Source organism: Centruroides vittatus, unplaced genomic scaffold (assembly GCF_030686945.1).
Source record: "Centruroides vittatus isolate TY-2023 unplaced genomic scaffold, ASM3068694v2 contig_318, whole genome shotgun sequence".
Classification (NCBI taxonomy): Eukaryota; Metazoa; Arthropoda; class Arachnida; order Scorpiones; family Buthidae; genus Centruroides; species Centruroides vittatus.
Window position 1 is genome coordinate 230161 of NW_027122045.1, and position 274177 is coordinate 504337.

Sequence of the window (274177 nt, forward strand, 5' to 3'; positions counted from 1 at the left end):
TACTTCTGTGAAGGAGCAGACAGAAGTGCTTCATGTTCAGGTGTTTTGGGAGTTTGGTCAATTTCCTTGACAACGTTTGAGTGACTCAAAGAATTTTGCTGTAGAACTCCTCTGTCCATTTCGATCAAAACATCATAAAGTTCCTTCAAGAAACACGTTTTGTCTGCAGGAAATATTTCTATCCACGTCAAATCCACCTTCTCTTCAAGATTGTCGTAGTAATGAAAAATTGGGTTACGATTAAATTGAACTGTTTTATTCTTGCTCTTGTTTCTTTTCATAAAGAAAAAAAATCGTTTCGGCCGTTTCAGATTTAATTTCAGTAGTTTGGTGGAACTTGGTAGCAATGGATCCATTTCAGATAAGACTCCTTCCTCTTACTCGTTTTCATCGAGATTTAGATTTGTTCCGAAATAAACGTTTATTCAAGCTTGGAAAATGCTATTTTGGCATTCATTCTTTCAGTGAATATGGGTTTTGTAACATAATGGGTGAAATAAATATTTACTGTTTGCGATTCTTTATCAACCTTTTCGATATAAAAACAAGAATCATTATTGGAAATGCACCAGGATGGGTCTATCTGTGTTAATTTCAGTTATATTTTGTAACTGATTGATGTGTGCCAATGTAACATTGCACATGTATGTTTCTAGTCTCTCTTTGCACAATCTAATAAATTTCCTTGTGTTATAATTGGTGGCGTATGCTGTTAAAATTACCGCCCCAGTTCCAAAGTCGTAGAATAATACATAAAGATAAACCTCGTTCCCCATTTTTGAACTTAAAAACAATGAAACTCTTTCCCATTTTCGAATGATTTGAACAAAATTGCATTGAATTCGCTTCAACAATTAAGAAAATTGCATTATTAACATCACAAATCTGGCAAATGTTTTAATTGTAAAAAAATATAAATTCCCTTTTGCAACAGTAAGGTTCCTTCAGCAATCCTTGCAGCCAAAATGTCATTGCTAATGGACCATTATAAAGTTTTAATCAAAATGGAGAGAAAAGGATTTTTTCAGGATAATTATTTGAGTCACTCGCATGTTGACAACGAAATTGACGAAACTTCTAGAACACGTGACCACGAAACACTTAGATTATATTTAAATTATTGTAAAAATTATAAACACTAGACGAAACTTTTTTGTACATTTTACAACTGAGAAACGTTTTAATTTCTTTTGAAAAAATGTATCCTTGATGTACAAAATATTAAAAATTTTACGATATTTGTATATATTTTTCAGAAAATCGTATGTATTTATGAGATTATAAAAAGAAATTTCGATAACATTTTCAAACAAAACTTTTTATTGTTTTAAACCACAGTTGATAAAGAAGCAACGAAGATAAAGGAAGAATTCTTATTCCAATCAGGAGAATCGTCATCTATTAGACTTTAGATAATTAATTAAGAAAGTTGTTTAAGTCTTGACTTGTAAGTTGTAACCAGTAAACTTAAAATATATTTTTACGAAGAAGTAGGAAAGACTGTTTTTAAATGTTAAAAAGTGTATTTTATACGAAAATTTATGAGTACCTTTAGGAAAAACCTGGAAAACAACACGTGGCCAGTCCCACTGGTGAAATGAAAATCCGCAAAAAACTCTTACTGGATCTTTTATCTATTTTCAATTGTATTTATTGCTATGAGAAACTCTGCTATTTAAGATACATATACAGAATATATAAGTATTTTCTATATTAAAATTTTTTTATTAATATTTTGTAAATTAACATCCCGGACAAAAATGACGAGACGTTTTACTTGGATAAGAGCAATTCCTTCAGCGAAAATGTCATTAATGAAAAAACTATCATTTTTTCAATGGTTAATGAGGAGTGTGCATCTCACATAGGTTATTCACTCCGAGAACGAATACATGCGTCCGATTAGCCGACATTATAGGTAAAATGGCCATACGAACTCGAGGGAAATAATGCCTTCCAGGAAGTCTTTCAAGGAAAACTGACCCCTATTCAAGCGTTACATGCGACAGAATGTGCGATTTTTTTGTTTGTATGTATTTCATACCCAATTTAGGAGATGGTTACCTTGCAGTTCCGAAGTGGTAGGAGGGACTTAAAGATAAAAGATCGGAGATCGACGATCGCAAAATCAACGTTCTCCTTTACGTCAGGAGCCCGACACCAGGTTATCAGTTTTAGGATGCGGATAACCACGCGTGAATAATCGACACGCGAAATGACGTCAGCGATAAAACGAATTATTCTTAGTCCAATTTTAAATAAAACAAAGATTATATTTATTGAGACTTAAAACTAGAATAATTACAAGATATACATAGTAAAATAAATAAAAGATAAATACGACAATAAATCGCATGGAAATTAACTAAATTATGGACGATCCAAAAATAACTTATTCGCGCTATATCTGAACTAAATGTGCCGAGAGAGTGTTTACAACCATCTATCAATTTTAATACCTTAAAGGTTTCTTCTTATTAAAGAGTATGACTAATTCATATCAATCGCATCTTCTATCGTGTGGTCAGTTCGGTAAGGATAAATCTTCCCGACGATCCACCTAACTAAATATGGCTCACTGCCTATCTACACATAAGAATGGCATTAATCCTTCCATGGAATGCGCCTTCTAGAATGGCTCGTTCGGGTCTTTACTTCAGACTTCAGGAAACTGCGCTGTATCTAGTTTGTGTGGCCGGTTCAGGTTCTGATTATACCTCTGATAAACTGCCTAATTACAGTATGGCTTCTATCCTGAAAACTGCGCATTTTGGCACTAAAACGGCTCCCTTTTATAAAGCCTAGTAACGAATACATGCGACAGAAAGTGGACGCATGCGTCCGATTAGCCGGCCTTATAGGTAAAATGGCCATACGAACTCGAGGGAAATAATGCCTTCCAGGAAGTCTTTCAAGGAAAACTGACCCCTATTCAAGCGTTACAGACCTGGAAAACTACACGTGTCCAGCTTGTCCCAGCGAGAAGTAAAACCACGACCGAACTCACGGTGATCAGGGACGAAGACTGGTGGGCCGGTCAAGGTACTGTATGACTTTCTAATTAAAATGGACAGGGAAGGAATTTCTCAAGAGAATTTGTCGTGTGACTCAAATTTTGGCAAGGAAATAGATACAAATTCCGATAAATCAGAACACGAGACACTTGGGGGTGTTCCTTCTCCGAAATGTTTGTTCGAAGAGGATTTGTAAGTTTATTTACAGAGTAGCAATAAGAAGTATGTTTATATACATAACACTGATATGTACTATATGTTTATCTTAAATGGCATTGGCCGGTTTGCATCCGAAGTTCATATATTGTTAAAAGAGGCATTCTGTCAATACGCTTTGTACATCCTTTCTTTTCTTCCATGTATCTCACCCCGTTCATGAGATTGAGGAAAGACAGCTGGACGACGATAAGATTTTACGGGTCTACACAGGGCGCGGATCTACATTGGGACTAATAGGACTTAAGACCCGGGCCCTCAAGTGTCAAGAGCCCACAGAAATTGAATTATTATTATAAATTTCTTAATACTTTTTCATTAACAATGACCACTTATCGTATAGTAAAAATAGTTAATATTAATAATATAATAATAATAATTTGTAGTATTATTTGTATTAACAAAAAAGGTGTCCCAATGGACTTCAATAAGCCCTGAGCCCCGAAAAATTTGATCCGCCCCTGGTCTACAACTTTTTCAGACTTCTGCCCAATATAAATAAATATTTGAAAAATAAAAACACACCAACAGTGTTATTAAAAGAGAGTAACCATGTCGACTTTAGACCCAGAAGACCACGAAATTTCACTTTGTGCATCAAGCGTCATAAGAAAGTCACTTGGTGTTTTTTCCTCGTTGTTTTTAAATAAATAAATAATTATATTTTAATACTTTTTCGATTTTGTTCACATTTTTACGACTTTTACACACAGTTGAAGTGACGTTCAAGGTGAGTTTTAGTATATTTCATCATCATTCCCCAAATATAGGTACATTTCTTACAATGTGTTACAAACTGGAAAATGCTGTGTTCTTAATGTTTATAATGTTTGCATATTATTTGTTATAACGAATATTCCTTTTGAAACTTCTTAAAAATAATTTCGATAGAAGAAATGCAATCGGAATTTGTCAAAAGATGTAGCAGAAAATGGAAGCAATTAGTAGCATCACCTATAGAATCGTTATTTACTCGAAAAGTTATAAATTTACATATACATCAATAATGAATTGTATAAATACGTTCATTTGTTTCAAATTCTATAAACAAATCAGGCGAGTGGAGGTAATTACGCCAACTTAAGCTTTCTCAATTTTTATAAACTTTTGTGAGGGTGGGTGAAATAAACCCCGACCCAAGCAAGAGGTAGGTTTTATTAATAAGAAAACAATTATTTAAGCACTATCCTTTTTACCACCCTACAGAATTATCTTCCAAAAATCGGCAATTAAATACTCTACCAAAATAAGTTTTTATTTTGAATTAATTTTTTAGAATTTGTGTCAAACAACATCACTGTTAAAAATGTTTAAATTTAACATGATAATGTGTTTTTGTAAATTTATAACGTTAGAGAACATTAAAAAATAATAAATTGAGCAAATACGTGAAAAATAACTTTTTCATCTATAAAATTGATCACATTCAGAATAAAAAGACGCTTTTCTGTTTTACGCGACATCAGTTGCGAATTGTAACCTCTTCAATGATTTTAGCTCATGTGTCATGAAATCACACGTTTGTCTCTTCTTGCCGTTTGCAAAATCTAACAAATTTTCTTTTAATATAAGAGATGGTTCATATTGTCAAAATTACAGGCTTACAATATATTAAGATACATGCTCATGCAGTCGTTCAATTGCGGTTATCTACAATATTCTGAATTGACGTTATTGTTCGGTGCCGGATTTTACACGAAGACAGAAATCGGACACACATCACTCGTTGTCTTTCTACCTCCTCTTTTTACAGAATTGTCTGTCGTTTTCTCTTTCGGACTTTTTTTTAATTTTAAAACGGTATTTCTTAATAAAATTAACAAAAATTCAGATTTCGCATTTCTTACAGTTTGTACTTCGGTGTTAAAAATTGAATACATACAATTATCTGAAAAATACAAAAATGTTCTGCGATATTTGTTCATATATTCTTAATCAGATATATTTTTTAATAAAAATTAAAAAATTCCTTAAATGTAAAATGTAGGAGAGAAAGTACTGTATTTTGAATATGCTTATTCTAAAAATTCAAAACGAATTCTTACTAACTAAAAAAAAAATAATTTTTCTGTACAGCTTAAATCATACAAATATTAAAAATAGTAAAAATACACCATTTAATCAAACTTCCATTTACTTCAAATTTTACAAAACTTCAGTCCAAAAAGTAAAATTTTTTACATAAAACGTAAATATTAAATATCAAGAAAATAAAACTATATTTTCTTGTTTTTGTGTTCAATAAAATACAAATACGAGTACGAAATATTTTTTCGTACAAATACAATCAAACAATTCTTTTTATCTATTTTTGTTTACACATTTTGCCTTGTAAATAACATCAGTCAAGATTAGTATTATGACGTCTCATATGATGACGATAAATTCGATCTGGAAGCGAATTTCTGTATGCAATAATTACAAGAGAATGGCCTCTCTCCGGTGTGAAGACGAACATGTTGTATCAATGTATACTTGTGTGCGAAACTTCGTTTACAATAACCACAAGTGAAAGGCTTCTCTCCTGTGTGAATTCGCAGATGTCTTATCAGAGTTTGTTTTTGTGTAAAATTTCTTTTGCAATGATCACATGTAAATGCTTTCTCTCCGGTATGAATTTTCACGTGATGTCGTAGGTTGCTGGAATTATTGAACTTACGAGTACAGAATTTGCAAGGCAAAAGTCCTTCTCCCGTATGAATCTTCTGATGACGTTTAAATCCACACTTCGAAATAAATTCTTTCTTGCAACTTTCACACTTATATTTCCCATTGTCTGTCTTACGAAGAGATGAACCTGCAAAATGTGATAAATGCAATGAATAAAAGTATCAAAACCCTTTAGTTAATAAAGAAATATATAAACTTTATGAATTATTTAAAAATATTTAAGTCATGTGTGAAGATACAAGTGAAATATGCATACTCCTCACAACACTCCTTAATAATTACAACTAATCCAATTACATATTGACATCATATACACAAATTGCGTACACCCGTGTTCACAAATATTACCGACACCCATTATAACTATCGTAAATTGATGTATTGTATATACATTTTCTTTCAAAACAATTTATATGAGATATATTTTGTGAAATAATATATTTGAATAATAATTTTAAAACGTTTTCATTTAATTTTCTTTTCCCCTTCATTCGCACGAAATATGCTTCCTTCTTTCGTATATTCTTGTTATTTCTTATGGCTGTTTTCAATTCTCTTCTTCTGCAAACGAAAGTATTAGAAGCATCATGCAGCTCTTCTTCTTTCTTCTTAGGAACGTTTCCTCAGTTATCAAATTCTGTTTTAGTACTAAGTAGATCTGTAAATAAAAAGTTTCGTATAAAAATATAACACGAGAATAACGTCAAACATTCTTTCCTAACTGAAATTAATTATTTCAACATTAAAAGTAACAATTCTACGAATTCTTCTTTCGTCGTTTTAACCACAGATTTTCATCCTCACTCAGAATCTGAAAGAGAAAGAAATCAAAGTTATTTATTATTGTTAATAAATGTGTATTTTTGGTATTAACTGAATGCGTAAAGTGACATTAATTACAACATTTAAACTGATTTCACCCGCGATGTTCGGAAACAAGTACATCAGGAATGAGCGTATTTCACGAATACTGTATACGCTTTCTTTTCATTTACCATTTACAATTTTCATTGCAGAATTAAAAAGTAAAACATTTTAGACTATTTTTGAAGAAAAATTTCCATTTAACATTACATCGAGAAAAAAATTATTACAAATCTACTTACATCCGCTCCACACTTACTAGAAACTTGAGACAACGAAAAGACATTAAGAAGTTAAAATACATCTTTCGTCAGTTATGGGAGTTTCACTCAATACGATAAATGTTATTTGACAAATCTTCCTTCAGTTCCTTCTTTCCCATGTAACTTTCCGTTTTATGCTGAGAATTAATTCTTTCAATTCTAATTACAAAAATATTCCTTTCGTCAACGCTTTGAATCAAACGACTTTTGAAATTACAGTTGCACAACGGAACATTTTTGAAATTCGAATAAATCCAGTGGCGCCGTCTGCAATTTGAAATACGAAAGAAAAATTTCAATTATTCTTCTTTTCATTATTTTTTTATTGCTTTCGAATTCGGAATGTTTAAGTGAAATTTCGAATGATATTGTACTCGAATATAGTGTATAGCGATCAATAAAGTAATAAAAAAAACTATTTTTAAATAAATACATAAAAACGTAATACAGGAGTATCTCGTTAATTTATTGAACTGGCAACGTGATGAATCCCCACTCCGAATCTTGGTCTGGGTCTAATGTGTTCGGTCCAAATAAGTAATGACTCTAGTCCTTTATATAATATTTTACCAGTATTAGTCTATTGTGACTTAATCTATCGATTGAATGAATTAATCATATTTTGAATTTTCAGACAGCTGAATTCTGATACAAGTCAAAATGAAAACAGATACGAATAATGGGAAGATGTGAACTCTGAATAAGAGATTTTTCACCCATTTCAGAATTGTAGACCCCTGTACTAACAAAAAGTCTAACCATACTTCCACACAAATATTTTTTAATAACAAAAAGAGACAAAAATATGTTTCAACATAATTATGCATCTTCTGACATAATTCTGAGACCCAAGTTTCTACCGTTTTAGATCGCGATAATATTTTTCATCATTTATCATCATACAATTTTCTTACTCCCAACCAAGATGTTTCATTGAAAGTTCTATCATCTGTCATCTCATCTTGACTTAACCAGTTTTACCCTCATCGCAGAGGTAAGCATTACTTGTAATGTCTTACGTGGTTAACTTTCTTGAATTTCGAGAGTTTACAGTAGGAGTTTTCATTAACAGCACTTCGAGCCAATCGTACCGGAATACGTTGCACTATACTTTTATCTCATGTATTGTGCTTGTCATATTTTGCAAGCACGATGCCCAACGACCGAATGATGTACTGTACATTATTATGTCAATCTGCGTCATACTTTTAGTTTCTAACTTAAAAATATGTTATAATGACCAAGGGCGTACCCAGCGAAAAGAGAAAAGGGGCAGCTGCAAACTGCGTGCGGAACACAATCGTCAGCATGTTTTACAATCATTTCGAGTGGATGAAGTGTTTCAACAATATGTGCCTGTGACACACGAAGATCTGTTGCAAATTCACGAGTTGTTATTCGTCAATCTAACAATTATTTCCTGCAACTTCTTTTAAACGGCTTTTGGGATCCGTAAATTTTGTATCTTTTAGTTCAAAATTTCCCGAACGAAACTTTCAAAACCACGTTTGAAACATTCGGAGTTTAGAAACATTTTCCCCCGTGCACGATACGAGTATTGTTTATAATTTGTATAACATGATATATTTTACGAAACTTAAAACCATGCATTATCTGTCCGATGTGCATTTTATCTACAGACATTTCGACTTGATTTTATTCAAACGAAATGTGATGTTAAAAAGTTCAAAATAAGCTTCAAAACAAAGTATACAAACTCACATCCGGAATAATGTTAATTTACATTATTTTTTTCAAAAACTTAATGGGAGCGAGAAAATTTTCCGCAAGTCACAAATTTCCGCTATATACAAATTCCTTTAAATATATATATTTCTGTTTCCAGTTAATCTTAGTTTGAGAAACATGCACAATTAAGCATGCACAATATTAACAGAACATAACAATCAAGTTATTACATTATTTCGGTGCATTGTTGATTTTTCTCCTAAAAATTTCAACTTTAAATCAAAAGCTAAGTCTAATAATTATAATTAATTAATAATTAAAATCAATTAATAATTAAAATCATAATGGTAAGTGAAATCTTTCATTTCATTTGTATAATACCATTTCAATTTCCCAAACTGTTTTATTAAAAAATATTTTATAATTTTATATTAAATTTATAAAATCAACAAATGCAACATCTTTTATATCACATCTTTTATATTATTAGTTATATCTAGTAACATGAAAGATGTTATGTACGTAAAGAGTTATATTTTATGCTTTGATGTATTGTGAACTTAGGTTTCGCTGTATGACCCAAAGAGAAAGAGCCTCAGGTGTGATATTTGCTCAGAAGATTTCCCATCTCTCGCTGTTTTAAGAATTCACTTCAGAAATCACACCGCAGAGCGGCCACGTTCGTGTGATATATGCAACGAGGAATTTACATATAAATTCCAACTAAACAGACACAATGAAAAGTATCATTCGGAAGAAGAATCTCCAGCTTGTTTCCAGGTAAGTGTACAAGTAATTTTAATGACTAAACTTTCAAATATTATAATAAAACCTAGGTTTACGGACTAATTCTAAGCAGTAAATGCCTTTTAAAGCAGAAAGACTGTTATGTAATAAGGTTTTTCGAATGCATAGGTGAAGAACTACACAAATTAATTTGTTTAGTGGTACATTATTTACTTATATAGATATGTTTGTGTAATTAAAATTAAGCATGCCTGAGAAGATTAATTTCACAGTTTTCGGATTCATAGGAGAAAATAACTCTTGTGCAAACAGTACAATGTATCAATACAACAGTACAGTAAATCCTCAAAACGTTTTCGGAACACTTTCATGAACGCTTTCTGTAATTATTCTAGAACATCTTAAGTGTTCTTTAAAGTGTTTCAAAACAATTTTTCTGTTTTTGTATTACAAAATTATCACTTTCGTGGCATATCCTTTAACTAAATAACGTTTAAAATGTGTGCTAAATGTGTAAATAACGAACTAAAAGTGTTCTTATTAAAAAAACAATAACCAACTTTTTCTGTAACAATTTGAAAACACAAGAAGTGTTCTTGAAATCGTTCCAGAACACGTTTTACTTTTAGAACACAACAGTAATTTTATAAGTACACGAAAATTGCTCTTAGACTAAATTTATAAAGTATATTTTTACAATTTTGTGTATAAGAGATTTCAGTTTTAATGTAAAATATACTGTACAAAAAAATTTAACTTCGTTTTGTAACTTGCTTAAGATATTTTGATGCTTTCTCATTGAGCATCAAGATATAATAATCATGTTTAAGAGTAAATTTTGTAAGTGCGGCCATAGTATCTCCATATTGTTTCGGATAATCTAATTGCAATGCATAATATATACCAATAAGCAATAAAAGGATATATGATAATTTAAAATTGATTTGTTTTAGTAAAATATCTGTAGAATTGCAACAGATAACCGCATCTTGAATGAGTGTACTTTTAATTAAAATCACTACACATGAAGCCTTTCCAGGAAAGTTTTGTCTTTTTGTTAAAATCTTCTTCGTTCTATCAGTACGTTTACATTAATTTGTAAAAATAAATTAACAAATTAATCGAAGTCTGGGCTTTGCCGCAGAATAAGTATTTATATATATCGCATTATCTTCACATCACAAACATGTAGTTGCTGTCAAAATGATGCCTATACTGCACCATTGCGCAACACACGTTGAATGCAGAAAATACTTGAGTATAAGTAACACATTATATGTTCTGAATAAGATCCTAATATAGTAAGTGTGCCTAGCACTTGCGGTGAAGGTGGTGTGCAAACTTATTACAGTCTCAGAACGACGGTGAGTACATAAGCAATGAATTATATAATGAAGTTTTCTGTGAAATTAAACTTCTCACAAATGCTTTTGTTCACAAAAAGTATTGTATAAATAAAAACAGATCAAGTAATGAATTTGTCAAATTTTTAATAAACGATTTCGAAAAACCTTTATAATATTCTATTATATAACGGACTTTAAGGCCCCCTCTCTTAAATAAGTCCATTAAATAGAAGATTTACTGTATTTCTGAGATTAACAAAGCAAATTTCCTTTGAATATTCATATATAGAATACTTAATGAATTCACTCTCTCTATTATATTGTGTCAGCAAATTATTCGAAGTGTGAGAAACCGAGGGGACACGGCTGTTCCCTAAATGCCATTTATTCGGCACGGGTTCGAGAAACCCGCCCACGTTGTTGACCGGGGTTTAGGAGGGCAAATAGTGGAGTGCGGTGGTCGTGAGTAAGTCGGTAGGTGTCTCGTTGAACGCGATATACAGGTAGATAGGTTTAAACATAACAAAAAAGTCTAATATATAGCTAATCTAAGATATATCGAGAATACTATACAAAACTAAATATAGCGATTACATGCGGATATTATTAAATATTACTAGGCATTGCGACTATACTACTTTCTATGCCGCGTGTTGCGTGCCTAATTGATGGACCAGAAAGAGAGTTTACAGTTATATACCAAAATACCACGGATCTTTGTTGATCATTGATATGACGTTTGTTCTATAGTCTGGAGGCGGGTTGGCAGTCGATGAAATGGCAATTCTTTGGCGAGTCTTCCAATGGTGTCTTCTCCTGGATCAGGTCCGTTATATGGAAGTAGAGGAATATAGAGCTCTTTCTAGCTCTGCCAGGCACAAACGCTACTGCATTGGCACACCGTTATTCCATTGAGACGACAGCCCCGAAGTGTCGTTATATACGATTTGGCCCGGAAAATAGTCAGGTGGTCGACTGTTTGGATTACGAATCTGCAGGTGTGAGGTGAAGGGTTATCGTTGATGACAATATGACGTCGACCAATTGCAGCTATCATGCTCATATTTGGTTCGATTTCTGCTATTGACTCATACCTAGGGAAAACTATTGTAAATAGGATTGCTAATCATTGATATTTTTCACTTTTCAAGCAATTTCAAAAACAGTCCAAAGAACGGAATCTTTTGAAGACATCAGACGACAAACACCATAATCCTAAATCGTCGGTAATGCCATTTCAATGTAATTTATGTTCCTTCAGCACTGGTTCCAATAAGAAATGGATAAAACATAAGCAGCGTCACACGGGAGAAATCCCTTCCACCTCAAAGGTACTTATTTCATTCATTGTTTAAAAATAAATCGTGTTTTTATGAATTCACGTTTTAATTAAATAAAATTGTATATTTTGGTTTATCCTTTAAATTAAACACAGTTTACAATTAACTGTTAAATGACGTATAAAGTTTGTGTAACCTGACTAATGTGATTGGTGACTCGTTGATTCACTTGGAATCAAGTGTTTTATTTAGCTGCGATAGTGACGAATGTTTTATACGAACTTTATTCAGAACCTTCACACCAGAAAAATCATGTAGTTTATGGCGTTATCGCAAACGATACTTCTGTCTCTAAAACAATAATGTACAGAAACTTAATTAAATAACTGTAAATCAAATAATCAAATTTAGCGAAAATTATGCACATTCGCCACTCGAGAACAAATTTCATGAAATTTCATGAATCCTGGTCGAGTAAGATTTCTTTAGAAAGTAACAAAACCCTTACTGAACCGAGGGATAACCACTTGTGCAGTTCATGAAAAATTGATGGTATCATCGAAGCGTTAATTGTAGCCCGGATGAAGCCATGCTTGATTCATTCTTAAATGTTGGACTGAAGACAATTTCCATTCTTAATATTAACTATTTTTTACTACACGATAAGTTCTCACTGTTAATGAAAGTGTAATAAAAAATTTATGATAATAATTCAATTTATGTCGAACCTTGACATTTGGGGGGCCCAGGGCTTAAGCCCTATCAGTCCCTATGTAGGTCCATTCCTGTTTCTGCCTATTGTTTAGTACTAGAGATAGTCCTATTATTCTTATTATAACTTTCAGCATTGTCCAAAAATTTTGGTCAGGATTCGACCCTGGATATTATGTACATTGCCTAGTCTCTTCGTAATTGCACAAGAAAAACATCGATCTCGCGAACTGAGGAGTACCAAAGGTGTTTCTGTAATAAAAATGTAATTTAATCAAATGCGAAAGGGACAAAATTGTAACAAAAAGACGGAAAATTTTATATTTATAAAATTTATGAACTGTATTTTGGAAATTATGAAAATAATTGTTTTAAAAATAACATAATAAACTTACAAAATTCATTTGCGAACTCAATCGCCAGTAAAAGAAAAATTTATTGAAATTTATGAAAAATTTCTATCTTAAATAATACCCAGAAAGTATTTCCGCTGTACGAAAATTTTAACTAAATATTTGTATTTAAGTATAAAAATTTTAAGAAAATTATACATTAAAATTAATAGAAAATTTTAATTTTGTCACGATGATATTTCTTCTTGCAGCAATCGCTAGGAAAAGAGGACAAAGAAATAGAAGCCGCCAACGCACTGTTATTATTAAATAGAGGGAAATTGGAGATGTTAGAGGCTGACAAGCATCCTTTTCATTCAGATAAACCTACCGCTGAAAAATGATTAATAAATAATTGAACAAAAGACAAACTGATAAAAGAAGAATTGTCAACAAAATTTCATTATATTTTTTTTGGTCACATTATCGAAATTGCTTTTATTATTTGTGCTTGTTATAAGTGTTTAAATTATCGGAAATCTCTTAAAGAATTTTCTTATCAATAAACAGCATTTATTAAATTAAATGCCAATTCAATATTTAACGGAAATTTGTTAGACTTAAAATTATTATTATAAGTATACAGTAATTTTTCACATAATACGTCAAATGAATATTTACAGTTTTTCAAATGACCTCACAGGTGTCAGCCATTTGGACAGATTGCCTATGAATTTTATTTCAATTTCCTTTGTATATAATATTTGAGAGTTTCATCCGATTCTTCCGTATAAAAATTAATTTTCGTCGAATTAACCTTTTTACCCATCTGTTCATTTTTTACAAGATGGATGCTCGAAGGAATCTTCTCGAGATTTAGGTGTTAATAATAAAAGCACCAGGTCGACTGCACTGAATTCCGCATTGAGCAATGTTGTGTTCTAAAATGTCTGTTTTATATTCAATTAAAAATTAAAATGAATGAAAAAAATTAAATATTAGATATTATAGCAGACAAATAGCAGATATTATTGCATTGTTATTATCTCATTTAATTAATAAATTTTTTGAGTATGGGAGGTTTCAGGAGAAGCTGAAACACAATCTAATAATACCACTATTTAAAAATAAAAGATCTAAACAAAAGTTGGAGAGCTATCGTCTGATTACTGTCATTCAGAGTATAACTAAAACAATTGAAATAGCTTTTTATAAAAGATTTTTCGGATTTATTAATAAATATAATATTATATCTAATAACCAGTGTGAGCCCGCGGATTTTAGGGCGCAAACTAGTTTATAAAAACTGTTAGAATTTAGTTTTTTCGAAAAGTGAATATAAACATCGCCACTAGAAAAACACTCTTTTCGTAGAGAATCGAATTAGAGGTCCCCGTTATTATCAATAATCAAGTGAGAAAGTTAACATTTAGTCGTCAAAGAATGCAAGTCATCGTCAACATCGGAGGATCACGTGACTTCTTTCCCACGGCAATCATATAAAAGCGGTGCCACCGGAAGCTAGAGACGATCGAAAAAAGGAAGTTGGTTTTTGTGCTTGTCTCCATTTTGGTCTCCTGTCTGCAACAACTGTGAAAGATATATAACGGCTCCGGACTTCCACACGGAACCCAATCGCCGCATATAGCTCTCCATCAACATATAGAGGTAATTGTTTGCGGACTGTGAACTCTTAACAGAGATAGGCATTAGTGATGTAACGAATATTCGGTTACTACCCGGTATTCGGCCTATTCGGCTTATTTTTCGCTATTCGGCCGAATACCGAATACCTGAAAACAGCAGTAAGAAATAACAAAAACACAGTAAATTAATCATTTTGGTAACTTTTATTAATGCTGAACATTAAATTATAATTATTAAAGTTAATAAGAAATAGCATCTAACTCTAGTATTAAATTATTTCGTAATTAAATAATATTATAGCCTTTATCTAGCCTCTTTATCTTATGGCATTGATGGCGTGTAGGTTAGAATGTATGGGGCATTAATGTTATTGTTTAGTTAATTATGTTATATTCGTATTCGCGTATATTTTAATATTTATACGATATTTTAACATGAGTTACGAAACGTTTTATTGAAATTTATCGTATTTAATAAAAGAATTATTTATCTATTTCTAGAAGATGAGTAACTAATATATAATTTATTTTATATAATAAAGCAAAGAATGAGCATTTTTCATTATATACAAAAGATAACATTTGAAATCGTGTTAATTTTAAAAATATTGACAAAAACAATAGCAACAAAATATCACAAAACTTCACAAATAGAAACTCCCCAATAATATATTTGAACTGTTTCACAAATGGGTAGAAACTAGACCATATTATGTCACCACTAAAGTATATTCTTCAGGGTACTATTCAGTCTACAAATACGTAGTAAAAACAAAATTTTAGTGTTTAATTAAAGAGTTAAAATGATCGATTGCAAATGAAATAACTTATAAGTTATAACTTACATCTAAATACCAACAACTGCCGAATCATATCGAACTACTTACGGCTATTACATAAATTATAAATCTATTTGGTACTAGAGGTAAACGTTAGGCTCCATCTCATATTAAGTTTAATAATTATAAGTTAATTAATTAATTTAAATAATTTAGACCTAATGGAAGAAAAAATCGTAGTGACAGCGGGCCAATAGAGAGCACGGTGCGCGATCTTTGTCATAATGCGGTTTGCGCGCCAATTTTCGTACGTGCGTTAATCAAGCCGAATAGTTTGGCCGAATATTCGGCCGTTCGGCAACGTTATGGCGAATATTCGGTATTCGGCCACGCTCCTAGCCGAATATTCGGTATTCGGTTGAGGCCGAATATACTATTCGTTACATCACTAATAGGCATAGCTGTTATAGATTAGCTCCGTTGTAATTACTTTGTAATCGCATTCGAACCGCATTTAGTCGCATCTAGCCTTATATAACATATATGTATTAGCTCTGTGTATCCTCTTGTATCATAGTGTTAGTTATATAATAAATTTTTACTTTGTTACTTGTTAAATCTGTCAACCTATTTCATTCGGCAAACGGACAACAATCGACTTACCAACGCACTGCCCACTAGACACTTGCCCTCCTATCAAGATTTAGCCATCCGACAACTTCGAGCTCGGATCTCGCCGATCCCTGCAAGTGTAAGAGGCATATAGAGCACCGCCTATAGCCTTATGCTTATCTCACCAGTATGGTTTCAAAAGAGACGTCTCTATAGTTGATGCACTAACTCATCTTAAACAATATATTATTGACGGTCTCGATAACTCAAATATAGTAACGGCAGTGTTTATCGTCCTGACTAAGGCTTTTGATAGCGCAGATATCAAGATATTAAAACAAAAATTGTTTAAAGATAGATTGAGAGAAGTGCCATTGGAGTGGCCAATGTCCTATTTATCAAATCGTATGTTTTATGTAAAAATAAATAATTCAATATCTAAATCTTTTTATGTGAACAAAGGTGTCCCACAGAAATCCATTGTGGGCATTTTACATTTTAATATTTATATAAATATTATAGAAACTATTCCCGAAAATATTATTATAATGTATGCATATGATATTGTTATAACCTATGCGGATTAGAATTCTCAAGTAATTGAAAATAATATAAATTTATTGCTGGCAAAATTAATTAAATATATGGAAAATCATAATTTTAATTTTAAAATGATTTTTTTTTAATAAACATAATAGAAATTCAGCTTACGTACTTCTTACTCCATTTGTATTTTGTGTTAGAAATTGAATACATGCCATTACCTGAAAAATATGAACAAATGTCGCAGAACTATTTTATATTTCGTAAATCTATACTAATATATAAAGAGGTAACTAAGTTTCGTTGTAACAGGTAATCTCCGAATCTACTCATCCGATTTCAAAAATTCTTTCACCAATATTTAGAATGGACCTTCAGGGTGGACATAGGCTGTTTATTATTCCATTAAACATTCGTATAAATTAAAAGATATCATTTATGATTAAGGTTTTGATGTTCAACAGATGGTGCTAACTCCGACGACCTAAGTTTGCTTTTCTGTAAGGCATTATGCTTTTCTGTGAGGATGAACTAAAGCAGATCATCTATCTATCTATATAAATAAAAATGTAATGTTCGTTTGTTCCTGCCGATTCTTTTGAAATTTTGACACAACGTTGCATTTGAATACGTACGTGTTTTTATTAGTGGCATGCCGTGAGATTTGATGACAGGGAAGCTGTGTTTCTGTGAGAAGCCGACTTCCAGGGGCAATCAGTTAATTGCCTGTCAGTGATAGTCTAGGGCAGAAATGGGCAACCTGCATTTCTCATGCCGCATGATGCCCGCATTCATATATTTTGAGGCCCGCGACGCATAAATGTGAATCAATGTATCAATTTTCTAGCTTAAAGAAGTATGCAGCAAAAATTCAAACGTAACTTTTACAACTTATGTATGTGAATAGTTTTTTTGCAATGAATTTAATAAAAATTAAAACAAGAAATTTCCAAAATAGAAGAATTAAAGCGAAGTAGTACGAAAAAACCTTTTGTTTAGAAAATTTCTAATAATAAGAAAGGTTTTATTCAATGTAGCAAAATATATGCGATGGATTTAAGATCCATAATTAGAGTATCTCTTTGATAATCTTCTTTTGAATTTAACTTATCTATTAATTTTAGTTATAGTTTTAGTAAGAGTTGCATTTATTACTTTATTGGAACGTAAAGTATTAGAATATATTCAAATTCGCAAGCGGCCTAATAAAGTAAGAATTTTAGGCTTATTTTAGGCTTTCTCAGATGCTATTAACTTATTTATTAAGGAATTTTCAAGACTAGAGACATGTAACTTTTATCCTTTTTTATTTTCTCCTATTTTCGGTCTTTCCGTAGCCTTGATTTTATGAATATTCTATCCTCCTCTATATTATTTTATTGTTATAAAATGAGGAGTTTTATTTTTATTGCTTTGTTCGAGAGTAAGAGTCTATACAATTTTAGTGGCCGGATGATCTTCTAATTCTAAATATGCTATTTTCGGGGCTTATCGAGGAGTGGCTCAAACTATTTCTTATGAAGTAAGTTTTGCTTTAATTTTATTTTCTCTTCTTATAATTACTTCCTCTTTTAATTTAAAATAAATTAATAACAATGAATTATTAAGTTTAATTGGAATTTTTATACTTCCTTTATTAATAGTTTGATTTTCTTCTTGTTTAGCAGAAACTAATCAAACTCCTTTTGATTTTACAGAAGGAGAGTCTGAACTAGTTTCTGGCAGTGGCGTGCCGTCATTGGAAGCGATGGAAGCGCCGCTTCCACCTTCCAATGACCTTCCCTTGTATTTTATAAAATATAAATTTTCATATTTTAACCCACTTTGCATTAATTAAAAGTAATATTTTATTATAACTGCATTATGTATCTTTTACAAATTTTTATACTACATGTGAAAAAAACGATAAGATTGCTATTGTATATTCGAATAACTCGGTGGCGGAAGGAATGTCGAAACCGGGTCAGTTTCCAATCAGCCAGATTACATAGGCATTGGCACATGCGGTTTACAGAGCACCAACCTCACCCGGTTTAGCTGGTGGATGCTTCACACATAAAGCTTCTAATTTTATATCCCGGACCGGTTGTGGGCTGTTAGCCGTCCGCCTGCTAGATATTCGGCCGCCCTCGCCCGATTATGTGAATCACGAGTAGAGTAGATCAACGGCAGGCAACCCCCGGCCCGCGGGCCAGCTACGGCTGGCAAAAAGTTTCTATCCGGTCCGCGAGATCTTTAATAGATTATTAAATTGGAAAAATAACTAATTAATAGTTATTTTTCCAATTCTTTGTAATTTTCGATAACGATAAGGGAAATAAATGTAGTAATTAACTTTTTACTTATTTATTTCATATTTGCAGACTAAAAAAATTACAAGTTACAAGAAGGCGTCAATTAACTACTACGGCCCGCAGAAAAAACGTAAAATTTATTCTGGACCATGTTATAAAAAAGGTTGCCCACCCTAGACTAGATTTATAACAACCCAACCGATAGGAGTTTACTGGCATGTTTTTATGATAGTTCTGTATAATTGACAGGAGTTTTAAAAAAATCCATTAAAATATTTAATATATTTATTCCGCGTTTATTCTGCTCTCCCATCTTATATTACTTACGGATTTCAATGTTAAACCGGTGATATTACGATTTAGTATGTCCCATCCGTAAGGGGATGCAGAAAAAACGTGTACAATTCTAGTACAGTGTTAAAAAATTAACTGTTACTTTGGCAGCATCATTTACAACCAAATTTAATGAATGAGACGTACAATGGTGCAAAAAAAGCTCTAGAATTTATTTTCCTTAAATTTACGATTTATGTATCGGTTGTCATAAAAATTTCTTTCCACTTCTTTCCCAAGACTACAAATATTCGAGTACAAAGTAACCGGTTTCGACTTATTTCTACTTAAGTAGTAGTTAAATAATTAAGCGATTAGGGAATTAGAAACATAAATAAAACCCTGATGAAAGAGCCGAAATTTTACTTAAACAGAAGTTTAACCGAACCAATCTCTTGCCGAGTACAGTAGGGTCTGTTCTCTTCATAATATTAGATGTAATAAAGACAGAAATTTTTCCAGTTCAATGAGAGTGACCGAAAAGTTGTAAATTTTGGAAATTTCTTCAAACACTCGGTCCTAAAACGAATTAGTTAGAAAACGAACGATGGACAATCTGCTAAGTTTAACATATTTAGATTTATACAGCTATGGTGAGAAACGTTTAGAATCTACAACACCCTGTCGCGTCCTTTGATGTATACTAGTAATGCGACAAAAGAGGCATTTGACATTGACCGGTATCGGCACCCTCGGGATTTGGCACGCACACACCTACCTGGACCGTCTCTGATTCCATTCATTAGCCACTCGTAGGGAGCTATTTCATTAAGTGGATTGTTTTAAGATTTAAAAAGTAAAGAATATTTTGTTATTTTTATGTACGTTTCTTCACAAAGTTATATTTAATTATAAGTTTCTTTAAAAGTATATTCATACAATTGAAGAATTTTTTGTACTAGCCATGTATATTCTCACACATTTTGTTTTACCAAGTAAGTTTTTTTTATAATTTTAATTTTAGCCCTTATATCGTGGCTAGTGATTCAAAAATTTATTTTAAAAAAGTTTTGGCTCAAGACCGTATAATGAAAAAGAAAACATTATTAAAAGAGAAAGACCAATGCCTAAATTAAATATAAATACGTCGACAAAAAAATTTCGACATTTTGACCATAAAATTTATGACGAATGACGATTCTTTCGTAAAATTGAAGCAATTTGGAAATCAAACCGGAATAGAATTTAACATTGGTAGACAATATAAAATAAATATTGAAAATTATAACGAGATAATTACGCTTAATAGATATATCTAAATTAATAGATGTTATATGTTTTTTCTCAAAGCGAGAATTGGCATTTAGAGGGCGTAGGGAATTTATTGAATCTAATAACGGAGGTAATTATATTGAACTTTCTTATTTATTAAGTACGTCGGATAATCTATTAAAAATACATTTAAAGAAGTATACGGTTTTTACTGGCTTATCGAACAAACGAATACGAACGGGCCCTGACGCGCAATTAATTGGTTGCCCCTGTAAGTCGGCTTCTTACAGAAACGCAGCTTCCCTATCATCGAATGTCACGGCACGCCACTGGTTTCTGGATTTAATGTTGAGTATATAGGAGTAGGTTTTGCTGTTATTTTCATAGCTGAATATGCAAACATTATTCTAATAAGAATAATAACAGCTATCTTGTTTTTTTGTCCATTTTTTGTTTCCTTTAAGGTATTAATATTTTCTGTTCTTTTCCTATGAGTTTGCAGAAGATTCCCTCGCTTTCGATACGATAAATTAATAAATTTAGAATGAAAAAGCTATTTTCCTCTGGCTTTAAACTATGTATTAATTGTTTTGTCTATAAAGACTGTTTTTATTCTTTATTAAGTACTCTTTTAAGAAAAGTTATTAAGATACTTCCTATTTTTTGCTTTCAAAACAAAAGCTTACATTAGCTAAATAACTATTTAAAATAAAATAAAATAAAAATAAAAAATAAAGAACAGAAAGAATTTGGCCAATTAAAATAAAAGGAAACTCGACAGGTCGAGCCCCAATTCAAGTTAACAAGAAAAAAAAATTTACAAAACATCAAAAAATAACCCGACCATATAAACTAAAGCTTAAGGAACGAGAAGCCTTGTTCATAAAGCATAAAATTATTAAAATTAAGACAGACAAAACAAGAGCTAAAACTCCTCCCAATTTATTTGGAATAGAACGCAAAATAGCATAAGCAAATAAGAAATACCATTCTGGTTGAATATGAACTGGGGTCACTAAAGGATTAGCTGGAATAAAATTTTCTGGATCAGAAAAGGTATGGGGGCCTAATAAAGCTACTAATCTCCAAAACACACAATAAAATTAAGCCCCCAAACTAAATCCCTCAAAGAAAAATAAGGATGAAATGGAATTTTATCAAAGTCTCTTCCTATACAACTTTTAGTCACTCCCATTGAACTGGAAAAATTTCTGTCATCATTATCTGATATTACGAAGAAATTAGTCCGCACTGCACTTGGCTAGATATTGGTTCGATTAAGCTTTTGTTTAAGTAAAATTACAGCTCTTTCGGCAGGATTTTATTTATATCTTCAATTTCCTAATTTCTTAATTACTTAACTACTTCTTAAGTAGAAATAAGTTGAAACCGGTTGCACTTGAATATTTGTAGTCTTGGGAAAAAGTGGAAAAATAAATTTCTACGACAACCGATACATAAATCGTAAATTTAAGGAAAATAAATTCTAGAGCTTATTTAACCTTATGCATCTTTCATTAAATTTGGTTGTAAATGATGCTGCCAAAATAACAGTTAATTTTTTAACATTGTACAAGAATTGTACACGTTTTTTTCTTTATACTGTTATAGATGGGCCATACGAAATCGTTATATCACTGGTTTAACATTGAAATCCGTAAGTAATATGAGTTGGGGGAGCAAAAGAAAAATATCAAATATTTTAATGCAATTTTTAAAAACTTTTGTCAACTATACACAACTATCATAAAAGCATACCTGTAAATTCTTATCGGTTGGGTTAAGTTATAAATGTATTGTACTTACGATTCACATAATGAAGCGAAGGCGGCTAACAGCCCAGAACCGGTCCGGGATAGAATCATTGGAAGCGTTATACGTGTGTAGCTTCCACCAGCTAAACCGTGAGGTTGGTGCTCTGTAAAGCGCGTGCGCCAATGCCTACCATCTGACTGCTTGGAAGCTGACCCGGTTTCGACAATACAGCGCTTTCATTCCTCCACTGATATTCGAATATACAATAACAACTTTATCGTTTATTTCATATGTAGTATAAAAATTTGTAATAAGATACATCATGCAATTATAATAAAATATTAATTTTAATTAATTCATAGTACGTTAAAATATGAAAATTTATAATTTAGAAAATACAAGAAAAGCGGCGCTTCCACCGCTTCCAATGACGGCACGCCACTGTTGAGTACTATTATTTCCTAAAACGGCGAATGAACAAGATCTGCTCCTCACCATCCATCTCATTAAGAACCAAATTTCACCTTTTCACCTCCATCGTGATTCCGATAGCTGTTTACGCTAGTGAGTCCTGGAAGACATCGGAAAATATCAATAAAAGTCTCGATGTCTTCCAACAGAGATGTTTACGACGAATCTTAGAGACCCGATATCTAGACGATATCTTCAATTAAGAAGATCTTCGAAGGAGTGAGAGGTGCAAACTTTATCGCATTACCCGCAGAAGAGGTCGATTAGCCGGCCACATTTTCGTGTAGAGTTCGGTAGGATCACTAAGACAGCCATAAAATGAGTTCTTCCTGGTGACAAACGACCACGAGGATGCCCCAGGAATACTTGGCGTAAAACTTTTCATGAAAGTTTTCAGATGCTCAATATGACATGGGAAAAAGCCGAACTCCTCGCCCATGATCGAAATTGATAAAAGATGACTGCTGCTTTGTATGCTACTTAGCATTGGAGTAACTACTACTACTACTACCTATATTTAATCAAGTAACTGATATTACGGCTTTCTGATGTACCATTAACAATAAACCAATTCATCAAGTCACTTCTAAATTCTTATCTAATGTACTTAATCAAAAATGTACTTTTGTGAAAGCCTCACTGTTTTTATTTTGAATATTATTGTTAATTGTCTAGTTGGACTTTACTTATTAATAGGACTTGATACTAGTGTTTAAAGATTGGCACAGTAATGAGAGTTAGTTCAGGAAAAAACGAAATTTCTATATTATATCACTTGTAGTAATAATTACAGGTGATAGAATATAAAAAGTTTTGTATTTTCCTGAACTAACTCTCATTACTGTGCCAATTTTTAAACACCAGTATAACGTCCTATTGATAAGTAAAGTCCAACTAGACAATTAACAATAAGAATGTACTTTGTTTAAGATAATAAATTTAGTGGAATTCTTTCAAATTAGTAAACATCAGTTTGGTGAGCAATTAAGCATTTTAAAGGATAGAATGCCTCTTTGTGTTTACTCCGTGAATTCTTATTCTGCAGAATGTTTGTCTATCTCTAAATGAATCAAAATATTAACGAAAATAAAATGCCTAAAATCACGCTATAAACTTATTAACATTACGTGATTTTCTTACAAAATAATTAAAGTGAATAACATACTTTTTAATAAATTCTTGTTTGACATGACATTTCAAATTATCGTTTATACTTTGAACCAATATAAAATTATGATTTAATAGTGTTTGTCCATTCTACCATTATCTGCTGCTTCTTCGTTAGATCATATCCGTGCATTAAAGGACGAACAACGTACACTAGTTTCAAAGTGTCTTATGTAATTCAAGAGAAATACTTAACTAATTGTACAAATTTCATAAATTATTAATTAAAATTCCGAAATTTAATAATTATATAAAAAGAAAAAATTATGATATAAATTTTGTGATTCGTTTAATTAGTAAAATTTATTATAAATTTTTTCTGAATTATCGAAACAAAAGAAAAAATAATGCGTACTTATTTAAGTTATAATTCACTTATTATATATCACATAAGTAGCTTTATTCATATTTGAACAGTAATTCGTGTTGGATTGGTTTTGATGGCCCTAAGGGTGATGGACGTTGCGAATTCTAACGTCTAAACGACTTTGTATGACTTGTTTAAATAATAACAATTTTGCGAAAATGCTAGAATAATTGCTATAATGTGTTGATAAATGTTTTAAAGTTTTGACAAAAAATTGTATGAACTTCGCCGGAAGTGTGTTCTTGTAAATATTGCGTTTATAAAAATTATTACATTTAATATTATCGTTTTCAGCATAAAGTTACGCCGTAAAACTGAATTAGCTCTATAAAAAAGAACCGTAAACGTTAACAAACAATTTTCTTTCGAAGGAGCTATTCAAAATGACTTCAGTTGTTTGGAAGGCAGAGAAATCGACTACTACATTTTAATGTAGTGGAATATTATTAAATAAACATTGAATTTTGTAAGTAAAAGTTACATTATTATTGTTTATGCCAAGGAGATTTCGATTCTAAGGAAGTCTGTCTGTAAAGGTCCGCTTTTAGCGTAGGAGGTCGAAAAGCCACGCGACCGAGATAATTGGTCCCACCTGGCGTTGGGGCTATAAATGGCCGGGAAGAACAAAGGAGTAGCGTCTCCGTTTAGGGATCAATGTGTTTGCCACGTGTCGGTCGGCTTGGAAAAAATGTAAACAAGGGACGGACGCGACTGTAATCTACGTCGTCGGGAGTAGGGCGGACGTCTTTGGAAGCTCCCAGGGGAAAAGAAGGACCCGATTAGTCGCAAGTTGTCGCCGTGGAACCCCTTAAATTGTAAGGATGGCGAGAGGAACGGGGAGAAGGGCAAGAGACCTGATACGTGGTAGTCTCTGACACTTAGGAAGCCCGTGAGGTGTAGAGAAAGTGTTCTCCTCTTAGGAATTCCTCTGAGAAGGGTTAGTGTAGAGACCGGATGGCCACACGGTTGAGCCAACTCCGAAAACCGACCGGAATTTCCCCAGGGTCTAATAGTCCCCAACGGACAAGCTCAGGGGGTGCTCATTTTGCCTGCGCAGTAGATTTCTCTTTTAATCGTTGTGCACATGACGTTACCATCGAGAAACACGCTCCAAGAAACACGTGAGCTTTCGACATACCGTGAAGAATTTGGCTTCTATTATACTATTTTAGATGCGGTTTTTTGCGTTTTTAATTGCGTTTTAATTGCGTTCGTCAACAGAATATACACTAAAAAGGGATTTTTCGATATTTCCTTGCGGGGGAGAGGGACGGAACTAAGGCTTACTGTGAAGAACTCTGCTTTTATTATACTATTTTATATGTGTTTTTGATTGCGTTTTAATAGGGTACGTCAAAAGAATGTACTGTACACTAAGAAGGGATATTTGAAATTCACCCCACGGGGGAAATGTTATATATACATTTATAATAGATACATTTTGAGCCACAACAACGCGTGGCCGGGTCAGCTAGTTATATATATATATATAGCTCTCTTGATGCAATGTTTTGCTTAAACCAGTATACACGTTATTTAATATCTAGATCTATTGTAATACTTACATTCATTTTGTATTGAATAAAAAATCAAAAATGTATTTTGTTACTTGTGAAGCATTAGTATTATTTTTTTAAACTTTAGTTTTGTATAAGAAACAGATTTATAACAAAAAAAATTTTCTTTTTTACTCGGGAGATATCACGGAAAAAAATTTATTTTTTATTGTTTCATGTTTATTTGCCTATTTTTTATTTTTCATATTTTTTTTCATGTTTATTTGCCTGAAGAGTAGCCATGAAGTAAAGTAACGATTTAATTGCTTATACAATACTTTTTCTCTAATTAGTTTTCTCATAGGAGTGAATTGCGGCGTGTTATGTAGAATAAGTTTACAGGCATAATTAAATTAATTAATTTGATTTTGAATAGCACCATATTAACAATCGTACAAGTTTATTAACCGTTGTTTGAGTTTTGCGGCGCATTTGATTCTCTAAGATTGCGTTTCTGACATAAACAGCAACATGTTACAGAGCGGTAGTGAATCAAGTTTCTCGATGGTGACGTCAGGCGCAATGGCATTTTTCTCGCTAGAGCGAGTTGCGCTACCTTATCTCTATATACCTTGGGACAAGCTGTATGTGAGATACCACACCTTTGTTGCATCATGTGTGTAATGTTGTCAAACTTGTACATCCTGTAAATATTTGTTTTGTAAATAAACTGTAAATATTCACTGGACTGAGTGTGGAGGTATACTTTTCTACGGACCAACGTAAGGACATTCTACGGATCATCGTAAAGATCTTAGCGGATTACGTAAGGATCTTCACTCTTTCTAAATGTTTATCTGTTGTGTGAAGTTAGCCGATTGGGAGAAAATGTCACAACAATCGAGCGGTCAACACTGTCGTGTGAGAGTGGAAAAACTCACTGAGGCAGGTTTTCCATCATAAACCGTTTATTAATTTACAAAAAGTTTCTTACAACTTTCTTCAAAGTTCCATCGTAACCCAAATCGGGGAGCGAAAGTTAGTTCCTGGAGTCGACTAGTCGCTCGCTGGCAAGCACCAACAACCAAGAACGTCACGTTCTTCAAACGCGAAACCGGATGGAGAACGCGATAGAGATCAACGTCGCGACTAAATCCGACTTTTCTTGACCCACGTTTTCCCTGACTTTGGAGTTTAATAAAAACTTTCAACGTTTAATTCCTCCTATTCGTGTCTGAAAAGGAGATCTTTAATTTCTCGATCGATAGCGCACATTCAGCCTTCCAAGTCGACCCCCTTTCGGGTCTTTGACATGCTGAACTGTATTAACATTTAGCTTTAATATTAAATTTATATATATTTTTATAACATTTATAACTTCTGTGTAAGTCTGTAAGTCGACTTTCTAAATTCAACCAGATTACCGAGACGATTGATTTTGAGATGTTCATCATTAAAAATACTCATAAATCTACTTCCGTTTTAAGAGCCAGTAAACTCTAATTTGTCAGAAATGTCCCTATAACTCGATATTAACACTGAAATTGAACAAAAGAATTTATTCGTTAATGTACATTAATTGATAGCTAAATTTTGTAACTTAATTGCGTGCGTTAAAAGTTTCCATTAAGTTTCGAAATACATCGTGGCATAAACTACATTATTCTGAATCACGTGACGTGTATCACTCTGCAGAAACGAATGTTTAATGGAATTATCATTCCTAAATTAATTGCCATAATAAGTAGAACGCATAATGAAATTTTGCCATTACACAAATATTTATGTTATCATTACGTTAAGTGATCAACATAACCCATGTTTAAGACACTGCTTTATATAAGTCCATTAACCTCTTAACAGTGGAACAGTCAGCCGTAGCACTTCCACTTAGTTGTGGAGCTAAAGCGTGAAAAATTTTTTAAGAATTTTTCCACGCGTTTTTCTCGTTTCCGTTTAGGAAAAAAAAATTTAAACAGTTACGTCTAGTAAAGAAAAAATCGTTCTTTATTGTCATATAATATTTTTATATATGAATTTTTTCGCGGTAATTTTTTGCAAATTTTTTTAAAAAAAATTTATAATAAATTCTTTTTTGATTTTCCATCCGTTACGATTTTTCCAAAAGTTTTGAATTTATTTTCAATTTTATATAATTTTTTAAAGTTTTAGGCATTTAAGTAATGACGATTTTTTCCAACTTGCGAATCAAATTCAAGAAAATGTAATTGACAGTTAACGAATTTCATCCACAACAATAGATGACGTAAAGGTTGTTACGTTTACAACTACGACGACTGGTGGCCTTTCTTCCAGACTGAAATGTGGGTGAAGGTCGTCTCGTGTTCTACATTCTGTAGAAGTGACGTAATCATTGTAAATAAAAGAAAATTTCAGTATATCTTTTATTTAAAATTTTAAAATTCGTTGTTCAAATTTACACCGAAATATTAAAGCGGATTAAAATATTAGCATTTTGTAAATTAACTTACTTGACATATAATAAATTTGAATAAATTAATTTTTAAGAAACAACAAAAAATGTAGAAATATTTTTATATTCATCTTCACATTTATAACATATGTTATCGTCATTGACCGATATTTAATTTTAAAAACAATTTTCATCATTGGCATGCATCAGAAATAAAAGCATAACTTCCCTAAAACACACTTCACTGAGAGGGTCCGCTTCACTCTGAAAAAGCAGACAGTTTTATGTCAGAAATCCAATGTGTGACCTACTTTCTCTAACATAGTAAAACAAACTAAGTTACAGTACAACAATACACATAAACACAAATAAATTAGTAGCCCAATAATACATACCTTCATTTATATCCATACTAGCTGACCCGGCAAACGTTGTTTTGCCATATAAATTATTTCTAGGTAATTTCTAGCTGACCCGGCCACGCGTTGTTGTGGCTCAAAATGTATCTATTATAAATGCATAACACTTCCCCCGTGGGGGGAATTTCAAAAAATCCCTTCTTAGTCTACATTCTCTTGACATACCCTATTAAAACGCATCTAAAATAGTATAATAAAAGCTGAGTTCTTCACAGTAAGCCTTAATCCCGTCACTTTTCCCGCTGGGGAATATCGAAAAATCCCTTTTTAGTGTATATTCTGTTGACGTAACCTATTAAAACGCAATTAAAAATGCAAAAAACCGCATGTAAAATAGTATAATAGAAGCCGAGTTCTTCACAGTAAGCCTTAAACCCGTCCATCTCCCCCCACTGGGGGGAATTTCGACATGTATATTATATAAAAACACGTGCGTATTCGAATGCAACGTTGTGTCAAAATTTCAAAGGAATCGGTAGGAACAAACGAACGTTATATTTTATTTATATTAATATTTATATTAAGTAATAATTTTAATAAAATAGGAATAATTAATAGTTATTCTCCTAACCTCACTCAGACTCTATTACACTGTAAGACAACAACACCTTGATGCTGAGAACCTTTAACTTTAATCATAAACAAACGTTTTCGGCCCATTCCATGGCCATCGTCAGGCTAACAACATTCGAATACTGTTCCGAATAACCAATTTCAAATTTAAATAAAATACAAAAGAACTCACGCGCGATGCTAAACAACGTAAACTAAAACTAATATAAACAACATAGAAAAGAACAAACGAACGTTATATATTATTTATATAGATAGATAGAAAATGATCTGCTTCAGTCCATTCTCACAGAAAAGCATAATGCCTGACAGAAAAGCAAACTTAGTTCGTCGGAAGGTAGCGCCATCTGTTGGACATAAAAGCCTTAATTTATATATAAATATATTTTTGAAAGGGGGGAGATGGTGTAGGGGTATGAAAAATAGATAGTAGCCGATTCTCAGACCTACTGAATATGCATATCAAATTTGGTAAAAATCGGTAAAGCCGTTTCGGAGGAGTACGGTAACTAACATTGTGACACGAGAATTTTATATATAAGATGTAATATCCAAAGGTCAGTTCTCGCAAATTGTCGAAAAAATAAATTATTTTCAACTTTCTTTCTGAATTTAGAACTAATTCACAGTAAACTTTACGCCTTTAAATATCCATTGCAATCAACGCAAAATGTATGAATCCACGTAATAAAAAATTATCGCAGTGAACTTCGAAAAAACGAGAAACACAGAAGCATTAAACCGCACTTCACGAACTGATCATATACAATTGACAAAACGAAAATGCTCTTGTCCAATGTCATCAGGTGACAAAGAGTTTCTAAATAAACGCTAAAAGTTTTAAAGAATTCTTCCACAAAAACCGATGAATTTAATTAATACACAATAACTAAATCTGTTTAATAAAGATTAATAATTTTCCATTATAATTATGCAAATTAGATATAAAAAAGATCATTGCGCAAATTCTCCCGCGAACCATGGATGACTCTTACGTCATCCTGGATTGAAGTTTTCCTGAAAAATACTAAAAATTTTATATAATTATTTTACTAATCCAGTCAAATTTAAATAATATAAAATGTCTAGATCTGTTTAATAAAGATTAGTAATGTACTATCACTAATATGCAAATTAGATATGACAAAGATCAATGTGGGAAAACTCCCGCCAAAATAAAAATAGCTTTCGGTCACGTGATCACCAAGAAATACGAAGAAATATGTCAAAAAGTTTAATGTTTGTGTACAAATTAATAAATTTTAACTAATATCCTCGTTTAAAATTTAATGTTTCTGTAAAAATTAGTAAACTGTAACAAATTTCATCAAAGACAACAGAATAATTTTCAGCTTATAAAAACTTTACAATAAATGATTATTTCTTCGAAAGAAGTCGATATGCACGAATAAATAATAAATATGTAATAATGCTTTTATCCATTTTAAGTGGATATTGTAAAAATTAAGCTATTTAATTTGTTTGGCTTTTATAATTTAGTTTCCGAATATTTTACTGTGAAATTCCATTCAGTAAACAGAAACAAAGACAAGCTATTAATTATAAACAGGACAATAGAATAATTTTTACGTGAATTGAGTGTAAATACAGAAAAAAACGAATTATATCAAAGATGGGACGAATAAGCTGACATCCCTCGAACAGAGCTCATATACTCATTGTCATTTTCAGCCTGGTTCCCACTTCGACTGTTTTATCTTGGGAAAAAGTTAATTTTTCAAAATAAAAGTACTTTGTTCTTAGTGAAGAAAAATAAAAGTATCGAAATATAATATTCAGAATTAAAAATATTGATGTATGTCCATATTAGAAATGTATATTTTATTCCGATATTAGAAATAATATCACGAGAAAAACATTAGATATATGAAATACGGCCATAAACAATTTCTTTCTGTCAAATAAATTAAAGATTAAACAGGTTTATCTAGAAAAATTCAATCGCGAATAACTGACTTTAAATATACAGAGGATACAGTATGCTTGTTATGTGATAGTATCTGTGTTTACAAATTAACAGAATTTTCCTTTTTTTTTTTTTTACACATTATTATGCTATAATCTAGGAAACTATGTTTAATAATAAGACATACTACAGAAAGGGTAAGAAAGGAACGTCAGTCATTGTAACTAATGTATTATTGAAAGTTTCATTCATATAGATAATTAATTTTATCAAGATACATTTCTCCAAAAGAAAATTATCGATATTTATCGTAAATATAAGTAAATTTTATTATAATTTAGATAAAAACTCATTTTTTCCCCACGCATGGCTTCTTTCCCCTCCCTCTTACTCCTATACTTGGAACATTCCATTTCATAATTTGATGTAATAATAACGTTTAAAATGATTCTAAATAAAATATTGACACTTAAAGTAGGTTAATATAGGCCTATATTGTCACGAGTCTCAGGTGTATTCATAAAAATGTAATAATCTATACAATAATACTTTCTCACATGCTCCATGTGTTAAAGTTTGCAGCTGTAATTGAAGGTAATATATAAAGAAACAAAATGTTTATATTATCAATAGTTATAAAAGATATCTTATTTTCACGTAGAAAAACAAAATAAGACAGAAGAAACAGACAATCACATATAATTCGATTTTTTTCTGTATTTACACTCAACTTACGTAAAAATTATTGTATTGTGCTGTTTATACTTAATAACCTAACTTTATTTCTGTTTACTAAATTGAATTTCACAGTAAAATACTCGGAAACTCTAAATTATAAAAGCCACACAGATTAAATGGCTTAATTTTTACAATATCAACTGAAAATGGATAAAAGCATTATTAAATAATTATTATTTATTCGTGTATATCGACTTCTTTCGAAGAAATACTCATTTATTGTACGGTTTATGTAAGCTGAAAAATTAAATTTTAAACATATTTCTTGGTGAACACGTGACCGAAAGCTATTTTTATCTTGGCGGGAGATTTCCTAGTGACCTATCTCATATCTAATTTGCATATTTGTAATAATATTTGTGATAATCTTCATTAAACAGATCTAGACATTTTATATTATTTAAATTTGACTGGATTAATAAAATAATTATATAAAATTGTCAGTGTTTAGTGGGAAAGCTTCAATCGCATTGACATCGTAAGTTTTTCCATGACGTATAGTTGGCGGAAGAATTTGCGCAGCGATCTTTTTTATGTCTAATTTGCATAATTATAGTGGTAAATTATTAACTTTTATTAAACAGATTTAGTTATTGTGTATTAATTAAATTAATCGAATTTCATGAAATAACTTTTTAAAACTTTTAGCATTTATTCTAAAACTTTTCGTCATGTGATAAAATTTTTACAGGAGCATCACTATATTAATCAATTGGCGGGAAAATTTAATAGCGTGCGGTTTGGTGTTTCTGTGTTTCTCGTTTTTTCGAAGTTCACTGCGATAAATTTTTATTACTTGGATTCGTAGATTTTGCGTTGTTTTTAACGGATAAAAGGTGGAAATTTTACTCTGAATATAGAACTTGTTTTTCAGAATATGCTACTTTACAGAAAGAAAAGTTGAAAATAATTTATTTTTTGACAATTTGCAAGAACTGATCTTTGTTTGGATGTAAATGAAGGCATGTATTATAGGTTTACTAATTTATTTGTGCATATAATTATGTAGTTCTAGTTTCGAGACATTTATGGTTTTTAGTGTTTATAAGCGTGTTATTTAGACATGTCTACCAATTTAGTGCTAAAACGTAGAACTACGTCAAAGAAGAATACAAACTTTAATTAGCAAGTAGTCCCTTTATTAGCAAACTAATTTGTTGGTAGATTTTTTTACATTTAAAGTGTAATTACATGAAACTAAATGGATGTGAACATAGAAAGTAGAATATGGCAAGACTAATAGATAAAACTATTATTACATATTACTCGATCAGAAAAATTTATACTTGAAGAATTTTGTTTTGATAATTATTGCCTAGGGTTTATGTCGAAAATATTTTTCAGTTATATTTGTAATTACAGTTAATTCGAATAGTAATGGCGCTTAAATATTTATAGGATTAATTGAAGTTTTCGAATTTTGTTTGAGGAAACTGAGGAAGGCAAGAGTATCTACAGTTGTATAATGAACTGAATTTAAGTAAATTAGGTGACTTTGTATGTTTCGATGTAGTTTTTTATAATATTACGATATACGAACTTTCGATTTTGTAAATTGTATTATAATAAAAAATAAAGTTTTTCGTTATTCTCCTACTTAATGATGTATTTATAATGTTTCTGAACTAAATAATACTTATTAAATTGAAATCCGAGCTTTACAAAGTACTATGAATATTAGAGAAGACCGTTTTACTATAAACTACTACGTTTTACTACAGCTTACTCCAATGTTGATTCTACGAAAATTAGGTCAGACAAGGACCGTTAGACTAATGACGTAGGCTGTTTACTTTTTCCGGTTGCATCGGTGCACTCCCGATAGCGTCATTTACAGAAGTCACACCTACTTTTTTCTGACGCGAGCCAATTAGGAATATTAATTTTTTTAACCAATCAGATGACGGCGGGAGATTTAAATTCGATTTATGTCGATAGATGGCCGTCTAAAATTTCATATTTATTTTAATTTTCTTTCTTTTATTGTAATTTCTCGAGAACTAAAGGATATTCCAAAACAAAGTTGGAGAACCCAACTACTCGTGAAAATTCTACGACTTCACGAAATGGTCCAGGTATTTTATAAGAATTTTTTAAAGAAGTTTGCCAAATTGTATAATTTCACAATTCAAATAAACATAACATTTGCTAAAAATTAAGATATTGTGAAATTTTTACAGTAAAATTTTAAATTATTACATACATTTTACGTTTTTATCTTAACAGCAACATATATTGCAGCACATATATAACAGTTAGTTCTCTAGTTCAATGTTTTCTTTTTTAAACATCTGTAACATGTAATCGGTCCAGCTAAGACAACACATACACACGTCCATTCGAAATCTATTTTAATCATTCCAGAATACCCTTAAATATGTTGGTATATCCATCATAACAACATATTATTACTCTTTGTCTTTATTTAAGCGAAGTGTAATGGAAGACAATTTACCAAAACATAGGGACAACTTTTAAAGTTTTCGGCGCTAAGTTTACTGAAATGAAATAAAAAATTTCAAAACTGGAAGACAAGTGTTTAGAGAAAACATTTCAAAAATTAAATGTACATTCAGAAAAGATGAGATAGACGTTACCTACTTAACTTGGTCGTTTTAAGAATTTATGAAAGAATATCGGGTGTTTGCATTTAAATCCGACTTATAAAAGCCTTTTGTCATAACGATTATCAATATATTTTTAAAAATTAGTTCCAAAAATACATTAAATTTAATCTCGTTAAATTAGCTACAAGTTCATCGATTATGTCTTGTTTCTAATTATCGCGTTCTATTACCATTCTGTGACGTGATTCGTTCGAACATTCGTCGACGTCACACCATCGACCTATTACGCTATGATCAATATTTACCAATCAGATACCACATTCACTCGCACGCTCACATGAAGAGCATTCCAGTGGAAAGCGACGACTCGAAAAGACTTTCGAAATTCTGTAATACGTATCAAATATTTAATTTACATAAATAGCATATTATTCAATTTGTCGTGTGATATAATCTACCCGAAGAGACTATTAAATAACTGTTTGATAACCATCGGACATCGAAGTAGAGCTAAAATTTTAGTATCCAGACATGCAATCTTCGTTAAGAAATTGTGTGGCGGGAACACTTCAGCCTTTGATTTCTGTAATGAAAGTTTTCGCTTTAGATCCGATGGAAGCTTGCAATTGTCGAAAGAAAACATCAACGAAAATGCCAAAACTTTCTATACTTTACTCCAATGTACTAGAAATATTTTTATGGAGTATGGTTGTTCTCTTTACTTCAATGATAGCTACAGAAAAAGGTTACTGCATTCAAAACCTTATGTTATTTGAAAATAATAAGATGTATATTATATTAATACTTTGGTGTTGTTCATTGTACGGAGGTTTACAATTCAGCATTGTCAAAAGAAGAAAGATTAATATTCATAATTTGATGAGAGATTTCAAGGAAGAGGAAGAATTTCTCCAAAAATATGAACCGTACCTTTTTCGTTGTTTCTGCTTGTATGTTCTCTTGCTTCTCTGTTTTTTCACAGGAAACTTGTTAATCGGGTATCCTACTTTCCAATCGGTACATTACGATTTTAGAATATCTTTGCTTTGCGTTATCGGTGTCGAACTTTGGTATTTTTATGTTGCGTCACACGCAGTTTGTATAGTTCTATTTGCATTAATTTTTAACTTACTTGCAGGAAAAAGATTGATAAACATTTCTGTTCTTTTGCAAATTTCCCAAATTTCGACACGATCTCATATTGATGAACTGATGCAGAAACTTTGGGGAATTTGGGAGTGTTTAGAAGAATTGAACGACAAATGGAAAGCGCTGATTCCTGTATATTACACGTTTTATGTTTATCAAACTTGTTTCTGTATATGCTTTGCTTTGTTTGTGCAGACTGATGTAATATTTCGCTTAATTATCGCGATATTCGGAGTGATATATCTGGTTGGATTATTAAATGTGTCGTGGGCATTGTCATATTTTACTTCAATTGTGAGTATTGTTCTAATTCATACATAGACTAAAAATTACAGTTCTATAATTACTGGACATAACATTGATTCTATAATAAATATATTAATTTATTTCAGATCTACGACAATTTTATCAACATCGAAAAGTATGATTCTACTTTATTCACACCGGAATACAGATTTAAAGTGTGTTCTTTTTTTAATTTTCCTCATTTTTAATGTGATTATATTAATAATTGTATTATTACAGATAATTTGTTTCATGAAGAGATTCGGAGGAAGATCGCTTGGTATATCGATGAGCGGATTTTTCTACATTAAGAGAAATTTCCTGCTAAGGGTAAATAGTTTTAAATGTCAATTTTTAGTTTGGTTTTTAAATTTAATAAGTAACGTATTATAGAAAATTGAATGTTAGAGTGTGTTATAATGAAATTGCATATTTTCATGCTCAAAAATTAAAATTGGGCATTCAGAAATAAGCGTGAAGTTAGAAACATAATCTATATACTCGGAGTTTATTTTTCTACGTTGATTTTATACGTTTACATACAATATCGCGTATTACAATTATGTAATTATTTGTTACGACAATACTATAGAAATATTTTGAATGATGAATTGAACATTTTTATTTGTGTTTTGTGTATAATTTACGTTAAATAAAATTCTCGTACAGAAATATTTTAAATAAAATTTTTATTTATTACACTTTATATTGCTTTCAGGTGATAAGTGGACTGTACTCTGTTTTCTCTTCCATCATTCAAATAACCGGAGTTCTTGATAACAAGAGATGCCACACGAAAACTTCTGGACATTTCGCATTCAAAAACGAAACGCTTTCTTAAATATTTGAATTTTATATAAATAAATGTTCATTAAGAAATTATTACATTCATTACTTATGAATCTTTGAAATGTTGCATTATTACTGTTCAGGAGAATTTATGTATATCTACAATGTTTATTTAAACTCCATTAGAATTTTTCGTCTGTTACGTATGGCATAGACATCGCTGATTGTATTTTTTGATAGTAGTTTTCAACTGTAGCAACTTAAACATTCTGCACCCTTTAGTGGCGAATAGACTCGAATTGACAGTCAGTTGATTTGGCACGCGGTTTAACCAATTAACATGTCGTTTAAGTCTTTTTCTATGAACACATGAAAGTAATTCAGCACAACAAAGTACTAAAATTCGTCTCAACTCTTCATATCTGTTCCAGGAAAGCATCCAGTAGATAATATAACCGAAATATTGTACAATAATTTGTAGCAATTGTTCGAATAGAATGATGTACTTTGATTTTTATTCTTTACAGTTTCTGTGTATTGTAAACACTGTTACAATATTTGCGATAATCTTAAAAGCTTTATTAATTATTAAGAAATTAATGTATGTATTGTAGATGTGTTAAATTCGCATCATATAGTACAGTAATCTCTAAATTTAACGGACCGGGATATAACGTTTTGTAATCGTCGAATGCGCGCAATCCGATGATTAAATTATTATAATTCAAAACACACGTCGTAATTTTCAAAATAGACAATTGTCGTAGAGATCAAAGTAAATCGACAGCAACGGGAAAACTCTATTGACACGTAGTGTGCGACCAACTTAAAACTAGCGATCGGCGAAATGACTTTATGTCGCGAAATTTGATCGTTGAATATTTTAATCCATAATTCGAATTTGAAAATATCGGCAAGGTGATGTCGTCGCACTTTAAGCGTTGTACACATTTACGAAGAATTATGTTTAAAAATCGTGTGGTTGCTTTAGACTCTAATTACAGATAAACCACTGTGAGTCATGCTGAGTTCCGCTCACAAAACCTGTTTTACGTTCACGCACAAATTCTAGAAATTTTTTTTTTAATTTTAAGTTATTATTACATAATTTAAGTGTAAAACTGAAGTATATCATCATGACTAAAATGTTAATATACGCATTTTATAATATATATTAATTAAATAATTATATATAGGTTTTACATGACTTATAAATACAGAAATTTTTGTAATTCTCTCCGTTGTCGTAGAGTTTGATTTCGCATCTGCTCAATATAATTTGCCTAATATTTAATCACTTGACTGATATTACGACTTTCTGATATACGATTTACAATAAACCAATCGACCAAATCACTTAATTTTTATTCGGCTGATTTAATCAGGAATGAACTTCCTTCGAGATAATGAAATTAGTCGAATTCTTCTTAATTAGTAAACACTACTTCGGTGAACAATTAAGCATTTTAAAGGACAGAATGCCTGTTTATGTTTACTTCGTGAATTCCTGTTCAGCAAAAATGTTTGTCTATCTCTAAATGAATTAAAAATTTAACGATAATTAAATGCCTAAAATTACGCCATGAACTTTTTATCGTTACGTGGTTTTCTTACAAAATTGTTAAAGAAAATAACATACTTTCTAATAAATTCTTGTTTGACAAGACATTTTAAATTATCGTTCATACTTTAAACCAATATAAAATTATGATTTAATAGTGTTTGTCCATTTACCATTATCTGCTTCTTCTTAATTAGATCCCACGTTGCATTAATGGACAAATACCGTAGACTAGTTTCAAAGTATCTTATGTAATTCTTCGAGAAATACTTAAATAATTGTACAAATTTCATAAATTATTCATTAAAATTTCGAAATTTTAAAAATTGTATGAAAAGTAATGTTGCAGCGAATAGTATATTCGGCCTGAGGCCGAATACCGAATATTCGGCCAAACTATTAGGCTTTATTATCGCACGTACGAAAATTGGGCGCGCAAAATTGCTGCGAAGTGAAAATGTGAAAATAAATATGAAATTGAGTTTATAACATAATCGAGCAAGTCGAGGCAGCGTATAGGCGCGAAATTCGCAGCCGTCAATGCCAAATAATTGTTCTCGTAGACTTCGGAGAGCTAAATGCTTGTAATGAAAGTCACTTAGAATGAACGGGCAAAAGCCTGGGACCGTTCGGGCTCTCAAACTGTCTCGAATCTGTGAAATCATAACTGTGACTTATACGCTATTTCACATCTTTAGGGTTGAATTTCGTAAAATCTTTCCATTGCACGCCTAAACTTTACGAAAGGAACACTTTCAATTTTTTAAGTTCTAGCGCTAGTAGTTTTGGTTCTACGTTAATTATCCTATCAGGACTTGTTTTTTTTATATACGAGTATATAGATGTATAAACTACATAATAAGTAGGTATTTTTCATTTGATTTGTTACTTTTTTTTTGATATCTTAAAAAAATAATCTAGTTCTATTACTTATCCTTTGATCTTTCAGACAAATAAGCAAACAATTGCGCTTACTCGAACTTAAAATGTATGTTCAGCATTAATAAGAGTTACCAAAATGATTTTACCGTGTTCTTCCTGCTGTTTTTAGGTATTCGGTATTCAGACGAATGGCGAAAAATAGGCCGAATTGTCTAAATACCGAATATTAACCGGTATTATTCCATTATCGAAAAGTATCGGTATTATTCCATTATTTATAATCTGAAACCGTAGTGGCCGGATGGCCGAGCGGTCAAGGTGGCAGCCTACCGCTCTGGGGACCCGGGTTCGAATCCCGACGGGTCGAAAATCCCCAGGAATTTTTCGGGGGTGGTCTGTCCGGATATGTCGGGCCCCGTCCCTCACCACCCGGTCGCCCCATTGTGGGCCTGGCCGAACCCATAATGGCTTGCATAAGAGGCCCTCTTAGTGCCCACAGGGCGGAAAGAATTAAAAAAAAAAATTATAAAAAAAAAATAATCTGAAACCGTGTTGTATAGTTTATTTCTTTTCCAAACACTAATAAGTACCACACATTTCAACACTTGGCATTTTTTCTCATCTTTATTTAGTTGAAACGCGTATTCTTACACCTTTCGAGCTTGTTCTGCCCCTCCTCAGCAAAAAAGAAGTAATAATAACATAATAATATACATAAAATTATAGATGTAACGTGATGCAGAAAAGGTTCACCATAAAAGAATACATGTAAATATATAAATTATTTCATGGGACATACTTATAGATGTCATACAGACTTGAAAGGAATACATATATATATACGGATAGTACAGTTTTTTATCTTTCTAAACGAATAGTATAAATTACATTTACTTTTGTGAAATTATAATCTAATACTAATGACAATTACTTCCATAAGAAATTTGTAAATTATAATTGTGTCATTTGAACCTACCTTACATTCTTCTGTACTAGTGAGATGCTTACACATAACAAATGCACTTTTCTCAACAGTGAAACGAAGGCAGAATTGACCAACAGTATAAGACTAACGTACATTTATTTTAAATTCATGTATTTAATACGGATCATAAATCAATATAAGTATATTAATAAGCACATTGCCTGAATAGTATGTTCTATATTGCTAATTCAGAACAAATGAAGTAATAATTTTGGTTAATATTACCTATGGTTTCAAAATGGCGGCTCATCTCTGGTTCAAGGAAACCAAAAAAAGAAAACAGTGGTGATGCACGTTCTAACCTAATCTAACCTATTCTAAAAAATTACCATAATTATTACCAACCAAATTACTAGAATAGGTTAGGTTAGAACGTGTATCCCACTGTTTTCTTTCTTCTGTTTTCTTAATCAGAGACGAGCCGTGCATCCCTAATTTTAAGTCCCACTGTTTAAAAACGGTAACAAACTGACATTTGGTTAAATTCTATTTTACATGTTACATATAAATGCACAACAGAATTAATTTCTTTTTTACCTTCTACAAAATATTTGTATTTTGTTGGTCCACTGTTGATTCTTGCGCCACTACGTATAACGATACAAATTTTGATATCGTTACAACATACAATGACCAATCCACCAATAAACTTTTATTATGACCGAAACATGACTGAATTAAATATAGTATGTATTCTATTATGATAATCCTTTTCTGTATGATGTTACATCTATAATTTTATGTATACTCCTTTTATTGTTTTAGTTTGCTGAAAAGGAAAAGAACAAGCCTGAAATGTGTAACAATACGCGTCTCAACTAAATACAGATGAGAAAAAACGTCACGTGTTGAAATGTGTGATATTTATTAGTGTTTGGAAAACAAACGAAGGTATTATTCCAGTCATTCGCTTTTTCGCCGAATACCGAATAGTGTTGGTTATTCATGAAGAATATACGGCAATTTCCATTTCACGAATCTTATAGATACATTGTGCCGAATCAAAAGAGACGAATATTCGCCTTTACACATTTGTGTTATCAGTAAACAATTTCTGAATACACATACCGAGCGTCCCTACGGCCTCAAATTCCTTCATCGCTCAAAACTCATAAAGATAAATAATATGCCTCTAAAATTTAATAAACGTCTAAGAAGTGTAAATTATAGAGTAAAGATTGTTATTATTTTAGAACTTTTTCGTGTTTTTAATATACAAAAATACTTTTTCATAAAGGACCTTATAAAAAACTTCTGCCTAGGTCTGAGAGGAACATAATCCACTACGGCGTATTGCGCGTGGACACGTTGGATCTGGCATTCGTGTATTTTCTTGTGTTTTGTCATCAATATTGCTATTTATATTTTGTTTTTTCATTTCGATTGATTCATAGTTTAAATATTTATTTTAATTTTTTCAATAAATTCTAATAAAATTTAAATAGATAATGACTTTCGATTTGTTGTACTTCAATACAAAACTTGAAATAGTGAATTAGCGAATGGCTTTATTTAGTATCTTGTTAGAACTGATTAATATCTTGCAATTATAATTGTTCATATTTGTTCAATAATTTGACAGGAGGAAAAAAAAGGTTGTGTGTGAATAATCTGTTGTACTTTGTACAATACTCAATACTTAATAATATAAAAGTTTATTATAATAAATAAAAATTGTAATATACATTTTGTAATAATAGTATAGTCTCTGGTAGATTGAACCAAATTACAGCAAAATGAAATCGGAATAATCAGAATTTGACACTTGTTTATACAATTAATAATAGATACAAATTTGTTTTATGATATAAGATTGTTTCTAATATGTTACGTTTCTGTCGATGTCAATAAATAGAAAAGTATATTTTAAGTAAATAAACAACATAGAAACATACACTTTATAATGTTATAATATTATAGAGTAAGTTAACCAAAAGAATACTTTGTCAGATACTGAAATCTCTATTATCAAAAACAAATTGATTTATCTTGTGCTTTATGTCAATGTGTACATTATATTATCATAAACCTAGATTGTGATAACCCAAGTTAATATAAAACAACGTATATTCTGGTTATAGACTAGAAAATATACATTAAGTCTACCAAACATATTCTTCATGCTGTATTTAGAACTGTGTATAGATGCATTTCAGTTCAAAAAAAAAAAAACTAATTTTTACTTATGAGTGTAATAATTTAAATAGTAAAAATAGTGAAATATTACTCGCACGTCATGTCAGTTATTTTTTTAGTTAATCAGGTTTCCGTTTTGAACAGGTTTATGTAAGAGAAAAACGCTGCGTTACGAAAAATTCTTCTGTTTACGCAGGTTTTTGTTGTATTAAAATTATTTTTTTTAATTGGAAGAAAGATGTGCTCCATGTGTTAAAGTTTGAATCTGTAATTGAAGGTAATATATAAGAAACAAAATGTTTATATTATCAATAGTTCTAAAAGATCTTATTTTCACGTAGAAAAACAAAATAAGACAGAAGAAACAGACAATCACACCATATGTCTATCCGAGGACATTCTATAATTGATTTCAAATTTCTAATGTCGACATACATTAATATTTTTGTGTGTGTGAATATTATATTTCGATACTTTTATGTTTCTTCACTGAGAACATCTTAAAACATTAACTTTTTACCAACATAAAACATCGAAGTAGAATCAGGCTGAGAATGAAAACGAATTATAAGCTCAGTTCTGGAGATGTAAGCTTGTTTGTCCCATCTTTGATATAATTCGTTTTTTTCTGTATTTATACTCAATTTACGTAAAAATTATTCTATTGTCCTGTTTAATTCAGTCTGTATACCATCACCATTAGTCAGATTAAAACCCCAAATCTCTGAAGCATATAACAAAGAGGGCAAAACCACAGTTTTCAATAAATGTAAGTAATCCCTCAGATTACGTAATTTGGCAGATCTCTTCAACTGAATAATTTTATTCATCAATAATCTAGCATGAGTTCTCTTATTAATGTAATGCGTATGGAATAAACCATTAGACGAAAATGTAACACCCAAATATTTGTAATTGGAGACAACTTGAATTGGAGAACTCTTAAACCACCATTTATCTGCCCTGGCACTCTTACCTCCTCTTCGAAAAACAACAATCTTAGACTTATTCAAATTCAATTTCAAACCATTTTCATCTAAATAAATTGCAATTTATCAATCAATCTTTGGAGTCCAACTAAAGAATCAGATAAAATTACAATATCGTCTGCATAAGCTAGTATTTTAATTTGGAAACCATCTATTTCTATACCATCACCGAAAGAATTAATAAACCAAAGAGATCGTTCAAAAAAATACCAAATAAGATTGGACTCAAAATACAGCCCTGCTTAACACCAGTCTTAGAACAAATGGCGAACAGTTTCCTCCAACTCTTACCATAAACGAGGAATTTTCATACAAAGCAACAAGTAAAGATATAAATTTACAACTGAAACCATAACGCAACATCTTAGACCACAACAAGTTCCTACAGACTCTGTCAAACGCAGAAAATAAATCAACAAAAAAAGCATACACCTTCCTCCGTTTCCGTAAAAAAGTTTTCTGAATAACAGTGTACAAAACAAAAATATTATCCAATGTGGAATAACTAGCTCGGAATCCTGCCTGATTTTCATGCAATATATTATTAACTTCTAACCACCGAATCAGTCTTCTATATAAAATAATACAAAACAATTTCGAAACACAAGATGATAGCCATATACCTCTATAATTACCAGGAACATCCTTCCTACCATTCTTAAAACTCGGAATTAGAATACTCGTCTTCCAAGACTCCGGTATTATCCCAGTATCGAAAATCTTTGAGAAAAGACACAAAAGATGTGGTCTCAGTGTCTCAAAATTCCAAAATTCCATTGGGATCCCGTCAAAATTTGGCTCGTTATTTGGCTTATACCTCCTCAGAGCATCATTAAGCTCACCTGCAAAAAGTTCATGGTCCAAAAGTTCATCATACCAATTCCTACAATAATTAAAATAGAAAAATCAACAAATAAGGGTCCAAGGAACCAAATAAATTTAAAAAGTGATGAAACCAATCATCAATAGATATAAAGCAGAAATTACAAGACTTAGTCCGCTTAACATGTCGGAAATAATTCCAAAAAAGCCTATTATCTTTCCCGAAACAATTTTGAATTTTTCCAGCAAATAATTTTTTTTTTTCGCAATGCAAAATCGTTTCACCATACTTCGTAACATAACAAAACGCAAACGACAGCCTGGAGATCTTTCTAAAAGATCTCCAGGCTCTATTCCTAGCGCAAATTAACATCCTACAGTCCGAATCGAACCACAAAAAAAAAATTCTTATGTCTCCTAATATTAAATCCACCCTTACAAGCCAAATTAAAAAGAAGATTACTCAGGTCTTTCATTGAATCAAACCTATTCGAGATACATATTTCCTCCAAAGCCATCCTTAATTCATCCTTTCTAGATTCGTCCCAGAACAATCTGTTAATCCTCTGCCTCTTCTCTAAAGAAACCGATCTATCATTGCCACAAGCCACTCGTAAAATCAAAGGGTTATGGTCGGAATCCAAAAACTGACCCATCGTTAGAGAGAGAATATCTTTCCAAATTAACGGAGAAACTATGATCAAATCAATAACTGAACAACCACGACTAGAGATAAAAGAATATTCACCCGCTTCATCACCTAGACATCTTCCATTACCAATAATCAAATCTAAATCATCACATAGGTTAATTCTTTTGGTAGAAGGTTGAATCATCACCAAGTCTTTCGAATTCCTGTGCAAAGGACAAACAATACCAAAAGAACTGCAAAAAGCGTCAGAGATTATATTTCCCAATCCAATCCTAGCATTAAAGTCACCAGCAATCATTACATTCCTATCATGTAATATCAAACCAGTTAAAGTTTCGAAAATAGACTGCCAGTCATTTTCCCTAAAATAAACAAAACATACCAAAATATTACCAAGTTCGGCACCAAATTTGACAAGTATTAGAAAGTTATCTTGATAAATAACAATGCAGGGAAAAGAGGATCTTATTGCCAATAACCAGCCTGCACAATAACGACCTTTCGTATGTAACTTAAAAGCCTTACCAAAGTAGAGATTATAACCTTGCAAACAATCAGTTACGTCCGAATTTCTATTAGTAGAACCATACCAAGTTTCAGAAAGAAATATAATATCGTACTGCAATAGATACTTCCAGAAAAACTCAGGTTTATTAAACAAACCAGCACAATTCCAAATTAAAAAGGAAGTACCACTATCGGCAATTACTAGGATGAGACAGGCATAACCTGGTCACAGTCAACATTGTAAAAGTACTTCGTTTTATCAATAATAATTTTATCATAAACTATTTTTACCATTCGCGCTCCAGAAAGTTTTGACTGTCTACCGAAATAACGAAGCTTAAATCTAATATTTCTCAATCTAGGAGAAAAGTCATCATTTACATAGACACCATCCGGTTTTAATTCCAAAATTCGTTTCTTAAAGTTCATTTTTTCATAATAATCAACAAAAGTACAAATAATTAATCTAGGGGAATTAGCCTTTTTCTTTCCCACTCTCATTGCCCTACCAATCTTAATGTAAGACTCGCGTAGCAAATTCAACTATTTTCTCTTTCGTTTCTAGAAATGATTCATCCCGTACCTCTTCCAGACCGGAAATGACAACATTATTTATACGACGTTGGTTATCCAAAAAATCATGTTCCCGAGTAATATCATTAAACTTTCTCGTAACGTTACTTTGATCGCTTAAACCACAATTTTTATCAGCCAATTTTTCCAATATCTCTAATCTGGTATCTAAGTCACCCAAACCTTCATCCAAATTTTTTAACCATTCCGATACATAATTTAATCTTGAGATAAGTTCGTCAACCTTAGAATTCATGGAAAAATGTAAACGCAACAGAACACGTATATCCTCTTCGAGGTTAAAATTTTCTCCTTCCAGAAGATATGCAAATTCTTCCTCCTCGCGACTCTTCAAAGATTTCTTTTTACTGCTGGTCTCTCCTTCCGTTAAACTCGGGGAAAACGACTTTTTTTTCGGATTAACTGCCATAATTGTAAAGACTTACCTATAAATAGAAAAAAAGTTAGTATCGAAGACACAGCACTGACAGATGCTCCGAAACAGCACCAGCAACAAGGCTAGATTTATAGTAGAGGAATCACGCTCCCTGGTAAGAACTTCGCAACCAAAGATTTCTATACGTAACACTTTAAGACGCCCACATTTAGCCAGAATATGCCAGGCATCCATAATTTCTTTCTCAACACAAAAATTACACAATTCTCTCGAGTAATTATTTAAAAAATTTAACGAATTACACCTAGCGTATAAATAGAAAAAAAAATTAGTATCGAAGACACAGCACTGACAGATGCTCCCGAAAAAATGATACTTACGATCAATGCTGAGACTTTCACTAATCTCACGCCATGCCTGCGCTTTTTTATCTTTTCTTCGATAAAATGAAGAATTAAAGTCCGACAGGCATTCGTGAGACTGGATAAATTCGATCAACCTGGATTCTATACACGTGTCATCCATATTCTTGTTATCCGCCATGACAAGGGCGTCGCCAGAGGGGGGCAGAGGGGCAGTTGCCCCTCCCTAGACATGCGAAAAAAATTATTTAAATACTAAGTCATTTATTGCCCGAATTATAATTCCCGCGCGAAAAACCCAAGAAGATTATGTTTTAATTAAAATAATCTTCTTAAGCTTCTTAAAATTTATGAATCGTTTTTATTTTATCTACATACAATTCATATCCTCTATCAATTTATATCATCTTGCCCCCTGGCCCATTGGCTGGCGACGCCCTTGCGCCATGATGAACTATTTTCAATGTTGCCACCGCATGACGTGGCTCAAAGGCGTTTACTGATTGGATGCGCGTTTGCAACCGTCGCCAGTAGAACAAACTTTTTTGTTTCTAGTTGTGGTTGCAGCCGCGCTGGTTTTCGAGGGGGGATTACTAGTTAACCGGAACAGCCGTCGCGGTTGCAGTTGCCCGCTCGGCTGGAAATTGCATAGTGTGACACGGCTTTACGCGTGTGTTGCTTCTACCAGCTAAACCGTGACGTTGGTGCTCTGTAAAGCGCATGCGTTAATGCCTATAATCTGGCTGCTTGGAAGTTGACGGGCAGGCGGCTGACAGCTCAGAACCGGTCCGGGATATAAAATTAGATGCTTTATGTGTGTGTTGCTTCTACCGGCTGAGGTTGGTGCTCTGTGAACCGCATGTGCCAATGCCTATATAATCTGGCTGATTGGAAACTGACCCAATTTCGACACTCCTTCCGCCACTGAATTATTCGAATATACAATAGCAATCTTATCGTTTTTTTCACATGTAGTATAGAAATTTGTAAAAGATACATGATGCAGTTATAATATAAAATTAATTTTAAATAATGCTGTACGTTAAAATATGAAAATTTATATTTTACAAAATACAAGGGAAGGTCATTGGAAGCGATGGAAGCGCCGATTCCATCGCTTCCAATAACGGCACGCCACTGGTTTTTATATAATATACATGTCGAAATTTCTCCCATTGGGGGACATGGACAAAATTAAGGCTTACCTGAAGAACTCCGCTTCTATTTATACTATTTTAGATGCAGTGTTTTGCGTTTTTGATTGCGTTTCAATATGTGTACGTCACAAAATATACACTAAAAAGGGATTTTTCGATATTCCCCCGTGAGGGAGAGGAACAGGTTTAAGGATTACTGTGAAAAACTCCGCTTCTATTTTACTATTTTAGACGTGGTTTTTGCGTTTTTGATTGACTTTTAATAGAGTACGTCAACAGAATATACACTAAAAAGGGATTTATCGATATTCCCGCGCGGGGGCGAGGGACAGGATTAAAGCTTACGGTGAAGAACTCGGCTTCTATTAAACTATTTTAGATGCGGTTTTTTGTTTTTGATTGCGTTTTAATAGGGTACGTCAACAGAATGTATACTAATAAAAATTTTTTTAAATTCCCCCCCACGGGGAAGTGTTATACATTTATAATAGATACATTTTCAGCCACACAACGCGTGGCCGGGTCTGCCAGTCAGATATATATTTAATGGAAATTCAAACATTGCTTAAATGTAAAATGTAGGAGTGTTTTCGATAGGTTTATTCTAAAAATACTCAACGACTTCTTACTAATTAAAATAGAAAATAAATTTTTCTGCACAGCTTAAATCATACAAGTACTAAAAATAGTAAAAATACACTGTTTAATTTTCATTAACATACAATTTTACAGAAGCTTTAGTCCAGAAAGTCGAATTTTTACATAAAACGTAAATATTAAAAATCAAGAAAATAAAACTATATTTTCTTGTTTTTGTGTTCAATAAAATATAAATACGTACGAAATACTTTTTCATACAAATACAATCAAACAATTCTTTTTATCTATTTTTGTTTACACGTTTTGCATTGTAAATAGCATCATTCAAGATTTTTGTTATGACGTCTTATAATATGACTATGTAAAGCCCATCTTGAAGCGAATTTCTGTGTGCAATAATTACAAGAGAATGGCCTCTCTCCGGTGTAAAGACGAACATGTTGTATCAATGTAATCTTGCGTGCGAAACATTTTTTACAATAATCACAAGTGAAAGGCTTCTCTCCTGTGTGAATTCGGAGATGTTCTATCAGTTTGTTTTTTTGTAAAATTTCTCTTGCAATGATCACACGTAAATGCTTTCTCTCCGGTATGAATCTTGACGTGATGTCGTAGGTTGCTGGAATTATTGAACTTACGAGTACAGAATATGCAAGGCAAGTTGGTACCAGTAACCGGTACATCTACTGATCCAAGTAAAACTAAATACGAGCTAATAGATGAATATTTAGCAATGGATCATTGAGTAAACAAGATTGACTATGCGTATATACAAAATTTGCAAATAATATTAAACGAGTTATTACTACATAAAATAGAAAAATTCTGCTGCATTAAGTAAATCATACAAATAGTTTAGTGAGAATACACTGTTTAATTAAACTTCCATTTATTTATAAATAATTTCACAAACATTTCTCGTTTATATCCATTAACTCGAATTTTTATCTACAATTTAACTTACAAATCAAGAAAATAAAACTTTATTTTCTTATTTTCATGCTTAATATAATATAAATACGATTATTAAATGTTATTTTTTTCAAACGAATACATCCAGTTAATCATTTTTATCTTTTTGTTTTTTCACATTTTCCTTCATAAAACACATTATTTACGATTGTTACTATTATGACGGCTCATAGTATGAAAATATAAACCCGCTCTAGAAGTGAATTTCTGCATGCAATACTTACAAGAGAATGGCTTTTCTCTTGTGTGAAGACGAACATGCGCTATCAATGTATCCTTGAGTGCAAAACTTCGTTTGCAATGCTCACATGTAAATAATTTCTCTCCGGTGTGAATCTTCACGTGACGTAGTAGACTGCTGGTTTGGTTGAACTTACGAGTACAGAATTTGCAAGGCAAAAGTCCTTCTCCAGTGTGAATCTTCTGGTGACATTTAAATCCATATTTCGAAATAAATTCTTTCTTGCAATCGTCACACTTATATTTACCATTGCCTGTCTTGCGATGAGATGAAGCTGTAAAATGTGATAAATATAATAAATAAAAGTATCAAAACCCTTTAGTTAATAAAGAAATATATAAATTTAAATAATTGATAAAGTTATGTGTGAAGATGCATACTCCTCACAACATCTCTTAACAACAATGTAATGATTACTACTCCAATTACATCATGACACATATACACAAACTACGTACACCCGTGTTCGCCAACAACACAGACAAGCATAATAACTATCGCAAATTAATGTATTCTATATACATTTTTTTCAAAAAACAATTTATATGCAAATTGTAATATAATATATTCGGATAATAATTTTAAAACGTTTTCATTTAATTTTCTCTTCCCCTTCATTCGCACGAAATGTGTTTCCTTCTTTCATATATTCTTGTCATTTCTTATGGCTGTTTTCAATTTTCTTCTTCTGCAAACGAAAGTATTAGAAACATCATGCAGCTCTTCTTCTTCCTTCTTAGGAACGTTTCCTCAGTTATCAAATTCTCTGTTTTATTACTAAGTAAATCTGTAAATAAAAAGTTTCCAATAAAAATAGGAAAATAACTTCAAACACTATTTTACAACTGAAATTAAATATTTCAAAATTAAAAGTAACAATTTTATGAATTCTTCCTTCAACGTTTTAACCAGTTTTTCATCTTCACTCAAAATCTGAAAGAAAAAAAATCAAACTTATTTATTATTATTAATAAATGTGTATTTTTACGTATTAACTGAATTCGTAAAGTGACATTATTTACAACATTTAAACTTATTTGACCCGCGATGTTCGGAAACAAGTACATCGAGGAATGAGCGTATTTCAGGAAGTATTCGCTTTTTTTCCATTTATCATCTTTTACAATTTTCATTGCAGAATTAAATAAATAATACGACCTATAACTTTTTAACTATTTTTGAAGAAATATCTCCATTTAACATTACACCAACAAAAAAATTATTACAAATCTACTTACATCTTCTCCTCACTTATGAGAAACTCGAGACAACCAAAAGACTATGGGAACTTAAAATACTCAAAATACGTCCGTTAAACGAGTTTCACTCAATATGATAAACGTTTTTTTCAGAAATCTTTCTTTCCTTTTATATGTAACGGTAAACGTGATTTTCTTTCTCAATTGAATCGACAAAGTACCATCAAAGCATACATTAAAGCTTTTTAATGTAGATTTCTTCTTCGTGTCTTGAAACTTTATTTTCGTAGAATAACGATAGAATAATTCGGACGATTGTAAAGAAAGAAAAACTTCATCCCCTTCATAAAAGAAAATAACGCGATATGAACTCATTGTAAACCTTTACCTTTAAATTACCTTAAATTCGCTGGTTCCAAAATAAATTAACTTCAATTCTAATCACACAAATATTCCTTTCGTCAAGTCTCTGACTCAAACCACATTAGAAACTAGTTTCATAACGGAACATTTTTGAAATTCGAACAAATCGAGTGGCGCCGTCTGCAATTTGAAAACACAACAAAAATTTCAATTATTATTATTTTTTTATTATTATTACTTTCGAATTCCAAATATTCCAGTGAAATTTCAAATGATATTTTACTCGAATGAATCGGTTTATAAATGTTTTAACCGATAATTCAACGTATTTCCAAGACAAGCACATTTTTTTAATGTTCTTGTTCCTCTGTCATTTTGTACTTTTTCGGCCCTTGAAAAACGCCAACAGCCATAGTATCTTTTCAGATTAATGATTAAAGAATATACTATATAGCGATCAATGCATTAAAAAGAACATATTGTAAATGAATACTTTAAAACGTAACGCTGGAGAATGTGTTTAATTTATCGACCTGGCAATGTCAGTAATCCCGACTCCGAACCTTAAGTCTAGACTTCGGACGAAATACCGTAAGTGATGCGCGTAAGTGATACCTTTAAGTGCACAACCTTTCTGTGAGCAAAAAATGTCGAAACTCATCGTAATATACTTGTAGTCGAAACTCATGGCAAGATGTTCGCAGCTGAAAGTTCCATTTTCGTTTGTTATTCCACATTCACACGGGAGCGCCACGGTCTCTCCGTGTAGTAAAAAAGTTTGAAGCCAAAAGAAACCACGCCTACTCGATTTTTTCTTCTCCGCTATGCACTTCATTGTTTATGTGTCCACGAGCTAGCTGTGATAAGAACGTATCGGAACGCATAGTTTATGGATGCAAACGCTACGAGCCACTGTGCATGTCGGCCAGAAATGTTTTGCTTTTTCGTGCTTAGTGATGCAGCATGCCCTTCCCGTCCAAAAAGACTAAGCAGGTAACGTGGTTAACGTAACTCCGAGAGGAGAGAGGAAAAGTATACGGAGTTTCCAGGAAAAGCTTCTCGTAACTCCGGAAAAGCCTTTACGTCCCTCTCGGAGTTACATAAGCCGGATAGTTGACCTACTAACTTTCCAGTAAGTATTTATGAATGACAAAAAAAGAGAAAGGAAAAATATTCCAGCATAATAATGCATCTTCTGGCAAAATTTTGCTACTCAAATTGCTTCCTTTTGGATCCCGATGACATGTTTCAACATTTAACGCCATACAATTTTTCTCCCTTTCTTCCCACCAAACATGTTGCACTGAAATTTCGCGATCGTCTGGGGCTCGTACCTCATCCTGCCTTAACCGGTTTTACCCTCATCGCAGAGACAAGTGTTAATTGATGTTTAATTGCAATGATTCTGCGGTTAACTTTCTTGAACTCTGAGAAGTTACTGTAGTAGTATCATTAACAGCCACTTCGGGCCGATCGAATTGGGCTACGTTGCACTATTTTTTCAAGGTCATGCATTGTGCTTGTCATAATTTGTGGGCACAATGTGCATGGATCCGAATGATGAAATATGAGTAGATGATGGAACATTGTACGTGTGTGAATGAGTTAGTGCGGGTTTCAAGGCCTGTTATACCCTTCAAGTATAGCAGCTCTCATTAAACTATCTCTAATGTTATTGTACCTATTTCAACGTAAAACTATTTGAAGTGGTGTTTGGTAGTCCCGAATAGTGCAGTTGCATTGTGGATTGTTTCCAAAGTTACATCTATGCAAGAATTGCTTAAAGTTGCCTTTATTTGTAAGTAGCTGAGTGAGGATGTAACTAGAATAAAAGTGGCGAAGAATCGCAGTAGTGTCAATTTTGGGTATGAAAGTGTACGTGAGCCTACCAGTGGTGTCACAGTTTTAGCTGTCTTGCCAAACAATGAAGATTTGCTTCTTGAGGTGATTGTGGATGTACGAGATAGTAATGTAACTGAAAATACTAGTGACTGAAGGCTTTGCAGCTTGTTTGGAAAGATTGTCAGCGGTCTCGTTGTCTAAAACTCCCGTATAGCCCGAGACCTATTGGAAATCTATTTTAGTGTTGTTGTCTAAGTGTCTGAGAATGTGATGTATGAGATAAACGAGTTTTAAGCGTCTATCAGACTTTGTAATCCTGTGTAAAGCTACCCTACTGTCAGGCTTCGTAATACTGTGTAAAGCTACACTACATGCGATAGTGTAAGTGATGTCTTTTGTTCTTCCTACGCCCGATGTGAATTAAACTTTATAAATAGCTAAAGTTTCTGTCTGTGCTATTGAGCAGTGTGTACCTAGACAGAATGCAGGCGTTGTGAAGCTCGCTGCCTAAGTCGGAGTAAACTACAAAAGCGGTCGGCACCCACTTCGTCAATTATCTTGGAACTTTCAGTGTAATTTTTAAACATGGGATGATCACCTGGATTCGAAGTAAACATCAGGGGGAAGGTGATGGGAAGGATGGTAATTGTAATTAGAGAAGGTATTTTTTTATACATCAGAAGATAAAGAAATAATGCAGATTGATTATAGGTACTGTACACGGGTACTTACAGTGATACTTCAGTTTTCGTCGATAATCTGTCCGAAAACAATTGGCAAAATCCGAAACCGACGATAACCGAAGTCAACGAAAATTGAGCTATTACTGTATATTACATTCGAGTAAGATTTCGCTTTTCTGAACGTTTATGCCATTGAGCCGTTGGCACTCTATATCAGATGTAAATTAATACCTCTGATAATGCTTAAAAATCCTAAGACATTTTAGTTATTAAAATTTTTAAAAACAGTGAATTACGAATGGTTCTGATTATTATTTCACAATGATAGTACAGGGATCTGCGTAATACAGGGGTCCCAAACACTATGCCCGCGGGCACCATAGCGCCCGCCGATCGTTTTGCGTGTGCCCGCCGCTGTGCGACCACGATAAAAATAAAAATATTTCAGTTTTCAATAAAATGCTATGTAAAAGTTTTTTCATTTTTAATGATTAACCACACAAAAGTAGAAATGGCATCCAACACAGATAAAAGCACAAAGCGAAATACGACCGATCTCTTTTTCCCCTCACGCCAAATTTTCGCCAACCAAATTTCCCATACCTAAAATGAAATGAATCGATCCGTTTCTATGGTTGCTGTGACAATGCAGACATTTGTCTGGAGCTCATCCAGCGTTGCCATATTTGGCCACTTTGCGCCAAATATAGCTACCCTTTTTTTAGTTTGGCGTAAAAAATATCATTTGGCGCATTGGCTACTTTTGGGTTACATAAATTTGACGTGTCTACATTTTTGGCTTCATATTATTTATAAATATATTACTTGAATAAAAATCACTTTAAAATGGTGTTTTATCGTTTTTGATTAATTACAGACCCACATAAAACAAATATTTGTTTTATTATGTTTTTCAAATTATGCTTTTTTTCAAATACATTTTTGTTTGTCTCCTTTATAATAAATGATTATATCTATTTCTGAGTAAAAATTGAAAGTGTCTGTAGAAGTAATTTTTTTAAATATCCTTTTTTGTGACAAAGTTTTAATACTTATTATTATAATCTAGACATGTTAATCCTTAAATAATAAAAGTAGAACAAAAATAATAATAATTTTCCTATTCCAAAGAACTTCTCAAACCACAGTTATTTAATTTGAAAGTTGACTGACATTTCTTTATTAAACTAATATGTGCATTTTGCATATATCATAACCCTTCATCAATTTGGTTTTAGGTTTTTCTGTTTTAAAAGATATTTTAAGCAATTTTAACTTTTTCCTTTTTAAACTCCCCCCCCCTGTAGGCACTAAGGCCTTTTTAAGCAAGCCCATTATGTATTCGGCCACCATACAATTGGACGGCCAGGGACTGAGCCGACGCAGATGAGGGACAGAGCCCGACATATCCGCTTGGACCATCCTGAAAAATTCCTGGGGATTTTTCGACCCGATCGGATTTGATCCCGGATCTCTCCAGAGGGGGTAGGCTGGAGGGGTAGAGATAGAAATTTTGGATCTTCAGAACGACATTATCCTAAAATCCATTTTATCAGATGAGAATTTCTGGAATATAGTTGAAAGAAACAAATTTCCATTTTTGAAAAAAGCAACATATAAAATAAAATCGTTTTTCGGTTCCACATACTTGTGTGAATCATTGTTTTCGACAATGAACATTATAAAATCAAAGTACAGATCACGACTTACAGATGAACACCTTGATGATTGCTTACGAGCAGGAATAACATCATACTCTTCTAATTACAAAGCAATGGCCAATGAAATGCAATGCCAAAAATCACATTGACTTTGAGATTTATATTTTTTTATAAAGAATTTTTATTCTTTGTAGATTTTGTATGCATTGTTTAGTAATTACTTGTTTTATAAAAATTATTGTTAATATTTTTGTATGTTAAATTACATTTTTGGAATTAAATGTTTTTTGTATATCATGTGTATGTATTATTAACGATGTCCAATTCTAAATTCACCTTGAAAATTTAAATGGTCCCCACCGTCCGACTGGTATTCTAAAATTTGCTCTTAGGTACAAAAAGGTTGGGGACCCCTGGCGTAATGGAATCGTTCGTTTTATTTATTTATTTATTTTTTTTTTTATTCGAGCTTGAGCTGGAATTCAGAGAGTTTTCTTAATTTAGGGTAATTTTCCGCAGTTGAAATTGGTTCGATTGTTTTAGTTAGGGTGCCTAATGTTGATATGACATATTAACATTAATATGTTAATATGTCATATCAACATATTATATCATTGTATCATCAACATATTATATGTTGATATGTCATATCTGACATATTAACATATTAATGTTAACATCTGAAAGTAAGCAAGGGTATATAATGTGTCACTGTAAAAGACACTGTATTGATAAAAAAACAAATGTCTCTCAAAGAACATAAAATGCATGAATAATTAAATGTTGTTGTGAAGTAACCAAGTTAAATTTCTGTATATGGTAAATAATTTTGTTACCTGCGTATATAAGATGATTGAAGATAAATAAATCATAATGAAAAAAAAAGTTTTATTTTCTTATCATCACCTCGTTATTAGTTAACATCCAGAACGTGTGGTGGCTTTTAACCATAATAAATTCGTCGCACAGTGGTTTTCAACTTTAGCAGCTGATTTTATCGTGTATCAAGTACCTACAAGTATATGTAATTAGTCCTTTAGCACTTTTTAGCAAAACAAAAGAAACAAATGTGTATTTTTCTCCATATATTTTATTTATTTAAAACTTTTTTAAGTATGAAAATTAAATTTCTAGAAAAACTTGTAGAACTAATGTTGTTCGGCATTAAAAATTGTAAATAAAAATGTTTCGAGCCTAGAATCCATATTTTAAAGTTACAAACCACTGTACGTCGTATGATCCTGTATCGTGGTTGCATCAGCTAACGTTCAGAACGCGTTATGGCTTTTCTTAATCACTACAACGCGTACTGGTCAAACATCATGAAAGCCACGACGCGAATTTCCCTTCGTGGCCGTTTTTTTCGCTCAATGAGCGATTTCGGTCTTTGAGCCTCACATATATAATTACAAAAGTAGATGAAATTTAGACATTTCAATTTTTTTAGAAACGACTGAAAGAAACGATACTGTAGAATCCTCCGTGTGAGTATTTAGCTAAAAGTAACCAGGGGCTTTTCATTACATATATCATTGGAAAGTGACGCGTGGGCAATGTATGACAACACGAAACTTTCGAAACTGTGCCGTTGCTTTATCATTTAACTTAACAATGGGACATTATCTCATCATCAAAACGTTTGTTAAAGCGTTGGTGGGTCAACAATGAACAAGAGGACGTGGCGAATGTCAAAGGCCCGATAGTGCGGAAAGCGACAATTGGTGTTTGTTTGTTGACGTCGTGATGCAGTCGCTTCCACAAACAACGCCTTCCGAAAAAAACTCTGTCGTGAACAACTGCATGGTTTGAAACATCCAGATCAAATTACTTCGCTCAAAAATTAATAAAGCCCGATCCTGACAAAAATGCGCCTGCACGAAAAGCAAAGTCCATCCTAGAGAAGCTAAAAGAGCCTGCTTCATCCGGACATAGCATCAGAACTGCCGTATTGTTAATTTGCAGCAAATTTGACTAGTTGTGAATGACACTGATCGTTATTGCCCACAAGACTGAACTGTAATCTTTCTTTAGTTAATTGTCAATAACATTTTTAAATATCTAATTATCCTCTACAACGTGATAATGGTCTTATGGCGTAGCGATATAGATATAAGTGGTGTGATAACTATTGTGACTGTCAGATTAAAATACAGGATAAACAGATAAACTGATATACGTGTAACATATCTTCTTCATCGTCAGGTACGGTATCAACACATGCTAAAAGATAAGTCGATATTTTCGTACCACTTGTGTCTTTTACATCAAATTTCTACTCTTTTAAACGAACAATTTTATTAATGTTTAAAATATAAAATAGTTTGTCTGTTCTCAAAATAGTGAGACGTAATTACAAAAGTTACAGTTTCACGGGCTGACAGTTAAGTTTCGGTGTTAAATTTTAGATGTCATTCATTATAACAATATTAGATATAACAAATAAGTAAAATCGTTTGTTATTTTCTCAAAATCTTTTCAATATTCGGATGGTTACCAATAGATAATTAAGTTTAAATAGGTTTAATTGTTCGTTATTTGTCTCCTAATTATAATATTGACTTTTTGTGATTAAAAAGTATTTTGTTTATTGATATTTTACACTCCTTACGTAATAAATCAATAATTGTTTTAAAATAATATCAAATGGTATTAGTGTAAAAGCCCAATAGGATTCATATCATGTATCAGAACTGTCTCATAAAATGAATGCAAGCTCTTGACCAGACTGTTATTTATGCAAAAATATGATTAAAGAGAAAAACGAACGTACATTACACTATTATAGGCACACATTTCCAAATGATCATAAGACGATAAAAAAGGACAAAAATGATAATTCCTGTCAGAATATCTTTAGCGTTGATTGGCTTTTAACACGTGTTGAATATTGCAACATCTACTGTGAATGCTACTTTCCAAAATAATTTAAGCGTTGTTGGTTCCTAAAAGTTGAAAAATAGAAACTATTTATATTTAAAGTAATTTTCTCGGCAAAAGCGACTTGACCACGTGAAGTTGGTACCAGTAACCGGTACATCTACTGATCCAAGTAAAACTAAATCCGAGCTAATAGATGAATATTTAGCAATGGATCATTGAGTAAACAAGATTGACTATGCGTATATACAAAATTTGCAAATAATATTAAACGAGTTATTACTACATAAAATAGAAAAATTCTGCTGCATTAAGTAAATCATACAAATAGTTTAGTGAGAATACACTGTTTAATTAAACTTCCATTTATTTATAAATAATTTCACAAACATTTCTCGTTTATATCCATTAACTCGAATTTTTATCTACAATTTAACTTACAAATCAAGAAAATAAAACTAAATTTTTTTATTTTCATGCTTAATATAATATAAATACGATTATTAAATGTTATTTTTTCAAACGAATACATCCAGTTAATCATTTTTATCTTTTGTGTTTTTTCACATTTTCCTTCATAAAACACATTATTTACGATTGTTACTATTATGACGGCTCATAGTATGAAAATATAAACCCGCTCTAGAAGTGAATTTCTGCATGCAATACTTACAAGAGAATGGCTTTTCTCTTGTGTGAAGACGAACATGCGCTATCAATGTATCCTTGCGTGCAAAACTTCGTTTGCAATGTTCACATGTAAATGATTTCTCTCCGGTGTGAATCTTCACGTGACGTAGTAGACTGCTGGTTTGGTTGAACTTACGAATACAGAATTTGCAAGGCAAGAGCCCTTCTCCCGTGTGAATCTTCTGGTGATATTTAAATCCCTTTTTCGAAATAAATTCTTTCTTGCAACTTTTACATTCATATTTTCTACTCCTTGTTTTACCAGGAGATAAAACTGCAAAACATGAATATTAGATACAATAAATAAAAATATCAAAACTTTTTCATCAATATATGAATATAAATTTTGATGAAGTATGTTTAAATAATTGATAAAGTTATGTGTGCAGGTGGAAATGTAATTTACATACTCCTCACAACTTTCCTTAATTATAATGTAAAGCAGTGGTTCTCAACCTATCTCAGGTCGTGGACCACCTGTCATATCCTTTTTTATACACGGAGCATTAGCATTAATACATTCAGAAATTGATACGCAATTCCGTGTTTACTATTCTCAATAAACAATAAAGCAATAAATTGATAGACATTAATATATTGAATAAAATAGAAACATGGGAGTATCTACGAATATAACAATGAGAATAAATTTCAAAAAAATATAATCTTTTCTTTCGAGGTAAGTATGCGGAACACCTGTATCCGCGCAACACTGGTTAAGAACGACTGACGTTAATGTTACAACTACTCCAATCACAACATGACATCATATACACAAATTGCCTACATCAAGGTTCACAAATATTATCGACACGCATAATAACTGTCGCGAATTAATGTGATTTCTATACATTTTTCTCGAAAAAATTTATATGCAACTTATTTTGCAAAATAAAATATTTCAAAACTAAGTTTAGAACGTCTTCATTTAATTTTCGCTTCCTCTTCCCTTGCACGAAATATATTTCTTTCTTCGATATACTCTTGTGTTATTTCTTATGGCTGTCTTCAATTATCTTCATCCGTAAAAGAAAGTATAGAATGCCCTGTTGTGACTGTGGGTGAATCTGAAAATAAAAATAAAATACGAGAATAGCGTCAAAGACTTTTCTAACTGAAACTAATTATTTCAACATTAAAAGTAACAGTTCTACGAATTCTTCCTTCAACGTTTTAACCATAGAATTTCATCTTCATTCAAAATCTGAAAAAGAAACGAATCCAAATTATCTTTTATTATTAAGAAATGTGTATTTCTATGTATTAACTGAATTCGTACAGTGACAACAAAGTAATTTCACCTGCAAATTTCATTCTGCGAAGTAATTCCTTGCAGAATTAAAAACTTATAAGAAGTGAAATTTTTCTTGGAAAAATCAGCATTTAACATTACTTCCAGAAAAAAGATAATTACAAATCTATTTACATTCTCTCCACACATATCGACAAACTTCAGACAACGAAGGAACATCGAGAAATTAGAACCCGCTCACATTACAGATTAAGGCCGCGACTCCACTAGCCGTAAAAGGGCCGTAAAACCCCTCGCCGTAAAAGCTTTTAATCACGTGATCATGATATTTTACGACCTGCTCGGGCGTAAAATATCATGGTCACGTGATTAAAAGATTTTTCGGCGAGGGGTTTTACGGCCCTTTTACGGCTAGTGGAGTCGCGGCCTAACCTTTCGTACGATAGTTAAGTCGAATTGGAGTGCATCCCTGCACACTGATACAACTGTTAGCCATATTCCATTTACCAACTATTGAGTTTAAATAAAATCGACTAATTAATTAAACACCTAAAATAGTGCGAATTTATGAAATTATAGCTTTTTGAATGTATTTTTCTCTTCACGTCTTGAAACTTTTAATTTTCGTTGAAGAATGAAAGAATGATTCGAACGGTTGCAAAGAAAAAAACTTTTTGAATTCCTTCATATAAGAATATCACGCGATATAAACTCATTGTAAACGTTTACCTTTAAATGACCGAGGATTTGCCTGTTCTAAAATAAATTAACTTCAATTCTAATTACACAAATATTCCTTTCGTCAAGTCTTTCATTCAATCGACTTTTGAAATAACAGATCCACAACGGCACATTTTTGAAATTTGAATAAATCCAGTGGCGCCGTCTGCAATTTGAAAAACAAAAGAAAGCTTTCAGTTCTTTTTATTATTATTATTTTATTCTCGTAGTTACTTTCGAATTCGAAATGTTTGAGTGAAATTTCTTCGAATAATATTATACTCGAATGTAGTGTATAGCGATCAATACAGTAATAAAAATATACTGTAAATAAATACTTTAAATCGTAATACAGAAGTATCCCGTTAATTTATCGACCTGGCAACGTCAATAATCCTGGCTCCGAACCATGTCTTGGGTTTAAAGCATGGGTGTCAATCTCAAACTGCTTAAGTGCCAATTTTTTGTCTCAAGTATGACAGTGGGCCAGTTGTTTTTAGCTTTTGTAGCCAAAATTTTTCTAAAAAGTAGCCCAAAAGAAACCGACTTAAAACATCCCTTTTTAATAACCCGAGATTTCACAATAAAATATAAAAAACGCCATTTATAGTTTTCAGCAATGACTTTAATCATAGAACAAACATTCTCAGCCAATTTACAGGCCTGAAGCAGGTCTGTAAAGTGATCTAGAAATAAGGATTGCAATATTTAAAATACTAGCATAAACTGATTTACAAGAACTCGATTTTACAAGATGTTTTTAAAAAGTTTAAAATGCTAGTAATTGCATTTAAAATATGAAATGAACGTAAATGCAATGTGTGCGTTTACGTTTTTATATTTTAATTGTGATTAAACGAAATAAAATTAAATAGTATTAATAAATCTAATTTTTTTTTCTTTGATCGGTGAGGGTCGTAAGGGTTTAAACCCTTACGACCCTCACCGGCGTACATCTTTGCCGGCGAGAAACCAGTTTGAGAGGTTTGAAAACTTTCGCTGGCGTATCTTTACGTCGGTGTTTTCAAATTTATATTTCTTGAAAACTATACATCATAGACATTAGCAGAATACGCCATTGTTTTCTTCTGATTTTATTTTACATGGCATTTTTTATTCGTCTTCTATTTTTAAATAAATTCGTCATTTTTGATTTTTTAAATAAACATACTGCTTAGATGGAAGTCAGTCATGTTTAGTATTCAGGTAAATGTTCCTTTTCCTGTCTGTTTCATTAATTTTTTTGCTAATTTTTGTGATATCACAAATTTATTTAGTTTATTACATATTTTTATTATACTTTTCATGATTTCTGATATTTTTTCATCGTAAATGTAATGTATAGAACAGAAGTGACTTCTGTTCTTTTATATTATAATAATCAAAAAATATTGTTTTACTTCAAACTGCTGTTTATCATATGATTATAAAAATGAGGATTATTAGCAAAATCAGCTGGAGGTTAGGCAGAATGATTTAGCTATGAATATAAAAATATCAAAACTGTTTATTTTTCCTTATAAATGATAAGCTTATTTTTCTGTTACCAGTCGTTTAAATTACAGTGTAATTGTTGTATTGTACTTGGGATAATGTTTCTAAATACTAAACAATGTTTTTTGTCAGATTATATAATTAAAAAAAATACAATTTAATCAAATTTATTTGGCCTAATTTTTAATCGCCATTTTTGTCACATAATCCTTACTACACGTTTATGCGCATTTAAATGCATTTTATACATAATGCTGCTTTGCCTACAGTGAATAAATTATTTTTGTGTGTATTTAAATTTATTTTTTTAAAACTTGATAAGAAAATAAATTCGAAACACGAAAATTCCATCAAAAATATGATAATATAAAGAGATAAGTTAATATATTTTTTATACAGGTTATATTACACGATTGATCTTCAGCATCCTTAGGACGAAACGATGCGGAAGAGCACCGATAGAATTTCTAAAAATCAGAAAAAATATTTCGAATTTTTAGATAATTTTTACTTAAAATATAATCAAAATATACTTTTAATGTAATTCGAAAGTAATTTTTTATATAAAATTGGAAGGTAAAATTAAAAATCGCTTTGGGAGAAGAGCGAAAAATATCCAATTTTCACCCAAAAATGTTAATTTTTTTCTTGATAATTTACTACCAGAATAAGATAAAATGATGCAAAAAAGTATATATTTGTTAAGATCACGCGTATTGCAAAGCAATTTTAAAATGAAAATTATAAATCACAGCTATAAAAACAAAGAATTAGACAGTAGCTTGGTCGAATGTCTCTGCTTGTGTGTGTGTGTGCGCACGAGCGCACGCAATGTCAAAGCTAAAATCGTGGATAGATGAATAAATAATGTGTAATGGAATACTATAGCAGGTGCAGTGATAACTCACTCAGCAAAATGGGACTTTTATACACATGAGATAGTTTAGTTTGGCCATCAGGAGCTTCTGCTGATCTAAACAACTAAGTTTGTGTATTTAGAAAAGCAATTTTGTACGTCTGTTGATGTTTATTAAATAATCTTGAACAGTTTTTGATGAAGTCTAAACGATAGAACTTTCTTATTCATTTTGTATTTGTTTTACTTTTATAAAAAGCAATGTTACCTAGTGTGGCCCACTGTAACGTTACGCGTCATCAAAGTGGCCCGTGAAACAATTTGGGTTGGCCAGGCCTGATTTAATCTAAATATTTCAAGATTGAAAAACGGATAGTGTATACCATTAAGGAACTCTTGTTTACAAACGGTGCTAATCTGGTTCATTCAGTGCTTGTACAATCGAATGAAAAAATCGATTGTCTTTTTCAATCGTGCCCATCACTTGCATGGAATGCGGAATGGCGTTCTCATTACGTAACACACTCAAATGTCACATGCGTGTACATTCTAAAACTACAAGTGTATGGCCTCTCTTATGTTTTACGAATTTCTCACAAACTTCTCGGCTAAACACTCGTACAAGCATACTAAGTCATTTTCATATTCTTGTGAGAAATGTGAAAGAGGTTTTATTTCACCTAAACATAAACTCCGTCATTATAGTCATAATTTGTACTAAAAAAAGGATGTGAGCTAAGATTCTAATTAATGACGCTTATACATAAATAATTATTTTCTTTTGCAGTAAAATACTGTTTATTCTTTCATTAATTTTTGTATAATCTGAACTTTCATTAGTTTTTTTAAGGTTCGTTTTATATGTTAGCTGATGTTATTATTATTTAGATTACAATTCTGATTCAAAAATAAAACACCGAACCAACATGACCATTGAGAAAGCAGGGTTGTCTTGGAGTTCAAAAAATTCAAAGTGCTAATTTTAATTATAATTATTTTTGAATGACCACTTTAATTATTATTCTATTAAAACGTTATCATATGTTGATGGTCTTGAGTTCTTCACTGAGCTGATAACATATAGAAATTTGAACAGAAACTAACTAACAGAAATTAAAGTCACACCTCGTCTTATATGCAACATCGTCTTATAATATAATAATATAATAATAATGATAATAATAATTTGTAGTATTATTTGTATTAACAAAAAAGGTGTTCCAATGGACTTCAATAAGCCCTGATCCCCGAAAAATTTTATCCGCCCCTGGTCTACAACTTTTTCAGACTGCAGCCCAATATAAATGAATATTTGAAAAATAAAAACACATCAACAGTGTTATTAAACGAGAGTAACCATGTGAACTTTAGACCCAGAAGACCATAAAATTTCACTTTGTGCATCAAGCGTCATAAGAAAGTCACTTAGTGTTTTTCCTCGTTGTTTTTAAATAAATAAATAATAATATTTTAATACTTTTTCGATTTTGTTCACATTTTTACGACTTTTACACAGAGTTGAAGTGACTTTCAAGGTGAGTTTTAGTATATTTTATCATCACTCCCCGAATATAAGTACATTTCTTACAATGTGTTGCGAACTGGAAAACGCTGTGTTCTTAATGTTTATAATGTTTGCATATTATTTGTTATAACGAATATTCCTTTTGAAACTTCTTAAAAATAATTTCGATAGAAGAAATGCCATCGGAATTTGTCAAAAGATGTAGCAGAAAATGGAAGCAATTAGTAGCATCACCTATAGAATCGTTATTTACTCGAAAAGATATAAATTTACATATACATCAATAATGAATTGTATAAATTTAATACGTTCATTTGTTTCAAATTCTATAAATAAATCAGGCGAGTGGAAGTAATTACGCCAACTTAAGCTTTTTCAATTTTTATAAACTTTTGTGAGAGTGGGTGAAATAAACTCCGACCCCAGCAACAGGTAGGTTTTATTAATAAGAAAACAATTATTTAAGCACTATCCTTTTTACCACCCTACAGAATTATCTTCCAAAAATCGGCAATTAAATACTCTACCAAAATAAGTTTTTATTTTGAATTAATTTTTTAGAATTTGTGTCAAACAACATCACTGTTAAAAATGTTTAAATTTAACATGATAATGTGTCTTTGTAAATTTATAACGTTACAGAACATTAAAAAATAATAAATTGAGCAAATACTTGAAAAATAACTTTTTCATCAATAAAATTGATCACATTCAGAATAAAAGAAGACACGTTTCTGTTTTACGCCACTTCAGTTGTGAAGTGTAACCTCTTCAATGATTTTAGCTGTGTCATAATATGACATCACACGTCTGTCTCTTCTTGCCATTTGCAAAATCTAAGAAATTTTCTTTTAATATAAATGATGGCGCATATTGTCAAAATTACAGCCTCACAATATATTAAGATACATGTTCATGCAGTCGTTCAATAGGGGTTATCTACAATATTCTAAATTGACGTTATTTATTGTTCAGTGCCGGTTTTTTACACAAAGGCAAAAATCGAACGCACATCACTCGTCTTTCTACCTCCTCTTCGTACAGAACTGTCTGTCGTTTCCTCTTTCGGACAATATTTTAATTTTAAAACTGTATTTCTTAATAAAATTAACAGAAATTCAGATTTCGCATTTCTTAGTTTGCATTTCGGTGTTAGAAATTTAGTACATGTTATTATCTGAAAAATATCGACAAATATCACAGAACTTTTTATCTTCTGTAAATCAGATATATTTTTAATGTACAGGTATACCTCGAGTTATGTCGTTCCCGATTATACATCGTTTGTCAGAAAAATATATGAAAAAATAAAAATCAAGTTCAAGTCAGTATATTCGACGTTAAATCCGTCCGGCACAAACATTGAAGTCGTAATATCACTAGAAAAGCGTTGAAAACACATAACATCATATTAAAATATGTACATTTACAGTAAATGTTAATATAATCATCATAAATCCTAGAGAACAAAACATAAAAACGTCTGTGTTTCTGTGTTGTAGCTTCTTATTTAGCGGTCTTTAAGTGCTCGTTATTGGCGTTTTCCATCGTAGTTTCGACTTACGTCGTAACTACACAAGTAAATTCGACTTACATCGCCTGTCCTGGAAGCAATTACCGACGTAAGGCGAGGTATACCTGTATATTAAAACACTGCTTAAATGTAAAATATAAGAGAGAAAGTATTTAGAATACGATTATTCTAAAAATACTCAACTACTTCTTACTAACTAAAATGGAAAATAGATTTTTCTGCACAACTTATATCATACAAGTATTAAAACTAGTAAATATAAACCATTTAATCAAACTTCCATGCACATACAATTTTACAAAACCTTTAGTCCAGAAAGTCAATTCAAATTTTTACATAAAACGTAAATATTGAAAATCAAGAAAATAAAACTATATTTTCTTGTTTTTGTGTTCAATAAAATATAAATACGTACGAAAAACTTTTTCGTACAAGTACAATCAAACAATTCTTTTTATCTATTTTTGTGTACACATTTTGTCTTGTAAATAACATCCGTCAAGATCAGTATTATGACGTCTCATATGATGAGATAAATTCGATCTGGAAGCAAATTTCTGTATGCAATAATTACAAGAGAATGGCTTTTCTCCGGTATGAATACGGGCATGATCTATCAATGCATCCTTGCGTGCGAAACTTCGTTTACAATAATCACAAGTAAAAGGCTTTTCTCCTGTGTGAATTCGGAGATGTTCTATCAGATGTTGTTTTTGTGTAAAACTTCTTTTACAATGATAACATGTAAATGATTTCTCTCCTGTATGAATCTTCACGTGACGAACAACATTGCTGGTTTGGTTGAACTTACGAGTACAGAATTTGCAAGGTAAGAGCCCTTCTCTAGTGTGAATCTTCTGGTGACATTTAAATCCATACTTCGAAATAAATTCTTTGTTGCAATTTTCACATTTATATTTCCCATTCGTTGTTCTACGATGAGATGAACCTGCAAAATGTGATAAATACAATAAATAAAAGTATCAAAACCCCTTTAGTTAATAAAGAAATATATAAATTTAAATAAATATTTTTAACTAATTCATAAAGCTATGTGCGCAGATACAAGAGTAATTTGCATACTCCACACAACAACACTCTTAACAATGTAATGATTACAAGTACAGTACTCCAATCACATCATGACATCATATACACAAATTGCGTACACCAGTGTTCACAAAGATCACCGACAAGCATAATAACTATCGCAAATTAATGTATTGTATAGACATTTTTTTCGAAACAATTTATATGCAATATATTTTCTAATATAATATATTTGGATAATAATTTTAAAACGTTTTCATTTAATTTTCTCTTCCCCTTCATTCGCACGAAATATGTTTCCTTCTTTCGTATATTCTTGTTATTTCTTATGGCTGTTTTGAATTTTCTTCTTCGGTAAACGAAAGTATTAGACACGTCACGCAGCTCTTCTTCTTAGAAACATTTTCTCAGTTATCATATTTTCTGTTTTGTTGGTAAGTGAATCTGCAAATAAAAAGTTTCGTGTAAAAATATAACACGAGAATATTCTTTCCTAACTGAAATTAATTATTTCAACATTAAAAGTAACAATTCTACGAATACTTCCTTCAACGTTTTAACCATAGATTTTAATCTTCACTCATAATCTGAAAGAAAAAAAATCAAAATTATTTTTTATTAATTAATAAATGTGTATTTTTACGTATTAACTGAATTCGTAAAGTGACATTAATTAAAACATTTGAACTAATTTCACCCGCGATGTTCGGAAACAAGTACATCAGGAATGAGAGTATTTCAGGAAGTACAGTAAAACCTTTCTATGGCGACCACCCACGGTTCCTTCAAAAAGTGGTCTTTTAGACAGGTGGTCGTCCAATACAGGTAGTGCTGTAATACTATATTTCCTCACGTATTTTGCGCACAGATATGGCTATCGTATTTTATTCTTATTGGATAACTGGAATAACAGAATTTGTCGTGATTTTATAAGACAGATTTAAGCTAATACCAGTATTTTAAAGATTACCTGGATTAAAGATTAAAGGAACTGGTCGCTTATTATAGTTGTTGTTTGTTGTTTCGGACTGAAAATCGATGCCCGCGGTCGCGTTACACAGGTCATCAGGTAACTTATACGAAGACTGTATGTATAACTATTCCGTGCCAGAAATTTTTTCCGGTTTGACAGGTGCCCGTCGAATGCAGGTGGTCGCCTAAGCAGTTTTCACTGTATACGCTTTTTTTCCATTTATCACCTTATAAAATTTTCATTGCAGAATTAAACACTTATAAGAACTAAAACGTTTTAGAATATTTATGAAGAAAAATTTCCATTTAACATTGCATGGAGAAAAAAATTATTACAAATCAACATACAAATCTCTCCACACTTATGAGAAACTCGAGACAACGAAAAGACATTGGGAACTTAAATTACTCAAAATACGTCCGTTATACGAGTTTCATTCAATACGATAAATGTTCTTTCTCTCCAATGTAACAGTCAACGTGATTTTCTTTCTCCATCGGAACTACAAAGCATCATCTTAAGTCAAGCAGTTTCACGAAGCAATGACAAGAGGGCCAATTTCCCAAATTCCGAACGTTGTTTTACCATTTTCTGTTGAGAATTAATTTCTTCAATTATAAATGCAAATATATTTTTTATCCTTCCAGTCATCGAACGACTTCACCGCATTTACAACGGAATGTAAAATTAGAATTAAATGGCGCCTTCTGTAATATAAAATATAGACACTAATTTTTCATCACTTTTCTCAAAACAAAATTCGCGCTTAACATTTCGAGCCAACAATGGCTCGAAAGTCGCTTCCAATCCTAATTAATTGCTACAATAAATAATTACATTGAATCACGCTAATTAATTGAACACATAGCAAAGTGCGAATTTATAATATTAAAGCTTTTTGAATGTATTTCTCGTCTTCATGTCTTGAAACTTTTTATTTTCGTTGACGATCGATACAATAATTCGAACGATTGCAAAAAAAAACTTTTTGAATTCCTTCATATAAGAATATCACGCGATATAAACTCATTGTAAACGTTTACCTTTAAATGACTGAGGATTTGCCTGTTCTAAAATAAATTAACTTCTATTCTAATTACACAAATATTTCTTCTGTCAAGTCTTTGACTCAAACGGCTTTTGAAATAACAGATCCACAACGGCACATTTTTGAAATTCGAATAAATCCAGTGGCGCCGTCTGCAATTTGAAAAACAAAAGAAAACTTTCATTATTATTTTCTTATTATTTTTTTATTACTTTCGAATTCGAAATGTTTGAGTGAAATTTCAAATGCTATTTTACTCGAATAAATCAATTAATAAATGTTCTAACCGATAAATCAACGTATTTGCAAGTCAAGAACTTTTTCTTTTGATGTTCTTGTTCCTCTGATATTTTGTACTTTTCTGGCCCTTGAAAAGGGCCAACGGCCATAGTGTCTTTTGAGATTAATGATTAAAGAATGTAGTGTATAGCGATCGATACAGTAAAAAGAACATACTGTAAATGAATACTTCAAAACCTTAATACTGGAATATGCATTTAATTTATCGACCTGGCAACCTCAGTAATCCCGACTTCGAACCTTAAGTCTGAAGAGTTCAGACGAAAAATACCGTAAGGAATGCCCTAGTCCTTTTTATCATATATCACCAATATTACTCTATTGTGACAAAAATGTATGAATTTAAATAATTAATCAACTTTTGAGTTTTTTCGCAGCTGAAATTCTGATGGAACTGAGGATATAAACAGGTGCGAAAAACGAAAAGATGTAAACTCTGAATAAGAAATTTTTCACCCATACCAGAATTGTATACCCCTTGTGCGAGCAAAAAGGAGAACAATACCTATAGTTGAAACTCATCAACAGATATTCTCCGCCGAAAGTTCCATTTTCGTTTGTTATTCCACATTCACGGCGCGGTCTCTCTGTGTCGGGAAAAAGTTTGAAGCCAAAGAAAACCACGCCTGCTCGATTTTTACTTCTCCGCGATGCACTTCATTCTTTATGTGTCCACGAGCTAGCTATGATGGAAACGTATCGGAACACATATTTTATGCGTGCAAACACCACGACAAGCTGTGCATGTCACCCATACTTGCTTTGCTTTTTCGGGCTTATTCATGCAGCGTGCCTTTTCTGTCCAAAAAGGCTTAACCGGTCACTTGGCCACGGCTTTTTCTCTCGGGGAAATAAAAGCCGAACGGTTGGCCTGCTATCCTTGCAGTATATTAATATTAATGTATTAACGTATGAATGTATATTAATTAATAACGTTTGTACAATTAATGAAAAACCAAATCAAGCACACATTACAATATATTCTCCATAACATTTTTAAAATGTTATTTTTAAACGGTAAATCATACAGCAATAAGTTATCAAAGAAAGAGTTATTATTAAGAATAAGAAAAATCTTCTTGCATTACAGTAGAGAAATTTCAAAAACTTTCAATAAAGATTTTGTCAATGGATCAGATGCTTGGTCATCCTCCTCGAACAAACATTTCGGAGAAGAAACACTCCCAAGTATTTCCTGTTCTAATTTATCGGAATTTGCATGTATTTCTTTGCCCAGATTTGAGTCACTCGACAAATTCTCTTGAAAAATTCCTTCCCTGTCCATTTTAGTTAAAAAGTCATTTAGTTCCTTGATCGGCCCACCTGTGATCAGGCAGTCTTCGTCTCTGAACACTCGGAGTTCAATCGTGGGTTCGCTTCTCGCTCGGACGGACTGGCCACGTAGAGTTTTCCAGGTGTTCTCCGGGTCTGTAACGCCTGAATAGGGGCCAGTTCTCCGGAAGGCATTATTTCCCCCCGAGTGCGTATGGCCATTTCATCTATAAGGTCGGCTAATCAGACGCATGCGTCCATATATTCGTTCTCGGAGTAAATAACCTATGTGAGCTGCACACTCCGCAGTAAGCATTGAAAAAATAAGTTCCTTTATTAAAGACATCTTCGCTAAACGAATTGCTCTTATCCACGTAAAACTTCTCCTCAATTTTGTCCGGGAAGTTAATTTACAAAATATTAATAAAAGTATTGTAATATAGAAAATACTTATAAATTCTGTATATGTATCCTAAGTAACAGAGTTTCGTATAGTAATAACTACAATTGAAAATAGATAAAAGATACAGTACGAGTTTTATGGGGTAGGTAAAGATTGGCCGTGATTAAAGGGCAAGCAGGATCAGAACGTCGGATTTCTTAGCAATTATTATATTGTAGCATTTGACACCCGAAACAATGATATAAACACGAAACACGCCATTCTTATTACATGTATCAATAACAAAATAGCCAGACTGGTTTCATTTAAAGCATTCTATTTCATTTCGAAATAATAAATAAATAAAATAAACAAAGTGCCGATGTCGAAACAAACGCGATTTATTGCATAATAGGAAGCTTGCTTTGTTCAATTTGTGACGACACGTCCTACTGTACGTAAAGTTGATAAATTTCGGTAATTGGCTAAAAAGTTAATTCGTTAATAATCGGCGATCGCTCGCAGCCAACGCCACGGTCGAGCAATTTTTCGTAATCACTTGAATAACGGAATTATTTAATACACTCGAACCGTCAGAGTATTAAAAAAAAAAAAAACGAAAGCGTGGACGACGATGAGCCGGACGTGATTCGAACACGCAACCTTCTGAACTGGAGTCAGACGCGCTACCATTGCGCCACCGGCTCACGTACCCATTACACTTTACTTGCTTTCTCTGTCTTCAATCGAAACGAATTTCAGTTACAAGCTTTTTGTATAGCGTGCTTTTTAATTATAGATTACGCACTTGCCCGAGTTTCGCGTTTCCCGTCCGTCAACTACGCACGATACTGCGTGATCGTTAATTGAGTTTCGGTATTGATTCGAATTATATTGCACAGCTGGAAATTTAGCAGATAATGTCGTTGTTTATAATTATTTTTTAATGGTTTGGAGGGCCGTAATTCAATTTAAGCAGACGACGATACATTTCGCTAAAGTGGGTGTTATCTCATCGCTATCGAATTAACTAAACCAACTCGCGAGACTAAAATCGTTGACGTTTCCACGAGAACTTGCAGCGAGTATTAAAATCTTCGTGCGGAAGTGAGGTGTCTTAAATATTTCATATTTCACGATATTCCAACCCACGTATTTCGACGAAGGTACGGCTCTTACGAACGAACGAAAAATGCATACTATTTGACTGTTTTATACAGTCTTGTGCGTACCGTTAATTCTTCCCCGATTCTTTCCGTTTCGATCGATTAAAAGCAAATTCGTCGATACCACTGAAACGATTTTAAATGTAGAATGAAAAACGTGACGAAACGTGATTTCCGTACAGTGCAGATGGACAGACTGTGTCTATTAGAGTAAAAGCGAACTCAGTTTACTATTAGGATGAGAAAAATGTCAGGGAAAGGTTTTTCGTACATATGTTTTTCGGTAGTATTTATGCGGTCATTTTCGTGCAAAATTCTGTCCAGCGACAGTTAGAAGAATGAAGATTTTCATGATATAAGATTTTCAGCGCGATTCCCGCTTTTATTCGGGTTTCAATATAACATGGGACATTCCAATTGTATTCGTTATTCTTATTCTAGTGCTTAAGACCTATGCAAAAGCGAACGGACTAAGCGTTCAGTACCCTTTAAGCGCGGCAAATGTCACTTCCCAGCGTTTACAAATATCATTCTTAATCTTTCACGTGAATCGGGAATGTAGACTTTGAAATTTACCGTCCCAATCAGTATTCCGAATCTCTTTTTTTTTTCCTTCCGTTAGTGCTTTTTTTAACTCTTTCCGCCCTGTGGGCACTAAGAGGGCCTCTTTTAGTAGGCCCATTATGGGTTCGGCCAGGCCCACAATGGGGCGACCGGGTGGTGAGGGACGAGGCCCGACATATCCGAAAAATTCCTGGGGATTTTTCGACCCGTTCGGATTCGATCCCCGGTCCCCCAGAGCGGTAGGCTGCCACCTTGACAGCTCGGCCATCCGGCCGCTTCCGTTAGTGCTAATAATAACAACAGCGGAATAAGATAAAAGGGAAGAAAGTTCATCTCTGCTGACAGCTACACTTGATTTCACAACCATCTGCATTGTACAGAAATTCGTAAAGTGGAATAAATTAGTATAAATGCCATTTACCGTCGAAAATCCGCTGTTTCGCGTCTTTCATTGACAATGTAACCTATCGAAAAGCACTGCCACATTACGAATGCAGAAAATAATAGCACATAGAAAACGTTCAGTACGCACAATTCATGGTTAAGCAATTCCGTTTGCACGCTATGCGTCAGAAGGCGTTCGAACACGGACTTAAATCTCTTTACTGATTTCATCTTCATACGGCATTTATTTCAGTCGTGCCGAAATTCTGTGTTCAAACAAATCAAAAAACAAAAATAGTGAACTAGCCTCTTACATCGTTCAACAACGCGAACAAGAGTGTCCTTTCTGTTACGCAACACGCCAGTCTTGCGTCTAGACGTATTAATCAAATTGCAGTTGATCTAATCAAAAGAGTTATCTTGTACCGCGATTCTTATCAGAAAAAGTACAAAGAGATTTGATAATGCACAAGTATAAAAGCAAGCAACTCACAACGGTGTTTAACCACTTCCGAACATTCCAAGGTGAGTAATGTTTTTAATTACTGCAGTTATCGGGTAGTATTTTTACAAGATGAAATTAATTTTACACGAGCACAAATGACTGACAATCGTGTCGACGTCTTTCTAGAAGTGTGAAAAATGAAGTGCTTGGCAATTTTGCTGTTATTCGGAGCAGCCTACGCTTCAATTCAACCAGGTAGGAGCTTTCTCTCGAATCTCGAAACTTTCCATTCACTCTTTACCGAAACGTATCTTATTTATTCAGTGTACGACGAACCAAGCTACGGCAATTATGAACAAGAAGGTGGATACGAACCGTAAGTTAAATTAATTATATCATTCGAAAAGAGATCACTTTCGGCGGTGTTCTAAATTTGACGCGTACATTTCTAATGACAGATACGGAGGCGGGGAATATCAAGACCTCAGTCAAGTTCTCAGACAAGTGAGAGATGCCGTTCAGTACGCTAGAGAATACAGCGAAGGAAAACTGCAGGAGAGTCAACAGTACCTTGTCGGCTCTGGGCAGACCGAAGGAGAGTATGACCAACGTGTTCAGCAGCTAATTCAGCAAGTGAAATCGCAAGCCAGCCAATTGAGAGAACAAGTTTATCAATACTTGGAATACTCGCAGCAGCGATATGGCCAGTACTCTCAATATCCGGGATACGAAGGCTATCAGTACTCTGGCAGTCAGTACTATGATTATCCCGAATACGAATATTATCCCGTTGGCGGTCAGTACTCTGGATATTCCGAATACGAATATTATTCCTCTGGCGGCCAGTACGAAGGACAATACGGATATCAAGCTAGAAGAGTTCTACGCCAAGTCAGAAATGTTCTCCAGAGAACACAATATTACACGGAGAGAAAACTAGAAGAAGCACAGCAATCGCTTTCGCAGTACGAGCAGTCTGGACAGCAGCCAAGTCAGCAGGAACAGCAGCTAATCCAGGAAGTAAAATCAGAAGCGTACTCTTTGCAGCAACAGGTTTATAAATATTTGCAGTATCCCCAGGAAGAGAAAAATTACGAAGGATCCCAGCAGGTTGCACGAATTCTCTACCAAGTACAATACATTCTGCAGGCCGCACAATACTACTCACAGAGACAGCTGGGTAGAGCCCAATATATCTTGAGCCAGTACGAACAGTCGGATTACGAACCGAGTCAGCAGGCTCGGCAATTCCTGCAGGAAGTACAGGAACAGGCCAGCTATCTGAGGGAGCAGATCTATCAAGGTACTCAATACTTCTTACAGAATTCCGGCGACGAAGATTATTCGCGTCAGCAGTATGGCCAGTACTACGGTTATCAGCAATACTTTCATTACGGAAGACAGTCGTACGATTACGGATACGAAGCAAACCGCTACTATGAAAGTTATCAGGTTCAACAGTACGACAGACAGTTGATTAGAGTACTTTCTCAAGTCAGTTACGTTCTGCACAGTGCACAACAGCGTTCGCAGCAGAGACTGCAACAGGCCCAAGAACTGTATGCAGAACATCAGCAGCCAGGAAACGAAGTACAACGTTCAGCGCAGCAGCTCAGATCTCTGGCCAGCTACGTACAGCAGCAAGTTTACGAATACACGCAGTACGATCAAGGCTACGGGGGATACGAATCCACAGGCTACTCCGGCTTTAGAAGCCAACTTCGACAACTTCGGGAAATGGTGAGTTCGACAGTCTTTTGCTTACTGTCACTGCTAATTGTGAGTTCAGTTTCAAAACGCTCGAATTTTTACACGTTTAGGTGGAACAAGGCGTTGACACGGAAACCATCAAAACCTATGTTCGTCAGAATTTTCCGAGCGGAAGCGAAGTACGTACGGAACTATCCGTTACGTCCAGGTAGATCGATTGCGCAGCTCAGGCAGTTGATCGCTTAATATGCCTGGACGTCCTATCTGTTAGCATAGGCGTTTCAGGTGGACTGACCCGATTTCCGCCATAATAGGGGCGAGGAAATCGAGCTGGAGGGACTTACCTGTGCAGTCAAGCGTGCTACAGGTTGACAAGACTAATCGCTCATCGCTTGCCTAGCACTGGGATCGAGGCATCGGTCGTTTGTTTTTTTTTAATTGTAAATTTCCGTCACTGATCATCAGAAATATAATTTTAGCTGTTATTTTCATACGTTTCTTTCCTTATAACGTTTTATTCGCGTTTATTTTCCTGTAATTTGAGACGATACAGCTTTAAAATAAACAGATCAGGTCTCACTTGCCAATAGACTATCTCAACTTTCACAGATTGTCGTCGGTTCCTTTGTAATCGGAGAGGAAAAGATCGTGTGTCCGTGTTAAGTGTTTATTGCTTTTGCGGTAATCTGAGTAGAGCTGGAGAGGTCACTTAATAAACCGCCAAGTGTTTTATTATCCTTTAAACAACTCCTCCCCATTTGTTATTTTTAGTAATCAGAGAAGGGTAGATCGTGGGTCAAGGTCGGTGAAAGTTTATTGCTTTAGCAACAGGGTGTCATATGAGCTGCCACCCACTCCCACCCTTAATGACAACAACGCCTAAGTGTTTCATTACTAAGTAAACAAAAGCTCCTTTCTCTGTCAGAAATGGGTCAAATGTCAAGGTTACTGTTTGATTGTATTGAAAACAATGTTGTCCTTGATATTAAGAATCAGTTTTGTCAGAACTGTTCACTTTTAATACCTTTTTTTTATAATTTATTTCTGCCTCGGTTATAAAATTGTTTTTATCATGTTTTAAATCCGCGCGTTTTATAATACACTTGTATAAAGTTACGAATTAAAATTGCAATGCACATTTCGTTGTTTCATAAAATATTTATTGATTATATAGAGTTCAAGTTTGCAAAAATGTTTCCATATCTCTACATCTTCGTTATTACATATATATGAATAAAATATATTGCCAATTTATAAACAGATCTTTTTGTATTCAAGTTGGTTTTTATATTGTATTTATATTCATAATATTCGAATTCACCTTTCATATTTCGTAAATATTCACGTATCACATTATATTTCATTCGTTTATTCTACACTTACTACTTTTTTTTTCTGAATTTGATTTCCCCTCCCCTTTTCGCAAATTCGTCACTTTATTGCTTACTGATTACGTTTTGTGAGTCTAGAGACAAAACACGAAGTGTATTGGTTTGTATCCAATAAAACATTGGAAAATTTCCTTGAACATTATTTGTTAAAAAAAAAGGTTTGCCCAATCGAGCAAGTAAAAAAAGGCGTGGCTTTCATGTTGGTCGCACCCTGCATACAGCGTATTGGCCGTGAATCGTTACCGAACTATATCATAATCGCGAATCAAAGATAAACAAATATATTTAAGCAACTAATCTGCCAGAAATTCACATTATAATAGTTATTATAACTGTTACTTTACGTTAATTGTGCACCGTTTTTATGGCTTGTTTGAAAAACACACAGATTACAAATAAGTAATAACATTTATTAACTAAGAAAAATAACACAATACAAGTAAGTTGCTTTCTTAACAAAAATAATAACATAACAATACAAGTAAGTTGCTTTCTTAACAAAAATAATAACATAACACAATACAAGGAGAGGGGATGGAGGGGAGAGGTTCAGAACCTTGTCCACATTCCAACTCTGTCAACGACCTCATTCAGTCGTTCGGGCATACTTGCCACAAGTTTGTGGCAAAGTATGTCCTCACGAAGCTGCTCCCAACGGACTCTGACAATTTCCCAGAGTTCGTTGGGAGTTGCTGCCTGAATGGGGTCGTCAGTGAGCTTACTCCAAATGTGTTCGATGGGATTGAGGTCTGCCCCTCTCCCCGGCCATCCCATGTCCACAACTCGTGGGTGTTCTTGTATCCACGTCTTCACAACTCCGGCTGTGTGGACTGGGGAGCGGTCATGCACGAAGTGAAAAAGGATCTTCGCCATAGACGGCCCCCACCGTCGGCAACAATACTTGTTCAAGTATTTCTATATACTGCACGGCGGTGAGATGACCGTCTATGCGAACCAACTCCCCAGGACCTTGAGCCGTCATCCATCCCCATACACCTGTAAACAGAAAAAGTCAATAAAGTTGCAATTTATAAAATGAATATGCCAATACATTGTCATGTTGAAAGAGTTAAATGGACATAAATACACGAAAACACGAAATTTAAAAAAAAACTCACCTAACGAGAAGCGGCCGCTTCTTTGAGTCGGCCATACGTATTCAGGGTTAAACCTGGTGGAGGGTGGGCGACGCACCCACCGTTTCCCGTTACTCGACGAGCAAAACACCTTCTCGTCACTAAAGACAACATTGGCCCAGTCGGCCACTCCCCAACTGCAGTAAGTTTGGGCAAACCCCAGTCGGTCGAATTGGTTCTGGACTGTAAGCGCCTGTTTCTGGGCTGCCCTCCTTCCATACAGATTAAATTCACGTAACCTATAAATAAAGTAAATATATATAAATTATCCTGCTTCCTATTCCTACATTTCTGTATATGCAAAAAATGTTAATAAAGTTGTATGTCTGGCAATTCATCATATCTATAGAAATATTCCAGCCTTCCAACGAAATATATTATACTACAAGTGTTACATACCTTCTTTTCACAGTAGTCATTGATACATTTAAAGCCAGCTCCGTTCGGAGTGTTGACGCTGTTTTGAAAGGGTTTGCCTGGCTACAGGCTTTTAGGCGAGCATCATCCTCTTCTGTCGTCACTCGCTCTCGGCCCTTTGCCTTACCTGGTGAGACAGAACCTGTGTCCCGGAATAACTTTACTACTCGCTGGACCGTTCGAGTGGATACTTTCAACATATCTGCAATTTCATCCGAACTTCTCCCATCGTTGTGGTGGCGTACGATTAACAGTCGTAATTCCTTACTAACAGGCTTAGGCATCGTGACTGAATTAATCCAGCACATCATGAAAGGCTTTATATACGCTTGCTTAACACGACACATTGTGCAAATGAGCCCCTGACTTAAGCTGACTGCAGGGGCTTATTTGCATAGTGAATACACATCTCAATGCAAATGAGCCCCTGCAGTAAGGTTGTCAGGGTCTCATTTCCATAGTAAATACAAATCGCAATGCAAACGAGCCCAAAAATAGCTCCTGAATGGCATCTTTTCCGGATAAGCGACTTTACATCTGCAATCATGGCTTTCCTGTAGGAATTCTATGTAATGCAGGGGAAACTGCCATTCGTAGGTCAGGTCACATCAGATTAAAAAATAATTAAAAACATATACAAGGAAAATAAATGATATAAAAGTAGTTATTACATAATTACAAGTAATATAGAATTAAACGAATGAAATATAATGTGATACGTGAATATTTACAAAATATGAAAGGTGAATTCGAATATTATGAATATAAATACAATATAAAAAACAACTTGAATACAAAAAGATCTGTTTATAAATTGGCAATATATTTTATTCATATATATGTAATAACGAAGATGTAGAGATATGGAAACATTTTTGCAAACTTGAACTCTATATAATCAATAAATATTTTATGAAACAACGAAATGTGCATTGCAATTTTAATTCGTAACTTTATACAAGTGTATTATAAAACGCGCGGATTTAAAACATGATAAAAACAATTTTATAACCGAGGCAGAAATAAATTATAAAAAAAGGTATTAAAAGTGAACAGTTCTGACAAAACTGATTCTTAATATCAAGGACAACATTCTTTTCAATACAATCAAACAGTAACCTTGACATTTGACCCATTTCTGACAGAGAAAGGAGCTTTTGTTTACTTAGTAATGAAACACTTAGGCGTTGTTGTCATTAAGGGTGGGAGTGGGTGGCAGCTCATATGACACCCTGTTGCTAAAGCAATAAACTTTCACCGACCTTGACCCACGATCTACCCTTCTCTGATTACTAAAAATAACAAATGGGGAGGAGTTGTTTAAAGGATAATAAAACACTTGGCGGTTTATTAAGTGACCTCTCCAGCTCTACTCAGATTACCGCAAAAGCAATAAACACTTAACACGGACACACGATCTTTTCCTCTCCGATTACAAAGGAACCGACGACAATCTGTGAAAGTTGAGATAGTCTATTGGCAAGTGAGACCTGATCTGTTTATTTTAAAGCTGTATCGTCTCAAATTACAGGAAAATAAACGCGAATAAAACGTTATAAGGAAAGAAACGTATGAAAATAACAGCTAAAATTATATTTCTGATGATCAGTGACGGAAATTTACAATTAAAAAAAAACAAACGACCGATGCCTCGATCCCAGTGCTAGGCAAGCGATGAGCGATTAGTCTTGTCAACCTGTAGCACGCTTGACTGCACAGGTAAGTCCCTCCAGCTCGATTTCCTCGCCCCTATTATGGCGGAAATCGGGTCAGTCCACCTGAAACGCCTATGCTAACAGATAGGACGTCCAGGCATATTAAGCGATCAACTGCCTGAGCTGCGCAATCGATCTACCTGGCGTCAACGTCAGTGGCCTAGACTGTACGTACGGAACTATCCGAATATAGTCATTTGTCGCACAACGTGTAACGTTACATTAAAATTTTCTATTTCAGGTGGCAGAATCGATTAGACAGCAGTTGCGGCATGGTAGACAGCAGCTGAGAAGATACCTGGAAGAAGCAATTGGAAGTGGGTATTCGGCTATATTACGATCTGTCATCGAGAGATTATCAGCGAGTCAGGTCTTCTTTCGAACGACGTTACGGCCTCCCTTACAGCGACGATTACTACGAATTTGTCAATACGTGGTCCAGACGTACGACGCCGACTTAAGTGCAGCATCTACGTCTTCCATTGTCAGGCAGTTAGCCGAGCACGTGAGTTTGAAAAATCGCTAAAAGAAAGAAGCGCTTACGTCTGGCGTGCGTTAATTAACTTTGCGAAATTTCCTTTCAGTTTCTTGCACACGTTAGCCAGGTCGGCGAAGGTGTATTGCAGCACGCACTCCAATTTTTCCGCCAATACAGACCACAGGTCGGCGAATACTATTACCAGGCAGTCAGAGATGCAGTCCGTCAGCGGCTGGATGCATAATTGGCATTTTAAAACGAACTTCTAAATAAAAATTATACCTATAATAAAGACTTGTTTGTTTTTTGTCAATGCAGCTTTTACCGTCACACGCACTGATAGAACTCACACATTCTTGTTACATGTACGATTAGAGATAAAGAAGTTTATTTCAGTTCAAAAATGCAAATAATCCACTACTCTACTCACACAAACGGAAAACTGACGTGTTGACGATCAGAATAACAAAGTTGGAAATGTTTCTCGGAATAGACACAAATATGGCTTTAACGACTTTACCTATAATATTTCCACTATTAAGTCTGCTCAAGATTTCTGTCAAAATAATTCGCGATAGACTACTACTTGTAATACTAACCGGCCATTGAGTGAACGCGTCTTTATCTGTATAATACGGTCGACCCATTAAAACGTTGGTGTTTGATTTCCGCTTACAGAGGAAACGACGTAATTTTACGCGGCGAACTTTCAGTCTTCGATGTTATTCGAGTCATTTGTGGTATTGCGTTCAGAGTAAAATCGACCCTGTTATCGATCGAAAGCTGAACGCAACGCTTCGCAGGTTAAGCGTTTTCCGTCGACGAAACTTCGTGGCGGCAGTAAGGCTATTCGAAACGAACGAAAGCTTCGACTGATACTGTAGAGGAATACAGCTGAGAAAACTTCTATCGGATGAAAATGTCGCAATAAGAATTTATTATGGCGTACATGGTAACAAAAGTCTCGTTAAACGTAAATAGAAAATTGAAGTAAGCACGATTTATTTCTTTGTAGAATATACGAGCACTTTTATTTATACGCTAATCGCGCTCAGATAAAAAAACACATATTTACAGGTTTAGTTTAGTAATATTTGAAACGACAGAAAACGCAGATACAATTCAAATAGTAGGTAGGTAAAGATTGGCCGTGATTAAACGGCAAGCAGGCGCAAAACGTCGGATTTCTTAGCAATTATTATATTGTAGCATTTGACACCCGAAACAATGATATAAACACGAAACACGCCATTCTTATTACATGTATCAATAACAAAATAGCCAGACTGGTTTCATTTAAAGCATTCTATTTCATTTCGAAATAATAAATAAATAAAATAAACAAAGTGCCGATGTCGAAACAAACGCGATTTATTGCATAATAGGAAGCTTGCTTTGTTCAGTTTGTGACGACACGTCCTACTGTACGTAAAGTTGATAAATTTCGGTAATTGGCTAAAAAGTTAATTCGTTAATAATCGGCGATCGCTCGCAGCCAACGCCACGGTCGAGCAATTCTTCGTAATCACTTGAATAACGGAATTATTTAATACACTCGCACCGTCAGCGTATGAAAAAAACGAAGGCGTGGACGACGATGAGCCGGACGTGATTCGAACACGCAACCTTCTGATCTGGAGTCAGACGCGCTACCATTGCGCCACCGGCTCGCGTACCCGTTACACTTTACTTGCATTCTCTGTCTTCAATCGAAACGAATTTCAATTACAAGCTTTTCGTATAGCGTGCTTTTCAATTATAGATTAGGCACTTGTCCGAGTTTCGCGTTTCCCCTCCGTCTACTGCGCATGAAACTGCGTGATCATTAATTGAGTTTCGGTATTGATTCGAATTATATTGCACAGCTGGAAATTTAGCAGATAATGTCGTTGTTTATAATTATTATTTAATTGGCCGTAATTCAATTTAAGCAGACGACGATATATTTCGCTAAAGCGGGTGTTATCTCATCGTTATCGAATTAACTAAACCGACTCGCGAGACTAAAATCGTTGACGTTTCCACGAGAACTTGCAGCGAGTATTAAAATCTTTGTGCGGAAGTGAGATGTCTCAAATATTTAATATTTCACGATATTCTAACCCACGTATTTCGACGAAGGTACGGCTCTTACAAACGAACGAAAAATGCATACTATTTGACTGTTTTATATAGTCTTGTGCGTAACGTTAATTCTTCCTCGATTCTTTCCGTTTCGATCGATTAAAAGCAAATTCGTCGATACCACTGAAACGATTTTTAGTGTAAAATGAAAAACGTGACGAAACGTGATTTCCGTACAGTGCAGATGGACAGACTGTGTCCATTAGCGTAAAAGCGAACTCAATCTACCAGTTTTCACTTATTTTTAGACTTAAATTTTTATTAAGTTAACTTTTGGCTTTATGGATTTCGAAAGTTTTTTTGAATTTTCTATTGTATGTATTTTTTTTTTGTGTGTGTAGAATTTCAAAGTTTAATTTGTCAATGTTACAATAATTTAATACACAGTGATCATGAAGTACAGAGTTTATTCTATTATGTTCTAAATCGGCAATATATTCTTTCAATCTTACATTTAATTTCCGTTCTGTCTCGCCCATTTAAACGTTAGTATTACTACAGGTACACGGGATTTTATAAACAACGCTTTTTTCATGTTTAGTTATTCTTGTTAGTTGTTTTGCCTTTAATTTAGACTGTAATTTTTCATAATTTGGTGCTAGTTTTACGTTTATTTTTCTCAATTCTTTATCTATCTCTTCGTATAGAGCTCTTATATAGGGAAATTAATATATCTGATGTTGTCGTTTGTTTTTATTCTTTCATATTTCTTATCGTTTAGCTTTTTTTTCCAGGTGTTAATTATTCTGTTGGGGTAGCCATTTAACATAAACTTTCTTTTAAGTTCTCTTATGTACTTATTTCTTTCAATGGTTTTACTAATTCTGGTTGTAATTTAATATATTCCATGTTGAAGATATTCCTTTTAACATACATAGGTATGTTAGAAGTATAGTGAATAGTTTTAGTTATGGAACATTGTTTTTTGAAAGGTGTGAAGGTTAAACTATTATTGTTTCTTTTGATTGTTACATCTAAGTAATTGATGCTATTATCGGTATTATTTTCTATTCATGCTATTATCGGTACTAAGAAAATAGTACCGATTACTGGTTCCAACTTTACGTGGTCGGTTCCCTCTTGCCGACAAAATTACTTTAAATATAAATAGGTTCTATTTTTCAACATTTAGGAACCAAAAACGCTTAAATTATTTTGGAAAGTAGCATTCACAGTAGATGTTTCAATATTCAACACGTGTCAAAAGCCAATCAATGCTAGAGATATTCTGTCAGGATTTATGGCATTTTTGTACTTTTTTATCGTCGTATGATCAGTAGGAAATGTGGACCTCTAATAGTCTAATGTACGTTCGTTTTTCTCTTTAATCATATTTCTGCATAAATAACAGCTCGATCAGGAGCTTGCATTCATTTTATGAGACTCTTTTGATGCATGATATGAATCCTATTGGGCTTTCACAGTAATAACATTTAACATTATTTAAAAACAATTATTGATTTATTACGTAACGAGTGCCAAATATCAATAAATAAAACACTTACTAATCACAAAATGTCAACATTATAATTAGGAGGCAGATAACGAACAATTAAACCTATTTAAACTTAATTATCGATAACCGTCTGAATATTGAAAAGATTTTGAGAAAATAACAAACGATTTTACTCATTCATTATAGAATGACATCTATGATTTAACACCGAAACTTAACTGTCAGCCCGTGAAACTGTAACTTTTATAATTACCTCTCACTGTTTTGAGAACAGACAAAATATTTTACATTTTTAACATTAATAAAAATGTTCGTCTAAAAAAGTAAAAATTTGATGTAGGCCTAAATGACACAAGTGGTACGAAAATATCGATCTATCTTTCAGCATGTGTTGATCATGAACCCTGACGATAAAGAAGATATGTTACATGTATGTCAGTTTCTCTGTTTATCCAGTATTTTAATCCGACAGTCACAAAAGTTATGGCACCACTTCTATCTATATCGCTACGTCCTAAGACTATTATCACGTTGTAGAGGATAATTAGACATTTAAAAATGTTATTGACAATTACCTAAACAAAGATTACAGTTCAGTTTTGTGGGGAATAACGATCAGTATTATTCACATCTGGTCAACTTTGCTGCAAACTTTAAGTCACGTGAGCATAGAATGAATGGTGTTTTCCGTTAAAAAATTTTCCAGCATCGGTTATTCATTTCATATTAACAATACGGCAGTTCTGATGCTATGTCCGGATGAAGCAGGCTCTTTTAGCTTCTCTAGGATGGTCTTTACTTTTCGTGTAGGCGCATTTTTGTCAGGATCGGGCTTTATCAATTTTTGAGCGAAGTAATTTGATCTTGGTGTTTAAACCATGCGGTTGTTCACGGTAAAGTTCTTTCCGGATGGCGATGTTTGTGGAAGCGACTGCATCACAACGTCAACAAACAAATACCAATTGTCACTTTCCGCACTATCGGGCCTTTGACATTCGCCACGTCTTCTCGACTATTGTTGACCCACCAACGCTTTAACAAATGTTTTGAAGATGAGCTAATGACCCATCGGTAAGTCTTATATATATATATATATATTTATATATATATATATACAGTGGAACCTCGGTATACGACCGTAATCGGTTCCTGATGTTTGAACTTACACCGAAGAGGACGTATACCAAACCAACCTTTCCCATGAGAAGTAATGTAAAAATGATTAATCCGTTCTCATTTAAAAAAACCCTCTTAATATAGTATATTAATGGGGTTGTAAAATAATTTAAACACTGTTTCAGCACATTAATAAAAAAAAAATAAATTTTATCATAGATTTTTAAAGTTATTACAGTATATTGTATTATATTCTTTAAATCATTAAATCAAAATTAAATCAAATCAAACTCTCCTTAATACTAATAATCTGTTTAGAGATTGATCCCCTTTTGCAACGTTAGCAGATTTAATAATATCTTTATTTTTCACGATTGTCGATATCGTCGTTCTCGGAATACGGTATGCAACAGTTAAAACTCGAACACGCATTCCACCTTCATATTTCTCAACAATCTCTTTTTTTAGTTCCATTGTGATTCTAGTCATTTTTTTTTAGTTTTCTGTTGCTTTTCATTTGCGTTCTTGCAATTGATGATTGATAAAAATAATGAAATTTTACTTACAAATTAAAATTAAAAGAAATTTAACAAAGTTATAAACCGTGGCACCTAGAACGTCTAGTCTGGTCTAGTACACCGATAGTGCTACTTGTTCATAGATGCCACGTATAATTGAATTAAGTCGTATACCGAACAAAAGTCGTATACTGAGCAAAATTTGTTTTGTCCAAACAGGACGTATTCTAAAGCAGACGTATACCGAGGTTTCACTGTATATATGTATATGTTATGGACAAAGTAATTAATACGGGCATTATGAATAATGACCAACAAAATCGAGCATTGTAATAAATTTCAATAATTTATCAAATTGACCGGTCATTATGAATACTGCCATCATCTAGTTGGGCAAAGTGATAATAATACGTTGAGAAGTGATCATCCAAAATATGCTAGCCAATCAGCACTCGTGAGTTGCGCTGTGTATTGCGTTTAGTACCGAATTTGGTGGCGGTCGCGACTGTTTGTGCTCTCAGCAGATTCCTCCTGGAGGGGAGCCACGGCAGGCCGCCGATTGTTTAACGTCATAAGTTATTTATTCACGGTAGTTCTTGAACACACGTATCAATAACCAGTATGTATCAATATCTAGTGATGTTAAACAATCGGCGGCCTGCTGGCGGCTCCCCTCCGGGAGGAATCCGTCGAGAGCACAAACAGTCGCGACCACTGCCATGATGGTGCACATAGGTAAAATTATACCATTTAATTAATATAGTAAATCGTACTTAGTTTGAAAAGATTACATGTTCTTTTTAAAATATTTTGAAATTATTCACAAAATTAAATATTTCTAAATGAAATACGTGGAGTTTTTTAAATCAAATTAATTAATGTCGCACAATTTAAAATTCGGTACTAAACGCGATACGCACTCAACGCGATACAATTGGCAATTCAGAGTGCCGATTGGCTAGCGTATGTCTGATGATCACTCCTGAACATATTATTATCACTTTGCCCGACTAGGTGATAGCAGTATTCATAATGGCAGGTCAATTTGATAAATTAATCAATATTTATCACACTGCGCGCCCTTTTTGGTCATTATTTATAATGCCCGATTAATCACTTTGTCCATAACATATATACAGAAAACCCTCCTATAACACAATAGATACGTTCCGTGTTATATAAATTCTGTGTTATACGAGTCACTTAGATTTTACAAATACGAGAGCCGTTCACAGCCTGGCACTTGTGCAGTTTAGGGGGTAGAGCTGTTTGAAAGGTTTTCTTTCATAAAATTAATCGATTCTAGACTAATTTGACTCGAACATTTCCAAATCACGTATAATTTTCTGGGAATAATCCATATAAACTATGCTATAAACAAAAAACTGTAGGAATATTTATCGAGTGCGCACCGTTCGAAGACGTCATTGCTTAAGCTTGTTTTCATTGCGGAGCGGCTCATCGAATAACGGACGCGTTTCCTGATAAGTTATTCTTTCTGCGAAAAATTTGCTGTACTTTCGAGACATCATTAATAAAAATATCACTTTTATAGCCGTTGAATAATAAATCTTTTTAGTAGGTTCTCTACTCGTTTAAACTCAACTGTTTGTGCAATGTCCACTATTGGTCCAGATTCGACCAATCCTGTCGAGACACGTGTTGGCCATTACAATCTGTTTCATTCTTTTTCCGTGTTATACGACCTTCTTTTAGCGTGTTATACGAATCCGTCTTATATGAACCCGTGTTATAGGGGGTTTACTGTATATATATACAACCTTTTCTTAGAACCTACCGTTTAGAAAGATATGTATATATCTTTCTAACATATATATATATATATATTGGTTCGCACCACACGTGGGTCCGCAGCACGTGTGGAGTGGACCTTTTTTTGAGGAGGGGGAGTCGATTTATTTATTTATATATAATTTATACATTTAATATATTAATATTAATAATATATATATATTAATAAAAATGCCTTAACATTTTATGTATTTTTATGTATAAAATAATAACAGATAAACAAAAAGAAAATATACAATCTACATCAACGTCACACCAGAATCCAATTTTTTATTTTCTCACGCTAGAGGCATTAAGAATTCTTAGAGGTTACTTGCCAACAATTGACAATTGCGAAGATGATGTTTTCAAGGCGTTCGTGATCGTTGAAAAATAAAGTCGAGACAATTAAGTGCTCAAAACAACCAACACCAAACGAATTTTTCAGTTTATCATCTACAGAATAATTGTAAATGGAGAACACAATGTTCTGTAAGTCTATGCTACTGTAAAAAGCACTAATGTATTTTATTAATTGTAGTTTTGTGGTTTTTTTTTCCAACTTTGCTTTGCTTTAGTCATTTGGTCAACACATCGGATAATTCGACACATTTCCACTTCTCCTTGGAGTGTCGACTTATGCGGAGTCGACTGTATATATATACAGTCTATATATATATATATACATATATATACAGTATATATATATATATAGGCTATATATCTTTGTAAAATTATACTAATTAAGCTGTACATTTGAAAAGGTATAGTCCTATAGATTACCATTCTTGACTGACTGTTCTCTATCTGTCTTTCTTCAATCGATAATATTAAAAAATTTATTATCGACAAAAATACCCTCCCTAATTACGATCAGCATCCTTCCCATCACCTTGCATCTGACGTTTACTTCGAAGATCCAGGTGATCATCCCATGTTTAGGATTTGCACTGACGGTTTCAAGATAACTGAAGAAGTGGGTGCCGCTTTTGTAGTTTACTCCGACTTAGGCCGCTAGCTTCAAAACACCTGCTTTCTGTATAGGTACATACCGCTCAATAGCACAGACAGAAACTTTAGCTATTTATATAAGTTTAATTCACATCGGGCGTAGAAAGGGCAAAAGACACTACTTACACTATCGCTTTTATTCTGACAGTGGAGTAGCTTTACACAGGATTAAGAAGTCCGATAGACGCTTAAACTCGTTCATCTCATTCATCACATTCTCAGACACTTAGACAACAACATTAAAATAGATTTCTAATAGGTCTCAGGTCATACGGGAGTTTTCGACAACGAGACTGCTGACCATCCTTTCAATCAAGCTGCAAAGCCTTCAGTCAATAGTATTTTCTGTTACATTTCTACCTCGAACATCAACAATCACGTCAAGAAGCAAATCTTCATTCTTTGGCAAGACAGCTAAAACTGTGACACCACTGGTAGGCTCACCTACACTTTCATACCCAAGGTTGACACTACTGCGATTTTTCGCCACTTTTACCCTAGTTACACCCTCACTCAGCAACTTACAAAACATGGCAACTTTAAGCAATTCTTGGATAGATGTAACTTTAGGGACAATCTACAACGCGACTGTGGTATTTAGGAGGACCAAACTCCACTTCACATAGTTTTACGTTGAAATAGGTATAATAACATTAGGGATAGTTTAATGAGAGCTGCTATTCTTGAAGGGTATAACAGGCATTGAAACCCGCACTAAGTCATTCACACGCGTACAATGTTCCAGTATCTAATCGCATTTCATCATTGCGATCCATGCGCATGAGCTTGAAAAAATAGTGCAACGTAGCCAAATTCGATCGGCCCGAAGTGGCTGTTAATGATACTACTACAGTAACTTCTCGGAGTTCAAAAAAGTTAACCGCAGAATCACTGCAATTAAACATCAATTAACACTTGTCTCTGCGATGAGGATAAGTCAGGATGAGGTACGAGCCCCAGACGATCGCGAAATTTCAGTGCAACATGTTTGGTGGGAAGAAAGGGAGAAAAATTCTATGGCGTTAAATGTTGAAACATGTCATCGGGATCCAAAAGGAAGCAATTTGAGTAGCAAAATTTTGCCAGAAGATGCATTATTATGCTGGAATATTTTTCTTCTCTCTTTTTTTGTCATTCATAAATATTTACTGAAAGGTCAGTAGGTCAACAATCCGGCTTATGTAACTCCGAGAGGGACGTAAAGGCTTTTCCGGAGTTACGAGAAGCTTTTCTTCGAAACTCCGTAGGCTTTTCCTCTCTCCTCTCGGAGTTACGTTAACCACGTTACCTGCGTAGTCTTTTTGGACGGGAAGAACACGCTGCATCACTAAGCATAAAAAAGCAAAGCATTTCTGGCCGACATGCACAGTGGCTTATGGTGTTTTCATGCCTAAACTATGCGTTCTGATACGTTCTTATCACAGCTAGCTCGTGGACACATAAACAATGAAGTGCATAGCGGAGAAGAAAAAATCAAGTAGGCGTGATTTCTTTTGGCTTCAAACTTTTTCCCCACACGGAGAGACCGTAGCGCTCCCTTGTGAATGTGGAATAACAAACGAAAATGGAACTTTCGGATGCAAATATCTTGGGATGAGTTTCGACATTTTTTGCTCATCGAAGGGTCATGCACTTCTGGCATGTGTAAGAAATTTCTTATTCAGTTTACATCTTCCCGTTACTCTCACCTGTTTTCATCTTTAGTTCCATCAGAATTTCAGCTAGAAGAAAACTCAAAATTTTATTTACTTGAATTACTACACCTTTGTCAAAATAGAGTAATATTTGTGATATATGATAAAAATTATTAGAGGCATCACTTACGGTATTTCGTCCGAAGTCTAGACTTAAGGTTTGGAGTCGGGTTTACTGACATTGCCAGGTCGATAAATTAAACACATTCTCCAGTATTACGTTTTAAAGTACTATTTACAGTATATTTTTTTTAATGTATTGATCGCTATATAGTATATTCTTTAATCATTAATCTGAAAAGATACTATGGCTGTTGGCGTTTTTCAAGGGCCGAAAAAGTACAAAATGACAGAGAAACAAGAACATGAAAAAAATGTGCTTGACTTGAAATACGTTGAATTATCGGTTAGAACATTTATAAACCGTTTTATTCGAGTAAAATACCATTTGAAATTTCATTCGAGTATTTGGAATTCGAAAGTAATAATAATAAAAAAATAATAATAATTGAAATTTTTGTTGTGTTTTCAAATTGCAGACGGCGCCACTCGATTTGTTCGAATTTCAAAAATGTTCCGTTATGAAACTAGTTTCTAATGTCGTTTGAGTCAGAGACTTGACGAAAGGAATATTTGTGTAATTAGAATTGAAGTTAATTTATTTTGGAACCAGCGAATTTAAGGTAATTTAAAGGTAAAGGTTTACAATGAGTTCATATCGCGTTATTTTCTTTTATGAAGGGGATGAAGTTTTTCTTTCTTTACAATCGTCCGAATTATTCTATCGTTATTCTACGAAAATAAAGTTTCAAGACACGAAGAAGAAAAATACATTAAAAAGCTTTAATGTATGCTTTGATGGTACTTTGTCGATTCAATTGAGAAAGAAAATCACGTTTACCGTTACATTTAAAAGGAAAGAAAGATTTCTGGAAAAAACGTTTATCGTATTGAGTGAAACTCGTTTAACGGACGTATTTTGAGTATTTTAAGTTCCCATAGTCTTTTCGTTGTCTCGAGTTTCTCATAAGTGAGGAGACGATGTAAGTAGATTTCTAATAACTTTTTTGTTGGTATAATGTTAAATGGAGGTTTTTCATCAAAAATAGTCTAAAAAGCTATAGCTCGTATTATTTATTTAATTCTGCAATGAAAATTGTAAAAGATGATAAATGGAAAAAAAGCGAATACTTCCTGAAATACGCTCATTCCTGATGTACTTGTTTCCGAACATCGCGGATCAAATAAGTTTAAATGTTGTAAATAATATCACTTTACGAATTCAGTTAATACGTAAAAATACACATTTATTAATAATAATAAATAAGTTTGATTTCTTTCTCTTTCAGATTTTGAGTGAAGATGAAAAACTGTGGTTAAAACGTTGCAGGAAGAATTCGTAAAATTGTTACTTTTAATTTTGAAATATTTAATTTCAGTTGGAAAATAGTGTTTGACGTTATTTTCTTATTTTTATTGGAAACTTTCTATTTACAGATTTACTTAGTAATAAAACAGAGAATTTGATAACTGAGGAAACGTTCCTAAGAAGAAAGAAGAAGAGCTGCATGATGTTTAATGCTTTCGTTTGCAGAAGAGAATTGAAAACAGCCATAAGAAATGACGAGAATATATGAAAGAAGGAAACATATTTCGTGCGAATGAAGGGGAAGAGAAAATTAAATGAAAACGTTTTAAAATTATTATCCGAATATATTATATTACACAATACATTCCATATAAATTGTTTCGAAAAAAAATGTATATAAAATACATTAATTTGCGATAGTTATTATGCTTGTCGGTGTTATTGGCGAATACGGGTGTACGCAATTTGTGTATATGATGTCATGATATAATTGGAGTAGTTGTAATCATTACATTGTTATTAAGGGATGTTGTGAGGAGTGTGCATATTACACTTGTATCTTCACACATAACTTTATGAATTATTTAAAAATATTTATTTATATTTAAATATTTCTTTATTAACTAACGGGTTTTGATACTTTTAATTATTATATTTATCACATTTTACAGGTTCATTTCATCGTAAGACAGGCAATGGTAAATACAAGTGTGACGATTGCAAGAAAGAATTTATTTCGAAGTATGGATTTAAATGTCACCAGAAGATTCACACTGCAGAAGGTCTTTTGCCTTGCAAATTCTGTGCTCGTAAGTTCAACCAAACCAGCAGTCTTGTTCGTCACGTGAAGATTCATACAGGAGAGAAAGCGTTTACATGTGATCATTGCAAGAGAAATTTTACACAAAAACAACATCTGATAGAACATCTTCGAATTCACACAGGAGAGAAGCCTTTTAGTTGTGATTATTGTAAAAAATGTTTCTCACGCAAAAATACATTGATAGAGCATATTCATATTCATACCGGAGAAAAGCCATTCTCTTGTAATTATTGCACACAGAAATCCGCTTCAAGCTGGTCTTTACATAGTCATATTATGAGACGTCATAACAAAAATCTTCAATGATGCTATTTACAATGCAAAATGTGTAAACAAAAATAGATAAAAAGAATTGTTTGATTGTATTTGTACGAAAAACTTTTTCGTACGTATTTATATTTTATTGAACACAAAAACAAGAAAATATAGTTTTATTTCCTTGATTTTTAATATTTACGTTTTATGTAAAAATTTGACTTTCTGGACTAAAGGTTTTGTAAAATTGTATGTTAATGAAAATTTATTTAAACAGTGTATTTTTACCATTTTTATTACTTGTATGAATTAAGCTGTGAAGAAAAAATTATTTTCTATTTTAATTAGCAAGAAGTCGTTTAATATTTTTAGAATAAACGTATCGAAAATACTTTCTCTCCTACATTCTACATTTAAGCAATGTTTGAATTTCCATTAAATATATATCTGATTTACGAAATATAAAAAAGTACTCGCGACATTTGTTCACATTTTAAGATAATGGCATGTATTAAATTTCTAACACCAAATACAAATGGAGTAAGAATTACGTAAGCTGAATTTCTATTATGTTTATTAAGAAACATCGTTTTAAAATTAAAGTTATGATTTTCTATATATTTAATTAATTTTGCCAGCAATGAATTTATATTATTTTCAATTACTTGAGAATTCTAATTTGCATATGTTAACAATATCATATGCATACATTATAATAATATTTTCGGGAATAGTTCTATAATATCATTTATATAAATATTAAAAAGTAAAATGCCCAGAATGGATTTCTGTGGGACACCTTTATTCACATAAAAAGGTTTAGATATTGAATTATTTATCTTTACATAAAACATACGATTTGATAAATAGGATATTGGCCACTTCAATGGCACTCCTCTAAATCTATCGTTAAACAATTTTTGTTTTAATATCTTGATATCTGCGCTATCAAAAGCTTTAGTCAGGTCGATAAACACTGCCGTTACTATATTTGAGTTATCGAGACCGTCAATAATATATTGTTTAAGATGAGTTAGTGCATCAACTATAGAAACGTCTCTTTTGAAGCCATACTGGTGAGATAAGCATAAGGCTATAGGAGGTGCTCTATATGCCTCTTACACTTGCAGGGATCGGCGAGATCCGAGCTCGGAGTTGTCAGATGGCTAAATCTTGATAGGAGGGCAAGTGTCTAGTGGGAAGTGCGTTGGTAAGTCGATAGGTGTCCGTTTGCCGAATGAAACAGGTTGACAGATTTAACAAATAACAAAGTAAAGGTTTATTATATAACTAACACTATGATACAAGAGGATACACAGAGCTAATACATATATGTTATATAAGGCTAGATGCGACTAAATGCGGTTGAAATGCGATTACAAAGTATATTATTTACAACGGAGCTACTGTGTGAGAGATCGTGAAGTAAAACGCGTAATAATAAACAAAGAAATAATAAACAAGTCGCTTTATTAACTGAAACAATCAACAGTGAACAAAATGCCCGTCACGGAGACGATATTATACAGGATTTACCGTGTCTTCTCTCGTTCAGACTTCCGAGGAATGTGACAATTATATACAAGCGCGGTTAAACAAATTACAACTAAACTTCAAACTAATATTATTGCTGCTTAAAAACTAAAAGAGGAAAGGAAGAATAGAGAATGAAGAATCTACCGGTAGTTTTGATTATCGTGGGTTCCGTGAGGTGATGTCGATGATGGGTGCCTTGCAGACAGTAAACCTCCAATCTGTCAGCATCCAGAAAAATAGAGAACGTTTTACAAAAAGGTTCCGGGTCAAATCGTTAGACCTTTGCAGAATGGCTGGTTCAATTATTTTTTAGTCCTTGTCTCCACATGGTCTGTACTGGACCTCTCTGTCTTTTGTTCTAGGCCTTGTGCTTTGTCTCCGGGTCACTCTCGCCTGATTTCTCTCTTCAGTAGCGAACCAAAAAGTGCCGTTCTTCTTACCGTTCTGACTCACCATTGCTTCGGGCAGGACCCCCTCCTGTTCCTTTTGATAAAACAACCAATCAGGACCCACGGAAAATACCGTTCCTGTCAGGTGATGGGAAGGGTTAATAGCAAAAGGGAGAAGAATTAAAAAAAGTAGGAGTTCTATATCTATGTACTGTATAGTATTTATAGGCAACAAAAATGGCGGACAGCCACAACTGTATAACAGCTATGCCTATTTCTGTGGAGAATTCACTAATAATTACCTCTATATGTTGATGGAGAGATATATGTGGCAATTGGGTTCTGTGTGGAAGTTCCGGAGCCGTTATATGTCTTCCACCATCCTCTCGGACAGGAGAACAAAACGGACACAAGCACAAAAACAACTTCTTTTTTCGATCGCCACTAGGTTCCGGTTGCACTCGCTTTTATATGATTATCGTGAGAAAGGGGTCACATGATTATCCGTTGTTAACGATGACTTGCATTCTTTGACGACTAAGTATCAAACTCTCTTGATTGTTGAAAATAACGGCGACCTCCCATCCGATTCTCCACGAAAAGAGTGTTTTTCTAGTGGCGATGTTTGCATTCAACTTTTGGAAAAAACTAAATTCTAATAGTTTTTTTAATCGAGTTCGCGCCTTAAATTCCGGGGGCTCACACTGGTTGAAATAATATAAATAATAATAATTGAAAATTTTTGTTTTGTTTTTCAAATTGCAGACGGCGCCACTCGATTTATTCGAATTTCGAAAATGTTCCGTTATGAAACTAGTTTTAAATGTCGTTTGAGTTTGAGACTTGACGAAAGGAATATTTGTGTAATTAGAATTGAAGATAATTTATTCAGGAACAGGCGAATTTAAGGCAATTTAAAGGTACAGATTTACAATGAGTTTATATCGCGTTATTTTCTTTTATGAAGGAACAAGTCTTTTCTTCTTTACAATCGTCTGAATTATTCTATCGTTCTGCAACGAAAATAAAAAGTTTCAAGACACGACGAAGAAAAATACATTAAAAAACTTTAATGAATGATTTGATGATGCTTTGTAGTTCAGACTGAGAAAGGAAATCACATTGACCGTTACATTTGAAGTAAAAGAAAAGAATGATTTACGAAATAACATGTATAGTATTGAGTGAACTTCGTATAACGAACGTATATTGAGTATTTTAAGTTCCCATTGTCTTTTCGTTGTCTCGAGTTTCTCATAAGTGAAGGATGTACGTAGATTTGTAATAATTTTTTTGTTGGTGTAATGTTAAATGGAGGTTTTTCTTCAAAAATAGTCTAAAAAGTTATAGCTCGTATTATTTATTTAATTCTGCAATGAAAATTGTAAAAGATGATAAATGGAAAAAAAGCGAATACTTCCTGAAAAACGCTCATTCCTGATGTACTTGTTTCCGAACATCGCGGGTCAAATAAGTTTAAATGTTGTAAATAATGTCACTTTACGAATTCAGTTAATCCGTAAAAATACACATTTATTAATAATAATAAATAAGTTTGATTTCTTTCTCTTTCAGATTTTGAGTGAAGATGAAAAACTGTGGTTAAAACGTTGGAGGAAGAATTCGTAAAATTGTTACTTTTAATTTTGAAATATTTAATTTCAGTTGGAAAATAGTGTTTGACGTTATTTTCTTACTTTTATTGAAAACTTTTTATTTACAGATTTACTTAGTAATAAAACAGAAAATTTGATAACTGAGGAAACGTTTCTAAGAAAAGTATGGAAGGATGTGTGTAATATTTTCGTTTACGGAAGAAGAAAGTTTGTAACAGCCATAAGAAACAAGAAGATATCAATTAAGGAAGCTTATTTCGTGCGAATGAAGATGAAGACAAAATTAAATCAGGGGTTCTCAAAGTGGGCGTTACCGCCCCCTTGTGGGTGGTGAGTAAATCTAGAGGGGCGCTGGAGGCAGGGTACTGAACGGTGACCAAAGGCAAAAGTTGGGGTCACTGATGGGTTAGGGGGCGTTGGGTATAACTTTATGGAACAAAGGGGGCGGTGGATCGAAAAAGTTTGAGAACCCCTGAATTAAATGAACACGTTTTAAAATTATTATCCGAATATTTTATATTACAAAATACATTGCATATAAATTGTTTCGAAAAAAATGTATATAGAATACATTAATTTGCGATAGTTATTATGCTTGTCAGTGATATTGGCGAACACGGGTGTACGTAATTTGTGTATATGATTTCAAAATGTAATTGGAGTAGCTGTAATCATTACATTGTTGTTAAGGGGTGTTGTTGTGAGGAGTATGCATATTACACTTGTATCTTCACAGAAATTTATAAATTGATTAAAATTAGTTGTCTGATATTTACATATTTGTTAAATAACTAAAATGTTTGATAGTTTTATTAAATTATATGATATTTTGTAGATTTATCTCATCGTAGAACAAAGAATGGGAAATATAGATGTGAAAGTTGCAACAAAGAATTTATTTCGAAGTATGGATTTAAACGTCATCAGAAGAATCACACGGGAGAAGGGCTCATGCCTTGCAAATTCTGTACTCGTAAGTTCTGCGAAGCCAGCAATCTAGATCGTCACATGAAGATTCATACAGGAGAGAAAGCATTTACATGTGATCATTGCAAAAGAAGTTTTATACAAAAACAAGATTTAATAAGACATCTCCGTATTCACACAGGAGAAAAGCCTTTTACTTGTGATTATTGTAAACGAAGTTTCGCACGCAAGGATGCATTGATAGATCATGTCCGTGTTCACACCGGAGATAAACCATTCTCTTGTAATTATTGCACACGGAAATTCGCTTCAAGATCGAATTTATCTCATCATATGAAACGTCATAATGCTAATAATCTTGACTGATGTTATTTACAATGCAAAATGTGTAAACAAAAATAGATAAAAAGAATTGTTTGATTGTATTTGTACGAAAAACTTTTTCGTACGTATTTATATTTTATTGAACACAAAAACCAGAAAATATAGTTTTATTTCCTTGATTTTTAATATTTACGTTTTATGTAAAAATTTGACTTTCTGGACTAAAGGTTTTGTAAAATTGTATGTTAATGAAAATTTAATTAAACAGTGTATTTTTACCATTTTTATTACTTGTATGAATTAAGCTGTGAAGAAAAAATTATTTTCTATTTTAATTAGCAAGAAGTCGTTTAATATTTTTAGAATAAACGTATCGAAAATACTTTCTCTCCTACATTTTACATTTAAGCAATGTTTGAATTTCCATTAAATATATATCTGATTTACGAAATATAAAAAAGTACTGCGACATTTGTTTATATTTTAAGATAATGACATGTAGGCCTATTCGATTTCTTACACTATATACAAATGGAGTAAGAATTACGTAAGTTGAATTTCTATTATGTTTATTAAGAAACATCGTTTTAAAATTAAAGTTATGATTTTCTATATATTTAATTAATTTTGCCAGCAATGAATTTATATTATTTTCAATTACTTGAGAATTCTAATTTGCATATGTTAACAATATCATATGCATACATTATAATAATATTTTCGGGAATAGTTTCTATAATATCATTTATATAAATATTAAAAAGTAAAATGCCCAGAATGGATTTCTGTGGGACACCTTTGTTCACATAAAAAGGTTTAGATATTGAATTATTTATCTTTACATAAAACATACGATTTGATAAATAGGATATTGGCCACTTCAATGGCACTCCTCTAAATCTATCTTTAAACAATTTTTGTTTTAATATCTTGATATCTGCGCTATCAAAAGCTTTAGTCAGGTCGATAAACACTGCCGTTACTATATTTGAGTTATCGAGACCGTCAATAATATATTGTTTAAGATGAGTTAGTGCATCAACTATAGAGACGTCTCTTTTGAAACCATACTGGTGAGATAAGCATAAGGCTATAGGAAGTGCTCTATATGCCTCTTACACTTGCAGAGATCGGCGAGATCCGAGCTCGGAGTTGTCGGATGGCTAAATCTTGATAGGAGGGCAAGTGTCTAGTGGGCAGCGCGTTGGTAAGTCGATAGGTGTCTGTTTGTCGAATGAAACAGGTTGACATATTTAACAAATAACAAAGTAAAGGTTTATTATAACTATAACTAGATACAAGAGGATACACAGAGCTTAATACATATGTAAGTTATATAAGGCTAGATGCGACTAAATGCGGTTGGAATGCGATTACAAAGTATATTATTTACAACGGAGCTAATCTGTAACAGGTATGCCTATCTCTGTTGAGAGTTCACAGTCCGCAAACAATTACCTCTATATGTTGATGGAGAGCTATGTGCGGCGATTGGGTTCCATGTGGAAGTCCGGAGCCGTTATATGTCTTCCACCGTTGTCGCGGACAGGAGACCAAAATGGACACAAGCACAAAAACAACTTCCTTTCTTCGATCGCCTATAGGTTCCGGTGGCACTCGCTTTTATACGATTGTCGTGGGAAAGGGGTCAGTGATCCTCCGTTGTTGACGATGACTCTCATTCTTTGACGACTAAGTGTCAATTTTTCCCACTTGATTGTTGATAATAACGGGGACCTCTCATCCGATTCTCTACGAAAAGAGTGTTTTTCTAGTGGCGACATTAACATTCAACTTTTTGAAAAAACTAAATTCTAGCAGTTTTTTTAAACTAGTTTGCGACCTAAAATCCGCGGGCTCTCACTGGTTATTAGATATAATATCATATTTATTAGTAAATTCAAAAAATCTTTTATAAAAAGCCATTTCAATTTAGGTATTCTTGAAACCGTGTTTTCTTATATGACAGTAATCAGACGATAATTCTCCAAGTTTTGTTTAGATCTTTTATTTTTAAATAGTGATATTATTAGATTGTGTTTCAGCTTCTCCTGAAACCTCCCATACTCAAAAGATTTATTAATTAAATGAGATAATAACAATGCAATAATATCTGCTATTTGTCTGCTATAAAATCTAATATTTAATTTTTTTCATTCATTCTAATTTTTAAAATATAAAACATTTTAATATAAAACAGAAATTTTAGAACACAACATTGCTCAATGCGGAATTCAGTGCAGTCGACTTGGTGCTTTTATTATTAACACCTAAATCTCGAGAAGATTCCTTCGAGCATCCATCTTGTAAAAAATGAACAGAAAGGTAAAAAGATAATTTCGACGAAAATTAATTTTTATACGGAAGAATCGGATGAAACTCTCAAATGTTATATACAAAGGAAATTGAAATAAAATTCATAGGCAATCTGTCCAAATGGCTGACACCTGTGAGGTCATTCGAAAAACTGTAAATATTCATTTAACGTATTATGTGAAAAATTACTGTATACTTATAATAATAATTTAAAGTCTAACAAATTTCCGTGAAATATTGAATTGGCATTTAATTTAATAAATGCTGTTTACTGATAAAATAATTTTTAAGAGGTTTCCGATAATTTAAACACTTATAACAAGCACAAATAATAAAAGCAATTTCGATAATGTGACCAAAAAAAATATAATGAAATTTTGTTGACAATTCTTCTTTTATCAGTTTGTCTTTTCTTCAATTATTTATTAATCACTTTTCAGCGGTAGGTTTATCTGAATGAAAAGGCTGCTTGTCAGCCTCTAACATCTCCAATTTCCCTCTATTTAATAATAACAGTGCGTTGGCAGCTTCTATTTCTTTGTCCTCTTTTCCTAGCGATTGCTGTAAGAAGAAATATTATTGTGACAAAATTAAAATTTTCTATTAATTCTAATGTATAATTTTCTTAAAATTCTTATACTTAAATACAAATATTTAGTTAAAATTTTCGTACAGCGGAAATACTTTCTGGGTATTATTTAGGATAGAAATTTTTCATAAATTTCAATAAATTTTTCTTTCACCGGCGATTCAGTTCGCAAATGAATTTTGTAAGTTTATTATGTTATTTTTAAAACAATTATTTTCATAATTTCCAAAATACAGTTCATAAATTTTATAAATATAAAATCTTCTGCTTTTTGTTATAATTTTGTGTCTTATACATTTAAACAAATTATAATAAAATGGATAAAAATTCAAGTTTGTTTTATTAATATTAGAACGATTTAATGAATATAAGAAAACTACAATAATTTACTTCAGTTTAATATTAAAATTATGTGTAGAAAAGTACCAAAACCTTTTATTGTGAAAAAATATACAACTTTAATAATTCTTTCTGCTTATTCAAATATAAAAAATATTGTGACATTTTAAGGTGCTTAACTTTTTATTTTTACCCTTTTGCATTTGATTAAATTACATTTTTATTACAGAAACACCTTTGGTACTCCTCAATTCGCGAGATCGATGTTTTCCTTGTGCAATTACGAAGAGACTAGGCAATGTACTAAATATCCAGGGGCGAATCCTGACCAAAATTTTTGGACAATGCTGAAAGTTATAATAAGAATAATAGGCCTATCTCTAGTACTAAACAATAGGCAGAAACAGGAATGGACCTACATAGGGACTGATAGGGCTTAAGCCCCGGGCCCTCCGAATGTCAAGGTTCGACATAAATTGAATTATTATCATAAATTTTTATTACACTTTCATTAACAGTGAGAACTTATCGTGTAGTAAAAAATAGTTAATATTAAGAATGGAAATTGTCTTCAGTCCAACATTTAAGAATGAATCAAGCATGGTTTCATCCGGGCTACAATTAACGCTTCGATGATACCATCAATTTTTCATGAACTGCACAAGTGGTTATCCCTCGGTTCAGTAAAAGTTTTTTTACTTTCTAAAAAAATCTTACTCGACCAGGATTCACTATTCATGAAATTTGTTCTGGAGTGGCGATTGTGCCATATGTTCGGTAAATTTGATTATCTGATGTACAGTTATTTAATTAAGTTTCTGTACATTATTGTTTTAGAGACAGAAGTATCGTTTGCGATAACGGCCCTAAACTACATGATTTTTCTGCTGTGAAGGTTCTGAATAAAGTTCGTATAAAACATTCGTCACTATCGCAGCTAAATAAAACACTTGATTCCGAGTGAATCAACGAGTCACCAATCACATTAGTCAGGTTACACAAACTTTATACGTCATTTAACAGTTAATTGTAAACTGTGTTTAATTTAAAGGATAAACCAAAATATACAATTTTATTTAATTAAAACGTGAATTCATAAAACACAATTTATTTTTAAACAATGAATGAAATAAGTACCTTTGAGGTGGAAGAGATTTCTCCCGTGTGACGCTGCTTATGTTCCAACCATTTCTCATTGGAATGAGTGCTGAAGGAACATAAATTACATTGAAATGGTATTACCGACGATTTAGGATTATGGTGTTTGTCGTCTGATGTCTTCAAAAGATTCCGTTCTTTGGACTGTTTTTGAAATTGCTTGAAAAGTGAAAAATATCAATGATTAGCAATCCTATTTACAATAGTTTTCCCTAGGTATGGGTCAATAGCAGAAATCGAACCAAATATGAGCATGATAGCTGCAATTGGTCGACGTCATATTGTCATCAACGATAACCCTTCACCTCACACCTGCAGATTCGTAATCCAAACAGTCGACCACCTGACTATTTTCCGGGCCAAATCGTATATAACGACACTTCGGGGCTGTCGTCTCAATGGAATAACGGTGTGCCAATGCAGTAGCGTTTGTGCCTGGCAGAGCTAGAAAGAGCTCTATATTCCTCTACTTCCATATAACGGACCTGATCCAGGAGAAGACACCATTGGAAGACTCGCCAAAGAATTGCCATTTCATCGACTGCCAACCCGCCTCCAGACTATAGAACAAACGTCATATCAACGATCAACAAAGATCCGAGGTATTTTGGTATATAACTGTAAACTCTCTTTCTGGTCCATCAATTAGGCACGCAACACGCGGCATAGAAAGTAGTATAGTCGCAATGCCTAGTAATATTTAATAATATCCGCATGTAATCGCTATATTTAGTTTTGTATAGTATTCTCGATATATCTTAGATTAGCTATATATTAGACTTTTTTGTTATGTTTAAACCTATCTACCTGTATATCGCGTTCAACGAGACACCTGCCGACTTACTCACGACCACCCCACTCCACTATTTGCCCTCCTAACCTCCTGTCAACAACGTGGGCGGGTTTCTCGGACCCGTGCCGAATAAATGGCATTTAGGGAACAGCCGTGTGCCCTTGGCTTCTCACACTTGGAATAATTTGCTGACACAATATAATAGAGAGAGTGAATTCATTAAGTATTCTATATATGAAGATTCAAAGGAAATTTGCTTTGTTAATCTCAGAAATACAGTAAATCTTCTATTTAATGGACTTATTTAAGAGAGGGGGCCTTAAAGTCCGTTTATATAATAGAATATTATAAAGGTTTTTCGATATCGTTTATTAAAAATTTGACAAATTCACTACTTGACCTGTTTTTATTTATACAAAGCTTTTTCTAAACAAAAATTATGCATTTGTGATTAGTTTAATTTCACAGAAAAGTTCAATATATAATTTATTGCCTATGTATTCACCGTCGTTCTGAGACTGTAATAAGTTTGCACACCACCTTCACTGCAAGTGCTTGGCAGACTTACGGATTATATTAGGATCTTATTCAGAACATATAATGTGTTAGTTATACGAAAGTATTTTCTGCATTAAACATGTGTTTCGCAATGGTGCAGTATAGGCATCATTTTGACAGCAACTACATGTTTGTGATGTGAAGATAATGCGATATATATAAATACTTATCCTGCGGCAAAGCCCAGACTTCGATTAATTTGTTAATTTATTTTTACAAATTAATGTAAACGTACTGATAGAACGAAGAAGATTTTAACAAAAAGACAAAACTTTCCTGGAAAGGCTTCATGTGTAGTGATTTTAATTAAAAGTACACTCATTCAAGATGCGGTTATCTGTTGCAATTCTACAGATATTTTACTAAAACAAATCAATTTTAAATTATCATATATCTTTTTATTGCTTATTGGTATATATTATGTATTGAAATTAGATTATCCGAAACAATATAGAGATACTATGGCCGCACTTACGAAATTTACTCTTAAACATGATTATTATAAACTCAATGAGAAAGTATCAAAATATCTTAAGCAAGTTGCAAAACGAAGTTAAATTTTTTGTACAGTATATTTTACATTAAAACTGAAATCTCTTATACACAAAATTGTAAGGATTTACTTTATAAATTTAGTCTAAGAGCAATTTTCGTGTACTTATAAAATTACTGTTGTGTTCTAAAAGTAAAACGTATTCTGGAACAATTTTAAGAACACTTCTTGTGTTTTCAAATTGTTACAGAAAAAGTTGGTTATTGCTTTTTTAATAAGAACACTTTTAGTTCTTATTTACACATTTAGCACACACTTTAAACGTTATTCAGTTAAAGGATATGCCACGAAAGTGATAATATTGTAACACAAAAATAGAAAAATTGTTTTGAAACACTTTTAAGAACACTTAAGATGTTCTAGAATAATTACAGAAAGCGTTCATGAAAGTGTTCCGAAAACGTTTTGAGGATTTACTGTACTGTTGTATTGATACATTGTACTGTTTGCACAAGAGTTATTTTCTCCTATGAATCCGAAAACTGTGAAATTAATCTTCTCAGGCATGCTTAATTTTAATTACACAAACATATCTATATAAGTAAATAATGTACCAGTAAACAAATTAATTTGTGTAGTTCTTCACCTATGCATTCGAAAAACTTTATTACATAACAATCTTTCTGCTTTAAAAGGCATTTACTGCTTAGAAGTAATCCGTGAACCTAGGTTTTATTATAATACTTGAAAGTTTAGTCATTAAAATTACTTGTACACTTACCTGGAAACAAGCTGGAGATTCTTCTTCCGAATGATACTTTTCATTGTGTCTGTTTAGTTGAAATTTATATGTAAATTTCTCGTTGCATATATCACACGAACGTGACCGCTCTGCGATGTGATTTCTGAAGTGAATTCTTAAAACAGCGAGAGATGGGAAATCTTCTGAGCAAATATCACACCTGAGGCTCTTTCTCTTTGGGTCATACAGTGAAACCTAAGTTCACAATACATCAAAGCATAAAATATAACTCTTTACGTACATAACATCTTTCATGTTACTAGATATAACTAATAATATAAAAGATGTGATATAAAAGATGTTGCATTTGTTGATTTTATAAATTTAATATAAAATTATAAAATATTTTTTAATAAAACAGTTTGGGAAATTGAAATGGTATTATACAAATGAAATGAAAGATTTCACTTACCATTATGATTTTAATTATTAATTGATTTTAATTATTAATAAATTATAATTATTAAACTTAGCTTTTGATTTAAAGTTGAAATTTTTAGGAGAAAAATCAACAATGCACCGAAATAATGTAATAACTTGATTGTTATGTTCTGTTAATATTGTGCATGCTTAATTGTGCATGTTTCTCAAACTAAGATTAACTGGAAACAGAAATATATATATTTAAAGGAATTTGTATATAGCGGAAATTTGTGACTTGCGGAAAATTTTCTCGCTCCCATTAAGTTTTTGAAAAAAATAATGTAAATTAACATTATTCCGGATGTGAGTTTGTATACTTTGTTTTGAAGCTCATTTTGAACTTTTTAACATCACATTTCGTTTGAATAAAATCAAGTCGAAATGTCTGTAGATAAAATGCACATCGGACACATAATGCATGGTTTTAAGTTTCGTAAAATATATCATGTTATACAAATTATAAACAATACTCGTATCGTGCACGGGGGAAAATGTTTCTAAACTCCGAATGTTTCAAACGTGGTTTTGAAAGTTTCGTTCGGGAAATTTTGAACTAAAAGATACAAAATTTACGGATCCCAAAAGCCGTTTAAAAGAAGTTGCAGGAAATAATTGTTAGATTGACGAATAACAACTCGTGAATTTGCAACAGATCTTCGTGTGTCACAGGCACATATTGTTGAAACACTTCATCCACTCGAAATGATTGTAAAACATGCTGACGATTGTGTTCCGCACGCAGTTTGCAGCTGCCCCTTTTCTCTTTTCGCTGGGTACGCCCTTGGTCATTATAACATATTTTTAAGTTAGAAACTAAAAGTATGACGCCAGATTGACATAATAATGTACAGTACATCATTCGGATCGTTGGGCATCGTGCTTGCAAAATATGACAAGCACAATACATGAGATAAAAGTATAGTGCAACGTATTCCGGTACGATTGGCTCGAAGTGCTGTTAATGAAAACTCCTACTGTAAACTCTCGAAATTCAAGAAAGTTAACCACGTAAGACATTACAAGTAATGCTTACCTCTGCGATGAGGGTAAAACTGGTTAAGTCAAGATGAGATGACAGATGATAGAACTTTCAATGAAACATCTTGGTTGGGAGTAAGAAAATTGTATGATGATAAATGATGAAAAATATTATCGCGATCTAAAACGGTAGAAACTTGGGTCTCAGAATTATGTCAGAAGATGCATAATTATGTTGAAACATATTTTTGTCTCTTTTTGTTATTAAAAAATACTTGCGTGGAAGTATAGTTAGACTTTTTGTTAGTACGAGGGTCTACCATTCTAAAATGGGTGAAAAATCTCTTATTCAGAGTTCACATCTTTCCATTATTCGTATCTGTTTACAATTTGATTGTATCAGAATTCAGCTGTCTGAAAACTGAAAATATGATTAATTCATTTAATCGATAGATTATAGTCACAATAAACTAAAACTGGTAAAATATTATATAAAGGACTAGAGTCATTACTTATTTGGACCGAACACATTAGACCCAGGCCAAGATTCGGAGTGGGGATTCATCACGTTGCCAGTTCGATAAATTAACGAGATACTCCTGTATTACGTTATTTAAAATAATTTTTTTTAATTACTGTATTGATCGCTATACACTATATTCGAGTACAATATCATTCGAAATTTCACTTAAACATTCCGAATTCGAAAGCAATAAAAAAATAATGAAAAGAAGAATAATTGAAATTTTTCTTTCGTATTTCAAATTGCAGACGGCGCCACTGGATTTATTCAAATTTCAAAAATGTTCTGTTGTGCAACTGTAATTTCAAAAGTCGTTTGATTCAAAGCGTTGACGAAAGGAATATTTTTGTAATTAGAATTGAAAGAATTAATTCTCAGCATAAAATGGAAAAACATAGTTACATGGGAAAGAAGGAACTGAAGGAAGATTTGTCAAATAACATTTATCGTATTGAGTAATACTCGCATAACTGACGAAAGATGTATTTTAAGTTCTTAATGTCTTTTCGTGGTCTCAAGTTTCTAGTAAGTGTGGAGCGGATGTAAGTAAATTTGTAATAATTTTTTTCTCGATGTAATGTTAAATGGAAATTTTTTTTCAAAAATAGTCTAAAATGTTTTACTTTTTAATTCTGCAATGAAAATGGTAAATGGAAAGTAAGCGTATACAGTAATTCGTGAAATACGCTCATTCCTGATGTACTTGTTTCCGAACATCGCGGGTGAAATCAGTTTAAATGTTGTAATTAATGTCACTTTACGCATTCAGTTAATACCAAAAATACACATTTATTAACAATAATAAATAACTTTGATTTCTTTCTCTTTCAGATTCTGAGTGAGGATGAAAATCTGTGGTTAAAACGACGAAAGAAGAATTCGTAGAATTGTTACTTTTAATGTTGAAAGAATTAATTTCAGTTAGGAAAGAATGTTTGACGTTATTCTCGTGTTATATTTTTATACGAAACTTTTTATTTGCAGATTCACTTACCAACAAATCAGACAATATGTGAACTGATGAAATGTTTCCAAGAAAGAAGAAGAGCTGCCTGGTGTGTCTAATACTTTCGTTTACCGAAGAAGAAAATTCAAAACAGCCATAAGAAATAACAAGAATATACGAAAGAAGGAAACATATTTCGTGCGAATGAAGGGGAAGAGAAAATTAAATGAAAACGTTTTAAAATTATTATTCAAATATATTATTTCACAAAATATAGCCTATCTCATATAAATTGTTATGAAAAAATATATATATAAAATACATCAATTTACGATAGTTATAATGGGTGTCGGTAATATTTGTGAACACGGGTGTACGCAATTTGTGTATATGATGTCAATATGTAATTGGATTAGTTGTAATTATTAAGGAGTGTTGTGAGGAGTATGCATATCACACTTGTATCTTCAAACATAACTTTATGAATTACTTAAAAATATTTCTTTAAGTTTATATATTTCTTTATTAACTAAAGGGTCTTGATACTTTTATTTATTGCATTTATCACATTTTACAGGATCATTTCATCGTAAGACAGGCAATGGTAAATACAAGTGTGACGATTGCAAGAAAGAATTTATTTCGAAGTATGGATTTAAATGTCACCAGAAGATTCACACTGCAGAAGGACTTTTGCCTTGCAAATTCTGTGCTCGTAAGTTCAACCAAACCAGCAATCTTGTTCGTCACGTGAAGATTCATACAGGAGAGAAAGCGTTTACATGTGATCATTGCAAGAGAAATTTTACACAAAAACAACATCTGATAGAACATCTCCGAATTCACACAGGAGAGAAGCCTTTCACTTGTGGTTATTGTAAAAAATGTTTCGCACTCAAGTATACATTGATAGAGCATATTCATACTCACACCGGAGAGAAGCCATTCTCTTGTAATTATTGCATACAGAAATTTGCTTCCAGATCGAATTTACGTCGTCATATGAGACGTCATAATACTAATCTTGACTGATGTTATTTACAAGGCAAAATGTGTAAACAAAAATAGATAAAAAGAATTGTTTGATTGTCTTTGTACGAAAAAATATTTCGCTCGTATTTGTATTTTATTGAACACAAAAACAAGAAAATGTAGTTTTATTTCCTTGATTTTTAATATTTACGTTTTACGTAAAAACTACTTTTTGGACTAAAGTTTTGTAAAATTTAAAGTAAATGGAAGTTTGATTAAATGGTGTAGTTTTGCTATTTTTAATATTTGTATGATTTAAGCTGTACAGAAAAATTATTTTTTTTTTAGTAAGAATTCGTTTAGTATTTTTAGAATAAGCGTATCTAAAATACAGTACTTTCTCTCCTACATTTTCCATTTAAGGAATTTTTCAATTTCCATTAAAAATATATCTGATTAAGAAAATATGAACAAATATCGCAGAACATTTTTGTATTTTTCAGATAATTGTATGTATTCAATTTTTAGCACCGAAGTACAAACTGTAAGAAATGCGAAATCTGAATTTCTGTTAATTTTATTAAGAAATACCGTTTTAAAATTAAAAAAAAGTCCGAAAGAGAAAACGACAGACAATTCTGTAAAAAGAGGAGGTAGAAAGAACGAATGATGCGTGTTCGATTTCTGTCTTCGTGCAAAAAACCGGCACTGAACAATAAATAACGTCAATTAAGAATATTGTAGATAACATCAATTGAACGACTGCATGAACATGTATCATAATATATTGTGAGGCTGTAATTTTGAAAATATGCGCCATCATTTATATTAAAAGCAAATTTCTCAGATTTTGCAAACGGCAAGAAGAGACAGACGTGTGATGTCATATGACACAGCTAAAATCATTGAAGAGGTTACACTTCACAACTGAAGTGGCGTAAAACAGAAACGTGTCTTCTTTTATTCTGAATGTGATCAATTTTATTGATGAAAAAGTTATTTTTCAAGTATTTGCTCAATTTATTATTTTTTAATGTTCTGTAACGTTATAAATTTACAAAAACACATTATCACGTTAAATTTAAACATTTTTAAAAGTGATGTTGTTTGGCACTTGTCAAAAATTAATTCAAAATATAAAAATTTAATTTGTGAAGTGTTTATTTACTTGCGGATTTTTTGAAGAATAATGCTGTAGGGTGGTAAAAAAGATAGGTAGTGCGTAAATAATTGTTTTCTTCTTAATAAAACCTACCTGTTGCTGGGGTCGGGGTTTATTTCACCCACCCTCACAAAAGTTTATAAAAATCGAGAAAGCTTAAGTTGGCGTAATTACCTCCACTCGCCTGATTTATTTATAGAATTTGAAACAAGTGAACGTATTAAATTTATACAATTCATTATTGATGTATATGTAAATTTATATCTTTTCGAGTAAATAACGATTCTATAGGTGATGCTACTAGTTTCTTCCATTTTCTGCTATATCTTTTGACAAATTCCGATGGCATTTCTTCTATCTGAATTATTTTTAAGAAGTTTCAAAAGGAATATTCGTTATAACAAAGAATATGCAAACATTATAAACATTAAGAACACAGCGTTTTCCAGTTCGCAACACATTGTAAGAAATGTACTTATATTCGGGGAGTGATGATAAAATATACTAAAACTCACCTTGAAAGTCACTTCAACTCTGTGTAAAAGTCGTAAAAATGTGAACAAAATCGAAAAAGTATTAAAATATTATTATTTATTTATTTAAAAACGAGGAAAAAACACTAAGTGACTTTCTTATGACGCTTGATGCACAAAGTGAAATTTCGTGGTCTTCTGGGTCTAAAGTCTATATGGTTACTCTTTTTTAATAACACTGCTAATGTGTTTTTGTTTTTCAAATATTTATTTATATTGGGCTGCAGTCTGAAAAAGTTGTAGACCAGGGGCGGATCAAATTTTTCGGGGATCAGATCGGGACTCAAATTATTGAAGTCCATTGGGACACCTTTTCTGTTAATACAAATTATTATTATTCTTATTATTAATATTAACTATTTTTACTATACGATAAGTGATCATTGTTAATGAAAAAGTATTAAGAAATTTATAATAATAATTCAATTTCTGTGGGCTCTTGACACTTGGGGGCCCGGGTCTTAAGTCCTATTAGTCCCAATGTAGATCCGCGCCCTGTGTAGACCCGTAAAATCTTATCGTCGTCCAGCTGTCTTTCCTCAATCTCATGAACGGGGTGAGATACATGGAAGAAAAGAAAGGATGTACAAAGCGTATTGACAGAATGCCTCTTTCAACAATATATGAACTTCGGATGCAAACCGGCCAATGCCATTTAAGATAAACATATAGTACATATCAGTGTTATGTATATAAACATACTTCTTATTGCTACTCTGTAAATAAACCTACAAATCCTCTTCGAACAAACATTTCGGAGAAGGAACACCCCCAAGTGTCTCGTGTTCTGATTTATCGGAATTTGTATCTTTTTCCTTGCCAAAATTTGAGTCACACGACAAATTCTCTTGGGAAATTCCTCCCCTGTCCACTCTAATTCAAAAGTCATATAGTACCTTGACCGGCCCACCAGTCTTCGTCCTTGATCACCGGGAGTTCGGTCGTGGTTTTGCTTCTCGCTGGGACAGGCTGGACACGTGTAGTTTTCCAGGTCTGTAACGCCTGAATAGGGGTCAGTTTTTCTTGAAAGACCTTCTGGAAGGCATTATTTCCCTCGAGTTCGTATGGCCATTTTACCTATAAGGCCGGCTAATCGGACGCATGCGTCCATATATTCGTTCTCGGAGTGAATATCCTATGTGAGCTGCACACTCCTCATTAACCATTAAAAAAATGATAGTTCCTTCATTAATGACATTTTCGCTGAAGGAATTGCTCTTATCCAAGTAAAACTTCTCGTCAGTCTCTTCCAGAAATTAATTTTAAAAATATTAATTAAAAAAAATTAATATAGAAAATACTTATATATTCTGTATCTTAAATAGCAGAGTTTCTTATAGCAATAAATACAATTGAAAATAGATAAAAGATCCAGGAAGAGTTTTTTGCGGATTTTCACTTCACCAGTGGGACTGACCTCGTGACGTTTTCCAGGTTTTCATAAAGGTACTCATAAATTTTCGTACAAAATACACTTTCAACTTTTAAAAATATTCTTTCCTACTTCTTCGTAAAAATATAATTTAGCTTCCCTGGTTACGACTTACAAGTTAGCTGAAAATTATTAATATATTGAAATATTTGAAAAATAATAATATCTCGACAGGCTTATGAAGAGATCAGGGGCCGTATTCTGGTCACTTATCTCTCGTCTCTTCTTTCACCGACGAATGACGTCAAAGCGAGAGACGAAATTCGTCTCTCATACAAAGTGGCGATTCTGGTCGTTCGTAACGATCTCGTCTTTGTCGTTGACGTCACGATTCTATTCGGTTGATTATACATGTTCGGGTTATCTGCGCGCGCAACGCGGTATAGAATTTTAACCAATGAAATTGTACAATTTTCGAAAGTGCAGAATACGAAAATATAGAGCACGTGGTACGGCACGAGGTAATCAAGATGTCTCGACTTATGTTATCATCGGAACAAATGGAAATGTTGGTAACCGAGTTGCAAAAGCGTCCATATTTAGCTAAAGGAAAATTGGACGGAAATATTTCCAAAAATACTTTACGAGATGGATGGCAAGAAATTAGGGATAAAGTGAACTGTCTAGCTGATGGTCCACTGATCGAAGTGGAACAATTAAAAAAAAGATGGAGTCAGTGGCGTTCCCCAACGAAAAGTAAAGCGGCTGCTTTAAGGAAAGATATACTTAGAACAGGTGGAGGGAAAAGAAGTACTCCACCATTAACAGATCTTGAAGAAAAGGTGTCATTAATTGGGAACGAAGAATTTGGATTGGAAGAAGAAAATTTATACGAGCTTGGAGCTTGCACTACAAGTTCCGTTGAACCTTTACATAATGTAAGTAATACCTTTTTATTTATAAATTCATTTTTTATATATTAAATATAGTCTATATATATATATATATTTATATTTATATATCGTAGATACAGAATATAGTTTCCGAAGGAAATGATGTGGAACCACATCGTGAAATAGTTGAGAGGGAAGATCTTGAATCTGCAAGTAAGTTATTTATTATGTCAAGTAATTATATTTCTTGACTTCAAGTTTATTTAGTTTTAAAATTAAATGTTTTAATCTTCCCGTTGTAATGCCAGATTCTGGATGTCGTCGTCGTCGTCACCGATCTTCAAATGAAGATACTGTAACTTCATTTATAGAGCAATCTGCATCTAATCAAAATTCATTATTAACAAGGTAAACCTTATAATCTTTTTGGAATTTATTTTACTTTGAAGTTGACTTCATTGATTAAAATATTAATATAGTTAGATAAAAATATTAAAACATTTCTCTTTGATTAAATGCTTTGTCTAGTTTCATTAAAAGTATCTAGTCATTTATGTGTATATATATATATACACATTTTTTTTATGTAGGCTTTCATCTATAGATGAAAACCTAGCAGAAAATAATGAACTAATAAGACGACAAAATAATATAATGGAAGAGAAAAATATTCTCAAAGAAATCTTGCAAACTCTGCAAAGGGTATTTATTTTATATAATTGTTTAACATTTTAATACTTTTTAAAAAATTTATTGAGTAAACAATATTTTTATATTTACATGCGTGTCTTCTTTTTTCAGTTTGCGTGATGTGTTCGTACTGCTAGCCAATTTAAACAATTTTGTCTGTCTCTTTTTTTATTTTATAATGTACTTAGAAATGAAATAAATAATAAATAAATATTTCTAAATAATAACTTAGTGTGTTTACTTATTTATTTAGTCTCTAAAGAATAAAGACTGGAAACAAAATTAATTCACTTTTTTCATTCATGTTTATTTTAACAGAATCTCTGTAATATTAACTGTTGCCTGACATTTACAGCATTCTGATTTGCAGAATGTTCCATTTTATTTATGCTATCATCATCATCATCATTTCCACAGATTTCTTCTGAAGGAATGTTAAATGCTACACAAATGTTATGTAAAATAGCACAAGCCATCACTATTTTTGCTGATTTTTCTGGAACATATTGTAATCCTCCAGCTGACTTCAAGTCAAGGCATCTGAATCTAATAATTAAAAATAAGAATTTTAATATATAATTTTGTAAAATTAGTAAATTGTTAGTAAGAAAAATGTGAGAATTTCTCATACCTCTGCTTTAAAACACCAAAACATCTTTCAATGGTGTTTCTGGCTTTTCTGTGAGCTGCATTGTAATTTAATTCTGCAGCTGCTGATGGATTACCTACAGGTGTAAGCAGCCATGTTTCTAAAGGATAAGCACTGTCTCCTGTAAACATAATTTAGAGAATGGTATTTACTTTTTCATACCAAATTAATAAGAAAATAATGTCTTTACATTTTTGTTTTAGTTTGGAATTACATGACACCGAAATATTTCAAAAGACAATATGTCTGTGAAATATATGCTTACCAAGCAACCATAATCCTCTTCCTATTACTCCATCTTCAAAGTTTTCCTGCAGAGTAGAATTTCGCCAGATAAAAGCATCATGCATGCGCCCCGGATACAATGGGTTAATATTCAAAATTCTCAACTGAGAATCACACACCTAAAAGCATAATTTTAGTCTTATTACAATTGAATAATAGTTGTTTATATCTTGTATTCAAGTGATATTGATAGTGAAATGAGTGATTTGACATAGAAATTTAAAGATACCACTTTATTAAAGACATTAATTTTATTTATAGTTAGATGGTTAATTTGTATAAATACTTACAACTTGAACATTAATAGAATGAAATCCTTTTCTATTGATAAATGATTCTTCATTATATTTGGAGGCTGGAGGTGCCTTGATTGCAATATGAGTGCAATCAATAGCTCCTGCAATAAGTAAAGAAATAGTAAAAATCATCATATAATTAAATAAGAAACTTTATCATTTTATACACTAATTTTAAAATTATAAATTGTAACAGCTATTTAAAAAAATAAAAGTAATTACATACTATATTATATTCTAATGAACAAATAAAAACAATTTACTCACCCACAACTCCTGGCATTTGACTGATGATAAAAAATCCAGAGGACACATCCAATTGTTGTTCTCTACTCCTAGGAAAAGAAATTTTGTGTCCCAATCGGCGGATGATACTGTTGACTACAGATGGCATAATTCGGGACACTGTCGACTGGGCAACTTTAAGTTGGCAGTGATCACCGACATTTCTTTGAAATCCACCAGAAGCAAAAAATTGTAAGGTTATCAATAACTAAACTTCTGGTGGAATTACGGTCCGTGACTTTCTCCGGACTAAATCATCCCGCAATTCGTTGCACAGCCACGCGGTAGCTTCTTTCATTAGACGAAATCTTGAACGAAATTCATCATCATCTAAATCAAAAGCGTTATCTCTATCGCGAAATACTCTTTCTCGAGATAGGGAACGTTTTGTGATACGATCGTATAGCACGAGTAGCATGGAGTCGTCCATATTGGATATAACGAAATCGAGGCGAAAGACGAAAGACCGGCTGAAAGACAGCTATCCGCTCGTCTCTGATAAAAGAGAGAAGCGAAGAGAGAAAAAGTTGTCCAGAATCGCGTTTAGAGAGACGCGACGATCTCTCGAGACGTAAACAAATGATTAGCCAATCAGCGACCGGCTTGGGAAAGACGAGAGACGAGAGACGATGACCAGAATAGGGCCCCTGGTTTCCAAACATCTCAAGTGAAATTACGGGTATACTATAAATTACTCCCTATGGAATTTCGTGTGTTTGGGTATATATCTGAACTGAGGGGACCGAGACGAGTTCAACGATACCCTACTTTTGGACCGGAGACGAAAAATAAAAAAGTTATACTTTTTTTTCGGCGATCGCGCGATGATAGGGAGTCGCGTCGCTCTCCGCTAAGTCGGCCTCGCTATCGCGATCGGGAGTCCCGTCGCTTGCCGTTAAAATTGCCTTTAGTAGACGTTCCCCCCTTTTTTACTTTGTTCAAGAACTACCGTGAATCGATTACTAGTTTAGAACATGGCGGCGTGTGGTGGCGCCCATACGAGAGGTCAGTCGGGCCGCCATGTTCGCTGCCATAAGTAACATTAACCAAAATGGCGATCGCGCGATGATCGGAAGTCGCGTCGCTCTCTCCGCTCTCGTATAGCGTGTTTAACGCTCCGGGAGATGACCGTAGTCCGACGTCACGGTTTGCAGACTTTACCGCAAGATGGCAATACTAGCAACTACGGTGCCGTCTGCATGAGAGCATTAAAAAAGTATGGTAACTTAAAAAGTGTGATAACTTTTTTACTTTTCGTCTCCGGTCCAAAAATAGGGTTCTGTTGAACTCGTCTCGGTCCCCTGAGTTCAAATATATAATCAACGTCCTGAAATTCCATAGGGAGTAATCTATAGTACACCCGAAATTACTTTAAATGTTGAAATTAACGTCATTTTACAAATTCAGTTAATACGTAAAAATACACCTATTTTAATGAAAGAAGTTAATTTGCTTTCTTTTCCTCTTTCTCTCTCTCTCTCTCTCTCTGTCACATTTTGAGTGAAGATGAAATTCTGTGGTTAAACGTCGAAGAAAGAATTCGTAGAATTGTTACTTTTAATTTTGAAATACCGTATATTTCTGCAGATAAGACTATAGTTGAATCATAAAACAGCCCCCAAAATCCGGGGTCGTCCTATAGGACAGATACAAAAAAAAATTAGATTGAAATTTATATAAAACCTTTATTAACAAAACCGACAAACCGTCGTTATTTACTAGTAGAGTAGGATATGTCGACAAAATAGAATTGCTCATACGACGTTTTTGTGAATGGTCAGGGTCATTTCCCGATTGCCTGAATCGGTGCGAATGTATCGGGACATTCCAATTTTCAATCCGAGTGTTGAGTGTTTAAACCAACAATTTGACGTCATCAACGACGTCCCAACTCGAGTACGAAGTACTTAGTTCCCATAATTCCATTCTCAGCAAGATGGATTTCATTCAAATGTCTCACCAATTACCCACAATTCATTGGAAAGGAGCGGTCAACATTACTATTGAGTGTTGAGTCAACGTTAACAAACGTTGAAAAAAGGAACGACTTTTACCGAACGTTGAGATCAGCGATTAATCAGCGTTGAAAATTGGAATGTCCCGTTTGCAACAATCGCAAGGCAGTGCTGCCAAACGAAAGATAATAAAATTCGTCCATTCAAAAAATTACGAATAGGACATAATTCTGTATACGCTATGCAATATTATTATTAAGATGCTGATTACTACTCTAAACTAAATTCATAGGCCGTTGATAGTTTGAGGGTCGTCTCATAGGACAGATATACGCTAAAACTATGAAACTTTGACGAAAATTTATACCTCGTCTTATCTGAGGAAATATACCGTAATTAATTTCACTTAAAAAAGAGTCTTTGACGTTATTCTCGTATCTTATTTTTATACGAAACTTTGTATTTGCAGATTCACTTACCGACAAAACAGAGAATATGATAACCGATGAAATGTTTCTAAGAAGAAAGAAGAAGAGCTGCATGACGTGTCTAATACTTTTGTTTACGGAAGAAGAAAATTCAAAACAGCCATAAGAGATGATAAGAATATATGAAACGAGGAAACATATTTCGTGCGAATGAAGGGGAAGAGAAAATTAAATGAAAACGTTTTAAAATTATTATTCAAATATATTATTTCACAAAATATATCTCATATAAATTGTTTTGAAAAAAAATGTATATACAATACATCAATTTACGATAGTTATAATGGGTGTCGGTAATATTTGTGAACACGGGTGTACGCAATTTGTGTATATGATGTCAATATGTAATTGGATTAGTTGTAATTATTAAGGAGTGTTGTGAGGAGTATGCATATCACACTTGTATCTTCACACATAACTTTATGAATTATTTAAAAATATTTAAGTTTATATATTTCTTTATTAACTAAAGGGTTTTGATACTTTTATTTATTGTAACTATCACACATTGCAGGTTCATTTCTTCGTAAGACAGACAATGGGAAATGTAAGTGTGAAAGTTGCAAGAAAGAATTTATTTCGAAGTGTGGATTTAAACGTCATCAGAAGATTCATACGGGAGAAGGACTTTTGCCTTGCAAATTCTGTACTCGTAAGTTCAATAATTCCAGCAACCTACGACATCACATGAAGATTCATACTGGAGAGAAATCATTTACATGTGATCATTGCAAAAGAAGTTTTACACAAAAACAACATCTGATAGAACATCTCCGAATTCACACAGGAGAGAAGCCTTTCACTTGTGATTATTGTAAACGAAGTTTCGCACGCAAGAATGCATTGATAGATCATGTCCGTGTTCACACCGGAGATAAACCATTCTCTTGTAATTATTGCACACAGAAATTCACTTCAAAATGTGCTTTACATAGTCATATTACGAGACGTCATAACAAGAACCTTGAATGATTGATATCTTGAATATTTTAAGGCAAACTGTGAAAAAGAAAAATAGATACAATCTGATAATTTTTTATTCGTTTGAAAAAATATTTAACACTCGTATTTATATTTTATTGAACACAAAATAAAGATAATAAAGTTTCATTACATATTTACATTTAGCTAAAAATTCGATCTCTTGTACAAAATTGTAAAGATGTTGTAAAAGCCGATGAAAGTTAAATGGTGTATTTTTACTATTTCAGTTAATTAAAGTACTTGTATGATGTACTGAGTGCGGAAGAATTTATTTTGTATTTTAATTACTAACAGCTCGTGTAATATTCTTTGAATAAGCGTATAATGAGTTATGAGATTTGATGATATCGTGATGTCAAAATTTGGAAATGCGGGTCACTAATAACGCATGTTCTTTTCTGTATTTAATATTCTTGCATTTATAATAGCTTGTTTGGGATTATGCATATTTTAATCCTGTACTTATTTTATGAAATAGGTTTATATATATGAATCGAAACATTTCTTGGCGTGTGGTTTGTCCAAGTACGTAAGAATGTCAAAAAAATATTTTAAAAATTAAAAATCTTAAGAAACAAAGTCGTGTTTTTGTTATGTCTAACAGCCAGGAACAATGTTTCTTTGCAAGAATAGTTCGTTTCTGCGAAGAAAAACTGCTTTGTTTCTGGTAGTTAGACATCAGAGAAAAGAAGACGTTCATTTTTTCAAACTTTCTTTCCAGAAGTTTCTAGAAAACAACTGGTATCTAAAGTTTATCTAGAACAGAAAGACTTAGAAAACACTTTTCAGATTATATTGTGAGAATCTGAAGACATAAAACAAGATCTTTTTTTAGAATGGGAAGATTTCTTTAAACCTTATTTAATAATTTATTAAATTTATATTTTTCGGTGAGATACAAAACATGCAATTTTACATTTTCGTGGGAAATGGATAGAAAAGGGAAATGACACCTCCTTTCAGTCTATCAACTTCGCGTGGCGAGATCTTGCACGACGTTGATTCCATCACACGGTAAAAAAAAACTTGACCCCTGATTGAAGGAGATTAGGGGATAAAAGAGGTAAACACTCCAATTTCAAGGCACTCTCTTTTCGAAGCTCTGGTGCCAAGCCCTCGTCCAAAGGGATCCTCTTCTGAGATCATCCTCTAGCAATGATTGTCGATTGTTGCTGCAACGTCCAAATATACCGGCTCCGAAGAAATTTGACTGTTCATAAGAGGCATTGTCACTCAATGTAAACTCTCTCTCTCTCTCTGTCAAATAGAGGTGTAATTAGATATTTTATCGGCATAGATAAAATTCAACCTCTTTCTATTTAACCTCCAATTTATTTTTATTCATTAAACTTTTGTTATTTGTTAACTTTACTTCAATTTGGAATTATTTTCATGTCGGTCACTCTATCGACGGATTCACCACTCTACCACTCGATCGTATGTCTACAGATATTTATAATCGCGAATTAAGACGCGTATTCTATCTTAAGTGGTTTCAAAAGCTTGATGGCAAAAAGATCTAACGATCTTGGAGACAAACCCTACTTATTAATAGAATTCACAGCCATCCACTGACAAAGTGAGCAAATGTTTTGTTTCATAGACTTTTACGTCTCTCAGCTTTCCTACTTAGTTTATTATTACAGTAAAATTTAAAATCCTGTGTAACCGTGGCCATTAAATATGGACATTAGACTCGATGGAGCACAAAAACTTTCATTTTTGTGCAGCAATCTTCATATGAAAGCCACTTAATGTTTACGAAAATTTTTACTTTAATTCTTGTTTGATTTTATATACAGTACATATTTACGACTTTTACATGTAGTTGAACGCAGATTCATCGATAGTTTGGGTGCATTTAATCTCTTGATTCCTCAAATATCCGTACATTTCTTACATTGTGTTACGAATTGGTAATTGCTGTGTTCTTAATGTTTCCATTTTTGCATCTTCATCGTTACAATGAATATTCCTTTTGGAATTTTTTAATAAAACTATTTTGAATACAATAAATGTGAACGGAATTTGTAAAAAGATGTAGCAGAAAACCGATGCAATTACGGAGAGTAGCATCACTAATAGGAACGTCATCCACTGGAAAACATATAAATTTATATTAATCATACACACGTACAGTATAATAAATTGTATAAATTAAATATGCTCGGTTTGCTTAAAATTCTATAAGAAAATAAATGCACATTTAAAAGACACAAGCTAAACAGTAATTAAATACATTAATTAATGTTTCGCTCCCGAATGCTCCATTGTGGGCCTGGATGAACCCACAACAAAGTTGTTTAGCCTGAAACTGCGGCCACTGAAAAGATCTAAAAAGGCCTTAGTTAGTGACCACAGTTTCAGACTAAACAACTTTCGCTTTTATTTAGGAATAAGAAAACGTATACAAACCCAGGGAAAATTGAACAAGTGAAAAAAAATTTACATCTCGCTTACAGCAAATGAATTTAAAACTATTTGAGGATTTGGCTATTTTAATGATTAAACTGTAATAATGCATTGCTTAATTAGAGGAATATTAATATGATTCATTACTGTATATTAGGCTTGTATTGCAGAGTATTTCCATATAGTATACACGGGTGTGTGGGTTTACTGTAGATCAGTTAAAATGTACAGTAGCTCAATGTTTACTTTATGTATAAATCCGGACCTGTTCGCGTTAACCTCTTCTGTCAGTTATTTAATGATGTCGATTGGATAATTCAAACAACGTCATTTAAAAAGAACATCGTATAAAATTGCATATTTTTTAAACATAACCACCGATGTTTTAACAATATTTCTAATTAAATTTTACTTGTTTATAACTTTAAAGAATAATTATTTTTCACGTTATGTATATTAAAAATTCTTCAAATATTTTATTTTTGCAGATTTCATTAAAAAATTTTTAGTAAAATTTTATTACCAAATTTATTTCCATAAATGGTTGTGGGCTCCTAAATTCCCCGAAAAGATAAAGAATAAACACTGGATGCAAAAGATAAATCCATAATGTTAGACGATCCATTACGACGAAGAATTCCAAGGACAGGAACTTATTCACCACACCTACAATAGTATCAAAATATTACGTTTACATAAAAAATACTTGAAAATATAATTTTTCTTATTAAATACGAATAATTTCACTATTCAGAAAACAATGGCGGTATTTTACAGACGGGCATTTTCTTCACGTTTTGCCTTATACAGTCAGCACAACACGAGTGATCCTTTACCGAAATCCCGGAGAGATTGAACAATTGAAGTACGTAAACTGTATCTTTTGGGTACCCAATAGGAAGTCACGTGAAATTAAATCCGGGAATTGGAGGTCACTGAAATAGGCGGTTTTTAGCATCTGCAGCACATCCAACAAATAAACAATGGCATTTTCACTGCTATAGCATAAATATTTAGATCGGCTCACAAGTAATCATCGGCGTTTTATATCGAAATTTGACTGTGCCTAAAATGCTAGAACTTCATTTCTTTTCTGTCACTTTAATGTACTATACATTAACATTTTCTACTATTTTCGGTTAAAACTTAAATGTAAAATTATCAATGCTACATACAGCTGAATCCATGAGTACTTACCTCCATATCCTGATAAGCAAGCAACACATATCCAAGCTGTTGCAACTATCCACGCAATCGGAGAAAGAATCTGATGTGCAAAAATAATTGATTCATTTGGAGAAGCGACAGTTCTATAATTATGCAAACCGAAGAAGATCAATCCCATCAAACCAGTTGTCGTAATCCAACACGAAACAACAATCATCTGTAAAAGTATTGTAAATATCGATTTTTAAATTCGAATTTCAAGTTCATGATACATTTATTTAAAGTTATAACGCAAAACCTTAATTAATTAGATAAAATTTTGCTATTACAGTCGAATTGCCTCCTCCAACAAGTGATGAGGAAGATAAGGAGATACTGAACCAATTCTGGGGAATCTGGAATCGAATCCAAACAAGCAACCCCCAGAATATTTAATTTACCTTTCGGAGATTTACTTGTTTCTTTTTGGATAAACTGTATCCTATTAATAAGCCCAAGCAGTAAGAACTGAGATGTGTGAAGTATGGTTTTTCATAGATATGGAGGAAAAGATTTTCAAGTTTTCTGGAAAAATATTAACATTAGAAAGCTATTTTTACATAAAGAATATTGAATTATCAAAAAAAAATGTCAGATAATTATAGAATATAGTAAATTCATTTTATAAATGACATCAATCACAATTACTTCAACTAAATTAACTAATTATCTGCTTTCTTTCATAGAAAATTCTTTCACGTATGCATTGCAATTGTCTTCAGTTATAGTGGATCCATTCTAGACAAACTGAATCCATGCAATAAAAATATAGTGTAGTGGATACTTCGTGCCCCACCCTTGATCATACAGCAGCCCTATTGTGGAGATGGCCGAATTTACAATGGGCTTGCCAAAAATTAATTAGCATGCAAATATTTGCATTATTAATGTAACCCTGGTGAAGAATTGATGCCTTTATTTCATAAAATATACATATTTGATTAAATTCAATAAAGGTATTTTAGACAAAATACATACTCAAGATTTATTGACAAACTGACGATCGTAACATATTTCGTAATTAGAGACTGGCAGACGTGTGATATGACTCCTGCAACGATCAGAATACATAATATTGCACTTCCTAATTTTGGCCACCTGAAAAACAATTTAGCATTTACTAAATTCAAATTGAATTTTAATCATAAATTTAATATAGAGCATCTTCCACAAAAGTTATGTAATGTATTGCATACATAATAAATAACTGTAATTTAAAAGTAAAGTATATATATATATATATATATATATATATAACATAATATACAGGGTCGTCCAAAAAGAATGCTACCATTTTTGAAGTATTATAATTATGCTAATTATTATTCGAGAACGTTGAAATGCACACTGAAAAACTGCCCAAGTTTCTCACTGCCCATTACAATTTCATAACGTGTGCATCGCGTGCCGTACGTCACACAACCAACCGATAATTAAATTCTTCCTACGCTCACTACAGCATGAAGACGAAGAACTATAAATAGCCTATAAAAACTTGCTAGTTCACATCGAACATTCCCATTAGTGGCCGGGTGAATGAAAACACTAAATACAGGTCGTGGGTTCATGCCTGATCAACGGGTTGTCACATGGAGTTACCCGGGTATTCCTCACATTTTTAATACCTAAGGGGGACTAGTTTACCATAAAATGTCCTCCTGGGAGGCATCTCCCATTGGTTAATCGCCCATGAAACCAAATCAGTCAGTTCGAAAATCCAACCAAACCCTCCCATGTTTTAACAGAATTTACAACTTTTTCAATTTTAAAAAATTTTATATATTAAGAATTAATTAACGAATAAAATAAACATGGAACTGTCAAAAGAGGAAAAGAAATTATAAAGATATTTTCACTCTTACCTGTCGTGGATATACAATAAAGGAACAGTGATTATAGTCAACTGCATCAACGCATTAACGAACCATAAATGTATGAAAAACTGAAATAAATGAATAAATTTATGAATTTATTTTAATCAAGTTTTAATTGAGAAGAAAAATGTACAGAAATTTACATCTAGAGGCACGTTGTATAAGTTCTGAATATGAAGAATGTACTTCCACCAGTGCACTTCTGCACTTTCTGCTTCTCGATATACCAGATCCCAATGAGGTCCTTCGCCAGCAAGTGGCAAAATAATGAAGAATGCCAATACGCAGAGCAAAGGAAAAGTCAACCTTTAGTGCAGAATTCATTAAATTTAAATAAAATTATTAAATAAATACAAATGAAGAGAATCTTTATATATTTAATTTAACCTGAGGTATCTCTTGATGAAAAACATGAAATAGTTCAATGTGGAGTTTTCTCCTTCGTTTCTTCGTAGGTAGAATGTTAAGAATCCGCTGTTACAATTAAAGTAATAAAATAAATAATTAGAACTATCAGACATAAATTGGCATAAAGCAGTTTAAAAACAATAAACACAAAATTAATTTTAAAAAGTTTAAAAAGTTTTAAAACATTTTATATTATATAAGATAAAATATAAAGAAAAAAATGATGTATTTACCTCAGAAAGAAGAACGTTTCAATCAAAGACATTCCTTGAGATGCAATTTCTACAGGAACATCATCAGAAATATTCACTATGTTGAATAACTTTCCTAAATTTTACATTATAAATAATTAATTATTCTTGAGAATTTCAATAATTTTCTTAATTAAAACCGTAAAAATCATTTGATTCTCGTTTATGGTAAGGAACCCGTAGAAAAATTCAATATATTTACGATGTGTCTGACTTATAAAACCATATAAGATGATATCGTAAATTACAATATTTTAACAAAAATGTTAGACATATTTTTTCTTTTAATTCTTTTAAAACTCTTTTCACTCTATGACACTCGTACAGTCGTTTTAAATCACACTAATTATATGTTTTAGCCAGGCAGTGACGTGTTATCCTATGGTCAATTGCCTGGGGATACCAAAAGCATGGAACCACGACCCGATCTTTTATAAATTCTCTACTGTAGTAAGAATATTAAAATTTCAATTTGGGTATATATAAAGAACCAAGAGTGCCGGTGAAATGCAGGGCAGAACTAAACTGCCCATTAAAAACTTCCCGGGAATATTTCGACAATCCGGTTTCCCCCCATAAATTAGGTCAAATTCTTTCTGGATATAAACGCGAACTTTACGTAAGAAATTGTTTAATTATTTCGTATACAATTACGCATTTATTAGTATGTAAATAAAAATAAAATGTTAGTATATAACCAAGTTAATTCCTTAAAAGATATCAGTTTGACTTCACGTTTCGTCTGTCTTACCTGTTGTCGTGTATACCAATCCCGAATGTATAAGTATATGAACAAATACAACAACACACACAAGAAGGAATTTCGTTCCGCAAAAGAATCTCGTTCTTCCACTGAAGTCGGCACTAAAAAGCTTTCCAGTTGATTTACATATCGAAACTGAAACTAAATTCTGTAGAAAATTGCCTAAAAACCAAACCATATTTTCAGATATGAATAATAATTACAAATTTAAATTTTTACAAACTTATTACAAATATACTTTGTAAGCGACTTTATCGTTTAATTAACCAGAAATACTATGGCTAATCTGTCAAGTTATTCAGTGTTTACATATGATACTGTATGACACTGTAAAAAATATGAAACTGTACACTGTAGAGTAAGCACAGTAGAATTTCAAATTGTGGGTATTAACTATTCTTCTTAAGGAACTTCTCAACATTTATAAGAACCACCATTAAAGAATTTCATAAATGTCATTGACTCTCTGCAGGAGATGCTTTATATAAATTTAATAATAGAATTTTTGTGAAATAATTTACTGGACATTAAAAGGAAAAGTGCAAAGACTGCTCACAAAGGAGATGAAGATGTTACAGTAGGTGAAAGATGCACACATTAGAAGCCGAGGAGTGGCAGCAACAGAAGAAAAGTTCATAGAAAGCAGGTTAAGATGGTATTGTTATGTGGTAGGAACTCGAGTCAACACCCGTTAGAAGAGAGGAAAAGCTTAAAATTGATGGAACTAGGTCATTCGTGTAAAAACATGGTAGACAGTATTAGGACATGTGACACTACTGCAATAAGGCATCTGTGGCAAAAGACAAGAGTGGAAAACTAAAACAGAAAGGCCTGACTCAAGATAAACGAGAAAGGAAAATAAAAGGTTTAAAATTAACTAATACATTTTATAATAATGCAACAATATTAATTATGTTCTTACCCTTATCGCAAGGAGAATTCATTACTTTAATTTTCAACACAGTTTCGAGAATTGTTCCAATAATAACCCACGTGATAAAGATGCTAAATGCAATTCTGAAAATACGAAAGATTTTAAATTGTAATAAATATTATATGTTTGAATATCACTTTTTCGAAATTAAGTGCAAATTTTCAACTAGCGATTCGAAATTTATTACTAAAAAATTGATCAAAAGTAAAATAGTTTAATAATTTCAACATTTGTCAAGATCAATTACTAAACTATTACAAAAAAATTATGAAATGTTGGATTATGTTATATAATATAGATATGGCGATCGGTCAAAAAATAACCCCCCCCCCCAAGAATTTTACATTTTTGGGCTTACGACATTTTGAAACGTCGTGAAAAGCAAAAAAATTCAAGGGTAATTTCTGTATGTATGGAAGTTAATGTGTGTGGCACAATACCTTGTTTGAAGCTTAATAACTCCTCTGTTTTTAGTCGAAAATTTCTGAAGTTTATTTGGAAGGTTTGTGTATTAGAGAAATTGATGGTATTAAATTTTGATGGATAAAGGTCGACGAGATAGGGAGATAAAGGGAACCGTGTGTCGTATCTCCAGTACTCAATGACGATTTTACTCGTTATTAGTATTTACAATGTTTTTATAAAACCCGTCCCTACTCTCAAAATTTAACTTTTTGCCATTTTATAATAATTAATTATATAAAAAGTTTTTAATAATAAAATATCATAACAGATGGCGTAACACACGTAGTTTTAAACTTTGCAGGGAAAGTTAAGCAACTCATTGGATTTTTTTAAATTTATGTCTCTACAACTGCTGCTTGGGTGTGAATATCACAATGCAAACTGATTGCAAACTTCTTTCATATAATTTAAAATCATCACATCATTGTAAGATTAAATTGTAAATACTTTATCTGTAATTCTACATCATTAATTACATATTTATTCGTGCATTTATTTTCGTAGAATTTATAATAAATAAATGCTATATAAAATAGTATATTGTATTATAATTTTTAATAAGAATAAATCATTTTAAGAACTTACATGCAAATTATTTGAGCCGTAGAAAGTGTAATCTTCTCGTCTTTGACTTTGCAGTACTTTACGTTCGCTAAGTAAGGATCTTCGAATGCTACAATAGTTAATCACACGTGTTATTAATCCAGTCTCCAGTGCATTGATATCATACAACATATCAGTGCATATGTATTGTATAACAATACAGCTTTATTAAATAGATATTGATGCTAAATTTTCGTTTCTCATATTCATTTGTAATGGCAAATATGAATATGTTTTCTCTTCTTTTAGTACTTATATTCATATTTTCGTATAAAATATCATTAGTATAAGCAGAAAATTCATACTAGTCAGAGAATTATGTAACAGTATTCAATGTATTATCATAACTTACCCCATTGTAAGATATTTTCTAAATCTTCTCGACTGCATGTACTAGGGATGCATAAATCCAAACGAAATGTTGGCTTTTTATAACTTAGGAGTTCATACAGTTGATTTATTGGATACGGTTTCTATAATATAAAAACATATAGTAATATGCCTGTATAATTTGACATTACGATATAGATACTTACTATAACATTTTCGAATAATCGAATGACTTTTCTATTGTAAGCTTCTTTTGGTAAATCCTTAAATTTATATGAATTAAATCCGAACTTTACAACACAAAATCTCCCATAAATTGTGAGTATTTTTCGATTAGAATTCCTTTTTTCGTTATCTTCAACTTTGATATTTAAGCATTGGTCGTAATCTCCGTGTAACCATGTTTTTCCACTAAAAATCCCTGATGCTTTTCCTGCAGAATCGAGCACTAAAAAAATTCGTGTTAAAACATATTATAGTAATTTATATTCAGTTTTATTAATTATTAATTACATATTTTAGACAATAGAAAACAAATTAATAATCATGTTTTTTTTGTTTTGCACACACAAAGTTAATTAATTAATAAGTAATTTCTTTGAAAAACTGCTTCGTTAGATTATTAATTAATAGAATTACTTAAAATAAAGTATGTTATTTAATAATTAAATTTTAATTGAATAGAAATTAGGTAATAAATTTTAAATACAATACCGTGTAGGCTGTAATGGCGTACACGGAATTTCTAGAATGAAAATAACATTTTTACATTACAGTTGCATGGTGTCCAGGAAAATTTGAATTAGGCGCCCCATGTACTTCATGCATTTATCTTCAGAGAAATGTTTTGAGAAATATTTTCTCATAAAACATTGTCTTGGGGCCTCCTGTTGATGGAGGCCCAAGTAATTGCCCTTCTTGCCCATAGGATAACTCACCACTGATAGTGAGAGATAAATGTGCCACAGGACGTCTTAAACGGAAGCCACTCTTCAGTAGACTGTTCTAAACAGTTCTCGTGCAGCAGTGACAGCGGGTGCCACTGCTGCTCGAATTTCCGTGGTGGCAGCCGGCATATGTCCCAATCATCACTTCCTCTAGTGGCTCGGAAGAGTTCGGACCCCGTTTTCTGGTAGAAGTGCCTTCACTGCACCATTGCTGCCAACAGTTGCACACAGTGGACCCGTCTCTACCCATTCTTTCCGCGCTTTTACGAAATAAAAATCTACCCCCACGTGGCCTCGTTCAAACTGGATTAATTGCTAATATGCACTTCGTTGTTGCCTTTCAGGTATTCTGTACATTGCATTTAAAGTAACCACAGCATTCCACAGTGAAACTAACAATTATAAACACATTTACACTCGTCTATTAGAAACTTCTAATTTGCATTTACTGCGGCATTCTACACGCATCCTGCGAGTTGTGCCCTTGAAATCGGTATCAATAAATCGTAAATAAATATTCTTTATAATTTTCGTTCACCTCCTTCTTTCTGTTGGGATTCCATTATGTATGATTCAGAAGTCTGATTCAATTATGAGTCAGTTATAAAATTAATAGTTTGTCTACAAGATATCATTACAAATCTCCAGATTTTTTAATTAAACCAATTAAGAATATGCAGGACTTTCCCCAATCTCCACTCCCTAACAATAACCACATAACATCTAAAACTAGTGCAGGATTTGAATTATTTTACTTTTTATATTATATTTTTAATTAAAATAATATAATTCTTATTAAAATATATTTATATATAAAATTATATAAATAATTATATACTGATATATATTTAAGTTTAAAACATATCTATGATTTTAAGTAATGAGGTTTTTTAAATAGTGATGTAAATTTCCTCATAATACATGTAAATTTATATATTTAAATCAAAGTTTATTTCTTAAAAGATTTATAAGTAATTACTTAAATTATTAAACTTTTACTTATTTTATTTTCTATTCTTGAATTTAAGTGTTTAATCATTCTTCTTCTTAATGAAGAGTTCATGATCATCCCGCAAGATGATCATTAGCTAATTCTTTATTAAGGAAGAGGTCTATGATTAATTTACAATATTTACATCAATTAATTTACAATAGAATTTCACAAAAAAAAATACTTACAGCCAAATGTCCACCCCCGAAATTGCCTTAAATCTGCTAAGAATCTCATACCAGTTTTCATACAGGAGGAAGATACATTTACTTCTTCAGATATCTTCAACATGTAAGGAAGACTGAATTGAGAGATATATTTTGCTAAATTTTGGAAACTATTCTCTATTTTATCTATTACCCGGACAATTTGATCCGTATTTGAAATTTCAGTTCGATTCTCAGAAAATATATCTTCAGTTACACACTTTCTTACGGGTGCCATTAAAATTGAGAAGTAGAAAAATGGGATAAATTTCAGAAACATGTCTCCGGAGCAGAATTTGCTTTGCAGCGATCGAGGACGAAAGACTGAAATGAGATAAATCATGCAAAAAGTTCTTATATAACGATCGTTTTATTTGTGGTTTGTAGCATTGCTCAACAAGTGAGTAACTGCAACCGGATGAAAGGTAAATTCCACGTTCTGATCCATCGTCACTTTCAAACATAATTATAATTATAAATACTATATTTATGAATTTTTTTAATGTAAAATTTTGATTTTTATCTTAGAATTCAAACTAAATTATGCTGGCATTTTTACGATTTAAATCTTTCTGAACACCCGTGGTAAAGCGAAGCGTTTTAATTCCACAAGAGCAATGTTTCGAGTTGAAATGATGTTCTTAAAATTAATAGTTTTTAACCGTAAAGTAAAGTTAAAGCACATTATATGCGACATTTCATACGATCGAGATAAAAAATTTGTAACGGTTATAAAAAAAAAATACGGGTTCTTTAACCTGAAGTTGTAAAGTAGTATCTTCTACAATACAAATGAAGTATATTTTAAAAGTTGTGCTGACATATTCGAACTGTCCTGCATAGTATCTCGCTTAATTTATTTAAAATAAATGTATTGACATTACATGAAAATGAGATCAATTGAATCATTAACAGTTGAGTCATTAACAGAGTTTTTTAAATGACTCAACTGTTACAGACTGTTATAAATGATAACAATCTTGGCGGAGGTGGTTAAAGCGCTCTAGAATCAAATTCAGGCCAATACTCCAGGAAATTTTCAAGGTGGTGACTTTGATACGCGGAGCACCCCTCACCACCCTTATGCCTTCATTGTAGGGTTGGGCGAACCCACGATAAGTACGGAAAATAATGCCCATTTAGTGATTAAAGGACTGAAGTATATATATATATATACACTTGAACTATAACAATGATCTTAGTGTTGGGTGGAAAATAAGTGTCTCTCGAACCCTTCTCGATAATTTATTCCTGTATTTTATAAGATTAGTTATGTATTTTATATATTAAATCTTAAGTTATAACGTAGTTTATATATATTATGTCACCCTTTGAATGAGAAACACATGAATGAAGCTGACCTTGATGATATTTTTCTTACTACGTGAAGTAAAAAAACAGGTTTAATTAATTGTGACACAATACTCCTGACATGTTTTATAATTAAACGGGAAACTGCTAATTTTTACAAATATATAAATTATTTTAAAATATATTCTATTATTTAAACACTTTTTGTAGAAGCAACTCAAAATGCATTGATTATTATTAAGAACCATTGATCGAACACTTTAGACAGATTAATACAGGTTGAAGGTATAATCTTATTGTAAAAACTTGTTAACATTTATAAAGATTAATTACTTTTCTGATTAAAAGTAAAGATACTGAACACATTTATCGATAAGGATGAATTTTAAAAAGGGAAATCGTGACAGGAAAACATATAATATAATGACATCAATTTACTGATAACATCCTAACGAATAAATGTTCTTGTCTTTTACGTGATCTTTCCGTGTAAACCTGTCTTACGTAAGCATTAAACAATGTTAACATCTAAAGTATAAATTATACATGTATTTAGTGTAACAGAATCGGCGATCGGTCGAAAATGACCCCCAAGCTTTTTACATTTTTAGACTTTGAAACGTCGTGAAATGCAAAAAATATCAGGGAACTTTTTGTATGTATGGATGTTATTGTATGGAGAGCACGATTTTGTTCACCGTCTTTGAATCTTAATAACTCCCGTACTTTTCGTCAAAATTTTCTGAAATTTTGCACGGAGATTTGCTTATTACGGAGATTTATTCTACTAAATGTTGGTGGCTGAAGGTCGACGGGGTGGAGAGATAAAGTGGAGAGAGTAAAGGTACGTCTATACTACATATAAAAATATTCATGAATAATCATCCTGCTTCTATGGTTTCCATATCTGGTCTCGACTTTCATCTAACAACGATCTATAAATTCCCACTGTCGTAATATAAATATAAAGCGAACTACATTCATAACACATCGAACTTTAAAATACTTTTAAATTTTCAAATTGTTCGATGAATTTTAAACAGAAAAGTAACTTCTATTGCATTTCGAATTTTTTTTATTGTAAGATTTTTCATCACTTAAAAACTTGTTGCTAGAAGTTTCACTTATTTATTCTTTATTTAATTATTAATGGGAGAAACAAAAAGGATCTCTTATTGTTGGAATTTAATCTTTATATTCGTAGCCAAAGTATTCTGCATCGTTTCGAGTGATGACAGTTTAATTGAAAACCTAAAATATGATAATATACAGAAAACAATGTATAGAGACATATCAAAAAGACAAGATAAGATAGAATATAGTGGATTTACTAAACAACAAGAAAACGAAATCTTGAAGTTGCATAATGAATACAGAAGTAAGACCATTCCCCCCGCAGCTGATATGTATGAACTGGTAAGTAATGTTAATTCTTTTTATCTCTGTGTCCTTACTGTTTTACATTTCTGTGTATATATTGTCTAGTTGGTCCTTGTTTATCAATAAGACATATTATACTGATGTAGTTTCTGATTAGCAAAGACAGATCTTAATCAAAAGTCATAAAAAATCAGGTAAAACAAAAACTTTTCTTTTGACTAAGATCTCTGCTAATCAGAAACTACACCAGTATAATAAGTCTTATTAATAAACAAGGTGCAAGTAGACAATATATACACAGAAATGGTAAGTAATGTTACTTCATACATATAAATTTAACTTGTAACATAAACGTATACTTGCATAAAAATTTTCAACTCGAATCAGTACTACAGTATCAGTACAGTAATAATACAGTATTCGATTTCAATACAAATATTTCCATGTTATAAAAACTGCGTTAAAATTTAAATTCCTGCATCAAATAATATCACGTGTACAATAATACATCTTATAGAATAGAATTAAGTTATTCTATAAGTACAAAGCATTATCGCAAATCATTCCTTGCATATACATACATGTTAACAGTAATATGTATTCAAACATCTAATATTCTAGTGTTTCGTATCCGTATAAAGATGAATAAAAATTTCGATTTTATGATGAATTCTTCGAACCGAAAAATGAATATACTTTAAGTATATTAACCCCCCTTTTACCTACCTTGTTTTTAATTTACTTGAGTGACGCTCTATAATCTATTAATGAAATTGAACTATTGTTAAACTAAGGTGACTAGGGAGCGAGTTACGTTCTGGAGTATATGAAAGATAATGGGATGTATTCAGTGACTAAACATCCCTCTTGAGAAAGATTTATTGTTTTCTTTAATGAAGAATTAGAAACTTCGTGACTTTCGAATATAAACATGACTATCCTTATTTATGGCACCACACGTAGTCACAAAAATTCGTAAAATTGACGACGACAGTTTCAGTTATTCCATAAACAAAAACAATTCCAATAATCTGGACAACAATGTAGGAAGGTACTAAAAACTAAGTGTTCTAGGGTTAACAATGGAGAAACAGATGTATTTGTAGAATTTAATTAAATGCAAATGCTAAATCAATGCAAACTTGCTGTGATTTAACTAATTTTCCAGTAAATAGAGTAAAGTATGCTGGAAATTATTGTTCCAAAATGTGTGCATAAATTTGATTAGATTGATGGGATAAGTAAACGTAATAAGTGACGATCTGTCAAGAGGTGGATTCCTCCTGGGAAGACCTTCAATGGAAACTGGTACTTAAGAAAACCACGTGGCCACTGGTACTTAGTCAGGAGGACTGCGACCACCTACTGGTGTTCAGCATAAATTGTATTGCAGTTAAATAGTAAAAAGAAGATTTAATAATCGAGATATTGTAAAAATTATAGAATAATATTAACTTTTTTACATCATGATTAACTGACAGAATTCTGCTGTTGCAGATTCTTTCACAGAAGAATCAGTTTCAATCCGTTTCGGAATTCTGGAAATCACTAAAATTTCGTGTTTGGGTTACTAATCATTGCTCATAAATTTTGTTAATTCAGTTATTTATTTATTAATCACTGTTATGCCAAAATTGAGATTGATCACACCCTGCATAGTTTTAGCTGCTTTGCATAAAAACCAAGTTAAATTTCACTATAAAATTTCGTTTGCTTACTTATAAAGTTCTGCATAACGACGGTTTTTCAGCAATCTACGTCATAAAATCGAACGTATAATAAATGTATTGTATTAAATCATTATAAAACAATTGTTGTAGAAATGGAGTGAAGAACTTGTCAAACTGGCTAAAGATTGGGCCGAAAAGTGTCTTTTAATGCAAGGTCCTAGAAAATGTCTACCAATGATAAGTCAGAATATATATAATGGCATGGAAGGATATAAAGAAGCTTTCAGTGATTGGTATGATGAAGTAAGAGGATATAGTTATGAATATAATGTCTGTCGAAGTCCACCGTGTTTACACTATAAAACAGTAAGAAATAAACATCTTACGTAAATATTCATTTCTATGAGGTTAAATTTAACATGAATGCATAAAATTATTTTTATACAGATGATATGGGCTACAATATTTGCCGTCGGATGTTCAACAGCTGATTGCATTGATTCTAAAAACAGTACCATGATTGTTTGTAATTACTATCCTAAGTAAGTCTGCCAATTTTATATGTTAAAAAAATCTTGAAATTACATAAAAATATTCATTTCTTATTATATTTTTCAATGATTTTATAATTAAATTTCGTGTACGACTATGTATTGCGGTTTCCTTTCCTTTAATATTAGTGTTATAATTATCAAATTACATCTAGGATTAAAATTTCTCAATAGTAGTATCGACTGATAGTAATAAACGTACCCATATTCAATGCTATCTACAGAAATATTTAGCGGTACAAATGCAATTAACTTTGTTCTATTGTAATTAAATGTTTATTAAACGAATGTTGCAGAAATAGAGTGAAAAACTTGCCAAATTGGTTAAAGATTGGGCCGAAAAATGTCTTTTACAGTGATATTTCTGGTACGCGGGAGCCATCTCTGCCAAACAAATTAGTACTATAACTTTCCACTGTGACACTTTTGGCGCTGCAAGCAACAAAAATGCAGCTTCATTTGAGGAGGCTATTAAAAAAGATTTATCGAAGACAGGTCATCAATTGTCAAATTGGCGGTGGCATTAGGGTCTTATACAAATAAAATGTGTATTGCTTGCAGTGCCAAAAGTGCCGCAGTGGTTAGTTTTTCTACTAACGTTTTTTATGTAGATGTCCTGAAATGTCACCATACCGTATGTAATCACATCTGGATAGCTAAATTTCTCTGTAGAGAGAGTTTAATAGGGGTACTTAAAAATTCATAGAAATCTAACGAATTCGATTTTCAAAATTCTGAACCGAATGATTCAAAGAAGTTAACAAAAATGGAATTCATTTAAAAATTAATGTTATAATTAATCAATTTAAGTAATAACGTTCTATTTTATGTCGGAGTTTTTTCTCTGTTAGAGGGAATTGGAAAGGAAAGCCATACGAGGAAGGAAACAGATGCTCCAAATGTCTATCAGTTTGTTCTTCGTCCGGTGCATTGTGCGGTTTGTATAATTTATTTAAAGATATTCTATCAGAAACTTAACTATGATTACGGTGAATCTACTGTATTTTCATTTTCTAGACAGCATCAGTAGAATAATACCAAATGGAATATTTGATTCCTGTAGTAGTAAGTATCGAAAAACTCGCAGAAATTCTGTGCAATTCTGTTAACTTTTAAAAATTAATTCCAGCTGGTTCCAGATATCTTAATGATATCCTGACAATATTCATCATTACTACAGGATACATACTTGCGATATTAATGTAATAGCTTCGTACTATGCTGCTATATGTTAAAAATTTAAATTTTCTTAATTGTTTGTATAAATTAATACAGAAGGTTCAATTAAAGAATAGAGAACATAACCAAGAATTTTTCATTTCGTAGCATTATTAAAGGCATCCGAATATAATTGACAGGTTTAAATTAATAAATTTATTTACAGTTGTTAACTTTAACTAGAGATGGCGGCCTAATCATTCCTTTTGCCAAATTACTTAGTATTTACTTAGACTTAATAGCCCAATAAAGGAATCTGGCTGTTCAGAAATTTTTAATTATTAAAATACAGTATTACATTAAAATCTAGTTTTTTACGGGTAAAATGTATTAATTTTATATATGAAAAATCTAGTCACTTTAGGCATGTCCGTGTTGAACAGGTTTTAGTATTTTTTGTTTTTCTTTATAAACTGCCTCAGATAAATGTCACACAGTTACATTTATTTTTTTATTATTTTTTTTTTAATAGTAAAATGACTATGTCATACGAAGGAACTTTTACTGCTAAGTTTAATCCAAATCGATTTCAACTAAAGATGGGAGTAATTTACTGTAATTAATTTTTCCGTTAATGATACCCTAGGTATACAAAATGGCGGCTCGTCTCCGATCTCAGCAATCAGAAGACAGGGAACAGTGGGGATGCACGTTCTAACCTAACCTAACCTATTCTAATAAATTACCATAATTATTAGCAACCAAATTATTAGAATAGGTTAGGTTAGGTTAGAACGTGCGTCCCACCTGTTCCCTGTCTTCTGATTGCTGGGATCGGAGACGAGCCGCCATTTTGTATATCTAGGGTAACATTAATCAATTTTTCTTTCTTAGAATTATTTGAAAACATTATAAATTCATTCAGGGAAAAAACATCATTATTTATTATTACTTTATTCACAAAAGTAGGAGTTAATTTTCGCATAGATTAGTGTGACAAACATTATACTTTAATAATTAAAAATAGTTTAATGACAATTTTTTTTTATCAGAAAGTTGTTAAATTGTTTTTATTTGTTTAGTAGTTTATTGTAATCATAAACTTATTTAAATGTATAAGAATATCCAATTTACATACATCATTATATTAATTTATCACTAAATGACAAGTACCCGAAACGAACCGTTTCATATGAAATGAACTGTGTTATAAGTTTGCTTACTTAGCTGCTTTTTATTTAGAAGGCAAGCATCCATAAGATTAAAAGAAATGTACAGATTAGTCAATTTAAATATAAATTTTACAAATATAAAAAAATATTTAAGCCTTTTGTGAACAATAAGAACTACGAAAATGATTAATCCAAACTGGTGTGCCAAATATGGGTCGACTGAGTAGAGTGACAATGGTCCAAAATGTCCAGAATAAGTCACCTATGAAAAGATCGGATTTTACTAAATCGGACTTAAACTCAGGTATAGAGTAGCAATCAAATTCTTCCTTCTTCGAACATACAGCTTTCTCACAGCTACACACATTAATAATTCTTTCTGCTCTGTATTAAGAGATCCTTATTCCATGTCTATCATAGGATTGGCCATGCGCTGAATAAGGTGGCAGGTAGGGACCTTTGATCCCGATCTATCCGGGGCAGACCATCACCTTACGAAATTCCTGGGGGTTGTTCGCTCAGATTCGAACCCGGGCACCCAGAGCGAAAAGCTGACACCTTAACTACATTGACCCATGTCTGTCTAACCATTAATGACAAGTATTCAATTATTTTTTAGTTAATTACACAACTATAAATTCGTATAACAGTATCAATAATAAGTTTTAGGTCAGTAATTCAGGAATTTTAATTTTAAAATGTAAGTAGATTAAAATAAAGGCAAATTCGTCAGCTTGCCACTTTAGGATCTAATTCGGGAAGAGAACCCCATGTATTTTTGTGAGTGCTCTGTCCCGGATCTTCGGTCCTTGTGCCTCTTCACACGGTGACTCACTCCTTTATGGACCTGGCCAAATACGCAGTAGGCCTTTTTTGATGCTTTTTGCCATGTGGGTATTTTTTTAACTCTTTCCGCCCTGTGGGCACTAACTAAGAGGACCTCTTTTTGCAAGCCATTATGGGTTCGGCCAGGCCCACAATGGGGCGACCGGGTGGTGAGGGACGGGGCCCGACATATCTGAACGGACCACCCCCCGAAAAATTCCTGTGGATTTTCGACCCGTCGGGATTCGAACTCGGGTCCCCCAGAGCTGTAGGCTGCCACCTTGACCGCTCGGCCATCCGGCCTCAGCCCTGTTGGTATTTAGTGCCGACAGTGCAGGCAGAGAACCCACAGAACCCACAGAGAAAGTCTATCGCGGATTCAGCCAGGCCCGTAATGGGCGAATCTGGGTAGTGAAGGATTGGGCATGACATATCCGGGACGGACCACACCTCAAAAATTCTTGAGGTTTTCGTCCCGTCCGGATTTTTCCCGGATCTCCCAGAGCAGTAGGTTGACATCATTTGTAAGTTCTTAACTGCTACAGCCATCCGTCTCTACACACAGAACAAAAAGAAACAAGAGATAAACATTTTTATTCCTTAGAGCTTGTTCCTAAATACACTTTTTCTTTCACTCAATACTCTACATGCGATGAAATGAAAATGTGCCTAAGAATATTCAGAAAACTAAAATACCAAAGTGAAAGACCAAAAATTTATAAGTATAATTTAAGAAACTAGAAAGAATACGATACAAAAAGCATGTTTAAAGCGTAGAAAAGTACTCTTGAATTGGGAAAATTTCACGTCTCTAGTTTACAAAGTTGAAATACGTTATTTTGAAAAGTGGGAAGTCTGCAATGTGTTCAAGACATTAACATTTTAAATAAATTACTTATTGTTAAATACATTTGTGTTTTCTATTTGATATCCATTATTTCATTTTATTTAACGTCCGGGTAGTTTTGGAATATCTGGAATTTTTGGAAGTTCGGGAGGTTGTAGACCCTCTAAACCTTTCCTCTCGATGCATACAATTGTTAATCCTAAATCATTTTCAGCCAGTTTAATTCCCTTTATAGCGTGCCTTTCCTCGCAATTTACATATTCGCCAGAGACACTACCATCTTTCATTCCTTCGGAATCACTTTTCAAGCTATCTAATTCTTGGCAATCCACTTGTAATTCTCTTATAGTAAATTTACCATCTTTATTTTTAACGAAACAAATCTCCATACCTTCAAATATAAGAATAAATATGACGTATAATATTTTTTAAAATGTGTTATAAATATTAATTTATAATAAACTAAAAGTTACTTGGTATGTGTTCTTTAGCACCGCAAATTATCTCATCTTCACCTTCGTTAAGAACTTTCTTATAAGGTGGAGGGCTGTTTTCGTCACCAATACCCCACTCTGCACTCTTATCGCATACCGGATTAAGCATTTCTGCTCTAAAAGTTACATTTTATTAAAGTTAATTTCAGAAAATATACGATACATCGGTTTTAATATTAAGAAATTATATAATTGACATATACTCGATTTGTAATCCTGAGAGCTTCCCATTAGGGCACATTATGATGTTGGATACGCATGGTACTTCTGTAGTTGTAGTTGGTTTCAAAGTAGTAGTGGTAGTTGTAGGAGCTATTGTTGTCGTGGTTGTAGTAGGTGCTTTAGTTGTTGTAGTAGTGGGTGCTCGAGTTGTTGTAGTGGTTGTAGGAGCTTCTGTTGTAGTAGTGGGTTCTCGAGTTGTTGTAATGGTTGTAGGAGCTTGTGTTGTAGTAGTGGTCGTGGGCGCCTGTGTCGTTGTAGTAGTTGTCGGAGCTTGTGTCGTTGTTGTAGTCGTGGGCGCCTGTGTCGTTGTAGTAGTTGTCGGAGCCTGTGTTGTTGTAGTAGTCGTGGGCGCCTGTGTCGTTGTAGTGGTTGTGGGTGCCTGTGTCGTTGTAGTGGTTGTGGGCGCCTGCGTCGTTGTAGTGGTTGTGGGCGCCTCTGTTGTTGTAGTGGTTGTGTGGGCTTGTGTTGTTGTACTGGTTGTGGGCGCTTGTGTCGTTGTAGTGGTTGTGGGTGCCTGTGTCGTTGTAGTGGTCGTGGGCGCCTGTGTCGTTGTAGTGGTTGTGGGCGCCTGGGTCGTTGTAGTGGTTGTGGGCGCTTGTGTTGTTGTAGTCGTGGGCGCCTGTGTCGTTGTAGTGGTTGTGGGCGCCTGTGTCGTTGTAGTGGTTGTGGGCGCCTGTGTTGTTGTTGTAGTCGTGGGCGCTTGTGTTGTTGTAGTGGTTGTGGGTACCTTTGTTGTTGTAGTGGTTGTGGGCACCTGTGTTGTTGTAGTGGTTGTGGGTGCTTGTGTCGTTGTAGTGGTTGTTGGTGCTTGTGTCGTTGTAGTGGTTGTGGGAGCCTGTGTTGTTGTAGTGGTTGTGGCGCTTGAGTTGTTGTAGTGGTTGTGGGCGCTTGAGTTGTCGTAGTGGTTGTTGGTGCTTCTGTAGTAGTTGTCACAATCTCTGTAGTAGTTGTAGTTGGAAGTGCGGTAGTACTCGTAGTTGCGTCTAAATAAATGGAATATGTTCGTTGAATCTCATATCTACAAATTTACTAAATAAATAGAACTTAAATTTAATTAACAGAATATATTAATTACACAATTCAGACATCTTTAAAAACAACAACCAGACAACAAATAATAATAATTTCTTTGGTATTTCTAGCATTATTTACTCTACTTATTCCAGATTAAAATTAACATCCTACAAACTGATATAAGTTAATCTAATTTAATATAAAATATTAGACACATAAATTTATAAAATTAAAACTATCTGAGGTACCTGTCTTCACTGGAGGAAAAAATATATTTAGTAAAAGTAATATACTCATATAAAAATACACACAAAAATGTATAAAATGAAAAAGTTATTTACTTATAATAAACTAATAATAGATACAATTAAAGATATTTTTGCATTAAAGTTTACTTTAAAAATTTCTATAATGTGAGAAGGATTAAGCCATTTTCAAGTGATACACAAACAGACAAACAAGTCAAATTAAAATTCAGAAGTAGCCTATATACTTCCCAGGACTACCCTGAATTTATGTACGAAGTTTTGTACAAATCGATTCAGCCGTTCTCACGTAATACTCGATCTAACGGACAAACACAGACAAGAATTGAATTACAGGTATATACATGTGTATATAGATTGATGTTAAAATGCCATTCTTAACTAAAAACTAGTGGTTAATGTTACCTATGGTTCCAAGATGGCGGCTCGTCTGATTCCAGCAAGGAAACAGTGGGGACGCACGTTCTAACCTAACCTAACCTAATCTAACCTATTCTAATAATTTGTTGGTAATAATTATGGTAATTTATTTGATTAGGTGAGGTTAGGTTAGAATGTGTGTCCCCAGTTTTTCTTCTATTTGCTGGAATCAGAGACGAGCCGCCATCTTGGAACCATAGTTAACATTAACAAAACTAGTAAATCAATACAGTTCTCTATAATTTAACGAGTATAATGGGTAAGGAGCATCATTTCTCGTTGGCAGTTACAAGTGAATCAATTCTTAATTAATGGACAAAATTGAAAATCTTTCAAATAAACTTTGTGTGTTGTACAGGTCTGTACTCAGAATTTTTAAAATGGTGGGGTTTTGGTGGATTTATGGTATAAAGCATGCAAATCTTGGGGTTTTGGTGGATTTATGGTGTAAAGCATGTCCCTGTTTAGACAAAAAAAATTAATATTCAGTATGGAACCTTCAGTATTCAGAGATTTTATTTATTCTGCCAACAGCACACCTTCGAAATTAAAGAATATTTCTTACCAGGATAACTAATTTTAACTTTTCAGTGCAAGATAAAAGAATTTGCTTATTTTTAAGATATTTCAAGTTAATCTTACCTGTAGTAGTTGTTGTTGGTCGAACTGTCGTCGTTGTCGTCGGCTTTGAAGTTGTTGTAGTCGTTGCTTCTTCTTGAAGCTTTTATTACAAAACAAATATTCTATTACTAAGCGTTATTTTTGTAAATAAGAATAATAAGTCAGAATATACATACCCTATAATATTTTAATCCCTCTTTAGAAAGGCAATCTGAACATTTATACGTATTTTGTAAAGACAACAGGATGCAATCAGCATCATTCGGATGATAAGCGAAACCGCTGCATTCGTCTTTGTCGCTACATTTAGCTGCGCATAGGATTTTAGAACCAACTGAGGAGTTTTCTAAAGCATAAAACTCACCGCTTTCTTTTACCAATTTATAAAGTACAGACTGAGATGAAATTCCATTAAACAGAAATATCATTTGAAAAATGATAAATGTGGCCATCTTCCTCTGAAATCCTTCTACTTGTGAATTGTGATTAAATGTTAAACGTCGTATAATTAATTATCATTGATTGCCAACTTAATTACTTTTTATTCGGCACGCAAAATATTCATGAATATATAAGTTAGTTACTGAATAATTGAAATTAATAACGTCACGAATTTAATGTTCTTAAATTAAGCTTTTGCTTTTCAAAAAACGTCGCCTTTACTGCTCATGCAGTCTTAACTGAAACAATAAAATAAAGCTATAAATCTCCAAATTAATTAAATGATATCTCTGATTAGTTCGGGACAGGTCGATAAAACTTAGGAATTTCTAGATATGTCGGACCTTTCCCTCACCATTCGATCATCCTGTTGTGGGTCTGTTCAAATATATTAATGATTGTGCTAAAAACAGTCTTTCAGTGCCCACAAGTAACCAAAAGGGCCTTTAAAAAAGTTAAAAAAAAACAACCCGACTTTTCCATGGTGAGCCAGTTCCTAATACACGAACCTCTCTGCAAAATTTCATAAATTTACCACAAAAATAAAATAAAATATATTAAGCTTTAAAGTGGGTGAACATAATCATGCCCCCACACAAACACACACACTAACATTCATATATACAGAAAAAAAAACTGAATTTTTTGAATTTCTGAACGTTTCAAGGTCCCGAATCGAAAAATGTAAGGTCTACCAGTGGCCGAACAGATAAAATTTCTGAACACTGGTGGGTCGTGGGCTCGAGTCTCCCCAACAGGCTGGCCACGTGAAGTTTTCTGAGTTTTCTTCACCTTAGAAACACCTAAATAGGGCCCAATTTCCCATAAACCACCTCCGAGACGCATTCCCCCTCGCAGATGGCCCATTCTTCGATGCGATTTATATATACGTCGAATGTCGAAGAGGTTTTTATTAACTAATTTGATTGAAATTCAACTGCGGCAGGTACCGAAAAATGGAAGTAGTATCTTTTCCGCATGCGCATTAAAGTCTAATTTTAAATATTAACCTCATCGATGATTCGTGTGGCGCCGAGATCTCCAGGCGTCATTAGACGCCTGGAGATCTCGGCGCCACTAACTTCTAAATCGATAGTCTTGTCGTTGATTGGTCGGGATGTCGTGTTTAACATAGGAATTATATGGAGTTGGCCTTTTTCCTATAATTCCTTAGGGAATTATATGGAGCACGTTCGGCAACCGAGTTATCGTACGGGGCAAATGTGAGTTGAAATTTTGTTCGTGAACTGAATTGTTCGAAAAGTGAGTTGTACAAAAACGTATAATATATATTAATTAGACAGTAATTATAAATTTTAAAATTATCTGAAAAAGTTTACAAAATAATTTTTTTTTTTTTTTTCTGAACCGGTCGTTTATTCAAAACTTCTTATCTGGCAACACTTTACCCGCACTAGAAGATTCGCACGTGTGGAGGCCATTTAGAGAATGGATCTGTCCTCCTCAGGGGACGTTGCGAGTGTAGAAGTTCGAGAAATTGGCGGTTCTAAGGTGAATTTTATCGTATCAATTCGCTTTTAATAACGTAATTTTAAAACACGCGTTACGCATTTAACCATCGCGTGATTATTTATTATAAATATACGTTTCTAGCGCTCAGATTTCTTTTTTCTCCTCATGTTTTGAGAGTTTTAAGAATTATCGCCTCGGTTATCGTAAAATAATTGAAATTTTATAAATCTTTCGCTTTATTACCACGTTAAATAACTCGAAATTTTTAATTATATTCGCGTAATTTAATTAATAATCGCATGGATGTTGGCTTTCATTGATTATTTTTTCATTGAAATTGATTATTTTATGATGATGGTCGGAAATTTCGATAATTTCTTGTCATTTTTCGCTAGATCTCGGCATTACAGCAAATTATTCTCTGTATTTTTGCTGAAAATTATGTTTTTCTTGTTATAAAATGTTCAAAGAGCATCTGATAAAGAGAGAATAAGATGAAGGCTAATTGATTTCTCAAGCATCTACTAAATTTCATTAATATCGAGCAAATTTTTTTTCACTGCATTTTAATGTCTGTATTTTTAATGTATTCTGCATCATCTACGTAGAAGTTTCATTTTTAGTAAGAAATACTCTTCGGTGAAATGAAATAAAACAGCATGGAAGATAAATGAAACAGCAGAAAAAAATAACAACAACTAAGCCAAAAATTTACTTAAAGAAGATTGCTAATAAAGAAATTTATCTCTAAATTATTTATTTTATTTGTGAGTTATGAAATTAAATATAAATTCAAAATTATGTTGAATTATTGATTCGGTTGTAAGGTTACGTAAGTCGAATAAAACTTGCGCAAAATTATATTTTTAAGACCACCTGGAAATTCATTAAAAAGTAGGAAAATTCTCATCAATTAAACAACGGATTTCCCATTAAATATTTGTTACAATTGCATTTTTATTTTATTTTTCGCTTATGTAGTATTTTTTGTTATTTTTCTGATATAGATTAAAAATTTGTAAACATTTTTATTTAATTTTTTGGTTAATGTTACCTATGGTAGCAAACATGGCGGCTCACTTCCGAAACAGTAAGGACGCACGTTCTAAACTAGCCTAACCTAACCTTTTCTAATAAATTACCATAATTATTGCCAACCAAATTATTTGAATAGGGGTAATCTATTAGAATAGATTAGGTTAGGTTAGAATGTGCGTCCCCACTGTTTCAGAGACTAGCTGCCGTGTTCGCTACCATAGGTAACATTAACCAGTTTTTTAATTACTCAAATATTTGACCTGTGATTTGGTATTACTAACTTTTGACTTTGGTTTTGTCCCATTTGCAAAAAGGTTTTCTGTTGCCGGCATAGATGTTCCCTTGTTCTTTTGACATGCATAGTCTTTGCTATATAAAAAAATATGGCTCCAAGTTACATAAAAATCAATCAACATATATCTAGGGTTGTGGAATGATTTCCTTGTCACGTACTTTCTATATTTTATTGCTATTATCCACTTCCATACCTTGCTGCTAAATGCATCAAAGGTTTCCAAAGTGGATGAAATTAAAATACAAATGCATATATCACTTTTTTTAATAGTGAAAGTGATAAAGTATTTAGTGTGACAAAATTTAAAAAGAAAAAACAAGTGGTATTTCTATAAAGGAATTAAATAGATTACAAATTTCCTACTTTTTACATTTTAATTTTAAAATTTGCTAATATCAATTATTATATTCTAATGAACTGTTTCAAATAGTCTTCTAGCAAATGCTCAATAAGATCTCTCATTTAATCTCCAAGGTGAAAGAAATATAATCATTTACAATAGAAATAAGTAGAGCGGATTACAAGTGGTTAAGGTGGGGGCCAATGGTCTAGGTTTGAATCCAAGTGGGTTGAAAATGCCCAAGAATTTTTTGGGAGCTGCTCCATCTGGATATGTTGAACTCCATCCTTCTCTGCCTGGCCACCCTATTTTGGGCCTAGCCAAACCAATAATGGACTTGCTAAAAGGGTTTTCTTAGTGTTCATGGAGTGGATAAAGTTACAGTAGAGCGTCGGTAAGTGGAATGGCCGGAAAGTGGAACGATTTTCAGTCGGACTGTGTTGTGCTGAATCGAATGTTTTTGATACTAAATTTACTTCTAAAGTATAATTTTCATGTTTTTTATATTCTTTAATATATTTATTTTGTTTGTACAAAATGCAGAAATAATTTTTAACGATACGATAGCCTCGATGATTATTATAAAAATTTTTGTTAGGCTTAAAATCGACGAAAATTCAACACGAAGCGACACGCAACGGAGAAAAATTCAACAGGAAGCGATACGCAACGGAGAAAAATTTGAACATCGGACAGGTTAATGTATTTTTTCGTACAAAGTCGGAAACTGGAACAAATCATTAACTGGAAGGACCCCAGTCCCCAATTGGTTCCACTTATCGACGCTCTACTGTATTTTTAAAAAAGAAAAAGGTGGAAATAAGTACCTTAAATTTGTCTGATTTTAATGCCAATGAGCTGAGAAACATTGAGGTTTAATTAATGAATTGACTCTTAATGTTAGAATAAGGGAATGAAAAGGTAAACAACACGAGTAAGTAAATATAAATAAAATTACTCATGCTACTTCACATTTAAATAAGTAAACAACAGTATTTTCATCTTTAGTGAATATATAAGGAACTTTCAAATGAAGAATGTGGAACAATTTTCAAACATAAACCATGTACAGGTATCCCTCATATAACACGGCAATCTGTTATACGAAACAAAGGACTATTGTAAAACATAGGGTTATGTTCCAGAAGTTAGCAAAAGTATACTATTATTTTTCGTTACTAAGAGAAATATGTTTATTAAAGCAATCGATAACTTATTTCCATCAATAACTAACTGAAAATCACAATTAAAAGTACCTGTATTACGTGTTAATATTAATTTTAGTTAAACAAGGGCATTTTCTTTACAAGGTGCTTGAATTTAAAAGATATATATATATATATCTTATTATAATATATATCAAAGAATGAAGTTTAAATTGTGAAATCTTGTACGGAGGATTTCCACAACCATGGAAGTTGTGTTGTATGGCGGGATATCCCCAATTTTCAAACCATGTACCAGGATACCTGTGTGTGTGTGTGTGTGTGTGTGTGTGTGTGTGTGTATGTATTTATTTGGTGAATGGTATTATAAAATCCATTTATAATCATTTTGAGTCTTGTCTTTAATGAAAACAATAAGCAGGAAAGTTATAGGATTAGGGTGCGACTATGCAGACACGTTTTTAGAGCGAGCGAGAGGTTGCGAGAAATTTAGGTTTTGCAAAGGAAAACCATGCACAAGCGAGAAGTGAGAAATAACACTGGCGAGAGCAAATTTCTGGTTCTTGCACATATCTGACAGGTTTTGATATTTATTGCGTCTCGCCACATATTCTCGCTCGCTCGCATCTGCATAGTCGCACCCTTACAGTTATCTTTTAAAAGCTGGAATTTTTTGAATAAAATTGTACAAATGAACATTTTCAGCTTTAACTTTACATATAGAACAAACATTTTTTGCCTAATTTACAGGAATATTTGAATGGTTCCAGTTTAGAACTCAACATAGCTCTTTTATCTTTGAAACAGCTTGTAACAATAATTGAAGACAAACTCCACAATTTAAACTGTTTTGTGTAAACAAATAATAAAGTACTGGTTAAAACTGATGATGATGATGATAAATGTTAATGATTGTTATAATAATGGCCATTTTTTCAGGCTGATAAAATAAGAGCCTAAAAATTCTAACGATAACTTTGTTACTACAACACTGATTTCAGTAGCAAAGTTTTCTATTTTTTCAAACTTAATTTTCATAATATCCATGATTAGATAGAATTGCAGCTCTAAATGAGATGGCTGAGATCTTATCAGAGCTGTGGACCATGTTCACGGGATTAAAAAGTCAAGTTAATCAATGGTCCCCATGTGAACCTCTGTAAGGTATATTCCCCGAAATCAGTCTATTTGGAATATTGAAGACCTTTGAGGGTCTTTAAATGGTAAAATTTAAAAGTGAAAAAATCTGAAACTATTTCTCAAAACTGTTAAAAATCAATTGTTTTCCAGTTTGCTAAGAGCTCATAAAACATGATAAATGCCATTGTATTGACTACTTCCAGAGTGCAATCATGTTTTAACAATCAGCCCAATTATCTTGAAAACTGGAGGCGAATATCCAAAGTTTTCAAGGACCAAGGGTCACAATTAGAGATCTAGTATGGTTGAAACTCCTTATTCAAAACTGCACTTAAACCCATGATTACAGTAAATTCATTCTACTATAATTATTTATATTGATTGTAACCTAGCATCATGTAATTTTTTTATAATACATTTTTCAAATTTCTAACCTACAAGCAATATTCTTCCTGTTTATAAATTTATTAGCGAGGTTGAGGCCGAAGTTTTAAATGCGAAATGTGTATGTCGGACGTTCGGCGCCGCTTTCCTGTGAGCCTAAAAGTTTGACAATGGTGTTTGGAAAGTCAGTGGAATCGTGCTCGACATTCCAAGCGCCATTGTCAAACTTCTAGGCTTACGGGAAAGCGCCGCTGAACGTCCGACGTATACGTTTTCACGTTTAAAACTTTGGCCTCAACCTCGCTATTATTTTCCTGGTTTTCCCACCCTGTCAACTTGATGCTATTTGAAGACATTTTCTACAATCAATGATTTTTTTATACATTCGTCTAATCGGTCCCTCCTATATAATAAACACGCTTAAATCTTTTCGTATATGTTGCTCTTAGTCTTATTGTAAAATGACACTGAAACTTTCAGATGTATAACCGATTTTCAAGAATACTTTTGTCTGTATTAATCGACTTCTTTACTTATTGATTAGGACAAGAATACATTTGGAAAGAAGCCAGAACTCTCAAAGTTTGATGTATTTCTCCTTTACATTGTACTGTTGTAACTTAATGAACTATTTTTATAATTAAATAAGACTGCTTGTTCATATTGTTTATATACATCATTATCTTATAAAGCTTATCTCTAAAATGAATTTTAAAATGCTTCAAAATTAAAATTTTTACTAACTTTCATCTTAACCTTAAACACAAAACTGAAAGTTTAGGGTACATTTTATAAACATTATGTAATGGGCTAGTCTGACAAAAGTCAAGTATACTAAGGATAAAACTGACTTCAGCAGTGGCCTACAAGTAAATGTCTGTTGTGAGGTGTGTGCTTTGTCATTTGTGGAACTATTTCATCAATTATGAACGTTTTTATAGTTCTTTAAAATAATTTACAATTAAATGTGCTGAATCCCTTTTACAAGAGTTTTTTACTATTGTATTTTTAACGCTTCTTAACTTGCGATAAAATTTGATTTAAACATTGAGTGGAAGGGGAGGATATTGCGGCTCGGCGATGAAGTATCACGTAACAAGAGAATAAATCAAAATCAGGTTCTTAAACGCAATCAAAAATTAAATTTAATAAAAAAGTAAAGATTAAACACAAAATGAATACAATAACACCCGACTCCAAGTAAAATAAATGAGAGAGAGAGTTTAGTAGTCGTGGTTTCTTGGATGTTTTTGACCAGTTTGTAGAGCTTTGGGAGGACTATAGCATTATCAAAAGGAGCACAGAGAGAAACTGTGGGAACTCTTGGAGAAGACAACTTAACATAACACTTGTAAAACTGAGTGTTTTGCCCTTTTATTCCAGAATCTCCTCCAATGGGGTGTTATGAAGACACACTGTGTGACGAGATCCAAAGGGTGAGTCGCGCCACAAGATGTGTCAGCAGTGTGTGAGATAATTAGCTTCATTATGGGAAATGATCTAATCTTAGTAAAAACAGAAGTTTTTACTTTCCTCATTGTACGAATTTGAAAGTAAAGGTGAATGTAATGATTTTTTTTAAACAAATAAATTCTCAACATCTTTTAATATTAAAATGAAAACTAAAATAAATCACCTTTAAATGTGAGTAAAATTAGGTCAGATGGTCTCCAGATTTTCACAATATATAACTAGACGATACAGCGCTTGTGTATTTGTGGTAGACAGCATATAGCTCGTATTAAATTTGGTCCCTACCGCTATAAAATAAAAACATCGGATACGTGTACTTTTTAGCAGATTTAATTATGTGAGGAAGATAAACTCCATACAAACACACATACGATGTTTATTTGTCATTTCTTTGCTTATTTGGCTATGTAAATTTTAAGATTGCATTAATTGCAATATCTAGCAAGGCAGTAACAAACACAATTAACTTGGTGTGCTTATTATTGTCTTGCACTTAAGTATAAATTACAATATCAAGCTACTAATTAGTAATTAGAGAAGTCAGAAATTGTTTAACTGTCTCCAGAAACTCAATTTTTAAACTTTGATGAACTATTTTTTTCTATAAAATATTGATAAATACTTTGCAAAATTACTGGATCAATAATTTAACAAATATACGAGTTTAATTACAGAAGAATTTTATTAAATATATTTATTATTTTAGGGTAAAGGGCTGTTTGCCTTGCGTAAATTCAAAACAGGCGATGTTATATTTGAAGAAAAACCATTAGTATGTTGCCAATTTCTGTGGAATCAAGTTTATGGTTATCTTGCCTGTGATTATTGTATGCGACCGTTAGAAACTGCAGAAAAGAATGCTCGCAGGTTGACTGGAAATCAAGATATAACTGTGCCATATTCTCAGTGCTGCATCGTGAAAGAAGAAAATCACGTCGATTGTCCATTTTGTGAGGTAAAGTTTAACTCTGGCAGTAGTTTATTAATTAGAATGTATAATTAAAACTTTACGTTTTAGATCACTTATTGTACTGACGAATGTCGGAGATTAGCTTGGGAACAGTACCATCAGAATCTCTGCCTCGGTTCGTCTGCGGGTGATCCAAATCATCCGCTAGAGAAGCTCCAAGATGCATGGAGGTAATTTATCAATGTAATACTTTATTGCTTTTATGTTCTGATAAGTTTAAGTAATAACTTGTTTATATAATAAAATAGCTTTATTAACCAACATCAATTTTTAATTTAACAAGTACTACTAACTTTTTAAAATTCCATTCTTCACATTCAACAACAAAAATTAATTCTTTGTACTCGTAATTGCACTACTGCTGAACAATACTGATAACCAGTGGTGCCCAAACTTTTCAGTTGGTGAGTCAACTTGCACATAAGTCATGGGTCAGAAATATCTTATATATATTAAAAGTAGACCTATTTCTATCATCTATAAGTGATGTTGCAAATATGTTTGAGGGCTGGAAAATATGTGGCATAGCCAAATTTGGCCTGGGAGCCATAGTTTGGATACCAATGCTATAAACTGTAAGACCACTGTTGCTTATACAGTGGCATGCTTATTATATGTCACAACTCTACTGGCACTGTTACAGCTCATATATAATGTTTATAATTTGGGGGTATACTATACTGTACAATGGTACAGTACAGTATACTATTAGACTGTACTACAGCAACACATGTCTACATAACAACCGTGTATGTATTATAATTATTTTCTTATATCCTCATTGTGGTGCTGATGATGATTGTGTCATGATAGTACAGCAAATGAGGATATGTCACAAGTGTGAGAACCCGGACTTTTATTTTTTTTTCTAGCAATGATTTAATATAACAAATACCGTATTTTTCGACATATAAGATGACCCCCGACTTTTACAGTTAAAATATAGAGTTTGGGATATACTCGCCCTATAAGACGACCCCCAACTTTTGAGAAGATTTTCCTGGGTTAAAAAGTTGTCTTCTACGCTGGAATATACAGTAAACAATTTTGCTCCCTTTAAGGGTCTACCTCAGGTTTTTTACACAAATTCAAAAGATCAATGTACAGTACTGCATATTCAAAGTGGAATGTTTGAATGCACACATTACATTATTTAAACATACAATGCAACAAATGTAATCATACATATAGAATAGGTAAAACATATAGGTAAAAACTTGTATGTATATAAGTGTATGATGTGCACTTACTTGATAATGTCACAGGTTAGATTTGACTACACACTAGTAAATACATTTTATTTATTTACTAGTACAAGGGAAACCCTGCATGTACAACAAAAAAAAACATTACAATCATCACTATCAAATCCAGTACAAAATTCATTATTATTAACAGTACAGCATGTAATAATAATCTTTTTCAAAATCAGTTTGGATTCCTTTCAGTCCAAAATTTCTTTCATGATGGCTTTCATATCTCTATTGTACGTGAAATTTATGATTTTAGTGATATCACTGCATTGAGTCTTTGCTGTATCTAAAATCACAAAGTTCACATACAATAGATATACGAAAGCCATCATGAAAGAAATTTCGTACTGCAAGGAGTCCAAAATGATTTTGAAAAGAGCTCCGAAACTCCATATGATATTTAGGAATGACAAGGATAGCATTAATAAAGAAGGAAAAGTAGGGGTGTACAGGATTCCTTATGAAAACGTGCAATTAGGAATCAAGAGAAACTATATTGGTGATACAAAAAGAAATTTGAGAATCAGGCTGAAGGAGCACAAATATAATGTCAATAAGGGATCCAATGCCACAGTATTATTTCAGATGGCACAGGCTGAAGGCTCCATAGAAAAATGAAAGGAAGCAGATATTGTTAAGTCTTTACATTCCCCAACTTTAGCAATGATTGCAGAAAAAAATTGAAATTTACAAGGGCAAGCTACAAGATACATGCATTAATGCAAGGGATGCGGAAGGTCTTCCATCTGCATAGAAGTACTTAGGAGTTCTTAAAAAATCTTTTTAACTAACTTATACCTTAAGTTTTACACTTTTGGTTTTTTATATATGATATTACTACATGATATATAATATTATATCTGAGTATTATTTTGCGACTGGATAGCATCCTGGTGGTCGCCCCTACAGGTGGCAACTGTGACACCGAGCTGTCCAAGATGGGAGTATTATTTTATTTTGTATTTATACATGAATAATGAAAGATTATAACAAAATATATATATTGTTATAATTATTAATTTTGTCATTATTTTTGTATTTGAATTTATATTCTATTGTAGAACAATGTTATTTTCTCATTTAACCTGAGGATGGCCTATTGAATAGGCTGAAAACGCTAGTTATGTTTAAATAAATTGTCTCACCAACTTAAGGTGTAGTTGGGTGGTCTATTAACCAAGGCCAAATCAATTACAGAACATCTTATTTCACCCACATAAGTATAATAACCTTTATCCTATACCATTTAAAATTATATATCCCGCAACTTCACAAAAATCCAGCACTCTTCCAATCTTTTGTGATTATTTATTAATGTACCTTGTTATGGCCTCAACATCCAATCTTAATTTAGATCCTCATTACGATCAGAAATCCATTCCTGTAGCTCTGCACCAATGTGAGCATTAAAACAAGTAAAATGGCAAAGCCAAATTTGAGACAAGACTATATCTCAGAGACTCACTACTAAGCAGGATCACTTCGATGCTCATTCTCATTCTTCAATCATATTTGGTATTGTTGGTTTTGAAAGAGATTATTCAAACTTTGCCAGCCATAGCCATGGTCATGGCTGTGGCCGGCAAAAATTTCCCATTTTTGAAAAAAATAACGGTGGCTATTGTATCGTTCGCAATTATTTTTTTTATTTTGCACAAACGAAATATATATATTAATAAGTGTAAAAAGAAAAAGAATTCTATTTTGGAAGTTAGTTTTAATATAAAATTATAACCACGCACCATCTAGTTTCAAAAAGTTTTGATGATGAAACGAGATATCTCCAGTCAATTGGTCACGGTTAGCACGTGGTGACCAGAAATATGTGGGGAATAACACGGGACAGGTAAAAGGGGTTTTTTTTTTTTTTTTTTTTTTTTTCAAAGATTTGTTTGTCAAAATTTGATTTCACAATATTTGTATTACCAACTTACCAACCAGCAACGCGTGCGTAAATCTCACACTTCTGCCTGTTTGTAGAGAGTGTCGCCATTTTGTATTTTATTGTGTTTCGGTTCTCATTCCCTGACTACCTACGAGTCTGGTTTTTTTTATGCGTGCATGATTTGGGCACCTAATACTCTGTGCCAAATTTCAACTCCTGACAGGTATTCCTTCATACTTCTAAGTTGATAAGCCAGCAGGACGTACGATTTTATAAACAAGACATAGTCTTGTCAATTACCAATCAAAAATTCTACCTTATAACAGCAAACCAACCTAACTATTTCTGTCCAAATAGTATTCCATAGAACAGGTCTTATATACATAAAACAAAAAGAAATTACTGGATGCCCTATTGTTAATTCCATAACAATCCAATACCTATTTTTTTTCAAAATATTCACTATCAAAAGCATCTAGCCACCAATAAAATGATCTCTATCAGTCTTCGTAACCTGCTTCTTGAAAAACAAAAGTTATCCGTGTTATGAAAATCGGAAATTGCGGTCCTACCATTCCACCACGTCTCCATTAAGAACATTATATGAAAAGTACACAAAAAAATTTCAAAGAGAATTAGATTTATTTACAATACCTTCACAATTCCACAAAAGTACTAACATACCTACTCCCAGTCAAGTTGAAATTTGCTTTTCCATTTTCTTCCATTATATTTATAAATTTTGTTATCAAGTTTACTACATTCCTATTATTTAAATAAGTAATTGAAGCGCCTATCTTGTGCCAACCAAAAATGCTGCCAACTCTCAAGCACTGAAACATCCACAAATATACTACATCCACATCTCCTGGTGGTTAAAATGCTACATGTTGCCTACATTCAGGTATAGGATGACAAGAGCAATATAAAAGTGTCAGTGTAATACTTTAAGCTTTTGTGCCTTTCCTTTCTAAAAGTTTTACTTTTGTTCTTGCCGTTTTGCCATGCGCGTCTTCAGATAATTACCAGAAGGAGTCCAGTGGAATAAGAAACAACACATTACATATATTACAAAATGAAATATCCACGTCTTCAAGGAAACCTTTGATTGCCTACAACATATATAATTGCCTTCTTCTCAGATACAATGTCGCAAATATAGTTACAACTTTATCAGTATACAATATAAACATTGTCAATATATTTAGAACTCCTCTCGGCATTTTTGTTATCCAGTTTTTCCATGGAAATATCTCGCCTTCGAGAAGCTCTGGACTGGGAGAGTCATCACGATACACATCAATGAGTCTTCTCGGGGTTGCTGTCGCAATTTTTAATAATTTATTAAAAATTTAATTTTTATCAAATAGCTTGAAGATATTGCATTTATACATTATCTTACAAATTACATAATACTGTGAAAATTTATTATTATATTATATGTATGTATTGGAGACGCTCTAACCCAACGGTTTCCAACCGGTGGGTTGCAACCCACAAGGGGGTTACCTAAGCTTTTTTGGGGGGTCGCCTTAATGTTAATAATTTATTTATGCTTGGCAACTTGAGAGATATGCGACGTAATCAGTGGGCAGCCGGCGCTTGCACCTCTCCTTATGCCTGGTAAAATTTGACTGTGGCAAACTAGCCAGGTATAGCGATAGTTGAGACCTCTGTTAACAAGGCCATTTCGCACGTCATACTTTTAGTGGTGCTTTGTAGCCCCGATTCTGTTACTCGGCGTCGCAGGTAGAGGCGCCTCAATCTAGTTTCGTCGTTCCTTCCGCTAGCTCTATAGTCCAAAGTTAAGCAGATGCAAGCTCAATCATCACATTAATAATTAATACTTAATAAAAAATATCATCACTATGGTTAAGTCTTAAAATATATTTTATCAAACCTTTTATTTTTTGTTTTATTGGTCAAATATGATGGATGCGGAAGGGGGTCGCAAACATTTTTAAAAAACTAAAAAGGGTTGCGATTGAAAAAAGGTTGGGAACCACTGCTGTAACCTATGCCTGCACCACCATTCATTACATTATTAATCAATGCTTACAATATCAAATATACAATAAATGCAAAATTCAAGCTTAAAAAAATTGTTTTTCTTTTGTTGTTAAACAGTATAAAAATCAATCAGAGCCCAACTTTCTGACATATTATAACCCTATACAACAAAAAGAGGGGATCTGCAAACACATTAGACCCCCCCACTGACAATGGACATGTGTTGGTCCCTAATTCTTTCAACTTCTTTCTTAATTTGGCAACTGTTATATTGTTTAAATCCAGAGTTTTATAAGCAGATCAAAACTTCCTGTTAGTTTCCACTATTTCGTGCACTAGAGTTAAGTACACATCAAGCTGACACTAGTGCCACCAGCGACGAGATGTAAACCATGCATACCCCATTAGATATTATCTTATTCAGAAATCTGTCACGAGTTAATCTTCTATAAGTGAATTGGTGACACAAGTCACAACATAGACCTCTGCTGTAATTAACAACTGAAAACTGAAGTCATGTTAACCTAAATCGTGTATTCTGTATGAACATTATCTTGACTTCTTGTTATTCCTGATTAACTTTCATTTTGTGACTGTAGTTATGTGTTTGTAAATTTCTACTAGCTCCCGCATGTCAATGTGTAATTTTTAATTTGGTTTGATCCCGTAATACTATTATGTTTTATATCAATGCAAAAATCTGATATTTTTAATAATTGATAATAATTAATACTAATTTCTGATTAATATTAATATCTTTAGTTCCTAATTAATTAAAAATAGAATTATATACAAAGAATATATAAGTAAATTCCCGTTTTCAATTTCAGGAACATTCATTACCCACCGGAAACGGCCAGTATTATGCTTATTGCCAATATGATTGCCACAGTAAAACAAGTAAGAAATCTGTTGTAAAAGATTTTTATTCCCTTTCTTTTCTCAACTATGAAACAATTGCATTTCATACTGCTTGACCTCATTAAAGTCTGTGAAAATATCTAATTATACTGTAGATCAACTTAATTTATTTCCTGTGCACTATAATTTTGAAGCATTTAGAGCTTAAACAGTCAGCTTTTGTTGTCTATCTGGATCTAAAACAAGCATTTGATTCAGTTCTTTAAGTATTCTTTTCAAGGTCTTGGATTTTCAAATTTGTCTCAGACTAGATCAGGGTTTTCTGATTCACACGACTGTATAGCATATTTCGATCAGATTTTATATTTTAAATCGTTAAAGGTCTTTTTATCTTCTGAAAGTGTTGTATTTTGTATGTTTTGGTTGTAAAACACTTAAATTTCCTGCCTTTCTGTTCAAAAATATTAATTAAATCTTAACTTGATGGGATGATACCAAAATTTCTTGTAATTCTGATTCTGCCGAAAACTCCTGATGCGATTCTAATTCTTTTGAATACGGTACTTTCTAGAGTTTATTTTAGTTTAGAAAAATTAATAACTTGTGTTACGAGCACTGTATATTCAAGAATTAATAAACGTCAAGCTGAAGAATTGATAACGATTGGGAAATCCAGAATCAATCGTAAGATAAATGAGAAGATGCTTTTTTTGTTCACGCTTCTTGCAATGGGCACATCTTGTAAATGATGTAACTCCATTGTACAGGTATACCTCGACTTACGTCAGTAATTGGTTCCAGGAGAGGCAATGTAAGTCGAATTTACTTGTGTAGGTACGACGTAAGTCGTAGTTTCGACTTACGTTGTAACTAAACGCCAATAATGAGCACTTAAAAACCGCTAAATAAGACAACGACACAGAAACACGAATGTTTTCATATTTCGTTCTCTAGGATTTATGATTATATTAACATTTACTGTAAATATACATATTTTAATATGATTTTATGTGCTTTTAACGCTTTTCTAGTGATATTACGACTTCAATGTTTGTGGCGGATGGATTTAAAGTCGAATAAAATGACTTAAACTTGATTTTTATTTTTCCATATAGTTTTTTGACAAATAACGTAAAATCGGGAACGATGTAACTCGAGAGGGACGTAAGTTGAGGTATACTTGTATTTAATACTATTAATAAATGAGATTCGACAAACGAGCCAAACAAATATCGTCACGAGTTAACCAATTTTTGAATTCATTCACTCGAGTCATGACTATCTGAACCAACTCATATCGAAAAATCAGTTTTTAAAACTCAAAACGGTATTAAACAGCGTGATTGTTTGTTTCTTATAATAATACTCTTATCACATACTACTATAAGGAGTGAATTTACTTCCCTTATTTGAAATTTAACTTCTGTAAGTAGGCATGCAGTACTTTTGTTTTAGTATTAATCCTACTGCACCATACCATTATTTAAAAATAAAAATAAGTCTTATGTTATCAGATCTACCTATATAAATTGAGTTCTTTCGGTTACTTTTCAGGTTAAGTTTACACGTGTGCAGGTGAACCTTATCGACGATAAAATGCCTAAAAGAAAGTCACACTTGTCACAAAATCTGTGTCGAGGGAGAAGTGGAAAGCTTACTATTTTTCAATGTACAGTACGTAAGCTACTTTAAAACTTGAACCCGTCACTCCTTCCTACTGATTTCATCTTCCCTACAAACTCCCAAACCCTTTACCAATCTAGATAAAATTTCATGTAGTTACTCTCTTGTACCCTTTGGTGAAACATGGACTAGCATACAACTCAGATCCCTCACTCCTCTCTGATTTCATCTCCTTACCTCCAAACTCTCAAACATTTTATGCAATCTGGACAAATTTTGCATGGTTAGTCTCTATAATCCTACAAAAAATTAAATTAAGCTACATTAAAACTTGGATCCTCACTCCTTCCCCTTGATTCCATCCCCACAAATTGCTGAACCCTTTGATTTGTAGCAAATTTTTCATAGTTACTCTGCCATCCTGCAGGAAGCATACCCTATAACGAGGACAACTCAACCCCTCTCTGAGTTCCCGGACAATGCTGGACATTCTTTGCTAGTTTTAATCTGTTTGTAAAGTTTACTTGATGACAGGGGTCTCGTGATGCCACAAGTAGTAGTCATAGATGTTTGTCACCTGTGTGATATAATGAGCTGCACATTCTACAAGTTGTTATGACTTCAACAATTTAAATGTTTTCATGGTTTTATTTCATGCCCAAAAAATACAGCAAAATCATTTTCTGGTCCTTCTGAAAATCACCTTGGCCCTCCCATCGTTTATTTCCAACTGAACTCATTTTACGTTAGCCCATGCTATTGAAAAGATTGAAGGGCTCTCTATGGTAACCTGGTCAAGGACATTTTTCTGTAAACAAAAGAATATATCATAAACTGGACATTTGTATGACATTGAGATTTTCCCATGCAGAGAAGACACATTACGGGATTTTACAGAACAGCAGTTAAGTGCAGCATAATTACTATTGCCTTTTTAAAATGTGCAAGTTCTTGTAAGGGTTGGTAGAACTTACTTTATTTTTTATATATTGTTTAAAGCAGTAGTTTCCAGCTTTTAGGAAACTGCAGACTACCAAGGCAAAAGTAGTATTCGTTGGGAAACACCTCAAATTTCCTGCTGCTGCATACGAAAAACAATTAATTTGTAATAGAGATTTCTGCAATGATGTAAGCATAATTTTTCTCGTTATCAAGGGTTTTAGTGACAGCCGAGTGCCTTATTTGCAAGTTTACAGGATGAAGATGCCTAATGTGTCCTTAGTTGGCACCATAATAACCAACGATAGTTATATCATGTTAAATATACTGGAAGAAGAGATCGGACCAGAGGTCCAGGTAACATAATAGGCAATGTATCTGCACGGCAAGTAGGAATTGCGAATTCGAGTCCCACTCCAGGCTGATTCTTTTCTTCCAGTTTAATCTAAAATTATTTAATTAAATTATAATTATTAAATTTAATACAAGATGATGCCCAACTCCTCCCTCTAGGATCAAATTTATCAGTAATTTATAATTATTATTGTGAATTTATAGCCCGATGTTATGCAGCAGTTGAAGTACAGGTACTCCTCACTTTACAACCGAGTTTCGTTCTGATGACTACGTCGTTAAGCGAATTGGTCGATAAGCGAGGAGTTTGCGCCGGGAATATAGGATTGTTGTAAAATTATACAAATTATGCAACAAACTTCAAATTTATTCATAAAAATACTATTATAGTATGCTATTAGCCTATTATAGTACTATAAGACTATTTTAGTACGCGCAAGCCTAGTATAGTACGCTTAGTGCACATGTCACCATACGCCACTGATCGACACTCAAGCTGAGAAAGGGGATTCCCCGAATTGCAGGTCGAAACTTGATTAGTCGTTAAGCAGATAGGTTGTAAAGTGAGGAGTACCTGTAGTGTATATTTACATTATTCATTTTTTTCCTCAAACTCCTTTAGCTCATACAATCATACAAACACATCTCCTTTTGAAAACCAACATATCTTGGTGTCAAAAAATAATGTTAGAGTTCTTATCTGAGCACAATTTTTTGAAAACATTCACATTAAGTGCCCACTCTTTGATGGCATTCATCACTCGTAGGGCCAGTTTCATGTCATGTCATGTCAAACAGTTTTTTTCTTTCCCCAATATTGCTAACCTTAGGCATGATCCTAGTCTAACAGGAATGCCGTACAAAAACTGGCAAGATTTTTCCTCGTGTTTCTCTAAATAATTACTAATTATTTTTATGACATTGGTTACCTCTGATGTAATTTCCAGTTCTCACAGCTGTAATGAGTCTTTTTTAATTTCAAAAAGTTTAAAATATTAAGTGATAAATAAGGAAATAACCTGCAATTACTTTTTTTTTTTTTTATGCATTAGGCCAAAGATAAAGCTGGCGCAGTGCATTTATTTTCACAGTTTTGTCATAAAACAGTTAATGAAGAAGAGGAAATAGCTCACAGATTATTAGGAGGACAGTTTCAGGTAGGTTTTTCATTATTTTAAGTTTAAGCATCGGATTATTTCTCTTATTTATATATTTCTACTCTAGACGCAGATAGAAACATTGAGAGAATTAACAGCCCGAGCTCTATACGAAGATTATTTGCATCATGTAAGTCGAAAGTATTGAACATTTAAAGTTTTGAGTTTTTACATCAGTTATTTATTATAGGTAAAGTAGGTTATATATCACTGTTTTCTACTATCAAAGTTGGAAAACTCTTCAGCTTTCATGTTAAGCTTTTCTGAATCAACAATAATTAAAACTATGCTAATCAACACTGGAATCAGTGTACACAAAACCTTGCTCGGTGCTGTTTAAAGAGTACCGCACAACTTTGTTTTATAATTTTTATTCAAATATGTATGTCATCAATGGACTAACAAGAATAATACACCTCACCTCTGCTTTCATCACTAATCCATCCGAAAACAATCGGTGAAAGCCAAAACCGAGGCAGTTATTTCCATATGAATTAATGTATATCCTAGACACTCCAAAATGCATACCAAAAACACATTTTATAGAGAATAAATATAGTGTTTTATATGAAAAACAATAAGAAATTAATATAAAATGAATATAAAAGACAAATGTAAAGAATAAATGAACATTTAACATGTCAATTCCCATGCTAAAAGGAAAGCAAAGCAATGGAATTGTTTGCCTAGATGTGTGGGGTAGTGCTCACACAACAAGAAACACCACTACACTGAGCAGGAAAACGCATGGGTCACCCTTTGTTATTATTATTAGTATGTTAATATGACTTAGTTTGGACTTATGTTCAATACCAGTTGTTTAGTGGATTTAAATCGAATATTGAATATTAGTTTCTGCTATGTAATAATGTAAGCAGAAATATATAAATTCAGTATATATTCAGTAGAAAAGTGCTATTAAAAGTCAAGAGAATGAACAATTACATAGTAATTTTGACAATGAAACTTCCAAATCAGAGGCAGCAGTAACTGCAACTGGTAACACTGTGTGAAAACACAAGACAATAGACCAATAAAAATGGCAGCATTGCTCTGGCAGTGCACGGTGGCGTAGTGTTGTCCAATTTTTGACAAAAACCAATCTACGTATTATGACACATGCAAGTACAGTAAGGAGATGACTAGATGAGTTCAAACAGGTCACAGGTGAAAAGTTCTAGGCTTTCAAAAACAGCCACAGTTCTGTTGAAGATTCTCCATGGTATTCACTATGGTCCCAGCCATAGAGAATCTTCCACAAAACTGTGACTGTTTTTGAAACCCTAGAATTCTACTCACACATGTGTACAACTTGCCGTCCTTTATTTACTGTATCAGCATCTGCCTAGTGGATGCACATTGCTTTTTCTCGAAAATCGGACAGCACTACACCACTCTTGCTTGCAACACTGCTGGGCAGGGACAGTCATCATATTAGTCTGTTGTCTTACATTCTTGCACATTAACGGTGTTGCCAGACACAGCTACCATTGCCTTCGACTTGGAAAGTTTTGTGCATCAAAATTACTATGCTAGTGCTCGTCCTCCCAACTTTTAATGACACTTTTCCGCTTTTTTATTGAATATACCTTGTGTATTATATATATCATATACAGAATATGGCTGTCTCTTCACAACAATAAGGATGACAATTACATGGCAACAAAAGACAATTATAAAACATGCATTAGAACAGAGTAAGCAATATATTTAGCATTCCAATATTATGTAACTTTATGTTTTAAGAGAACAGATCTCAAAGTTGGACTCTTATATTGCGACAAAATGTTGACGATGGTTGGTTGATTTGTGTAAATGGGTCGTTAAAGATAAGAGGATAGCTTACCTCTAAATTATTAACTGCATCTAAAGCATTAACAAATATACTGTACTTTAACAACATTAGTAAGAAGTAATGCAAGGAATTTAAATGCTTTCAATTACTTTGAGAAAAATCTCTTGGTTCTTGCTACAATTTTCTATAGGTTTAGGCTTTTCTGGACTGGTGAGCCAAATAGTAATGTAAATATGAGGTTATCTTAATCTTTAATGAAGTAAAAGAGAATTTTTGCAACAAGAAATTACAAGATGTAACAGTTAGTTAATTTAATCTAATACTTTTTAAGATTTGCAAGTTAATATTGTCCATTTTGGTTTTCTAGTGGTTCACTCCCGAAGGGTTTCGTTCCTTAATGGCACTTGTGGGAACAAATAGTCAAGGAATAGGAACAAGGTAAGATTATTATTATTATTTAATATTACTGTTATTTCACAAATATTTATTTTAAAATATTTTAATAGTTCCATTAGTGCTTGGGTTAAAAATTGCGATTTGCTCGATTTGCCGCCCGACGAAAGAGAGAAATTAGATAACTTTATTGACAAACTCTACGACGAAATGGAAAGAGGTACGTAATTAAGAATTTTACCATTGTAATGCTTTAATTTTAAAAAATTAACTAGGAATTTTTGACTAGAAACGGGACCATATTTGAATAACGAGGGATCTGGTTTATATCCTCTACAAAGTTCATGTAAGTATATTTGCTATTTGCTATAATATTTTAGTTAATTATAAAATAATATCCAGAGATTGAGGAGAAACTAAGTTATTCTTTCCAATGAGAATTGTTGTTATAGAAGTCCTTGAAATGTAAATTTAAACTGTTGTCTAGTTTTTACATCAAGAGAGTTTACATCGTCAAAAATACAGTATGTGGCAGCTGGACGCTGTCACATACTGTATTTTTGTGGAACGACCGGCATACCAGTCTATCCATGCGAGACCAGGAAATCAGATATTTCTATATGGTAAAAATATCTAGGGAATGCCAGCTTGCCCGCATTCCCTAGATAAGTTGTGAGGTTATTACATCTCTCTCTAGATGGTGCATTAAAAAGAGAATGAGTTTTTATTCTAAAACTGAAAAACTCTCGGCATTACATCCAAAACTACAATTATATGTTTAATTTCTTTATTTTGTTTCTTTCCGACCCTGTAAATTACTCTTGGAATTCCAAAAGTGCTTCTTTTGTGTGTATTTTATTGTTACAGTAGAGAACCGAAAATCGGAATCAATTGGGGACTGGGGTTGTTCAGATTGGTGATTTGTTCCGATTACCGATTATGTACGAAAAAATACATTAACCTGTCCGATGTTCAAATTTTTCTCAGTTGCGTGTCGCTTCGTGTTGAATTTTTCTCCATTGTGTGTCGCTTCGTGTTGAATTTTCGTTGATTTTAAGCCTAACGAAAATTTTTATAATAATAATCGAGGCTATCGTATCATTAAAAATTATTTCTTTATTTTGTACAAACAAAATAAATATATTGAAGAATATGAAAACATGAAAATTATACTTTAGAAGTAAATTTAGTATCAAAAATGTTTGATTCAGCATGACACAGTCCGACTGAAAATCGTGTCGATTACCGGCGATTCTGATTACTGGGGTTCCGATTAACGAGTCTCTACTGTATTTGATTCAAAAATGCAAAAATAAACATATTAAATTTAAGAAACTTGCTGTAAGTTATCTCAGCTTACACCAATTAACATGGGCTTTGGGTGAAATTTGAGAGGAAGGTGGTAATGGGCAGTGTAGCCCACACTGACTGACTTGCTGCTGCCAATAAGTCGTTAACTGTTTTAAATGAAAACACTATTCCTGATTTTAAGTCAATAACATTGTAATTTGACTATTTTATTGTATTCAGAAGAATGTTTTCTTCAATGTTTAATTAACAACTAGTTTTGTTAGATTGATTTTTATATTTTAGTTGCAGTTTAACTGGCATACTGAAAACCTGGGGTCAAGTGGTGTGCTGGTCTCGTGTTTTTGTGTGGCGTGCCAGTTATTCTGCAAAAATACGGTAGGATGTAGCCTTAGAGAATTTGCATTCTTTTGGGCTTACATTTATCTTTGCAATTAACAGAAACATAATTAGAAGACACTAGATTATTACTAAACATTACCTCAGATGAACAAGCAGTTAACTGGGGATCCGGGATCGAATCTGGACAGGTCAGAAAACCCCAGAATTTTCGGTGTGATTTGTCCAAATACATTAAGCCCTGTGCTTACCACTCACCCACTTCATTGTGGGCCTGACTGAACCAATAATGGGCTTGCTAAAATGGTCCTCTTAGCACCTACAGGGTGGAAACAGCTTAAAAAAAAATCATTCCACATCCTGACATTTAAATAAATGAAAGTTTATCCTTCTTACTGCTTCCCAAATGTGAATTTAACAATGCACAATAACCTTTTAGCTTTTTAATGTGTTTTCTTCAAAGTCAGAAAAGAATATTTTTTAAAAAATAATTACAACTCAAACTTTATTAGTTCAATTATTTTCTCAAATCTAACTACAAAATATACATTAATGATATGATTTATATCATTTCTTCTAGGTTATGATTCTAAATGTGTTGAATTCTCTTTTACAGAACAAATGGGTCTCATTAATTAATTAATTATTAATAGTATAATTTACAATAAAAAAAATAATGTCTGTCCTAATATCTGTTGGCCTAATTGCTTTCAGATTTCGCTGGCAGACAAAAGTAAACTGCGGCAAATTAACTTTTATCTTATTTCAATTGGTAAAAATTGAGATTAATGAAATTTGCTGCAATATTTTGATTATATTATGATTCTAATTATCTTAGTTTAATCATAAAATTGCATATAGTTTAATAATTAATCATTGTCGTGCTACTTTTAAATTTTTTATCAATTTGTAAGACTTATTTGACCAGTTTTCAATTTGAAAGTTCACTTAGATTTTACTAAACCATTTTATTTTTGGTTTAATAAAATCTCAGAGTATCCGAGCAAAAATCTGATGAGTAAGTGCTCAGGCTTGTATTTAACCAAATGATATGAATTCAAAAGATTATTCTGTAGTGAAAAGACTTGTTTTATATATACAGTATTTACAGGGTGTAAGGGTGTGACTATGCAGATGCGAGCGAGCGAGAATATGTGGCGAAAAGAGGAGAGATGCGATAAATATCAAAACCTGTCAGATACATGCGAGAACCAGAAATTCGCTCTTGCCAGCGTTATTTCTCGCTTGTGCATGGTTTTCCTTCGCAAAAACTAAATTGCTTGCAACCTCTTGCGTCTGCATAGTCGCACCCTAAAGCCCTTATAAACCCGCTAACTAACAAACACAGACAGCCACAGTTACAAATGTATTGTATAATTATAGTAAAGTGACTACAAGATGATACTACTAGCAGTAAAAGTTAGAAGTTGGCACTTCTATCTCAAAAACAATGCACAATATGAGGAAAAAATCAATTACAAAGTTGTAGGGCACAACAAATTTTGTACAAAAGGACACCATGCATACGTGAATGTGATGATTAGAAAACATAAAATGCCAATGTTTGTAGACAGTAAAGTATGTATTTCTCATGTGTTTATAACTTGTGTATTATTCATTTTTCTGTGCTGTTGTGTTGATTGTTTTCGTATGTTTTCTATTTTATACTGCTCACACATGTCAGTGAATAAGAACTTTATTATGCACCCTGTATATACGAATTCCAGAAAGATGATATTCTGTTAGCTTGATAAAATTGAAACAAGTTAAATTATTTTTATTTTTCTATTGTGTAGTGTATGTAACAGTGTGCCATTGTGGGTTTATTGACTGTTAAACATCCAGTGACCAGTAAAATTAAGTCTTTTAAACTAATTAGTATCGAAATGAGATTCGAAGCTTAATTGGTAACACCTGCACTATGGTAAGTGGGGAATGCAGATTTGAGTCTTGCTCTGCATCATTCTTTTCTTCCAGAATATTCTAAATTATTTATTTTTAATTATTAAATTTAACATTAGATAACAGATTAGCCACTACCTCTAGTCAAAATTGCTTAGTATCTTAATACAGTGGTGCCTCGTATAACGGATGCTGCAAACAACGGACTTTCTGTTTGGTAGTTATGTGGCTCAAGCAACAGACTGGCTGCGAACAACGGACTTTCCGGCATAATTGTTGACTGCTCTATGGGTGCATTCTTTAATAGCGGTTGCTCTGCGTCTCCGCCACTACGGGAGTGCGCTGCTGTTTGTAGGCATTTAGGAACGACGGTGAAAGAAAGAAAGATGGCGGTGCTCGCACTATAGATAGTATCATGATAGAGGAATCTGTAATTCTAAAATATGAGCTTTAAAAGGCAAAAGAAGGGTCCCAATTACTTCTTTATCATCGTTGATAAGACATCAATGTAACTAGTATAATACTTTGTTTTCCACCCCAGTGATGCCTAGCGGTACTGGAGCTTTTTAAATAAAGAGTTTTACAAAGTGAAAGTGAAAGTGTAAAATTTAACCATAAAATGGATTATTTGTTGAAAGAGAATTCAAAATAGCCTCAAAAAAAATTCGTAAAGACACTTACATCACCACGTGCGCTAACTCGTGCTTTCACAATTTCTAAATTCTCATTCACAAAACCACATAATAAACCCAGAAACAAAACTATCTGAGCCATGGAGGACGCCATGTTGCTTTCCACTGTAAACTACTGCTACAAGCGGCCGTTTTTGCCGTTCGATGGTGTGCACTTCCATCGGAATTTAGGAACACGTTCTGCAGGAATTTTTAAACGGATGTCGCTCGCTCAGAGTTACGCGGAGGAATAAAAGAATGCACCCCATGTTTATTTTTTAATAATACAGTACAGTTACTTTATGCTGCGGAACGAATTACATGTTTTAACATGTATTTCTATGGGAAAATGCATTTTGTATAACGGACGTTTCACTTAACGGACGTGAACCTGGAACGGATTAAGTACGTTATATGAGGCACCCCTGTAATTACTAGCTGTATTGTTTGATCATAATCTATGAATTTGGTGATTATAAATAGTTATGAATAACTGTTCAGTCCCTATTTCATATGCAGAGTGTTCATATAGAAGTTCTATCAGTTTATTGAAAATCCAACTTCTACATTTCACCTAGATGCCCTTTTTCTAAATTGTTGTCTGACCCAATGATCTACTGGATTGTGTAGGTCTGTATAGCTCGATAAATCTGACACATTGTTTGGTATTAAGAATTGGGTTATTCTATGTTTGTTCATTCTTGTCCAAAATTAGTGTCTTTAAACCCGATCCTTGGCAAGCTGTTCATTGCTCGGATCCCCTCGGCCACGGTAGAACAATCTTTTTTCCAAAAGAATAAGCCTTTCCTCCATCCTTTACCACACACATGCTGACCTTTGTCTACAGTGCCTAAAGGAACTAAGATATTAACACGTTAATTGCCATCCGACGTGATCCGGCGGTCGTACTAATTAGGGCCGTACAGAGCCATCCGACCGCCCGTCGTCGCTATAACCAATGTAGTTTCACTCAAGGTTAAATTATCCTGGCTTCGTAAGATGATGTTTTACATCCTAGTGGTGGCCTCTCACGGACGTCTATAAAGTTGGTCCGACCGCCGGCCGTCGTATGGCCTCACAAAGTGGTCTGACGGCCGGCTGTCGTAGTTTTATTTTAAATAAAAAGCTATTTTATATCTAATAGTGTTTTTTTAATAGTGAATAGTTAAAAAATGGAAAAAAAATCGAAAACTAGTTTAATTATTCTCTTTTCTTACATATAAAGTAATTAATATTAAATATTTTGTGGTCTTATAGTCTCTGGTTTCAGGCCATACGAAGGCCAGTCATCATTGATATATTTTTTTTATCTTCACCCTACTGACTGTTATATAATGACCCTTCTATTTATATCATAATAAAATATTAAATATCAAATTTTCTCGTTGTGGCCTGAAAAAACGGAAAATATCATATTACAGGTGGCAGTTAACGTGTTAAGCAATTTAGACTACAGATAGGTGGTTAAACCTTCATCTTTAGAAATAAAACTTATTGAGAATCTTCTAGAAGTAATTGATCCAGAATGAGACTCAAACTCGCAACTCCTACTTACTGTGTAGTTGTGCTGCCAATTACACTAGTCCAACCTTTGCTTTCAGATTATTAGCATGATCTGGACATGGTTTCTTTTATGGTTGGCATATTACAAAGACAAAATGGTAATTCTAGTTATTTACCATTTGTCAAGAGGTTATGGAATATAAAGTTCTTTGATAATCCTAATATCTATTTCTTCTCTGTATGGTCACGATGCATGCTTGCTCATCGTATCTGATATATTGATGTGCATTTACCAAGAGTGAAACACATACATTTGCTTATGTAATTACATATGCTGTATGTGGAGCATATTTTATAAGTGACTGCATAACAAAGTGAATCTTTGCTTTTGCGTAGAGACTTGATTCATCATTCTTGTATCAGTGCTTGTGGTAGACAATTTGAACATCTCATTTAAGTTTAGTCTATTGTAAAAAATTATGTTTTTATGTTCCTCTATAGTTGAAATTCAAATTAAATGACTATTTAATTTGTTTAGGTAATCACAGTTGTGTTCCGAATGCCGAAGCTACATTTCCGTACAGCAATTTTGCTTTAGTAATGGAAGCCATCAGAGATATAGAACCTGGAGAGGTTAGTTCCAGATTTTTAACTTAGTAATTTTAATTTTTTAAGAAATTTTATTGGTTTAAATTTGTATTTGTTTAATTTACTTAACTATATATTTTTGATATTCAAAATAAATTCTTATAATTTAATCACATTAAAATATGCATACAATCTACAGATGACTGGTATCATTCTTTGGGTGCAAAGTAGAGGTAGCTAGAATGAGTTTATCAATATAAATAAACTAACTATATAAATACCAGTGTGTTAATCGATATATGTAGTGTAATTAACAGTATATTTCCATGGTGGTCAAACTGTGGCTTTATAGCTTTAAGCAGCTCTTCTAGATTCTTATAGAGAATGCAACTCTTGTGTATTTCCAAATGATATATGGCTCCTTGAATGACAAAGTTCGGCCACTCTGATATCAAATAACAGCTGTAGTTACATTTGTTGAAGTACGTGGAGTGTACTTATTTTTTTTATACCGAAGTTGGGGTGTTTTTGTTCTAGTCAAAAAAGTTTAGGTTCTCGGTGCACTTTTGCTTAGGAAATGTATTCTCGAGTTAAGCAAATAGCAATCTCAGACGTGTTCAGTATGTTGCACAGTACACTCCTTAAGGGAATAGTCGTACCGAACGAGTTCGTGTCTTGCAATATCTTCAACACATCCAGCTAGTTTATGTAATTCAAGCACGCGGGATGGATTCTATTCTTTAGATTAAACTTCTTTATATAAAAACTAAGTGAGATCTTATTATAGTTTAAAATGAGATACTATGAGAGTTTATTTATTGGATTCAAATAATTTGATTTTAGCTTTAAAGGTTACATACATCATTAAAAATATAGAAGTATTGAGAGGAATTATATTAACCAAAACTATAGACAGCCAGATTGGCCAAGTGGTTAACATTGCAATCTGTCACTCTGGGTGGGACTGGATCAAATCAGGACAGGTGAGAAAAATCTTGAAAATTTTTCAGGGGTGTCTGACCGGATACATTAGGCCCCATCCCTCACTAACCGGTCGCCCATTGTATGCCTGGCTGAATCCATTACTACAAAAGGCCTTATTGCCCACAGGGGAATTTTTGGTTTATTTTGCAAAAACAGGCAGAAACAAGGCTCTAATTTGATAGGAGGATACATTGCTTGGAAGTTTATGCTACCTAAGGGATTTTTCTTTTTTGAGGAAGCTTAGCGATGTGGTGAAATTGCATGTTGAAATACTAGAATTAGTGCACTTGAAAATATATTCCTTGTTTTTCACATTCAACAGGAATATGTTCATGCAAAATAGAGGGGGTTTCCATGGAAAGTCCCCTCTCTGAGACACTGTGAGATCGTACACAGATTTTTGGAAACCATGGCATTACCTAAATATACCTATATACTGTACAGTATAAACTACAGTTGACTCCGCATAAGTCGACACCCGGATAACTTGCCACCATATGTTTATTTAGTCAGCTTTCTGTGGTCCCGGCCGACTTACACAGGCAATAATGTTATTAACCTTAAAAAACTCTGTTTACTCAACATCGTTTAACTCATCACCACTGAATAAATCAACATACTTTTTCTGTTTTACACTTTTTTAGAATTCTGATAAGTCAACTCCCCCCTGAAAAATGAGTTCACACCACACAGCTTATTGTACGGTGTGAACTCATTTTTCAGGGGGGAGTTGACTTATCAGAATTCTAAAAAAGTGTAAAACAGAAAAAGTATGTTGATTTATTCAGTGGTGATGAGTTAAACGATGTTGAGTAAACAGAGTTTTTTAAGGTTAATAACATTATTGCCTGTGTAAGTCGGCCGGGACCACAGAAAGCTGACTAAATAAACATATGGTGGCAAGTTATCCGGGTGTCGACTTATGCGGAGTCGACTGTATATCTAATTTCTCATGAGTTACCCACACAAAAATATTAAAAAAAAAAAAAAAATACATAAGTTATACAAAACATGAAGTAAATTTTCAGTTTGCCCTTATTTACACATTTGAAGTCTAAGATAATTTGAGTTGTATTTCACAATATGAAACAGTCTGCCCTTAATATCTGTTGGTTGTAATTGCCCTTCAGATTTCGCTGGCAGACAAAATCAAAATGCAGCAAATTAATTTTGAAATATTTTAATTGATAAAATTGGAATCGTTAAAGAAGTTGCTGCAATATTTTGATTAAAATTTGATTTCAGCTATAATTTTGCTTGTGTATTCTAGGAAATTCTTGTTTCGTACTTGGACGAATGCATGCGCAACAGGAGCAGGCACAGTCGAATAAAATTGCTGAGGTCAGTCTTTCTCTTTAAATTTAATGAAATTTTTTTCAAGAAATTTACTTAATAATTTATTCTTTTTCACAGGGAAAATTATTTATTTACATGCACGTGTCCCAAGTGTGAGGCTCAGATGGACGATCCCGACATCACCAGCGACGACGACGAGAACATGGAGGAAGATAACGTAGACCATTCGCATCAATGAATAGCTGCCTTTTTGCACCCTGTAAAGTTTCTTACATAGATTTTAGTCAAAATGTGATTTTAAAGTGTTTTGTCGTACAAATTATGCAATTGAAGTGCCAATGTTATACAATTCAAATTTTTAATTCATTCCATTTGAGAAAGTTGCAATCTGTAAATATGCGTACTTTTTTCATTTGTAGAATTTTCAGTTTCATCTCATCATTGTTAGTTTTTATTGTATATAAGCATTGTGTAAGATATATTTTTGTTTTTTAATACATTTTTAATGTATAGACCAATTGTTGGAATTAGTAAATATGAACATTTTTCTTGTTTTATTCTTGTGTTTCGTTTATAAAGTCAACAGTCCGGGTACTTCAGTTGGAAACTCCCAGAAGAACAATGCATCGGATACCTAGTCTTGTTTCCCATTGTGGATCTGACTGAGCCTGTGGTGATCCTGGACAAAAGGTCCTTTAGTATCCATAGTGTGGGGCTATTGAAAAAAGTCATTCTATTTACTGGTCAACAGTTATAATTGATGAAATTCTGGCTGTCATAGCCCTGCATTGACTAATTAACACGTAATTTCATCTACTGCTCTGGATTGGAACCAGATGAACAACTTGGATTTTTTATGGTCGGTCTGCCCTTCATCACCTGGCTACCCCTATGATAAATATGGGGAAAACTTCACAGGGCTGAGAGTTGAAAATGGAGATTGGATGCAAGAGACTATAAGCCAAAGATGTATTCTAATTTCATCAGTGTTTATTATTATTTAATAGCAAAGTTTATAAAGATAATGACAGACTGATTATCAAATGATTGGATCCAAAGTACAAGAAAAATTTTTAAAACTGGTTGATAAAAAAATAGCACAAAATTATGAAATTTGCCAAATCAATAACATTTGTTTTTTTTTTTTTCCTGTGACTTAAATTTATTCTATGAAACTCATACATTCAGCCATAAATACATTTTGGCTTTCCTCCTCTTAAGTATGGTTATAAGGCAAGATCTGTTGTTTTATTACAACTTTTGCATTCATAAAACTTGTGGTTTTGATCAAATCACTTGGAACCCTAGTAGTTTGTTGCAGGATCAATGGGCTGGCCACTTGAAGTTTTCTTCGTGTGTCCAACGTCTAAATAATGCCAGTTTCCCATAAAAAGTCCTCCCAAGAGACACCCTCCTTTGTAATTACCCATGTTATATTGTCTTATCCCATCAAATCAAAAACTTCTTTAGAGTTGCAACCGTCTCATTTGCAAATGTATAGGAGATATCACATTCTTTAATACAGCTGGAAAAGCAAACTGAGAGGCTATTTCTTTTGAAAGTTATCTGGTTTTAAAGCTGCTCTACCAGGCAACACACCTGTGTTCTAAATATAACTTAAAAGCAAATTCAATTTTGCTGTTATTTTTATCATAATTATACACTTGTCTTCCATCTTTTATGGTTTACCACTCTACGATTTGATTTAAAATACTTCCAACATCCCATGTTTATCCCGATGACAAACTCTTCATATTAAGAATAATTTCAAAAGCTATATATAAATTGATAGCTAGATAATCAAAGCAGTTAATAGAACATTCTATCAAAGATCTGCTAAAATCCATGGTAGCTTTTACTGTTTCCATACTACTACTAATGTTTCAAACTTAAATGGTTTCTGATAATGGCATTATAGTTAAATTATAAATAACTCCAAACTATGATTACACTAATAAGTTATTTCCTACGACACATTTTATCTTAAGATTATTAAAATCTTATCCTTTATAATGGTATGATGATATATCCAATGGCAGGATGAGGGAGATGGTAATTATACAGATCTAATTTCAAATATGTTTGTTGATGTACAGTACATCTGAAAACATAAAATGATGCACATGCTCTTAGCTAAAAATTCAAATAAATACATAAAGGATAAAATATTGTGTATAAGGATAAAAGTATATTTTCTAGAAAAAATGTTTAATTTATTTAAGTTAATAAAACTTATACACATCTCTACAAAATAATTTTATGCACAAACTATTCCCAAAATGGCATATGCAGGCAAGAAATTTAATGTCCGACTCAAGGTGACTCGAGCTTGCTTCTGACTATAAAGACCAAGGCTTCAGGAGGAAGACCAATATAAAATCTACTTTGAGGCTGTAAGAACCAGAGATTATTATTCACAATGCTATACATTGAAAAATATATAAAATTTATATTTATTTGTAATATATGTTATAATATAACCTGTATTACTTCAAGTTTGATTAAAGTATGTAGCAGAATATGCTACATTTTACATACATTCACAAATATGTCCTATCAACTGATTAAAAGATGTTAACTCGTATGCTTTTATCAAATTTATCTCAGTTTTTCTTATAAGAAATTCATTTATAATGATTTAATTTGCTATGTATGATGTTGCATAATGAAGAAAGACATAAATCTTTCTTCATTATACAAAACCAGAATACAATCTTTACAACAATAGACTCATTAATGCAAGCAAGATTAAAATATGAATATTTATTTTGTATAAGGATAATATATTGTGTATATTAGAATGCTAATGAATAGGGAATCTTGCCATAAATTTCAAATATTTTTAATATAATACACTCAATATAAGTTTATGCTTTCATTTTAGGATCATTTTGAAAGAATTTTTATACATAAAATGCAAAGATAAAAAAATAATTTAGGTTTAAAGTTTATTATAAAGAAAGCTATAGTAATTAATATAGATATTCATTATTTTTCAATACTCTCACTTCATTAAGTGCTAAATAAAAACATTGATTCCAAATTTCCAGCAGACATTCAAAATTCATGTGCTTGTGACATTTCTGCTTTCTTATCTTTAACACTGACATATATATTATTCCTGACATAAAATCTAAGGAGTTTATTTGCCCATTCCTCTCCGGCACTGTCGATCCCGATACGTTTACTTCGAACAATGTCCTCGTCGCCTACGTCTTCGCAGTCTTCCACCCATAATCTATCGCTAACGGTCATGTCGTCTTTGTTTAACAGTTTTGTCACATCTAAAGCCATGCATAATTTAGAGGGTCCATTGCATAATTCTTTATCTTTTAATTCTTTTCTGTTCGGTCTCCTTTTAGTCCGGTAAGCTCTCATGGTCTCTAATCCCCATAAGGGCTCTAGCGATCTTATTAAAACGGCGGCACCTTCTCCATCACTCGAAATATTAAGACAATAGTACATTCCGTAGATCGTATAAACATAAGCCGTGCCGGGTTTCATAAACATGGCTTCGTTCCTCTGCGTCTTCTTCCCTTTATACGAATGACAGGACTTGTCTTCGACACCGACGTAACTTTCGGTCTCTACAATCTTTCCTTTCAACACTTCTCCGGTATCCAATTTCCTGCAGATCACCTTTCCAAGTAATTTTTTTGCCAAGTCTTCACATGGAATATTATAAAAAGAATCTTTTAGTCTGGAAGCATTATTTTCTAACTGTATACTTGCAGATTCAGTCTCATTGTTTGTGAAATATGGACTCTTACTCACAGAAGCATCAGACATATTTGAATTGGAGATTACTTTTCTTTTAATACTCATTTTGATTTGTTATTAATTACATGAAGCATTAGACTAAGCATCTAGCAATTTACTCTTTATATTTTCTCTATATTATTGTCTTGAGGCTCTTTATATTAAATTCTTAGTAACTTAAACACATTATAAAGCTCTCAATAGTTGCATTGTTATCAATCTTTCACTTCATATATCTAATTCTCACAATTATTCCTTATAAAACAATCCACATAACTTATAAATCTTTCTTTGTATTGTACATTATTCAGAATCGGTTATTATTTAATCGCAGCCATGAATTACATCTTAAAATTCATTTATGTTAATCAATTCTAACGACACCGAAAGAAACCAACATAACGACAGCATGCCATTGTTTACACCCGTTCTAACGCCCTCTAGTTTTAAAATTAATAATAAATTTAATAAATTAGTAACATGAGAACTAAATATTTTAATAATTATTATAAACTAATAATTTTTTTAAAAAATTAATTATTAATTATTGAAAATATTAGTAAATTAATTAGTAGTTATTTTAATTATTGGACAAAATTAACGGAAAAAAGAATAATCCTAACGGAGTTTTGTAAACTAATTAGAGTCGCCATTTTGAATTTTGAAAGTAGTTACGTAAATTTTTTGGTTTTTATAAATTAAGAACATATTTAGGTTTATTAAATATTAAGATTTATGTTTAAATAGTTCTAAATAGTTACAATTTATGAAATTTTATTTAATTTGCAGAATTTATGTAAAAAGTTATTCTAAAAGTAGGCCTAACTTTGAAATATTCTTATAAAAATTCCACAATTTATAAATTATTATTGATTAAAAACGTAATTTTATAAGCATTTAATTTATTTTAAATGGAAATATAGTGATTAATCATTTAAAATATTTCATATAGGTCTTTTGCTAAATTGCAGGTTTGAATGAGTTGGTGGTCACGTGTCTATAGGAATAAAAGTCAAAGGAACCGCTGGTGTGCAGTACCCTTAGAAATCAGCTGTTTTCCACTTTATTAGAGACGGTTAAACGCTCATAAGACACGAAAAATGCCATTTGCAACGACTACTTCCGGGCTACCTATATACTCTACTACACCAACACTACTACTACCTTCCAAATATAATTGTAGTGTACAGTATAGAGTATGTAGCTATCCCGGAAGTAGTCGTTGTAATGGCGTTTCGTGTTTTATCAGCTCCGTTTCTAGTAAAGTGGAACCAATGATTTATATGTAACTCTTCGCTATATTTCGCGAAGAGTCATTTGTTTTTTGACTTTTTTATTACTATGGGCTGGGTATACAGTTCCGATAAGGTTTCAACCGTCTCATTGAAAGCTGCATTTGTATTGAAGTTTTATGCACTGATTGTATGTAAATTTCCTATTTGAAGTATCACGTTAGTTGCATTTATGTAGAATGAACGTTATACACAATTCTAGAGTATTGATTGTATTTATAATATCTTTAGATGTAATATAAACATATATTAACACTGCCCAAAACAGAATAAATATTTAATACACAAAGAAATTGGGACATAAGTAACATGATATATTGTGTCGCAGTATTCATTTTATAAAGTTTTTTATGACAACGATGGTTCTAAATTTCACGTTCAAAATGGTTTCATAAATATAAATGATGTCTTCCTCATGGATTAGGATACGGATAATGATTTACTCCTTTAAACTGGCAATATGCAATACATTTAGGTCCTGTAGCTACTAAAGGGTGTTGGAAATTTAGTGTAATGGTGTTCTATGGAAGTACCGCATTCGTATTCTAATCCTTGATCTTCGTCTTGTGGGCTTATTAAACTCTCGAGACCAAGATGACATATATTGTAACGCCATAATAAGTTTATAATTATGATCAGGACCATTTCGAATAAGTTTGGGGCTAAGAACAACTCCAATATACTTAATTTCTATTATGTAAACATGGTATCTTTTAGTATCACTTTCAATTTGGCTCCTGAGGCAGTTTCCTGTATGCTTGATCTATCGTCACGGCCCTGCTTATGATGATGACATTAATAACAGCTTAGGCTATTTATACCCATTATAAATTCGACATCGTCTACAATGAGTAGCTGAATGTTGAGAGACTGATGTCAATGTATCTCGGTCAAACATCCATGAAACGTTTCGAATTGTACTCGAAACCGATTCCTCATAGTGGAAGTATCCGATATATTTACAGTATCGGTATGTGGACATCATATACAAAATTAGATAATTCCATATATGTGTATGAGGTTGTCGTCATATATAACGGATTTATCTATATATATATATATAGAGAGAGAGATAAACATTTAGCATGTCCTACATGAAACTGGACTACCTTAAACGACGAAGCGCTAGCTATGCAAGTTTTTATAATGTTTTGTGAAAAATCCAAATTTTCAAAGAGCTTCTAAGAGAGTTGCTCTCTGAACTTCAATTTTAAAAAGTTTTCAGAGTTTCTTTGTCCTATTTTTTTCCAACACAACGTTACAATAATTTACTTAACCGATGAGTGAAGTCGGTTTTATATTGGACAATCTATCGGGTTCGATTGATGAAATAAGGCAACACAGCACACGGGTATCTGCCAAGGAGGGGTGCATTCAGGGAAGACTTTGTATAGGAAACTTGCAACATGAAGAAAATTAGAAAAACTACACCTGTCTAGCTCATTGGTCAGGTACAATTAGCAGTTTTCAGTGTTTTATGGACACCCTGTATCATCAAATATATCTTTTATTAAAATACATTGAATGTATCTACTAGATAGTCATTACTTTCGATGTTAAATTTCTGCACTATATTTCCGTGAAAGTTGTTATATCCAATTAGTCAATACAATAATATTTTAAGTTGATTTTAATCGTTTACATAAATAAGGAGATATTTTTACAGATTATACCTATGAACTCTGCATATGAGTTTGTTTATTTATGTTCATAACTCGTGCTGAAGATTGTTAACTATAATTTAGTAATTATAGTTAACAGAATCTTCAACAGGAGTTCTATACCCGAGTTATACAAGATAATGACAAAATTTTTATAAAATCATAACATCATTTCAAATGCATAAAAATCATCTCTTAGTAATTATGATGAAACAACACATAAATATATATCAATCCAAAAACATTGATAACGTATGGGATGGTGACAAGGAGGCAGAAATTTAACTCTTTTTAAAAATATAACTGATATTTTCTCTTAAAGTTTGAATAATTGATATATTCTGTCTCCTTGTCATCCTTTACATTATCAATGCTTTTTTTTTTTTTTTTTTTTTTGGTTGGTATAATTTTGTGTCCTTTGATTGTTAAAAAGTTAGCATTGTTTTTGCTTGTTACCATCAGTTTTGTTTTGCTTTTGTTTGTATACATCAACGTAACACATGGGCGATCTGCCGAGGGGATGCCTCCCGGGAGACTTTCTATGCGAAATTTGCCTCTATTTAGGTGTTATTAACGTGAAATTCGAAAAACTCCACATGTCCAACCCATTGACGAGGCGTGAACCTACTAGTGTTTACTAACGACCAACAACTAGAGTTTAGTGGTTTTATCCACTTACTGACTGATGAACTTATGCTACCTTCAGAACTTTCACATTGTATTTCTAACAGATTTTTAAACATTAACGTTACTGCATATCTGGATAATTTTTAAATGCAGATTGGAAGTTGAGAATCTTAGTAATATATTAATAAAATAAAAATACATTGTTAATTTTTAATTAAAAAATAATTAAAAGTCATCTACAATCGTTAAAAAAAAATAAGTGAAATGATTTTTCAAAATAGTAGTATCGTAATTGCGCCTCTAGTGGCAAACACGCGAAACTTACACGGATGATCTCAGGAAAATTGTAATGAATAAAAATTATTTAAAATAATTTTATTATTTTAAAAGCTCGAATACGGGCAAATACGAATTCGATTAATCTGTTAATTTGTTAATCATTCAGTGCGCATAATTGTAATATTGGTGAAAGGAGAAAATGAAGATTTAAATAACCGAAATATCAACTGCGCAATCCATAATGGTAAATAATTCATTTCGTTTTTTCCGTTTCTCTCTATCGTTGTTGTTGAGATTGTCGGTTCGATTTCCATTTTTGCCGTTTGTCCTTGTCGTCGGACCCTGAATTCTGATGAAATTTTTTCTACAAGAAATCTCATTTTGACGTCACATTTCATATTGCGAAATTTGTTTTGTGATGGAAAATAACAGTAAATTCATAAAGATTAAATATTCCAGTGAAAAAGCTGTGTAAATGCTATCACTGTGTTTAGCGCTATCATTTGTTTGTCTATGAAATCGGCACTAAATCGAGTTTGAAGTATTTAGTACAATGAGAATTACACGTAGTAATGAGGTCAATATGGAAATTTCAGCGTGGGTCTTGTAATTTAGCGATAGAATTGTTGTTAAAAATACAAAAATTATATATTTATCATAATAATTAACAGATACTGAAAGGATACAGATACAGATTAAATTACACTTTAAAATCACATACAGACATACAAATTTTAAGTTAAATAATTCAGAGACTAAATAAAAATCTGGTACACTTGATAAATTAAGTTAGACATTAAGGATTTTGCAAATTCTGACGTTTTGAGACCCCTGAACCCCAAAGAAGAAAAAAAAAACATCCAACATGTTGGTTAACTTTCCCGACACATTTAAAACAGCCTTCTGTTATATTATTTTGTTTTAAAATTTTTACATTTTTAATTATTATAAAATGGCAGAAAGCTTAATTTTGAAGGTAGGGATGTGTTTTATAAAAAAAAAAAAAAAAAAAAAATTGTAAATGCTAATAACGATATAATAAAATCGTCATTAAGTCCGACTCCACACGATTCTCCTTTATTTCCCCATCCCGTAAGGAGATAAAGGAGGGGGGGTTTGTATGTATGGATGTTAGTGTGTGGGGGCCACGATTTTATTCATTCTCTTTGAAGTATTAATACCCCCGTGCTTTTTTGTCGAAAGTTTCTGAAATTTTACCGGGAGGTTGGTGTTTTAGGGTAATTGATGCTACTAAATTTTGGTGGTTAAAGGTCAACGGAGTGGGGAGATAAAGGGGATCGTGTGTCGTACTGGAGTAGCGTCGGACTTAATGACGATTTTACTGGTTATTATCATTTATAACATTTTATAAAATCCATCCCTACAATCAAAATTAAGCTTTTTGTCATTTTATAATAATTAAAATGATAAAAAAAAAAAAGCTTTTTAAATAAAATATCGTAACAGATGGCGCCACCGAAAGTTTCCGGAAAGTTAAGCAACTGGTTGCTGGATTTTTTTTTTATACAGTACCTTCATTTCTCACTTTTAGTGTTTGCATTTTAAAGACACTTTCAGTTTACTTTGTTCGAATTTTTAATGTTTAATTATCATTTTTTAAAGTACAATATATTCATTTTGCAGTTTTAGTATTAAAAAATGATAAAAAATGGAACATTTTCTTAATTTAAAAAGTACATTTTTTTGGATTTAAATATTTCGTAACGTTATTGTTTACGATAGATTCTTAAATATATTTTTAAACTAAAATTACGAATTCCGGATATTAATAGGATTGCAAAAATGTATTTCTGATGTAATTTATGGCGTTAGATAACCATGATTGTGTTGGATCTTTCAACAGTTGGATTGAAAGCTGTGGGATAAATTGATTAAATTATTTATTATGTATTTAATAAAGGGGGATTGAAATTAAATATAAAAGTGTACTTAACTTGAAGTATAGAAGAAAAGTATAGAAGTTATGCTTTCTTGGAGTGAAATATATAAAATTAGAGTTCTTTCCAGCTTTGTTGGCTCATCTTCGGAGAGTATGGATGTTGGAAATGCTAAGAAACCTGCAAATAATTTTGGTTTTTGCTGTTTGTATTTTGTCTTTAGGGCATAAATTTCTCCAAAAGAAGCTAAAAATGCAGAATAAATCGTAAAATTCCTTATCCTAAGGGCATAAATTGCTACAAAAATAAGCATAAATACTACAAAACATTCGGGATTTCTTTCACTTTTTGGACTCGCCTTCAAAGTGTAAATGAACCAAACGTCAAAAACTAAAACCCAATTATTATTTATGGCTTTCTTGCTTTATTTTTAGGAAAATCTCTGCTCCGAAGACGATTCAGGAATGGCTCTAAAACTCGAATTTTTTAATGTTTTCACTCCACGAGAGCGTTCTGATTTTCGAGTTTATTTAGACAGTTGGGCTTAACCTAGATTAACAGCGCTAAAAATTATAAAATATATGACGAAAACCACAATAAGTTATGTACAGTTCAACACAATTGTTTACCCAATTATTTATAAATAATACCAAAAAAAAAAAAAAATAGTGCCATACATGCATGAAAAATAAATTTCCTTTAAAGATTTTGGGTTATTGAAAATGAGAACATTTAAATAGAATTATTTCAAGGAAATTTTACAAAATTTGTTCTTAAAAAACAATAGGTTTCGACGAAGAAAAGAACGACAAAAAACATTATGAGTAACCTAATACTAATGTATCCTTTCAGACGTCCTTACTTAAAAAATAACTAAGGATATCCAGTGTAAATGTTGTTAAACCATGACCTGCGACCTCAAACTCTCAATTACAATCTTTTTATCTAAGAAACTTTAAAGATGTCTCCATTAAAAACACTTTAATAGCCCATAGAAACGTAGCATAAACACGAATTTTTCAATAGATTAAACTTAATTTAGTAATAAAATGAAATTATCCATATGTTTTCTATTGTTTAATTCATAGAATTTATCATTGTAGGTAGTGTGAAATTCGATTGAAAATGGATAAAGATAAGCCATCGATTGGTAAAGAAGAGAACGTAATCGATTATGATTTTCCTTCTACTCGGAAATCTACATTAAAGAATTTTCCACAGATCATAAAGCGATTTTTTGGTATTTACGATGAAGTGGATTTGTTACTTTGGAAAGAATTATTCCTTAAAAGGATCGAGGTAAAGTTATATAAAGTTATAATATGTAGACGTAAGTCATAAACAGATAAATAGTATTATAAGTATTATTATTATAACAGGTAGATAGTTTGGGGTTATAAAGCTATTTTAATCCGCAATTTCTTATTCTACTTGTAATTACTTCACTATTTTTACATTCTTACATTGTCTATTAGACGGTTCACAGAAGGAATAAACACCAAAAATACTTCACTTTCCTATTTATTTTGATGTTTATCCCCTTTAGAAATTGTCTAAAAGATCATTTCTAAACAGTAAAGTAGCTTTAATAAATTCTCTTTGCACAATTTTTGATACGTAACCGTAAATTTTTTAATACATTTTACCACAATTATGCTGGGGAAACTTCATTTTCAACGCTACAACAATCAAGTAAACAATTAACACCATTTTTTAAAAGAAAATAAATCGCAATTTTACGACAACCAACACTCGAATCATTAACTTTTGTAAAGTGGACCACGCTTTACCACATCCCAACCGAGGGGTCGAGATCTACTATATAGCGTCACGCCAGTACACTAAATCGTCGACTAAAAAGAAATCAAGTAACTTTCTCGGCAAAAAAGTTAAATTTGTGTGTGGCGCCATCTGTTACGAGATTTCATTAGAACACTTTTTGTATTATTAATTATTATAAAATGGCAAAATGAGGATAGAGATGAGTTATAAAAATAATGTAAATGCTAATAACGAGATACGACATGGATACTCTATCTCCCCACCCCCTTGACCTTTATCCACCAAAATTTAATATCATCAATCACTCTAATACACAAATCACCATGCGAAATTTTATAAATTTTTGAGAAAAGGCACAGGAGTTATTTAGCTTTAAATTGAGTGAACAAAATCGTACCCCTCCACACAACACACAGACTGCAACACCAACATACAAAAAAAACACCCCAACTTTTTTGAATTTATGGACGTTTCAAGGTTCCTGAGTCCAAAAATTAAAAATCTGGGGGGTCATTTTTTGAGCAATCGCCATACTTTCTCTCTGTTATATATAACAGCCTCTGTATCTCTTCATTAAGTATGTGCCATAAAAGTTTTATATTTTAATAAGAAATTCAACCCTTCGAACTGGTAATGACGTATCAATTTACAAAACGCAATAGTTTGCCACACCTCATTAATTTTTCCCCCGAAAAAACGCATTCTTCGGGTACTAAATAATAATAATATAAGACACTGTGTATTTAATTACGAAGCTGATTGTTTGTTTCCTTTCCTCGCTTAATAATTACAAATTATAATTTATCGACACAACCACCTTATGTATCCGAGAACTAATATTTATTATTATACTAACGTTTTCTACCTGCTCCACAGGTCTCCTCAGGTATTTTTGAAATTTTTGGAATGTTTCTTTGTATCAGTTCCAGTTCGAACGTTATGCGAAACAAAATTCAAATTTCTATATCCGTTCGAACAATTTGTTTAAATATAAATAGGCCTATATAAAAGATAAATAGAAAATAAATAAAGACATGGATCCAAGTAAATTAAAATAACATAAAATAAAACAAAACAAAATAAATTATGGTAAATTAACACAATAGCGAGGTTGAGGCCGAAGTTTTAAACGTGAAAACGTGTACGTCGAACGTTCAGCGCCGCTTTCCTGTAAGCCCAGAAGTTTGACAATAGCGTTTGGAAAGTCAGTGACATCATGCTCGACGTTCCAAACGCCATTGTCAAACTTCTAGGCTTACAGGAAAGCGACGCTGAACGTTCGACGTACACGTTTTCGCGTTTAAAACTTCGGCCTCAACCTCGCTAATAAACTTAATTATATGGACCGAGTGCGGGCTGTATAACATATTATACTGGGTTATGATCAATCACATACTTCCATGCTGTTGGTAAATTCGTGGCGTCTTTATAGTTCAAACATTTACCGGTACTGCAGGATCTATTTCAAATTTTTCCAAAGTTATTGCTAAAGATGGTGAGCGCACCTGTCTAATAATCCTAGCTTCATTCCAATCAATTACCGAACCTTCAGTTTGTGCTACTTTGTATTGCAGTGCCCTTTACTTATATCATACACATGTTCCTTAAGCCTTTTACTCAACTTCCTGGTGGTGACACCAATATATTCTTTATTTAAAATATATTCAAAGAATCTGAGTGTTTATTGAAATTATAATTTATCACCACGCAATTTTCAAAGTTTAATATCTTTGTTTGTTACATACTGTATATTTTCTATAATTAAGCAATAAATAATTTTTTTTAAATAGGAAAACACAGAGTAATGTCTAATATCCTGTTACCTTTAAATTTCGTAATGCATAGGGTATCGTGTTTAATGCGCTGCTGCTGTGCTCCATTTTTTTTCTGTTTTTTAAATTTATCTTTTTGAGTCGCTGAATTCCCTATTGTTCTTAGAAGTGTCGATTTAGAATGCTCCAATTGTAATTTTATACTCGTAGTTTTTATTTTTGTTAGCAGAAATTGCTGTTTAGAACGTCGTCGCAGTCGTTTTCGAACAATTACGATGAAATAACTATTGAAATACACGGGTGAGGATCGAAAATCGAGGTGTTCTGTTGCCTGTTCCTTTCAGAAATTGTCTAGAATGATAAAGTTCTAGAAGGAATAAATGCATATATACCTTACGTTTGTATTTGTTTTCTATTTTATGTAAAGTGTTTATATCTAGAAATTGGTGTAATATTCTTCCAGAAATGCTTGTTCCTTCTAGAAACTCTCTTTTTCTATAAGGAATAAATACATAAACATCTTTTTTTTGGGATTTATCCTTACATGAATTGGTGTAATATTCTAATATTCTAATATTAGACCAGTATTCTACCAGTAATTGTATTTCGGTCCTTACTCCTTTAGAAATTATTTTTCTAGACAATTTCTAGAAGGAGTGGGCGTTAAAATATCCTCGACAGAAACTCTCTCCCGGTAATTATTGTTATATTACAGTACAAAATCTAAATTTTTAATATATTTTGATCACAATTACGCATCGAAAAGGCCATTTTTAACTCTTCAACACACAATAAAATAAATGACAAAATCATAATTACACTCTTTTAAATATCACATTTTTCACGCTCTTGTAAATATTTAGAATTATTGTTATTATAGACTTTTGGAAGTTGTACGGAATGAGAGAATATTCGAGGAGTTTAACTGTTTTGTTTGTGTTTTGAGGACTATTTATTTTATTAAAATTATAGAAATTGTTTAGACACGTTTGTTAATTAACTGTTCTTCAATACAGCGCTTCAACGAATTCAGTTTGCCTTCTGTATCGACAATTCTACCCGGAATACACGAAACTAAACGTAGTTAACTGAATTTCGGATCACCCTATAGGTTCTCTAATTATGCAAAGTTAGACGGGCGGCAATCGTAAAGCTGTACACTTTACATAATTATGATGTTGGATACGTCAACAGGTTGGAAAATGTACTCTTCAAGATCATTTCACCTCTCAGTTACACCAGATGGGATGTAGAAGGGTCGTTAATTAATAAAGCAGCTCACCACATAAATGCCGTTTAATTAATTAAGCGGCGTAAAATTTAATGATGTAAAATGATTTCTTTTTAAAATATATTAAATTATATTATCGTAGAAAGGTTGTAAACGATTTTAATCACCCCTTTCGTTTTTTTTTATAACACGGGCTATCTATTGTCTAAATTGTTTTTCATTAGAAAAATTATAAACTCTTGAGGTGTTTTTTAAATTTTTTTCTTCAAACCACACAACGTAAGAAGTTACCCTTCGTTTGATTCGTACATCGTTTAAGTGACTTTTGGCCCACCCTTAAGCTTTAACAAAATTATTTGACGATTCATATTTGCAACTACACCCGAAACATACGAAATGAAACACAGTTAACTGACCTTAGTTTCGTCTCGTGTATTTATCTGTACGCAGTCATACAACGTACACAATAAACTTCAAACCGCTTTGTGTGACGAATTAGTCAAAATTTTACAATCGAATTTAAGCTACTAGGACCTACAAGAGCATTACAAAAGAGTTTTATACACACTTCAATTCCAGTTTATTTTATTAGGGGGTCGCTCCCTAAGCCGCATATAATAGTTAACATTAACTTTAGATCGACTTAGCCCCGTATAATTAACGATTGGTGTGTGTTTACTCGTACAATTATCATCTGTTCGATGTATAATTATCGTTTTTATTTATCTCTCACGACGTACAAGCAGTTTTAATGGCGTAATAATTCGTCACGCGGTCACATCAGCCCGACGTAAAGTAGCAAGATCGATAATTTTAACGTTCAGGACGTTGATAGCTTCCCCCACATAAAAAAAGTAACGTTTATGTTCCAGGCTAATGCTTTAATCAATGGCGTAACAGGGGGTGTCCAGTTTGCTTCACTCGTTATTGATTTCTTCCCACACCTATTGATAGGATATTGCCTCCTGTGGGAGAAAAATCCTGCTGTATCCTGATCATTTCCTCATTTATGGCGTATCCTGTTGTATCAATAATCCAGTGTTTTCAACGTTCCCTTTATTAGCAATAAGGGAATTAGATAAAATTTCGTATAGAGTGTAAACACGTACAGTACATTTCCCTTGACCCGCGTGCTTTGTCTACTTGCTGAAACTATTTCAAGGCGTGCCAATTTACATATTAACCAGGCATTATTGACAAAGTAACTGATTCTTATCGCTTCTAATGACTTACCCCCGTGACCTTCCTCGAAATTGATCCCACTTTCATGATCTAACGGTTATAAATTACATAAAATACACCCCTGTGGATAGATTTACTGGGATTTATGCTAATTAGGCATCGTTCAAGGTCAAAGACCCCTTTATTAAATCCAGTCAGCATCCCGATAATGGGATTTTTACGTCATTATTTTATATACAAACATTTTTTTTTGTTATTATTAAAGGACGGAGCGCGATTCAAACGGGGCTAATTGTCTAAATATAGCTTAAATTGTAGCTAGTCACGTGGCGAGTATTGTCAGCTAACCATCCCTTTGTTTGGAAAAAAAAGAAAGAATTCGCATGTTTAAACTACATTGGAAAGTGTGTTGCATATCCGCAGATTTTTCTGTGTCGTTGGCACATTGTAGTTTACAAATATGTCAGTCAGAGCGCACGAGCGAGGTTTTTTTTTACCTCCGTTTAGCGTTGAAGTCCGAAATTCTTGTCTTAGCGACGCCAATTGTGACGTTAATCACGCACGGACTTCCATACATATTCATACGTAAGCGCGTGCATTTGTGTGCATGCTGTGTTTTCTTCCCCGTCAGCTGTGCCACGTACTGTTGTGTGTTTGTGTTTGTTTTTTTACACTGGCCTACTTCTTTTTTCCTTTCTTTCTATCCCACGCGTTAGAATTAGGCATCAGTTAGCATAGAAGAGTAACTTTTATTGATAATGAATCACTTGTGTTGCTAATGGTTATGAAAGAGGCGTTTAATTGGTGCGTTTTTCTACTCGGTTGCACGGTTTAATTGTCTAAAATTGGTCAGCGTTTTTTTAAATTCGCACATGTTTTTGTTGTTGAACATAATAAAAAAATTCGTTGATTTATCTTCTAACAGTCGACGTGCATGAATTTATTCAGATTTTCACGCTAACTTGTTATAAAATTCGTGCCTGTTTAGTTTTGTTCTATCAAATTTACGTGTCTGCAAGGTGCAGGACGTCTGTTATATTAATTATCACCCCGTATAGTTCCGCATAAACGTCAGACACATTAGAAAAACTTTGTCTTTCGAGTAAAATAAGCTGGCTTTTACGACAAATTCTTGCTTTATTTTTTTAAAATTCGTAACGTTTTAGCGAAATGTAAACAGTTTGCATGTAAAGCACATGTTTATTGTATACAAAACATGTAAATAAAACATGTACATGCATACATGGATACATAAATATGTTATAAGCATTAAGCACTAACAAACGTTTCGAGTTATGCACGTAAAGCAGGTTTAAAACGGCAGTTTACACACAAAACGCAATGTTATTGTATATAAAACATGTACATACGTGTATATAGGTAAAGATTAATAAAGTTATGCACTGAATAAAGCAGGTTTAAAACTTATAAGTACGTAAATCCATAAAATATCGCACAAGTTCATCATTTAATTTATCAAACACAATAAACTTCGACCTTTTACACACAAAACCTTCACGTACCGGCCTTTATTTTCGTTTTAACACCACAGAATATACTCAAACAGTAAGATTTACAGGGTAAAATATTCTGTGCCCTTTTTTATAGATTTCCCTATTGTTAAAAGTAAGGTTCACCTTCGTACATTTTCTATAATACGCTCTCACTATCTCGCTCAGGTAACGTGAAATTGGGTCGAATAAAAGATGTCTTCCTTTTCATACTTTCCACCGACTAATCCCGGTTGAATCACGCAAGGAAGTGACGTCACGCGGCTGTAGTAGTTGGGTAGCCGAGGCTAAAGTCACTCACACCCAAACCGGGTGATCAGACACGAGTTAAAAATTAGCCAAGTTTCTGTATTGTTAAAAAGGATACACGCGAAGAGGTAAGAGAAACCATTTGACAAATTAATTAATTAATTAAAGATCGCACTCCTCGTCAACCGGGGGAAGTAAGACGGGGGCGAGGGGGGAAGCTGTGTATCTTAAACGTGTAAACGTGCCCCCTACTTTTAATTTTAGATAAGAGGCACCTATTTTGCTTACCAGTCCTTCCAGTTTCATGGATGTTGACAAGTAAATTTCGTCGAAAGTGCGGGATTGGAGGGAGGGAGGGAGGGAGGGAGGGAGAAGAGAGAAAGTAAAATATATATAAGGGGGGACTTAAATAATATCAACAGCGTGTGTGTGTGTCTGTCTGTCTGGCGCCGTCTTTACACCAGTTGGTCCCGTTCGAAAATGACTAGAGATATCGGATGGGGGTAGAGGAACTTTCTAGTGTCATTCTTTTTTTGCGCCCGGCCTTTACAGGGAATAAAGTTTTAGTTATAATAAACAACAGGAAAGGCTGGCACTGTTATCGTTTTTAATAATTCCGTATTTTGTTTTTTATACAGTTTTGTTCCTTATTTTCAGGTCGGTCTCGTCGGGCTTAATATTCGCTATGCTTTCACTTGTTCCAGATATATTTTTCCACCTCACGATATAATCGAAAGCAGGATGAGAATGGTAAGAATTTCGTTTTTTTTTAAGTTAGTTATATAAATTTATATACAGTAGGTTCTAGAAGTCTACACAAGCTTCTAGAAATTTATACAGTGAAATCTTTATTAACGGACACTCTCAAATAGCGGACACCTCTACTTAACGAACAGTTTTACAATCCCCAGAACCTTGAAACAGGACATCCATTACGCTTACCTCTAAATAGCGGACGAACTTCTCTGACCCGGTGGTGTCCGCTATTCGGAGGTTATACTGTATATTAACTTAAGAAACAAAACTCAGTAGTTTCGTTGCGCTCTGTTGAAATAAAATCATAAAATTTATTGCCCTATTCCGAAACTGGGCGATTAAATTTTATATATTTTTTTGTGAATTGGGCAATTAAATTTTGTGTTTTCTTGGGTCAACTAATTACAATTTTGTATTTTTCCTGAATTGAGCGATTAATTTTTGCATTTTTAAAATCTGTTTTAAACTATATTTGTAGGTTTTTATACGATTAATTTTTGCATTCTTTTCGAATTAAAGTGTAACAAATTAAATCTTATTTGTTTATATATTTAAACAATTTTGCTGAATAATTAATTATTCAAATGAATTTTGTTTTTTTAAAAAAATTACATGCAGAACCCACAAAAAATCCTACCAAATGACTTTAAATCAAAAGACATTTTTTAAGTTAATTCTATTCTTATAATCCAATAAATTTTCTTGTCTTGATTTAATTAGAAATTAAACATTCTTGTTCTTTAAACAGGAAATTCCTGATGCTTTAAAAAGATAATTTTTAATAGCTTTAACAGACGACAAACAAAAAGAATTACCACCAGAAACAAAACGAATTTGATAAATGAATTTGTATTTTTAATCGGTTAAAGGTGTTTAAAGGGAAATGTGATTTATTAACGTCATTTATTAATGCCATTTACTCGAAAATGATTTTAATAAATTCGATTTATTTCCTTTCTATTTTCTACTCTATTATCTGCGGTATAAATACCTTTTCTAATGCTAAATCTGGTCATGAGGCGCCATTGTTACGAGTTAAGGCCTTAAAAAATACATGATAAGAATTAATTAAGGCCTTGGCAACGTATAAATTGGTTAGGTAAGACCGTAGTAATGTGTGACTAGCTATAGGTAAGGCCTTAAGATGCAAATACAATAAGGTAAGGCATTAATAACGTATAACAAGGCCTCATAATCTTAAAAAGAATACTAAGCGTTATTAATAAAACTAGATACACCCCGTATATTACTTATAATATGCACATTTTGAACTATAAATATTTAGAAAAATTAGAAGCGGATGTTGATGTTTTCCAAATTTTCTGTGTCTCGTCCAACTTCATAATTTTACGAGGGAGAGAGAGGAAGAAATACGGCAATTTCTAAGCTTTTAATTTACTTTTTAGACCCCTAATAAGAATTAAAATTGTAGAAAGTGGTGGCGTAATTGTTAAAGTGAGAGAATTCAATATCCTTAAACGTATACGCTTATGAGAAAAAAGAAGAAGAATAAAGAAAAAAAGAAACATTAAATAATAATGAGGAGGAAAAGCTTACAGAGTTAACAAGAGAAAAATTTAATTACCTGCAGCGAATTTACATAATAAAAACTTAAGTAATTATTTAATATAAAGCGAAACGTGTTATCAGTAAATAATAATTAATACACAGAAAGAGAGATTTATTTTTGTATTTTTTTTCACCCTCTGGCTTATGATGATGATGATGTTGACGATGATGATTTTTTTTTAATTTTTGATAACGTGAGACTTCACTAGTCCATTGACACCCAACTCTTCACGTTTTCAAGTGTCAATGGACTCCAATTTGCATGTTTATAACACAGAGTAACATTTCAATTTCTTCGATATTTAATATCAACTTGTCTAGTTTTTTAACCCCCTCTCACCTAAGACACATTTAGCAATCTGGATTTTATACACGACACAATGCTACTACAGTAATATTTATTTACTCGCTGGGATAATTATTTTGATAAGATTAAATTACATTAAGGAGGGAGAGATGTGTGGCATAATCGATTTAGATAACGGGTTATGACGATCTTTCGTTCTGCACAGTGTTAGCCGGATAACACACAGGGGGTGTTAAATTTGCTAGTGTTAGATAGATAACACCCAGGATGAGTTAAATGCCAAGTTTTGGGGATTAATTAAAGAATTTTTGGTCACCATTCTGATGCAAATGGGCGAGGTGTGCACTAAAACAAGTTCCCTGCTAGTTTTTCTCGCGTTACTTCCTTTTTCTGTCGTGAAAGAATGCTAAATTTGATACATTCTGTGCTCTTTGTGTTGGAAGGGGTGAGCACAGAAGGCTGTAATTTTTATACTAAAAATTACACCCGAAATAATTTCATTGGTAGAGCGGCTATGTAAATTAAATAACGTTATTAGCACCTAATTGTAATTTATTAAGGCTGGATAGTGTTGTTTTTAATAAGCAGATGTTTGAAAAAGAGCAGATTGCACATTTCTGATTTTGTATCATGTGACAGTTCTTATAAAAAGATGATAAATTAGTGTAAAACGTTCCCAGGAACACTCGAGAGTACATTTATAAAAAAGGAATACTCGTTTTTTATCACTTAATAAAGCGAATATTATGTTATAAAACATGAAAATACCCCTACGGGATGTTTGTTGTTACTGTAATCTCTGTGTTTACACTAACAATTCGACGTAACAAGAATGTTTCAACCGTAAGAAACCATTCAGGATAGTTATATATATTTGTTTCTATCTGTTCTTTTTTAGAGCAGCAACTGAAGCACGGATTCCCTGATACTAGTTTTAAAGATCAGTGATGTGTATACAAATTAAAAAAAAAAAAATGAATTAAATCTACAGTTTTATAATTGTAATCATTTATATGTTTCAGCCATCCGAAGCAGAAAGGAGGAGAGGGCCGCAATTTCCAGGTATAAATAAACTGAGGAGCTTTTTTGGAAAAGTAAGTGCATCCCCTGACATACCTCCAACAACACCACCGTTAAGTACAAGGGAAATAATACATAAAACGTCATCATCCAGCCGTATCACTGAAAGTAGACGTAAACCAAACCTACCAATAACTTGCAAGAAGACATCCAGGGTACTCAGCAACGTCACTACAGAACTGAACGTTGACACTGTCACTCTAACTGATTCGCCCTCGTCTTTATCTTGCCCGTCTGCCAGCAATAATGGCCTATCAAAGTGGTCGAATCATTGCTCTTCTAGGTTATCTTCGTCATCTCACAGTTCTTATTCGAGTGAGGAGGACATTTGGTTACCCAGACAGTAGTTTTGTGCCATATAGTTAACGGGGGTGTAGGCCTTCCTGGCTGATTTATCTGTTGTCCTTTGTGGTCTTTTATTATTATTTTTAATGTAAATTATTGTAATACGGTTATGAATCGAACTGTGATATGTTGTTAATCATTATTATAGGGAATGTGTTAATAAATATTAATCTATGTTTGTGTATATTGTGTTTTCTTGTTTACTGTCTTTAATACTAACCTTCTATTGATTAACTGCACAAATTTATGAGAAAAATACTGTTTTGCAACACAGTAAAGACATTGATGTATCCAACAGTTTATGTAGATTGTACTGTGTATAATTACAGAGCACGCCTTTATTCTATAATTGTAGATAGTCAAAGACACCATTCAAATTTGTGTTCCTCTTTCCTGTATCCATCGACTGATGGATACAGGAAAGAGGAACACAAATTCAGTTCTGGAGACATTACCTGTTAACATAACACAGGGTGAGAAGACCAAATATTCCACTGACATCTTCATCTTTGCTCGAGATAGGAGGGGAGGAATCTGAGTACTGTGTGTAATCATTATTTTGTATTGTTTTCCCTGTTCATAATTGGGTTATAAACAAATAATAACGTATAAGTTTATACGTCTTTCAAGAACCGCAAAGGTTCTAGAAATAAAATACATAAACTAGGAATTTTCATTGATAACTTTTATCTAAATTCAAAGATTAATGATGACTTCTAACATTTTATAACTTCCATTTGAAAGTTTTAAAAATAATTTTTATATAATTTATGACATTACCGTATCAATTTATGTTAACGAGATGCAATTTTCGGTTTATTTCTACACATTTTCACTTCCAGAATAATAAAATCTAGAAAATAAATGTCTAGAAACTTTAAAGATAATTCTCTGGCACGCAGTTTTATAGATAATTTCTAAAGCTGTAAAAATTACTATAAATTTTATAACTTTACACGAATAATTAACATTTAAATGAATTAATTTTAAGTATAATTAATAAGTAAAGCATCAGAATTAACCCCGTACAAATGATTTGTGTGTATTTTTGTTTTAAATAACTGGTTTTTTTTACTTTATTAACTACATACAAGCCTATCCTATTTAAATATACATGAATTATTTTTTCTTGTATACATTGAGATATTGTAGAATAGTTTAGATCGTATCGATAGTTAATTATACATCAAAGATGAATATGTGATGCAGTAAACCCATTAAAGATTTCATCGAGGTCTCCAAACTAGTTATATACAAGTTATAATCAATATATATACGAATGTACAAATATAATATCATTAACAAAGAACATTCTCTATAATTTTACATAACATATTTTCGCTAACGAGCACGTATACAAGGCAATTTAATCATTGGGTATTCGTTAAACTAAACCCAGAGTAGTAATTTACAGAATTTTGAATGCCATTGAGCTTGTTTATAAGTTAAAACACACGTTTCCTATCTTTAAATATTGCTATAAACACGTTTAAACCCTGTAATATATATATATAATTTATACATATTTACACGGGTCATTTACTTTAAATATATGTACAGAATGGCCACCCTGTAACTTATATATATATATATATATATTATATTTGTACGCAAATTACAACACTTATAACGAATTCGTATGCACAAAAAAAAAACCGCGTACAGTTAAATGATTCTTGGGCCATCCCGCGTAGTGTAGCTTCTGTAACAATAAACACACTGGCGTAGTTTATTTTTATAATGCGAAAGGTGTAAAATTTACGTATTTATACAATTAATATTAGATTTTTGAGGTATTTAAACACTTATAAACACTTGTTTATCTGTTACAGAAGGAAGAAAGTGAAAGCAGTGATGCGTTGTACGGTTTCGCTTATGGCAGCCAGGCTTATAAATTCTATCGTAAGCTCATAGCTGTAAGTTTATTTATTTATTTATTTATTTATTTTTCTTTAATTATTTACTGTAAACAAACGAAAATCACTTCAGTCACAATAAGACTTATCTATAACTTAATTAAATCGAATTTAGTACAAAGAAGGGCCACAATGTCTTTTATTTAATGTTATTAAAAACTTACACGTCGGAGAATTGGGGAGCGAATTTATGCTAATTTTATTAAGAAAAGTCGCAAATTCTTGATCATTTTTATTATTTTTCTATTATTTTTTTTTGTTTCTTAATTCTTGGATTTAATTAATTTCGAATTCTCCGAGGTGTAATCTTTACACACAACACAAAGTTTACCCATCGAGATTTTATAATTAACGCTAATTTCTGCAAAGTTTCCCAATAAAATTCATTAGTTTCTTAATAATAAATTGCAGATTAATGAGTTTACAACATTTTTTCGGGGTTTTTGTTACGCTGTATCCGGGTAAATCGCTATATATTTACAATTACAAGTGCCGTATTATTTTTATGTAATTTTAAACTACTCTTATGTTGGATTATTTTAAATAATTCGTTCCCTGGGGAATTTTATAATGGTTCATTTGAAATGATAAAACTTAAATGCGTTTTTATTCGGTCATATTTTATTTCATTACGTTTTCTTTGGCTATTCGGGAACGGTTTTATCACCACTCCATTACACTAAACTCGTAATTTTTAATTTTTATGGAGGGTAATTTAAATTTTTAAGTAAAAAACGTCACCAACACTAACAAAAATGCACTAAACACGCACTTTGAGGAAATTCTCCTTATCCTCAGATGCTTCTCTTCGACGTTATCTAGGAGTTTAGAGTTAAATGCTGGATAGCTTCTGGATAAGTGTTCAGGACTAGCATCGACTGGACTATCCTCAGACGATACTGGACTAGCATCGTCTGAGGATGAGGAGGAGCTCCCGTTAAGCATCATTTTTCATCTGGGTGTTGAAATGAGATGTTGGATGATTCAGCGCATCACATACGCTTTTTTTGACAGCTCCTTATTCTCAGTTTTATTTAAAAAATACCCTCAAAATTAAGCTTTTTACCATCTTCAGAAATCAATTTTTTTGATTTCTGGCCCACCGAGTATATTCTACCGTTGTAAAGCTTAAATTTCCGTCTTATTGGAATATTTCCTTACTTCAACTCTTCAACACAGGTTGTTGCATCGTAATATTAATCGATTAACCGATTTATGGACCACCCTGTGGTGTTTATATTTGAAATAAATTTAGAAATTCATATATTTTTCTATTTTAAATTTTATTTTATTCTTCGAAAAACTCTCGTTTTCCCTAATTATTATTTCTCTTTCAGGTTGTAACTCTATCATGCATGAACCTACTTTTTTCAAATTGCTTTCTATGTAATTTCTTCGAATCTTCTTCCTCTACAACTTTAGAAACTTTATCATCTTGCCATAATTTTACTCATTTTTTTCTCTTCCTTCTTACTTATTTTCCTTTTTTGTTTCGTATCTTTATACCTTGTTATATGATATTTTACAGTTGAAAGAATAAATCCAGCACCGACACTTTTAGTATATAGATAAGGGCTATATATATAAAGAACGTGAGTTGTGTGTAACTTCCATTTGTTTTTATGCAGTTAGACACGTCTTAATGATATAGAAAAACACATTAAAAAGTACACATTTCGATGCGTAATTGTACATAAAACTCGTCGTGTATTAAAGAGAAATTAATCAAGGGTAGTGTCTCGTAAAAAAACGCATTGAAGGACCATAATTAATCTACAGTACGCTCGTAAAATAGATTATCTTTTCAATAATGGATAGAAACAAACCGCATAGTTCTATAATAAATAATTTATTTCTTCCCGACGTGTTTAGAATCGCCAATTGTTCATATTTTAATTGTAATTAATTGAATTTTTTTCAATTATTCTAAGCTGTTTATTTACATTTTTCGCATAAAAATTGACGAGAGAAATGTCTCCTTCTAGGGAAATATTCGGGAATAAACGTTTGTAGTGTGGCCTACATAAAAAAACAATTTCAACAACGAGTTGCGTAACTTTTCCGACGAAAAAGTTTAAATTCTGCGTGGCGCCATCTGTTATGAAATTTTATTTAAAAACTTTTTACATTATTAATTATTATAATGGAGAAATAAGCTTAATTTTCAGGGTAGGGAGACATGCTATAACGAGTGAAACCTTTGATCTATGGCCATACTTTCCCTTCGTTTATTGTTCCTCACGATGTATTGTGGAATAAAAGGGTGTTTACACTTGCCATTTATTCATTCTTAATTGGAAATTATCGAATTTTAAAGTCTCGAAAGCTGATAAACTATCAGAATTAACCCATTTTCGGTATAAATATTAATGACTAAACGTCTCTTCCTATGGAAGTATTCACGAATAAACATTTATTGTACGTAAAAAATAAGAGAATAAAATCTTATTTTTAACGTTTTCACATTCAAGGTTGTAATATTGGGTCAATAAACTATGCAGTTACGCAAGGATAATATAACCAACATTTCACTGCTTGATAAAATTACTTAATTACCATAACCCGAATATTTAGTTTCCCATGTCTGCATTATGGTACGATAAAAACTCGTATTACGAAATTATAAAAATAAAAACCATTAATTAAATTATTCCTTTCGACTAAATTACACATATAGATTTGTGGCATGTGAAATAGCATTTACGCTCTTATATTTTATGAGGTGTTTTGATATACTTTGTGCACTTACTATAAAGTTTTATGAGGGCGTTCGACTTTTACTTTCGAATTTATACCTTCCTCTTACACGAAAGTATTATGAAAATGAAAAATTCTTGACAGTAAATTCGTAATTGATGAGCAAAATTGGCTAGTTTTCACGTAGACGTAACACGTTTCTGTTTATTAGCCAATTTTCATAGATTCTAGAAGGAATTTGGCTTGTATTTTCGAATTTACACCTTTCTCTTAGACGAAACTGTTATAAAAGTGTGAAATTTTGTCTGAAAATTTTTAAATTAAGAAGGTAAACTGATGCTAAATCGCCAGTTTTAATGTAGACGTAGCATGTTTCCTATATTAAGTAACACTTTATAAGTACTGTTAACGTTTTCTTCATGGATTCTAGAAGGCAAATTTGCCTTTTATTTTCGAATTGTGAAATTTTGTCTGAAATTCATTGAATTAAACTGATAAACTGGTGTTTAATCGTTAGTTTTAATGTAGATTTAGTACCCTTTCTTTTTTAACTAACACTTTACAAATAACGTTGACGTTTCTCATAGATACTAGACCTTCAAAATTTGAAAGACGAAGACAGTTGCGTATACAGCTGATACGAGAAAACTGACTTAACACCCTTGACTCGACGGGAACTTTAATTAGTGCAATTATAAACATCGATTAAATTAGTCTGTCGTCTAATTTGTTGAAATAATGGTGTATTATTTTAGAAAATTACGCTTATACCAGCGTGTTGACTAACAATTAGTCACATTTAACATCCTATTACCATACGTATCGATAAAATTTCACTGTGGAAGTAGAGTGGAAGGAAGGAAGTGACACGAACGGATGTTCGTTGTTTCAACAGAAATGTCACTAAAATACATTATCTTGTGTAACTCCTCTTGGTATAGGAGAGTTAAGAAGGGTGTCCGGTATTGGGATGGGAAAAATGTATTGTGTGAGGCATTCTCTCACGATTTCGCAGCTGTTGTTTCAATGATGCGTCATAGTTATAATTATAAGAGATTTCTACTTCGGTTCAGGATGTATTTAAATATGACGCATCCGAATTTACAGCTTTATACGCCAATATTTAATGTATAAGAGCGTAAGAATGACTTAATACACGTAATTGTGTTACGAAATATTTAATTTATAAGGGAATTTTAACAGGGAAATCTTTTGTTACTTTGGTATGTGTTTCGCAGTGTGACATCATTCTGTAGTTGTATTTTGTAAAGAAAATATGTTTGATTATTGAACGAGTGTTGAACTATATTTAGTGACTTTGTTTTGTATAAACAGTAAACTTATACTTTAATACTTTAAATAAATAAATTTAATACGGCATGACACTGCGTGTGACTCGTCTCCTCTATTAGGTCGCATGTATATATACTGTATATATATATATACAAGTCTCCCTAATAATAGGAAAATGAGATCCGTGTCTCTTCACTATGACCTTTCAGATAAGCCACATTTTGAGGGTCCATAGTATGGTGAGGGACAACGAAAATTACTGATACGGACTATTTTGAACTTCTTTAATCACTCCACAAACACAGTAAAATTGTCGTTTTAAACACTATTTTATTAATTCTGTGTTTTCTTTCTTGCTTTTCCCCAAGAAGGAACGACCTTCATAAATATTTATTGTATTTTACAAAAATTAAATATAAATACAATACATAAGACAACGCGCATATACATTATACAAAACATTATATTATGTGTATGTGTACAACATAGGGCCGTCGAGAGCTTGTGTGGGGACGGAATAGAGCGGGCCCCTTTTTCCCTAAAAGAACGGCTGTTGCTACTTCTTTTGAAAGAATATAATGGGTAGAATGTTTTATTTTTTATTTTTTCATTTAAAAAAGCGGTTTTAAAGATTTTCTATTAGTAAAATTAACATTAATTTTTAGGTGTAGAAACCAGTAAGGGCTCGTAAGTTTTCTCCTGGCCGGGAAAAATCTCCAGCCTCCCCTTTCGATGGACCTAGTATGCACGTAGACAATGCAAACACACAACAGGCAAACATACAGCGTGAACAAACACATACAAGACACTACACAGCACAACAGGCGAATATACAACGTGAATAAACACATACAACACAGATACAATACAACACACACACACGATTTCGTTATTATAAAATACAATAAATGTTTATGAAGAAGGTCATTCATCCTGCAGAGGAAAAGGTATGAAAGGCGAAAGATCACTTCCTAATTTTTCTGTTCATCAAACTCAATTGATTTAATTACAAACCTGTTTCGGCTAAGATCCTTTTTATACGCGTACACTCCAACAGAGGGGAAAAATGATACGCCATTTTAATTTTTAAAACATTTTTAACAAAAATTATTTACATTATCTTCACTTTAAATCTAAAAATAAACATTCCTACAATAATTAGAATTAATTCTTTTCAAGTATATCAAATTAGCCCGTGGCGTGTTTATATTTTAAAATAAAATTTAAATGAATTCCATTTTATTTCATGTATTTACACTTTAAAGCAATTCTCAATGTTTAAATAATTGTGTTTATACTTTTGAATAATAAAAGATAAATAAATAAATAAATAAATCTTTTCTTTTTCTAAATTTTTGTATAATTAAATTTATCATTTTTAATAATTAATTTAATTAAATATAACGTTATTAAAAATAGAGAATTGTATGAATTTTTATCAAATTTTAATTGTTATATAAACAAATTAAGATTTTATTTATTTAATATAAAAATTTATTTAAATATGATTTGTTAATTGCATTCACGTCTATTTGTTTTAATGACAATTAAGAATTAAAGAATAAAACAAAATTGACATATTTTAAGCTGCTGCCATCTGTTGAATGATGGCGAAAATACTTTTGTGTTGTTTTTTATTTAAATTAATCATTTAAAAAAATTAAAATAATAATAATAATAATAATAACAATAAACAAATTAAAATTATAAAAGTTAATTCTTTAATTTTTACTAATTAATAAAAACAATGGTCTTAGTAACTACAATTTACATTTACTGATCCAAGTATCTACAATAATGAAACTACAAACACACACACAAAAAAAAAAGAAAAGTGCTCGGGCTTAAGATAAGAGAGGGTGGGCTTTAGGTGTGGTTGGGGACTCCACAGTATTTTTTCTAAGGTGTCGAAGAATATTCATGCCAAATTTGGTGAAGGGTATACAACACGTTATGTGACAAACATGCAAACATATAACTATATATACGTGTATATATAATTATTAAATAAAACCATATGAATAATTTTTATTCGTATATTTTTATGGAAAAATGTTTTAAAAAAATGATTTCGTTTCACTTTAAATTTCGTAAATTTTATTTAAATTTTTAATGATATAAAAATCGTTATTACATAAAATTTATATATATATTTTTATCTTTAATTTATTTTAAATCTCAAAATTCACACAAATTAGAATAAAATTACAATAAAATGTATATTTTATTATACAGTTAAACCTGTGAACAGCGGACATATAAAAAATGGCCGTCGTGTAGAGGTGACCGCCATTGGAAGGACGACTTTAGATATTGTTATTAGATTAAACTGCATTAAAAAATTATATTTTTAATGGAAAACAAATAACTTTATTTATTTTAATTTAATAGAAAATTTCTTATAAATATATAAAATAATTAAAAAAATAATAATAATAATATATTTATGTATATTTCTAGGCAGAAATGGAAGTAAATAAGTCAGAACGTGGAGGTTCCAGATTTTCAATTCCTAAACCATCAATAATAAAATTTAGTTTAGGTAAATTATCAATATATTATATTAATTATTCTTTTAAATAAATAAATAGCAATTTTAATATATTTTGTATAAGGAATATTCGTGGAATATATTTTAAAAGATCCAGCAACCAGTTGCGTAACGTTCCCGGAAAAAAAGTTAAAATTGTGTGTAGCGCCATCTGTTATGAGATTTTATTATTTTTTTAAAACTTTTGTATATTATTAATTAAAGAATAGGGAAAAGCTTAATTTTCAGGGTAGGGATGAGTTTTACAAAAAATTGTAATAGAGAGTAGAATCTTCATTAAACCCGACCCCACTCGAGATATGAGAAATGACCTCCCTTTATCTCTCAACCCTGTTGACCTTTAACCACCAAAATTTAACAGCATCAATCCCCCTAGCACTCAAACATAACCGCAAAATTTCAGAAAATTTGGATAAAAGGCACAGGACTTATTAAGCTACAAAGTGGGTGAACTAAATTATGCCTCCCCTCACACACTAAGATATTCATAATCAGCAGAAAAAACCCTCATTTTTTGCATTTCTGGACGTCTCAAGGTCTCCTGAATTCAAAAATGTAAAAATATTGGACGGGGGTCATTTTGTTTGACCGATGGTCATACTTTCCCTGTGTTATATATAACAGCCAGGAAAGTAACGATAAATTATAACATTGTAATGTATTACATTATACTTTTTCCGAACATTTTCATAAATTAATTAATTTTAGAAGCGAAAATTTATACTTCAAAGTTTTAAATTGTGTTTAATTAATTAATTAATTAATTAAAACTTTTATAATATTAAAGCTTCACACAGATCTCGCTTGTTTAGCGAGTTTATTTATTATGTATGAAATTATGAGCAGGGCTTATTTATACATAAACTACAGCTTAATGACTTACAACTTTAATGGTCTCACACTAGGAGTTTAGATCCTTATTTGTTTAAATTTACTACTATTATTATTATTATTAGAAGTGCCTTTCGTATGGTCGTAACTAGGTTAAATTCTTCCCTGATTATCATAGCTTGAATGTGGTAGCAATTTAGGCCCAAATTTAACATATTTTACTATTCCAGTTGTTTTACATAACAGAAAGAAAGTATGGTGATAAGGCCATTTATCGACGTTTCAAAGGCCAAGGGCCGTTGGCCCTTGGCCCCTGAAACTTAAAACGTAGAAATGGAAAAAATTAGGGTTTTTTTCAGATAATTCAGATAAATATATATATCTGAAATTATCAAATGATACAGCAAAAAACTTGCGAGTTAATTACCTCTTCTCTACACTTTATTGGATTAATATGTTACCTCATAATTTGCTTACCTTTCAGTTTGATAAGGTACGGTGCTTATATTATTTGATATATTTTGAGGTTCGAAAAAAGAAAATCCCATTTGTTGCGTGTCACACAGCATCACTCCAAAGCTTGCATCCGTTGGTATCTAGAGAATAGGTTTTTCCATTGTTTGCTTGTATAAAATATCGAATATTATAATTACTCGTACAGAAAAAGGAGCGTACGAACACAGAATAACTTCATTTTTATTCAGCTTATTGCAGAACTCTCTTTAGTTTTATATAAAATTATACTTTGTAACGAATTTGAAGAACTATATTTAATGAATAGCACTAAAATTATATTCTTTCTATGGAAATTGTATGGTAAATTATACAATACTTTTTCTTATAATCGTGATACTGATATCCTCGTTGTTAAATTCAGGTTGTATAATTATTAGTATTATAAAAGTATATTTAAACATGTATAAATACTCTTAAAATATAAAAAGTTCTGTAAATTTATATGTCAGTTTATTTAATTATTTTATTTAACAATGAATATGTGATATAAAACTAATTAGTTATTAATCAAACATATTTTGGGGGGTGTTATTTATGATTATAATTTTATCATTTAAATTATTCTGGATTTTTAATAAGGTTTTGATGTTTTGTTTGTTTTTAAGTGTTTATTTAATATTTTAAAATAATTTTAATGGATAAAACAGATATGTTGTGGGCAAAATTAAATAAATGCAGACAAATAAAATGAATTGAATAGAATTAAAACAATAAAATGTTAAAAATAAATAATATTTTAATGTTAAAGGGTGTTTTAAAATCATTTTTGATAAACGTGATCTTGGTCTTCATCTAATTCTAAAACTAAATTATATTTATATAAGCTTTTCCATTGATATATACGTAAAAGTGTTAAAGATTTAATATATATTCATTAATAAACTCGGTAAATTAGTATTATTTTTACATACTGAATGATCAAATACTCACCTATTGTAATATTATAAATGTTATACTCAATTTGACGTCATCTGTAATGAAAAATGACGTCAAATTGACGTAAAACTCCTATAGTAACGAAACGTACAAACCTAATAGATAATATACCTTTACAAATTACCGTTCGATTTTAAAATATTATTTTATTAAAATAAATAAATAATTGATAAATTATATTAATTATTTCAGGTGGAAAAGACATGCCAGAAGATATCTCACCTGATGTCCAAGAACAGTTAAGTCGTTTCTGCGATTTACTCGCATGATTTGGACCGACCCTGAGATCACCCTTGATCAGGGAGGGTCATGGATCCATAATATGGAATCTAAATCTGAAATTGTGCCCATAAATTAAGTCTGGATCTAAATTAAATCCGATTTTATAGGATTTATCAGGTGGACTATAATTCTTACACGCAATTCTGATCCACTAACCATAATATATATATATATATATATATATATATATATATTAAAGTAAACATTTATAAAATTTACTATCAAAAATCCTTTAAAATTGGATGGAAAGTTGCATTTTATAATTTTATTTTCTTCTATTAAATTAACGTTTAATCTTTAATAACATTTAAATTCGATCTGTCCGGATATACGACGCCAGTTAAGTAGCAGACGTTCATAAATTTTTCAGTAAAAAACAAGGAAAAAAGTTTAAAATAACGAATAAGAATGGAGGGCTTATAAATTAAAATAAATTCGTAATATTCATAGTCATAAATTTTAAATTTTTTCACCAAAAAATAAAAAATAAAAACACATTGGCTTTTACTCCGTGGAGCTTGAAATTTATATAATGAATAAAAAGAGTTAATAAATAATTTAAATAAGGAGATCCCCTGTTAAATTTATACGTCGTAAAATCGGATTTATAAGTAAGGAAAATGATTTCATAAATTAAAATAATGGAGTTAGTTATTTGAATTATTAATTTTGTTATTTCTATAGAGTAATTTCCTTATAAATAAGAGAAATTATGTTTATATATTCTTATATATTATAGTAGAGATTAGCTATAAAACTTTCAGTATTACAATAGAAGATGAAGCACGTTAGCTTCTTTATTATGTAGGAGAGTTTTTTAGAAAAAAAAAACGTTGTAGCACTTAAAATAACTTAGAAACATTTACGTAGTGTTTGAGTTTGACAGGACACTTAGCAATTATTTATCAGGTAATCTCCTTTAAGAGAAAGGTTTCTAGTTTAATACATTTGTCACCCCTTAAAGTTTGTGGTAAAGTATATGTCAGAAGTTAACCACATATTCCATCATTTTTATCGACGTGTTGAAAATACTCGATTAACTTTTCTTCTTGTAGTCAACTAATTTTTTCCCTACGTCGACTTTTCCATCAAGCTTTCGTAAATACTATCTTGATGTATCTTTCAATCATCTCGGTGAAAAAATACATTAAAAATCCAGCAACGAGTTGCTTAACTTTTCCGGAAACATTTAAAATTGCGTGTGACGCCATCTGTTACGATATTTTAATTCTAAAAATCTTTTTATACTTTTAATTATCATAAAATAACAAATAACCTAATTTTCAGGGTAGGGATGAATTTTATACAAAATTGTAAATACTAATAACGAATAAAGTCGTCATTAAGTCCGACCCCACTCGAGATATGACACACAACCTCCTCTATCTCCCTACCCCAGCGATCTTTAACCATCAAAATTTAACAGCATAAATTCTCCTAAAACACAAACCAAACTATAAAATTTCAGACATTTTTTACTAAAAGCACAGAACTTATTAAGCTTTAAACAGGGTAAACAGAATCGTGCCCTCCACACACACTAACATCCGTACACACAACCCCCCCCAACATTTTCGACGTTTGGAGGTTCCCTGAATCCAAAAATGTAAAAGTCTTGTAGGACCATTTCTTGACCGATTGCCATACTTTCCCTCTGTTATATGTAACAGTTGATTAAGCATTAATTATTTTTTCTGCTGTAGGCTTGATGTTGCTGCTGCTCAACGTAGAAAACCACTAGCTGTAACCTTTCCTTATTTTATTACCAGCATGACTATGTTACAGTTCCTTATAATGATTATAATTTCGTCATCTGGAGGTAGGCAACACTTTGTGTGTATTATTTTAATTGTTATACCAAAAGTTTAGCTTTGATGGAAGAAAATTTACATTTCTTTCAGGTATAGCGCCTGTTGGACTTCATCCAGTTGTTGAGTTTTTGCTTGATGTGGATACTTTCAGCGGTCATCAACCCATAGATTATTGGCACACTCCTAATATGTGGATTGGACCTTCAAAAAGAAGTTTAATAAGTAAGTATTTAAAATAAGTTTAAACAACATTTAAATAAATAAGATAAATCAATTCTTGCTACACTTAGGAATTACTATACGTATTATTATTATTATGTCTTGTACAGTAAAACAATCTGATTCCATTTTGAGGTGTGTGAGTAGAAGTGTGATTAAACTGAATGGGTATAAATTATATGCAACCTAATTATGCGGTTCACATTTCAAGCATTGGTAGCAAACTAGCATCCTTGAATGCTAGCATATAAAACATGGGAGCAAGTTAGCTTCCTTGAAAGTTGGCATCTGAAGCATTGGTGGTAGCAAATTAGTATCTTTAAAGGGCAGCATTTCAAGCACTGTTAGCAAAGTAGTATCCATTAAGCATATCAAGTTACAAGTTCAAGATGGTTGAAGTTACCTTCAACTATTCTGAAGATGAAAAGAAAATACAGAGAGAATTTTAAACCCATGTTGATATAAACTTGCATAATTATTGCTGTCAAGACAATGCAAAAACGTTACATAAATATAATTCAAAGAACGTTTAAATTTTATACATATTTGAATAATTCCACATCAAATACGTTTCATATTCTTGTAATATATATAGCCTATAAGAATAATTTATTACAGGCTTCTCATAAATTATTTACTACTGAAATTATATTAATTAATAAGACAATGCATCTGAAGTCTTGTTTGCGACTTAAAAACTCCTTTATTATAATTAAAATTTCAATATTTAATAATAAATAGTTTTTTATGAAAATAAATGTAGAAGTTAATCTCCATTAAAAATGATCAGTTAATTTAGCTTGAACTATCGAGAAATTTAGTAAAAATATTACAAAAGATTAACTTATTAATCCTCTTTTTGTGTATTTCGAAAAGGTAATCAAGAATCTTTCGTCGAAAATAATTAATTAACGTTACAAGTAAAACAGGAGACAATTAAATTTTAAAAGTAGAAAATTCATTTACAATTTCAACCAAAAAAAATACATTATATCTATAGAAATATCTGACTTTAAAATCTTTAATTAGTAACAAACCATTACTTGATTTCCTTTTATGAAATTAATTTACTGCAATGTAACATAATTAAAATTGAAAAGTGCTAACAATAAGTCTCCAAAAGTATTATTTTGTTTAATAATGGAAACTATACATTTATTTACTTTCCATTCCGAGAATTATTTCCTTCCTTAATAATTCTATACATAAATTGATTCAAATTACAAGAATAGTCTCGATAGATATTTTGTTAGATTTTATATAATTTTTGTTTGATTAGAACTGGTTTTCAGGATGTTCTTATATATAATGTGGTAAACAGTTCGGTTGTCTGTTCGTTATATTTAAATATATTTAGATAGGAGTTTTATCGAAGTTTAAGTGCAGCTCTTTCCCTTAACAGAGATGAACTTCATTGAATTTAAACGTAGGAATGATCAGTGCTTAATTCTAAATAAAAATGAAGTCGTTAATAAAAACAAGGATGAGGTACACTCAAACATGAGATTTTTTTAAAAAAAAACAATTATTTTTTCCCCTTCCTTCGTTATAATTTGCATACATTTACCCCACTGGAAGACAGGAAGGACAGTTGGAATTTATAGGTCTAGAATTTTTTCAAATGCTTAAAACTTTTATATAATGAAATTTATTTAAAATTTAGCTTTTATTAATGTCTTTAATACATTTTATCACTAGAACACGGCGCTGTGTATACACCTTGCATGAGAAAGGATGCTTCTATCATCCACGATCTAATGAAACAAGGATTTTCTGTATCTGATCCTCTAGGATGCTGCTACAACGATTTAAGGAAAATAGCAGCGACAACAACCGAGAACGAGTGCAAATATTTAAGTGACGGTAAGGTTTATCATTATTTACAATTAAATAAATTGTATTTTTACACAAGAAAAACAAGTAACAATAATCTAAAATTGTTTTACTTCCTTAAAATATCGAAAATTGTCCGTCTGTTTGTGTATATTTAGCTGTTTGGGCTACTAAAATTAACTTGAAAAATATTACTGAAACTCTAAGTTTATTGAGATTTGTTCTTTTTTTATGAAAGAACAATACAAATTCTTGAATTATTCTATTGAATTATATTTTATTATTCTATAAAAATCAATTCTAGCAAATTGATTTTTAGGTTTAAATTAAATTGCAGATTTTTTTCCGTGTGTTTTTTTAAAAGATTTTGACATTTACATTAAAAAATTTTCTTTGAATGAATTATTTTATTAAAAATTCCTGGTTTTTACTTTTTTTATTTTAAATTTTATAATACAATATGAAAAAATTATTTATATTATTAGTTGACTTTATATTATTTGACGGTTCGTCTGGAAGAATTTAATTTTTATTTATCAATGATTTTAGCACAGGGTGAAAAGTCTTTCTTATATACATAGTGTGAAGGGGATTTCTCCTTCAGTATGCGTGTCGTTTCAGTATGCATCCTGTGAAGGAGTGTCTCCTTCAGTATGCATAGTGTGAAGGAAAGTCTCCTTCAGGATGCGTTTTGTTTTAGTGTTCATCGTGTGAAAGGGGATGTCTGCAGTGTCCCTTACAGTGTGAAGAAGCTGTCTCTTTTAGTGTGCATTTCGTTCGTCTTCTATGTCTCATTCTAGTACATATGAAGGAAGTGTTTTGCTAACTAAAATACGAACATTTGCTGATTATATTACAGATGGTGCAACATGGGATGTAACAAGATGTACTTCTGTTATATACTCACGTATGAAGCACGTGCTAAAACCATGCTGCTACGGTTTACTAGGTAAATGCTTTCTTACTAATGAAATCGAATGCCAATTCTTGCATGGAAGATGGCATCCACATAAAGATCACTGTATGGAGGTACTGTACATACATATGTATATTCTAAACGCTTTCAAAACATAATTCTAAATAATAATAATAATTGTGTTTTACTTATTAGGTGAACTGTTTTGCATCGTTTTGTGGTTCTTTCGGAATTACTTATCCCAAACAGGGAATCTCTTTCATACCAACCGGCATCAGACAAAGTTGGAGATTTGTACTACCGGTTTTCTACCACGCGGGATTCATACATTATTTTCTGGTTTCAATTTTGCAATGGATCATCGGAAGGCCACTGGAAGAAATGATTGGTTGCGTTAGAATCGGCTTAATTTATATCCTGTCATCGTTTGGTGGTAATCTGGTAAGTGTAAATTAAGTTAGAAGCGCTAATAAAAGCAATATTTAAAAAATCCAGCAAAGAGTTGCTTAACTTTCTAGGTAACATTAAAAATTTCGGTGGCACCATCTGTTACGATGTTTTATTTCAAAATTTTTATATTTTTAATTATTATAAAATAGCAAAAAGCTTAATTTTCAGGTAGGGATGAGTTTTATAAAAAAACAAAAAAATATAAATGCTAATAACGAGTAAAGTCGTCATTAAGTCCGACTTTAATCGAGATATGACACACGACTCCCCTTTATCTCGCCACCCATTTGATCTTTAACCACCAAAGTTTAACTGCATCAATCCTCCTAATAAGCAAACCTCCCTGCAAAATTTCAGAAATTTTCGACAAAAAGCACAGGAATTATTAAGCTTTAAAGAGGGTAAACAAAATCGTGCCCCCCACACTAACATCCACACACACAGAAACCCTCCAACATTCTCGACGTTTCGAGGTTCTCTGAATCCAAAAGGGTGAAAATCTTGGAGGGCCATTTTTTACTGATTGCCATACTTTCCCTCTGTTTATACAACAGGGTCGGAAAAGTATAATAATTAAAAAATTAGAATATTATATTACACGTAGGATAAAAAACACGCTGTGAGCGGGAATAAATAAATACCCAGCCACGCGCATTTATGCTGTTTACATTTACAGTCGCATAAGGTAGTGTTTCCCAAGGTTTTGACCTTAAATTTTCATAAGTGTCGAGTACCTTTATTATTGAAAAAATAGACCTTTTGCAAACTTTCTGAATGCAGCAATTATCACAGCTTGAGTTGGAGAGTTTATACAAAATAAACAGTTAAAACGAGAACAACAGGCAATCAAGTACAAATGAAATATATAATTTGTCGAAAACACATACAGTTAAAGTAATTCGTTATTATGGTATTTTTATTTCTTTTCCTGCTGTTATATATTACAGAGGGAAAGTTTCGCGATTGGTCAAAAATGACTCCCTTTCTCAAAATTTTTACACTTTCAGATTGAGAGGACTTTGAAATATCGAAAAATGCAACAAAATTCAGAGATTTCTTCTGTATGTATGGATATTAGTGCGTGTGTTTGGTGGGGAACGATTTTGTTCACCCTCTTTGAAGCTTAATAACTCCTGTGATTTTTGTCGAAAATTTCTGAAATTTTACAGGGAGTTTTGTGTATTAGAATAATTGGTGCTGTTAAATTTTGGTGGTTAAAGATTTACGGGATGGGGAGATAAAGGGAGTAGTGTATCATATCTCGATTAAAGTCGAACTTAATGAATACTTTACTCGTTATTAGCATTTACAAGTTTTTACAAAATCCTACCCTCAAAATTAAGCTTTTTGTTATTTTATAATAATTAAAAATATACAAAGTATTTAAATAAAATATCGTAACAGATGGCGCCACACACAGTTTGAAATGTTTCCGGGAAAGTTAAGCAACTCGTTGCTGGATTTTTTTCTATATGTGTGGCTATTAGTGCGTATGGTATGGCACGATTTTGTTCACCCATTTGAAAATTTTGCAGAGTGTTTTACAGGAAACTTTTCAATTAACTGGAAATGTTAACTAACAACTAAATTAATCTTCATAGATTAAATTTAAATATTATTAAATTATTCATAACTTTCATATTTATTTACAGGCAGCTGGATTTTTTGATCCACAAACACCACACGTCGGTGCCTGTGGTGCAATATCGGGCATACTCGCCTTACATTTATTAGAGATCGTTGAAGGTTTCCGTATCATCAAATCGATCTCAAGAGAGATTACAAGTATAGTTTTGATCCTGGTCTTACTGTTGATCGCTGGGACATTTCCTTTAGTAGACAATTTTGCTCACGTGGGTGGATTCTTGTATGGTCTGCTGCTTGGTATCCTAACCATGCCTCACATCTGTTTCGGAAGAAACACATTAGTAAGAAGGAAACAGTTGGTTATCGCATCGAGTGTAGTGTTGATATTGATTACTTTCTTCATGTTTATCGCATTTTATGTCATACATGATACCAACTTCTGTTCATCTTGCCATAAATTCAGTTGCATCGCCTACACCAGTACCATGTGTAACCATACCTTTGATTTGGACAGTACTACTTACAAACCTTAAGAATTTGTTTGAAATTTATATCGTTACATAAACATTTTAAAGGTTATTTATGTAGAAATTTCATTATACAGTAATAAAATTCATTCGTTAAGCATTAACTCTTAATTCTCCATGAATATTTATGTCTATTATTATACATTTTTTTAAAATCGATTTTGTTTTTACTGGGGATTTACTCTTAGTTTTATACGTCAAATAATATTTAAATCAGAGTTTTATCATAAACAGATTATGCAGAAAATGATATTATAGTCTATTCCAAGGAAGTGGTTTTAAATATCACGGAAAAATTCCACTTTATGGTTAAAGAACAGAGCAAAAAAGAGGATTTTTATACATTCGACTTATCTGTAACTACAGATCCACTTACTTTGCTATTCATGGGATGGATTTAAAGCGCTATACAAACTTTGCATGTATAATATACTTTTCTAATCTCCATTCTAATCCTATTGCATAATACAACTATTCTTTTGTTTTAAACTTTTAAGAACTTCATTTAAAGTAGTTACATACTTCTTCTATACGCTGATATACACATTTTTTTCAGTATTTAAAGGTAAATTGAAGAGAAGAGAAAAGCTTAGTGATTACCTCACTTTTTGTGTTCACTGCTGTTTATTTTTATTTCAATATTCAACATGGATTATTTCATTTTCACTGTTCTTCATCTCAATATTTAACACTTCGGTGAATGCCGCCTCTCACTATGAATATTTATGATGAATAATTTGTAAATTATTCCCGAATATTTAATATATGAATAACTTCCATTTTTACTTTTCCGACTGTTATATATAACAGAGGGAAAGTATGGCGATTGGTATATATATATAATACCAAAAAGGGGGCACAAAACTTCGAAGAATTTTATAAAAATTTCGAATTTTTTGAAAATTCAATTTTTGTATCCAAATTCTTTGGAAAATTGTATTTTTATTATATCAAAGTATGGATTTTATAACGTTAAAATCGATATTAAAAATCGATTTAACTGCTTTATAAATCGATTATTGATATCACAATTCCAATTTTAGATAGAAAGAAAATATCTTACAGACTTTAATGATTAATTGAGTGAATTAATCTAGGAAATTGGCGATAATTTTTAACTTTTATTATTTTAAATATTTTAAAGTAAAATTTTAAGTTGGGTAATTTAAAAGAACATACCAAAATGATCTTGTTATGTACAATAATATATAATCTCATACACAGGTGGACCTTAATTAAAGGTTCTCTATTCAGAGCACTTTGTAGTTGTAACCAGTAAAGAGGATTGACATCAAAGTTTGTACACAGACTATGCAAAAGCGGAATTTTTGACGCATACTTTGCGTAACCTATGTACAAACTTTGGTGACAATCCGCTATTATAGGCTGCAGCTACAGAGTGATACGAAAAGGAAAACTTTAATTAGGGCCACCCTGTATACCCATAAGTCACACATCATATATATAAATTAACATGATTTACTGGTATATCACACGCACGAATGTATGTGTTCACATATTCACAATTTTACAATTTTTAATTTATTTAATTTAAAATATATGCTCTCAATCTCAAATTAGTAGTGTCTTGCCCCTGTACACTATACTTTTTCTGATAATGACAGAATCATGCCAGTCATCTATGTAATTCTGTTCTGGGGGAAATTTTTGAATTAAAATCATAATTATGGAAGGACAGACAGACAGACAGACGGACGACAGCGGGGATTTACAGGTCTACAGCTTTTTTTCAAATTTCAGCCCAATTATTGTGCTGCGATTTTCAGGTTGCAGGCTTATATATTCCCATTGTTGTCTGTCCATACAAAACGGAGTTAAATGGATAAAAATCGAGAGCATATATGGAAGGATGTACGAAGTGCTTATCTTGACCGGAATTCACGGTATTTTTTTTTAAATTAAAAGATGGTTAAAAGTTGCGACAATGTCACAATAATATATATTCTATTTTATCCATTAAAATAAACAATTATTGAAAGAAAGTAATGGGGGAAAACAGCGTAAAAGGAAAGTAAAGTATCAAAAATATAGAGAAAGTATTTCTGTAGAAACATTAGAGACGTAGTTATTTTGTTATATTAAAGTATTTTATATCAAGAAGAGATAAGATATGAAACGTTAAAGTAACATTTTATAGATTTGATTGTCTATTGTAACTACAAAGGATTAGCTTCCTAGGATTACAGCAATTGTTACTTTAACAAACGTCAATACTTTGTTATGTCCAATTGAAAAGAAATTTTTATTTTTTTATTTTTTCAGTATTTTTTTCCTTTTTTCTTCTTCACAAAGAAAATGAAATAAAAATGTAATTCAAGTTGCATTAAAGGTAAGTTTTAATGGAATTTATTTAAATTCTTTTTTTTACTCTTTTATTCATTTTTACTAATTTTTTTTTTGTTTCAGAATGGAGATAACAGCATATAAATTGAGAAACGTAACGCCATATTTTCTTTTCTTAAATGATTTATTGGTTTAAGATCATATGTCGTTTCTAGGCTTGTTGGACAGGCTTGTAAGATTCCCACTGTTGTCCGTCTGTCTGTTCTTCCCTAATCCGGGAAGTGGAGTAAGATATATGAAAGTCGAGACCAGATATGGAAAGCTTAGGGGGAATGGGCCCGAATTAACTATATACGAATTTCCGGAAGTTACGTTATTTCAATTCAAAAATTTACTCATGAAAGGAGTTAGATAGCTGACTGGCACAACTTTATTGCATACAGGAAAAGTATGGCAAGACACTACTAATTTAAGGTGGAGACCATATATTTTAAATTAAATAAATTAAAAAGTATGATTAAAAAATTGCAACTTGACATTATAACAATGTCATAATAAACAATTAAAATTATTTTACACAATTAATTATATTTATTATTATAATAACGAAGAAGGTTTAAACTGTTGTTAATCACGATGATGATAGAGAATATTATGCATACATAGCATACTTAGCACTATATTCCCTGATCGATTGTCTTATCATCAATTAGGGAATATGTTCTTTACATATTCCTTAATTCTTCTCATTTTCATATTCCTTAATCGATTAGGTTATGTTATAATAATATTATTATATTCGTTAATCAATTATCTCATCATATACACATTCTGTAAACAATTATCTTCATTGGCATCATGATCTCGATCAAGAGCAAGGAACTGTTCATGATGATGATGATGATGATGATAAAGATGATCGGTTGTACGGAATCTTTTCTGGGTTATCGATTTTTAAAAATTTCTGGAAATCAGTCCCAGATATGACAATACAGAAAATATATCATGGATATGTACAGAAATTATTTGTATCCATTCATGTCAACATTAGTTTAACGATAAAAAAGAATACGTGAAATGTGATAAAAACACTTTATGGAATTGCATATTTCTCACTCTTCAGGTCGAGAGATGCTGTATGACATTTTCTATATTTAATATTGATAAGACATTGGTGTAGTGCGAATGATATCAAATTAGCACGAAGCTTTTTTCTAATAATAAGGATATAACCCTATTTAAAACACTCGAAATTTTAAGAATTTTTCTTAATTCTACAAAAGGGCGAGTGTTCATTCAAACGAGATACAAATTTTTAATGATTTTCGTAAAATTTAACACAATAGAAATGGATTCTATTGTAGAAAATTTGCAGAAAGTAACTTCATTTATCACAAATTAGTCACGGTGGCGGCCCATTCTACTCTTAAAATAAATAAAAATTGAAAAGTTTCATAAAGTCCAAGTGAGATAGTACTTCAGTCAATCTCGCTGGAAGGCATAAGAATATATGAATAAATGAAAAATACTTTATATCATATTTTATACATAAATGATCAATTTTAAGTGTCTAGAATGTGATGAAATGGTTTTACTGATACCTCTTCTGATACTGGATTTGATATATATCACAGAAGCAGATGGATTTCACGTATGATAATATATATATTCATATATGAGGCTATAATGTATCACCTATAACTTATCACTTAGAGAGGGGGGGTCTTTATGTGTTATTACCATGGACGACTGCAGAAAATTTTCAGGAGACAAAGCTTGGAAGGAAATGTTTACATCAATAAATTTTTATTTAATTTGTTAATTTTGGGGGTTTTCTCGAATACAGTATTGCAACTGTTTAAAAAGGCAGACCATAGTCGAAGGTGTAAGATTACTTATCTCAAATACTTTTATGTTTATAATCTGTGGACTTTTTCGAGTAAAAAATTAAATAGGCACGAGTGTAAAGAGTAAAGGGGATCCGCAGGGCCAAGTTCCCGTTTGCTCCCTCATGCGGATGACCCTCTCTCAGTTGTAAGTCATGAACAGCTTGAAAAGGAGGAGTAAAAACTTAATATTTCTAAGGGTAAAGTGAGTTATAAAGAAACATTTTCCTCCCAATTATGAAGAGTAGAACACTTATTCATTATTAATTAAAGTAGTATGGGTTACACTTAATTCCCAATACATAAAAAAAGCTATAAAATTAATCAAAGATTAGAATATATTTCTATTTTTCTCCATAATTTCTAATGTACTTAATTAACACAATTCTTAATTAAGTTCAAGCTATGAGTAACGAAAGCCGAACGTAATTAGTTTACCCGTCACTTCGAGTTGATCGCATCAACAATTTTTAAGATGATTTATGTAATTTTTTAATTAAATTAACCAAACTCCTTTGCTTACACAAATAGATCTTGATGAATATGAAATTCAGTAATTAAAAACAAAAATAAATGAAAAAAATTTGACAATTTTTAATTAAGTTTTGCTCGGTACAAGCGTAACTCTGATCGGTTTGATGTTGTTTATGGCTTTTAATGCTTATTTTTTTTTCTATAATTTTGAAGTTTAACGCAGTTTATTATGATCTTTTCCAGTAAATATCTTCGTTATTGATCAATTATATTCGTTTGTTACGCTGAAAGGAGCTACAGATGAAGAGCATCATTAAAAGAAATTGTTAGTATCAATGGCATTAACAAGATTCTTACAAAAAAAAGGTAATTTCTCTTCTACTTATATAACTCACTAATAATTAAAAATAAGCACAAATTTACGAAGATTTCTCTCCTATTTTACTCATCTTTTCAACAAAACTTCCATAAAATTAACCATTTTACTTCTTATTTATTCACTAAACTGTTGATTTACAATTTAAAAGAAACTTATAACGAGTTGCGTGACTTTCCTGGCAAAAAAAATAAAGTTAAAATCGTGCGTGGTGCCATCTTGTACGAGATTTCAGTTCAAAAAACCTCGGTATAAATGAGATTTATTCGACCTTTACAGACAGACAAACAGGCGTGAAAAAAGGATGAGTTATATTAGCAGGAGTGGCTGTAAAGATTATTGTAGAAATGATAACATAGAAAACATTTTTTTATTTATTATTTCGTCAGGGAAAATACACAGAAATAAATTCTGTAAAAAAATGAATAATTTATTAAATAATAATAAGATTTCTCTTCTGAAAAATTGAATTCATCTTGGTGTTTATGTGGTGTATAAGGGTCGATTCTGTTGTGACGTATTCTTTTTAGTTTCCCGGATGTTATATATAACAGATGAAAAACGACTCCCCAAGATTTTTACATTTTCGGGTACAGGACACCTTGAAACGTCGTAAAATGCAAAAAATTCGTGGATAACTTTAAGCTTTACGTATATGGTCTCGATTTTCATCCTTCTAATTGTATTCTCGAGATTAACGAAGGACGGACAGACAAACAAACGGCCGATAGTAGGAATTTATAGGTTTGAAATTAATAAATTTTAGCCTATAACGTATATATGTATAAACGGAAGGGTCCCAAAGTCAATAGACAATTTAGTAGAGGCTAAATTTCAGTTAATTAACTAAAAGTACAGTTAATTTAATTGTGTTTGTTGTAATTTCTCCATTAATTTTGTAAAATAACACGTTCTAAACCCAATCTACGACTATTTATCTGATTTTAAAGGGATTTTTTGTAACGGAGCAGTTTAAAACCTGCTTAAGACGGAACGTGCGGTTTCAAATAACATTTCCTGTTTATGCAGGTGTCCGTTTTATAGGTTATAGTTTTATTAATTAAATCTTCTGTCGAGTTGCGGAGAACATTAACATGGAATTCATTAATTTCGATCCAGAATTTAGCTGCTGTTAAACCGAAAAATTCCGCTTTACTCGGGTTGTTATGTAATTGTTCCCAAATAAATCTTCGGTGTTCGCGTTATAAAGGTGTTCGTTATAGGAAATCGTATCCGTAACTAAATTTAATGTCCGTTTAGGCAGGTTTTGGGCTGCAATTTGAAAAAAATTGTAGACCTATAAATTCCCTTAATCTGTCTTTCCTTTATAGAATGGGGTTAGATGAAAGTTGAAACCAGACATGGAAAGTTTAGAGGGGGAGGCCCCGATTAACTATGTACGAACGTTCAATTAAAACCAGAAGTCACCTAATTATAATTCAAATTATTTCCCCCAAAAGGTGTTAGATAGATGACCGGCACGACTCTATTGTTAAAGGAAAAGTATGATGTACAGGGGCAAGCCACTACTATTTTGAGGTGGAAAGCATATACTTTAAATTAAATAAATTAAAAATATAATTATAAATTGCATAAAATTTTTCGATTTTTTTTTGAATTTGTCAATTATGAAAATATTCCGTTATCGAGTGAAATTTTGTACACAAGTACTATAAACTATGCTTTATACGTCAGAATATGCTTCAACAATAAAGGAACTGGTGCTTTTACACGGGAATTTTCTCTCTATTTTCTCAAAACACAATATTTTAAATTCATTTTTCGATTTTTTAGCAGTTATTTGGTGCAAAATAACTCAGATTTTGATTATTTTTCGACTTTGAAGACGAGCCAAAAAGGTCGAATTAGCTTAAAATTTTCAAGATTTTACACTATAAAACTAAATTTTTCTCTTGAATTTATGAGATTTTATACAGTTTGAAGAGTTATAAACGTAATATAAACTTCATTCTTCTTAATTATTTAATTAAAAATTCGTAATTTAATTATTTATGAGGAGCAGAAATTTTTTTTCGTTACTTTCCACGCTAGTATGCAGTAGATATCACTCAAACATCTATAATGTTATCAAAATTTTACCAAAATTACATGGCAGTAAGCTGTATAAAATGATAAATATTATAAATTATTCGTTAGTCTCTTCATTCTACAAATTATTTCATAATTTGAATAATTTATAGCGAAAATAATTCAATGTAGCGAAGTTAAAATTCGATTTTAGTCTACAAATTCCAAGAAAATTTAACAATTTTTTTTTTTAAGGATAATATGAAAAATGTAATTTTGGATGGATTGCTGTTTGGAAGAACAAGTATAAATTTAAAAAAATAAATAAAAATATTTATTTTTTCAAGTAAATAATTATATAAAAATATTTTCCTTCCATCACTCATCTTGTTTTTCTTTCAAACCGCTCCGTAGATAAATCATAAAAATTCAAAATTTCTGCGATTTATCTGTAAAACTTACCAGTTGTGTTTAATGGATCGAAGAATATTTATATTATATTTATTTAAAATTAATGGAAATAAATGATTTACTATGTCTTTTTTTCAGATTAAATTGGGAAATGAAGAGTTAAAGTAAGCATACTTTCAAGCGTTTAACTACGAATTAAGTGTAATATCCTAAAATTGTCAAGGGTCCTGGCAGGGGGTAAATTGAATAATAGAGGATTTATTGTGTAAGTACCTAAATTTTATCGTTTAATAGCTGAATGTGCTAGGGCTTTTGTTAAAATTCACATTTATTGATCAGCATTTACAATAATGAAACTGCAAAATAAACCTGCAAAGAGTTGCTCAACTTTGCAGGCAACATTTAAAATTTTGCCGGTGCCATTTGTTATATTTTTAACTACTATAAAATATTAGAGATGGGTTTTATAAAAAAAAAAAAAAAATGTAAATGCTAATAACGAGTAAAATCGTCATTAAGTCCGATCCTACTGGAGATACACACGACCCCCTTTATCTCTCCATCTCCTCGACATTTTACCACCAAAATTTAATAGCACCAATGCTCCTTATACACAAATACCCCTACAAAATTTCAAAAATTTTTGACGAAAGGAACAGGAGTTATTAAGCTTCAAATTGGGTAAATAAAATTGTGTCTTCCCACACACACCCATGCATACAGAAATTACACCCGAATTTTTTTTTGCATTTCTCGATGTTTCCTGTTTAGCAGGTTTCCGTTTTGAACAGGTTTTTTTTTTTATTTCTAACATAAAAAAATTATTCTGTTTTGAAGAATTCTTTCCGCTTACACAGGTTTCCGTTTTGCACAGGTTTTTACTATGTAAGTAAAGAGGAGAAAAATTAAGATGATGAAAATTATTAAGTATTAATTAACTTTATAATTGAAAAAAACAAATAAAATAATCTTTTTTCTAATTAAAAAGTTAATTAAGTTGAAATTTATAAATAAGATCGTCGATTTATTTACTTTTTAACTAACTAAATAAATAAATAATTGGCAAATTTAAATAGTTGATGATACTTTGGCAATAAAAATATTTTCTAATTAAAGTTAAATATAATTTTTAAATTTAAAAAAAAAAAAAATGTATATTTTCTATGATTTTCATTTAAATTCATCCGGTATTTATAATAATATATTACATACAAGACTTTACATACTTTATATACAGTAAATCTGTGAAAAAAGGAACCTGAATAAAACGGAAGTTTGCCAAACCAGAAAAAATATTCTGTACTGTGAGATTCCGGTTTACACAGGTTTTACTTTACCCTGGATCTTACATATAATACCTTGTTTATAGGACCATATACAATACCTTACATACCTAATTCCCTACGTAAAATATTTATACACAAGACCTTATATTAAACACAATTTAACGTCTTATATAAGGTATGTAAAGTATATAAAGTCTCGTATATTTTATATGTACAGTAAAACCTGTCTAAAACGGAAACTTTCCTAAACATAAAAAATTCGTGGAAACGAAGGGATTTTTTATATTAAAGAGAAAAAAACCTGAAAAATATGGGATACAACATATGTTTATTATGTAACAGACTGAAGAGGGGGCGAAAGCCCGAAAGATTATGGATTAAATTGATGAATTATTTGCCAAGTGTCTATAAATTCACCAAGTCGTGACACCAAACAAAACCTGTTGAAAACGGAAACCTGCCAAACCAGAAAAAAAATATTCGGTACCGTGAGATTAAGAGGTTTTACTGTATTTGGCAGGTTTCGAACAGATTTTATTTTTAAACAGAAAATCGCTTAATTTCGAAGAATTTTTTCCGTTTAAGCACGTTTCCGCTTTATTCAGGTTTCGTTTTAAACAGGTTTTACCATGATATAATATATACAAAATGTCATTTATTCTGCACACCCGTACGACTTAATACAATGACAATTTCCTTACAGGGTTGCCCAGGTGTAATATACGCAAATTTTTCTTATTTCTCGATATAAAAGAGTCTTTTTTTCAATTTTATTCTACAGAAAACTGCTGTTTTGTTAAAATAATAAACCCAATACGATCCTTTTTATTATGATTTTTCTAAGAAAAGAAACATTATCAGGTTGTATATCGAATTGTTTGTTAGAAGAAAAGAAACGAAATGCGGAGAAAGATAACAAATATATTTTTCTTTATTTTGATGAAGGTAAATAAAAGAAAAGGATGCATATAGAATATCCTGATAAAATATGACATTTTTTTAATATTGTGTCTACGACACTGTTCGTATTTTGTCCGTTTTATAAGATGTTTCGTGTTGATGAAATGAATATTTTATCATTTTATTTTATCCTTTGGAGAGTTTCTAAATTTGCTTTTCTATTAAATTTGTTTCACTAGGTGGAAGGTAGGAAGAAAACCGAATAATATAATTGAAATGAATAGTATATACTACGAATGTTAACAGGTTCTAAACGATTTTAGAAAGTGATATGAAAGTCTCCATACACAGACACGTGTACTGTACACGTGCCTGTGTATGTAAGTCATATATGAGCGCAAAGATTCTCTTTACTATGAAGACACTTGTAAGTCACGTGTGAGTGCAACTTTAACGGTTAATGTTACCTATGGTTCCAAAATGGCGGCTCGTCTCTGATTCCAGCAAACAGAAGAAAGGAAACAGTGTTGATGCACGTTCTAACCTAACCTATTCTAATAATTTTGTTGGTAATAATTATGGTAATTTATTAGAATAGGTTAGGTTAGGTTAGAACGTGCGTCCCCACTGTTTCCTTTCTTCTGTTTGCTGGAATCAGAGACGAGCCGCCATTTTGGAACCATAGGTAACATTAACCAATTAATAATATAAAAATTATTTTTAATGAAATCTCATAACAGATGGGTGCCACACGCAATTTTAACTTTGTGCTAACGTGTCTTAGTGTATGTTAAACATAAGAACAACAATTATATCTTATCATCCTTTCATTGTGAATTAATTATACAGGTTTAATTGCTGATTATCACTCCTAATATTTATGAAATTATACCCAAATAATTCTTCAAAATGAAAGAAAATAATGATAATTTTATCTCTGAACCTTCCTTTTTCTGTATCAAAAATTTGATTTCGATTTTAGTTGATATTTTTATGTATTGACTATTATTTTATTAATTTTAAAATGTGTGGAACGTATTTTATAAAGTTTATTTTGTAGAAAATATTCTTATTCTACTCATTGAAAAATTTAATAAGTTTTCCTTTGAATAACGTTTTAAAATTTTATTTCAAAGGTTTCGAATGTTGATTGAAGCAATAAAAGTCCATGTTTGGTAAGTAAAATTATTAAATATACTATTTTAAAGCCATTGAAATTTTAATTCAAGAATTTATATTACATTTTTTTAAAATTAATTAATAATTATGGATTAATTTCTCGAATAATTTAAATTATTTCCTATTTAAAATATTCAAAATTTTCTATAAAACAATTATCTATCTTTCGTAACTTTTACTAATATGAAAAATAACATTAATCTTGCTTCAGAATGACGATATTTTTTGAATAATTTTAAGATTTAGAATAGAAAAAAAAATGTAAAAATTAATAAATTATTCTAAAATATTATAAAATTTTTAATTTTTTAAATAAATTTCATAAGTTTTTAGGATTTTTTTTAAAGATGAAGCATGTTCAACGTCGATTTTTATGTTAATGAGTCATTATTATATAACAATAAGAAATTAATTTAATTATAAATAATTTAGGTTTTAACGTTTATATAATGATTTTAGCAGAGTTTTTATTAAATTAAATTATTTAAAAAGTTATTTTCCTCTCTTTTCTACATTAAAGTAATAACAGTAATTAAAATAACGTTTACTAATTTACGTAAAGTGCAGCTCGTGTGCACTAATTCACCCGATGTACAGCTCGTGTGCACTAATTTACACGATGTAGAATTGTATAAAAATGGAAATGACAGTATATAATTACTTTAGAACACGTTTAATAATGTTTAGATTATTTAAAATAACGTCTACTTAACCACATGATTCGCTTTAAGCTGAGAAAGACGAATAAATTTATTTACTTATTAAGAAAATTTGATATATTTTTCTAAAGAAATGAAAGAAAAATCGATAGAAACTTGGAAAAAAGTTTCCACTTAATAAACAGAAAATCAGAGTGGGAATAAATAAAAGCAACCAAGTTTAATTTTGTAAAATCTTCTTTAAAAAAAGTAGAGTAAAAAATGCTTATATGTGTACATATATATATATATATAAATTCATTCTTGTAAAAAAAGGAAATGAATCAAAGTATTTACTTTATCATTAGCTTCACTTGGATGATTTTCCATGCATATTTTTGTTACATGAAAATATACTCAGTAGTAGTTCATCAGGAAAAAAAATTGTTAAAAGGATAAAAGTTTTCTGAATGGTATCCGTAATTTGCTTTCAAATATTCATCTATAAATGTAGAATGAAAGAAACAGAGTGATTATTTGCTTTACTATCACAGAAAATGTTGTATTAAATACAAAAAAATTACACTCCTTAGAGAACTGGAAGAACGTTTTAAGTTTTCTTTCGAGTGAATGGCAAAGTTTCATTTTTCTAACTTGGTAAATTATTTGTACACAATCGAATTTATGCAATTTTTATGGGTTGAATTTAATATTGTGTTATTTTATCAACTGTACAGGAAATTAAGAGTTTCGTTTACTACATATCAACACCAGTGGCGCGTTACAGCTTCACCAGGACCTGACAGATTTGAATTAGGGGACTTCATGTACTGTTTTGACTTCAGACATTTTTCTTCGGGTGAATTATTTTGGGGAAATGTTTCTTTATAAAAGATTGGTTGTGATCCCCTGTTGGTGGGGGTCACAGGTAATTGCCCCTTTTGTCTATAGGATAACCCGCCATTGACCAGTACTGTAATTGGGCTGCCATTTTCAAGAATTGTACAACTATAGACAGGATACCTCAGGGAATGGAGAGCTGCCGGTGCAAAGAGAATTTTGGAACTCCCCTTCAGAGATTTTGCTTGTACAAATAACAAAAAACATAATGATATTGAAGTAGAAAAATAATCTAGTAAAAACGTTAGACCATGGCCAAAATTATCCGGAAAAAATAATCGGAAGACGAACAAGTTTTTTCTCTGTGATGAGGCTCCTAAAACTCATATACAGTGGAAATATATAAGCTGACCCTACGAGAGAGTTCTATAGATGAAAATCGAGACCAGACAGGGGAAACAAGAACCAGACTATGTACTAACTTCCAATCCAGAAGTGACTTTTAAAAATTAAAATATGATTATAAATTTTAGCCTGGTATTGTGACAATATCACAATAAGTAATTGTTCGTTCATGTATACAGTATCTGTGATCAGCTTAATACAAGCTTTGTACACTTAATTAATACAGCTTAATACAGGAAATGAATTAGTTTAATGATATACATAGAGCATACATGAATAAGTCCTATTGTGTGCTGGACTTTATAAATGCACACTTATAAACATGCTTACGTCAATCAAGTTTGTGATTGCCTGTACATGTATGTTTGTATTGTATTGTGTATTTTTATCTGTTTTGTATTTTATAGGTGTACTTTTACCTTATGCACGCTGTCTTTGTGTTTGTGTAAATATTACAAACACACACTCAGTCATAAATATCCAGTCACACGTTATCCATTTTATGAAATAAAACATACACTACTTAACTACAATACATGTAGTATATTCACATTAGTTTGTGAGTTAAACACATACTTCTAATTAAATTTATAATACTCATTAGAGCTCAACATGTCATTTTAAATAAATGCAGACTTCAATTTGCTAATAATTATTATATTTCATAATTCTGTGTGCATTATACAGCTTATAAAAGATTATACAGAACTATAAAAAATGTGTGTTTAAACTATATTATTTGACTTGTAAGCATATATTACATATCTGCACGCTTAAGATAATTTTAAATTACAAAAACGAATACAAATTAAGTAAGTAATTAAGCAATAATTAAGCAAATTAAGTGTGTATAAGGTTTCAATAGCTCAGGTCACGTCTCTGCTAGACTTTCCCAGCTTTCAGATTAGTTCAGGAAATATTAAAGGGGTGTGATTGGGGCCATATCTCCCTAACCAATAGTCCGATTTTCTTGAAAATTTCTACAAACATTTCACTTTAATACTCAAACCTACGTGCATAATATCACAAATTTTCCAAAAAAGGCAGACCTTATTAAGCTTCGAAGTGGATGAATAAAAGTGTGCCCCACACACTAACATCCATACACATAGAAAAATCCCCTAACTATTTTTTTATTTCACGACGTTTTAAAGTCCTTTAAGTTCAAAAATGTAAAATTGTCGTCGTGACTAATCACCATACTTTTCCTCTGTTATGTGTAATAGCTAGGAAAGTAAAACAATACTTACACTAAGAATACCAACTTTGAACTGTTTTAAACCAAAATTATAATTGAAACTTACTTTAAAATGCTCTAATATGTTCTATTGTTTAATTAATTATAAATATATGGATATAATTAATTTATTTGTACTTTACTCTCTAATCTAGGATTTCATTTAATCAGCTCACAAGATTATTCTTGATTAGTTGTTCAGAGTCATTCATGTAAAGCCGTAGAATGCATCAGCAGCGAAGCATCTTCTAATGAAATATTAATATAATGAATATAATACAGTAATGAATATAGTAAGCAATTAATTTATGGAGATTAACTTTAAAATTTCATGTTATTACTCGGTTGAATGTATATCGATCTTTGTGAAGAAGCGAATTGTTAATTTTAATTAATTCAGAACACTTAACCCACGAGAAACTACAGAAAACAAATCCAGCAACCAGTTGCGTAACTTTCCCGGAAAAAAATTTAAAATTGTGTGTGGCGCCATCTGTTATTATAATTTAAAAACATTTTATATTATTAATTATTATAAAATGGCAAAAAATGCTTAATTTTGAAATTAGAGATAGCTTTTATAAAAAAATTGTAAACGCTAATAACGAGTAAAATCGTCATTAAGTCCGAGCCCACTCAAGATAGTTTACGTGACCGCCTCTATCGCCCCACTCCCTCGACCTTTAAACACCAAAATTTACTATCATCAACCCCTCTAACACACAAACCTACCTGCCAAATTTCAGAAATTTTCGACAAAATGCACAGTAGTTATTAAGCTTCAAATTATATGAAGAAAATCCCCCACACACACTAACACCATAAATACAGAACATCTTCCTCAATTTTTATGCATTTCTCGACATTTTAATATCTCCCGAGATCAAAAAAATGTAAACATCTTGGGATAATTCTGTGACCGATCGCCATACTTTCTCTCTGTTATATATAATAGCCGGGAAAGTAAAAATGCAGCTACATAGAATTTATAAGGTATGAAAATATAAATATTTATTTTTCCTTTCTGAATTTTCAAAGCTTTACAAGTAAAATAAATGTATGTACTTTAAATCTACATAGGAAACGAAAGTTTAGATATTTTATTCTACAACTTTATAAACAAGAAAATGTAAGTAATTTAGTGGAAGAGTAGTTGTGAGAGATTTACATTTTCTTACGAAATGGTGAAGTATTAATATAAAAAAATAACTACAGAAACTATACCTTACAAAATTGAAATATAGGAATTAATTATAAAAGGATTATCTCACCAAACAAAGAGGCAACTTTGCCGAAAAAACAGTAGAAATTTCTTTTATGAAAATAAATTCTGGTATCTTAGTGTAGAAACTTACAAAAAAGGAAATGTAAATATTGTATACGTCATTCAAAACAGCAGGCTCGTCAGCTGTATGTTTGGTTTACAATCGAATTATATTTATTATTAATTATAATATACCTATAATAATTTTTAAAATTAATTAAGGAAGAACAGACAAACAGACAACAATAGGAATTTATAGGTTTTCAATTTGAAAAGTGTACCCAAATCAATTACAGAAGGTATACTAAGGTAGCATTTTTGGCTTCTACATTTAAGCTAAAAATCATAGGAATGAAAACACTTTTCTGCGAATCTTCTTACCTTCTTTTTATAAAAAAAAATCTACATCTTGTTTTTATAAAAATGGATTTTATTTTAAACTATCTAAAGTACTTACATTTATTTATTTTTTTAAATATATCTTTCATGATAAAGGTAATGTAACGTAAACCTACATTACCTTTGTTATTAGAGAAAACAGTAAAAATAATGTAAATTTTTTATTGTCGTAGGTTTGAATTACAAAAATAAGATCAATACTTACTACAGAAGTTGCTCCCTTTCAAGAAAATAATGTATATTAATGCAGTAGATTTACTCAACATATATAAATATAAATAATAATATTTATATATTAATATATTAAAGTAAGCCTGTTAAAGTATATATGTGTAGTAAGGTGAAGAACTTCTATAATAAGATATATATTAACTTATTATAGAATGTAATAAGGTAATCTTTATACAGAAGCTGTAAGCTTGCCTTATATATATATATATATATATATACTTCATTTACATTATATGTAATATATTAACTTATATTATCTGGTATATATTAAAATGCAGTTTTTTGTAACTACGGATGATTTTTTCTTCTATAGAAAATACTATAACCGTATAGTGTATAGCAAATGTTATACATGTTAGAGTAAATATAGATCTTTAACTTTACAAACGTATCCAGCAATGAGTTGCTTAACTTTCCGGCTAAAAATTTTGAAATTGTGTGTGGCGCCATCTGTTATGAGATTTTTTTACTTAAAAGTTTTTATATTATTAAATGTTATAAAATGAGTTTAATTAATTACAAAAAATTGTAAATGCCAATAACCAATAAAATCGTCATTAAGTCCAGCTCTACACACGACTCCAATTATCTCCCCACCCCGTCGACCTTTAACCATTAAAATTTAGCAGAATCAATCCACCCAATACACAAATCTCCCGGCAAACTTTCAGAAATTTTCGACAAAAATCACAGGAGTTATTAAATTTCAAAGTGGATGGACAAAATCGCGCCATCCAACTCACTAACATTCATAGGTACAGGAAAAAAAAAACCACCAAATTGGTTTTACATTTCTCAACGTTTCTAGTTACCGTGAGTTCAAAAATGTAAAAATTTTGGAAGGGTCATTTTTTGAGCCATCGCCATACTTTCCCTCTGTTATACAGTATAATTATAACAGAAGAAAATTAAATTAAAGCCTATTGTAGAAATGTAAATACTTTAGAACCTTTACAATAGAGTCTTCTTTTACAAAAAATTCTTGTAAATTTCCTTACGGAAAAAGAAATTTTGAAGTTTCAAAGAAAAGAAAATGTGGATATCTTTTATTGATATTTTATTTTATAGAAATTTAAAAATCGTATTTTCGTATCGTTAAAGAAATCAAATAATAAAATAAAATAAAATCTATATAAAAAAAAATACCAGAATTTATTTCATGCTACGTTGAATCTATTTTATTTATTTATTTAAACTTTCTTCTACAACAAATTTATAGAAGAATGGTTTTTAAAAAAAGTATGCATTTTATTTAAATAATTTATTTTTAAATATTTAAATACGATAAAAAATATTTATTTTGTAGTAGTAATTGTTTATTCCCTTATTTAAATTTGTGTATTTTATATTTCGTCAGTGTACGCGAATTAATTCAACTACAAAAAATCAGTTTAATACACACAAAATTATTTGAATATATCTGAAATTTTCTCCAGTGTTATGATTTATTTATTTCCTTGATTCAGATTATGTATTTTGTTTAATAATTTTGTGTTGAACATACACTATTCTGATTCATACTTCATTATAGAAGATATAAGCAGCTGACAAAGGAAGAAAAAATTAAGATTTCTGATTGAGTAAATCAATAGAAGATAATGCCAAAGATTTAAATAGATTGAAATCAACTCTTGAAACGAATATATGAAGACAACGAAATCATCACAAACCCAACAGAAAGATAAGAGTGGGCCAAAAATAACAATCAAACGTGATATTAATGAATTGTAGTCCTTGTGAAGAGGTACTACATCCTCACACCAAGACCTGTGTTAGTGACTTTACATACTGTTTAATTCTTCACTCTTTCTTCCAATAACACGTGGTCCTTGATCTCCAAAATTAAGACAAAACGTGGATTTATCATTCAATATTACATTTTTCCAATCTTCACCACTCCAATTGAGATGATCCTTTGCCCACTGAACTCTAACTGTTTTTTTGTTAAATGAGGTTTAATCTTTGGCACTCTGGAATTGAATCCTAAATCTTACTATTATTGATAATTATTGTTTACTAATATCTCATAACAAAATGGCGCCAAACATAATTTTAACTTTGTTCTAGTGTTTTTTAAACAAAAGTATTTTTGGCCGGGAAAGTTACGCAACTCGTTGCTGGCGTTTTAGTATGGTAAAAACAACTTTTTTACAAATTATTTATACTTAAATTTTATACCTTAGGTCTAGTATAATTGAAAATTATCGGACTTTATATAGGTCACCTTATCCTCTTGTTCTGGTACTGGAAAGATCGAGCATGGGTCGTTGCCAGCTTATTTCTAGTTAATGTTTTTGGGCTGTTCAAACCTGTACATTACCACTGTAATCCGTTTGTCTGACTGTCATTCTTTAATCTCGGGAACGGAGTTAGACAGGTAAAAATTCAAAGCAGATGAGAAAAACTTAGGGATCGACGACTCTGATTAAGTTATAAATGAACCTCCATTTTGGAAATCATGTGATTTCAATTCAAAATTTTCTCCAGAACGAAGTTAGATACACGACCGGCATGACTCGATTATTATCAGGAGAAGTATAATGCACAGAAGCAAGACACTACTAAATACGAGCTTAGAAGCTGGAGATCCCGATTAACTACACGTATCCAGATCTGGACCGGAAGTCACGTAATTTTTTAAGATTAAAATATGGTAAAAAAAATTGTAGCCTGGCATTGTGACGACGTCACAATAAACAATTGCTCGGTTCTTATTGTGTTTGGTACAAAGTTTTCTATATTATTTGTTGCACCTTTCTGACTAGATAAATTAACATAATCTATAGTACAAAAATTCTCATTACTTAATATAAGTAGTACAATTAATTATACACCAGAAACTAATATGATATTTAACAAGGAAAAAGTGTTAAATATGGAAAAGAGGAAAAATATTTACCTTCTTACAAGAATACTTGCATATAAATAACATTCACAATACACGCAAGTAATCGATGGTTTTTTTTACTTGGAAGTAAACAAATGACGAGTTGTTTGTATTATTTATGTATGTAAATGATTGTAAAATAAATAAGTTGTATGATACGATAATTACTCTTTCTCAATGAGAACAAGAGTAATTTCGACAAGCACATGAATGAATAATCACAATTTACATCGTATTCATTAACATAATCAAGACAAGAACGTTTAATGAGATAAATAAAAACAACAAAATCATAACAACAAATTCGTTGATAAACCAAGAGGAAGCAAATTTAATAAATTTGCAAACTTTCTGATCAATCATTATTAAACATTTCATGCTATAGATGATATCTGCCTTAAATATTACTTACTACAAGACGAGTACATTATATAGAGATGATAATTTTGATCGGTGATGCTCAGGATCGGTAACTTCTTGATTAGGATGATCAGGGTTCTAATTTGATCAGGATGGCCAAAATTCTAATTTGTTCAGGATGTGAATAGTCATGTCACCTATATCATCGTCTACACTTTTATATTTTAAAAGCATTGAAGAATATTTTAAAACAGTTTTTCTTGTTTATAGGCCTATACCTATTTTGATGATGTAGATACTGAAGACGAATACATAATCTTGAATATCCAGGTATGATTTTATGGGTCATCGTGATCTTTTTACAAATATCACAATAATACGTAGATACTTATAGATGTGACCTCTACGCTGTGATCATTGATGATGATGATGATAGTTTTAGACATCATCTCTCGTATCTTCTGCCTACATCTTTAACGCAGGTTTCATTGTTGTAATTTACATTTAACCTTCCAGTTTTAAATTCTATTGGAACACATCCTTTGTAAATTTCTATACATTAATTATTCCTTATTGTTTGGTTTCTCAAAGGAAAAAAACTTTAATATTAATATTTGATACAAATGCAAACAGTTTAATTAGTTAAATAATTATAAATTCTATTTAATCTCCTAACTATATGCAAATTAACATAACATCGTATCTTTCTCCTTAATAAATTCTATGCAAATCTTATAAAGTTTAATATATATGAATATGTAACAAAGTAAATAAGATAAATTGAAAATTCACGAGAGTTATTTGTTATCGTTTGCCTAATTTGTTCACAGTATTCAAATTACTTTTAATGTTAAATATGTCAATAATTAATGGCATTATTAAACTAGTAATTACCAGCTTGCAATTTATGTTAATTCTATTATCATATCTTTAATTATTACTAAATTATCTTATAAGGTATAATTTGTAACCGTAGTTATAAATATTTCAACATATTATATCTTTCTAACATCGTGTTTTGTGCATAATAGAAACACTACGTATTTAACTTGCACACTTACTTAGACATAGATAACATACTTATCTACATCTAAGTGAGTGTGTGTATAATAGATATAGATGATATACTACATCTGTGTCCTGAGGTATCAATGATAACATACGGGATGTCCTGTAAGTCTAGAAACACTGGAGTTATGTTTCTTGTTTACTATTTTACAAGTGAGGCAAACGTTGAGTAATGTGAATGAATTCAAGTTAGTTAGATTGTAAGGACCCACAGTAAAGTAAAAGACTTGACTTCCCACCAATCACACACACACTGGTCTGGATGCAATCTGTGGCCCAACTTCCCTGCGGATTCTCACTATCAAAATAACTAATTCGTTCCTCTTTACTCATTCCCTCGCTTCACCCGTAAAAGTACAAAGATCAACATAACTTACGTGATCCAGACTTATGGAACACTGTATACGACACATCTACATGCCCTGATGATGATGGTGATGTTTATATCTACGAGTACATCATTTACAGATGATGTACTTGTAGATATAAACAAAGATCTAGATATGAATACATCATCTATAAATCTAGATGAATATATCTATTATTAAATTTTCAATTTACTCGGACCTCAATGGTAAATTGTATAATAATTTGTATAATTAATCCAATTGTAAAACACCATTTATTTGTACGGAATTATTGATTGAAGTTTGTAGATTCTCATAGCATTCTATGTTTCATTTCCCATAAACTAGATAAATAATGACATTAATGTTAAAGTGTTTCTCAATCAGTGGGTCACGGACTATATTTATGGCAGTATTATAATTTATAATATCCTGAAAGAAAGCTTATAACCAAACATGTAAGGTATAAAGAAAACTGACAGAAATTGCACCATATACGTTGGGGTAATTCCTCGTAGGACAATAAAGAAAAAAAGCATATAAATATATGTTTTGAAATGAGAAGTTTTTGAGAAATCTTATTTCTTATGACAGTATTAGGTGCAAGACAGATTTCATTACATAAATCTCTTTTTAATGCTCTTATATACATCTTGACTAAAGTAACATAAATAAAGTAAAGTGCATACAGCATGCGCACATTAACTAAACTAAGCTCCAGTTCGTTTTTGTCGATGTGCACATGCTGTACTAAATCATACCTATCTGACAAATGGATAGGTAGAGTTGTTTGTTATTGTGGCCTCCATGCTCCTTCTAGTCTAAATCGTTCGGATTTTTATCTGCAGGACCACCCAAAGATACAACTGTGTTGCAGCACCATTTAAAGGGAGCCTGGAACCTTTAAAATAGTGCAGAAATCCATGCTCTGGCGTCTCCACACGTGGAGGGTATTTTGCACGCGGAGGTTTGCTTTCCCAAAAATCTCTCATCTCCGAACATATGTTTGTATGACTGTTTTCTTTATTTTTCTGTGAGGAATCATACCCAAAGTTTGTCTCACAATTTTAGAGTAACACTGTATGGTAATTGAGCTGTAACTTTTAAATTGCAGACCCATAAGTTCCCACTGAAGGCTGTCTATCAGTCTGTCTTCTATCCTTCATTAAACTCGAGAACGGCGTTTGATAGATGACCGGCATGACTCTATTGTTATCAGGAAAAGTATGATGTACAGGGGAAAGACGCTCTACTAAAATCGAGAGCATATATTTTAAATTAAATAAATTAATTAAAAATATTATATTACGCCTGTATTCCATCAATATAGCAGCACATATGGGGGATTATTTTAACAGAAAAATACATACTTAAGTATAAAAACGCCTTTATTTACATCATTCGTGATGACTGAACACAACACAAGTTTTAAGACCAAAAACATAATTTTTTATAACATAAACCAATAACATTTACTCCATTTAGTATGTTGCCTGTTTATAACGTTAAATAATCACAATATATATTGTATATTTAAATTTCATTAAATATTAATATTAAATAATACATTAATAATAATTTATTCTAGAGACTGTTTTCCATATAAATAATGAATTTTCAAGGATATAAAATTAAAAATTAAAAATAATATAAATTTCATTCAAGTATATAATAGGAATTCTACCCGATTATTGTTGTTTTGTAGTGAAACAAAACTTTATATATTTTAAAAAATTTATATCAAGTTTCTTTTTTTGATTTTTTGAATTTGAAAAATTTCAAAAGGAATATTTACTTTGGGGAATTTGTAGTTTTGGAAGTTAAAAATAGCTCCTTTGAATCGAGTAACGGCAAAAAACTTGTTTTCTTTTTCATAATATCGACTTCACTTTTTTTTACCTAATCAAAAAATATCTAACGAATTTTATTGACGTGACTGAAAGAAAAGAAGTAAAAGATTTTTTCCCTTATACAGTATATTTTAAAATGTTAAAATATGCTGTACTTACGTTCGTTCCTCCAGCCATAACCCTCTAAACGGCGGCCATTTTTCACGGACGTTATTCTTTGAAATGCATAGAAAAATAACCTCCGAACAACGGCCATTTTTAAAGAATCTTGTGATGAAGCGACCTGCTCTGAATCTCGCCACAGGAGAACAGTCATTAGTCATGCGGCTTTGGTAAGCTCCTATTCGTCGCTGAAACTCCACCAAACAATATAAACAGAATTTGTACTTTTCTCTAAATTTCCCCTAAACAATTTCATCTCTTCTAAATTTCCCCATTCTGCCGATTTCCCCCTAAATTCCCCAGTAAAATCTCTAAGTTGACATCAGTGGTTATAGGCATCACAAAAGGATTAAAGTAAGAGCATTATCATGACCGACTTCATTTAAAAAATCCAGCAATGACTTACGTAACCTTTTCGGCAATAAAGTTAAAATCTTGTATGGCGCAATTTCGTACGAAGTTTTATTAAAAACACTTTTAATACAATTAATTATTATAAAACAGCAAAAATCTTAATTTTAAGGGTAGAGATGAGTATTATACAACCCGTTGTTGGATTTTTTAATGATGTATTGAAGTTTATATAACTATTTTACTTATAATTAATTTATTATTATGTAGTAGCAATCAATTTTAAACTTTTCATTATCCATTCCAGCAGAATAATTAAGTAATAAATAAAAATGAGGTATTTCATTGTTATTATCATAAATTACGTGAAAAATATTTGTATAATAGTTAATTTTCTTGACATTTTTTACTCTAGAGAATTTGAATCTTTTATTATAATTCATTTACGTGAAAACTAGTCAATTAACCCGAAAATTTTAATTTAAATTTTAATGACATTTAAATAATTATGTTCCATTCCTTTTATTAAGCCAAAATTTTAAATTGTTAAACTATTATTATTTGGAATAAATTAGCAATTATTTACATTTCATGCATAATAAATGACATTTGAATAATTAATTTAATCATTTAATAAAATATAATACTTTTAATTAAGCATCTTGTTTAACTTCGGATACAGTATGATCCTGCATTGAATTTTTGGGTATTGCACGATCATGAAAAGTACCAGGACAATATGCTAACATTTTTGGAGATAAGTACGAATGGATTACTGATATCAAAAATGAGTGTTGCAAGTTGCTTTTTATTGTAAAGAAAGTGATCGCGTGATAGGAGAGACTGCCCAAAGAAAAAATCCCTGTTTTGTGAAATTTGTAATCAGGTCAAGCACACTACAAAGTCCTATAACATAAAGATTTCTGCAAGTAAAACTACGTTTTATGAAGTTCTCTGAATATGTAGCCGCGGTTGCTGACATCAGGAAATGTAAGTAATATAGGTACAGCTAGAGGTTCGTTTCACCTATCTCGGTGTAAAATAATGTATTCAATATTAGGTCATTGTTGTAGAAGGACTTCTGGATAGCTGTGTGATTATTATGGTTTACTTAGCCCTGGTTGTAAAAACTAATGCACTATTAACTAGTTACGCCATGGCAGATGAAGCTTTAATTTGGATCTTGATCTACATCAAAGGTTCATCTTCCATGGCATACTAAAGGTTCATCAAAGATCCATCCTTTCCTATCACATTTAGCATGATAATCTGTGGCATCGGGTAAACATCCTTCTTTGAAATCCTGTTCAGCAAGGAAATCCACATCTAGTCGAAGAGTCTCGTGTTTTCTTCTGCGTAGAGATAATCGGAAATGACCATGCTCCACACGAGTCTTCCATGGTGTCATGTTCAAAGATAGCTGGAACAAAAGTTAAATTTCCTGTATTTACTTAGAACACAATGGAAACTATTATAGGGACTGGATTTTTGAAGAAACATAAAGGCTCTCATAATGGCTGAAGGCTCAGTTAAGTTTAACAGCATCTCATCGACAGACCAATTAGAACCTGATTAGAAAGCAGGACAAGGAAATATGGTTATTGAATCATCCTTTCAAGAAATAATGAGTGAGTATGCGGAACTTTTTGAAGGATTGAGAAAGTGTCATATTGTCACCAATGACATTGACACAGGACCATAAACCTACATGTACGAATTTCCATAGCCTACAGGGATGACATAGCAGAACACGTTGGGTTACTCTTTGACAAAGACATCGTTGAGGACTCGGATGGAGCATGATTATTCCCAGTAATTCCTATGCAGAAAAAACACGGAACTCTTCGACTAGCTGCGAAATGACGAAAATATTAAATTTGTAAGATATTACTAAGACGATATGATGTAGAAATGATTTATTAATTTGTTGAAAATATTTAGCTGTAACATATGTTGCTGAACTGCAGATGTATTAAGGAATTTTTGTTGAACTTGATCCTGGAATAGAGTTTGCTTCGATGTAAAGACTGGATTGGATCGGATTAATGAAATAAGACAACACAACACATGGTGGTCTGCTAAGGGGAAATCTTCCGGGATGACTGGCCTTATTTAACTGTTATACACGTGAAGAAAACCCGGATAACTCATCGTGGCCAATTTGTTGGTCTGGTGCAAACCCACTTTCGGTGGATTTATTCAGTCCTTCAACAGAAGATACAATTTGTAGAGCAGAAGAAAATTTTTTAAAATAAGTTTTGAACGGAGTATTTTTTAGTCCCAGAGATAAAATGTACAATTGAAATAAGGAACGTCCCATGAAGCGTTTACACGTTGTTTTTGATTTTGTTTAGCAAGGAGCCACTGGAATATAGAACTTAATTTGTTCTTTAGTTTTACGTTGTATCTCGTAGCATTTGATGTAGTCCAGGGGTCCCCAACCTTTTTGTACCTAAGAGCACATTTTAGAATACCGGTCGGACGGCGGGCACCATTTATTTTTTCAAGGTGAATTTAGAATTGGACATAGTTAATAATACATACACATGATATACAAAAAACATTTAATTCCAAAAATGTAATTTAACATACAAAAATATTAACAATAATTTTTATAAAACAAGTAATTACTAAACAATGCATGCAAAATCTACAAAGTATAAAAATTCTTTATAAAAGATATAAATCTCAAAGTCAATGTGATTTTTGGCATTTCATTTCATTGGCCATTGCTTTGTAATTAGAAGAGTGTGGTGTTATTCCTGCTCGTAAGCAATCATCAATGTGTTCATCTGTACGTCGTGATCTGTACTTTGATTTTATAATGTTCATTGTCGAAAACAATGATTCACACAAGTATGTGGAACCGAAAAACGATTTTATTTTATATGTTGCTTTTTTCAAAGAATGTTTCTTTCAACTATATTCCAGAAATTCTCATCTGATAAAATGGATTTTAGGATAATGTCGTTCTGAAGATCCAAAATTTCTATTTCTACCACTCCAGCCTACCCCCTCTGGAGAGACCCGGGATCAAATCCGATCGGGTCGAAAAATCCCCAGGAATTTTTCTGGATGGTCCAAGCGGATATGTCGGGCTCTGTTCCTCATCACCTGGCCGCCCAATTGTATGGTGGCCGAATACATAATGGGCTTGCTTAAAAAGGCCTTAGTACCTACAGGGGGGGGGAAGTTTAAAAAAGGAAAAGTTAAAATTGCTTAAAATATCTTTTAAAACAGAAAAACTTAAAACCAAATTGATGAAGGGGCATGATATATGCAAAATGCACATATTAGTTTAATAAAGAAATGTCAGTCAACTTTCAAATTAAATAACTGTGGTTTGAGAAGTTCTTTGGAATAGGAAAATTATTATTATTTTTGTTCTACTTTTATTATTTAAGGATTAACATGTCTAGATTATAATAATAAGTATTAAAATTTTGTCACAAAAAAGAATATTTAAAAAAATTACTTTTACAGACACTTTCAATTTTTACTTAAAAATAGATATATTCATTAAGGAGACAAACAAAAATGTATTTAAAAAAAAGCATAATTTGAAAAACATAATAAAACAAATATTTGTTTTATGTGGGTCTGTAATTAATCAAAAACGACAAAACACCATTTTAAAGTGATTTTTATTCAAGTAATATATTTATAAATAATATGTAGCCAAAAGTGTAGCCATGTCAAATTTATGTAACCCAAAAAGTAGCCAATGCGCCAAATGATATTTTTTACGCGAAACTAAAAAAAGGGTAGCCAAATTTGGGGCAAAGTGGCCAAATATGGCAACGCTGGATGACCTTCAGACAAATGTCTGCATTGTCACAGCGACAATAGAAACGGTCCGATTCATTTCATTTTAGGTATGGAAGATTTGGTTGGCGAAAATTTCGCGCGAGGGGAAAAAGAGATCGGTCGCATTTCGCTTTGTGCTTTTATCTGTGTTGGATGCCATTTCTACTTTTGTGGGGTTAATCATTAAAAATGAAAAAACTTTTACATAGCATTTTATTGAAAACTGAAATATTTTTATTTTTATTGTGGTCGCACAGCGGCGGGCACACACAGAACGATCGGCGGGCGCTATGGTGCCCGCGGGCATAGGGTTGGGGACCCCTGATGTAGTCTATAAGCATTTAGTATAAAGATTTTGCTTCATAACTTGCAGCTAAATTTTGATAGAATTGATAACATTTATCTTGTGTCTTTGCTGAATTGGAACGTGGTAACCGAATGACAGAGCGTAGTACTTTCATTTTTTAAATTGTTCTCCAACGTTTGAGTTATTGGTGAAAGGTTCTTGAGGTTAACGACGGTGCTTTGTGGAAAGATGTTATTTCTGCATTTTAAGAAGAATTGCAATTCTTGTTTGGATAGTGAGAAACGAGTTTTGACTTTAACTTGCATTATCATCATTCATTATTAGCTGGATTTTATGGACTTTGTAGATCTGTTGCCACTTTTATCACCCTTCTCCATCTTCCTCTTCATTCTGTTCTTCCACTCCTGACTCTACATTTCACACCATCTTTCTTTGTCAACATGATCATCAGTTTTATAAATCTTGCATATCTGTTCTTTAATTGTTTTTAATCTCTGGTTTCTCATATCATAAAATCCTTCTTCATCTCGTTCAACATTCTTACATAATTAATTAGATAATTATTTTTTAATATACATTTAATATTTGGCGTACTTTTTCTAATTCTTAGCATAAAAATATATAATTAAATATAATAATTCTTATTCTAAGCAGAATTTTAATAATTTTTATAGGGGTTAAGTATAAAAAATAGAAGCATCTTAGGCTCACGTTTCCGTTTAAGATAGAATTATTAAGTTGACATTGTGGTTATCAATTTAAACAGGAAGAAACTCTCGATATAAATAAGATTTTTATATCTGGATCAGTATAATCCTCACTAAAATAATTATAAGAAAGAAATATTTTCACTATTATTTCTTCTTCAGTTAACACTACACTGTAAACAAACCACGTGGTTCAAAACACAAAGAAACATGTTCACAGTTCGTTTTATTTTGGGGATTAAACATTGAAAACATTTAAAACAAAAATAAAAATAGAAAGTCGAGTTGTATGGTCAATATTCTTAAAGTTAATTATATTCAATAAATAATTATTACTTTTTCTATATATATTGTAAAGAATATCTATGCAGTAAAATCTATCCAAAACGGAAGCGGAATAGAAAGGAAACCTGCCTAAACGGAAAAATATTCGGTACCGTGCAATTCAGTCTTACACAGGTTTTACTATATTTTAATTTAAAATAGTAGAGATAAAACGCTTACTTTATATGAAAAACACGACTTTATATTAATAATAAACAATTAAAAATTTTATTTAACTTAATTATAATTAAAGTAGTAAATGGGAAAACTAAAATATGAACCGAACAAGATTTTTTAAAATCATTTTATTAAATTAAAACAACCTATTAAAGTAATTAAATTTCAATAGAGAAGTGTAGTGCAGAGCTGCTGATTCTTCTTGGCACTGGTGTGTTTTCTAAAGTACCCTTTTAGTCTTTTCAGAATGTATTTTAGGTGTATGATATTTTGTTGTTATTGGTAAGTGGAATTGTTGAACTTAACCCAGAACCATTGTCTCGAATTCCTGTGAAAGATACTCGAGTTAAATTGGTTCTTGTGTCTTTGGAAAAGACAAAGATTCTATTGAATTAAGTAGAAGTCAATGTTTTATGCTGTAGATTTGAAGGTAAATTTGGAAGGAAGAGTATTAAAGTGGATTTCTCTGGTCGAAGAAATTTAACTTAATGTTTCAATAAATTCAATTTTAAATATAGTAAACATTGCTAAAGTTGAAACGTTGTATGGCGGGTGTGTCTTTGTATTAAGTAACTCTTCTAGAGAGTTGGGAAAAATTAACAGCTTTCCAGAAATTCTTGAAATTACAATCGAGAAATTCCACTTTACTCAGATTATTTTATGCAGATGATTCCTAAAAGTCTTTCATATCCGCGTATAACAGGTTTTTGGTATATATAATTGTACTTTGCAGAGCAACTCTCTCCGTTACGAGCTTATTTTCCTTTTGGGCAGGTTGACGTTTTGTAAAAGGTTTGTTTTAGACAAGTTTTACTGTATAAATTATTGTGTCTTCCATTAATAAGTGGGAAAATAAACTGGAAAGTTGCTTTATGTTGATTTATTTTACGATTCTTTGCTCGAAATTAAATTTTCAAAACAGTTGTTAAAGTTCAATTAAAACAATATTCTCGACAAATTTCTAGCCTTAAATTTAAGAAAAAAATTATGTAAAAAATATGGCAAATGCAGTCATAAGATGCTTAAAATGATAAAATTGTTGACAAGTTTAAATGTAAATTTACTTTTGTACAATTTATTTTCCTGTTACCTATATTTAAATAAATATATAAATTTAAATTTAATATTATGTAATGTAGTCAAGAAGAGCTAAGTGTGTTTCGTAGAAGACAACGATGAGATAGAGAATTTCCTTATTCTTTCAATAATAATGGTAATTTTCTATGCTGTGAATGCCACTGATCTCTCAACGATTTAAACATCATAAAATTAAACACTTCTCAATATTATAATTAAATAAAACTTTATATAATTTTGAGAGAAGCATCCTTCCAGATGCTTCTCCGTTGTATTCTTGTTCCTTGTTCCTATTATGATAAGAGATAAGAGAAAGGATGAAAAAGATGAATCCGTTTGATAATATATTATCAAAAAGACTCATCAATCATCCAATTTCAACAAAAATAAAACAATGTTTTCCTGATAAATATTCAAAAGACATCAAAGGAAGTCGAGTAAAGTGTACAAAATTTCAAAATTTGGATGCCCCTAGATGACATTCAACTTCAACTTCCAAATTTTTTTATTTTCATGTTTATGTATTTTGAATTCCCGTAGCAATAATGGTGATTTTTCTTATTTTTTCCTTCGATTATACATTACTATATTACCTTGACCTACTTTTCTACATCAATATTCAAGTAATGAAGGAGAGGTGTATATATAATATATATATATACACCTACAGATATGACACACGACCCTTTCTATCTTCCCACCTCTTTGACCTTTAACCACCAAAAATTAACAGCGTTAATGCTCCTAATACTAGAACCTCCCTGCGAGATTTCAGAGATTTTCGTCAAAAATCACAGGAGTTATTAAGCTTCAAAGAGGATGAACAAACTCGTGCCCCCGTACACACTAACATCCATACATACAGGGGGAAAAAACCGCCAATTTTTGCATTTTCAAGGCTCCTGAGCCAAAAAATGTAAAACTCATACTTCCCCTCTGTTATATATAACAGTCGGAAAATTGAAATATTTGGTGATTTTATAGAAAATATTTATTTTTTTCAATGCAATCTATATAATAATCAACACAGATTAATTACCCATCTTATGCTTGTTTATGATTGCAACTACTAATTTTTGGAATGATCAATAATACGATGTTAAACCATTGATCACGTATCTCACAATTTTTATATATTATCAAAGAAGTTACCGGCAATTTATCAGTGATCTACGATTTGCTCTTTTATAAATGTTTCCCTCTACTGCAAATCGTTCTGATGATTAATTTCAGTCAGCAATATCCTCTAGACATCGATCAATATCTAAACGATAGGTTCTGATATTGATTGAATGAATATCATTCAATTTTTTATTATTTTAAAATATTATCTAACGCAAATTATTATGAACCTATATAATAAATGGCCTGTACACTATATATAATGCGCATTCACTCAAGTGTTTTCACTTACAATGAAAGTGTTCTTCTTTATCCTACAGAAATATTGGGCGCAATCTAAGCTTATATAATTAATCGTGGTCTCTGGTCTCTAAGATTTCCATATCACGTCTCGATTTTCATCTATCTAACTCTGTTCTAGATATTAACGAAGGACAGACATACAGACAACAGACGAGAGTAGGAACGTACAGGTGTGCAATTCGAAAATTGCAGCCCAATCATTATGCTTATATTCTATAATATATCACTAAATATTCGCTGTATTATATTGACAACTGTAGAATTGATTTATTTTATTACAGCTTGAATATTTTTGAGTAATGTTCTCTCTCCTCTCTTGACGAGATCATAACTCACTGAACACAATTTTCTGTCTAGAAAACTTAATAAAAAATCAATTTAGTATCTGCATTATTCAGTAAATTTATGCAATTGAAGTCTCAAAATTGATTTATTTATTCTTTCTAAATAATGTTTAATTTTATTAATTTAACTGAATTTTGTTTTTATCATTCGTGAGAGATGTTAAATTTAAATTTAAGTCTTTTTTTGTGTAAATTGTTTGTTTTTATTTTAATTTATTAAATTATTCAGAGGGTATTTTTTTAATTATATAATTGAATTTGAACTTTTACAACTTTATTCCTTCAATTTGATGATACAAAATTCACAAAATAGTGAAAAAAAGTTTTAAATTAAATAAATTACAGGAAAAAAAATTTCGAAAAGAAAGAGAAATCAGAAAAATATCACAAAAAAGGAATTAAACAGAAAAGAATCACAAAAAGAGAATTCGGCAAAAAAAAGCACAAAAAGAAAGGGAATTCGGCAGAAAAAAGCACAAAAAGAAAGGGAATTCGGCAGAAAAAAGCACAAAAATAAAAGGAAAATCAGAAGAAAAAACCATAAAAAGAAAGGGAATTCAGCAGAAAAAAACACAAAAAGAAAGGGAATTCGGCAGAAAAATACACAAAAAGAAAGAGAATTCGAAGAAAAAAGCACAAAAAGAAAGGGAATTCAGCAGAAAAAAGCACAAAAAGAAAAGGAAAATCAGAAGAAAAAACCATAAAAAGAAAGGGAATTCAGCAGAAAAAAACACAAAAAGAAAGGGAATTCGGCAGAAAAATACACAAAAAGAAAGAGAATTCGAAGAAAAAAGCACAAAAAGAAAGGGAATTCAGCAGAAAAAAACACAAAAAGAAAGGGAATTCGGCAGAAAAATACACAAAAAGAAAGGGAATTCGGCAGAAAAATACACAAAAAGAAAGGGAATTCGGCAGAAAAATACACAAAAAGAAAGAGAATTCGAAGAAAAAAGCACAAAAAGAAAGGGAATTCAGCAGAAAAAAGCACAAAAAGAAAAGGAAAATCAGAAGAAAAAACCATAAAAAGAAAGGGAATTCAGCAGAAAAAAACACAAAAAGAAAGGGAATTCGGCAGAAAAATACACAAAAAGAAAGAGAATTCGAAGAAAAAAGCACAAAAAGAAAGGGAATTCAGCAGAAAAAAACACAAAAAGAAAGGGAATTCGGCAGAAAAATACACAAAAAGAAAGAGAATTCGAAGAAAAAAGCACAAAAAGAAAGGGAATTCAGCAGAAAAAAACACAAAAAGAAAGGGAATTCGGCAGAAAAATACACAAAAAGAAAGAGAATTCGAAGAAAAAAGCACAAAAAGAAAGGGAATTCAGCAGAAAAATACACAAAAAGAAAGGGAATTCGGCAGAAAAATACACAAAAAGAAAGAGAATTCGAAGAAAAAAGCACAAAAAGAAAGGGAATTCAGCAGAAAAAAACACAAAAAGAAAGGGAATTCGGCAGAAAAATACACAAAAAGAAAGGGAATTCGCAGAAAAAACACAAAAAGAAAGGGAATTCGGCAGAAAAATACACAAAAAGAAAGAGAATTCGAAGAAAAAAGCACAAAAAGAAAGGGAATTCAGCAGAAAAAAAGCACAAAAATAAAAGGAAAATCAGAAGAAAAATTACAAAAACAAGGGAATTTAATAGAAAAAAAATTACAAAAAGAAAAGAAAATCAGACAAATTCACAAAAAATTAATAAGTAAAACATCAATTGACGTGATCTGTATTTTTTTCATAAATTTTAAATTTTATTTTTAATAAAATAAAACTAAAAATGTGTCTTAAATTTGACACTTTTTTACAATTTTATCTTAATCTTATAATAATAAAAAAATTACAATTGGTTAAAGTAATGCTTTTAGTATTTAAAATATTAATATTTTATTTAATAATTTTAAGTATTTCAAATATACATATATTATTATCCGTCTATTATATAAAACAGATGGAAAATATGGCGAGGGCATCCAAAATTTTCACATTTTTGGACTCTTGGCACCTTGAAACGTCGAGAAATTTAAAGAATTTGGGTTTTTTTTTTGTATGGGGGACACGATTTTCTTCATCCAATCCGAAGCTTAATAACTCCTGTACCTTTTGTCGAAAATTTCTGAAATTTGGCAGGTTGGTTTGCGTATTAGGGGAATTGATGCTGTTAAATTTTGGTGTTTAAAGGTTGAGGGGTGGGGAGATAGAAGGCAGTTACGTATCGTATCTCGAATGGGGTCGGACTTATAACGATTTTACTCGTTATTATCACTTACAATTTTTTAAAACTCGCCTTTATTTTTAAATATTAAGCTTCTTCTACCACTTTATAATATTTAAAAATATAAAAAAAAGTATCATCAGTGGCGCTACATGCAATTTTAACTCTAGCAGGGAAAGTTAATAACTCGTTGTTGATTTTTTTTTTCTTTTAAAGTAATATAATATAATATACATATAAATTGAAGATAAGATTATAATAAAATATATTTTAATTTTTTTTTATTCTTATATTATTAAATATTTTATAATAAATAAAAATGTTAGCAAATAAAATAAGTAATACAAAAATTCTATTTTGTACAGTTTCAGTAAACAGATGGAAAGTTTGTGATGAAATTTGTGATAATGTACTGTTAGAAAGCAACTGAAGAATTTAGTTATGTGAATTTTCTATCATTTCCTTTTTTATAGTACAGTGTGGAAGCACATACTTTCGTCTTATTGAATTTTAAAATTTACATTTTCAATGTAAGTACTGTAAATGTGACGATTTCTTTAACATAGTAAACAACTAACTTATGAAATTGTTATTTTTATTACGAAGATAATAAATTTTATTGGGAAAAATTTGTAATTTTGAAGTCAAAAATTCTTTAGTAATAGGAAAAAAACCTATAGTTACACGTGTATAATGTGGAGATATTTGAGGAAAACACTTCTTCTGTATGAAGTGGAAGTAAAAATTTTTGTATTTTAAATAGTTAAAAATTAATTAATTAATGTTATTGTATAGGATTTAATTAGGATTTAATTAGGATTTAATAATTAATGTTATTATGAAGGTATAGGTTTTTCCTCCTGTATGTTGGAAAATAGTGTGTGGGGGCATGATTTTGTTCACTCACTTTGAAGCTTAATAACTCTTTTAGGTTTTATCGAAAGTTTATGAAATTTTGTAAGTAGGTAAATGTGTTAGGGCAGAATGTTTGTACAAATTTTCCGGGAAATCAAACTATTAGTTAGTGAAATATGGACCCATCCTCTTAATATCTCCGAACCAATCTGAAGACTTGAAGGTAATGGTAGCAACTATTAGGAATGAAAACAAAAAAAAAAAAATATCGGTAAAGTTAAGCAACAACGTTGCCAGCTTTCTATATTCACTATTAATAGTATAGGGTGGCCATACGTTTCTATACCCACCCTTCACTCTTGTTATTAATATATTTTTATCAAAGTTTTTATAAAAAGGATATATCGCATAGCTTCATTAAAAAGGCTGCAACAAGAGATATCGACAAGAGAAGAATTAGAAGAAGTAGTGATGGATGTTGCCACTCAATCACCTCTATCTGCACGAGACATCACTGTATGACACCGTATTTAACTGTGCTGTATAATTAGAGGATGCATGCTGACATATTGGACAATGAGGAGTCAAAGTTAAGTTATGATATATTGTATACCCATTAACACCACAACGCCACAGAAATTTAGGGGTGTAAAAACTAATGGCTGATGGTATAAATCTGTAGTTTTTTCTTTTTTGACTGATGTAACTGTATGATTATATTCTTTACTATTACGTATTGAGCTGCAATTTGAAAAAATTGTAGACTTATAAATTCCCACTGACATGTCTGCGTATCTGTCTGTCCGTCCTTTCAGAATCTCGAGAACAGTGTTAGATAGATAAATGTCGAGACCAGATATGGAAAGATTGGGGCAGGATGTCTCGATTAACTGTACAAGAACTTCCGATATAGACCGAAAGATATTAGGAGTTAGATAGATGACCGGCATTACTCTATTGTTAACGGAAAAAGCATGATGTACAGGGGCAAAACATTAGTAATTTGAGGTGGAGAGCATATATTTTAAATTAAATAAATTTTTTTTAAATATGATTAAAAATTGCAGTTTATCATTGTGACGATGTTTTTCAATTGTTTCTATTTGCAACTATTTAGACAAAAATATCCCCCGTGTAAATGGTTGCAAATATAAAGAATTTAAATCGATTTTTTGGGGAACAATAGACCTCTGGGGATCGATAAGGAATTTTCCTAGGTCAAAAATTAATGAGAGGTGTCGATTTAATACGGTACATTAAAAACTATCAGTCCAATGGACTATATATATGACAGTGCAGGATGTAAATTTGCACAACAGCAAGTAGATCTTTTCTATGGTAATCATGAGTGGATAAACACTAACTCATCAGATTTATTTATTATTAACTATATTAACAAAAATAAGAAGAGAAGGAGGGGGTCTATAAAAGGTCGAAAAATCCTTGAGGAGTTTGACAGTCAAAAATATTTGGGACTATCAGGACCCCTGATTTAAGACAAACCGTTATTAAAGTGCAAGTTATAAGATAATTAAATCTGTAGCTTATATTTCCTCTTCCAAGTAAGGATCTACATCTAAATAGTTTCTAACTGCATGTGTCTGGCTTTTGAGGGGTAGGAGATTGGTAGTATGTATAGCACATTTATTGACAGTGGCGTAGCTAGGATTCTTTGGGTCTGGTGCGGAACCAGATTTGTGGGCCCCGAAAAAATTTTTCGGTACTTTTTTCGTGATTTTGGGGCCCCCATGGGTTTATCGTTTTCCAGGGGCCCAGTGCGGACCGCACCTACCGCACCCCCTAGCTACGCCACTGTTTATTGACCCGATTATTTACAATAATAAAACTGCAAAACACTATAAAATTTCTCAGGCTAAAGTTAAGAGTTACTAGATTTTAGGGGTGTTTGAGGGGTGGGACCCCCACGATATATTTTAGGTTTTTATGAAGAATTTGTTTGCCAAATTTCGTACAAATATGTTGAATGTTATAGAACCCTTTCCTTAACAAACATATTTTGACTTTATTTATATATATAATATACTGTGTATATATATACCAGTTGATACCAAATATAGTTACATTGGTTAGCTATAATTGGTATAGTACATAGAGAAATTATGTTTGAGTAGTTGTAAGTATTGTCTAAATCAATAATTAATAAATAACATTAATAATATAATTCAGTAAACTATACCATAGCAAAATCTTCTACTACACAAGCAATATTTAGCTTTAAAAAATAAATAATTATTTAATATTTTATTAAAATAATTCTTTCTTACAAAATATGATTATATACACTGTAGTACACAAGAAATTTAATATAAATATTTATTATAAAAGTAAAATCTACATTTTATCAGGAAATAAATAAATAAATTTTTAATTTATATTTTTAGCAATAAAATAAATTATTTTATACAAATCTTTTATAATTTTTCACAAAGTAAATTAAACTGTTTAAATAATATGACGTTAATAATGATATTTTATATAACCCATAATTTTTATTATTAAATAAATATTTATTTTCATATGTTTAATTCTAACCTTTAAGTCATCGGGATTAAAAAAGTAAATAAATTCTAATTAATTTAAATGCTTTTATATTTAATTATATTTTTAAAAAGTTTTAAGAGTTTCAAACGAATGTACAGTACAATAAATACATCAACATTGTTATTAATATTTATTCCTTCTCACGATTTACTTCAATTAACATAACTGAATTCGTGACTCTCTAACTTTGTTCCAGATCAAATTTTACTTGTTTTTCTTCGTGTAATTTATGTATAATCCCCGTGAGTATTAACAGAAACAGTTAAAGAAAACGAGCGTAAGTAATTTTTCGGAGGGAGAGCTTTATAATGCAATTCAATTAATGTATAAAACGGTGTTACTCATCTTTACTGCTACATCATTTGAGAAATCCTGGTTTAGTCCTGCAGTTTTTCATAAAACATGAATTATTTAATGTGATACCTCGAGTTTCTCAATCTGTAGTTCTCGAACTAAAGTGTTAAAGATACAGAAGCGTTAAAAATCACACTCAAAAGTTGAAATTCCACGTCAAAAATAGGTAGTAAATGTGTGTTTTCAGCCTGTAGTTCGCGAACAGTTTCATCATATACTTTTCATTTAATCATAGTGTTTATTATTTATATAATGTAAATAGATGAATTGTTCTTCCATATTACCTTATAATTAATTACTCTGCTATTAATTATTCTTATTTTATGCTTTAAATAAACTTCTCAAGTGTCATAATATATTTCAAGAATTTTCGTTATGTACTAAATCATGTCGTGACTTTATAATGATACAAAGTATCTGGAGACGTTCAAGTATTACTAGTGTAGAAGACAGTAAAATTGGCATGTTAGTGACAGTTGAATAGCTAAGTTGTTAGTGAGCCATAAATAATTGACGTTTCCTTGTTTGTCATTTGATGAATTGCCTTCTATTTCTGTGCGTGTAAATAGAAAACCAGTTTCCGCAGCCATTATTTATTTATTTATTTATTTATTTATGTAGAATTTTTATTCCGGTCCAATCTAGTGCCACGGATTGTGTCAATTAAGACTATAAATAATACAAAATTAACTTTTTATCCATCCATTTCAGGCATGAAATGATTCTGATAAACTAATAACAATAGCAGACACTTGCTTCAATTGATTATCTTTTAATGAAGATTAACGTGGATAGAAATTGATAGTATCGATTTAGATAAAAGTACTTAAAGTAAAATTTCAAAACACTTAAACGTCTTCATTATTTAGTGAATTTTAATGCTTGTAATTGGTGCTTTTAAGAGGTTTTTTTTAGTTGGCAAACATCAATGATTTCTTAGCTATTTGGTACAATTTTGATTTCTTAGCTACCTTCAAATTAATACAGGACTCAGGTGTGTGATTTATTGTACGTGTAAGGATTTACAGATTACAGCACACTCGCATAGTTCTATTCAGCAGAGGTACAGTACGTCACCATCACGTGTACAATGGCGCCCGACCTCCCCTCAAACGAATCTTCTCTAAGAAAATATCTCCCCCAAAAAATTCTCCCCCCCGCAGAAAAATGTCTTTAGTTAACATTGTACATGGGGGTTCCTTAATTCACCATGAATGTTTAAAGTGTTGACATTATTTAGGGGGTTTGTTTTCCTTTGGTTTAAAGTTGGGGGTTTTTCCTTAATTTATTTAATTTAAAATATATGTTCTCGATATCAAATTAGTACTGTAGTGTCTTGCCCCTGTACATCATGCTTTTCCCGATAACAATAGAGTCGTGCCGGTCATCTATCTAACACCTTTCGTGGGATATATTTTCAATTGAAATCACGTAACTTTCAATGAAGACCAGAACTACATATATAGTTAATTGGGACCTCATAACAATAAGTTTTCTACATCTGGTCTAGAGTTACATATACCTAACATTATTTAAGAGATTAAGGGAGAACAGACAGACCGACGACATTGGGAATTTTTATAGTCTACGATTTATTTACGATTTCATTATTTATTAATAAGTAGCCACACTTTATAATTTGCATGTAATCGAACTGTGCAAATTATAATTTACATAAAAAGTAATTATTTATTCAATTGTAAAAATTAAAATATGAAATAACGATTTTTCGTTCATCATTTAAACTTTTAAATGTTTTAAATAGTTATTTCAATTAAAATTCTTCGCTTTTCTACATTTTTAGTGTCTGTTTAATGAAATTTTGTGAACATTAAATTGAATAATGTGGCATGCCTCTCACAGGTTAAAAATGCTGCTGCTTAAATTAAGTAACTGAAAATTTAATAAAAATTCAATTTATATTTGAAACATTCCGGATTTTTTGTCCTTTTACAACAGTATCTTTCAACCTGTGGTGCGCGCACTACAGGTTGAAAATACTGTTATAAGAGTCACTGTGATATACAAAGGAAAAAGTTCTGAGCTCTCTCAACATAAATTAAATTTTATATTATAAAATAAGGGTAAATTTGTGATTTCATTTTAAAATATTTACGAAGTACATTTAAGAAAAATCAATTAATTTATTTAATTACTGATCGTAATTTTTACTTTCCCGGCTGTTATAAATAACAGAGGAAAAGTATGGCGATCGGTCAAAAAATGACTTCCCAAATTTTTACATGTTTGAATTCAGGGGACCATGAAACATCGAGAAATACAGAAAAAATTTAGGGTTTTTTCTGTATATGTTGGTTTTAAGTGTGTTTGTGGGGGTACGATTGTTTGTTCACCCAATTTGAAGCTTAATAACTCCTGTACCTTTTGTCAAAAATTTATGAAATTTTGCAGAGAGGTTTGTATATTAGCGGGCTTGATGCTATTAAATTTTGATGGTTAAAGGTTGAGGTGGTGGGGAGATAAATGGGGTCAGACTTACAGTCATATGAAGATTATACTCTTATTATCATTTAAAACTTTTTTAAAGAATAAAACTCATCTCTAACCTCATTTTTTACTTAATAGTTTTCTGTATTAATTGTAAATAATGCATAAAACTAAATTATTTATTATTTTTATGTCTAATTATATAATTTTTCAACATAATTCCTTATATTAGTTTTATTATAAAGAAACTAGTCACATAACTTTTCCGGCAAAAAAAAAATTTAAATTGTGATAGCGCCATCTGTTGCGAGATTTTATTTAAAAAATTTTCATATTATTAATTATTATAAAATTGCAAAAAAGCTTAATTTTGAAGGTAGAGATGAGTTTAATAAAAAGTCTTAAATGCTAATAACGAGTAAAATCTTGATTAAGTCTGATCCTTCTCGAGATATGGCATACGAACTTTTCTATCTCTCCACCCCTTTGACCTTTAACCACCAAAATTTAACAAAGTCAAGCCCACTGATACCCAAACATCCATGCAAAATTTCAGAAGTTTTCGACAATGGGAACAGGAGTTATTAAGCTTGAAACTTGGTAAAGAAAGGCATGCCATATACACACATACACACACATTAACATCCATACATACAGAAAGATTCTCTCATTTTTTCTTCACTTCTCATAATCCCCTGAGTCTAAAAACGTACAAACTTGGTCATTTTTTGGCTGATGGCCATACTTTCTCTCTGTTAAATATATCACAGGAAAGTAAAATAAAGTAAATAAATAGTAAATAATAAACATGTTATTTTTATTTATATTTTATGAATTGCAGACGGGTCAATTAAATTATTAAAAATATGTTTATTTTTATAGAACCTTTTAAAAGATTTATAAAAAAATAAAAATAAAAATAATTACTGCAATGTATTTTATACTATACATAAACTTTATTAAAATAAAATGAATTTAAAATTGTATTTTTAAAATTTATATCTAAGTTATTTTAAAAAATAAAAATTTTAGAATAATTTATTACAAAAATTTAATCAAATTCGAAAAAGAAAATGTTGTTATATTAAATTAAAATGTAAAAAAAAAATAGAAGATAAATTTAATCAATAAGTTTTATTTTAAAATATTTAATCATTTTAAAAATTACAATGAAAATTAAATATTGTTTTATTAATAAAAATAAGATAAAATTTTTTAATCATATTTATAAATTTATAAAATAAAAAATATAATTAAAATTTATTATTTTTTTCGGAATTTTTTGAAAATTTTATATAAATTATTTTAAAAGAATTAAAAGCGAATTAAGAAAATAACATTTAAATTAATTAAAAATTAAAAATATATATAATAAAACTTTTTAAAAATTTTACGCAATTTAATTTCATCATTATTACTTATTTTCAAAATTAGAAAAAAATAATAATTGAATTATTAGGAAACAATATAAATTAATTAGTTAAAATATGTTATAAAAATATAAATTGCACTTTAAAAAAATTAATTATATGGTAGAATATATATTTAGAAATATCTAATACATAATATTAAAAAATTTTAATAAAATGCATTAATATAATTTAAAATTAAAAATAAAATATAGTAGAAAAAATATTTTATTCTAATTATTTTAAATGAAAATTTTTATTCGTTACTTTCTATTTTTATATAATAAAATGTTTAATAAAAATTACCAAAAGAAATTTAATTAGTAGATTTGAAAATTATATTTCTATAATTAAAATTTACTCTTATAGATTAAATCAGTAAATTATTAATATTTTAATTACAGTTTAAAAAGTTGTTATGGCGTTAAATGTAATAATATTTTATTAATTTAATAAATTTTAAACGAAATAATTTAAAATAAAACTTTGTCGAATATTAGCGGTTCTCTGTAAGATATAAGAGATAAATGCGGAAACGTGTCATAGGATTGTCATCGTGATTGGTTGACGCATAATAATGTAATTGATGATTGGTTGAATTAACAAAAATAGGCGGGGATATATAATATTTTTAAAATCGTCTTGCATTAATTAATAAATATTGATACTTGAATTATATTTTGTTATTATCTATGTAGGGAAGTTAAACATTTATACATCTTTTCGGGCCTTATATCGTTGAATGAGGAAGTTAAAAATAGGAATTTAGATATAATAATCATATAATTTAGGGATATAAGGTCTTATTTATTCCTAGATTTTATATAGTGTTATAGGAATATTGGATTTTTAATTTGAATTTCTCTTATTGTGAAGGTTATCAACATTTATATTTTAATTATACTAGTATTTTGAATTTTGAACACGTAAAATATTTAAGAATTAAAAATTCAGTCAAAATTATTATTTTTTATTTATATCCTTACAAAGCTTTATAATGTAGTCTCACAAATATTAAAAATTCTTTTATGTAACCTTCGATTTTTTTGTGTACTGAATAATAAACGGGTTAATTCTGGTTGATAACTTTATAGACTTTGTATTAGAAAAATCATAATAAAAAATTTGAAGAGAAAAAATATACAGATATGGAAATGTATTTAGTATACTGCATAAGCAGTCGTGTAAATTTAAATAGTTGTATCATAAATACAAAAAAACTAGTTATCGATCAGTTTCCTGTTTATACTTTCTTTATCAATATTATTTTTTTACTGTATATATGTAAAGAACAACGTAATTTTGTCATGTGTTTTTTCTTACGTTTTCACTTTTTCTATATAGCATATATATATTTTATATTATACTGTATAATTTATATATTCCATTATATATTACAGGATGTACAACACATGCTGAAGTCTCTATACAAAACACTAACTTGAAGGTTATGCCGGATTTACCTTTGAAGGAACCCCAACAATTTAAATTTTTCGGGGCCCTTTGCAGCTAAAAAAAAGGGGAAATCAGAAGAAAAATAAAAATGAAAGAATTAAACTCACTTTTCATTAGTATGCAGTTTATTACACAGTTTATCGTGTATTTTACAACTTCTTCCGACTGTTCTCAGCCACAAACTGCTCAATCGCATCGTCAGAAGAATATAAAGGGGGGGTCCTCTGACGGGGCCCCAAGCAATTGTTTATTTTACTTCTTCGTAAAACCCCTCACTGCTCGAAGGGATGTACAATACTTGTAATGTGTATTCTCACATAACAACATACGTATAAACATACATTTATATGTCCATACAATTAAATTTTCGAATGATTTTAAGTTACTGAACAATAAGAGTAATTGTCGGCTTGTATTTACAACAAAAAATCTGTATTATTGTATGTGTACAGTTATATATTTAAATCACACAAATATTCGAAAGTGCAGTAATCATAATATATAGGGAGACCCAAAAATCTGGATCAATGAAGAAATACTTTATATAATTTATTTAAATATTCGAACTTACAGGAAATGCTTAAATTGCAACTTTTTGACTTTCAACTTGCTGAATTTTATCACCTTTCAACTTTTTATCATTTATTTATACGGATGTTTTCATACGTTGTTACAATTACCTCCTTTAGCACTTCGATACATTTTGGCTGTTCTAGCAAAAAAAAGCATTAAATTTAACAACAAGAAAGTAAAAACACTCAGAAATATAAAAAAAATAATAATAAAGTTAAGAGAGAATTTTATACAAGGTAAATTATCTAATATATTTTTATTATATTACGATTACTCCTCTGAAAATCTTCATATCCTTCGTTACCTTCTTCTAAATTATTACTACTTAAGGTATATATATATATCTGCACAATTACCGCCAACAGATGAGTTTTATCTTCAGTCATTTCGGTATCATTTATTTTCCTCTCCTCTGTTTATTTCACTATCATTATCCTCTGTTTCTATCACAACTACAAAAGCCACAGAGGTATCTCATTTTCTTTGTTACTTATGCATCTTATTACTAACAAAAAAAAAGGAAAGAAGAAAATTAACTCTATTGTAATTCTCTAAAAGAATATTTTACCCTTTCTTGAACTATATATATATATATTATTTATTTATTTATTTTTTATCCGGGAGCAGCTGTGAAGTCGTTCTGAATAAAAAAAGCATTTTTTTATATCATCCTTTATGAAAAATTGTTACATCAACATTTTCTGTACTCTTGTATTATTTGTATATCGTATAAAGAATATATCTTAGGGAATAATATCGATTTTTTTGAATGATCTTTTAGTAGAATATAGATTCTTCTGATGCTGACAGATATGTCTCCCATATGTATTTAACAAAATAACAAAAAAACAACACCAGATAAATATTTTGTCATCATGAAGGATGTTTGTTATTACGGAGTATTCTCAAAACCGTAAATATCTTAACCACCAGGTAATAAAATAAAGATTACCCTTACAAAATATACACTATTATCTTAATAGAATTTGAAAATCTGACTGCTATCTTATTATATATGTTTATTGCTAAAGATAAAAATGAAAATAAATCTTTTTGCTTTGACTTTCTATTATAAATATTTTATTTTTTAGTATAGTGATATCTTGTGTATAAAAAAAATTCCCTGCACATTTCAAAGTTCTAATGGATCCAAGCTCGAATAACTGATAAAAATGCCAAAGTTTAAAGTGGTAAGTTAATCTTTTTAAAATTCATTGTTGTAAATTATGGCGTGATTTTATTTTATTTTGTTATAATATTGTAATCGCGTCACATTTGACCCTCCGGGTTTTTGAAATCTCGACGTTTTCAGACAGCCTGATACCCCAAATAATTCAAAAAACTGATTTTCTATGTGTGTGTTTTGGCATCTATTTCCTTTAATATCTCTAGATAGAATAAAGATAAAAAAGCGAAATTTAGCACGGTAGCTTGTATATGAAGCTTTTATTGATGCTAATAAATTTTAGGGGTTTAAAAATTGAGGGGTGAGGAGATAGAGTAAGTCATTCGATTTCACTCGAGATATGTGTCGAGTGAAATCGAAATTAATGAAGACTTTACACGTTATTAGCATTTACAATTTTTTTAAAAAACTCATCTTTACTCTCAAAAACAAGCCTTTGTATTTTTATAATAATTAATAATATAAAAGTTATTTTTAATGAAATCTCATAGCAGATAGCGCTACACAAAATTTTAACTTTGTGCTGATATATCTTAGTGTTTCTTTTTTGCCGGAAAAGTTACGCAACACGTTGCTAGACTTTTCAAAATAACGATTAACATATAAAGATAATTTAAAAATAACTTTTCTCATTCATTATTATGTTTTATTTAAAGTGAGAAGCTATTTTATTATCGAAATATAGTCATTTAGATGTTATTCAGCATAAAGAAAACATGAAATTGAACGATAATTTTATTATTGAATTATATAAATAAAAATAGCCTTCTACTCAGTTTCTTCAATCATTTTATTATTTTAAGAATTAAAAGATCTATCATAAAAATGTCGATATATGTAATCATTGAGAACAAGAAAAATATATTGTGACATCGTCACAATGCCAGGTTGCAACTTTTAATCGTATTCTAAATTTATTTAATTTAAAATATACGCTCTCGATCTCAAATTAGTAGTGTTTTGCCCCTGTACATCATACTTTTCCTGACAACAACAGAGTAATGCCGGTAATCTATGTAATTCCATTGTGGATAAAATTTTTGAATTGAAATCACGTGACTTCCGGTTTAGCCCGGAAGTTCGTATATAGTTAATCGGAGCTCCTGTCTCTAAGCTTTCCATATCTGGTCTCGACTTTCATCTATCTTACCCCGTTCTCGAGAATGATAGTAATTTATGTAAAAATAAAACAAACTGATAATAATACGATTGTGATATTGACTTAAGATGATGATCTGTATCACAGATAACCCAAAAATGAGCCAAAAAGGACGGTTTCTTGCCCAATTTTAATGTCACTTCTCTAGCAATTGTCGTTTTTTACTTTCCAGCTGTTACGTATATAAAATGGGAAAGTATTGGAATCATGTTAAATTTAATCCGTGATGTGTTGTGTGTGCGCGCGCGCCTAGGGTTGGTTTTGGCAAAGTGACACGTGGCAATCTGCCGAGAGAGAACTTTTATGAAAAATGGTCCTATTCAGATGTTAAAAACGTAAAGAAAACCCAGAAAACTTTACGTTGCCATCCCTTTGGTCAGGCGAACCCACGACTAACTTCGGTGGTTTCATCCAGTCAGCCACCTGTGTCGGCATATATTTCGTTTAATATCTCAGTATCTCAGTATACAGTATATGATTAAGAAACGAAATTTAGCAAGGTAACTTGTATATAACAGACGTTGAATACCATTAAATTTTTATGGTTAACGGACGAACGAAGGAATAGGGAGATAGAGGGTCACGTGTCATATTTGGAATTAGATTGGACTTAATGAAGATTTTATTCGTTATTAGCTTTTAAAATTTTTTCTTTATAAATTTAATCTTTATCCTCAAAATTGTGCTTTTCGTCATTTTATAATAATTAACAATATGAAAAGTTATTCTTAATAAAATCTCATTTCAGATGGCGCCACACACAATTTTAACTTTACGCTGTTTGCTGGGGAAGTTGCACAACTCTTTGTTGGACTTGTTTATTTTTATTTTAAATTTATTTATCTCTTTTATTTTTAAACAGGTTATTTTTATATAACCTACATAGGACTTACTATGTTTGTGAAAGTACTGAAGAAACGATGTTTTGTTTCTTTTCTAGTCTAAGAAAGAATGAAATTTTTATGGTCTTTTTGACCCTCTGTCTTCAGGCAAAAATAGGTGTAAGAATTACCAATTCCAGTTAATAATTGAACAGTGAATGGTCAAATTGATTAAAGTTTTACATTTACATAAAGAGTTTATAATTTTTATTTAATTAGTGTCTTGAAGATTAGATTTTATGAAGCTGCAAACACGAGAGACTACATTAACTAATTGACAGCTACAGTATTTATTAAGCAGTTATTTACTTTGGCAAATTAATGTTTACTGTATTACATTACAAAAGATTACGTAGCTTTTAATATTATTACAAAGGATTACATAAAAGGTGTTATGTTACAAATCCATTAAACAGGACAGCGTCGTTGAAACGCAGAATGTTTGTCTAAAAATGTTCTTTTAGTAATTCTCCCTTGTTTGTACAAAGTCAATTAAAACAAAGAATTACCTGATTTAATTCAAGTCATTAATACACGTTGTGCAGACAGCCGAATGATCATGGCGGTTAACACGTCAGCTTACTGATCGGTATCGAATCCTAATTATCAAACCCAAGAGTGTGGTTTGCTCAGTCCTGTCATTCACCACCACATCATCCTTTTGACCCCCATCTGAGTCTACCTGATCTGTCTGGGGATGGTTTTATCATTCACTATCTCGCCATTCTTCTGCTTTATGTAGGCCTGGCCAACTCCACAATGGAAATAATTTTAAAAAGAACTCTTAGAACATAAAGGGCAGAAAGAGTAAAAATTAAAAATACATATTGCGCATATAATAAATATTTCATGAAAACAATAAATTTGGAAAAAGTATAATTGTAAGAATTTATATGTAAATAATATCTTACACAGTTAGAAAATTCATGAAATTTATTATTATATTGAAAATAATTATTTCATTAAAAATATCTATAGATATAGGCGGTTCTTTGCAAAATTTTCAAGATAAAAACACATCAAAAATATCTAAATGATGATTGGCTGTATCGAGCAACATTATTGTCTCTTTAACCAATCACTGATCGAATCAATTTATTTTTTTTAACATCTTTCACATTTAACAAAGAGCCACCAATATTTTAAATATTATTTCTGCTTTAATTTAATTTATCTTAAAAAAATTTGCAAAGAACCGCCTGTATCTATAGATATTTTTAATGGAATAAATATTTCCGATATTATTTATTGTATTATAATAAAATTTTAAAAATTTTCGAACTATGTAAGATATTATTTACATATAAATTCTCACACCAGTAATTTTAATACACATAAATTTTATGAATGCTGATAACTATGAATTTATTCATTAGATTATTAAATAAAGATATGGAAAAATAAATACCTTTTATTATTAAGAAATATAGCAAATTTCATTTAAATTTCGTGTATTCAGATAACGTAAATTAAAATGGAATGAAAAAGAAAATTATTATAGATTTTTTTTTTCTCTCATCTCTTGACACTAACACGTGTCTTGGATACCATTAAGAATAATATTCCTTGCATTAAACTTTCTTTTCTTTAATTTCATGATATTACTTGCTTCAATATGACTTTTTATTTTATAAGAAAAAAAATTAATTTGGCTTTTAATTTCAATTTTTGTTCATTCATTTTTGATTGCAAGAGTTTTTTTCTTTTTTCTTTAAATTAGTTTTTTAGCCCTCCTAATACACGAAATTAAATAAATACTTCTATTTTTATTGCTTTCTTTATCTCATTCCTGTTATTTATTTTTACGAGTTACTTCAATTTTAATTATTTACGGTACTGAAAATGTTATTTTCTCCGTTGTTTAGTACGAAAGTTCATTTTGTTTCTTCTAAAATATTGCAATTTTTATTTTATTTTCCGACCGGAAAATTTTCATCAAAAAACTATTTTACATGCAAAATGTTATTGTATATATTTTTTCTGAATTTAAAATTTGTAATTTTATAACTAAAAAATATTTTTAAAATGGAACGTTGATAAAAACAATTTGAAAAATTACCCACTCTCGTCAATTTGCCTGTCTTTTCCTAATCTCAAGAACAAAGTTAGATAAATTAACCTTTAGACTAAATATGGAAACCTAATGGGCACGAGACCCCAATAAACTTTATACCTACTTCCAGTCTAGAACGGAAGTCACGTGATTGCAATTCAAATGTTTTTCCCTGCACGGAGTCATATAGATCACCAGCATGGCTCTGTTTTTAGCAAGAAAAGTATGATGTACAGGGGTAAGATACTACTAATTTGAGATCGAGAGCGTATATTTTAAATTAAATAAATTAAGAATATGAATAAAAATTGCAGCTTGGCATTGTGACGATGCTCATTATTTTAATAAAGTTAATTTTTTTTAAAATATATTCGATATTATTTTTCTGCTAAAAGAATTTGTGAAATGAGATACTGCTGATGAAAAATTGATGAAAAAATTAACAAGAATAAACGATAAAATTATTGAGAAAAATAACAAAAGGGAAAAAATTATCTTCTTCATCACACCAACGATAAAGTAATTACGATGAAAGCTGACCTTTCAATCGAAATTTCACTAATTTATACTCATTTCTGGTATTAACTAAAACGTTGCACTTACATTATCGAGTTAACAAATAAAATAGAGATAAACTTGTAAAGAAAGAAAATGTAGTGTTTTCCTTTTATTTTCTTATTTTTAGACAATGGTGCTTCGATAATGTAATTAAATACTATCTCAGTATCTTTTCTGTGGATGTTTTCCCATTTTAATTATTTATTTATTTATTTTCATTCTTTAACGTGTTTTATTATTTTATTTTCTGTTATTCTTTATTTTCCTATTATTTTAAATTACAGGTTCTTGATCTAATCCTTGATGTTGCGTTACTTTTCTTATTGTTTCCTATTTAAATTTTATAAGGTATTATTGTTAATTTCTCAACTTTATTCTTCCTTTCTGAATTTTAAATGTTATTTTTTCTTATATTAACACGCCAAAATATATGTTTATTGGACTGCAATTCGAAAACACTAGAATTTTAAATTTCCACTGTCGTTGTCTGTCCTTTCTTAATCTTGAGAACGGTGTTCGATAGATGAAAGTAGAGAGCAGATGTGGAAAGCTTAGGGGCAGAAGGCCCGATTAACTATACACGTACTTCCGGTATAGACCGGAAATCACGTGATTTTAATTCAAAAAATTTTCCCAGAACAGAGTTACATAGATGTCCGGCATAACTCTGTTGTTATCAGGAAAAGCATGCTGTACAGGAGTAAGAAATTACTAATTTGAGTTCGAGAGCATATATTTTAAATTAAATAAAATGGAAATATGATTAAAAATTGCAGCCCGGCATTATGACGATGTGACACTAATTTTTGCTCATTTTATTCTGCATACTCACTGCTACACTGTATGCACTTATTTATTTTTTTAATAAAATATGAATATATATTTTTTAATTTTATGTTTTCTTATACTAATAAATGTTTCATTTAACACTATTTAGTGTCGAATATGTATTGTACGAGGGTAAATTTATACAGTAAAACCTCTTCAACACGGAACCCTGCCTAGACGGGAAGAATTCTTCGAAGTGCAGCGATTTTCTTTGTTGAAAGAAAACCCTGTTCAAAACGGAAACGAAAAATATTCAGTACAATGAGAGTCCGGTTTACACACGTTTTACTGTACATTACTACTAAAGCTTAATTCTTGGTATGTGTACTGTTACTCATAATAAGCTCTGAAAAAAGAACTCAGCAAGTACTTTTTCAGATTTCTGTCTAGTGATAGTTACCTTAATTATTTTACGTGTAAAATGTATATTTTATAACGTTAAATATTTCAAATATATCGTATTCTCAGCAATGTGGACTCTCAAGATCCTATGAGAAATCATTGTAATGTATCCAAACTTTATGGTACCAAGTTTGTGCAATTGGAATTCCCAAATACAGAAAAAAACGTAGTAAACTTTATTGTAACTATTAAAGTCTCCCTGAAAACTAAAAACAGTTTAATGTTGATTTAGTAGTAGTCTCTTTAATCCGAAAAATTGACGGTAGACTGTCTCCCAGCTTAACGGGTTCAAACTCCTTTATTGCCTTTTTACAAATGCATTTCGGATCAGTATTATTTTTTCTGATCCCTCTTCAGTTATTAAGTTCTTCATATACTCCTTAACACCTATACAGTACTTTTGTAAACAGAACTCGAAAGTACTGTATAGGTGTTAAGGAGTATATGAAGAACTTAAGAACTGAAGAGGGATCAGAAAAAATAATACTGATCCGAAATGCATTTGTAAAAAGGCAATAAAGGAGTTTGAACCCGTTAAGCTGTGAGACAGTCTACCGTCAATTTTTCGGATTAAAGAGACTACTACTAGATTAACATATAATACAGCTACCAAAGAAAATTTAATAAAAACAGTTTACAAGGAAAGTATAATAGCACAGAAAACCTTCATTTAGTGAAGTGTCTTGATATGAGTTTACACTTTTAACCATTATTTACATGGTCTACATCACTTTACACGATTACTCGGAAGACTTTTTTACAGAAAGGGAATAAAATTTTAGTTTCTATCAATAGAAATTGTTTTTTTAGTTTAAAACTTTCGCAATTTCTAACCATTTTACTTAATTAAGCTTTTATTTTTTGTAATTAGGGATATTTTAAATTTATATTAAATTGTTTACTTTCACTTACTGTCTTATTATTTCTACTATACTACGTATGCTTTAGTATGTACTGTACGCTGTTTTATAGTACGTATGCTTTTGATTAATCAATCAAAAGCATACGAACTATAATCAAAACAGCGTGTGAATCTATATTAAAAACTTATTTAAATTTTGTTTTTTACGTTTCCTGTTCTGTTATATAATTATAACAGAGGGAAAGTATGGTGATCGGTCGATAAATGACCCCCAAGATTTTTACACTTTTTGATTCAGGGGACCTTGAAACGTACTGAAATGCAAAGAAATTTCGGGTTTTTTTTTTTCCTGTATGTATGGATATTAGTGTTTGGGGGCAAGATTTTGTTCACCCTTTTTTGAAGCTTAATAAGACCTGTTTATTTTGTCAAAAATTTCTGAAATATTGCAAAGATGTTTGCGTATTAGGGGGATTGATGCTGTTAAATTCTGATGGTTAAAGAGGTGGGGAGATAGATGGGATCTTGTGTCACATTTCGAGTGGAGTCGATATTAATGACGATTTCACTCGTTATTACCATTTACAATAAAACTCGTTCCTACTCTCAAAATTAAGTTTTTTGCCAGTTTATAATAATTAATAACATAAAAGGTTTATAATAATAATAATAATATATTGTAACAGATGGAGCCACACGCGCAGGTTTAAATGTTGCCGGAAAAGTTAAGCAACTCGTTTCTGGATTTTTAAAAATTCTGTCTCGATACCAATTACGTAAAACATTTTTACGCAAACAGAAAATGATTTCTGTTCTCTTTTATATTATTATTAATTTTTGTTTTTTAATTTTGAATATGGATTTATATAATAAACTTAATATATTTTATTGATATGTATTATAAAATTTTTTCTAAAATATAAAGTTTTCTGTAAAACATTTCTCTAAAAAACAATTTTGGTTATATATATTTATTGTTTATTTATTTAACTTTATATATATATATATATGCCTATAGGCTGTTCATAAGGAATATAGTTATAGAATATAAGTAAATAAATATGGTTTCTGAGTATAATCAGAATGAGATTTTTATTAATTTTTTCTATTAATATATTTATATTATTTTATCTCAAAATTATATTTACTTTGAAGTTTCACTTTTGTGTTTGTTAACAATTTTCTTTATTTATATTTATTTTATAGTTTGTCTGCTATTTGCTTCACTTGTTTACTATCAATGTTTAACTTACCACTACTTTGTCGTCTTAAAATATTAAATTTGCCCATTTTAGGTGAATTTTTCCAAAATTATTATTTAAAAAAATAATAAATCAGTAAATAATAATAATAATTGAAATATCGGTATTAAAGCGCATACTTCATAATTTAAGTGTTATTTAATTCTCTCAATATTGTCTGTCTGTCACGTTATACACTTTTTATAACATTGCAGATAATAGAATATATTTATTTTTCATAAGTCTCGTATTATTGTTGTTTTTCATCATTATAAAGGAAAATAATGCCGTTTACTTTTCTAAAATACCGTCTGTCCGTCACGCTTTATGTTTGTATAACATTGAAGTTCATTGAAAATGCTAAATTTTGTTTTGTTGCTGGTTTTTAATCATTCTAAAGTTAAATTGGACTAAATAATTTTTAAAATTTAGTCTATTCTTCACATTATACAATGTTTTATGCACTTCATATACTTGAAAATATATAGGCCTATTTTGCATACTGTAAGTCTCGCTTGACAGTTAGTTTTTATGACTTAAAGTGAAACAGTGCTGCACAAACGTCCTAAAGAGTACCTATCGTCTGTCTTTCACGTTGTATAATTTACACAACACTGCAGATAATTAAAAGTATTCATATTGCATGATATAAATCTGTTTTTGGTTACTATTTTCGTCGTTTTAAAGTAAAAATAATGACTTTTAAAAGCCACTACTTTACTTTAAAAGGAATCAAACTCGCGCCGTCGCGTCGATTCTCTACAAAATAAATAAAAATCTAATATTTTGTTTATTGTAAGTATTAACTTTTCATTAAAAATTTTTAAACTGGAAATATTTTAAATTTTTATAAACATTATAAATTATTCATATTTCGTAGAAGCACGAAAAAAAATTTTTACCTTTTATACGCGACGTTCGGAAAGCGTGCGAAGCATCGATTAAAACAGAATAATTTACACCAGAAAAAATGCTTCATTAAATGACAATTTCGATTTAATTCAATAAATTATTTTAAAAAATAATTAATTTTGAATTTATTTTATAATTTTGGAATATAAAATCAATTTTGTATTAAAATATTATGCGACGCGCCGAATAGCGCGCACCAGTGATTTAACGCGACGCCACGGTTCTAACACGCCATTTTCTCCCTTTCTTTATATATAAACAAGTGTAATTTTTTACTATAAAGAACAATATTATGATGCATCTTAACTGTATTATTCAACTAGTATTTAAAATAAATAGGATTTTAATTCTTTATTGAATAAAAGTATGTATATATATATATATATATAGCAGGTTTAAAAGTTAAGTATAAGCGCTTCCTGTTGTACTTTCTTCTACCCAATGACAGTTAAGTTTATTAAGCAATTTACAACATTTTAATGCTTCGACTAAGACAATTAAAAACTGTAGTAACAGTCTTGGTTAATTAGGGTCACCCCTTAGGTGTTACACAAGTGTATAACCCCTGGTGATATATGTACTTTAAAGGCTTACAAAGAAATTTTATTTTAAAAAAAAGTCAGTCATTAAATTAAATTTAAGATATTTTTAAACCTATAAAATAGAATTTATAACTGAAAAACTTTATACAAAACACATAAAATTTTGTAAAGTTTCCTTTGATATATTTTTCATTTATTAATTTACAAAGTCTGATATTTAATATTCTTCAATACAATCTTTTTGAATGTTTATTATTTATATCCGCATATAGATAAGAGAAGAGGTAAAGGAATATTTCATTTGATTGGAATACAAATGGAGCATTGTTGTCATGGTAACTGCTTCCCAATCGCAGTTGAAAGAATAATAAATTTTTCACTTGAAAGTTTTCTTTTATCAACTTCTTTCATTTTTAATTCTTTGTTAAAAATATAATAAGATATTTCTTTTTAAAAACATAATAATAATAAGCAATTTGCAAAATTTTTAATATACATTTAATAAGTTTTGATTATGTTGCTGTTTAATACCCACTAACACTATATTACACACTACACGCACACATTATACATACTACACACTACACAGTACAGTACATACTGTAGACATATTACACGCTACATACTACATATACACACATATACACATTACACAGACATTATACGGATACACCTATAACACAATTATGGGCCATCCTGTCTTATATTAAAACTATTTTAAACTTTATTAATTAATAAATAAATTTTTCCATGCACTTTTCGCCGTAAGGGCATTAAGATGTTACTTCATGCCGTAGCCCATATCAACAATGGAGATAAGTTCTGTTTATCATACCTAGATGTAGATCACACACGTGTATAAAATATATAGAAGAACAGCATGAAGATAAATAATATAATGATGTATACCGCTCTTGTATATTTATCTTTATGTAACATCACCCTATTATGCATTATATTTTACTTCTTTGTGTTGTTTTTATTTCATTAGTGAATATATGATTAAATACAGCAATTAATTATAATTAATAATAAGCCACATTTTATTGTTTAAATTGTTTTTACTTTCCTGGCTGTTACCAACAACAGGGAAAGTATGGCGATCGATTAAACAATGACCCCCCCCCAAGATTTTTACCTTTTTGGACTCAGGGGACCTTGAAACGTCGAGAAATGTAAAAATATTGAGAGAGTAGTTTCTGTATGTATCATAGTGGATAGGCGCACTATGCGCGAGCCTAGGGCCTCGTCTTCTCGAAGACCTCAAAAATTACACAGTAAAACGATAATATGTCTCTAAAAATTCTTTAATGAACGTTTAGTAAGTATATATTTCGCATCCCCCGCAACAACAGTGATGTAACTCATAAATTGATGATTTTATTGTCTTTTTAATATGAAAAAACATTTTTACATAAAGGACCTTGTAAGAAAATTGCGCCTAAGGCCTCAAAGGAAGATAATGCTCTACTGGTAATATACTTATAAATATTTGTGAGTGGGGGAGCACGATTTCGTTTATCCAATTTAAAGCTTAATAAGGTCTGTTCCTTTTGTTGAAAATTTATGAAATTTTGCCAGAGAGTTTATCTATTAGGGGGATTAATGCTATTAAATTTTGGTGGCTAAAGGTCAAGGGGAAAGGGAGATGTAGGAGGTCGTATCACATCTCGAGTGGAGTCGAAACTAATGAAGGTTTTACTCGTTATTAGCATTTACAGTTTTCATAAAACTCATTTCTACCCTTTTGTCATTTTATAATAATTAATAATACAAAAACTTTTTTAAAAAAATTACATAACAGATGGCGCCACGTACAATTTTTTACTTTGCCTGGAAAGTTACTCAACTCGTTGCTGAATTTCTTTTTTTAATAATAATAATAATGATGATAATGATGATGATAATGATGATAATGAAAATGTTTCGTCATATATATATCGTAGATACAAAGATTATATAAAGTATCTTCCAACTCAGAGTTATTTATCTATCAAGTACACGTGTCAATATAATAAATTTTCCAATGATTTTCTATTATGTATCCTTAGACAATAATAATTTTCTCTTGTGTTTAGTTGTTTAGTTACGCTTCAAATATCATCAAAAGTTATTTATTTCGTTCTTCGTCTATTTGATAAAATTTAATTTCAGTAGTAAACCTCTTTCTTTTAAAAGGAATTGCATCAATAATTTTTATCTTATTTCTATGAATATATATATTATTTTCTATTACACAAATGTATAAAATTGATTTGGTATCTCGATTATTGAGTTATATTACCAATAGTATGGAAATACAACTCAATAATCGAGGTACCAAATATAAATAATAGCAGTAATAAATGTTATTTTTAATAGATTATTCATTACACAGTACATTCAAAATACATTGGAGCCCATCTACATAATTTTACACAAGTAATTGTAGCTATAAAATTAACTATAAATTATGATAGACAATTGCATATGTTTCTTCACACTGTACTTCTCTCTATCTGTACTACATTTTTATTTTTATAAATTTACAGTATAGAGATGTAAATATACTTATCTCCATAAATATACAATACAGATACTTGATTCTTCTATGCTGTGGAGTATCAGTATCACATAAGATGAATTGAAATGATGTCATATGATACTAAATAAATTTTCCAACTTTTATATAACTTAGTCTATTCGAAAGTGTTTTATTTGTTAGTTTATGTATTATTTATAAAACTAAATGCTACCATTTTTATATACATTTATATTTATCTGTAATTTCATGTAAATTAATCGGTTCTTTCGTATGCGGAGAGTCTACTTCATTAAAACACATTCAAATCTTATATGACCTTGGCATTAATGAAGTGCGATATTCAAGGAATAATGACTAAGTAATTACTTCTATATTCAATATTATACATTATATAATGGTGAATATTGTGTTATTCTTTATTATAATATATTATTTTTGTTTCCCTGCTGTTATGTAATTGATACCAATCCAACCCTGCTCCAATATAAAAATATTGGAGTGAGGTCAAAAAATAACCCCCTCCAATATTTTTACATACTTTTTTTATTCAGGGGACCTTGAGACGTTGGGAAATGCAAGAAAAAGTTCGGGTTTTTTTTCCTGTATGTACGGACGTTAGTGTGTGTGTGGGTAGCACGATTTTCTTCCACCCTATTTGATGCTTAATAACTCCTGTACTTTTTGTTGAAAATTTCTGAAATTTTGCACGCAGATCTGTTTATTAGGAGGCTTTATGTTGTTAAATTTTGGTGGTTAAAGGTCGAGGAGGTGGGGAGATAGAAGGAGTCGTGTGTCATATCTCGTGTGGGGTCGGACTTAACGAATATTCTATTCGTTATTAGCATTTGCAATTTTTTTTTTTTTAATATAAAATTCATTTCCACTCCGAAATTAAGCTTTTTGTCGTTTTATAATAAGTAAAAATATAAAAAGATTTTAAATAAAATATCATAACAGATGGCGCCACATATAATTTTAACTCTTGCCCAGAGAGTTATGCAACTCGTTGATGGAATTTTTATCAAATGCTATACAATTAAAATTATTCGAATTTGAATATTAACAAGTTTCACTACTTTACCCATAGAAATTTACTTAAAACGTGCATATTTACATTACATAATTCACTAAAATTTAAGATAAAGGAATCTCTTTTTTGATCATTTATTAAACTTTCAATTATAATTAAATAATTTATTTAATTAAATTACGTGCATTTCCATTACGTATTTGATAATCAGAAGTTCAGTATTACTAGTATCTCGAATTACTTTTCTTATTTTAATAATAATAAAGAAAAAGTAAAATAAAATTAAATTAAATTTTTCGAATTTATTTCATCTTTGATCCTAGAATTATTTTATTTTTTTATTTTCCTGCTTCTACACTACTCTGGTCTTGTTTACTTCATTTCAAATCTTAACCTAATTACTGTTATTTTTGAAACTTTATCACCGAAATTATTTTAAAATATATTTTTAGATTTATTGGGCTGCAATTTGAAAAAATTATAGACATAAATTTCCACAGTCGTCTGTCCGCCTGTCTTTCTTTAATCTCGAAGACGATGTTAGATAGATAAAAGTCAATACCGGATGTGGAAAGGGTGGAGGCAGGAAGCCCCGATTAAGTATATACAAACTTCCGGTATAGACCGGAAGTCACATGATTTCAATTCAGAATATTTTCCCTGCTCGGCATGGCTCTGTTGTTATCAGGAAAAGTATGACTACTAATTGAGATCGAGAGCGTATATTTTAAATGAAATGAATCAAAAATATTAATAAATTTCGCTCGTTTCCATTGATTTAAATTTTAATCTGAACCAAATTTTATAAGAATTAAACGTAAACAATTCGATAAATCCATTTAACTTTACGATAGATTTTGCAGTAATCATTCATTCGCTTTATACAGTAAAACTTGTTTAAACCGGTATCTCACAGTAACGAATACTTTTTCTGATTTGGCAGGATTTCCGTTTCGTTTTGAGCAGGTTTTAATGTACAAAGCGAATTTAAATTCGGACGAATATTTTTATTTCATTCTTTTAGATTTGTTTTTTGTATGGCACCAAGGATTAAACCACGTTAGATTAACGTTGGATACTTTATCAATTCTCTTCGTAGTCCTTGTTTCTCTTCTTTAAACCGGTCACGTGTTCGTAAATGTTTTTCATGTCATGAAATATGAATGAAATGGTCGATATCGGATGGCATTTCGGAAATTGGCGAACTTTAGACTGCTGCAGTTAGTTTGATGTTCAGTTAAAATGTATCGATTGATATTCAATTTTATTCCGTATGAGATTACGAATAATAGTTTTTAAGAAAGGTTCTCATTTAACTTTTTAGCATTTGTCTTTTTATTTTTTCTAATTGAAATCTAATTTACTTTAGAGTAAGGAAATTCTCTCCATTTATTTTTCTTTACTTCCTTTACAATTCTTGATTTTACTACAATTTTCTTTATTTACTACTATATTTAATGAGTTTTATTTAATTGTTTATTTTATTTGACTTCGGTTAATTTGTTTATTACAATTTTTTTCACGTGTAAAAAATGAAATTGATTAATTTTTTCCCACGTGTTTTGATTTTTTAAATGAATGTTTTATTTTAAAATAATTTTAATTAAATTTATTACTTTATAATAATTTTAAAAAATGAATTTTACGAAGGAAAAAATTAATATTTTATTCATAAATTTTACGAAAGAAAATGAAATTTATTTATAATTCCTATTTAAATTCGATTACTTTTTTAAAATAATAATAAAAAAGATATTAAACTAGAATCTAATTAAAATATATTTTTCTTTTTTCTTAAAATTATTATTTTTTAATTGATTTCAATTTTATAATTTTACAAATAAATTACTTTATAATAACATCAAATATTAAATATATAATTACTGTTATTTACAAGAATTTTTAATGGAATAATATCTTAAATAATTTAATACAATTAAAAATTCTTTTAAAATAAAGGATTATGTCTTGAATACTAAAATACATGGTAATTTTATAAATATAAAGTGTATATATACTTCTATCATTTAAAATAAATATTAATTTATTTTTATTTTATATATATGGCTAGATCTGTAATTTATAAATTCTTTAAAAACTCAAGTGAAAACTTCTTAAAATTGAATTTTACCTTCAGGACGTCATACAAGTTCTTTCATATTCTCCGGTTACAGAAAAGTATTCAGTATAAAGTTACTTCTGACTGGAGTAATTCGAAAAAAGGGAATTTTTGCGCCATGTACACATAAAAAAAACGTATTTTACTCGAAAATACAATGAGTAAAATCTGACAAGAAGCAAGTGATATAGAAATAATTTCTCTTTTCATCTTTTTGGTAATGCAATATTAAAGAACGAAGACAGTTTTTTTACTTTTCTTTTGTGTAGAATTCAAGAATTTCCCGTAACTTGTGTCTTTTTCATAATAATCTACCATTCCGAACGTCTTCTGTGAGAAATTTTCGTATTTGATGTTCAGTTTAGGGGGTTTGTTTTATATTTATTACATGAAAATCATGAATACGATTTTTTTCGTTTCGACATTTTTTTCATTGTTTCCTTAGGTATTGTTATTTTACTAATAATAATAATACACTTTAACGGTAAATACCAAAAAAGGGAACGATATGATGTAATGTGAAAATGTAAAAATTTTCGGATCCTTCAAGACTTTTACATTTTTGCACTCAGAAGGTTTTTAAATGTCGATAGAAATGTAAAAAAATTTGGAAATTCTTCTGCATGTATGGATGTTAGTGTGTGTGGAAGACACGATTTCCGTTTATCCAATTTCAAGCTTAATAACTCCTGTGCCTTTCGTCAAAAATTTCTGAAATTTTCCAGGAAGGTTTTTGTATTAGGGGGCTTGATACTGTTAAATTTCGGTGGTTAAAGGTCAAGGAGTGGTGAGATAAAAGTATATTTTTGCTATATTTTTATTTATAGCACTTTTGCCAAAGCCACATGCTCCCGTAATTGTTTTGATCAATATGTAAAATAATAACGCGTAATTATTTATTGTGACATCATCACAATGCCGGACTGCAATTTTCAATCGTATTTTTAATTTATTTAATTTAAAATATATGCTCTCAAACTCAAATTAGTCGTGTCTATTCCTGTAAAACATACTTTTCCTGCTAACAATAGATTCGTGCCGGTCATCTAGCTCACGCCTTTTAGGGGAAACTTTTTAAATTAAAATCACGCGACTTTCTGTTTAAACCGGAAGTACATATATACTTAATCGGGATCTTGTGCCCATTAGGTTTCCACATTTAATTTCGAGTTTGATCTTTCTAACTTTTTCTTCGAGATTAAGGAAAGACACACACAGACAGACAGTTGGACAGACGACTGTGGGATTTTATGTCTACAGTTTTTTAAATTGTGGCCGAAAAATTTTGTTTTACTTCACTTCATAAATTATTTATTTGTAGTATAAATAAAAAAACAATATAAATCTTTAAAAAATGTTTATTTTTCTGTAATATTTTTGTAATTTATTTTGTTTTTTATTCAAAGAACTTGTTTTTATCATCATTTTTTTTGTTTATTCATACAGTAAAACCTGAGTAAACTGGAATAGCAAATATTTTTCCTGTTTAGACAGGTTTCCGTTATACACAGGTTACGTTTTAAACAGCTCTTGCTGTATTTTAATTTTTAAAAAGTACATCCTGAGTACATTTACTCGTGATTAATACGACGTAACAACACATGTTAAACATGATTAATGTTATTTGATTTAATGTGTTTAGTTTAGTTAAAAATTTATTCATGGATAAAAACATCAATATCAAATTAAAATATACGCAGAAATAAAGATTCTCTGGGGAGAGATCAAAGGTCTTGGTAAACAAACCGTAGACGAAGGCAAATTATAAAAATTTGTTAATTATTATTATGCTCAAAGTATTTTTTATTTATTATTTTGATGATTTGAATGAGAAAATGTCCTCAAGAGTAAGTACAAAATTTCTTAGGAGCATGTCAGAAAGATTAGTTGCTTAGAAACTCTTTATTTCGAGTAGAGTCAATTGTTATAAATTACTTTAAGTACACTGTTATAATGTAAAATTTTATTTACATTATTCATTACATGCAGGATGGTCCAAAAGTCCTGTGTAAAATAAAATCATTTTTTAATAATTAGCAATTAGTGAAAGTTTATCAATTAAACCTGTATAATATGTACAGTGAACCGAAAGAATTTTATTTCGAACAATCTGTATATTCATTTATCTGTATACAAATCAACAATACCTCAGTTCAACTTTACATATTTGATTATAGAACCAAGTAAATCTGTAGAAACGAACATATAATTTATAAAACGAAACTTATTTTTTTATTAATAAATAAATTATTCATAAATATTGTTAGAAATATTTTCGTAGGATCGTAAAAATCCAAACAAATGTTGTAACAAATTGCATTGTTGTGTTGGTACATTTTTTTTAAAATTGTGTATTTTGCTGTTTGTTATAACAGTTGGGAATTACTTGGATACGTAGTTTTATTGTTGTTTTATAGTACAAATAGTTTAATAGTAAAAATCATTTGTTGGTTCAAATATTTACTTACAAGTGATTGGATTAGTGATGCAGTTTTCAGCAGAAAACAGATTTCAATTCTATTGTGAATTGAAAAGATTTGTTCTCTTTGATTTCCTTCCTCCAGATTTGTTTATTTAGTTTACAAATAAGAAATATATAGCATTATTGCTGTAGAATTTTTTTTTAATTTTCTTTTTCTTTTTTTTCATTACAAACTTTTAAAAATATACTTTAATTTTTAATATTTTAAATTGACTCTCGTTTCTTTTTTGCCCTTTCTTTCCTCCTCCTCTTAAAATTTTGAATACTCTGATATTTAAATTAGTTTCTAGACATTGTTCGAATTATTATTTTTTTCTACTCTTATTTTCTATCTAAATTGTTTTTTTAAATAAATAATAGAATTTAAAAACTGCAAAAATTAAATCATTTTTATCACATTTTTTTCTTTTTTTACATCTGAAATTTTATATTCGAATCTTAGAAGAGGGAGAGACGAACCACGTTATTCAATTTGAAAAAAAAATGTATACCTATATTTTCAGTCGTCTGACCGTTTGTCTGCCTGTCTGTCTTTCCTAAATCTCGAGAACGGAGTTAGATAAATGAAAGCGGAGACCATATGTGAAAACATAAAGAGTAGGTGGTCCAGATTAATCGTACAGAAACTTTCGGGCTATACCGGAGGTCACGTGATTTCAATTTAAAAATTTTCTTCTGAACTGCATTAGATAATCGGCACAACTTCGTTATTAACGGGAGAAGTATGATAATTTACTTTATTTAAAATATATGCTCTCGATCTCAAAATAAATAGTGATTTTCCTTACAGGTGCAAAAGCACAACTAATCTGAGATCGAGAGCACATATTTTAAATGAAATAAATTAAAAATATGATTGAAAATTCCTGCTCGTCATTGACGATGTCAAAATAAATAATTGCTCGTTAATTAATTATCAATTTAAAAAATGTTATTTAATAAATTTTGTAAAATATTTTTTAAAGTTTTTCTGTTTTTTAAACGTTTAAAAAAATAAAATTAAACGGAACAAAAATTAAATTATCTCCTCACCCTAATTTTTTTCTTTCCTTCTAAACTTTTCAAATTATTTTTTCACATAAATTATTTAATTTTCGATTTATAAGTTAATTAAATTTGTAATTTTACTTCGTGAAGTTTACAGTAAATTAACTATCGTTTTATTTTTTTAACAATAAATGTAAATATTTTTTATTGTAAATATTGTCTTATCTAATTCAATTAATGATTGAAAATATTTTTCAACTGTTATAAATATTTCATTTTAAATTATTAAATATTTTAATATAATACGTTATTTAAAAACGGTTATTTTAAAACTTTAAATAAATATTTAAACAAATTTCTTTTTATTATTAACTGAAAAATTTTAATTTTATACATTTAAATGTTAAATTTTTTTTAACATTTTATGTTTTTAATTAAAAAGTTTTATATATTTTTTAAAAAATAATAATTTTTAAAAAGAAATTGTAGATGAAATTTTATTTTCAATTTCCTTCAGGGCGTTTGATAAATCTTATAAAATTATATAAAAATATCTTATATATATATATATATATATATATATATTAAAAGCATATTATTTTTTAATTTTTATAAAAGAAATTCTTTTCAGAATAATTTTAAAAAGATCTTTTTATTTAAAAAAAAATTGGGATTTTTAAGGAAAAATTTATCTTCCTTACAAAGTTCAATTTTAAATTGTTCAGGCTGAATTTATTTGTATTTTTTATAAATTTTTCTTTGTATGTTTGGTAAATAAAAGATAAAAGAGATTCTTTTTTCGATTCTTTAAAAATATCTTTTGAAGT

At 31.4% G+C, this 274177-nt stretch overlaps 9 protein-coding genes, 3 long non-coding RNA genes and 2 other non-coding genes across 16 annotated transcripts; 8 read left to right on the forward strand and 6 right to left on the reverse strand.

Moving 5' to 3' along the window:
- Positions 1–5587: 5587 nt before the first annotated feature.
- On the reverse strand, positions 5588–69680 carry LOC136973475 (zinc finger protein 721-like). Its single transcript, XM_067268207.1, is given in 14 exon segments — positions 5588–6027; positions 42773–42880; positions 42944–43288; positions 44503–45077; positions 45195–45334; positions 45806–46218; positions 46573–46780; positions 48749–48853; positions 48855–49012; positions 49508–49798; positions 58823–59113; positions 62715–62772; positions 67032–67169; positions 69579–69680. Coding segments are annotated over 14 exon segments (3372 nt in total).
- A 2200-nt stretch (positions 69681–71880) lies between these two features.
- On the reverse strand, positions 71881–71952 carry TRNAW-CCA (transfer RNA tryptophan (anticodon CCA)). Its single transcript has one exon. It is a non-coding gene; the product is annotated as a tRNA-Trp (tRNA).
- A 1939-nt stretch (positions 71953–73891) lies between these two features.
- LOC136973476 (adenylate cyclase, terminal-differentiation specific-like) lies at positions 73892–75726 on the forward strand. Its single transcript, XM_067268208.1, has 4 exons — positions 73892–74059; positions 74129–74180; positions 74263–75544; positions 75625–75726. Exons 1-4 carry the CDS (start codon positions 74002–74004, stop codon positions 75724–75726), a joined length of 1494 nt encoding a protein of 497 aa, XP_067124309.1. The 5' UTR covers positions 73892–74001.
- Positions 75727–82249: 6523 nt separating this feature from the next.
- On the reverse strand, positions 82250–82321 carry TRNAW-CCA (transfer RNA tryptophan (anticodon CCA)). Its single transcript has one exon. It is a non-coding gene; the product is annotated as a tRNA-Trp (tRNA).
- A 7792-nt stretch (positions 82322–90113) lies between these two features.
- Positions 90114–118070, forward strand: LOC136973477 (zinc finger protein 271-like). The gene is made up of 7 exons (XM_067268209.1): positions 90114–90144; positions 92402–92539; positions 97185–97616; positions 108096–108233; positions 112044–112495; positions 112585–112663; positions 117613–118070. Exons 1-7 carry the CDS (start codon positions 90114–90116, stop codon positions 118068–118070), a joined length of 1728 nt encoding a protein of 575 aa, XP_067124310.1.
- Positions 113070–113367, forward strand: LOC136973498 (uncharacterized). Its single transcript, XR_010880507.1, has 2 exons — positions 113070–113152; positions 113252–113367. It is a non-coding gene; the product is annotated as an uncharacterized lncRNA (long non-coding RNA).
- On the reverse strand, positions 113427–113836 carry LOC136973497 (uncharacterized). Its single transcript, XR_010880506.1, has 2 exons — positions 113772–113836; positions 113427–113686 (listed from the first exon to the last, which is right to left on the reverse strand). It is a non-coding gene; the product is annotated as an uncharacterized lncRNA (long non-coding RNA).
- Positions 118071–119833: 1763 nt separating the features above from the next.
- On the reverse strand, positions 119834–129738 carry LOC136973499 (nose resistant to fluoxetine protein 6-like). The gene is made up of 15 exons (XM_067268227.1): positions 129455–129738; positions 127535–127776; positions 127351–127471; positions 126981–127068; positions 125919–126013; positions 124985–125158; positions 124216–124309; positions 123962–124048; positions 123718–123880; positions 123563–123642; positions 122679–122798; positions 122102–122225; positions 121692–121878; positions 121018–121160; positions 119834–120179 (listed from the first exon to the last, which is right to left on the reverse strand). Exons 1-15 carry the CDS (start codon positions 129708–129710, stop codon positions 119979–119981), a joined length of 2175 nt encoding a protein of 724 aa, XP_067124328.1. The 5' UTR covers positions 129711–129738; the 3' UTR covers positions 119834–119978.
- Positions 129739–131866: 2128 nt separating this feature from the next.
- On the forward strand, positions 131867–135702 carry LOC136973500 (cysteine-rich secretory protein LCCL domain-containing 2-like). Of its 2 annotated transcripts, XM_067268228.1 has the most exons (6): positions 131867–132199; positions 133984–134199; positions 134281–134375; positions 135236–135321; positions 135402–135449; positions 135514–135702. In XM_067268228.1, exons 1-6 carry the CDS (start codon positions 131933–131935, stop codon positions 135588–135590), a joined length of 789 nt encoding a protein of 262 aa, XP_067124329.1. In that variant the 5' UTR covers positions 131867–131932; the 3' UTR covers positions 135591–135702. The 2 variants fall into 2 exon arrangements, with proteins under 2 accessions (XP_067124329.1, XP_067124330.1); XM_067268229.1 differs by lacking the exon at positions 135514–135702 and having other exon boundaries at positions 135236–135316.
- Positions 135703–143252: 7550 nt separating this feature from the next.
- Positions 143253–171561, forward strand: LOC136973485 (histone-lysine N-trimethyltransferase SMYD5-like). The gene is made up of 12 exons (XM_067268217.1): positions 143253–143376; positions 149880–150128; positions 150192–150313; positions 156122–156191; positions 160121–160225; positions 160293–160355; positions 162388–162458; positions 162527–162633; positions 162703–162759; positions 168675–168769; positions 170979–171049; positions 171122–171561. The coding sequence occupies exons 1-12, from the start codon at positions 143314–143316 to the stop codon at positions 171240–171242; spliced, it is 1194 nt and encodes a 397-aa protein (XP_067124318.1). The 5' UTR covers positions 143253–143313; the 3' UTR covers positions 171243–171561.
- Positions 171562–173935: 2374 nt separating this feature from the next.
- LOC136973502 (uncharacterized) lies at positions 173936–175175 on the reverse strand. Its single transcript, XM_067268230.1, has one exon. It carries the CDS (start codon positions 174827–174829, stop codon positions 174062–174064), a length of 768 nt encoding a protein of 255 aa, XP_067124331.1. The 5' UTR covers positions 174830–175175; the 3' UTR covers positions 173936–174061.
- A 187-nt stretch (positions 175176–175362) lies between these two features.
- Positions 175363–210780, forward strand: LOC136973486 (inactive rhomboid protein 1-like). Of its 2 annotated transcripts, XM_067268218.1 has the most exons (13): positions 175363–175434; positions 181626–181819; positions 188905–188997; positions 191902–191973; positions 194137–194220; positions 200671–200752; positions 203237–203282; positions 205030–205145; positions 205228–205359; positions 207055–207219; positions 208049–208218; positions 208301–208546; positions 210208–210780. In XM_067268218.1, exons 2-13 carry the CDS (start codon positions 181646–181648, stop codon positions 210673–210675), a joined length of 1848 nt encoding a protein of 615 aa, XP_067124319.1. In that variant the 5' UTR covers positions 175363–175434; positions 181626–181645; the 3' UTR covers positions 210676–210780. The 2 variants fall into 2 exon arrangements, with proteins under 2 accessions (XP_067124319.1, XP_067124320.1); XM_067268219.1 differs by lacking the exons at positions 175363–175434; positions 181626–181819 and adding an exon at positions 188251–188375.
- Positions 210781–218361: 7581 nt separating this feature from the next.
- Positions 218362–223161, forward strand: LOC136973506 (uncharacterized). Its single transcript, XR_010880509.1, has 3 exons — positions 218362–218413; positions 221471–221509; positions 223103–223161. It is a non-coding gene; the product is annotated as an uncharacterized lncRNA (long non-coding RNA).
- Positions 223162–235146: 11985 nt separating this feature from the next.
- Positions 235147–245305, forward strand: LOC136973478 (axoneme-associated protein mst101(2)-like). Its single transcript, XM_067268210.1, has 3 exons — positions 235147–235180; positions 242269–243418; positions 245182–245305. The coding sequence occupies exons 1-3, from the start codon at positions 235147–235149 to the stop codon at positions 245303–245305; spliced, it is 1308 nt and encodes a 435-aa protein (XP_067124311.1).
- Positions 245306–274177: the final 28872 nt, after the last annotated feature.

Bases quoted from the DNA above. Each gene is read 5' to 3' on its own strand.
- LOC136973476 (XM_067268208.1), top strand. From the start codon at position 74,002: ATGAAGTGCTTGGCAATTTTGCTGTTATTCGGAGCAGCCTACGCTTCA. The intron at 74,060-74,128 runs GTAGGAGCTTTC...TTATTTATTCAG, and splicing joins CTACGCTTCAATTCAACCAG to TGTACGACGAACCAAGCTAC. The intron at 74,181-74,262 runs GTAAGTTAAATT...TTCTAATGACAG, and splicing joins CAAGAAGGTGGATACGAACC to ATACGGAGGCGGGGAATATC.
- LOC136973477 (XM_067268209.1), top strand. From the start codon at position 90,114: ATGAAGTGCATAGCGGAGAAGAAAAAATCAA. The intron at 97,617-108,095 runs GTCATAATGCTA...CACATTTTACAG, and splicing joins TTTATCTCATCATATGAAAC to GATCATTTCATCGTAAGACA. The intron at 112,664-117,612 runs GTAAGTTATTTA...CACACATTGCAG, and splicing joins GGAAGATCTTGAATCTGCAA to GTTCATTTCTTCGTAAGACA.
- LOC136973499 (XM_067268227.1), bottom strand. From the start codon at position 129,710: ATGGCACCCGTAAGAAAGTGTGTAACTGAAGATATATTTTCTGAGAAT. The intron at 127,777-129,454 runs GTAAGTATTTTT...GAATTTTTTTAG, and splicing joins TCGGGGGTGGACATTTGGCT to TGCTCGATTCTGCAGGAAAA. The intron at 124,310-124,984 runs GTAAGACAGACG...TGTAAAATTTAG, and splicing joins ATTGGTATACACGACAACAG to GAAAGTTATTCAACATAGTG.
- LOC136973500 (XM_067268228.1), top strand. From the start codon at position 131,933: ATGGGAGAAACAAAAAGGATCTCTTATTGTTGGAATTTAATCTTTATA. The intron at 132,200-133,983 runs GTAAGTAATGTT...CAATTGTTGTAG, and splicing joins CAGCTGATATGTATGAACTG to AAATGGAGTGAAGAACTTGT. The intron at 134,200-134,280 runs GTAAGAAATAAA...ATTTTTATACAG, and splicing joins CGTGTTTACACTATAAAACA to ATGATATGGGCTACAATATT.
- LOC136973485 (XM_067268217.1), top strand. From the start codon at position 143,314: ATGGATCTGTCCTCCTCAGGGGACGTTGCGAGTGTAGAAGTTCGAGAA. The intron at 160,226-160,292 runs GTAGGTTTTTCA...TTTCTACTCTAG, and splicing joins TATTAGGAGGACAGTTTCAG to ACGCAGATAGAAACATTGAG. The intron at 162,459-162,526 runs GTAAGATTATTA...ATATTTTAATAG, and splicing joins AGTCAAGGAATAGGAACAAG to TTCCATTAGTGCTTGGGTTA.
- LOC136973502 (XM_067268230.1), bottom strand. From the start codon at position 174,829: ATGAGTATTAAAAGAAAAGTAATCTCCAATTCAAATATGTCTGATGCT.
- LOC136973486 (XM_067268218.1), top strand. From the start codon at position 181,646: ATGGATAAAGATAAGCCATCGATTGGTAAAGAAGAGAACGTAATCGAT. The intron at 191,974-194,136 runs GTAAGTGCATCC...TATCTGTTACAG, and splicing joins TGAGGAGCTTTTTTGGAAAA to AAGGAAGAAAGTGAAAGCAG. The intron at 208,547-210,207 runs GTAAGTGTAAAT...ATTTATTTACAG, and splicing joins CATCGTTTGGTGGTAATCTG to GCAGCTGGATTTTTTGATCC.
- LOC136973478 (XM_067268210.1), top strand. From the start codon at position 235,147: ATGGTTATTGAATCATCCTTTCAAGAAATAATGA. The intron at 235,181-242,268 runs GTGAGTATGCGG...AACCATAAAAAG, and splicing joins ATCCTTTCAAGAAATAATGA to AAAGGGAATTCAGCAGAAAA. The intron at 243,419-245,181 runs GTAAAACATCAA...TTTTATAAAAAG, and splicing joins AATTCACAAAAAATTAATAA to GATATATCGCATAGCTTCAT.